Genomic DNA, 243,793 nt, shown 5'->3' with positions numbered 1-243,793 from the left:
CACACAGCCATGTTGGCTAAACAAACGGCTAACTGACTTTTCATTCACTATGAAACAATGAATCTAAGCAGCGGTCTGTGTGTGCACTGTAATTCACTATACGTGCACTAACATTCCTGCTGTCGTATCAGTGAGTTTGTGTCTACAGGGATTTGGGTTGGGGGGGGGGGGGGGGGGCTTTAAAATAGTCCTGCCATATTAACAACTGACGGAAACACTGACAGATCCTAACATTACACAAAGCTAGTGAGTGGAATATGTTACCCCAGTATACACCGACCAGGCATAACATTATGACCACTGACAGGTGAAGTGAATAACACTGATTCACAAAGTTCCCGAAGAAGTCATTCGGATTGAGTGACGAAACGCATCTCTACAACAAACTTGTGTCCAGATGAACTGATTCAACTCTGTGGATTTGTGTACCTGCATTATTGAGCATGCATCAACAGAATAACACTGATTATCTCTTCATCACGGCACCTGTTAGTGGGTGGGATATATTAGGCAGCAAGTGAACATTTTATTCTCAAAGTTGATGTTAGAAGCAGGAAAAATGCATGAGCGTGAGGATTTAAGCCAGTTTGACAAGGGCCAAATAGTGATGGCTAGACGACTGGGTCAGAGTATCTTCAAAACTGCAGCTCTTGTGGGGTGTTCCCGGTCTGCAGTGGTCAGTATCTATCAAAAGTGGTCCAAGGAAATTCCCCAGATCTCAATCCAGTCGAGCATCTGTGCTGGACAAACATCCGATCCAGAGACAGGAACACGTTCACCACCGTGTTCATATATAATCAATAACATTTAAAACGCCTGTAGGAATTGTTTGTATCAAATTCCTTTTTTTTTTAAATTCCTTTAATATTTGGGGCAGCACGGTGGCTAAGTGGGTAGCACTGTCGCCTCACAGCAAGAAGGTCCTGGGTTCGATCCCCAGGTGGGACGGTCCGGGTCCTTTCTGTGTGGAGTTTGCATGTTCTCCCCGTGTCTGTGTGGGTTTTCTCCCACAGTCCAAAGACATGCAAGTGAGGTGAATTAGAGATACAAAATTGTCCATGACTGTGTTCGATATAACCTTGTGAACTGATGAATCTTGTGTAATGAGTAACTACCGTTCCTGTCATGAATGTAACCAAAGTGTAAAACATGACGTTAAAATCCTAATAAACAAACAAACTTTAATGTTTTACCTATGCTATCCTGGTCAGAGTTGCAGTGAGTCCGGTTTCCATGGAATCACTGGGCGCTCTGCATTAACACGCCCCGGCAAGGACACCAATCCATCCCACAGTCTGTTTTCTTACTTTTACATTATTTTATTCACTGGCAATCCTACAACCTCCATGTTTGACAGTAGGTACAGAGTTGTTTGGTTTGAAGCCTCACCATTTCTTAGTCAGTAACTCAATCCTTGTTTTATCTGAGCACAAAACTCTCTTTGTGTCACTCGTGTTCTGTCAGCTTTTTAGTGGCTCCTGGATCCTGGACACCTGACCGTTTGGATGAATGATGTCTTACATGTACTTTGTATTTAAGGAATTGATCTTGGGAGCTGAAGTTGTTTAAATACAGCTGCCTGTGCCTTTGTGAAACTGTCTGGACTACTTTCTAGACTTCTGACTGTAATGCTTGTGATTCGGTCTAATGGGTGCAGTCACACTAGCCTTATTTATATGGGCATGGAGACGTTACTGGCTGTGATCAATCATACTCAGTAATAAAGAATCATAAGGAATCATGCTTCAAGGTTAAATGACATTATAAAACGTCCTACGCCAGGTATGCATCCACCATTTGGCCAAAAGTATGTGGACACCTGACCATGAGCTAAAACAAATGCTATTAAAACAAAGTGACCTCTATGTGATCTTTTCAGCTAGAACAACAACCACTCTCCTGAGAAGGTTTCTCACAAGACTTTGAAGTATGTCTGTAGGAATTTGTGCCATATCAGTTAAAAGAGCATTTTTTATGGCTGGGCACTGATGTTGGTCAAGAAAGTCTCAGTTGATGTTCCAGTTCATTCCAAAGCTGTTCAGTAGGGCTGAGGTCAGGGCTCTGCGCACTGGAGTTTCTTTAAATTGAGCTTTTCTTCATGTCTTTATAGAGCTTGTTTTGTGCACAGGGACACAGTCATTCTGGAAGAGGAAAGGGCCTTCCCTAAACTGTTGCTGCACAGTCGGAAGCACAATTTCTTTTATATATTATTTATTTATTTATATATAATTGATTTATCACACTTGTTAGAAATTATTGTGCCCCTTTTGATAAGTAAAAGGGGTGACCTAATCCTTTCTTCCATAAAGCGTATCTTTGACCCAGCGTATTCTTAGAGAACACACAGTGAGTGGATGAAAGAATTCAAATACATATTTTCACATACACTGATCAACCATAACATTAAAACCACCTCCTTGTTTCTCTGTTCATTTTATCAGCTCCACTTACCATATAGAAGCACTTTATAGTTCTACAATTACTGACTGTAGTCCATCTGTTTCTCTACATACTGTTTTAACCAGCTTTCACCCTGTTCTTCAATGGTCAGGACCCCCACAAGACCACCTATTTGGGTGGTGGATCATTCTCAGAACTGCAGTGACACTGACATGGTGGTGGTGTGTTAGTGTGTGTTGTGCTGGTATGAGTGGACCAGACACCGCAGCGCTGCTGGAGTTTTTAAATACCGTGTCCACTTACTGTCCACTCTATTAGACAATCCTACCTAGTTGGTCCACCTTGTAGATGTAAAGTCAGAGACGATCGCTCATCTATTGCTGCTGTTTGAGTTGGTCATCTTCTAGACCTTCATCGGTGGTCAGAGGACGCTGCCCACGGGGCGCTGTTGGCTGGATATTTTTGGTTGGTGGACTATTCTCAGTCCAGCAGTGATAGTGAGGTGTTTAAAAACTCCATCAGCGCTGCTGTGTCTGATCCACTCAAACCAGCACAACACACACTAACACACCACCACCATGTCAGTGTCACTGCAGTGCTGAGAATGATCCACCACCCAAATAATACCTACTCTGTAGTGGTCCTGGGAGAGTCCTGACCATTGAAGAACAGCATGAAAGGGGGCTAACAAAGCATGCAAAGAAACAGATGGACTACAGTCAGTAATTGTAGAACTACAAAGTGCTTCTATGTGGTAAGTGGAGCTGATAAAATGGACAGTGAGTGTAGAAACAATGAGGTAGAAATCAATGAAATATCAGCTGTGTGTGTTTTTGTCCAGCTGTGCAATATGACAACACATTACCAGTTTGTTTTAGCCACATCACCCACCCCATAAAACACATTTTTATTGTCTGTGATGTGCACAACGCTGTTGGAACCAAGTTGTACAAAAATAAGATGAACGAGTCACTTTGTAAGGAGGAAAAGAGAAGTCTTTATAAATTAAGTGCTGTAAAACATAAAATCAAAAACATAAATACTGTACACAGTTTTGCCACAACAGCTGTATCGAATGCTCCTGTAAATGACCTAACGGACTCCGGACTCATACGTTTCATACTCAGTTATAACAGAATAACAAGAACAATAAGGTGATCAGGTGTGATTAAGCAGACTGTGATACTGTTGTGTTAGAACACACCTACTGAGAGTCCTTTTCCACTGACAGGGTGCCAGTGCTGGTTCTGGTGCCTAATCAGGATCCACTACATGATGTTAAACCAGACTACTGATGCCAGTGCCCTGGGATTGGGGGACGAACTCAATTTTTGTTAATAACAACAATTCAACCTACTTGAGGCTGCGTTTTGCTAGTGTTCGTACAGCGTAAGAAGCATCCAGTCAGTCGAGAGTGTGCTTTATGTGTGTGGAGCGAGGCCGATTGGAAAGGTCATTTTACAAACCAGAAGTGGTTCAAATTTGACCTGCTTCAATCCTACTGCTCAGCTGACATGATAAGTGCACGAGTGTAGCATCTCAAACCACATACTATGGCACTAAACAGTAGACATAATTAGAACTAGCTAGAATTTGCATTTGCCCCTTTTTTCCCCCCATTCTAGTCATATCCAATTACCCAGTTGTATCTTCTCTACTGCTGCAGACCCCAACCCTGACTGAGCAAACCGTACCTAAGACACACCACCTGTGACACATGCGCAGTACCCAACCGCTTCTTTTCACCTGCATGATGTGGGTTCACACAGGACTCTTCATAATGCACCATCTCTGTGCAGCACCTCGACCAGCCAGCAGAGGTCACTATTGCACCTTCTCAGACACTTCCGATCATGCCTGTGTAGACACCAGGCCGTCCAATAGCAGAGCTTAGATTCATGTGAGCTAGTATAGTTACACACTATGATTCAGATGGAAAATGTGTAGCATCAGTGCTGAGATCTCAAGCTCTCAAATTTGAATCTCAGCTCTGCTATTAGCTGGCAGGGTGCCTGCACATATGCACTATTGGCTGTGTGTCTGTAGGGGGAGGGACAATGACTGCCACAGGGTTCGTTTACGTTTAACGTTTACATTTTTACGTTTACGTTTTTATGTATGCCTTGCTCAAGGGCCCAACAGTGGCAACCCAGCAGTGGTGGGGTTTGAACCAGCGACCTTCTGCTTACTAGTCCAGTACCTTAACCGTTAGGCTACTGTTCTTTGTCACTGGGTCAATGACGACCTCTGATGACTGGTCAAAGTGCCCGTGGGGGGAGGCATGCCATAGGTGCAGTCTCACAGACAGAATGGAAAGTCATGCTATGCTTTTCTATGAGGCGTTTTCTCCTGTAGGCATCTTCAACCAGCCAGCAGAGGTCGCAACTGCAGCAAGAATGAGAAACGCCTTTGACCTCCATCTCTCAGACACGGCCAACTGTGCCTGTTGAACGCTCAGTAGAACCAACAGAACCACAACTCCCGAGCTCCAGATCTCAGCAGTGATGGGCTAGTGCATCAGACCACTGTGCCACCTGAGCACCAGGTTAAATTTTTATTTTATTAAATTTTTAAGTTTTACCAATGCTGTATCCATGTCAGGGTGGCAGTGGTTCTGGCTTTTACAGAATCATCCCGAACAGGGCGCAAATCTATTTCATGGCTTTGGCCATCCCTGCTTCAGACAGAGCCAATCACGTCTGTATGTAGACGCCTACCTGGCCGATAACACTGCCGGGGATTCAAACCCTGTACCACCCGAACGCCTGCCAAGTAAGATATCATTTTGATTGTGTTATGGATTAAATGTTAGCGTTAAACAGGTGGGTTTTAGAAAGTCTGTATTTAAAGCCTATAGCATGATTCTTTCCCCGGATGTGACCTAATAAGATTCATTACATCAACTTCAATGGAATTGGTGCTTGTACTTTTTCAGATGGCAGGACATGCCGATAATAATTAACGTTTCAGCATCCAGAATTAAAGCTCCATTTCTTAGATTGAATGATTTTGCTTTTAAACTGGGAGAAATGTTGCCAGGTTCGACAAAACGGTTCCCACTGGCACTGTGTTAGTGGAAAAGGGTGCAAGATGAGGCGAGTGTGGCTTTAATTTGTGTGTGTGCGTAAATATATATTTATATAATGTAGTCTTGATAGGTACCCTAGCCTTATATTGCACATTGGTTAGGAACAGACGAACTCTCGTGACGCACGTACTTTATACAAATGCTCTTCATTCTTTACGTGATCACAGTGTGACGGAGCAGTAGTCGATCACGCCAAACGTAAACGAGTCCATCATTCATCATCATCATCCGTCCTCCTAGCAGTCCTTGCAACCCTCATTTCATATGTCCATTTTTTTAATCGGAGAATATTTACATCGTCTTTCTCTCTCTAATTCCGTTCTTTAACCAGAGTTCTTTTATCTTCACATCTTCTCCACAGTTGTTTCACGCTACAAGCACAAAAAAACACCACAAGCAGCGCGAGATTCACTTCATACACCACGGGACAGAGTACGACTTGATAACACGACGGAACGAGGAATACGTTACGGACGACCCTTCCGTTTCTCATGCACAGAGATGCAGTGTTCAGCCGCTCCGGCAGCGCGGGGGCGGAGCTTCTTTTGAGGTGAGGGCGTGGTACAGACTGAGTAGAGAAGCTCAGACGCGCCACAGGAGCAGGTGGTTGGTACTGTCATCTCGTCCCACCGTCTCACTGCTGCTGTTGAGGCGGAAGTCCTCGTAGCCGTCGCCTCCGCTGATCACCAGCACGGTGGATTTTCCAGAGAGGGGGGCGGAGGAACGCCGCTGTCGCACCCCTCCGTCAGCAGGCGGCTCTGAGAGCGAGACAAACACAGAGACCATGATTAAAGAGAGCCGGGTCATGCGCTACAAAATCAAAAAGGGACCCATAGGGACCGGATGATGTTTGAGGTGGACCAGTCTTGGCACTGCAGTGACACTAACATGATGACATGGAAATGTTTGTTGTTTTGGATGAATAGCAAGTGCAGGAGTGTTGTTGGGATTTTAAACCCCTCTGAACTCACCTGTCTCTGTCTGTGAAGGGAACTGGATGTCGAACCCCTCAGGGAGTTCGATAGACGTGAGGAATCGGACGTGGCCGGTGTGTCCGTGAGCGGAGCCGGTGGGGACGAGGGGTGTCCGCAGAGCCCCCGGGCCTATAGTGGAGGTGACGGGTGGGACTGGCAGAGTAAGAACCACTCCTGCACTCGTCCCGATCCACAACACATCCCTACAGGCCAGCAGAGCCGTGATCCGGAGACACGCTGCCTTGTGCTGACGGATGATAGCATCTGAACCTGAGGGACAGAGAAACATCATGAAGCCACAATATATGGACAAAAGTATTTGGACACCTGACCAGCGGAGATTGCTGGATGTCCTGTTTCAACAATAAATGGTATTGAAGTAGATCTTTTTAGCTTAAACAGCCACCACTTTTCTAAGAAGGCTTTTCATGACTTTTGAAGTAGGTCTGTAGGAATTTGTACCCATTTAATTCAAAAGAGCATTTGTATGGCTCTCGAATCTCAGATGTGCTATTGACCGGCTGATCTCAAGCACGGACACATGATTGGCTGTATGTCCGTACAAGGGGAGGGACAACGATCAAGCAGGGGTTCCTCATCACAAGGGTACCAATAATTTTGGAGTTGATGGTACTCAGTTGTTGGATCAATGTACAAGTTCTTCATTTTGTTTTAATTACCTGCAAGCATCTTGTGTACAGCAGGTGCTACGTCGACCTCGGCGATGCTCTCGTAGGTGGTGGAGTGGTAGAGTCGGACCTGCGCGCTGCCCTGTAGTGCCAGCCACACCCCCTGCCCATAGCTCACCATGCAGGTCACACAACGCCCGCTGTCCTGACCCACTGTAAATGAGTGCTGCAAACACACAAATCAAACACCATCACGTGAGCACACCAATGAAAACACACAGCGGAACCCAGTCGAAATCAAGCATAATATTAAATACACTATAGAAGGCCAAGAATATGTGGACATCCCTATGAACACATTTACTTTTTTGGCATTTAGCAGACGCTCTTATCCAGAGCGACTTACAGAAATGCTTCCATACAAATGAATAAATGATATGGTTCTAATTTTGTATCAACAGTTTGAGGAAGGGTGACTATGCCCTGGGGTTTGGCACGTCTGATGTGGAGGAAAATTACTGCAAGCCAGGCCTTCATCCAACATTAATGCCTCACAATAACTGAATGGGCACGAATTCCCACAGACACAATCTAAAACCTTCTAAACAATCTAAAGTCTCAAAGAAAAATTACTTACATTTGTTGCTTTTAGTAGACTTTTATCCAAAGTAACTTACAATTATGATTAAGTACAGTTTGAGCAACTGCAGGTTAACGACTTTGCTTAAGGGCCCAACAGTATCAGCTTGGTGGTGATGCGGCTTAAACCGGCATTCTTCTGATTACTAGTTCAGTACCTTAAACTGTGAGCTACATCCACCCCTATCAGAGGCTGTTACAGTTATATGAATGCTTATGGAATGTAGTGCCTAGCAAACATGGTCAGGTGTCCACATACTTTTGATTCTATATTGTAACTTTAAACAAGCATTTACAGTAGACCACAACAGATTAGTTTAGTTCTCAGCCAACTGGGGTCGCTATGATGCAGTCCCATTTCGGTTTCACTCACCTCTTGTGTTAATGTGCTGGTATTGATGATGAGAATCCGGTTCTGACAGCCGCACCATAGTTTACCAGCTACTGGAACCATCTTTGTGACGGGGCCGCTAGGAGAACCCAGACACAAAGTCTGAGAACTTTGAGGATCCCAGAAACTTCCTGAATGTGTGAGAAGAAAAATGTACATAGAGGTTACTCTATTTTAATAGCATTTGTTTTTAAAATGGGTTGTTCAACATGCTCATAATCAGGTGTCCAAATATTTTTGGATATGTAATGTATGAAGAACTCGACAGATCTGACTGGATAACAGAAAAACAATGTGATTTTTGGTGTCATCTGGTGGTGGAGGGTAGAATTGCATGTACCTGTGTTTTTTTTTTTTTTCCCAACCTTCACTGTTTGACTGCAAGTATCTTTTTTCTTTCCAATTTAGATGTTTCCAATTCCCATTTACACTTGCAACATCCACTGCATGCATGACACCTATGCAGGCAAATACATACCCCTCAAATTTATTTACCCCTTTTCTCCCAATTTAGCATAGCCAATTAGTCTTCCACTGCTGGAGACCCTGGAGTCCCCACATACCCCTTCTTCCACCGACGCGGCACGGAGCCCGTTCCGGTTCCCGAACTTGATTTTGAACCGGTTCCGCGTGTTTCCACCGGAAAAGAGGTTCCAGACAGTGAACTAGCGGGCCAATCTGGCACCACAGAATACTTGGTTTTTCAGCCCGAACCGTGACGTCCATCAGTGGGCGTGTCATGTTGTACAGCATAGCGCGTTCGACAGAACGAAACACGCTTAATGTGAAAAATAAAGCATGAAGCTTTTTCAACAATTTTGTCTGCTGCAGGAGCTGCCGATTGTGCCTGCTAGGGGGTGCCCAGCTGACCGGTAGCAGAACTGAAATTCAAACTCAGAATACCAGCACTGGTGTGCTAGTGGAGTCTCCCGCTGTGGCACCTGGGCACCACATGCCTCCTCTGACCTGTATATACCCAGTATATTCTGTATACTGCATATTATTCCCTGTAGTAGTATGAAGTATAGTATTGAAAAGCAGACCATTTTACGGGGCACACAAATGTATGAAGGTTCTGCCCGCTTTTTTATAGCATGTTAAAGCTGGCCGAGTTGCATTATAGAATGCAGTACCCCTCGAAGATAGCTCTGGTCATGTACTTGACATTTTGGCCGGGGTAGTACGTCATCCAGCTATCTTTGGTGTACTGGAAAAATCATTTTGCTTGCATACTGTGTACTGCATACTGATTTGGGGCCCCATCAGTATGCAAACAGTATGTAGTAAAGTATTTCTAACGCAGAAAAAAAAAGTAGCAGCGAGATGTTGTGAGTGTGTACCTGCTTCTCTTTGGTAAACAATCACTTCACCATTAGTGAGGGACACGAACACTTTGTTGTCGAGATACCTGAAGAAAACACATAGAGAAAAAACAACATGACGTCATGTTAAGCTGCTGAAGAACAAAAGCAACTCTCAACATGATACGAGCGCAGGATTCTTACAGGATGCACAAGATGGAGGCCGAGTGCTGCATCTTCATACTGTTCTTCCTGTTCCTGATGTTATCTGACGACTGGTAGACGTGGATACTGTAAAACACAACCAACAGTAAGCAGGAGTTTCACCACACTGTTCTATTAATTACACCATATGGATAAAAGTATTGGGACACCCTTTATAATAACTGAATTAATGTGTTTCAGCCACAACAATTGCTAACAGGTGTAATAAATTAATTATATGGACAGGATGCCAATCCATCACAGGGTCTCAGCCATCCCCCTCTTAGATATAGCCAATTATGTCTATGTGTAGACACCCAGCCTGCCGATAGCACTGCTGCACCACCCGAGCGCCCCTGCAGATATTGTCATATATTTATTTAGCAACAGGACAAAAACAACTGCTGTGATCATAAAAAAACTGGCAATCGACTACATGTGCAATCCATAAAAGCTCCCAAAACAAATGTAGTGGTCCAGCAATCAGAAAGTGGCTGGTTCAAGCCCCACCACTGCCACATTGCCAATTGTGTGCCCTTAAACAAGGACACGAAAAGCTTTGAGGGACTAAGAAATCAGTCCTTAAGCACATAATTAAAGCTCATTCCCAAGTCAGACAGAATAAAGGTGCGAGTGGGTGTGTTTGGGTGTGTGTGAGAGAAAGTGAATGGTAATTAGGGACATGTCTGTACAGGAAATAATGAGAGAGGATGAGGGGTGAAGGTGATGGGAGGGTGGAGGTGAATCAGGTCAAGGTTGTTTAAACAGGACAGTCGAGGACAGCCGCACACCAGCACCCGCCTCCTCCGACAAGCTTTCCCCACCCACACGCTGGCCAAGGACACACCCAGACAGGGTGCCAGACTGTCACATAGGAAATGCCAAAATGTTGAAGAACCCCAAACCTGGAGACAATTTAAAGCAGCCAATGCACCTTCTGTCATGTAAACAGTGGGAGAACCCAGAGGTAAGGACCAAACCTGGATCCTCAGGACAAACGCTGCTGTGGCACCCACGCTACCCTCTGAAGCAGTTACCCACCATCCATCCTCTGTGCCGAGCCACACCGAGCTCTGATGGGCCTCGGGGTCGATGCTCAGCAGGTCCTCCAGGCTGGCACGTGTGAAGGAGCCTCGGCTGGATCTACGCATGGCACGTCCATCCATTGGGCTCTCCACACTGAGCCTCTGCTGCCCAAACCCACTGGGCACAGAGAACTCCTGTTCCTCTTCTGAACTGGTGGTCTCGGTTGCCATGTCCTTACAGCCCGCTTTTTCATCGTCTGCACCGGAGCCAAAAAAAAAAAAAGAAAAGAAAACAACCGAGTTAAAGCTGTAGTAGTAGAAGATGTGGAAGAAGCAGAAGTGGTAGAAGAGTGGGACTCACTGCCGTAGCTGGATGAGATGGTGGAGTGGGACGCCTGGCTCTGCAGTGTGGAGGAAGGGCTCGGGGAGTCTTCATCGTCAGAGTCGTCGCTCTCAAAGGGACCCAGGTCGGGTGCTGAAGGTGCGGGGGGTTCGCTGAGTTCTGGAGAGGAGCGAGAGATGGAGATGTGGAGCTGGGGCTGGACAGAGGCCGCATGGGGAGATTCGGATTCAGGAGGGGCTGTGGGGGCAGAGTGTTTCGAGTCCACACGCTCTCTGAAATAAAAAAAGGCCTTGTTTACAAAACAAACTTATTCATTTCTAAGCATTTATTCAAGCAAATCAATCATGTATAAATGATAGACTGTGTCAAGAATATGTGGACACGCCTCCTTATTACTGAGTATAAAATAATTATGTGTTTTTAACTTTCAGCGTGACTGGCCACCTTAACACAAACCGAGGACGTGGTTTGTTGTGTTTGGTGTAAATGAACTTTAACATCACTAAAAACATGCATATTATGCAAATGAGCTAAAAATCTAAATGGGCGGAGCTATATGGTTCTTGAGGCTTGGACCTCGGAAGTGCAACCGTCAGGCCAAGCAGGCTGAACCTGAGCTGAGCTTGGACTCCTAAAAACTGCAGTGCATGCTGGTAGATGTATGCAGACGAACCTGTTTTTGAGTCCAGGTACGGCGGCGATGCAGATGATGCGTGCCGAGCAGACGGCGATGCAGGCCTCCACCGTGGGTTCAGCTCTGATACTCAGAACACACACCTGTCCGACATAGCCATCGCTGTTACACACCCACACCTCACACACGTTCTCCACGCTGCTGTGGCTGGGCGACGCACACGAGAACTGCATCCCACTGCGAGTCTTCATGATGGGAATCGCTTTCAGGAACTCGGGATCCCACTCGTCCTTATTCATCGCTGTAGAGAACAGAAAGAAAGATGTCAAACAACGTGGAGAAAAAGCGCTACGTATTCTGTATGACTCAGGTTCTACAGTTCTACTGTATTCATACAGTCAGATGACGACACTTCATACACACAAACAGGTGTGGCACAGCAGGGTATTCCGCTAGCACACCAGCACTGAGATACTGAACTCTACGAGTTTAAATCTCAGCTCTGCTACAAGTCACAAAATTGGTTACTGGTCTGCTGGACTAAGATGTTGGCAGGGTCTTCAACGACCCTGGTTAGTAGCTGAGGCGCCTGTACAGTAGTGGAGGGGGTTAGTGCGTGACTCTCCATGCGTGAGACTCAAATCCACCGAAGTATGGGCAAACAAGTAGTGGTCAAAGGACTGCACACTCATCGGAGGGAGTGTTTGTCAAATGAATATGCCCTTCACAGGCACAATCAGGGTCCCCAGCAGTGGAAGACTAACTGGCTTTGCTAAATTTGGAGAAAAAGGAAGAAAATGCATAAATAAAATAGGAAAATAATAATAATGAATTAATAAATAAATAAAAAAACACTGGTCCAGAAGTTTAGTCATACAAATGGAGACAAAAATGAGACCGGAGTTGTTGGTGCCAGACAGGCTGGTCTGATCATGTTAGAAATTGCTGTTCTGAGATTTTAATAAGCAATGTTCCAAAAAACATATACCAAATTGTATAAAAAACAACAAAAAAACATCCAGTGAGTGGCAGTTCTGTAAGTGAAAACACCTTGGCGAAACTGACACCCAGTTTTCTCGGTGGAACCGGACCTGTTGCAACCCTGGCCGGGATGAAGCATTGATAAAAATGAAATAAAGATGGTAGTGGTAGTGGTGTAATGTTTTCTTGGCACACATTGCACCCCTTGATACCAGTCTAGCATGGTTTGAATGCCACAGCCTATCAGAGGTTTGTTTTGACCCTGTGCATCCCTTTAAGGCCACGACTGACCACCGTATAAGAAAGATGACCTGTGTTGCAAAGCACAAGTCATCTAGTATACAGTGTACTTTACAAAGGGTAAATTAGACAGTAAAAATGAATTCATAATTTGTATCTGATGTACTGCAGTATCAACAGCAGAACCAAACGTTTCTATCATCAGCAAGACCACATCATGACGTGGTCCTGCACTAGTCATGAACTATGATGTGCACCCTGTAGATATCAGGATTAGATAAATCCAGAGTGTGTGTAATTACCCAGCTTTTTTTTAGCCTCTTCGAACGCCTGCTCGAAGTTGCTGCGAGCGTCCGGACTGCTGAACTCGAAGACGAAGGTGCTATCGGCCGACGCCGTGCTCAGCTCCAGCTTGGTGGGCAGGAAGGTCATGCTGAATGCCAGGGATTGTTTCTCTGCTAATTCTCTGTGCACCGATGCCATCAGGTCCTTAATCACGTCATCCAGACTCTGAGAAGAGGAGAAGGTCATGAGATCTACATGCTTATTAATAATTTAAGAGCCTTTCATCTTCAATCGGTACGGCACCCACATTTCTCTCACATGGCACAACCGCGAGAGCTGTGAATCTAACGTTAAAACTGAAGCTCCACCCACATTCACATTTTCTGATTTACTTGTGGATTCATCACCTAATTTCTGAGTTCAGGTGTTTTAGCCACACCCACTGCTAACAAGTACAGGCCTCCAATTCTGTGGGAATGACCCTTGTGTTACAGTGTTCAAAGCTTAGTTTGTTAAGACCTGGTGTTCAGGACCTCCAGTGCCCTGCACAGAACCCTGACTTTAACAGTATCCCAACACCTTTGGGATGAATTGGAACATCAATAGTGAATTTACAGAAAGACCGCTGTGCCCCTGTGTTCAAAGCAAGGTCCATTAAGACCCGGTCTAATGAATTTGGTGTTCAGGACCTCCAGTAGCCTGCACAGAACTCTGACTTTAACCATTTCCCAACACCTTTGGGATGAATTGGAACGCCAATGGTGAATTTACGGAAATACCCTTGTGCTTCTAAGTTCAAAGCAAGGTCCGTTAAGACCCGGTATGATGAGTCTGGTGTTCAGGATCTCCAGTGGTCTGCACAGAACTCTGACTTTAACAGTATCCCAACACTTTTAGGATAAATTGGAACGTCAGTGGTGAGTTTACGGAAAGACCCTTGTGTTCCTGTGCTCAAAGCAAGGTCCATTAAAACATGGTCTGGTTTGGTATTTGGTATTCAGGACCTGAACAGAGGTCTGCAATGAACCATGACTTTAACTGGATCCCAACACTTGTGGGATGAAATGGAACGTCAACGGTGAGCCAGGCGTTCTCCATGCATGATGGTGCCTAACCTTAAAAATTCAGATGAACACACATTCATACACACACAATATAAAATCTATGCCCCCGTGTCCTTCACTATCTCATTATATTGTGCCTGAGCGGTTAGGCTAGTGGTTAAGGTACTGGACTAGTCAGCAGAAGGTTGCTGGTTCAAGCCCCACCACTGCCCGGTTGCCTCTCAATTGCTTAGAACGCATACTGTAAGTTGCTTTGGATAAATGCGTGTGCTAAATATCGAAAATGTAAATGAGCGCCTGGCCCATGCCGGTAGCATAGCTGAGATTCAAACTTAAACTTAAGCCTAAACTTTCTGCAGTGGTGGACTAATGTCCAACCAGCCAATCAGAGACCAGGATTCTCCGTTACCTAAAGCCCATAAAAGTGGTGTGTGTGTGTGTGTGTGTGTGTGTGTGTGTGTGTGTTGACTAACCTGGTGAGGAAAGCTGAGCGTCTCGGACAGTTTGCTGATTTGGCCGAGCGTACTGAGATCCTCGTCCAGGCGGCTGATGGTTTTCTGGATCGTATCTCTGTTTGCTGCCTGATTGGAACCTGCAGAAATTTTAACAAATAATATATAAAAAAAACCTCAAACTCCCATGATTCCTCATCTCATCCAGCCAAACAAACAGAACAAATTCTTACCTTTCACGAGGTCAACATCCTCCAGCGGCAGTTTCCACAGGAATTTATATTTACTGGAGGTGTCGATCACACTAGCAGCAGTATAACTGAAAACAAATCACATCAACACAAATCACATCAGTTTTTATATATACGAATTCAGCCAAAAGTATGCGGACACCTGAACATGAGCTTGTTAGATACCCAATTCCAAAACCCTGCTTCAACACCCTTAACATTTCTGAGAAAAGTTTATATAAACAGACAAGTGTGTCTGCTGGAATTTGTGCTTATTCAGTCAAATTCAAATTTGAAAGGTCCGGCACAGATGGCGCACAATCAACATTCTAATTCATCCCAGAGGTGCTCAGTGACTTGCTCAATGCCCTGACCTCAACCCAACTGGAATTCTTCTACAGCAAACTCACCTGAATGAAAGCGGACTCCAAACTGTCACCTTATGCTGAGAGGAAATACACTATATTGCCAAAAGTATTCACTCACCCATCCAAATCATTGAATTCAGGTGTTCCAATCACTTCCGTGGCCACAGGGGTATAAAACCAAGCACCTCGGCATGCAGACTGCTTCTACAAACAGTGAATTCCAGCATAGTGCACAGAGGTCGCCAACTTTCTGCAGAGTCAATCGCTACAGACCTCCAAACTTCATGTGGCCTTCAGATTAGCTCAAGAACAGTGTGTAGAGAGCTTCATGGAATGGGTTTCCATGGCCGAGCAGCTACATCCAAGCCTTACATCACCAAGTGCAATGCAAAGCGTCGGATGCAGTGGTGTAAAGCACGCCGCCAGATGGACTCTAGAGCAGTGGAGACGTGTTCTCTGGAGTGATGAATCACGCTTCTCTGTCTGGCAATCCGATGGACGAGTCTGGGTTTGGCGGTTGCCAGGAGAACGGTACTTGTCTGACTGCATTGTGCCGAGTGTAAAGTTCGGATGGTCAGATCTAATCCAAGATCCATCAAAAAACCTAGGTCTGCCTTTAAACACAAGCTGCTGGAATACAGGAGTCACTATCCACAGTCAAGCAAGCTTTACCCTGACCTGAAATCAGCACCTTAAAGCTCGACTCACATTTGTTGTTGATCACATGGACAAAAAAGATCCCATGGCAACGTAAAGCTCACTTAACTGTTTTCCAGCAGCTTCTAATTTAAGGCAGAGCTTTAATTTGGCTCTTGGCTTACATCTGACTAACTGAATAAATTTTCTCTCAGCAAAATTTGACGTTTGGGTTTATTTTTTTCTTTTCAATCTTTGCCAGGGATCAAAATTCATATTTTTTTTAGTTGGTGCAGTCAAACTAGCCCTGTGTGTCACTATCTGCAGTCAATCAATCAGTAATGATGTATTAGAAGACCATGTTCACATAATAAAACATTTTCCACAAGCAAATGAATCATATTGTTGCTGTATGTGTATTTTTTTGCATGTTCTCCCTTTTTCTCCTGATTTTTAGCGCGTCCGATTCTTACCCAATTGCATTATGCTTCCTCTCTACTGGTGCTGACCCCCGCCCCTGATTGAGGAGAGCTAACTGACACATGTCCCCTCCGATACGTGAGCAGTAGCCGACTGCATTTTTTCACCTGAACCAGCCGAGTTCATATGCGAATCAGCCCTGTGCATGGAGAGCCACGCCCTGATCAGCATTATTTCTCAACTCTGTGCAGACACCATCAACCAGCCAGCAGAGGTCGTAATTGCATCAGTTATGAGGTCCCTCTCTGGCTACCTAACCCTACATGAACAACAGCCAAACATTGTTCATATAGCCGCCCAGCCCAGCCGGATGGCAGAGCTGAGATTTGATACGATGTATTCGAAATCCCAGCTCTGGTGTGCTAGCGTGATTTACTGCTGCGCCACCTGAGCCGCTGTATGTGTATTTTTAATGCAGCAGATTTTGTCACAAGTCAAATTTGTAAATGTTTTTGTGCTCCAAGTTGCAGAGATAATTAAAATCCCAAGATGTGACGAACATCAGATTGCTCCAGTGTAGAAAGACCTCCTTCTTCCAATGTCTCTGTCATTACGAGAGTAACTATTAGTGCTATTGGTGGATTAGAAAGAGAAGAAACTGGGTAGATCAACAAATGGGCTACAAGTTACTAAAAACATAAAAATAACCCCCAAATCCTGTCATTCTGATAATGTGTTTAAAATCTGCCACTTAAGTCACGATTCACCCAAAAACAACTGTTCAATGTTTATGCAGTGGATGTTGTTTTGCAATCTGCCCGTTAGGGTGCAGCACAAGCACGTAAATTTAGTTGACATAACAATCCAGTTCTAGTTTAGTTCTACATAACAATCCAACTTCTGCATCAGTGTCTGATTACTGCTCTCTGATCTCTTAGTCTGATCTCTTCTCACCATCCAAAACATGCAGAAGGTGAATTGGCTGCTCCAAATCAATCCTAGGTGAGAGTGAGTGAGCACATTTACATTTATGATATTTAGCAGTTGCTTTTATCTAAAGTGACACAATCCAGGCAACTGATGGTTTAGTGCCTTGCTCATGGGTCCAACAGTGGCAACCTGCCAATGATAGTCTGAACAAGCAACCTTCTGATTACTAGTCCAGTACCTTCACCACTGAGCTACTTTAGATGAGCGTGGACTGGCACCGTGTCCAGGATGTTCCTGGCTTGCACTTTCTGTTGCCGCCGTGACCCTAATTGCAGTAAATGTTCAGTTTTTTTGGTACCAGTTTGGTTTTTGGTGAAATTGTAGAAAATGAAACTTTCCTCTCAATCTGGTCGTATATAATTACTCGATCATAATTCGCCTCTACTGCTGCTGACCTTTCACTGCTGACCAAGGGGGTCGCAACTCTCACACACCCACTTCAACTTGTGTGCAGTCTGTTCACCTGCACAAGGCGTGTTCATATTGGAATCCGTTTCATGCACGCAGAGTCATGCATCAATCTCTATAATCCCCTGACTCATTGTGCAGGAACCATCAACCATACAGCAGATGTTGTGACACAGAAAAACAGCCTCTGAGTAAGCGCCCGGCCGGCTGATAGCAGAGCTGAGATTCAAACTCAAGAGCTCGCAATCTCAGCACTGGTGGGCTAGAGTCTTTTACCGATGTGCCACCTGCACGCCATGAAACACTCTATTTGTAGTAACTGCTATGACTGCTGTTTAAACTTTAGGACATCATGTTTGGTTTTGAGTCACTTACAGACTCATGGAGCTCCGACGTAAAGATCCAGATTTCCTCTTCAGCGTGGTACAGATGAGCAGATCACTGAACAGGAACAGAGAACGATCCTTCTTCCCTCCGACTGACTTCTACATTCACACACACATACATACAGATGGAGTGAGTGTTGAATCTGGGGGTCACTTATTGAACGAGTCATTTTAGTAGCTAAACAAATCGTCATGCCAACGTTTTCAAAAGAAAAATAATAATAATTAAAATAACATTTATGATGAAAAGGGCAAAAATGCTGGACTGACTGTTACTGGGTCTAGATTATGCAGAGGAACTAAACTCCCAAGAATCAAAGTGGCATCATAAACTAAGAATCATTTATCAGTAAAAATGCTGACATAAAATAGTTAAACTTTTTTAATTGTTGGATTCAACACGTGTGCAGTACCAACTGCATCTTTTCACCTGCACTAGGCGAGTTCATATGCGAATCAGCCTTGTGCATGGAGAGCCACACCCTGATCAGCATTATTCCCCAACTCTGCGCAGGTGCCATCAATCAGCCAGCAGAGGTCGTAATTGCACCAGTTATGAGGAACCCTTGTCCGGCTCATCCCACCCTGAACAAGAGCCAATCGTTGATCATGTAGCCGCCCAGCCCGGCCGGATGGCAGAGCTGAGATTCGACACGTTTTTGAAATCCCAGCTCTGGTGTGCTAGCGTATTTCACAGCTGCGCCATTTATTAATTTTTAAATCTTCTATTTATTTGTTTTTCCCCTATTTCACCCAATGAAGTCGTGTCCAATTCGAGCTTATCTCTCTCTCTCTCGCAACACTACTGCCACCAACATCTCAGATCAAGGAGGGCAGAGGTTGTCATGCAGGCAGCTGCCAATCACTCCTTTTCACCCAATAAGGGCGTGGTCTCAGCAGTCTCTGGTCTCAACCCTACCCAACCCCTTGAAGCCGCCTTGAAACGGTCAGCAGAGGTCATAATTGTTTCAGCAACTAGAATTTCTGTTCGGCCACTGTCCATCCCCCTAGAGACACACAGCCAATCATGTATCTGTGTAGGAGCCTGACCGGCAGACAGCAGAGCTCAAGATCACAGCACTGGTGGGCTAGTGTGTTTTACTGCTGTGCCACGCGAGGACTTGATATTTTTGCTATTAACATTTACATTTTTGGCATTTAGCAGACATCTTTATCCAAAGCGACTTACATTACAAATACAGTATACAGTCTGAGTAATTGTAAATTAAGGGCCTTGCTCAAGGGCCCAACAGTAGCAACCTGGCAGTGATGGGGCTTGAACCACCAACCTTCTGATTACTAGTCCAGTACCTTAACCACTGGGCTACAGCTTACCATTATTAAAAATGAAAAGCTTGTGTTTTACATAGATTTTATCCTAAACGTTTATTTTCTCATTGGTTCTTACCGCCTCCATCACCATTTCCTGTCGCAGGAACTTCCTCTGAGGGTTCAGGATCTGAAAAAAAAGAAATGACATTATGAGTACAGTTTGTGCCCTTTTCTGCCAGAACAGTATTTCTGTGAAGGCTTTAAACAAGAAGCTGCAGTGTGCCTGTGGGGATTTCTGACCATTCAGTTAAAACAACATTGTGCCCTGTTTATACAGGCAGAAATACATCACATGACTATCACTGTATATTTGAATCTCACAGAACTACTTTACACCAATGGTTAGCATCAACAATCCTGTACCTGTTTCACCTTGGTTTTCCAATCTAGTCTAGTCATATCCAATTCCCTACAATTCCTCAAGCAAACAAGCATTCAACATATGTTGTGAACTTTCTGTGGACTATGTACATTTTTACTGTAATGCAATGCGTTTAGAGTGTGGAGAGGGGGGCATGAATATAACACCAAAAGTATTTGGACACCTGACCTGCCTCATTTCAAAACCAAGTGTGACCTCTATGTGATCTTCTTAGTTCAACAACTGAGAAGGCTTCTCACAAGACTTAGACTGTGGGAATTTGTGCCCATTCAGTCAAAAGAGCACTCGTATGGCTGAGCACTGACGTTGGTCAAGAAAGTCTCAGTTGATGTTCCGGTTCATTCCTGAGCTGGTCAGGGTTAATTGGGGCTGAGGTCAGGGCTCTGTGCAGGACACTGGAGTTCCTTTAAATCAAGCTTTGGTTCATGTGTTTATAGAGCTTGATTTGTGCACAGGGGGACAGTCCTGCAACAACAGTAAAGGACCTTCTCTAAACTGTTGCTGCAAAGTAGGATGCATATCATTACTTTCATATAATTGATTTATTACACCCGTTAGTAATTATTGTGGCTGCAACACATGAACTCGGTAATTAAAAGGGGTGTCCCAATACTTTTCACTGGTCAAAAAAAAGAGCCCTGGGGTACATCCACATATCTACTAGTAAGCCACTTTAGCCACATTTTTCCTTTAATGTGTCCTTACATGTTCCACTCCCTCTATGTGAGCCTCGATCTCCTGCATGACCCTCGTCTCCCGCTCCACCTCCTCAGCGTTACGGCGTCCCTTGTTAATCCTCTCAGCCAATCGCTTTATGTTCTTCTGAGCATCCAGCAGGTACTGGTGGTCTGGGTGATCTTCTGAAGTGTGTTTCAGCAGATCCTGATGCGCACACACACACACAGTATTAGCACAATATTTTACATAGAACAGTTCTATCATAATATTTGGGCTGCAGAAACCAAGCTGGTTCATACTGACTTTGACTATGAGCTCGTAGCGAGGGATTCTCTGTACAGGTTTGATCATCAGATCTCCCAGAGCCTGTTTCTCTTTATTCTCCCTCATACTTTGCTGAAAGACAGAAAGAAATGCAAGTTTAACCATTTACATTTCATTACAGCTTGAGAAAAGCAATTTTTACTAGAGAAAATATCAACACCCTGACACTTTCTGGCAAAAAGTCATTATCTGTAATGATTAGGGCCCTAGTAAATTAACAGCAAAATGTGCTTAATTTCACAGACCTTGTTTATCAAAAGCCATCACAAGCACAAACAGACATGCTGAGCAAATACCTCCAAAAACTTCATGAAAGCAGGCTTGGCTTCCTTGGCGACCCTCACTGCGTCTTTAGCGTTCAGGAAGTTATCGATGTATGCTGAGTAAATGTTAGCCAGCACTTCCTTGGAGAACTAGGAGAACAAAAACAGTCGTGAGACACAGCTTACTGACTAAATCAGATCTAGATCTCGGCACTTAAACTTCAAATAGTGACTAAATAGCACCTAATGCTTCTTGGTACGGGCACACACACTAGTGTACGCCTGAGTCATACTCTTTTTCCTCAGCCTTTGTCCCGTTCGGTTGCGGGGTCAGCTCTCGGCGGTTCATGATCTGCATTGATTTGGCACAATTTTTACGCCGGATGCCCTTCCTGACACAACCCTCCCTATTTTATCCGAGCTTTAGACTGGCACTACAATGCACTGGTTTGTACATCTAGCATCTAGGTATCTATAGGACAATTCAGTGTTTCCAATTAGCCTGGTGGCATGTTTTTGGACTGTGGGAGGGCCCTACGCCTGAGTCATACAGAATAATTAAAAGCAGTTTTTAATGTGTGGTTTCAGTTCTTCTACAAGATTTACCTGTCCGACATTGTACAATAAGTTGTGAAAACACCGTCATGTCACTTCACATCAATAATCACAAAAACACATGTTTGCATAATGGTGGCAATGATCTGTCTAAAGACACTATATAAATGGGACATGAGCTTGTTGGACATCATATTTAAAAACCACATGCATTTATATTAAATTGCTCTCTCTTTTATTTGTTCCTTTATTATCATCCACTCTTCTGGGAACCAAGACTTTCCACAAGATTGTGTCTGTCAGAATTTGTGCCCATTAAGTCAATGAGACTGTATCGTCAGGCAGTGATGATGGAAAAGAAGTCCTAGCTCACAATCCTAATTTAATTCATCTTAAAAGCTGGTTTGAGACCAGGGCTCTGTGTCGACAGGAGCTCCTTTGCAAACAACTAGTCAGCAGTCAAGGTACTAGACTGGTAATCAGAAGGTTGCTGGTTCGAGCCATACATCTGCAAAGTTGTCATTGTTGGGCCCTTGAACAAGGCCTTAAATTGTTTAGATTGTATTCAACACAATTGTAAGTCATAGTGAATAAAAGCATCCGCTAAATACTGTGGATGTGTTTGTGTAATACAGGCAGCTTACAATGTGATCACTGATGTTTTCATACCAAAACAGGGACGAGCAGCAATTTTACCCCAAAAAATAATGATAATAACAATAATAAAACAGAAATATATAATATAAATAATAATAATAAAATATAAAATGATAATAAAAATAATAATAATAATAAAATATAAAATGATAATAAAAATTAATAATAATAAAAAAAAAAAAAAAAAAAATAATAATAATAATAATAATAAATATAAAATAATAATAATAATGAAAACAATAATAACAAAAATAATATAATAGTAGTAAATAAAAAAAAAAAAAATCAGCATTGTCAAAAAAATCAATTTGGTCTGGAATTAATTAGAGAAAATAAAGTTAATCCCTTTATCAAAATTAAAACAAAGTTGAAATCCTTGTAAAGCAGGCATGCCATTCTCACCGACTGGACGAGCAGGTCTCCGACGGTCTGGCGCTCGTGCCAGTCATTGACACAGATGATCACTTGCTCGAGGAAGAGCTCATGATGCTCCAGGATCTCTGGAATCTGGTAGAACATCTCGTCCACCAGAGACGGATCACAGAGCGGAGAGATTTCAGGCTGCTTCAGGGGCTTCATGTAGCTCTGCAAAAACAAACGTTCAACCTCAGTAACCACAGTTAGCACAAAAAACGTATTAGCGTTAATGCTGTTGCGTATGTGGAGACCAGCTAGGCTGGTCTGATTCATTTTATACTAACAATCTGTTAAATTCCAAACTCAACACAAAGTCTTGTGACCTTCACACTCTGAATGCTTTTGATTCTGCATATCTTACTGATCTTCTAAAGCAGTATAGCCCACAATACACAATTCCTTCAGGTAATGCAAAACTGCTGTTCATTACCCGGATCTCTCCCAGCTCATCCAGTGGTTTTAATTATTGGATGAAAATTCTGGAACAGGGGTACTCTCACTGCTGTAATTCATTACTGTTAATAATTCATTACAGTAAATAATTATGCCGCTCAAGTGGCGCAGCAGTAAAACATGCTGGAGTACTACCTCTGAGATCTGGGGTTCGAACCTTAGTAATGCTATCAGTTGGTTGGATGACTACACAGTACGGCAGTGGTAGCTCTGTGGTTAAGGTACTGGACTAGTAACTGGAAGGTCACTGGTTCAAGCCCCACATCTGCCAGATTGCCACTGTTGGAACCTTGAGCAAGGCTGTTAACTCTCAATTGCTTGCAATGTATACTGTCTCAATTGTAAGTCGCTTTGGATAAAAGCGTCTGCTAAATGCTAAAAATGTAAATGTACACAGACATGATTGGCTGTGTCTGAGGGGAAGTGTGGCCAAACAGCCTTGCACTTGGTGCACTTGTCAGTGCGCTCTAAGGAGGGTTGCGTTAGGAAGGGCATTCGGTGTAAGAACAGTGCCAAATCAGGTACACACTTAGGGTCAACATGGAGCTTAGCGTGTCTCTATGTATGTGATACGGCTCTGTGTGGGAACCCAACACCATCAGGTGTTACAGAGGTGATCCAAAAAGCAGTGGAGTCATAATCGGGAACTGGAAATGACTTAATAGGAAGAAAATCACATATATATGATGAGCAATCCATGATCGATTGTATGAATGACCCACATTGTCCTGTTCTTATGTTTGATGTTTTTGCCAGTAACCCCGGCTGATTCTGTTCCGGGAGTTTGCTGGTGCCACACGATCCCTGTTTAGCGTTAAATGCTGAGCGATGCTGAAGATAAACGGAGCGAGAGCAATAATGGCTGCTGCAATTGTGCACTAATGGGAACGTTTCAGTGCCACAGCATCACAGATAGAGCTGTAACCATGGAGACGTAGCACCAATACACATGGTGAACGAGGCTGTGATTCAGAAACACAAAAAAATGGACCGACTGATTTATTTATTTCACCCATGTCACCCAGGCTCTGTCGCTACATGGAGCTTAGCGATACGGTCCTGTGTGGGGACCCAACACTGTGGGGTAATTTTATTTATTTTATTAGGATTTTAACATCATGTTTTATACACTTTGGTTACATTCTTGACAAGACAGGTAGTTACTGCTTACACAAGATTCATCAGTTCAAGTTTAATGTCAAACATACTTAAGTTCAATTTAGTATCTCCAATTCACTTCACTTGCACGTCTTTGGACTGTGAGAGGAAACTGGAGCTTCCGGAGGAAAACCTCACAAACAAAAGAACATGCAAACTCCACACAGAAAGGAACAGAAAGACAACAGTGCTACCCACTGAGCCACCGTGCCACCCCTGTCGGGTAATAAAAAGCATTGGGAGATTGGACAGAAGGGTCATTATCGGGAATTGGATATGACTAAATTGAGAGATAAAGGTGGAAAAATCCAGAAAAAAAGTTGGTAAAATTTTTGTTCTGGTGATTTAGCACAGGTTTGTGTTGTACTGTATGTAGTACAATAACCCATCTTAATATGGCACCTTAAAGGTCAACTAAAGTTTGTTGTTGGTCACATGGACAAAGTAAAACCTTCTTAATAGGAGTTTTGTCATCAGACAGAACCGAAATTATGTAATTTGGCTACACAAGGAGAAGTTTGGAGGAGAAAAGGTAATGCATTTAAACCAAACAACATTATTACTGTAAAGCATGGTGGTGGTAGTATTATGCAGTTCAGATAATGGATAAACCAATAAAGAAGGAATGCACATCAAACTTGGATGTAATTAGGTGTTCTAGCCATACAATGAGCCAAAGCACTTTTGAGAACAGGTCCTGACCTATACTTTTTTTAAATTATGTGGACTGTAGCGAAGACAAATCCATGTACAAATAAGTACACATTTGGTTAAAGACAACAGACGTTTAAAGTGGCTGATGGAGGCAAAAATGAGGTCAAAAGGCACATAAAACCAAATGGTAGGTAGGCTGTAGGCATCTGAGTTCAGAGAAAAAGAACATCAGAAATCAGTAGGTTTGAAAAATAACGGGGATAAATAATGACGCACCTGTATGAGGGTCCTCAGAGAGTCCACATACGACTGTTCAGTGTCCAGCAACGTCATCATCACGTGTCTTCTCATGTCCTGTAGAAGAACGATACCATTGAGTCTTCACTTCAAATCACATTCACATACATGCACAATGGATGTTATTTCCAATACCCCCCTCCTCCCCCCTTTGGAAAAAAAATCCTAAAGAATTAGCAGTAACACCCCAACTCCCCCCCCCCCCCCCCCCCCACACACACACACACACACACAGCTCCATCCTCCCAAAGAAGGGGAAAAAACACAACCATGGTCAAGATAATAAAGCCACATATACAGTAGGATAAACATGGACATGGCAACCACTCCGAAAACAGCAAAACTAGTAGGAAGCTGATTTTCCTACTTTTAAAAAGCAAAAACAAAAATTCTGCCCAAAAACACCTCTGTCAACAGCCAAGATATTTAATGGGTTTGCAGGACCGTGACACGTCAGCTGCACCTTTGCCCCCTGCGTGCCAGCTTTACATTTTGGGACTTGCAATATCAAACACAGTTCAGTTCACCTCACTTGCACCTCTTTGGACTGTGGGAGGAAACCGGAGCTCCCAGAGGAAACCCACACAGACACGGAGAACATGCAAACTCCACACAGAAAGGACCCAGACCGCTATACCTGGGGATCAAACCCAGGACCTTTTTGCTGTGAGGCGACAGTGCTACCCACTGAGCCACCGTGCCGCCCCCAAGTCCAAAAGTATGTAGACACCACTCCTAAAACAACAATGGTCAAGATCAAATACACCGATCAGCCAAAACATTAAATCCACCTCATTGTTTCTACACTCACTTCTCCACTTACCATATTGAAGCACTTGGTAGTTCTACAATTACTGACTGCAGTCCATCTGTTTCTCTGCGTGCTTTGTTAGCCCCCTTACATGCTGTTCTTCAATGGTCAGGACCACTGTGGCAATGACATGGTGGGTGAATAAGACAGAGCAGCACTGCTGGAATTTTTAAACACCTGACTGTCACTACTGGACTGAGAATAGTCCACCAACCAAATATATCCAGCCAAAAGCGCTCCGTGGGCAGCGTCCTGTGACCACTGATTAAGGTCTAATAGATGACCAACTCAAACAGCAGCAATAGATGAGCGATCGTCTCTGACTGTACATCTACAAGGTGGACCAACTAGGTAGGAGTGTCTAATAGAGTGGACAGTGAGTGGACACGGTAATTAAAAACTCCAGCAGAGCTGCTGTGTCTGATCCACTCATACCAGCACAACACACACCAACACACCATGTCAGTGTCACTGCAGTGCTGAGAATCATCCACCACCTAAATAATACCTGCTCTGTAGTGGTCCTGTGGGGGTCCTGACCATTGAAGAACAGGGTGAAAGCAGGTTAAAAAAGTATGTAGAGAAACAGATGGACTACAGTCAGTAATTGTAGAACTACAAAGTGCTTCTATATGGTAAGTGGAGCTGATAAAATGGACAGTGAGTGTAGAAACAAGGAGGTGGATTTAATGTTATGGCTGATCAGTGTATATACAATGGGATAAACGTGGACCTGGCAACCACTCCCAACAAAGCAAATAATGTACAGCTGATTTTCCTACTTTTAAAAAGCAAAAAAAATAAAAAATTCTGCCCAAAAACACCTCTGTCAACAGCCGAAATATTTAATTGGTTTGCAGGAACGTGACACGTGAGCTGCACCTTCCCCCCTGCGTGCCAGCTTTACATTTTGGAATCAGGCCATCATTTACAAACGCACAGTCATGCAAGCTTTATCAGCATGGATCTGGAGCAGACCGCTCCAAAGTAAAAGAAAACCAGCACCAAACTTCAAGGTGCTGATTTTGAAACAGTGGCTTCATTACTGCACATCACATAAAGCTGATGTGAAATTCATGAAGCTTGTTCAATTACAGGCAGAAAAAGATCAGATGCAGAAATCATGCACACACACCAATCACGTCCCTTATTTTCGACCCGAGGACGCACACACGGAGAAGATGTGAACCAGCTCGTATCTAATCAAAATAAGAGTTTCCTGTTTATTCTGTCATATCTGCACCCAGAGCCAAAAATGTGTCTGCTCCCTAAAACGAGATGTGATCGAGCGCAGCCCAGCGCTCCCACCATCTACTCTACCTCCCAGAGAGGAGGAGGGGGCAGGGGGTTCGGCTCCCAAAAAGAAGCTGTTTAACCCAGACATGCTTTGCTGCTGTCTGATGTTCACTTCTTTAATTCAGCACTGTGCAAACTGGAAAAACACCATAAGTCCAAAAGTAATTGCACCAGTCTGACAGAGAGAGACCCATATCCGGCTTAGTCCCGCCCACCTGAACAACCGGCCAATCGTTCCGGCAAGGCAGAGCTGAGATTCGATACGATGTATTCGAGATCCCAGCCTGGTTGCAGCATGTGTTTTTACCGCTGCGCCACCTGAGAGGCCCAGCTTTATTCATTACTCTGTTTTTTCTGGTATCTTCAGGTACCTTACACCCAACAAAGTCCCGGACCAGCACCCACCTCCGCCGACACCTGGATCATCTCCCAACAACAGGTAAGCACCTATTTATTTATTTACACTAATTACATTAGATACCTAAGTCTAGTCTTGGTGATGTGTAAGGAGTACTTACATTATCACAGTTACGTTCATGACAGGATGGGTAGTTACTGCTTATACAAGATTTATCTGTCAAACACAGTTCAATTCACCTCACTTGCACGTCTTTGGACTGTCGGAGAAAATCAGAGCTCCCGGAGGAAACCCACACAGACACAGAGAGAACATGCAAACTCCACATAGAAAGGACCCGGACCGCCCCACCTAGGGATCGAACCCAGGACCTTCTTGCTGTGAGGCGACAGTGCTACCCACTGAGCCACCATGCCACCCCCAAGTCCAAAAGTATGTAGACACCCCTCGTAATGATTTGATTCCAGTGTTTCAGACACACCTACTGCTCATAGTTGAATGAAATCACTTATAAAACGGATAGTTCCGGTCCTAAAATCTGATTGGCTGAGCCGCGTTCGAAGCCGTTGTAAAATCCCCGATAAACGCACACCTATGACCACCTCACATCATTCCATATTAATACGCCACTGAATAGAAAAAATTAATGTTATTTTCGCCCTCATGTTGCCTAGCAACACTGTTAATCGAACTATTTTGCGTTGCGGAAGAATGCTTTATTGTAAGTTTATACACAATAAATACATTTATGAATTAAACATTGTTGTATTTATTATATTTTATGTTGACCGCCGTTTTATAAAAGCAATAAGCCACTCGAGACCGTGCGTTACTGTTATGATTTTAGCACGGGGAAAGAAGTTTTAAAACGTCAAAAACGTCATCCCCATGCTAAAATCACAGTAATGCACGGCCTCTCGTGGCTTATTGCTTTATTATATATTCAACACATTTGGTAGGATTTGGAATGGCGACTGTTAGCCAAACGTTCTTGTTCAACATCAGTACCTGATGAGTGTTTTTTGAGCTGGCTGGGCACAAATGACTTGTGGAAAACCCATTCCAAAAGAGTTGAGGCACTTATAGCCACAAAATGTTAATGCCTGTGGATTTAAAATCGCATGCTCAACAAGCTCATGTTCAGGTGTCCACAAACTTTTGGCAACAGTGTTGATGGTTGTTGTGGATCTTCTGCTCTGAGCCAATCTCACTGGCTAACTGGCTCACTGGCTCTGAGCCAATCTCCAATCTTACTATTAAAAGAGTTATTGGTTGTTTTAGGCTCAATCTTATTCTCATGCCCCTTAGTCTGGGCTTTTCCTGGTTGGTTTGGGACGTGGCCTCCTTTTTATCTTTACTTAAAAGGTCTTGAGAGCAACACTGGTGTCTAGCGAACAGAATTATGGGATAAAGAGATTTCTCCAAGAAAAAAACTACCAATGTTCCTTTAAATGTTTCCATGATAAGAAGGTTGATAAATGACAGCCTTTTAAAAGCGGGTTTGAATAAAAGCTTTAATCAGACCTGAAACGTTTGATGTGATCCGATTACGTCTGGAGAACATTCTGTACCACTCAGAGCACCGACTCCTAAACCCAAACACAAGTGATCAAACTCGGTCTGAACCCGAGCCCAAACGAAGCACCACAAATCACTGAAACCCCTCGTTACTGTTCAGAGTCACTGGTACTATAGTAACAACTCAAAACACCAATCAGATTATCAGTAAAGTCGCAGCACCCATGCAAACTCCTGTTCCTACACTGGGCATATAGGCAACTGAACTAGGAGCAATGAAATAAGGTTGACCAGTCAGATGAATCCTGGATGAATGATGGATTGATGAATGGATGGATGGATGGAAGGATGGAAAGATGGATGGATGGACTAATGCAGCGGTTCCCAAAGTGTGGGGGGCGCAGAAGCATGACATGGGGCATGTCTGACTGAAATTAAGCGCAGAACCAATGTTTTAATGTCGGAAATTTTTTACGGTGGTCGATAAACAAACCGTGTTTTCAGGTCTGTCAGGATTCATTCTGATAGAGAGTCTAGATCAGAGGAGCCCAATACATCGATCACACAGTACACGCTGGTAGATCGCGCCTCATTCAAACAGCTCAGCGTGACTGATATGAAATGTGGTCACTGTTTGTTTAATTTGCGGTTTGTTACCATAACTACGCATCAGCCTGCCTAAAGCAGAGCTAATCTATAAAGTTTTCTGAGGGAGAAATTTTAACCTACAATCTGACATTTATATAAAGTCGAGGGCCTCTGCGGGACAATTTGGAACTGCCTTTTCCCACATGAAAATAATGAAGTGTAAATATGGGTCCATCCTTACTGATGAACACCTGAAAAACTGCTTGAGCATCAGCAGCTCCTGTCCAGAGGATAAAAAGAAAAACAGCCACTAATACAGTGATAAGACTTGAACTCTCACAAATTGGCACAGATTGAACTTTGTTATCTTTTTTGCAAAGTGTTTGCAAATTTTATTTTATTTCTTTATTTTTGAAATAGCAGACTGGTTGAAGGAGCAGTTCAGTGATGTGTCAAAAGTGGTTTGATAAAGTCAAGTACAACAGAAATGACTGATATAAAGGTGAAAGGAACATTCATGATCTTTGAAGTTATATCAACAAAGTTAAAATTGGCCTATTTTTGTCAGCATTTTGTTGGGACGGGGGTGGAGGGGGGCATGACAGATTTTCATCTTCCAAAGGGGGGGCGTGACAGAAAAAGTTTGGGAACCACTGGACTAATGGATGGATGGATGGACATGGCACAACAATGAACTGAAGGACCAATTACAGCCTCAGAAGTTTTGATGCCACCATGACCGCCTGCACAGAGCCTTGAAATTGGAACGATAATTGCAAGTTTGGCCTTCTCGTCACAAATGTTTTGGGTAAATGGGCACAAATTCCCACAGGCCCACAAACAGACAATCTTTTCTCATGCCTGGTCAGCAGCACTGAACAAGGTGGAGGCTGGTCAGGCTGTTTTTTCCCCCAGAGTCAGAGGTTCATACTGCCACCTACTGTTCTGGATGCCTTATGAGGCTGCCAGAAGTCATGTGACCCCACTAGCTGGTAGGTGTCACAATACAGATTCAGGTACTGAAGTGTTTTTTACACTTACAGACTAAAAAGTGGGATTACAAAGTTTGCTCTACAAATCCTCAGCGTTTTGTCTTCGGCTACAGTTAGTGACGCTACTGCCTAATTGAATCACTCACGTGCTGACCTCCTGTGTGTGTTGTATAACATATGATCACATGTCGATACAAACACAATGCAGTCATTATTCCATCATTTACTGCACCTAACAAGCATGTAACATCTTCCAGCTCTTCTGGACCACCTGACCATCGGCCTAGAACTTTCAAAACCATGAAGCTTCACAACAATTACGAATCCTAATCTAATCACACTGCTTACACACACACACACTTCTCTATAAAACAGCTTCAGCACCATCAAACACATCGACGCATGATCGTCAGGCATGGAGACGAGCGGCGTGGGTTTAAAAGAAGCTTTGTGAACCGTTATTACTGATGCACATCATGCGCTCCGGCGTATGGGCTGTAATTATAAAGCAATCATATTTAACAGCGGTGGATTGCAAATGGGATTCTGGGAAACAGCAGGTCCCGTCGTGTGACCCAGCACAGCGAGAGAACAGCGAGAGAACAGTGAGAGAACAGAGAAACACGGCGTGTTTGTATTTTTCTTTATTAAGAGGAGGTTGGCTGTTCATCAGCACACAATGAGTTAATGTAAAACTGGGGGGGGGGGGGGGGGGGGGTTGAAGCTTTTCGTGGAACTAATGTAAGAACATGGAGGAGAAGGAACATGAAATAGCCAGTATTAATAGAGATGGATAGATGGTTTGACAGATGGATGATGGATGGATGATTAATGATGGATAAATGATGGATGGATGATTGGATGGATGATGGATGGATGATTGGACAGATGGATGGATGGATGATGATGGATGGATGGATGGATGATTGGATAGATGGATGGATAGGTGGATGGATGGATGATGGATGGATGGATAGGTGGATGGATAGGTGGATGGATAGGTGGATGGATAGGTGGATGGATAGATGGATGGATAGATGGATAGGTGGATGGATAGATGGATAGGTGGATGGATAGATGGATAGGTGGATGGATGATAATAGATGGATGGATTGTGTGATAGATGGATGGATGGATGATGATGGATGCGTGGATGGGTGATGATGGATGGATGGATGATGATGGATGGATAGATGATAGATGGATGGATTGTGTGATGGATGGATGGATGGATGGATGAATAGGTGGATGGATAGATGATAATAGACGGATGGATTTTGTGATGGATGAATGGATGGATGATGATGGATGGATAGATAGATGATAATAGATGGATGGATTGTGTGATGGATAGATAGGTGGATGGATTGTGTGATGGATGGATGGATGATGATGGATGGATTGTGTGATGTATGTATGGATGGATGGATAGGTGGATGGATGATGATGGATGGGTGGATGGATGGATGATGATGGATGGATAGATAATAATAGATGGATGGATTGTGTGATGGATGGATGGATGGATGGATGGATGATGGTGGATGGATTGTGTGATGTATGGATGGATGGATAGGTGGATGGATTGTGTGATGGATGGATGATGATGGATGGATGGATGGTTGGATAGGTGGATGGATGGATGATAGTAGATGGATGGATTGTGTGATGTATGGATGATGGATAGATGGATGATGGATGGTTGGATAGATGGATGATGATGGATGGGTGGATGATGATGGATGATGATGGATGGATGGATGGATGATAGTAGATGGATGGATTGTGTGATGTATGGATGATGGATAGATGGATGATGGATGGATGGATGGCTGGATAGATGGATGGATGGATAGATGGATGATGGATGGTTGGATAGATGGATGGATGGATAGATGGATGGATTGTGTGATGGATGGATAGGTGGATGGATTGTGTGATGGATGGATGGATGGATGGATGAATAGGTGGATGGATAGATGATAATAGACGGATGGATTTTGTGATGGATGAATGGATGGATGGATGATGGATGGATAGATAGATGATAATAGATGGATGGATTGTGTGATGGATGGATAGGTGGATGGATTGTGTGATGGATGGATGGATGATGATGGATGGATTGTGTGATGTATGTATGGATGGATGGATAGGTGGATGGATGATGATGGATGGGTGGATGGATGGATGATGATGGATGGATAGATAATAATAGATGGATGGATTGTGTGATGGATCGATGGATGGATGGATGGATGATGGTGGATGGATTGTGTGATGTATGGATGGATGGATAGGTGGATGGATTGTGTGATGGATGGATGATGATGGATGGATGGATGGTTGGATAGGTGGATGGATGGATGATAGTAGATGGATGGATTGTGTGATGTATGGATGATGGATAGATGGATGATGGATGGTTGGATAGATGGATGATGATGGATGGGTGGATGATGATGGATGATGATGGATGGATGGATGGATGATAGTAGATGGATGGATTGTGTGATGTATGGATGATGGATAGATGGATGATGGATGGCTGGATAGATGGATGGATGGATAGATGGATGATGGATGGTTGGATAGATGGATGGATGGATAGATGGATGGATGATGGATGGATAGATAGATGATAATAGATGGATGGATTGTGTGATGGATGGATAGGTGGATGGATTGTGTGATGGATGGATGGATGATGATGGATGGATTGTGTGATGTATGTATGGATGGATGGATAGGTGGATGGATGATGATGGATGGGTGGATGGATGGATGATGATGGATGGATAGATAATAATAGATGGATGGATTGTGTGATGGATCGATGGATGGATGGATGGATGATGGTGGATGGATTGTGTGATGTATGGATGGATGGATAGGTGGATGGATTGTGTGATGGATGGATGATGATGGATGGATGGTTGGATAGGTGGATGGATGGATGATAGTAGATGGATGGATTGTGTGATGTATGGATGATGGATAGATGGATGATGGATGGTTGGATAGATGGATGATGATGGATGGGTGGATGATGATGGATGATGATGGATGGATGGATGGATGATAGTAGATGGATGGATTGTGTGATGTATGGATGATGGATAGATGGATGATGGATGGCTGGATAGATGGATGGATGGATAGATGGATGATGGATGGTTGGATAGATGGATGGATGGATAGATGGATGGATGACGGATGGCGCCCTGGACTGTGTTGAGTACAAATTTAATTGATATGGTTTTGCATCACAGAGGATTTTCTCCCACAAATTAAACACTTATCACATCTAAAACAAATCTTCATGACCAGTAATTCATTTCCGACAGCTAACGATTGGCCTGGAAATCGAGAGCAGAGCTACGAGGATGAGATATCCCACAATAGCAACACGTAGGGAAAGCCTGTGTTGTGCTGTTTTTAAAAAAACAGGGGTCAGAACACAGGGTCAGCCATTGTACGTCGCCCCTGGAGCCACAAGGGTTAAGGCCCTTGCTCAAGGTCCCAACAGTGGCTGCATGGCAGAGACAGAATTCAAACAGACAACCTTTTGATTGATAACCCAAAGCTCTAACCACTAGGCTACCACTGTAATGCACGAGCACAAACTAAACACAACACGCTGCCCACAATAACAATAATATGCCAAATCCTGGCAATTTCACCTCATGACCAGATATGAAAATTAACTCTGATGAGGGCGCTCAGGTGGAGCAGTGTTAATGCCAACACTGAGGAGTGTTCAGACTCATGAGTTCAAACAGCAGGGTGTTCACACAAACATAACTGGCTGTGTTTGAGGGATGGAAGGTCGGATGGGGTCTCTTCCCGCTGCCACTGGGGTAAAGACGTGGAGCATAGCGTGGCTCTGTGTGGGAACCCAACACTGGCGGGTAATAAGAAGCGGTCACAGACTGGACACGTGTCGTAGGGGGCGTGTGGTGATCCGGCTCTCCTTGATCAGTTTGGGGGTTGTGCCAGCTGCAGCAGATTCACAATTGGGAAGTGAAATGACTAAAAATTTTTTATATTTTGTTTTTTATGCATTTTCTCCCTTTTTCCTCCCTTTTAGCTTGTCCAATTACCCGACTGCATCATGCTTTCTCTCCACCAATGCCAATCCCCGCTCCGATTGAGAAGAACAAAGCTAACCCACGTCCCCTCAGACCTGTGGGCAGCATGCCGTATGCATTTTTTCACCTACACTTTGACGAGTGCAGTGCAGATCAGAACTGTGTACGAAGAGACACACCCTGATCAACACACTCCTTTCCCGCAGAGGTCATAATTGCATTAGTTATGAGAGCGTCCTTATGCAGCTTTTTTTTTTTAATATCCCGCCCCTATCTGAACAACAGACCAATCGTTCATGTGGTTGCCCAGCCCAGCCAGCAGGCAGAGCTGAGATTCAATACGATGTATTAGAGATCCCAGCTCTGGTTCCAGCGTGTGTTTTTACCACTGCGCCACCTGAGCGGCTGAAATGACAGAATTAATCGGCATCTCTTATTTTGTAACAGGCTGCTAGCTTCTAATTTTACATTGTTCAAATAGCACATTTTTTGAAACTGTTCTGCTCTCATGCAAGATCAAGCTGTAATTGATATGCTAATAGGCTGCTATAAGCTTGGCAGATTATGGGTAACCCAAAGGCACCACTTCTTAATTGTATGACTTATACCATATATCTTGAGATGTAGAGGTCTAGCACATGCTTTCTCCAAGATCTCAAAACATTGTTGACATTAATGAACAATGCCGAGTTGATTCACATGGTTTGGTGTATGGAAATGACCCCATAGTGCAACTGTTCCTGTTACAGGTAAGTATTTAAGCGTACAGAATTCTGATGGGAAAATCCTTGATTTGAAGCCTCTCAATTCCAAAAAGCACCATCTGTGCCACCACTGTTCTAACAAAAAATAACTAGTTCTTAGTTAGATTTCTTTATTGGCAATATGAGTTTACAGTGCCATCTATTGGCTGCAAGTGGAATTGCATGAGAGTCTGCATTATTTTCGACCATTCATACCTTTTAACTCCTCAATGGCTAAATCTGCGGTACCCCAGTTGACAAGACGGGGCATGTTTAAGCCTGCCAACCTCTTTGTGAGTATCGTGCAAGTGGCAGAGGTTGGAAAAGTGAACCAGGAACATGAGTATATTCAAAGTGAGACAAATTCTGTTGCCTCTTTTTCCAACTAGGCTCTGTGAATGCCAGCCATTCAACTGCCCACAATGTACCTCCTTTCAAAAAGTGAATCACTTCCTACTGCCAATGAAGTGGAACTACTTGGAATCGGTTTTGTTTTGAAAACAGGAACATCATGTTTTAACCTCAAAGCTTCTAAAGTGTTTCTTGTTAAAATGCCAAAAATTAAATGAAGATTATTTTGGAACGGGTTTTGACTGCCGGCAGTGACTGGTTGACACCACTGGTCAGATCCCCTCCAGTTATTTGCAGAGTAAAATTCATCCGGATCCAGGCGTCCAGCTCAAACCCAGAAAAATAACCGAACCCGCCAACCATCAACCACCAAATCACCAGCGGGTACAGATAGATTATTTAGTCTGAAATCAGTGCAGCTAACCGGCATTAACCGAATAATAAACCCGTGTTGAGTATCCTCGTGTCCTCATGACCCCAGCAGAACACGACTCATCCGGCTCTGCTCCTCACAGCAGCCTGGATCCTGAAATCCAAAAGCTCTGCAGGACGAACGCTAAACACCCGGCACGCTGCTGGGTTTGATGGGTTTTCGTTGGCATGGTGAAGTCGGCGTCTGGTTCTTTTATGAAGGCTTGAGAGGGATCTCATTTCCTTCCAAAGTCCATCTGCTGGAGGATGCACGCTGATCAGGCGATGCTCGGTACCTCAGCCAACCTTTACAGGAGCAATAATGTTCTATCAGACACACGGAACGTTCCTCAGCGATGGCGTGAGAAGATCAGGTGGAATCTGGGTTGTAAGCTGATGCCTCCTCAGTAACAGGTGTAAATTACTTACAGTTCCATCTCGTCCGGTTGAAGACAGGACCCTGATTACACACCACTGATTAGGGATCCAAAAATGGATGAGCACTGCATCAGGAATCTGCTCTCAAAAAAACTGCACTCGGAATCGACCAGTTTATTATACGTCATATAGCCAAAAGTATGTGGACATCAGCTTGTTGGTGGACATCATCTTATTTCAAAACAATGGGAATTATTATGTATAAAGGATATATAAAAATTTGTGTTTAATCACCATATTAAGTCTGTAGGGAGTTTTACACACTATATGGCCAAAAGTATTTGGACACCTGACCAAACAAATGCTATTAAAATAGAGTGACCCCTGTGTAATCAATCTTTTAAATTTTAACAACAGCCACTCTTCTGAGAAGGCTTCTCACAACACGTTGAACGAGTATGTCTGTGGGAATTTGTGCCTATTCAAGCCATAAGATAAAAAACAAAATATGGCCAAAAGTATTTGGACACCTGCCCATAAGCTTAATGGACATCCCATTTCAAAAACAAATGGTGATCTCGATGTGATCATTTCAGCTATAACAAAAGTCAATTTTAAGACGATTTCTCACAAGACTTTGAAGAATGTCTGTGGGAATTTGTACCCATTCAGTCAAAAGAGCATTTGTGTGGCTGGGCAATGATGTTGGTCAAGAAAGCCTCAGTTGATGTTTCAGTTCATTCCAAAGCTGTTCAGTGGGGTTGAGGTCAGGACTCTGAGCAGGACACTGGAGTTTATTTAAACCGAGCTTTTCTTCTTTTCTTCATGTGCATTGTCCATTTTATCAGCTCCACTTACCATATAGAAGCACTTTGTAGTTCTACATTACTGACTGTTGTCCATCTATTTCTCTGCATGCTTCGTTAGCCCCCTTGCATGCTGTTCTTCAATAGTCAGGACCCCCCCACCACTACAGAGTAAGTATTATTTGGGTGGTGGATCATTCTCAGCACTGCAGTGACACTGACATGGTGGTGGTGTGTTAGTGTGTGTTGTGCTGGTATGAGTGGATCAGAAACAGCAGCGCTGCTGGAGTTTTTAAACACCTCACTGTAACTGCTGGATTAAAAATAGTCCACCAACCAAAATATATCCAGCCAAGGTCTAGAAGATGACCAACTCAAACAGCAGCAATAGATGAGCGATCGTCTCTGACTTTACATCTACATGGTGGACCGACTAGGTAGGAGTGTCTAATAGAGTGGACAGTGAGTGGACACGGTATTTAAAAACTCCATCAGTGCTGCTGTGTCTGATCCACTCATACCAGCACAACACACACTAACACACCACCACCATGTCAGTGTCACTGCAGTGCTGGGAATCATCCACCACCCAAATAATACCTGCTCTGTGGTGGTCCTGTGGGGGTCCTGACCATTGAAGAACAGGGTGAAAGCAGGTTAAAAAAGTGTGTAGAGAAACAGCTGGACTACAGTCAGTAATTGTAGAACTACAGAGTGCAAACAAGGAGGTGGTTTTAATGTTATGGCGGATCGGTTCATACACGTTGTCCCAATACTTTTGTCCATATAGTGTATGTTTGCTGAGAGGTTTCTCTGAGTACTCAAGTTTCCTTCTACCACCCAAAACATGCAGAGGGTGGACTGTGGTGGACTGGCTGGTTTAAACTGTTTCTCAGTGTAGATGAGAGAATGACTGAGTAAATTAGTGTGACGGATTGATTGGTGCGGGATGTACCCCTCCCTGCCTTCAACCTGATGTTTCTGGGTGGCACCGGACTCACCGCCACCCTGACCAATAAAAACGAATCATGAGTGCATTACTGACTCAGACTGAAAATTCTATATATGATCTGAAGCTGTGGACTGACGACATCCATTGTGCTAACAGACAAAACAAGAGTGATTTGGGAATGGCTCACGCTAGTTGCCTAGCATCTGGTTGAGACAGCGGCTCTCCGCCCCCGTCCTCCTCTACTCAGCACGACTGTGTCCTGCTGTCGTCACTCTGTTCGTCCGTCTGTGACAAGGAACCTCAGATACAGAACAGGAGACAAAAGCTGCTGAACAGAACAACCTTTTACCGTCTGATACCTCCACTCCACCCCTCCATCATCACCCCGCTGCTCATACGAACGTTGAGATGCACTGAACGAGCGGGGGCTGAGGTTCCTGGAACTCTCCGTCACCGTTTAGAGGTGCTTATATCATGGCCAAAAAAAAAATCTGCTTTCTGATTGGCTGGTAGGTGTGTCATCATGACAAGACAGCACATGACAAGTACACAATATGACCAAAAGTATGTGGACACATGACCATAAGCTTGTTGCGCAGAAGTATAGTGCTGACCCCCACTTTGCGAAAGCATTTTCTCCCCAGTTGTCCTCCCAATGTAGTCGTATCCAATTATTCCTCTCTACTGATGTTGACCTCCACTCTGACCGAGGAGAGCCAGGACTAACACACGCCCCCTCCGACACATGTGCAGTAGCCGACTGCATCTTTTCACCTGCACAAGGCGAGTTCATATGCTTTGTGTATGAAGAGACACACCCTGATCCTATTATCCCTCGACATCAATCAGCCAGCAGAGAGCGTAATTGCATCAGTTATGAGGTCCCAGCTCCAGCACCCTCCCTGCGAATGAGCCAATCATTGTTCATGTAGGCGATCAGCTTGCCGGTAGCAGAGCCAAGACTCGAACCGACAAGTTCAAGATGTCAGCTCTGGCGTGCTAGCGTGTTTTATCAAACCGTTTTCCACAACATTTTTAAGTGTACCTGTAGGAATTTGTGCCCATGATGTGCTATAAGAGCATCTGTCAGGTCAGACATTAATGCTGGACAAAAAGGTTCAGCCAGCAAATGATGTTCTGATTTCTTTCTAGAGCACACCTGGGTTTTGTACAGCCCCCCGTGCCACATCCGCCCTTGCGCTAATATAAATTGCTAATCCAGTTACTAAAACACCCAAACTCAATAATCAAGAGGGGTGTCCACATACTTTTGGCCATATAGTGTAGATCCATTTAACGGTTTAATCACAGTTCTAAATGAATGAATGAGGGGTGTCCACATACTTTTGGCCATATAGTGTAGATCCCTTTAACGGTTTAATCACAGTTCTAAATGAATGAATGAGGGGTGTCCACATACTTTTGGCCATATAGTGTAGATCCATTCAACGGTTTAATCACAGTTCTAAATGAATGAACGAGGGGTGTCCACATACTTTTGGCCATATAGTGTAGATCCATTTAACGGTTTAATCACAGTTCTAAATGAATAAATGAGGGGTGTCCACATACTTTTGGCCATATAGTGTAGATCCATTCAACGGTTTAGTCACAGTTCTAAATGAATGAATGAGGGGTGTCCACATACTTTTGGCCATATAGTGTAGATCCATTCAACGGTTTAGTCACAGTTCTAAATGAATAAATGAGGGGTGTCCACATACTTTTGGCCATATAGTGTAGATCCATTTAACGGTTTAATCACAGTTCTAAATAAAGTAAAGTGAACTTGAACTTAAATGAATAAATGAGGGGTGTCCACATACTTTTGGCCATATAGTGTAGATCCATTTAACGGTTTAATCACAATTCTAAATGAATGAATGAGGGGTGTCCACATACTTTTGGCCATATGGTGTAGATCCATTTAACGGTTTAATCACAGTTCTAAATGAATAAATGAGGGGTGTCCACATACTTTTGGCCATATAGTGTAGATCCATTTAACGGTTTAATCACAATTCTAAATGAATGAATGAGGGGTGTCCACATACTTTTGGCCATATGGTGTAGATCCATTTAACGGTTTAATCACAGTTCTAAATGAATAAATGAGGGGTGTCCACATACTTTTGGCCATATAGTGTAGATCCATTTAACGGTTTAATCACAGTTCTAAATGAATAAATGAGGGGTGTCCACATACTTTTGGCCATATAGTGTAGATCCATTTAACGGTTTAATCACAATTCTAAATGAATGAATGAGGGGTGTCCACATACTTTTGGCCATATGGTGTAGATCCATTTAACGGTTTAATCACAGTTCTAAATGAATAAATGAGGGGTGTCCACATACTTTTGGCCATATAGTGTAGATCCATTTAACGGTTTAATCACAATTCTAAATGAATGAATGAGGGGTGTCCACATACTTTTGGCCATATGGTGTAGATCCATTTAACGGTTTAATCACAGTTCTAAATGAATGCACCTCTTTCTATTACAAAACCTACAAAAGTTAGTTTTCCAATCAATAAGTCACAAAATAACCTAAATGATCAAAAGTATGTGGACATCTGACCATTAGTTTGTCTGAAAATCCTTTCCAAAATCATGAGTTTTCACCCAACGTTGTGACTATAATAGCCTTTACTCTTCTGAGAAGGCTTTCCCCACAATTTTGGAGTGTGTCTGTGGGGATTTGTACCATTTCCAGACATAAAAGCTTTTGTAAAACCAAGTACTGATGATGGACGGGAAGGTCTGCAGGTCTGAAGGTCTGCTCACAATTCAAAAGGTTTTAAGGTCTTTAATGTCAGTTCCTCCACATCAAACACATCAAATCATGACTTTATGAGGTCACTTTGTGCAGCGGGACACAGCCCTTTAAAACATCTAGTCTCAATCATTAGGAGGAGCGTCTGCATACTTTTGGCTGTACAGGGTGCACACGTGTTTAGCAGGTCTATCTGAATTCAGTTCAAATCTTTACATTGATTTGATTTGGTGTTCTGTCTTTTTTATTACTGGTATTTAAAGCAACCAGATGAATCAAACGGGTCTGTGTGAAGGCCAGTTTGGTTAACGATACTCAGCACTGGTCACACGTGAGCGGTCGACTGGCTATTTTTGGCTAAAGGATAGACTGAGATGCAGTGGGGAAGGAAAACACACATGGGTTTAGTCATTTCAGCCACATCCACTGCTGAACAGATATATAAAATAAATTATGTTTATTAAGATGTGGTTTGATAAGTTTGGTTTGGAGGAACTCTGGTAACCTGCACTGAAGCCCTGACCTTAACCCAACTAGACACAATTGGTATGAATTGGAATCTTGAAGTGTGTCTGTGGGAACCTGTGCCCATCCATTTAAAAAAAGCATTAGTGAGGTCAGGCACTGATATTGAACAAGAAGGTCCAATTTATCCTGAGGGTCCTCAGTGGGTTTGCAGTCAGGACTTTGCGGAGAACCGTGCCCTTACGGATGTCATACTGGTTCAAACATCAGACGGGACTCAACATCTAAACTTAACAATTAGGACTGGTGTCCACACACTTTTGACCTTTTCATTAAAAAAAAAATACAAAATGATGTGCTAAAACCTTTACTGCTTTTAAATATGATCTCCCCAGAGCTCTATATAAGCTTTTTGTAAAAATCACTTGTGACCCACAACTGCATCTGCGTGACCCCACATGAGGTCCCGACCCAAACACTGAGATCTGCTAATAGAACTGATAATGTGGGGATCAGAGACGAGTGTTGAAGTAAACACTATTTCAGTATTTACACTTGTGTGTTTTCAGTGCACAGACAGATTCAAGCTAATCTCATGATTTACCCTCGACTGGTTTAATCCTAATTCTATTAGACACAGGAGATAACTGGTCATCACACTCACACAGAGAGGAGAAAGAAAACATGATCTTCAAAATATAAGAAACAATATGAGAAAACAGTAAGAGGAGGAGGAACCGCCAGAGGAACAGTGAAAAAAACAGTGAGATGAACAGAGACATGAACAGTGAGATGAACAGCAAGAGGAACAGCTAGATAAACAGAAAGAGAAACATTGAGATCAACAGGGAAGGAAACCGTGAGATAAACAGCGAGAGAAACTGTGGGATGAACAGAAAGAGAAAAGGAGAAATACAGTGAGAGAACCAAGAGAAGGAACAGCCAGAGGAACAGAGAGGGGAAAGGAGAAATACAGGGAAATAAACAGTGCGAGAAACAGTGCAATGAATAGTGAGATAAACAATGAGAGAAACAGCCAGATTAACAGTGAAATGAACAGTAAGAGAAACAGTGAATTGAAGAGTGAGATAAACAACAAGATGAAAAGCAAGAGGAACAGTGAGATAAACAGTGAGATGAACAGTAAAAGGAATAGTGAGATGAACACTAAGAGAAACAGTCAGATAAACAGTGAGATGAACACTAAGAGAAACAGTCAGAGAAACAGTGAGATGAACACTAAGAGAAACAGTGAGATGAACAGTTAGATAAACAGTGAGATGAACAGTAAGAGGAACAGTGAGATGAAAAGTATGCCGAAAAGTAAGAGGAACAGTTAGAGAAACAGTAAGATGAACAGTGAGATGAAACAGTGAGATGAACAGTGAGATGAACAGTGAGATGAACAGTAAGATGAACAGTAAAAGGAACAGTGCGATGAAAAGTATGCCGAAAAGTAAGAGGAACAGATAGAGAAACAGTAAGATGAACAGCGAGATGAAACAGTGAGATGAAACAGTAAGAGGGACGATAGTAAGAACAGCCAAAGGAACAGTGAGAGGTAATGAGAAACACAGTGGAAAGGAACAGCAGGAGAAACAGCCAGATGAACAGTGAGAGAAACAGTGAGATGAACTGTAAGTGGAACAGCAAGAGGAACAGTGGGAGGTAATGAGAAACACAGTGGGAAGGAACAGCAGGAGAAACAGCCAGATGAACAGTGAGATGAACTGTAAGTGGAACAGCAAGAGGAACAGTGGGAGAAAAGGAGAAAAGCAGTGAGATGAACAGTAAGAGGAACAGTGAGATGAAGAGTGATATGAAAAGTAAGAGAATGAGATGAACAGGTTTAAAAATCCAGATGTGTGTAAAAAAATCTGATGTTTATATTCTGATATTGAAGCTGTATGGATCAGACGATCAGACGATTCTGATGTTGACGTGTCACTGAGCTGAAACATCACAGACGAGGTGGCCGCTGCTTTAACATGATTACTGTCCTGTGTTCAAGGTCTGTGTCATGTTAGCAAACTGAGCTTGTTACTGTGTGAACCTTCCTAATCACTGGATTCACGTGTTCATGTTCTCCTGGCAGGTTGAAAGAAGCTAACACTGCTTACAGGTGTATAAAATCATCTATCCACGCCCATCAGGTTTTGCTTGTGCACAGTGGACGGAGAAATTCAACCCCACTCAACACCTTTGGGATGAAAAAGAACGCCAACTGCGTGCCAGGCCTTTTCATCCGACAGTGCCTGACGTCACTAGAGTTCAGTCAACTGAATGGGCACCAAATCCCACAGACTCATTACATAACCTCGTGGGAAGCAACTCGGCATCAGTGCTGAAGGATATGGAATGAGATGACCAACAGGATTATGGTCAGGTGTCTCCATACTTTTAACCATATGGTGCTAGTCACACATTAAAATCATGACCAGCATGTGATTGGACAACAATGCTGGTGTCTACCAGCATGTCATTCTTGTTTAGTGGTAGAAGATGTGATGAGATGTTTCATTTTTATTTCTGATGAATCTGCAATGCTGGGAAACACGAGCGCTGAACACACAGTGATGCAGATCAACAAATCATCACACAAACTGAACGTAAGATCGCAATAAAATTGGATTTATTACACAATCCCTGGTGGGGCAGAACATGAACTGATAAGAGAGGAAATTCATCACTAGCTTGTGATCAATTTCAAGCAATAATGTAGCTGCGCTGTGCTCAAATCTGAACGTCGTCAACTACGAACGCTGCAGCCGTAATAAAAGTACGGTAGTGTTACAGAAGCCAAAAACCATGATTGTTGCCACACTAGTAGAAGAAATTAAAATCTGTTCCAGTATCAAAGCCCTGTTGTGTATGTTTATTCTTATTACCCGCCCTATTATACCTATAAGAATATATATCATTATCTCTATATCCCTATATATATATATATATATATATATATATACAGGGGTTGGACAAAATAACTGAAACACCTGGTTTTAGACCACAATAATTTATTAGTATGGTGTAGGGCCTCCTATTGCGGCCAATACAGCGTCAATTCGTCTTGGAAATGACATATACAAGTCCTGCACAGTGGTCAGAGGGATTTTAAGCGATTTTTCTTGCAGGATAGTGGCCAGGTCACTACGTGATGCTGGTGGAGGAAAACGTTTCCTGACTCGCTTTTCCAAAACACCCCAAAGTGGCTCAATAATATTTAGATCTGGTGACTGTGCAGGCCATGGGAGATGTTCAACTTCACTTTCATGTTCATCAAACCAATCTTTCACCAGTCTTGCTGTGTGTATTGGTGCATTGTCATCCTGATACACGGCACCGCCATTGGATGCACATGGTCCTCCAGAATGGTTCGGTAGTCCTTGGCAGTGACGCGCCCATCTAGCACAAGTATTGGGCCAAGGGAATGCCATGATATGGCAGCCCAAACCATCACTGATCCACCCCCATGCTTCACTCTGGGCATGCAACAGTCTGGGTGGTACGCTTCTTTGGGGCTTCTCCACACCGTAACTCTCCCGGATGTGGGGAAAACAGTAAAGGTGGACTCATCAGAGAACAATACATGTTTCACATTGTCCACAGCCCAAGATTTGCGCTCCTTGCACCATTGAAACCGACGTTTGGCATTGGCACGAGTGACCAAAGGTTTGGCTATAGCAGCCCGGCCGTGTATATTGACCCTGTGGAGCTCCCGACGGACAGTTCTGGTGGAAACAGGAGAGTTGAGGTGCGCATTTAATTCTGCCGTGATTTGGGCAGCCGTGGTTTTATGTTTTTTGGATACAATCCGGGTTAGCACCCGAACATCCCTTTCAGACAGCTTCCTCTTGCGTCCACAGTTAATCCTGTTGGATGTGGTTTGTCCTTCTTGGTGGTATGCTGACATTACCCTGGATACCGTGGCTCTTGATACATCACAAAGACTTGCTGTCTTGGTCACAGATGCGCCAGCAAGACGTGCACCAACAATTTGTCCTCTTTTGAACTCTGGTATGTCACCCATAATGTTGTGTGCATTGCAATATTTTGAGCAAAACTCTGCTCTTACCCTGCTAATTGAACCGTCACACTCTGCTCTTACTGGTGCAATGTGCAATTAATGAAGATTGGCCACCAGACTGGTCCAATTTAGCCATGAAACCTCCCACACTAAAATGACAGGTGTTTCAGTTATTTTGTCCAACCCCTGTATATATATATATATATATATATATATATATATATATATATACTGTATATATATATATATATATATATACTGTATATATATATATATATATACTGTATATACCAATCAGGCATCTCCACTTACCATATAGAAACACTTTGTAGTTCTACAATTACTGACTGTAGTCCAGCTGTTTCTCTGCATGCTTTGTTAGCCCCCTTTCATGCTGTTCTGCAATGGTCAGGACCCCCACAGGACCACCACAGAGTAGGTATTATTTAGGTGGTGGGTCATTCTCAGCACTGCAGTGACACTGACATGGTGGTGGTGTGTTAGTGTGTGTTGTGCTGGTATGAGTGAATCAGACACAGCAGCACTGATGCTGTCACTGCTGGACTGAGAAAAAGTCCACCAACCAAAAATATCCAGCCAACAGTATTACCTACTATTGAAGGCCAATAATCAAATCAATCAATCTTCAATTAATCAATTTATAAATCTATCTATCCATCCATCCATCCATCTATCCATCTTCAAACCCTCAACCATCCTTGTGCCCCCACAGACCAGCTGAATCCGGACCACAGAAAAACAACAACAGCGGATGAGCACGACCATCAACAGGTGATGAATCTAAAATCCTGCTGAACACCAGCACAGAGTAGACATGGATGAAACACAGTCGAGCCTCTCTGTACCTCTGTGTTGTTTTGGGGAGTCACTGCAACCCTGTTATTTGTGTCAGACTCTTTGCTGGTCGCTCCTACTCCTCCACCACCTCCGCTTCCTCCTCCATCATCTCCGCCGCTCTCTCCGTTCTCCTGCATCTCATCCAGAGCGATGGAGAACTGCGCCAGGGTCCGAACCATCTGCAGCATCCCAGGGAAACAATCCCGGGGTCCAGGTCTTACGTCTCGTCCCCAAAATATAATATAATCAACGAGGGTCCTTGTTTTTTTTTTGTTTTTTTTTAGATGAGATGCTAAAACAATCCAGTGATGGTAAACCTGGTTCTTCCTGCCCACTCACGTCCAGTCAGGGTCCGAAACGTGGCTATTAAATGTATTAACTGCATGCATATGTGTATGTGGGTGGGTGTTAGAGCTCTCCGAGCCTCGACTATGGTTAATCCTCAATCTGCGTATCTCACACAGGTAGAGAGAGAGAGAGAGGAAGAGAGAGAAAAAGAGAGAGAGGAAGAGAGAGAGAGGAACCTCCTCTGCTCTCCTCAGGCTTTAATGAGAGGCAGCGGATCAGCGACATCAGCTTGGAGCTCAGAGGAGCTTCCAGGCTCGACCAATCTACGCCAGAACCCAGAACTGGCACCCCCTCTGTTTCAGATGCTACGAGATGCTAATCTGCTCAGTGCAAAGGGAGGCTAATGATTCATACGCAGCTCCCACACACACTTATAAACACAGAAAAACATGCAGCACAGTGACTCAGCAGCACTATTATGATAACACACAGTGAACACTGTGGACACAAGTGCATTTGTTTTGGAACCAGGTCAGTTCGGAACCAGCTTTGGCTACATTTGGGCACAGGATTAGCTACAACCGTGCGCTGTTTACTTCTGTTGCATCCTGGCAGGAAGCAGGACACTGAAACAGGTGGATAAAAATCGAAGCATTTAATAAAATAGCGTGACTTCTGATACATATGGATCAAGAAGGGAATCAAACAACCACCAAGTAACCACGACTCATGAAAAAATTGAGTAAAAAGCTTCACCGAATGGCTGATTAGTGTCAATTAAATAAAAAAAGTAGATAAATATAAAATAAATTGATAAAATTAATATTTTTTTTTTCTTTTTGCACTTTTTCTAATGTTGCCTTTAATTAAATATACACCAATCAGCCATAACATTAAAACCACCTCCTTGTTTCTACACACATTGTCCATTTTATCAGCTCCACTTACCATATAGAAGCACTTTGTAGTTTTACAATTACTGACTGTAGTCCATCTGTTTCTCTGCATGCTTTGTTAGCCCCCTTTCATGCTGTTCTTCAATGGTCAGGACCCCCACAGAACCACTACAGATCAGGTATTATTTGGGTGGTGGATCATTCTCAGCACTACAGTGACACTGACATGGTGGTGGTGTGTTAGTGTGTGTTGTGCTGGTATGAGTGGATCAGACACAGCAGTGCTGATGGAGTTTTTAAACACCTCACTGTCACTGCTGGACTAAGAATGGTCCACCAACCAAAAATATCCAGCCAACAGCTCCCAGTGGGCAGCGTCCTGTGACCACTAATGAAGGTCTAATAGATGACCAACTTAAACAGCAACAATAGATGAGCGATCGTCTCTGACTTTACATCTACAAGGTGGACCAACTAGGTAGGAGTGTCTAATAGAGTGGACAATGAGTGGACACTGTATTAAAAAAAAAGTCCAGCAGCGCTGCTGTGTCTGATCCACTCATACCAGCACAACACACACTAACACACCACCACCATGTCATTATCACTGCAGTTCTGAAGATAATCCACCACCCAAATAATACCTACAATGTGGAGGTCCTGTGGGGGTCCTGACCATTGAAGAACAGCATGGAAGTGGGCTAACAAAGCATGTAGAGAAACAGATGGACTACAGTTAGTAATTGTAGAACTACAAAGTGCTTCTATATCGTAAGTGGAGCTAATAAAATGGACAGTGAGTGTAGAAACAAGGAGGTGGTTTTAATGTTATGGATGATCGGTGTATACCCTGTGCACTTCGCTGACCACTGCTGGCTGCATGTCACCCTCGCTGACTGGCTCCCCTTTCAGACACATTAAAGTCACTGAGCGATTCTTTACATCCGTAAGCAGTGGATTCCAACACAGAACTTTGGTAGAGGATGGAGGACTGAGGAACACACTAGTCTTTCTGTAATCATCTGCCAGCTTCTCGACCAGGAGAAGTAGGGTTTACCTCATCCAGTAATTCCTTCCCTCCCTCTGACACAGCCAGCTGTATCATTAAAGCAGTCAACCAGAGCTCGGGTCTCCACACTGGTGGAGTGTATTATACCGATGCGCCTACCAAGCATTCAGATGTTTTACCATTGGGTGTAAAACCTCAGGAGATCAGCAGGTTCTTTTATGCTTCAACCAGTTCGCCTTGTACCAGCATTCACACCACAGTCAAAGTCATGATGTCTGATGACGTTACACATTGTGCTGCTGCTACAGGCTGACTGGATCGTTGCATGAATAAGCAGGTGTACAGGTGTTCCTAATAAAGTGGCCACTGAGCGTATATGTTGAAAAGTGTTCACATTTGGTCATAAGAAGCATAGGAGCACATTAAACATGACTAACGGACATGATATGTACAACACGTACAGCGAATCACATGCATTTACACACACACACACACACACACACACACACACACACACACACACACACACACACACACACATTCACTCCATCACATTTCTCTCTCAATTACCTTAGGAGAGAATGGAGCACATTAATGCAAGAGTGCTGATACATACTGTAATTCACTACAGAAAAGAGCTGCTTTCATCTCACTCCAAAACAAGAAAGTATTGGGACACCCCGCTAAATTTTTGAATTTATGTGTTTCAGCCACTACAGTTGCTAACGTTTAGTAAAGCAATTATAAGAAAGAAAATGATACGTTTCCAACTTTGCAGCAACAGTCTAGGGAAGGCCCCTTCAGCTCTCTTCCAGCATCACTGTTCCCCTGTACACAAAGTAAGATCTATAAAGACATGAAGAAAATCTCAGTTTAAAGAAACTCCAGTATCCTGCACAGAGCCCTGACCTCAACCCCATTGAACAGCTCTGGAATGAACTGGAACATCAACTGAAAGTCATGCACATGATATTTTGACTGAGTGGCCACAAATTCCCACAGACATACTTGAAAGTCTTGTGAGAAGACTTCTCATCTCATTTTTGACACTTTATTAATAGCATTTTTTCCTGTATATTTATGCACTTTTCACCAACTCAAACTCAAAAGTGCAGAGGAAAACCGTATGAACCCTAAAAGCACCTATGGCTGTGTCCCAATCCACATTATACTATCCTAAATACATTACAAATTAGTACCCAACCATTAGTGTCATGCCTGTTTTTAATACTGTTTAGTATCAAAAAATTGAGGAAGGACCCCTAACCGGGGGACCGGCAGGCTGACGTGGCAGTCTGTACTAGATTACTAATCTAGTAAGTATTAAGGTACTAGATTAGTAATCTAAAGGTCACTGCCAGCTTGTCACTGTTGGGCCCTTGAGCAAGGCCCTTAACCCTCATTGCTTAGACAGTATACTGTCACAGTACTGTAAGTCGCTTTGGATAAAAAGGCATATGTAACGAGATGCCAGGAACGCTCATAGCTCGTATAAACACAGCCTAACAAGAAAGCAGTTATCCTGTTTCTGCATCTGTAAACAAACCTGGCGCTGCACACAGAGGGTGGGTGAGGGCGTGTTACAAATCAGCACCCCGTAGAGATCTGTAGCTTCACTCTTAATTCAAATCAAGCGTCAGCTGCCATATGAAACCTTGTATTGCCCCCTAGTGGTCGGCGTGAACACAGAGTCACCTTTATATAAACAGGCTGGTTTACTAGAACTCCAAATTGAAGATGCAGTGAACATAGCATCCACATCTGGCTTCACCACAAGAAAATAATACAACCACGAAATCGTACGGTTATCAGAATTTATAGGCAAACAGCTTAAGTTACGACAGTCAGCGTTGATATTAGTATTGATACTCTGTATCGGTTGATACTTGAGGTATTGGAAGGGAAAATAATAACAACAATAATGATAATAAACTGGTGCATCCCTACAAAATAGCATAAAATAAACCTGGCAGATAAACAGATATTCCACATGCTGTTGTCAGATCAGAAAGCCTTTTTGAAAGGTCATCATGAGTGCGAAATACACCTTTCATCTTGTTGCCATAGCTACAAGGGCTTCTGAAACGCAGTGTGGTACAAAGCATTATACCATCACTTCAAAGCTCAAGACTGTAAACGAACCTTTTAACCTTCAGCTCCCTCACAGAAAAGCCCCCTCATCCTGGGCGACGACCCGATGTTTGAGACAGCGCCACCGCAATTCTGTCTGCTTGCCTACACAAAAAGCTCCATCATACCCACGTTAAAGAGCAAGTATGTGGATGGGGTGCGAGTGTCAGGTTCAGCCACATCTTTCACTGACAGGTGTATAAAATCAGTTCTAGAAAATATTTATTTTTATTTTCGGCATTTAGCAGACACTTTTATCCAAAGTGACTTACAGTATACAGTCTAAGCAACTGAGGGTTAAGGGCCTTGCTCAAGGGCCCAATAGTGGCAACCTGGCAGTAGTGGGGTTTGAACCAGCAACCTTCTGCTTACTAGTCCAGGAGCTTAACTACTAGGCTACAACTGCCCAGAAAATAATCGATAATCTGTCATGTGTGGTAACAGTTTGGGGAAGGTTCTTTCCCGTTGCACAAACTGATGTCCTTAAAGACGTGGTTAGATAAATTTGGTGTGAGGGGAACTAAAGCTGCCTGCACAGAGTCCTGATCTCAACCCCATTAAACATCTTTGAGATGAACTGGAATGTTGACTGTGAGCCAGGCCCTCTTATCCAGCAGAAATGCCTAATAACCAATCAGGTTAAGTGATTTTGCAGCGGCAACTTTCAGGGTAAACTGCATTTAAGAGAGAATCCAAGTGAAATTCTTTCGAGGCCACTGACTTTTGAACGTGTGGTGCTCATGTCAATATACAGCTGATCCAAACTGGTGGTTGGTGGGCTAGCATGATTAAACAGAAATCACAAATCAAGTCAATTAGGAGTCACGTCCAATTAATAAACATACAAATATAACTATGCAACGTAAATATGGAGACGCTATGAGAGCTACATACAGCATAGATCATAAATGTACATACACTCGCGAGTAATGATAAAGCATACAAAGGAGGTGGATGACTTATTATGTATTAATATATTACTATGTATTAATATGCTCTATTTTTTAACTTTTTCCCACCCAATCTGTGCATACTCAATTCCCCTGGGCACTGTCGTGACCTTTGATCGCTGCATAATTATTGGGGTTTCCCGCCATTCCAAAACATTCCTGCCACCAATAACTGATGGATCCTAACATTATGCAAAGCTACTGAGTGGTATATGTCTGCTTACCATTTTTATGTCAGGGAAGGGAGGTTAACCATATCTAAATATTAAGTGGGAGGTATCTTGTGATGACGGCTTTGCTCGAGTGTCTGTAAACATTAGACCTCAGCTGTACGTGCGTTGGATCTGCCTGCACCACTAAACTGTGTAGCAAAGCCAAAACAGAGTAGGGTTCACATGATCTGGAACCATCAAACTATTCACTTTTATTATTGGAACCTTCTCACAGAGACAAAAGTCTGTAAAATAAAAGAGAGCGAAGCATCAAATCAAGAAAGGATTATTACCAAAAAGCTCTCAACATTCCTCTCGCTCCATCCGGAGTCTTCTCTCCCCTCTATAAAACCATCTCTCTATCCATCCAAGCCCTGACAAGCCCAACACTGAATCAGCCGCCGGTCAGCAGGTCACGTTGTGCTTTTCTTCATTACAGATCATTTCTCATTTAGCCATTGGGGGTGCACCAACAGTGCGCTCTCAGTGCCCATCCCGAACACAAGTGCTGATAACAAGGGTGTAAAAAACTGTGCCAAAGCAAATACCCAGGTCAGAAGTTAGACTTGAATACCAAATCAATCCAGGCTTGGGTTAACAACAAGCGCTAATAGTACTACTGACCAGCAGGATGGCGCTAGAGCCTATCCCAGCTTTTCAATGGGTGCAAGGCACACAGTAACACCCTGGTTGGGGCACCAGTCCATCACAGGGCAGACACACATACACACACACACACACACAAACAGTGTCTCCAATTAACCTGACTGCATGTTTTTGGACTGTGGGAGGAAACCGGAGCTCCCGGAGGAAACCCACACAGACACGGGGAGACCATGCAAACTCCACACAGAAAGGACCCGGACCGTTCCACCTGGGAATCGAACCCAGGACCTTCTTGCTGTGAGGCGACAGTGCTACCCACTGAGCCGCCGTGCCGCACGTCGGTTGTGGTACGGTGTTATGACGGCTTTACCCGGTGACCTAGTGAATCAAGTGAATAGAAAGGTCTTTGCGGATGGACTGTATCTGAGGTAGGAACAGGGCGTACGTTCTGGGTGAACACAGGGTGAAGCAGCTGTAGGTTCTCAGGGTCGGTTGTGTTAAACAGAGGTGGAGTGGAACAGCGCAGGAACCGAGTGATGAAGGACGAGCGCGGGAACGAGGGACGGATGACGGATCGGCGCTGGACGAGTATAAAAGAGAAAGACAGGAGTGAGAGACGAGCGCTGATAGGTGAGGGTTTGTCTTACACCGGTACCTTCTGACCTTTATAGGTGTGTGTGTGTGTGTGTGTGTGTGTGTGTGAGACTGAGTGCATGGCTGCACGTAGCTCGATTTATTATCAGGTTAGATCACATCTTGACACATGCACAGCTGCTGTTTTTAAACACACACCCACATGTAAAGGGACACACACTGAGCACTTTATTAGGAACACCTATCTGTTACATACAGCTGTTACACAGATTATTTTACAAGATACACGAACCGTACAGATGAACTCGGTGGGTATACAATTACTGTCTGTAACACACTGTACCTCATTTCTCAATCAAAAAGGAACCATATATGACCGCCCTTGACCAGCGCTGTTCAGATATCCATGCAAAAATCCTAACACTGCTGCACCTGCTACACTAACAAGTACAACAGATGGGCTTACACGCAGTACTTGTATACCCACTCAGTTAATCTATATAGCAGAGGCAGCTTAGCAAGCAATGTGTTGCACATTTAAGAAAAGTTGCTGAGCCAAAAATAAGCGGACATCAACCGTGATTCAGTTGGTAGTAGATAAAGGTCTAGAATGTCCGGGTGCTGGTTTTTCTAGCAGTGTCTTCTTTCTTGTTGGCAGCCTTCAACCTCATGGTGATATAAAGCTTGCTTGACTGTAGTCAGACCGAGCCATATTCCAGCAGGTCATGAGTTCTAAATTTGTCAATATCACCCAAAAAGGCCATTCTCTCATGTAGGTTGCTTTGGATAAAGGCGTCTACTAAATGCCGAAAATGTAAAAGTAAATGTAAAACAAGCTCAGAAATGTCAGACTAAAGTAAATATCTGAATATCTGGCAACCCATTTGTCTGACGCTCACACAGAGCAATGCCATCGTGATACTCATCAGAAAAAGAGACGCTCAAATTGCTCGCTGTGTACTTCACCCCAAACTCGACCGGAAATTCCTCCCGGCTTCATCCATCCCTCCCTCTCCGTCCCCGCTTCGCTCTTTCCGAAACTCCTTTTCCTGCTCATCGTGAGAAACTCTCCTCTATTTTTAGGTTCTGGGTGGAGAACAGGAGGAGGACAGAGGGAATGTGCTCACGTCACTTCAAACGTCTTTATCTGGTCCCGTCTCGATCCGAACACATGGGATTGTTCACGTTAAAAGCATCACACACACACACACACACACACTCTTTTCTCGAGTGCATCATGACACACCACTCCTGAATGGGCACAAATTCTCACAGACACAGGCCTTCTCAGAGTGGCTGCTGTTATAACTGGAAAGATCACATAGAGGTCATTCTGCATTCAGGCAAATGCAAGACTAATGCCTAGTTCACACTACACAATCTTTGTCCTGATTTTCGCTCGGCGACTGGTCGGCACTAGATTTGCCGGCTCAGGAGCAACTCAGCGTTCGCTCGGTGGTGGAAACTCGGCTCTCAATCGCTATGTGTGAACTACCCAACAACTCCATCCGAGTGACCAAAGAGAGATATCTAGCAGGTGAAATATCTGGATCTGAGTTGCCCGACTGGCAATGAGTGCTATGTCGAACAGCCAATGAGAACGCAAGACACGGGGTGAGGGGAAACGTGGGGTAGAAGTGTAAAAAGGTGGGACAGGGTCATAATATATTTTATATCAGAATACATCGGCACACACACAAGTTTTACAGTATTTCTGACTTTATCGTTCTCTACAAAACATACAAACGTTGCATTGCAAAAAATATTTATTAACCTCCAACTCACTATAGCATCATGACACACCACTCCTGACGGCAATACAACACAGCCATGACGAACAGGTCAAGGACCCAGCGGAGTCACAGAGGGAAGGACGTAGAAGAAAATAACAGCGTGTGGAATTCAGACAGAACGCTGGAGTTTCTCTGGCGTATTTAAGAGATTAGCGCTAGACTTTTTAGCTACGAGCTTTAGTAAAAATAATCCGACTTAAATGTTTCCATCTGTGAACGTTCGCTTTCTTCCAGCCGTCAAAAACACAGCGCTGGGCTGCTCAGGTGGCGCAGCGGTAAAAACACACGCTGGAACCAGAGCTGGGATCTCGAATACATCGTATTGAATCTCAGCTCTGCCTGCCGGCTAGGCTGAGCGGCCACATGAACAACGATTGGCCTGTTGTTCAGATATGGGTGGGCAATTGGACGCGCTAAAAGGGAAAAAACTGCATATATGTATATAAAAAAAAACACAGCGCTGTTTTCAACTCCAAACTTAATATGATCCAAAGACCTGAGGTGGCCCTGCACCAGCATTCAGCATATTGTTCATCAGTGTCCGTCAATAAATGTCGAGAAGTGCCAACGTATCCATCAGGTCCTCATCAGACAAACCTAGGGTGACCATAATTTGGTTTTCAAAAAAAGAGTACACTTGGTTGTTTTGGGGTGGGGGGTTTGTGTCACGTCACGGTGGATGGGTTGAATTGGTCTTTTTTTTTATTTTTTTTTTATTTTCTATTTTTCCCCACTTTTCCCCTTCAATTTTCCTCCCCTAATCTAGTTGTGTCCAATTACCCTGATCCTCTATACTGATTCGACCCTTCACCTCCACCTGACAAGCAGTGTATGGAGGGCCACACCCCCATCAGTATTATTCCTCAGCCCTGTGCAGGTGCCATCAGTCAGCCAGCAGAGGCCGCAGTCGCACCAGTTATGAGGACCTATGATCCGACTTTCTTACCCTCTAACCCTGAACAACAGCCAATCGTTGTTCATGCTGCCACCCAGTCGGAAAGGCAGAGCTGAGATTCGATACGATGTATTCGAAACCCCAACTCTGGTGCGCTAGCGTACTTTACCGCTGCACCATCTGAGCGACTCATTGAATTGGTAATTTTATGTAATTGGTGGCACCATGGCAATGTGTATGAAGTAGGGGTTTAAATATGCATTAATACTAGGGATGTAACGATTGGGATGTCTTCAACTTCATTAAAAAAAAAATCGGGAAAAAATCGTATTGTGAACCCAGTATCGTGAATCGTATCACATCGTGGGTAGAGTGTATCGTTACATCCCTAATCAACACCCATGCAACTATGTTACTGAACTTAAATAAATAAGACTAACTAACTAAATAACTAACACTTGCCTTTATGGTCACATGATCTTTCAATTCAGCGTTTAGCCCTAAACAATAATAATAACAAATAAAATAGTCCATCAGTAGAGCTATTTTAACAGAATGTGGCGCTTTCATGAGTTACGTGTCAGCTTGGCAGGTCATGCATTCTGCTTCCCAAGGATCCCACAAATTTTTTTCTATAATTCGTCTATTTACGCTTGGGCATTTTTAAGAGAAGTGAGAGAACGTGGGACGTAAAGAGAAAGGTAAAATCAGTGCAAAAACACACTCAGAGAATAGCGCACACAGACTACAAAAGCCGACTCTCAAACATTATTGGTGATTTAGAAATCTCAGCCGAATGTATGGTCACCCTAAACAAACCGAATCTGCATCAGCCAGGGGTGTAACAAACCAAGACCTAATCCTAGGCTAGGTTCTGAAAGCTAGACCAAAATCCAATACCTATAAAGATCCTTTCTTAGGTGAGCTGAAGTTCTGAAAGATGGACCAAGACCAAAGACGTGTTCTTAGAATTTAAAGTTCCTAAGTTTTAAAACCAGACCAAGAATTAATGCACATAAACATCCATTCTTATGCCAGCTGAAGTTCTAAAAAAAAAAAAAGATCCAACACTGTACAGATGAATGCTGTGGATATACCATTACTGACTGTAGCCCATCTGTTGCTCTGTACACTTTGTCACTCCTATGTACCTGTTATCATTCAAAAGGGACCCCCACCAATTAGAAGATGTTTGGGTGGTGGATCATTCTGAGCACTGCACTGACACTAACATGGTGATAACATGGCCGTGAGTTGTTGTGTATGAGTGTAGCAGGTGCAACAGTGTTGTTGGGATTTTTAAACCCTGTTAGCGCTGGTTGTAGTACACACATTCTGATCACAGGACGCTGCTGGCTTTATATTTTTGGCTGGAGTGTCCTTAGGTTTTTAAAAATCCCAACAACACTGCTGCACCTGCTACACTCATACAGAACAATACAACACACAATCCACAAGTCATTACAGTGCTGTGGACAGCCCACTATCCGAACATCATTGTGTTAGTTGGTACTATGGGGGTCTTTTGACAAAGTGTACAGAGCAACAGATTGGCGACAGTTAGTAATTGTATAACCCCAAACACATATACACACTACATACACAAATCTATGTGTATACCTGACCATAAACCATCATCGGACATTTGAAACTGTGTGTTAATTCAGGGTTGACCTCCCCTATTGTAGCTATAACAGCCTCTACTCCCTCCACTTCACCTTCCAGGTGATGTTGGAACCAACACCATGCTGATCAGGATGAAGTGGTGAGTACAACTGAATGATTATCAGTGGTGGTAGCAGTCATAATTACTCAGAAATGAGAATTGTAGGTGAAGTTCAAGTTGCTGTGATGCTTGTAGTGTATCGGCGGGGTTCATCAACAAGAGCTTCACTGTAACTCGGCTGCATGTTCTAGAAAGTAGCTTGAAGCTTAACGTGTGTGAGAGCCAATACACACACACACACACACACACACACACACACACACAAACACACACACACAAACACACAGAGTAAGTGAAAGTCACTGTGTGTGTGTGTGCTTATTTATGGCTTGTTAAGAGCATGCCTGCATTAGAAACATAATCCTTACAGCAAAACCACACACACACACAGATACACACACACACACACACACACAGATACACACACACACACACAGATACACAGATATACTGTATATACACACACACACACAGATACACACACACACAGATACACAGATACACAGATATATATACACACACACACACACACACCCACACACACTACATTCCATGGTCACTGGCCCCGAGCTCACTCACTGCTGTAAGGACGACAGGTTGCTATGCGACAGTGGTTGCCACGGAAACATTCCCAGTATTTATTTATTATTCATCATTAATGAGTGAAATTTATTTAAATGATCATTACATGGCAACGTAACTGTAATTGTGTGTGTGTGTGTGTGTGTGGAGATTACACACACTATACATACATCCATATAGCTAGCAGTGAAGGTCAGTAACGCGTTAGATTACTCGTTACTAAGTTACTAAGTAACGCGTTACTGACCTTCACTGCTAGCTATATGGATGTATGTATAGTGTGTGTAATCTCCACACACACACACACACACACACACAATTACAGTTTATTTCCAATCCAGTAATCAGATTAAAGTTACTTATCCAAGTTACTGTGCGTTACTATTTTTGTCATTTTCCTTAGTAAAAAGATATACAGTATATTTGCTTTCTTCTTGCGTCTCGGGGAGTGACGTCTGGCCTATGCGACAGTTAAGTCACGGGCTGCGTCCGGAATCGGTTACTTACAGAGTGTGCACTAGATTGGAGGAAGTGTGCACTACTCGGCCAACGCCGAGTGATGACGTGGGGGCGTGATGACGTAATATCACCATGGTTACAGACTCATTACAAATCCCACTCGCCAAAATGTAGGATATTTATCGTCTTTTTGTTATTTATTTGTCTTTAAAAATGTTTTATTTTATTTATCTTACTTACACTTGTGAACAGAGGACTCCGTTTTCCGAGTCTTTCTTGTTTCTTATTCCGCTTCAATCGCAGCTCCAGTTGCATTATGGGATACATTAGCGGACCGCATTATATAACTAATAAAGTAACTTGTAATCTAACTTAGTTACTTTTAAAATCAAGTAATCCATAAAGTAACTAAGTTACTTTTTAAAGGAGTAATCAGTAATCAGATTACTTTTTCAAGGTAACTATGCCATCACTGATAGCTAGCAGGCATTGGTATTGCACAGTTACAAGGTCCCAGGGCTCTGGGTTCAAATCCCAACTCTGGCTGCTAACTGTAACAAGTTTGGCATGTTCTTCCTATTTTTGTGTGAGTTATATCTAGACAACCTGTTACTTTCTTCACCACCTGAAAGCATGCAGAAGGTGAACTGGCTGATTTAAATAGCATCTACATGTGAGTGAATGAATGATTAGGTCAGTTTCAGAGCGTACTCCTAGTTCCTAGTTTCCGGATGACCCGGACCCACCGCGACCCTGATCACGTTTAAGCAAATATTAAAGATAAATGAATGGGTGAATGATATGGAATGGCTGGAACTGCAATACAAGCTGACTGTTTCTCATCTGACCCTGAAGAATCTAACAGGTCCGATCTAACAGGTGCGATCAAACTAACCCTATTTATACGGGCACAGAGAAGCCGCCAGCTGCAGCCAATTAACAAGTAATGAGGACTTAGGAGGCCACACCACAAAGCTGAACAAAATTACAGAACTTGTATGCTGTATGCATATTCCTGACCTGGAAGATTTTCACCCACGATGCACCTGTAAAAAACACCAACTGATCAAAATGTCTTGGCTGGACGAGGACGTTTGTGTTTTACAGAATTCATTACAGCTCATGTAGTGAGCTTCACCTACACCACTGTGCATGTCTCTCTGACTGTTTTTCTCTGTGTTTGTGTGTCTCTTTGTTTCTCTCCGTCAGTGTCTTTCTCTGTGTGTCTCTGTGTCCGTCTGTCTGTTTTTTTGTCTCTTTGTGTGTCTCTCTCTGTCTGTTTCTCTCTATGTTAGTGTCTGTGTGTTTCTCTCTGTGTGTGTCTCTGTGTCTCTGTTTCCGTCTGTCTGTCTTTCTCTGTGCGTATCTGTGTCTCTCTGTGTCTGTCTGTTTTTCTGTGTCCGTCTGTTTCTCTCTCCGTCAGTGTCTGTGTTTCGTTGTCTGTCTTTCTCTTTGTCTCTGTGTCTGCCTGTCTGTTTTTCTCTGTGTATGTGTGTCTATCTCCCTGTCTGTTTCTCTCTCTGTCAGTGTCTGTGTGTTTCATTGTCTGTCTTTCTCTGTGTCTATTTTTCTGTGTATGTGTCTTTACCTGTCTGTTTCTCTCTCTGTCAGTGTCTGTGTGTTTCTTAGTCTGTTCTTCCCTGTGCGTCTATGTGTCCATCTGTCTGTTTTTCTCTGTGTTTGTGTCTCTGTTTCTCTCGGTCTTGGTCTGTCTGTCTTTCTCTGTAAGTGTCTGTGTCCGTTATTCTCCGTGTATGTCTCTCTGTGTGCGTCTCTGTGTGTCTCTTTGTCCGTCTGTCTTTCTCTGTGTGTATTTGTATCTCTGTCTGTTTCTCTATCTGTCTGTCTCTGTTTGTCTCTGTCTTTCTCTGTGTGTTTTTGTGACAGTCAGTCTGCTTTTCTCTGTGTGTCTGTTCCTCTGTCAGTGTCTGTGTGTTTCAGTGTCGTCTGTCTTTCTGTGTGCATCTTTCTCTTTCTCTCTCACTTCTTTTTTGTGTTTCTCAGTTTCTCTATGTTCGTCTGTCTGCCTTTCTCGGTGTATGTGTGTCTCTTTCGCTTTGTCTCTCTGTCTGCCTGTCTCCCTCTCTCTCTCTCTCTCTCTCTCTTTCTCTCTCAGCTACTCCTCCCCATGTTCATGCAGTTCCTTGTTGTTATTTTTCCTCTCCAGTATGAGAGGGGTCGGACGAATGAGTAACTTGAGGAGAATTATTGACAGGCGTTTGGTTAAAGGAGCAGGAGGAATGGACCACACCTGAGAAGAAAGAAGAGGAAATATAAATAACACCGCTCTTCACATGGATGAGCAATGAAACGAGCCCTTAATCCTTCCTCATCATCTCTAATACCTCAAAGTCAAGTGAACAAATGGGCAGCGTTCCAAATCCTTCAACACTGGAGGCTGCAGTCCGGCATAAGCTGTAATAAAGTTAGTGAACCCGCTGGAATTCGAGAGCTGGTCAAGTTTGGTCAAGTACAGCGACACAGTCATGCTGGAACAGGAAACAGCCTTACCTAAACCACTGTTGCTGCAAATTTGGAGGCAAATCATGTCCTTTATATCATTGATTTTTACACCTGTTAGTAGAAGTGGTGTCCAAATACTTTTGTCCATGTAGTGTATTTGGGTACTTTAAAAGGTGTTTATAAATAAAATTCTATTATTATCTTTATAATTTGGACACCCCATTCAAGTGTGAAACCACCTGTTTGAGGGTTCTTCAATAGTAACAAAGCTTTAGCGTGCTCACTTTTCCTCTCTCCGGTTCTGTCTGTATTGTTCACGCTCACACTGAGCCGTTTTGTTCCCTGGGGTCCGCCGTGAATAGATCCAGAATTTACAGTCAGTAAACTGCCGCGCTGAACAACCCTGTTCATTTTTCCAAACCTGGCCCGTGTGATCTCACCCAGTTTAACACAAACTCCACGTGTGCAGGACGCAGATCAAATTCACCTGCTCTTTTCTTCCACTAATAAAAGAGGGAACAATGAAGGGAGGAACACGTGAGGCGGCCGATGTGAGATCGAGTTAGGGAAGAGGTTCTTTAGTAAGTGGTCAGATCGGTTTGTGAGGACGGGATTAACCACTAGGCTACAGCTGCCCCAGTTGTGTCCAATTGGAGCTTACCTCTCCGTCTGTTGTCGCTGCTGCCACCAACATCCTTGATTGAGAAGGTCATAAGTTGTCATGCAGGCTGCTGCCAATCGCTCTTTTTCACCCAAAAGGGGTGGGGGTCTTACCCCTATTTCCCATGCACCTTGACCACTAGGCTACAGCTGCCCTGTATAGCAGATCTGTGTCTGACCCTGAACCATGATGCTGTTTTGACCGGGATTGTGCTGCTCCCTCATGGACATCTTTTGACCGAATGAATGGGCACAAATTCTCACAGACACAGGCCTTCTCAGAGTGGCTGCTGTTATAACTGGAAAGATCACATAGAGGTCATTCTGCATTCAGGCAAATGCAAGACTAATGCCTAGTTTACACTACACAATCTTTGTCCTGATTTTCGCTCGGCGACTGGTCGGCACTAGATTTGCCGGCTCAGGAGCAACTCAGCGTTCGCTCGGTGGTGGAAACTCGGCTCTCAATCGCTATGTGTGAACTACCCAACAACTCCATCCGAGTGACCAAAGAGAGATATCTAGCAGGTGAAATATCTGGATCTGAGTTGCCCGACTGGCAATGAGTGCTATGTCGAACAGCCAATGAGAACGCAAGACACGGGGTGAGGGGAAACGTGGGGTAGAAGTGTAAAAAGGTGGGACAGGGTCATAATATATTTTATATCAGAATACATCGGCACACACACAAGTTTTACAGTATTTCTGACCTTATCGTTCTCTACAAAACATACAAACGTTGCATTGCAAAAAATATTTATTAACCTCCAACTCACTATAGAACAATCCATGACGTTCGCGTTGCCAAATCCACTCAGATTCATTTATTTTTCCTACTTGTTTTTACGCTGCACATCAGCGCACAAACTTCGATCGCTCGCTACTTGTTGACATGCATTTTTGGCGTTTGTTTTTGTGATAAAACGTAGTTTGGGAGACCATAAAAGCTCGCCTGCGATTCCAGTTGGTGATAGATGGTGTAGTGTGAAACCCCCTACCGCCGATCAGTCGTGTAGTGTGAAAGCCACACCGACTTAAAAGACTCCCAATTACAAGAGATCCAGTTGTGTAGTGTGAACTGTACAGTGACCTGACGACTTGGACAGTCGTGTAGTGTGAACTTGGCATTAGGAGGACTGAGTTCCTCCTCAGGCAGCATGCGGGTGAAACTGTAACAGGCCATTGGAAAGGACTTGATCTGAAGAAGAAAGCAATCCCAAAGATTAATGACTGCACTGTTTTGATCCAGTTACTGTAGCATTATTACCGTGTATATCATCACGTCTATTGAATCCGCAGGTGTGCTTAACCAAGCAACTAATAACAAACCGCCTCCAAAAATTCACCAACCAAAACCGAGCCATAGCTGCACGACCCCCAAAACAGCCGAATTCCTGTCCGCAAATAGCACCTGTAACAAACCGATGTTAGTTATGAGCGTGTCACATCTTCTGTAATGGGTTCAGGTTCAACAGCAACACATAATAAATGCACTACACCACACTGAGCCGCACTGAGCTCAGGCATTTCAGGTACACCCATTGCTAACGTGTATAAAAATTAATCAAATACATAAAATAAATTCCATCCTTTCAAGGATCGTTCCAGTACCAGCATGAAACCAGTGCACAGCTGGGTACAAAGCAAGGTGTGGAAACGCCGGTGTCCTGCACAGAGCCCTGACCTCAGCCCCACTGACCAGCTTTGGAATGAACTGGAACATCAACTGGGACTATCTTGACCAACATCAGTGCCCAGCCACATAAATGCTCTTTTGGCTGAGCATGTCAGTATCTTGCTCTCTCTCTCTCTCTCTCCCCTTATATGGCATTTACATTTCCACTTTTGTTTCCGGCCTTTAGCAGATGCTTTTATCCAAAGCCACTTACAGCTCTGACAGTATACAATCTAAGCAACTGAGGGTTAAGGGCCTTGCTCAAGGGCCCAACGGTGGCAACCTGGCAGTGGTGGGGCTTGTACCGGCAACGTTCTGATTACTAGTCCAATACTTTAACCACTAGGCTACAGCTGCCCCAGTTGTGTCCAGTTGGAGCTTATCTCTCCATCTGTTGTCGCTGCTGCCACCAACATCCTTGATTGAGAAGGTCAAAAGTTGTCATGCAGGCTGCTGCCAATCGCTCCTTTTCACCCAATAGAGGCGTGGTCTCACTCCCCTTTCCTATGCACCTTGACCACTAGGCTACAGCTGCCCTGTATGGCAGATCTGTGTCTGACCCTGAACCATGATGCAGTTTTGGCCGGGATTGTGCTGCTCTCTTACAGCCATCTTTTGACCAAATGGGCACAAATTCCCACAGACACTTCAAAGTCTTGTGAGATGCCTTTTTAGAGTGGCTGCTGTTATAACTGTAAGGATCACATAGAGGTCAATTTGTGTTTGAAACAGGACGTCCAACAAGCTCATGGTGAGGTGTCCAAGTACATGTGGCATTGAAAATATGCATCTGTTTCATGGATCTTGCTTTGTGTATTGAGGAAAGTCATGGTAACGACCCCCCACCAAAAAATAAATACGATCAAAAAATACCCCAAAAAACTATTTCCACTATTCCCACAAAGTCTAAACATATCATTCACATTACATAATTGATATAGTTGTGGCTGAAAGACCACAATCATTAGTACGGGTGCTCACATTACTCCATGTAAATATATACATATATATAAAACTACAACACAGTGACCAAGACAGAGTTTCTTCAGTACGCTGATTAACGAAGGTCACTTCTGTGTGCGTATGAAAACTCCTGCCCTGTAATCATTGGTGTAATTCTTCAGTATTTACTCGCCCGGGTAATGACAAGTGGGCTGAGTAAGACCAGAAGCATGTCTGGCACACCGGACCAGGGCTAAGAGGCTTGGCCTGGGTTCGACTTGGCGTAAAACCCATTCACTCATTACTACAGATCCACAGCGAGAGCAAGAGAGCAAGACAGAGAGAGAGAGGACGCTGGGTTCAGCTTTCACCAAAAGAGGAAGAGGAACACGAACCAGATTTCTGAACTTTTAATGATGGCATGGAGCTGGCATTCTGACCCTCGTCTGTTCTACAGCGTGATGAAAGTGTCTTATAAAACACCTCGAGATGACATCATCAGACAGAAAGAGCTCTCACAGATGTCAGCTTCAGGATTTGTATTAGTGTTGAGAAAGTAAAGCAGTGCACAGGCCTGAATGCAAGGTGGAAAAGATTGAAAACAGAACAACATCTACGATCGGTCTTTTAATTCCTGTGGTCTGGGACATTTATTGGATTCTGGGCTGAACTCACAATTTTGGGGCTTGTGACCATCACATGACCATCTTTGGCGTGCGTCAATTACACAACCACGGGCGCTCGGGTTACACACAGACTCTGGGATCTGGAGCTGGAGTCTCAGCTGTGCTGTCAACCTGGCCAGGTGTCTAACAGACACGATTGGCTGTGTGTGTCTGAGGGAAGGTTCCTCATTGCTGCTGTTAATGCGACCTCTGCTGGCTGGTTGAGGTCCCTGCACAAGGTATTGACGATCAGGGAAGAGCATAGCACGACTCCCTGTACGCTCTACGGCCCTCTGTGAGGCTCTAGCTCTGGCAGGTGGAAGGAAACGGGGAGTGAGGAGGGGGTGCAAGCAGCAGAGGAGTAACAATCAGGGAATTAGAAACAACTAAATTGCAAGGAAAAGAAGAAAAATGAACGTTATGTTGACTGATCAGTACCCCAATACATGACCGCGTGTTTGAAATATTGACAGGTTATTTATTTACTTATTATTTATGTATTTATTAGGATTTTACGGTGATGTTTTACACTTTGGTGTTATTCATGTCAAGACAGGTTGTTACAGGTAACCCTTGATTCATCAGTTCAAGTACAAAGTTAAACACTGTCACTGTGGGAAGAAACCGGACATCCCGGAGGAAACCCACGCAGACACAAGGAGAACATGCACCCAGGTGGTACAGTGGGATATTCCACTATCACACCAGTGTCGAGATTCTGAATTCTTGGGTTCGAAACTCAGCGTTGCCACCGGTCGGCTGGGCACCATCTAGCGGGCATAACTGGCACGGTTCTGCTAGGGCGGGATGACCGGACTACGTGGGTGGGGTCTTCAAATGCTGTGTAAGGACCCTGATTGGCAGATCAGGGTCGATTTTTTAAACAAAATTAAGTTGAAGTTTCTTTTTATTATTTCTCTTTAAAAAAAAAAAAAAAAAAAAAATACTGTATTTGATTATCTTTTATTTATCCAAATAATGAATGCCCTTTTATTTCTGAGGTAGATACAAACTATGCAAATAAATCCCACATTAAATAAATAAATGAATAATACAAATAAATAAAGTATCCTCACATAAATAAATTTGTCTGGAAAATTTCGAACCTGGCAACCCTGTAGTGATGTCAACCAGGCGAGGTGAATAGCACCAGTGCCCTCTGCTGTTTAAAGCGAATATCGATTCATTATACATGTAAACCTATTTGAATCGTTACACATGTGAATCGATTTTTAACTGTCTTGTGGTGCATCGTTACATCCATACTAAATTGGGAGAAAATGCATAAATAAACTAGAAAAAAAAGCAAGAAATCGAACCCAGGACCTCCGGCTGTGAGGTGACAGTGATGCCCACTCGAGATGCACCACAACGTAATTGTGTGTCAGCTAAGCGGAGGTGGAGACTGTTAGGCCCCTGAGCAGGACCCACGCCTAAAATGTAAATGTCTGAGACTCTGAGACTTGACGTCAGTTGTCAGTTACGAGCCGACTAAACGTGAATCTGTGTGTACACAGAGACACACACACACTGACAAGAACATGAGAGCCAAACATCACACTCTGTCTCTATGTTTGGTTTGTCCTTTCTTCCCTAAATGACCAGAAAAAGGAGGAAGATGGTTACCAGTTAGACTTGGTGCACACGGCAAACTGAAATCATCAATTTGAGCCAAACTGCACCATATGGACAAAAGTATTGGGACACATCTTCTAATTTTAGAATTCATGTGTTTCAGCCCCAACAGTTGCTAACTGATGTAATAAATCAATTACAGAAAGGAAATGGTGTGCTTCCAACTTTGCAGCAACAGTTAAGGGAAGGTCATTTTCCTGCAAAGCAAGCTTCATGAATATAGAAAGAAAAGCTCGATTAAAAGAAACTCCAGTGTCCTGCACAGAGACCTGACCTCAGCCCCACTGAACTGCTTTAGAATGAACCGGAACATCAACTGAGACATGACTAACAATTGTGCCCAGCCATATGAATGCTCTTTTAGAAACATGTTATGATGATGTGATGTTCTAAACAAATTATAAGGACATACACAGATCAGCCATAACATTAAAACCACCTCCTTGTTTCTACACTCACTGTCTATTTTACCAGCTCCACTTACCATATAGAAGCACTTTGTAGTTCTACAATTACTGACTGTAAACCATCTGTGTCTCTACATGCTTTGTTAGCCCCCTTTTATGCTGTTCTTCAATGGTCAGGACCTCCACAGAGCAGGTATTATTTAGGCGGTGGATCATTCGCAGCACTGCAGTGACACTGACATGGTGGTGGTGTGTTAGTGTGTGTTGTGCTGGTATGAGTGGATAAGACACAGCAATGCTGATGGAGTTTTTAAACACCTCACTGTTACTGCTGGACTGAGAATAGTCCACCAACCAAAAATATCTGGCCAACAGCGCCCCGTGGGCAGCGTCCTGTGACCACTGATGAAGGTCTCAAAGATGACCGACTCAAACAGCAGCAATAGATGAGCGATCGTCTCTGACTTAACATCTACGAGGTGGACCAACTAGGTAAGAGTGTCTAATAGAGTGGACGGTGAGTGGACACCACCACCATGTCAGTGTCACTGCAGTGCTGAGAATGATCCACCACCTAAATAATACCTACTCTGTGGTGGTCCTGTGGGGGTCCTGACCATTGAAGAACAGCATGAAAGTAGTCTAACAAAGCATGTAGAGACACAGATGGTTTACAGTCAGTAATTGCAGAACTACAAAGTGCTTCTATATGGTAAGTGGAGCTAATAAAATGGACAGTGAGTGTAGAAACAAGAAGGTGGTTTTAATGTTACGGCTGATCAGAGTATGATAAAAGTTTAAAAGCAACCTGGCAAAAGCAGAAAAGTCAAGAGTAAAAAATGAGAGAGAGTCAGTCTCTTGCTCTCTCTCTCTCTCTCTCTCCTAATATGGCAGATTTGTGTCGGACTCTGAACCATGATGCGGTTTTGGCCGGGATTGTGCTGCTCCCTCACAGTGATTAGATCAGACTCTCTTCCCTCATTTCCCTGTTTTCCTCGTTCCCTCATTCCCTCGCTCGTTCCCTGCCCCGTGTGCCTCTAAATAAACCCAGTCCTTCCCACCCTGCCAAATATAAGCTCAGGGCTCGGGCCTTAGAGTACAGACCGAACCTAAACATAGAGCAAACGTCTGTAATGTAAATCCAATCCTGAACCTCAAAACTAGAACATACAAGCTAAAGTCTTTAACTCATAGTCCTGTACCCCGAGATCCAAACTTAACCCAAACCTTAATCCCTATACCTGAACTCATAAGAAAGTCCAAAGTCCCAAAATCCAAAATCAAAACTAGAAATCATGAACTAAATCAAAATAAAAATCCAGAACACAAAATTCAAACCCAAGCCAAAATAAACCTATTCTCTGAAATCCAACACCAAACCGAAACAAACTTCCCGAAACCACAAACCCCAAAACCAAAACAAACCCAATCTAAGCTCAAAATCAGTTCCTAAAAGCAGATTAAGAATTAAAACCCCAAAGAACCAAAATCACTTATGTACATATAACAAAAATGAGCCAGAGACTCAGATTTCCACACAGCTGCTGTTTACAGATATCTGAGAGCTGAAGGGACGGCAATACGTCTCAAATCTCTTGTTTACAAAGGATGTTTCAGAAAAAGACTAATCTGGTCACTTCTCCTGTTGAAGCCCCCGTTTCTCACCCACAGGGGTTTGGCAAAACCCCAGAACACTGGATCAAACACAGAAATCCAGATGGTACAAAATGAATACTTGGATTGCGTGCAGTTTAATCAGACTGAAGTGTCGGGGGGAGGTGGATGTTTGGAAAGATAAAGTTTAAGGGGCGTTAGGTGTGTTATTTTCTCTTCAGAAGTCTCCAGTTTAGCCACTTTTACTTTTTTAGGAAATAGATTTGAAAAAGCAAAAAAAATGGAGAACGTGGAAGAAAAAGTCCTCAATCTGATTCTATAAACCCAGAATACACAGTCCAGAACCCATAAACAATAACCCAGGAACCAAAACCCAAAAGAACAGCTTGAAAGCTCAGTCTCAAAATTAAAATCTAAGCTTATTTCCTAGATAAAGTGCCAAACTTCAATACCAAGACCCCAGAATCCAGAACTGCAGCCAACCTGAGCCACAACCTAAATTAAAATGTAAACCCAGAGCCCTAAAATCAAGAACGCAGACATAAAAGTAAAACCCCCAAAACCCATCATTTAAAAACCAGAAATCTGAACCCATAACTCAAATACACAAAATTAAAATGGCAAAACCCCAAAAAGTCATCAAGAACTAACAAACCTAGTACTAAAACTCAAAAAGGATCTAAAACCAAAAAATCCAGACCTTAGATAATCCAGAAAGTAAAAACAAGGGCGAAAAGGCAAAAATCAGAACTGCAATTTGAAAAGCAAAAAATGGAGAATACAGACCAAAAAGTCCAAAATCTAATTCCATAAACCAATAATACACAGTCCAGAAACCAAAAAGAATCATCCAGGAACCCATAAACAAAATCCAAACTTAGTTCCCAGATAAAGTGCCAAACTGCAATACCGAGACTCCAGAATCCAGAACTGCAGCCAACCTGAGCCACAACCTAAAATAAAATGTAAACCCAGAACCCTAAAATCAAGAACAAAGACATAAAAGCTAAAACCACAAAACTCATCATTTAAAAACTAGAAATATCAACCAATAATTCAAATACACAAAACTATAAATGCAAAACCCCAAAAACAGTCATCAAGAACCCACGAACCTAGTACTAAAACCAAAAAATCCAGACTTTAAATGATTAAACTAGAGCAAAAAGCCAAAAGCAAGAACCAGAAAAGGTCTAAAACCGAGTACATTTCCACCAAAAGTCCAGAACTCAAAACTAAAGCCCAAAACTTAACCCTCATAAAGCATTCCAAAAACAAGACCTCTAGTTTAAAAGGAAAACCAGCTGCCAACGACAAAGAAGTACTACAAACAGCCCGAGCCATAATCCAGAACCCAAAATCACCAATCAGGCTCCTACAAACTTGAAGCCAGAAGCTATACAGAGGTACCTTGAAACTCAATGTCAATTGGTTTTGGGGGTGGTGTTGAGTTTAAAAGGCATTGAGTTTCAAGGTATTTTTTCCCATAAGGATGTTTGGGAAACCTGTTAATGCGTTCCATGGTCCCGTGGACTTGCATATATTTTAGGCTAATGTAAAATAATTGGGGTTGTTTTTGACACTTATACACTGACAGTAACACAAATATAATATAAAAAAACACTGAAATAAAAAGCTGATTCTTGCAATTTCTCAGAACCCTGAGCTGTAACACAAGTTTAAAAGTGAAACAGGAGGAGCCGCTCAGGTGACGCTAGCGCACCAGAGTTGGGGTTTTGAATACATTGTATCGAATCTGAGCTCTGCCTTTCCGACTGGGCTGGGCGGCAGCATGAACAACGATTGGCTGTTGTTCAGGGTTAGAGAGTAAAAAAAGTCGGATCATAGGACCTCATAACTGGAGCGACTGCGGCCCCTGCTGGCTGACTGATGGCGCCTGCACAGGGCTGAGGAATAATGCTGATGGGGGTGTGGCTCTCCATACACAGTGCTCGTCAAGTGTATGAACTCGACTCGTGAAACTGGAGGAAAATCCAGATCCCAGGAATTTGACGGTTATTCCACACAAAAGCAGATTTGTCTCATATTCGCACTTTGATGGTATTACCACACCGCTCAAGCCGAGCGCTGAACAAAGTTCATTGTTAATTAAAATTAAATAAGTAAATTGTTTTACATTTTTTTACTTGAACACTGAAGGGTACAAATTTCTCGATGAAGGGCATTACGTTTCAAAGATTTTGAGTTTACGTTGAGTTACAAGGTATCTCTGTAATCCCAAATGACACCAAACAAACACCAACCCTAAAAAGGCCAAAACTTATGATCTAGAAACCAGAACACCAAACATAAACCCCAGCACTAATGAGCACAAATCCTAGTCTACAAAACAGTGAAGTCAAAATCACTGCTGACCCAAGAACCTAAAACAACAACAAATCTGTGGTCTGTTAAATAATCATCTATTAGTTTAGTTTATTTTAGCTGCTTTTTTCTGTTCTGCAGCAGAAAATAAAAACAAAAGATAAGAGACATTTTCTACTTTTATTTATATATTTTTTTTTGATGGGGGAGGGGGGGGGTTATACTTTATTCCCATGTCCATCTTACTCAGCTTCATTTATAGAGGCTGAGCAGCTTTGCTCTCCTAAAAAAACCAGCTTTTTTTCCCACCATGACTCCAGAACACGGATAAACAGAAGAACGAAAGCACGATCCGTTAGCGACTTTAAACAATCAGAACCAATCAGCGACAGAAACCTTCAGCAGCTGCTGCAGAAAAAGACCTTGAAGCTCTGACGTCTGTCGTGGCGCAGAAACAAAGCTACAGTTAAAACTATTTCAGTTAAAACAGTTAAAACGTGCTATTTCAGGAGCAGGACAGAAAAGCCAGTGACAGAAATAGAAAAATGTAAAACGATAAGAGCAGCCTGGGGTCACGCGGGAAATGAAATCGCTACTAAATGTATGAAAGTTTCTCCTCCTCACTCACACCTCAGATATGCAACACTGGAGATACAGAAATGACGTCAGACATGTACACCTGATGATTAGCTAGCACAGAGCTAAAAAAAAAAAACACTCCTGCTTTCCAGGCACCTTTCCATACCGCTTTTTGAAACTCGGCTTAACACAAGATTTATGCAGATATCATGTGATCTTTCACATGAAGACACAAATCCCGAATGCAAAGCTCTCAAGGCCCTAACCCACAAATTCCATGCTACAATCCAAAGCCCAGAAACCTCCAAAAGTCCCATATTACAAAGCAGCACAAGGGAGCTTGGGAAATGTAGTCAGTACTGGCTCTCTGAACCATTCTCCCTTTATCTCCCCGTTTAGGCATATCCAATTCTCGATTTTAAATCCGCTTCCGCTTGCACAACCCCGACCGAATCACTGAGAGCCGGATCACCAAACGTGTCCAGTCGGAGGCCGATTTTTATCACTTGGCAGTGTTGGTATCCCACGCAGAGCTGTATCATGTATGACGAGCCACACTAAGCTCCATGTGACACTCCCTATTTGTACAGAGACCCTGTCCGAACTTTCCTCCCTCAAACATGGTCAATCGTGTTTTTGTGGACGCCCAGCTATGCCTGTCAGCTTTGTTGAGATTTGAACTAGCAAGTTCCAACACTCCACAGCAGTATGCTAGCAGGTTAGACTGCTGCACCTCCCAAGCACCCCATGTTTTATCTTGTGAGGATACACTGTATGGACAAAAGTATTGGGACACCCCTTCTAATCACTGAATTCAGGTGTTCTAGCCACAGTAATTGCTAACAGGTGTAATAAATCCATTATATAAAGAATAGTATATGCTTCCCATTTTGCAGCATCATTTTTAGGGATGGCTCTTCCCTGTTCAAGCATGACTGTGTATGTACCCCTGTGCACAAAGCAAGCTCTGTAAAGACACGAAGAAAAGCTCAGTTTTAAGAAACTCCAGTGTCCTGCACAGAGCCCTGAGCTCAGCCCCACTGAACAGCTTTGGGATGAACTGGAACGTCAACTGAGACTTTTTTGACCATGATCAGTGCCCAGCCACAAAGTAGACACAAATTCTTACAGACATACTTTAAAGTCTTATAAGAAGCTTTCTCAGAAGAGTGGCTGTTATGGCTAAAATATGACATAGATATCACATTACATTTTATTTTGAAATGAAATGCCCAACAAGCTCATGGTCAGATGTCCAAATACTTTTGGCCATATGAAATATAAGCACTGCATACTGGTACAGATGTTCTGATATCTGTAACAGTGATGAACTGTTATAAATCCTCTTTTTTGCTGTGTAGTTTGTCTAACACGGGTTTGTAGCTCTTCTGGGGTTGTTTGGGTTTTGGGTTGATCTAGCAGACTGATCTTGTGGTGTGATCGTTTCAGTTTAACCTTCAGACTGAGGTGCAGGTCTCACACTGATCCGGTTACACTTTAACATTTCTGACTTCATCCCATAATGAAGACAGCGCAGGTCGAGTCTGTTCGATCTATGAACCACAACAGAGAGTGGTGTGACATCCACCATTATTCACATCATTACTGACGTCCCAATGCACAGTAGATTTATTATAACAAAGTAAAAACAATAATATGTTCTCATGAACGTTCATGGAAAACCCACGACTCGTTTAGCTCGGCCTAACTGACCCTGCTCTCTGCTGCTGGCCATTTTTAATCATTAAGCTGGGTGGATTTACAGTACGAAGCAGCATTCACTGTAGGTCCATGCTTCCATGCATCTGTAGTGACCGACAGTAGATCCAGATCATATAATCAGATCCCCTACAGAACATACAGGTAGGGTCTGTCTGAAAACCTAGTGATCTCTCTACGTAGACACATTTTATGTCTTCCTATGTGCTCCAGAGAAGAAGGCATGTCTAAATTCTTATATACCTTAGAATTCTGCCTACTACGGTGCCTTATTTCGAAACATAAAGTGACTGAATAAAGAGGGGGCATCCGATGCTTCCTTAGCGATGAAGACAATCCCAGCATTCAGTACGGATTCACTTTTTCACCAAAAAACTACAAATATGGTGGATGAACGCAGAGCAACAAACAGTTCTTTACAAATAAATTGTCATCGATTTTTAATTTGTATAAAGGTGCACATACGTCGTTTATTTGCAAATTCAGGCTCGTCAGAGAAAGTTTAAGTGTTTTCAGTACACGGAGGGAGATGTTAGCTGGCGTGCTAGCAAGTTGTGCCACCTCAACACATTGGTTTGAATGGCCTGAGCCTAACTGTGTTAGCTTAGTAAGCAAAAACTGTGACATAATCGCCGTAATCTCTGTCTAAGTAGTGCATCTAAATAATCTGCCTTATGTGTTTGATGTCTTACTAGAATCCTCTCTACTTAGGCAGCTGTCCAGACAGGCAGTGGACAGAGGGCAGCTCACTAGGTTTACAGACAAACCTGTAATGTCAAAGGTTACATACACTTGCACAGGACTTGTACTGTAGTAGTAGTTATTTAGGTGGTGGATCATTCTCAGCACTGCAGTGACACTGACATGGTGGTGGTGTGTTAGTGTGTGTTGTGCTGGTATGTGTGGATATACCATGTCCACTCACTGTCCACTCTATAAGACACTTCTACCTAGTTGGTGCACCTTGTAGATGTAAAGTCAGAGACGATCGCTCATCTATTGCTGCTGTTTGAGTTGGTCGTCTTCTAGACCTTCATCAGTGGTCACAAAACGCTGCCCACGGGGCGCTGTTGGCTGGATATTTTTGGTTGGTGGACTATTCACAGTGAGGTGTTTAAAAACTCCAGCAGCACTGCTGTGTCTGATCCACTCATACCAGCACAACACACACTAACACACCACCACCATGTCAGTGTCACTGCAGTGCTGAGAATGATCCACCACCTAAATAATACCTGCTCTGTGGTGGTCCTGTGGGGGTCCTGAACATTGAAGAACAGCATGAAAGGGGGCTAAAAAAGCATGTAGAGAAACAGATGGACTACAGTCAGTAATTGTAGAACTACAAAGTGCTTCTATATGGTAAGTGGAGCTGATAAAATGGACAGTGAGTGTAGAAACAAGGAGGTGGTTTTAGTGTTTGGCCATCAGTGTATATAAATTAAACTTATTACCCAAGTGTCTTTGTGTTAGTGGAATTATAGGCCCGCATAGGCCTATGATTAGGCCAGCATGTTGTTGTTATTACTATTATTATTATTAGTTATTATTATTATTAGCTACTCCTCAGAAAATCTATGGAATGCTACTACATCCAACTCTCTGTACCCAAACCTAGCTGGAGCCTCTTGGTTGAAGATCTAAGATCTAGGGTTCATTCCTCCCCTGGAAACAGTGGAAATGTAAAATCCCTCTCTCTAGAACTATTTTTATCCCTCAATCCAACTTTGGCCTCCAGCTCACATCTGGTTCTCATTGTGTGGAACAGCAGCCATTCCAGAAAAGACAAAGTTGCAGTTAGCGGAGGAGAAGAACGAGCTCCAGATATAAAAAAGTAACTTTGTGTTATTGTTGATTCTCTCTTTTCCTCCTTTGTTCGGTTTCTTCCTTCCTTTTTGTACAACCGTGTGAATTTCCCGAATGTGTAGGAACCGGGGTTTGGGGGAAGGTGGACTGGAAAGCTCTTCACTCTTAAAACAGGTTTCATTACCCCCTAAATAAATAAAATAACCCCTATTAAGAATAAATACATTTGTTTGCATATAAAAAGAAAGAGAGTCAGAAGTGCACTTGGGGATGTTTACACTGATGGTGAGTATCAAGTTTCATTTCAATAACGTGAAGTTCCACATTTACAGATAAACAGATGCCACACTGGTCCTAAAATAAGCAAAAACAAAATGTTAGATAAAATGCAAGAACTCGTTATGGGTGCCAGGTCAAATCACTTATTAGGATGAACTTTGTTTGTTTATTGAGATTTTAACGTCATGTTTTACACTTTGGTTACATTCATGACAGGAACGGTAGTTACTCATTACACATGATTCATCAGTTTACAAGTTTAATGTCAAACACAGTCATGGACAATTTTATATCTCCAATTCACCTGACTGCATGTCTTTGGACTGTGGGAGGAAACCGGAGCACCCGGAGGAAACTCATGCAGACTCGGGGCGAACATGCAAACTCCACACAGAAAGGACCTGGACCGCCCAACTGGGGACTGAACCCAGGACCTTCTTGCTGTGAGGCAAGCCACCATGCCGCCCTGGGTGAACTCGCATCCTCAAGGTAAGACTGTAAAACGGGCTCTAGATGTTCACTATATGGCTCAGAATTATTTTTTTTTGTGAACAGGTTTAGAAATCATTTTGAGGAAGGTCTTTTTCCTTTCATGCTTCAGCATTAAAACATGGTCCATAAAAACATGGTTTGATGAGTTTGGAGTGAAAAACTCAAGTAGCCTGCACAGAGCACTGACCTCAGAGCCATGAGATGAATTAGAAGGTTGATTGTGGGTTTGACATCAGTGCCAGACCTCACAATTGACAGAATGGTTTTCACAAATTCCCACAGATATATTCAAAAATTTTGTGGATAGCCTTTCCAAAAGAGTACAAGCATTTTCAGATTCATGATGATAGTTTTAAAACAGGCTGTTTAACAAGCTTATGGTCAGGTGTCCAGTTACTTTTGGCTTTATAGTTGTATGCATTAGAAGTGAAAGTGAGAGTGCAGGATTTTTTTACTACATTTGGGGTACAAAGGAAACACTGTGTCATGTTTTAAGCTAGAATCTCTTTTTATAGAAAGGAAAATACAGAAATCAAACAAAATTGGGTTTAAAAAATTACAAATATTATTATTATTATTACTGTTGTTGTTATGTATTTATTTTTATTATTTTATATTATATTTTATTGTAATAATAATATTATCATTATTATTGTCAATATGTATTTATTATTAGTAGTATATTTATTATTATTATTTCATATAATATTTTATTGTAATATTTTGTATTATTATTAATATTGTTGTTATTATGTATTTATTATTAGTAGTATATTTATTTTTATTATTTTATATAATATTTTATTATATTATTATTATTATTATTATTATTGTTATTATGTATTTATTTTTTTTATTTTATATTATATTTTATTGTAATAATAATATTATTATTGTTGTTAATATGTATTTATTATTAGTAGTATATTATCATTATTTTATATTATATTTTATTGTAATATTATTATTGTTGTTATTATGTATTTTTTATTTTTATTTTATATTATATTTTATTGTAATATTAATATTATTATTGTTATTATGTATTTAATATTTTTATTTTATATTATATTTTATTGCAATATTATTATTATTATTATTCTTTTCTGTATTTATTAGTAGTAAATTTATTTCATATTTTATTATAATTAGTTTTTATTATTATATTACTTACATATACTTATTATTTATGTTTTGTAATCACTATTTTATTTCTTTTTTATTATATTTATTATTATTTTATACTATTATTGTTGCTATATTTATTATTATTATTATAATTATTGTATATTATATTATTATTGTTGCTATATTATTATTTTTTATATGTACTTATAATCATTATTATATTTATTGCTATTATTATTATTTAAATATTTCTCATGCTACAATGACCACGCTCTCCTGCACTGTTGCCAGATGGGTAATAATATTAAACAGAAATATTACAGATGGCTCTGCTGGTTACTCATTACCGTACCACTGCGGAGAAGCAGCGCTACAATTGAGCTCTAATCCATCACGGTGGCAGAAAAATGTGTGTGTTGCCACTACGGTCGTTAGAAACCGCAGGAGGCCTAAACTAGCACTCCCCCTGTAAAAAAAAGGTCCACATCACACCCATTCACTTTCAGAGGGGGAGAATAAATGAAAAACCCTGACGCTGAGAGTTTTGTTATTACAGCTGCATCCATCACTCCTGCTAGTCAGACAGAAAAGGAAAGAGGAAAAGAGAGAGGAAGAAAGAGCAAAAAATAGCAAACGATGAACAAAAACACAAGAGATGTTTGGATGAAGAAGTGCGACAAGTCAGATGCAGATGAAGCCTTAAACTCACTGAATCATTTTAGCACTTCAAAATTTAGTCAACAGGCATGACTTCACATCAGACATGAAATAGAAACAATTTTATTGGTCAGGGGTGCACATTTTGCTAATATCCTTAAACCAAACTGTTTCAATTCAACTCTGCTTTAAGCGTATTGAATGAAACAGTGTCAGTAATGTGAATCTAGTCATTCTGGGGACACATCAGTGCACCTTTAGTCCCAGTCCCAAGCCCAGACCAACAGAAGGGTTGTGAAACAAAGGGGTTTGGAAAAAATGTTCCAAACCGAATATACAGACATATGAACTAGGGCTGGGTATCGCCACTAATTTCCTGGATCGATTCGATTCCGATTCAACACATTTAGGCATATTTGAGTTACATTAACAGGTTTTGTTTAAATATGTAAAGATGTTCAGAGAACGAATGTGATAATTGTACAAAGAACACTCATTATTAAAAATATTTGTGTATTTTGTTTACATAAATAATTAATCCAAAACAGAAAACAGTAACATTCATTTTTTTATTATTATTTTATATGTCTGACACACTACAACATTGTAAATGTAATGTAAACATACACCTGGCTATTGAACAGCTTATGCCAAGTTTACACTACACGACTTTCTGATTTGCCGGGTCGCTGTACAGTTCACACTGCACGACTCACAGGTGATGGGGGGTTTTACACTGCACCATCTATCTCCAACTGGAATCACAGGCGAGCTTCTCTGGTCTCCCAAACTACGTTTTGTCACTTAAACAAACGTGAGAAGTGATGAAAGGTTTAATGATACCACGTCCAAACATGCACATCAACAAGTAGCGAGCGATCAGAGTTTGTGCGCTGATGTAGAAAAAAAGGAGAAAAATAAATGAATCTGAGTGGATTTGGCAACACGAGCAGCATGGGTCGTTCTGCAGTGAGTTGGAGGTTAATAAATATTTTGTTTTGTAAAGAACAGTCAGGTCAGAAATACTGTAAAACTCGTGTGCCGATGTATTCTGATAGAAACGATATTACGCCCCTGTACCACGAGTTTTGATCGCAGAGCGAACACCGAAGTTCCTCCCGAACCTAGCGCTGACCCGTCGCCGAGCGAAAATCAGGGCAAAAATCATGTAGTGTGAACCAGGCATAACTTGAGCTTCTGCCATGCTGAACTGATGTGTGCAGGTGGCAGTGGCTGGTCACGCGAAATTAAAGGGGGTAACAGATTTCCGTGTGCACCGTAAAAAGGGGCGTATTTAAAAGATCGATCTCGCGTTTATATGAATCGATATCGGATCGTTCAAATAAAGATCGATTCGAATCGAAAAATCGATTTTATAAACCCACCCCTAATATGAACCATTTGCAGACAAATGAACCATTGGTGACACCAATGGGAGAAACCAAAAAAATTATTAATTCATTTTAATATCCAGACCAGAACCAATTCAGCAATCAAAAAATCTTGCTTATCATCGTAAAGCTATCACAGCGCTGTTCTCCAGAGAGTGGATGCAACTGATGAGGTGATCACATTTCAGCATCACACCCATGTTAGGCAACATGTGCAGCACATGTCAATTAGGGGTGTCAAAATTTCTGCTTAGTAAAATGTATTTAGAGCACCAGATTTTTCTCTTATACCCCCTTTTCACAGACGAGGAACGCGCTCCCAAAAACTGGTGGAAATGCGAGTTGGTTCTCTTAAAAAACACCAGAGTTCGAAGAAGCCCAAACAGAACCAGTTCAAGAAGAACAAGAAGCTGTTAGTGGTGCTGAGGTGTGTAAAAGACTTCCAACCCAACTCCTAATCCAAATATCGACCAGCGACTGTGAGAAATAAATGTAATGAGCTGAAGAGAACAGCAGCATCATCATCATACACTGATCAGCCATAACATTAAAACCACCTCCTTGTTTCTAAACTCACTGTCCATTTTATCAGCTCCACTTACCATATAGAAGCACTTTGTAGTTCTACAATTACTGACTGTAGTCCATCTGTTTCTCTGCATGCTTTGTTAGCCCCCTTTCATGCTGTTCTTTAATGGTCAGGACCCCCACAGGACCACCACAGAGCAGGTATTATTTAGGTGGTGGATCATTCTCAGCACTGCAGTGACTAGGTAGTAACTAGGTAGGAGTGTCTAATAGAGTGGACAGTGAGTGGACACAGTATTTAAAAACTGCAGCAGCGCTGCTGTGTCTGATCCACTCATACCAGCACAACACACACTAACACACCACCACCATGTCAGTGTCACTGCAGTGCTGAGAATCATCCCCCACCTTAAAAATACCTGCTCTGTGGTGGTCCTGACCATTAAAGAACAGCATGAAAGGGGGCTAACAAAGCATGCAGAGAAACAGATGGACTACAGTCAGTAATTGTAGAACTACAAAGTGCTTCTATATTTCTTTCGGGTTTTCTGTTATTATTATTTTTTTATTACATATAAAGCTTGTTTGTTTACATTTGATGGTTCTATTTTAAATTAAATCTGCCTCACTACATCATCATTCCAAGATTATTTCTGTTACACACTAGTGCTTGGGTTGAATCTTTGTTCCAGCCCCTGGTGACCAGAGATGCACTGAATTAAATAATTAAAATCATCTGAGGAAACAAGATCCTCTTTATACTGCTTCCATTTTTAGAAAATCAACACAATAAGACCTTTATATCAAATAAAAACTTGAATAACTGGAATAATGTGGCATGAATCTTGAGCGGCCGAACTAAAATATGTACTCGCTGTAATCAAAAACTCAAGAGCTCCGATTACACGATCCAGCAAACACAGACTGGTTATTCATGCGGCTCGTTCACAGCATAATGGCAGAATTTACTGCCGTCCTTTACCTGCCACGTACGATTGGCATGTCTGTCCCTTTATAAGGCCTCCAGGGTCCCGTCCCACCATCACACACAGAATCAGTCATAATTACCATCACTACTACCATCATCAGGAAGAAAGGTACACATAAGAGTCCAGCCAGGCTAGAAAGATCTCCAGTCATGGATGTGACTAGGCTAACTAACCATCCTGTATTTTTCAGGACATCTGGTTTTAAGTCCTAAACTGGACCTTTCCTGTCCTGTAGAACCCAACAGCAGTATAGACATAAACAATAAGTCCTGGGTGCAATTTGTTTCAATAAGTTTGGTCCGGAAAAACTTCCATGGCCACACAAATCCTTGACGTCACTTAATCCTAAACCATAACCACTCTATTTAGGACCTAAATCCAAATTAGGGACAGTGGTAGCCTGGTGGGTGGAGGTTTACGCACCTTGTTTCTACACACATTGTCCATTTTATCAGCTCCACTTACCGTATAGAAGCACTTTGTAGTTCTACAATTACTGACTGTAGTCCATCTGTTTCTCTGAATGCTTTGTTATTCCCCTTTCATGCTGTTCTTCAATGGTCAGGACCCCCACAGGACCACCACAGAGCAGGTATTATTTGGGTGGTGGATCATTCTCAGCACTGCAGTGACACTGACATGGTGGTGGTGTGTTAGTGTGTGTTGTGCTGGTATGAATGGATCAGACACAGAAGTGCTGCTGGAGTTATTAAATACTGTGTCCACTCACTGTCCACTCTATTAGACACTCCTACCTAATTGGTCCACCTTGTAGATGTAAAGTCAGAGACGATCGCTCATCTGTTGCTGCTGTTTGAGTTGGTCATCTTCTAGACCTTCATCAGTGGTCACAGGACGCTGCTTACGGGGTGCTGTTGGCTGGATATATTTTGGTTGGTGGACTATTGTCAGTCCATCAGTGACATTGAGGTGTTTAAAAACTCCAGCAGCGCTGCTGTGTCTGATCCACTCATACCAGCACAACACACACTAACACACCACCACCATGTCAGTGTCACTGCAGTGCTGAGAATGATCCAACACCCAAATAATACCTGCTCTGTGGTGGTCCTGACCATTGATGAACAGGGTGAAAGCAGGCTAAAAAAGTATGCAGAGAAACAGATAGACTACAGTCAGTAATTGTAGAACTACAAAGTACTTCTATATGGTAAGTGGAGCTAATAAAATGGACAGTGAATGTAGAAACAAGGAGGTGATTTTAATGTTATGGCTGATTAGTGTATGCAAATTCCCACAAAAGTTGAAGGTCAAATCTGTATTAATGTCAATGCTTTTAAACATTAGAGATTTAGAAAGTCTAACACGTTTAAGATCAGGTGTCCACATACCTTTGGCACATATTGTATTTAACATCATAAAGATGACCACAATATCTGCCCCAAATCTAGACGTCTAGACATCTGTCTCAGTTAAAAAGCTCCTGATGAAGAGTCGAATTCCATCTACGAGTTCTGACAACTTCATCTGGCTCCAGTTCTCCAAACATCTGGATCTGAAGCGACATTACGGTGGAAGCTGGAGGAATTCGGTCAGCTGTCACTGATGTGCGCTGGCTTTCACGAATAGATTCTGGAAATGCTTTGGACAGGAGTTGAAGCAAATGTTTTTCTCATCTGTAAAGGAAACGTTGCTACTATTATAGTGTTGTAGTGAATCCAGGCTACTCCAGTTTCCTCCACCCACTGATGATGATGATGATTAGAAGCAGACATTTAGAAGAACTCTGTCATGTCTTACAATGGTTTAAAGATTATTAATATAGTGGCTAATGTCTGTGGTGAGGTAAAGGATATGTGGACAAAAGTATTGGGACACCACTTCTAATTACTAAATTCACGTGTTTTACTCACAACAACTGCTAACAGGTGTAATAAATCAACTATAGCAAAGGAATTTTTATGCTTCCAGCTTTGCGGCAACAGTTTAAGGAAGACCCTTTCCTGTATCAGCATTACTGTGCCCCCGTGCACAAAGCACGGTCAATAAAGACACCCCCATGGCCTGCACAGAGCCCTGACCTCAGCCCCACTGAACAGCTTTGGAATGAACCGGAACATCAGTCGAGGTTTTCTTGAGCATCAGTGCCCAGTCATACAAATACCCTGTTGTCTGAATGGGCACAAATTCCCACAGTCATACTTGATTGAAGTCTAGTGAAGACTGTTCAAGCAGCAGCAGATTCACAATCAGGAATTGGAAATGACTAAATAAAGAGATAAAGGGGTGAAAATACAGAAAAATATATTAGACGTAACACTGAGATGCCACAGACTCGGCTAACTGTACCAACTCCTCTCAGCACACACAGAGCTGGCACCGGGAAAATAACTGTCCTCAAGTGCCCCTGCAGAGGCCAAGAGACGGGGTGGGGGTTGCTGGGACAGGAGGCACAATGCCAGTCCCCCCCTCATTACAAGCCGGGCCCCTGAGCCACGATTCTGCTACCAATCATGCGCCAAGCCATCATTCCATCCTCCTGATTGTTTTCCTCTCTTATTACAAAGCATTTCTGCTCGAACCCTTTTTCTATCCGCCGGAGCCGAGCTGGAGACGCAGCGCAGCCTGAAAAAGGAAAACAAGAACGGCGACTATTTCGAGACTGTCAAACACAGCGCCAGGCGGGCATGAGAAATCCCTCCTGAGGGCCCCTAACGTAGCATGAAAGCCAAACATGGATAATCAAACAGAGCGGCGTGTTCACAGTTCCTAAAGCGTGATGTAACAATCATGTCGTTATAGATCAGACGTGTCTGACGTGGATAATTGTTTGTGTAATAAATCTCATTACACCGTGCCAATAACAAATACTGATTTTTGATATCTGATCACATAATAAATACAATATATGGCCAAAGGTATGTGGACGCCCCTTCTAGTCACTAAGTTCTGATGTTTCAGCCATACCTGCAGAAATCTGTAATATGAAATACAGTGGTACCTTGTAATTCGATGCCCCCTAAACTCGAAATCTTTGAAACTCAATGCCCCTTGTCGAGAAATTTGTAGAATACCTTGAAACTCAACACCTGTTAAACTAGACACTGTCCCAGAACCAATTAACGTAGAGTTTCAAGGTACCATTGTACACTATATGACTAAACATACCCAGGCACCTTACAATAAGCTTGCTGGACACCCCATTCCAAAACCATGGGCATTAATATGGTGAAGGGGGCCTGTGGGAACTTGTGGGACTCACTGTAGGACTCATGGCACCCATGTTAAACAAGAAGGCCTTGCTTATAGTCAAGGTTTCCAATCGCACCAGTGGTTTTCAACAGGGTTAAGGTCAGGGCTCTGTAAGGTTTCTCCAGACCAAACTGGTCAAACCAAACCATGTCTCTATTGAGCTTACTTTGCACACAAGAAGGAGGAAGGGGGGGGGCAATATTCCCAAACGGTAGCAAAGTATTTATTTTACATTGATTTTATACTTTCTATACGAATGGGTGGGCAGTGTTAGATCAGCGGTTAGGGTACTGGACATGTAATCATAAGGTGCCTGGTTCAAGCCCCACCATCACCAAATTGCCATTATTGGCACCTGAATTGCTTGTAATGTATTCAGTGTAAAATGCCTCAAATGTAAATGGGTGCATTTAAAACATCGGATCTCAATATTAGAAGAGGTGTCCAAATACTTGCCCATATAGTATAAATAAGGTCCATGAAGACCTGATTTTACATGATGGTGTGAAACAAATTCCCTTGTCTGCACAGAGCCCTGATCTCACAAACGCTCTTTGACTGAATGGGCACAAATCCATTCCAAAGCTTTTCCAGAAGAGTGCAGGCCAGCCAACTCCATATTAATGCCCACTGGTTTTGGAACGGCCAACTGAAAGGATTCCAGGAGGTGACACAACCGTCTAACGATTTAAATTAACAGTGATAAATAATACATGAAAGAATATTTGAAGTAATAAAAATGTTTGATGTGAAATTAATGTAAAAAATAAACTGGCACACGCCTGCATGAATGTGTCTGTTATGTGTGTGACTATGTAAGGTTTGATGATCAGCATTACAGCGATGCCACGTTTGCCAATTTCTAATGAACAGATTGTCATTAGTCAAGCCTTATGGCGTCGCTTCAAATCATAAAAAACGTCTTTCAGCACGTGTTCAGGCTTCATTTATTAAAGTCAGTGTAACGTAGTGAAGGTGGTGATGAAGAACAGTATGAACCAGTTGAGCATCATGAATGTCGATTTTGGAATGCTAACTGTGGTGGTCAGATGTGGGTGTTTTAATGGGTGCTTTGTGGGTGTTGGATGTGTGTTTGCTGGGAGAATGTTTTCATGGGCGTTGGGGTGGGTGTTAGACAGGCGTTTGGTGCGGTAGATGTGGGTGTTTCAATAGATGCTTTGCGGGTGTTGGATGGGTGTTTGGTGCATGAGGGTGGGTGTTTTGATGGACATGAGGGTAGGTGTTGGGTGGGTGTTTTCATGGGCATTATGGTGGGTGTTGGATGGGTGTTTTGATGGACATGAGGGTGGGTGTTGGATGGGTGTTTTGATGGACATGAGGGTGGGCGTTTGGTGGGTGTTTTGATGGACATGAGGGTGGGTGTTGGATGGGTGTTTTGATGGACACGAGGGTGGGCGTTTGGTGGGTGTTTTGATGGACATGAGGGTGGGTGCTGGATGGGTGTTGGATGAGTGTTCGGTAAGTGAATGATAGTGCTGGATGAATGTTTTCATGGGTGTAAGGGTTGGTGCTGGATGGATGTTTGGTGGGTGGATGTGGGTGTTTTTGAATTAGCGCTTTGTGGGTGTTGGATGGGTGAGGACTTTTACACCAGTCTTGTACCACTTTGTGTGTGTGTGTGTGTGTGTGTGTGTGTGTGTGTGTGTTCGCTATAGGAAATCTGACAGCATTAACAAATAAGACTTCTCTGTCGGTTCCGAGTTGTTCATTAACATCTCCGCTTACCACCCAGCACTACAGACCGCTGTCAGAACGCTACAGCACCGACGTCACCTGTAGAAAGAGAAAACGCTAACCTGCAGCACACAGATTCCTCAGGTTCACATCCATGACGAGGTATCTGACACACCATTACCCACAATAATCACCCAGCTCCACTCCCCAAACTGTTCACTGTAAAACTACACTGTTGTGTCTGAAGCCGCTCGGAGAATCAACTAAAACAACCATGACATTAAATAAACTACGTTAGAAAAGCATTAGCACTTACTGATAGAGAGCTGTTTTCCATGAGGTGTTGAAAACATTTTTTTGATATTTTGGTCCATGTTTACATGACAGTATCACATATGTAATGGATTTTACAAGCTGCAGAAACATGGGTGTTACTGTCCACAGTCAAGCAAGCTTTACATCTCCATGGTCTTAGAGGTCGTCATGCGTGTGATCAGCAACAAACTTAAATCACAACTCAAAAAGTTGATTTTTGCCGGTTTCTTCCATGCATGGCAGCCTCTACACTCACAATGCTATACAGCTTGCTTGACTGTGCACAGTGTTACCCATGTGTAAGCAGCTTTATACATGGCAGACTGGTTCTCAGTTGTTCCTGGATTACTGGATCTGACCATCCGGACAAATCTTTCAGCCTAAAGGTGACAATCTGGGTTTTCCTCCATTTACATTTTCGGCATTTAGCAGACGCCTTTATCTGAAGTGACTTACAGCATACAGTCTAAGCAACTGAGGGTTAAAGGCCTTGCTCAAGGGCCCAACAATGGCAACCTGGTAGTGGTGGGGTTTGAATCAGTGAGCTTCTACTTACTAGCCCAGCACCTTAACGACTAGGCTACAACTACCCATGTTCCAGACACTGGCGAATCTCCCAATCCCAAAAATGTAACTCCCTTTAATGCTGCAGACCCCGACCCTGAGCCAGAAGAGCCACAGACTATCACTTCTCACAGCCTCCAACGTGCACAGTCGTGACCGCTTGTTTTCACCTGCCAGAGATGCCAGAGTCACGCACCACTATCTATGAATCAAACATCTATTGGGCAGACGACTCGACCAGCCAGCAGAGGCCGCAATTGCAGCAGCAGTAAAGAACCCGATTGACCGTCCCTCCATCATACACAGCCATCATGTCTGTGTGGGTGCCTGGCTAGTAGATAGCACAGCTGAGATACTAAGATGTCAGAGATTGGTGGTTAGTGCATTAGACTGCTTGGCCTCCCAATTGCCATGTATTTGTAGATTCTAACAGGTGTAGTTGCACTCGTCCTAATTATACGGGCACAGAAATGTCATCAGGCCATGTTATGAAGTTAAATGACATTATGGAACAAGAAATCCGAGCAGCAAACTGCAGAAAAGCTGTCAAAAAGGAAGAATTGTAAATATTATTACATTTACGGCATTTAGCAGACGCTTTTATCCAAAGCGACTTATAGCACGGTATGACTTGAAAGTATACAGTCTAAGCAATTAAGGGTTAAGGGCCTTGTTCAAGGGCCCAACCGTGGCAACCTGGCAGTCGTGGGGCTTGAACCAGCAACCTTTGGATTACTAATCCAGCACCTTAACCACTAGGCCACAACTGTCCACAACTGTTAAAATCCTAAAGCTAAGCCTAAACACATGACCTTTGTAGTGGTCAATGTACTGGCATGAATATGCGAGTAGATGTGACGTGAGGTTTAGATTACGTAAACAAACCCTAGGTTAAAGTTGTTTCAGAAAACTGTACAATTCAGGAACCACTATTCTACCCAACGTACCTTTAAACACCTCTGTAACTGTGCTAGCAACATCTCACCAACACATCTCTATATCGATTTCCTCGACTGCTCCCGTTAGGGGTCGCCGGCGGATCGTGATCTGCATTACTGATTTGGTACAGTTTTTACACCGGATGCCCTTCCTGACACAACCCTCCCTATTTATCCGGGCTTGGGACCGGCACTACAATGCACTGGTTTATGCATCCTAGCGGCTAGATACCTATAGGACGATTCAGTGTCTCAAATTAACCTGGCTGCATGTTTTTAGACTGTGGGAGGAAACCCAAGCAGACATGGGGAGAACATGCAAACTCCGCACAGAAAGGACCCGGACCGCCCCACCTGAGAATCAACTAAAAACAACCATGACGTTAAATAAACTACGTTAGAACAACATTAGCACTTACTGATAGAGAGCTGTTTTCCATGAGGTGTTGAAAACATTTATTTGATATTTTGGTCCATGTTTACATGACTATCACATAAGTAATGGATTCTACAAGCTCCCACCTGGGGATCGGAAACCAAGGACCTTCTTGCTGTGAGGCGACAGTGCTACCTATCTCGCCAACACATGAACAGCAAAATAAACACCAGCTACAAAAAAACGTCCCAAAAGTCCAACACAACCCAGTTTAGTGTGTTTAATTCCACTCTAACAAAGTTAGTATACGTTCACAGTCTGATTATTTATTAGTGAGTGTTATCAGATGAGCAGGAACCAGAACCTGCCTGAGGTCCAGCTCCGTCTCTCGTCCCGCGGTTCTGGTTCCTCCCGCAGGAGGCGCTCCTCTGTAAAATAGTCTTTCTTCCACCTCTGCGCTGATGTGAGGACCATGTGAACCTCTGAGGTGATGCCATGAGCCAGGAGTTCCCAGCCGACGTCCAAAAATCAGACCCGAAACGGACCTCTCGGGAGGCCGAGTGAGGAGTGTTTTCTTCATACAGGCTGACCGATGATCTGCCGTGCCCACACACACTCTGACCCGGCTGCCCACTCGGCCAGCTATGCCCTCGGCCTTTACACAGACGACTTTGTGCAACGGGGACAGAAGGTGGGCTCTGATTTCTGAGAGGAAACAGCTGAACACTGCTTTTTGTTAAAATGCTGGACAGTCACTGGGACGAACTCATTTAAGTTAAAGCTTTAGAGTGTGGATGGGTGGAAATGAAACACAGCCTTCGTCCAGTCTTTACATCAGTTCACAGCCTAAGCACTGTAGTGTGGATATAAACTTGAATGCCAATTGTGATTCAGACCTTCAGTGTCTGACCTGAATGGGCAGAAATTCCCAAATCAATTATGTCAAAATCCTTTCCATCAGGTGATCAGGTGTTCACAAACCCCAATACCTAAATTATCTAATAACATGGACATAAAGTCTGCCGGGCTAATAAATGAGTGGAGCTGTGAAGAACAGGTCCATCGTGTCAAAATTTTGGACAAAAATGCCGTCCACTCTGGTGGAAAACAATGCTCCCAAAAGTAGGAAAAAAAACAAACTGAAGAAAGAAAAGGCAAACAGAACGGTGCCACATCTGAAGCTCCCACAATGCAGTTTGGGTGGATGAGAGGAGTGACAGAGAGTACGAGGCCACATCAGAGACCATTCACACAAATATGTGACAGCCCTCGCGTCCTAATGACTACAGATTTCTCTGTCTGTCACACACACACCCACACACACACTCTGACACAGTATACACATACTGTACATACACATAATTACACAAGTGTACACAATGCCATCACAGCTTTCATCACACACACATATACATACACACACACACACACACACACACACACACACACATATATATATATATATATATATATATATACATAAAATTATATACATTGTACACACACACACCAATAATCACATAAAATATACTGTACAATACACATAATTATGCGTTTCGTTTTCTTACAACCACAACACACATTATATATACAGTATATATATATATATATATATATATATATATACTGTATATATAGACAATGTACACACATGCACTGACATACACATACTGTATACTCCATACTCAAGTGAACACAATGCCATTGTATATACACACACACATTGTGTATATACATTATATATATATATATATATATATATATATATATATATATATATATATATATATATATATATATATATATATATATATATATATATATATATGTATATACACACACACACACATATACAGTGTATCACAAAAGTGAGTACACCCCTCACATTTCTGCAAATATTTCATTATATCTTTTCATGGGACAACACTATAGACATGAAACTTGGATATAACTTAGAGTAGTCAGTGTACAGCTTGTATAGCAGTGTAGATTTACTGTCTTCTGAAAATAACTCAACACACAGCCATTAATGTCTAAATAGCTGGCAACATAAGTGAGTACACCCCACAGTGAACATGTCCAAATTGTGCCCAAATGTGTCGTTGTACCCTCCCTGGTGTCATGTGTCAAGGTCCCAGGTGTAAATGGGGAGCAGGGCTGTTAAATTTGGTGTTTTGGGTACAATTCTCTCATACTGGCCACTGGATATTCAACGTGGCACCTCATGGCAAAGAACTCTCTGAGGATGTGAGAAATAGAATTTTTGCTCTCCACAAAGATGGCCTGGGCTATAAGAAGATTGCTAACACCCTGAAACTGAGCTACAGCATGGTGGCCAAGGTCATTCAGCGGTTTTCCAGGACAGGTTCCACTCGGAACAGGCTTCGCCAGGGTCGACCAAAGAAGTTGAGTCCACGTGTTCGGCGTCATATCCAGAGGTTGGCTTTAAAAAATAGACACATGAGTGCTGCCAGCATTGCTGCAGAGGTTGAAGACGTGGGAGGTCAGCCTGTCAGTGCTCAGACCATACGCCGCACACTGCATCAACTCGGTCTGCATGGTCGTCATCCCAGAAGGAAGCTGACGCACAAGAAAGCCAGCAAACAGTTTGCTGAAGACAAGCAGTCCAAGAACATGGATTACTGGAATGCCCTGTGGTCTGACGAGACCAAGATAAACTTGTTTGGCTCAGATGGTGTCCAGCATGTGTGGCGGCGCCCTGGTGAGAAGTACCAAGACAACTGTATCTTGCCTACAGTCAAGCATGGTGGTGGTAGCATCATGGTCTTGGGCTGCATGAGTGTTGCTGGCACTGGGGAGCTGCAGTTCATTGAGGGAAACATGAATTCCAACATGTACTGTGACATTCTGAAACAGAGCATGATCCCCTCCCTTCGAAAACTGGGCCTCATGGCAGTTTTCCAACAGGATAACGACCCCAAACACAACCTCCAAGATGACAACTGCCTTGCTGAGGAAGCTGAAGGTAAAGGTGATGGACTAAACCCAATTGAGCACCTGTGGCGCATCCTCAAGTGGAAGGTGGAGGAGTTCAAGGTGTCTAACATCCACCAGCTCCGTGATGTCATCATGGAGGAGTGGAAGAGGATTCCAGTAGCAACCTGTGCAGCTCTGGTGAATTCCATGCCCAGGAGGGTTAAGGCAGTGCTGGATAATAATGGTGGTCACACAAAATATTGACACTTTGGGCACAATTTGGACATGTTCACTGTGGGGTGTACTCACTTATGTTGCCAGCCATTTAGACATTAATGGCTGTGTGTTGAGTTATTTTCAGAAGACAGTAAATCTACACTGCTATACAAGTTGTACACTGACTACTCTAAGTTATATCCAAGTTTTATTTCTATAGTGTTGTCCCATGAAAAGATATAATAAAATATTTGCAGAAATGTGAGGGGTGTACTCACTTTTGTGATACACTGTATATATACAGTATATATATATATATATATATATATATATATATATATATATATATATATATATATATATATATATATATATATCGTGTGTATGTGTGCGTGTATGTATGTGTGTGTGTATGTGTATATATATATATATATATATATATACAGTGTATCACAAAAGTGAGTACACCCCTCACATTTCTGCAGATATTTAAGTATATCTTTTCATGGGACAACACTGACAAAATGACACTTTGACACAATGAAAAGTAGTCTGTGTGCAGCTTATATAACAGTGTAAATTTATTCTTCCCTCAAAATAACTCAATATACAGCCATTAATGTCTAAACCACCGGCAACAAAAGTGAGTACACCCCTTAGTGAAAGTTCCTGAAGTGTCAATATTTTGTGTGGCCACCATTATTTCCCAGAACTGCCTTAACTCTCCTGGGCATGGAGTTTACCAGAGCTTCACAGGTTGCCACTGGAATGCTTTTCCACTCCTCCATGACGACATCACGGAGCTGGCGGATATTCGAGACTTTGCACTCCTCCACCTTCCGCTTGAGGATGCCCCAAAGATGTTCGATTGGGTTTAGGTCTGGAGACATGCTTGGCCAGTCCATCACCTTTACCCTCAGCCTCTTCAATAAAGCAGTGGTCGTCTTAGAGGTGTGTTTGGGGTCATTATCATGCTGGAACACTGCCCTGCGACCCAGTTTCCGGAGGGAGGGGATCATGCTCTGCTCAGTATTTCACAGTACATATTGGAGTTCATGTGTCCCTCAATGAAATGTAACTCCCCAACACCTGCTGCACTCATGCAGCCCCAGACCATGGCATTCCCACCACCATGCTTGACTGTAGGCATGACACACTTATCTTTGTACTCCTCACCTGATTGCCGCCACACATGCTTGAGACCATCTGAACCAAACAAATTAATCTTGGTCTCATCAGACCATAGGACATGGTTCCAGTAATCCATGTCCTTTGTTGACATGTCTTCAGCAAACTGTTTGCGGGCTTTCTTGTGTAGAGACTTCAGAAGAGGCTTCCTTCTGGGGTGACAGCCATGCAGACCAATTTGATGTAGTGTGCGGCGTATGGTCTGAGCACTGACAGGCTGACCCCCCACCTTTTCAATCTCTGCAGCAATGCTGACAGCACTCCTGCGCCTATCTTTCAAAGACAGCAGTTGGATGTGACGCTGAGCACGTGCACTCAGCTTCTTTGGACGACCAACGCGAGGTCTGTTCTGAGTGGACCCTGCTCTTTTAAAACGCTGGATGATCTTGGCCACTGTGCTGCAGCTCAGTTTCAGGGTGTTGGCAATCTTCTTGTAGCCTTGGCCATCTTCATGTAGCGCAACAATTCGTCTTTTAAGATCCTCAGAGAGTTCTTTGCCATGAGGTGCCATGTTGGAACTTTCAGTGACCAGTATGAGAGAGTGTGAGAGCTGTACTACTAAATTGAACACACCTGCTCCCTATGCACACCTGAGACCTAGTAACACTAACAAATCACATGACATTTTGGAGGGAAAATGACAAGCAGTGCTCAATTTGGACATTTAGGGGTGTAGTCTCTTAGGGGTGTACTCACTTTTGTTGCCGGTGGTTTAGACATTAATGGCTGTATATTGAGTTATTTTGAGGGAAGAATAAATTTACATTGTTATATAAGCTGCACACAGACTACTTTTCATTGTGTCAAAGTGTCATTTTGTCAGTGTTGTCCCATGAAAAGATATACTTAAATATCTGCAGAAATGTGAGGGGTGTACTCACTTTTGTGATACACTGTATATATATATATATATATATATATATATATATATATATAGTGGGGGAGGTGATTAATAAGTGTGTGCACCTAATAAGTGTGTGCACCTAAATCACCAATGCATTTTCAGTCTCAGAAACCTCTACAAATACATATACACAAAGCTACACACATACACACTCTAATATGTAAGCGTGCTCTCGCTGTATCACCAGGGAGTCTGTGTAATCTTATAGTTAACCACAACACACACATACTGTACACACTGTATAATGACTATGAACATATACTAATACATGACATGCTCAGAAAAGAAAACACACACACGCACACACACACACACACAGAGAAATACATCAGCATCAGTAAAAGTGTTCAGCCCCTACATGCAAACCAGACTCTGTAATTATGAAGGGTGGCACCCATCTAGTGTGTGTGTGTGTGTGTGTGTGTGTCTGTGTGTGTGTGTGTGTGTGTGTGTGTAAAGGCGGATGTCTAAGAACAGACAAAGTGAAGAAAGACAAAGAACCAATATCTGTGGACTAAAATCTTTAAGCAGTTAAAGATTTGATGTGATTCATGACGCTTTAGTCCTTTAGTTAGAATAAGTTCAGTGTTTTATAGTCCGTACTTTTCTGTTGGCTGCTCCCTGGTGTTGCCACTGCGGATTGTTGTGATTTTGCACAGTTTTTAACCCTCCTTATTTTATCCGATCTTGGGACCAGCATTAAGAGCAGACTGACAAGTGCACCTCCCAATAGCTGGGCTGTTCGGCCAATCATGCCTGTGTAAAGTCATTAATAATTCAATAAAATATGAAAACATTTTGCTTCAAATAATGACACCATTTCAGCTAAATGTCATTATTTGAGAGGATCATCACTCTCTAATAAAAATCCAGGACTGATGAACAGTAGCCAAAACAACTACTGGTATGTTTTTCAAAGGGTGGAAGGAAACCCAGGCGGACATGTGATGTGTGTTACAGTTAGGACGTGATTATGACCTCAGGTTGGATAGAACAGCAGAAGACTGTGAACGCTCCAAGATCTGAGGCTACAGTGGGCACAGGTACACCATAACTAGACAAAAAAAGATTTGACAAACGTTGCCCAGGCTGATGAATCGACATGCAGATGGTAGGACCTGAATTTTGTGGAACTAACAGGTCTTGTATCAACACTTCAGGCTGCTGGTTGTAGTATCTTTAGCAACCATCCTGATCTAGTTTGTGGTGGCTCCAGCACCCTGAAAAGGTCACCAATCTGGCATGGAACACCATTCCTTTAAATTTCTTTCCTCTGTGATGCAGAGGGATTGAAGATCTCCAGTTGGTGTCCACCTGTGTTGAGATCGAATTATTGTGAAGGTGGGATGTTAAATAATTAATGATATTCGGTATGTCCAGGGAGCTCTGGTGGTGTAGTTTACTAATTTGCTACCACTTAGATCTAGGGTTAGAATTCCCAGCAGTGGGATGGATTGGTGTTCTGGATTGTGCCCAATGGTTCAGGAAAAGCTGGACCCGCTGCAACCCTGACCAGGATAACTGTTTGTTTGTTTATTAGGATTTTAGCGTCATGTTTTACACTTTGGTTACATTCATGACAGGAACGGTAGTTACTCATTACACAAGATTCATCAGTTCACAAGGTTATATATAATACACAGTCATGGACAATTTTGTGTCTCCAGTTCATCTCACCTGCACGTCTTTGGACTGTGGGAGGAAACCGGAGCACCCGGAGAAAACCCACACAGACACAGGGAGAACATGCAAACTCCACACAGAAAGGACCCGGACCGCCCCACCTGGGGATCGAACCCAGGATCTTCTTGCTGTGAGGCGACAGTGTTACCCACTTAGCCACCGTGCCGCCCCTGACCAGGATAATGCGATGGTAAAACATCTGGGGGAGGGGAGGGGTGGAGTAAAGGGGATGGACAATCTGGAGGAAATGCACTAATAATTCTGTCCAAAACACTTCCTCACTAGGGAACGCACTGTTTCCGCTTACATGCGCTTACACACACACACACACACACACACACACACACACACACACACACACACACACACACACACACACAATGTACATTTTAGGATTTTGTGGTAGGAAACATTCGAGAGAAAGAGAAAATGTTTGCTGAGATGAGAGAGAAAAAAGAGACATGAAAAGCAGCTGATGGGAGTTGAGAGGGTTTTTTTCGTCTCTCCCATCCTGCCCTTCCCTTCTGCTTTCGTTTATGTTTGCAAGTAAACAGAGGGCTGGATCTATCTGTATAAACACACACACACACACACACACACACACACACACACACACACACACACACACACACACTTCATGGCAGTCTTGGGATTTCTGCAATGTTCGTCTTTTCTTTTTACTGTGACCGACTGGAACACAAACTTCTCAAAGAAATGTATTATTAAAATCTGCTGGATCAAAAATATATGGACAGCAGCCTAAATGAGTGATTGTTATAGTGGTGCGACATCTGTGGACTTCTCTGTGTCCATATAAACAGGGCAAGTTTGACTGTACCCATTAAAAAAGGAAAATGAGACGATGTATTATCTGAATAAACACACATACATACATACACACACACACACACACACACACACACACTTCTTGCAATGTTCGTCTTTTCTTTCACTGTGACCGACTGGAACACAAACTTCTGTTCAAAGAAATGTATTTTAAAAAATCTGCTGGATCAAAAATATACGGACAGCAGCCTAAATAAGAGATTATTATGGTGGTGAGACATCTGGTGACTCCTCTGTGCCTATATAAATAGGGCTAGTTTAACTTCGCCCCTTAAAAAGAAAATGAGACGATGGTCTCTTGCTCCCGTCAGAAAGAAGAGCCGAACTCTCACCTAGAGCTGTGGGAAACATTTCTGGATGATCTGCAGTGCGGTGTGTCACTGCAGTGCGCAGTGATTCTGGGAATGCATGACCCACCGTGACCCTGACCAGGATTAAGCAGTGGTAAAACATGAAAATAAAAACTCCTTCACTCTCTCTCTCTCTCACACACACTGGATCTGTGCCAGAGGTGCCATGGGAAAGAGGGAACCCAATGGCGGCTAGATCACCCGGCGACCCCTTTCTCAGGCCTAGATCTGTCGTCCACATCTCACACACACACACACACACACACACACACACACACACACACACACACACACAGAGACAGAGACAGAGGTTCAGGCCTGTAATTAGAATCATGTCATCTTGATTATTTGTGGGGGGTTTTTAAGACAGACTGGCATCATAGGCTTGATTTGTGAGCAGTGTGGGTACTGAACAGCTCTAGGCTCCTGAGATCCTGGATTAAATAAATAAAATAAATTAATACAAAATATTAATAAAATGAGATAATAGTTGGCAGAAATTGAGTTGTCTATTAGATGTTCAACAGTTACTGGCATTATTAATAATGATCATAATAGAATTAATTCAGGGGGACTTCAGTACCACCAGTTAAAATTGGCTATTTAAAGTAAGGGGAGGGCCTCATTGGCCCTAAGATTCATAAAGAACTGGACCCAACACAACCCCGACCAGGATACAGTGGTTGATGTCCGTCTGTCCAGAATTTTCTGTCTGTCTGTTTTCTGCTACTCCTCATTCATCAATCACAATGTTTATTATTCCAATCATCCATCCATCAATCCATCCATCTAATCATCCATCAATTCATCCAACCATCCATCCACCCACCCATACAACCAATCATCCATCCATCCATCCGTCCATCCATCCATCCATACAACCAATCATCCATCCATCCATCCGTCCATCCATCCATCCATACAATTAATCATCCATCCATCCATCCGTCCGTCCGTCCAATCATCCAGTCATCAATCCATCCAATCAACCACCCATACAACCAATTATCCATCCATCCATCAATTCATCCATCCATCCATCCGTCCATCCATCCATCCAATCATCCAGTCATCAATCCATCCATACAACCAATCATCCATCCAATCATCCATCCATTTGTCCAATCATCCATCCAATCATCCATCCATCCATCCATCCAAAAAATGGCTATTTTAAAGAGGGGGAGGGAGAAAGCCCTGTTTTGGATTGGCATTAATTTCATGAGGAACTGGACCCACCACGACCCCGACCAGGATACAGTGATTGATGAAAATAAAATGAACTGCTACAAAATGTGTATTTGCTAGAACTGATGACAAATATCCATACTCCTCAAGACACCTTCACAGAATTTGCATTATTCCCCTATTTACTTTTCCTAATTTAGTCATTTCCAATTCCCTATTCCACTTTTTCTGAACTGCCATGCAGGCCGGGTTGCGGTTTAGGGAGCAATTTTTAGCGCACTGGCATGGTAAGGGTAAAGTAAGGGCATGCGCAGGACACAGTAGTGACACGGTAGTGTGTGGCACTGAAACACAAACAACTCGTCTGCATTTCAAGGTCTGGAATGAAGAGAAGATACGCCACATTACTGCTGCCTGATTAAATCAAAACACCAGAGAGACAAGAAGCCCTCTGAACCAGGGCTGTCCGCCTCGCTTCCCGGACCAAGCTCCACAGAGATGTTTTACCTCTTCCGTTAGTGAGGTCAGGTGTGTCGAATAAGCTACGAGGCTAAATCCTGCGACCTTCCAGAACCGCAAATCATCCTCTGTCGTCTCCATTTTATCTCTCCTTCATTTCTACTCGATCCCTCTCGTAGTTTCTGTTCTCTTTCCTTAAACGCCCCTGTTTTTCGGCTCCTCTCTGCGTCCCTTCTCTGTGTACCTGCTATCAGACTCAGATCTGTTTGTATGGAGGATGAAGGATGATGATCTCACGTCTCTGCTATGCTTCTCCTGTCGGCACTCACCACAAACACAACACCGTTACACAGGAACGGAACGTTAATGCTCACGAGTCGGGTATTGCTTCTGCTTTACACATTCCCTAAGATCTTTCCACCTAAGACACACTATATGGCCAAAAGTATGTGGACACCTGAATATAAGCTAGTTGGAAACCTTCTTCAAGTAGTATAGAGTTCTCCCCTAGGCTAGAAGAGTCTCTGCTCTTCTGATAAAGCTTTCCACAAGCTTTCTGAGTATGTGATGCTGGGACAACAGGCCCGGCTCACAATCACTGAATTCCTCTGATACAGGAAATGGTTTTCCCCAAATTGTTGCCACACATTTGGAAGCATATAGTTTATTTTTATAGATAATTGTATAGAAAGCCTTCCTAGAGAAATGGATAAAGTTATAGCCCCTAGGGGGAGGGGACAAACGCAAGTCAGATGACCACATACTTTTGGCCATATAGTGTATCTGGTCATCTGTCCACTCATTAATTTTTCTGTCTGTCTGTTAGTCCTTAATTATCAATCACAATGTTGTTTATTACAACCATCCATCTATGTATGCAATCAATCATCCATCCATCCAATCATCCATCCAATTAATTAATCCATCCAATTATCCATCTATCAATCCATCCAATTAATTCAATTATCCATCTATCCATCCAATCGTCTGTTCGTCCATCCATCCATCAATCCAATCATCCAACCTTTTATCCATCCATCCAACCGTCCGATAATCCATCCATTCATCCAACCATCCATCCAATAATCCATCCATACAACAATCCATCCAACCATCCATCCATTTATCCATCCATCTATTCAATCATCCATTCTATCATCCATCCATCCATCTACCCAATCATCCATCCATCCATCCATCCATCTATCTATCCATCCATCCATCCAATCATCCATCCATCCATCTATCCAATCATCCATCCATCCATCTACCCAATCATCCATCCAATCATCCGATCATCCATCCATCCAATCATCCATCCATCCATCCATCTACCCAATCATCCATCCAATCATTCATCCATCCGTCTGTTTGTCTATGCATCCAATCATCCACCCCAATATTTTGCCCAAACACCTGATGACCAGATGTTTGAGTGTATGAAAAAAATAAAAACCCCTCCGTGTTTCTTCTCTCCAACCTTCAGTCTTTCTCCTGCTGCACATTTCTCCATCTTCTCCTCATTAACCCCCTGCAAAAGACGTGGGGGCTGCACAGTCATTCATATAAACCTCAATCTTCCCTCCAGCTGCTCACAACACAATGCCTGCTTTCACTCCAGGACGAACCCACAAACCTGAATCCCTCACAACTGAAAATCATTCACACCAGGACATCATGATCAGCTGTGTGGGATTTACAAACGTCATTCCATGCAACGAATGCAGGAAACAAAAAGCAGCACGTCCATTACCGACGGAGAGAGCTTGTTTAAACAAAGACCTACTTTGAATTGTTTTAACATTATTTGACATAACCGTCATCGCAACATGAACATTTACATTCATATTTTTTGTTACGGTATAGAACTTAATTCTGGATTACAGGCAGAACTAATCGTACACGTTCATACACTTTTAAGAAATTGCTGTAACTATAAACTAAGCAGTTAACATTTGAAATATATTGAAGTGTGTAGCTGCTATTATTCTGTTTTGTGTGGGCAGAGAGAGATTACAATGCCAAAATGTTATGTGTTAATGTTTGTGTTAAAGTGTAATTGATACACATGCATTTATACTTATGCGTATTTATTATAGATCAGATAAGATAAGCAATGTTTGACGTTCAGATTGTTAAATCTTTTTATAATAAAACATTGAAATATTGTAATTACACTCAAGTGTGTACACTGTAAAGTTTGTCCGCAATTTATTCTAGCTTTCCTGTGGTGCAAACCCTCTTTCCTGATGACCTTTACATATTCCAGGGTGAGGCTGCCGCCATACATGATGCCAAAACCAAGCAGATCTAAATTTTTGTCCTGAAGAAGCTCCAACATCCCACCTCAACCCAACCAGGACAAGAACAAACTGCAGCACTGCAGGAAAAATCGAAGTGTTTCCGATATTCTGTCCAGCCCCACACTTTACATAATGGACTAGACTTTAAATAGGCCGGACAGCATTTCCGAACGACGTCTCTGAGCCATCGACAAGCGTCCTCCCCTGCAACTACTCAAGCCCATCAGTTACCACAACAACTTCCTGTTTCTGTTCCCCAGCTTCCTGCCTGCACTGGATCACTCCACACCAGCGCTGTCAAAGGAGCGCGGCTAGTCAAGACTCCAGCAACACACACACACACAGAGAGGAAATGTGTTTCTTGGCCCCTAATGCCGACTTAATGACCATTCTTTTTATGTGCATTGCTTTCTACAAAACAAGAACCTGTTCGACAGCACTTAGTGCTGCTACTAGCTTAAATAAACAATTAATCCCAAATTAAGTTGACCTCCACTGCATTTTCTCCCCTTTTTCTCCCTTTTTAGTGCATCCAATTGCCCGATTGCATCATGTTTCCTCTCCACCAATGCTGATCCCTGCTCTGATTGAGGAGAACAAAGCTAACCCACGGCCCCTCCGACACGTGGGCAGCAGCCGTATGCATCTCATCACCTACACTTTGACGAGTGCAGTGCAGCTCAGCACTGTGTACAGAGAGACACACCCTGAGAGCACTCTTTTCTCATCTCTGTGCAGGCACCATCAATCAGCCAGCAGATTGCATTAGTTATGAGAGAGAGAGACCCCATCCGGCTTAATCCCGCCCATATCTGAACAACAGGCCAATCGTTGTTCATGTGGCCGCTCAGCCTAGCCGGCAGGCAGAGATGAGATTCGATACGATGTATTCCGAGATCCCAGCTCTGGTTCCAGTGTGGGATTAGACCTTATTTACATATCATCTGGCACAGGGGTCTATCGTGCTAGCCCTCCACGGCTGAGATCCAGGTGCTATCAGACAACCTGGTGTCTACACAGGCATAATGAGCTATGTTTAAGAAGAACTGGGGGGTCAACAAAGGTCTGCGATGGATAGCTGCCTTGTCCAGAATGTTCCTGCCTTGGACCCAGTGTTTCTGGGTGGAACCAGACCTGTTGTGACCCTGACCATGAAATGAAAATAAAATATCATCTACTTAAAAAACGGCGCTCTAAACATTTGAACATATAACCAACAGTGAGGAACGTTTTACACATGAGCACCAATGACTTAAATAGGATCCAGGAGAACTGCAGTCCATACACAGCACACACAAACCAATTAGAAGGAGTGTCCCAATACTTTTGTCCCTATAGTGTATGATGTTGTGTGCACCAGGTTCACCCACCCAAGAACCTGTGTTCTCAGGTTGCAGGTCCCCCGTCTGCTCAGCTACATGTTTTCAGTGGGGTTTGGGTGTGCTCACACCCATTTGCGTCACACACTTGCTTGAGAAACGCTTAGCTAGCAGATTAAGGCCCCTTTTTACACTCACACTCACACACACACACACACACACGCTGCAGCGTGCAGTAATGATAAAACACAGTGTCCTGGTTTTACACACCCAGTCTGAGGTCTGAGCAACTGACATTACACATGAACACACAACACACATTAAAGTAAATGATGCGTCTCCACTCTCACCTCATCTAATGATAATATTCACACCATGAACCTTACACACCATTCATTACATCACTGTGAGATCATCTTCTTCTACAGGTCAAAAAAATGTAAAACGCCGCTCAGGTGGCGCAGAGGTAAAAAGACACGCTGCAACCAGAGCTGGACTCCGAGTACCTGGTATCGAATCCAGCTCTGCTTCACCGGTTCAAAGCCGAGTGGCTGTATGAGCAACGATTGGCCGGTTGCTCAGTTGGGGGGTGGGACAAAGAACCGGATGTGGGTCTCTCTCTGTCAGAATGCGATTACGACCTCTGCCGGCTGATTATAGGCGCCTGCACAAGAGATGAGGAAGAGTGCCCTTAGGGTGTGTCTCTCCGCATGCAACGCTAGGTGGCGCCACACTCATAACTGTGTGAGTGGCAAAAATGCATCTGCTCATGTTTCGGAGGGGATAGGGGTTAGCTTCGATCTCCTCGGTCAGGGCAGGGTTCGGCATAGACAGAGAGGAAGCACGATGCAAATTGAACAATTGGATGCGCTAAAGGGGGAGAAAAAGGGAAGAAATATTAAAAAATAAATAAAAAAAATCTAAAACAAGATGCCAGCGTGTCAGCACAGGTACAAGAACCTGAATATAATTCGAAAAGGTGCAAAAAACAAAAGGATTTTACAAAGTGCTCAGTAACGTCAGAGATCAAAAAGCAGAACATCTATCAGATGTTGGACTGATGGTTGTTCATTTGTTGAATGCAGCAGATCTGATCAGCATGAAGACCCGAGTGACTTTCATAAGGACCAAATCGTTCTGGCCAGACGACTGGGTTGATGTATCTCCAAAAAAAGACTCATTGATGCCAGAGGGCATGAAGGCTGTGGAGTCTGGTACAGACCAACAGATCTACTGTGGATCAAACTGATGATGATTTAAAGCTTGGTGATGAGGTGAATGTGTCACAACACACACAGTGCATCCATGGGGCTGCAGAGTTGCAGGCCAATCAAAAGCTCCCATGGTAACTCCTGTCCACCATCAAATACATCTACACTGGAAACACCTTCATCAGAACTGGACATTCGTCCGATAAATCTCGTTTACTACTGGATCGTGTGTTTATTTAAGAAACACATGGCACCAGGGTGCACTGTAGGATGATCCACCTTACAGTGTAGAGGGCTTTATAGAGGCTAATAATGTCCTGTTACCAAATACCATTGAGGTCAAGGGGTCAGAAGCTCTGCATAATAAGATGATAATAAAATGATGGAACATCAACTTTACTACTAAAGGAATATACATGTATATATACCTTTAGTATATACCTTTATATATAGGTTATGCGTTTTCTCCCTTTTCTCCCGACTTTAACGCGCCCAATTGCCAGATTGCGTCATGGTTCCTCTCCACTAATGCTGACCCCGGCTCTAATTGAGGAGAACAAAGCTAACCCACGCCCCCTCCGACACATGCATCTTGTCAGCTACACTTGACTAGTGCATATGCGGATCAGCACTATGTACGGACAGACACACCCTGATCAGCGCACTCTTTCCTCGTCTCTGTGCAGGCGCCATCAATCAGCCAGCAGAAATCGTAGTTGCATCAGTTATTAGAGAGTCCGTATCCAGATTAATATCCCACCCCTATTTGAACAACAGGCCAATGGCTCGATATGATGTATTCGAGATCCCAGCTCTGATGTTCTAGCGTGTGTTTTACCGCTGCGCCACCTGAGTGGCCCTGGAAACATTTTTTCAATAGCTTTAGAGCTTTTCTTCAGAAATTTGGCACGGGCACACGCGTAGCACAGCGCTCTAAAGTGGGAGTGGGAGTCTGAATCTCGGCAGAGCCACCGACTTGGCCCAACGTCCACACAAACACAATTGGCCGTGTTTCAGAGAGGGAGGGTCAGACTGGGTCTCTTCCCGCTCCTGCTGTGATGTGTGATTTCCAGGACTGGTCTGGGTGAGCAAGTTTGATTATGGGGAAGGATGGAGGGGGGGTTTACAAGGAGCTTAGCGTGGCTCTCCGTACATTAGATGGTTCTGTGTGCGAACCCAAAACTGACCACTGGCCACTGATTGGACACGTGTCTAAGGGGGAGTTTGGTGATCTGCCTCTCCATGATCAGATTACAAGTTTTGCAAGCAGCAGTGGATTCTCAACCTCTGGATTTAAAAACAGCTAGATTAGGAGATAAAAGAGTGGAAAGAAATTAGCACAGACTTGTTGAAATACTTTCGTTTTCCAATCGTGTGCTGTTGTGTCTATAATCCAGAATGACTTACTGTCCTGAAAAACAGAATAGGGCCAAAACTCTCAGTGTAAAACCGTATAAAGAGAAACGCTATGAGCTCATCTGTAATATGATCTATAATTTAAACACTGAGCAGAACTGTTAACGTCATTCAGCAGGAATCCACAGCCAGGTTAGCATCGACAGAGACGCTGGGTTTATTTTCATTCACATTTCTTTACTGGGCAGGTACTTCATCCATACGAACCCACAGATGGTGTTCATTTCCTGTCTAATGTAACGGTGCATCAGTCAGAAGTGGATGGATTTTAAAACCCAAAGTCCATTCTATAAGTGAAACTTGACCTTAAATTTACATGTACCGTATTTTCCGCACCATAAGGCGCACCTAAGAGCCTTACATTTTCTCAAAAATCTGCCGTGCGCCTGATAATCCGGTGCGCCTTATGTGTGCACTGAGTTCCAAAATCTGTAAAAATGTTGTGAGACTTTGGTAAGCGCTCCGCTTGATTGACTATTGGACCATTTCCCGCTGACACAGGGACGTAATACGTACACTACGTACGCTGGCAGCGATAAACCAATCAGAGAACATTACGTAATACGTACAGTACGTACGCTTACCTCCGCCACGCCTCCGGTACTATACTACCGGTATGCTGCAAAACAACATTTGTTTGTCTAAGGACCCCCGAAAATGGAAAGCTGGCCCAGCTGTTCAATTCAGACACAGAAGATGAGGACTTTGATGGATTTGTGGGAGAAGATTGATTAAAAAATTATGTGAGTGCATTGTTAAATAGTAGAATAAAGTTAAACTAAACTCACTGTTTTGCTTCCATTACCTTTTTTTTGTAGACCGTATGTTTTAGCATGCGCCTTATAATACGGTGCGCCTTATGTATGGGTTAAGTACAGAAATAGACCCCGTAATTGAGACTGCGCCTTATAATCCGGTGCGCCTTATGGTGCGGAAAATACGGTATGTAATGTAGTATTTACATTACAAACACAAATTTAAAACAAAAAAGAGATGCTTAATAATCTTAAATCAGTCCAAATAAACAATTAAAGGCAACTACAGAAGATCAGGGAAGTGGCAGGGTGTTGAACTATATCAGTCTTAAATTTTCCAAGCAATTACTAGGGCTCCACCGAACAACAGTCAGAGCCATTATCATTTTGATGAATAACCCCGGAACAGTAGTGAATGATCCAAAAGTGGCCGAAATTCAGCAAGTCTCAAACCACCAAAGAAAAACTTCAGTGCAGATGTTTCTGGCCCTAGCTAGGGTCAGTGTTTATGACACAACATAAAAGAGAATGCACAGAACACAAAACATGGGAGGAGAGCAACGAGGAAACTACTGAACCCACTGAACATCAGTGCTCATAGACGCATCTACCAAAATCTGAACTTTTCTTAGGGGCTCAGGTGAGTGGGTCAGTAATGGGTCAGTGTAATGGCCTGGAATGTACTACGGTGCAGTCCAGGACGTTTCCCTCCTAGCACCCAAAGCGATTCTGATCAGGATGAATCCGATCCGATGAATCTCGTGTTCTACTAGATCGTGTGTTTATTTCGAAATTTGGTCGCCGTACATTTCTTACTGATAAGAACCAGCAAATGGCAGTTGTAGCCTAGTGGTAAGGGTACAGGACCTAATAATCAGAAGGTCACTGATTCAAGCTCCACCGCTGCCAGGTTGCTGCTGGCAGAGGCCCTTAACCCTCAATTGCTCAAGACTGTATACTGTTCCAGTACTGTAAGTCGCTTTGGATAAAGGCGTCTGCTAAATGCAAATATGAGAAGGGTGCATGAAATATTTTAGAACACGCACTGTAGCATCTACTAAGTATGTGCTTGACAACTTTGCTAATGATTAGGTTACTATTTTAAGATTCTGTATAGTAAATAGTATGTGGTTTGAGATACAGCCCTTCAGCTCACTGTCTGAAACAGCGTCTCTTCTCTGCTCAGTTTGCAGCCTGATACAATGAGTTTTAGATATTATATCCAGACACTGCATGCCAAATTATTACCATATGAGTCTTAATACTGTAAGTTCTTGGTTTCATTTTGATTGATCACTTGTGCAGTTGCAGTTCAGTTTATCATGATTGTTTCTGTATCTTCCAACTCCACAGCTCAGCTCTTGTTTTGTCATTTTTGCATTTCAGTAGTTCTGTATATAATTTTCATACTTATTTCCTTAAGGAACAACCTGGATTTCTAAGCAGACATTCTTATTTGCTGGCTGATAGATCATGTACAGTTCACTAGGCTTATAACTCACAAGCTTTTGTTTTATTATTACTTTTTGTAAGCTGGATTGTATGTTTGGCCTGGTTTGTGCTCAAGATAAAGCCTGTCTGTATGTGTGGGTGAGAAAGATACCGCTGTGAACGACTCAAATTGGACCAAATTATCTGAGCTGGAAGTCAAGGCCGGGAAGGTATTTTAACTGCGGTCATAATGACCCTTCATTAAACAAAAAAAAGCAGAATTAAAAATTAAAGGCGAAGGAATGTTGGCAAACCAACCCAGTGTCCATCAAGTAAATGTATTGGCACCCATCACATAATCAACCAGGCTGAATCTCTACAGTACAGTATTCAGTGACAGAATCCTGGAAAGGACAAAAACTCAAGCAAGTACAACCATAAAAGGCATTAAAAGAGAAAAAAAATGACTTGATTCACGTTAAACTGACAGTTTGTGAAACGTTCTAATCAATCAGACTGAAGCGAACACACACCGAGCACCGAAATCGCCAGTCTGAAACATACGCAGTGCATTTTTCAGTAAGCTCCACTAGGCAACGAGCTTTTAGCAACGTTAAAACAAACCGTTCGTAGCTAAATGATGATCTGAAGGAGGTAAAATGATCTCCCCCAAACATGCCAGGAAAGAATGAACACGACTTTTCAAACACATGAAGAATAAATATGCACATACACTCAACACCTCGGCCTGGAGAGAGTTAGGCAGGCGAATGTGGCAGAGCAGAAACACAACACAGATCGTAAGTGGGTACAGATGGAAAATAACGTGTGGGATGAATCTTTACTGGGGAACATGGGTAAATCTGATCTCTCAGTTACAGTACAGACAAAAACACAGTTTGGGCTGCTTTATCCATTATCCTGTTTGTATTTGGTCAAAATGTCCACAGCAATTATGACCAGATGGATTTACACAATACAACTCTAACATTCAAGCAAAATTTTAACTGTATCGGTTCACAATGTACCAATATGACACTTTTCATCTTGTTGAGGTGAACAGCTATTTAAACATTTTTACTCAAACAATTTCACACATCAGCGATACATCTTCAAAATACTTTCACATGTATTATTCTATAAAATAAGAACCCAAACAACCAAGCTAAGTCATGTATATGCACTCGTAAGGCTTAATAAACTCAGCTTCCTTCATTCTATCAAGAAACGAAGCTTTAAATTAGGCGACGTGGCTTCATATATGTGTGCTTTGTTAGGAAAATCAATCCTTTTTCTTACCTTGCAATCAACAACAGAAAAAGCTCAGATCTTTCTGATGAAATTTCACTGTGCCATACAACTACAATAGGGATGCACCAATCAATACTAATTATTGGCATTGTGGCCTGAAAATCCAGGTCAGATCACAATACAGTTAGCTTCTGCATGTTATACACTATATGGACAAGCGTATGTGCACACCTGACCATGAGCTCACTGAACATGCCATCCTAAAACCATGGGTACTGTTATGAACTTGGCCTTCCACTCCTGTGTGAAAGCTTTCCACACATTTCTGCAAGTGTGTGGATGTGAGAATGTGTGCCCATTCAATCAAAGAGCATTTGAGAGATGATGTTGGAACTGATGTTGGATGATAAGTCTTACTGAGCTCATCAAACCATGTCTTTATGGGCCTTGCTTTGTGCAAGAGGCACAGTCATGTTGGAACTTATTAGGAGATTTTTAGGAAGGGTGTCCACATACTTCTGGACATATAGTGTATTCTAAGGTAGAGCTGCACATGATTTAAATGCAATTTGACTCCCATTACTCTCCCAGGACCACAGAGCAGGTATTATTTAGGTGGTGGATCATTCTCAGCACTGCAATGACACTGACGTGGTGGTGGTGTGTTAGTGTGTCGTGCTGGTATGAGTGGATCAGACACAGCGGCGCTGCTGGAGTTTTTAAACAGCAGGGACAGTGAGGTGTTTAAAAACTCCAGCAGCGCTGCTGTGTCTGATCCACTCATACCAGCACAACACACACTAACACACCACCACCATGTCAGTGTCACTGCAGTGCTGAGAATCATCCACCACCCAAATAATACCTGCTCTGTGGTCCTGGGAGAGTCCTGACCATCAAAGAACAGCATGAAAGGGGGCTAACAAAGCATGCAGAGAAACAGATGGACTACAGTCAGTAATTGTAGAACTACAAAGTGCTCCTATATGGTAAGTGAAGCCGATAAAATGGACAATGCGTGTAGAAACAAGGAGGTGGTTCTAATGTTATGGCTGATCGGTGTATATAAACAAAATGTTTTGGAACCTCAGACGGGTCAGAACGCTCACAGACAAAAATAGATTCTGGTTTGTTCAAGGGCTTATTTGCACATTTGAGAATTCATTTGGTTTTTTTTAGTCAGGGTGGCAGTTTGGACTGAAACCCAGCCTGTACACAAAAGACACAAGATGTGACCCCACCCAGTATGAGTATTTTCGAACCTTATACTGAGATCATGAATAACTAACAATGTATTATTAATTCAGTTCCACAACAAACATGAGGTTTTGATCCCATAGGCATGGTCCACTTTCCAGAACTGATTACAATGGTTTTGATTTTTAATCTGATCGGTGCATCCCAAACACGCATCTCAGTTAATCCACTTTTCTCACACACAAAGCCGAGAATAAGAAAAACCATGTTACTCACCACACGTGGTTTGGTTCTGAGTGGCACCTGGGTCAGCTCATCACTAGACTTCCTTTGTAGCTTGGGCTCGCTGGTTGTAGGAGTACAACTAGCACCCTCGGCGCCTTCATCACCAGCCTCTGTCGAACCCTCGGGTGGATTCAAAGCCAGGATGTACTGTTCGGTGACGTCCTCCAGGGATGGAGTTCCGTCTGCTGGTCTGGTTTTGGATGGTCGTACGAGTTCTGGGATCTTAAACCCGACACCTTGCTGGTTGGAGGGTACAATGGGGACAAAAGTAGCAGGTTCACTGACATGCCGCATATGTTTGGGCCTGATTTCAGACTCAGGCATGATGGACTTGGGGTCGTCAACAGTAGCCTGATCCTGCTGCTTGTCAGGAAACTGGTCCTCCTCCTCACAAGACTGCTGATGTGTGACTCGAGGTGTACGCTTCTTGTAACTGCGACGGCCTATGTACGAAGACAATACCTGTGCCAGCTTTGGGTCAAAGGGGAACTTCGCCTCTCCGTCCACTTTAGTATCTCCATTGCGGTCAGACTGGGAAGGCAATAAGCGCTCGGACTGGGATCGAGGTCTGTTGGAATAGGGCTGGCGCTGTTTACTGTTCAGCTCCCACAACTCATCTCGATGCTCTGATAAGGTTGGTTCACTGCTGGAAGGAGGTATGGGCTGCTCGAGCTCGTTAATTGGTTCGTTTTGGACCTCAAGAACTGGATGTATCAGTTCTCCTCGTCTGCTCGGGTCACTGAAGCTCTTTTTCTTCACTGCTTTTCCGTTTGCCTTTTCATCGATGAGTTTGTCCATGGCACCAGGTTCATGCACGATGCTCTGAATCTCTGTGTTGTAGTCCCTTAAAGTGTCACTGTAGACGGAAAGGTCGCTAGCTGCGCTGCCGGTGCATTCAGACAGATCTGCTGCAGAAGAATCCGTACTTACGACCACTTTGGAGTTTAAAGAGAGCGAACCGAGCAGGTTACTGTCCAAGGAGAAGCTGTTAGTGCCATCCTCTGTGACCTGACGGCATCTATGCGGCATCGGATCGCTGAGGGAACGATAAGCTGACTCGCCGGTGGACTCACCGTTACTCCCGTTGCCGTTGGAGTCTGAACAGTTGTTGCCGGTTGAGAATTTCCTGCGTCTACGAAGGGCGCTCGGGGTGGCTGGGGCCTCCATAGAAGCCTGGTTTACATTTTTATTAAGTTCTACATCTCCCACAGCTACTGCTTCGTATTCTGTCTTGACAGACACGACTGGAGAGGCGAAATACTTCTCTGGCGTCACGTTAGGCAACTGTTGATCATACAGCCCAGACTGAGTCCAAACAGTGAGCGCCTGCCCCAGGAGGTCCGTTCCAGAGGACAGTCTTGTGCATGAGCCAGCCTCTGGCTCCGTGACGATTCCCTCATCTGTCAGACTGGACTCGTGTCCAGAAAGTTCGTCCAGTGACTTATCACCAAACATGTTTTCTTCTGAATTTCCATTCTGTTCTTTGTTTTCAGTGTCCATCATCTGTCCAACGTTCCTTTCCTGTTCCTTCAGTTTATTTACGTCATCTTCCTCAGTGCAAACGTTTTCTTTTGTTTTAAAGCCTTCATTAACATCATCAACATCATCATCATCATCGTCATCATCTTTGTTAGCACCCATCTGACAAATATCTCTTATTACCTGCCTAGCTTCTTGAATGTACCTGTCTTGTAGAGGTGTTGGCATCTGCTCCTCATAGCCATAGCACACTCTGCAATCGTCACTTTCCACCTCTCTATCGGACACCACTACTCGATCTCCGTCACTTTCAAAGTCCAGTTTCTGCTCAGAGGAACTTCTCATAGCTGACCCGATCTCGGAATAGCGTCTACCCAACGGCTTGTCCGTGTACGTTAAAGATTGGGTCCTTCTTAACGTAGCAGTGAGGTCTTTTAGCGAAGGTCGTCTTGAGTTCAACCCTGAGCTTCTTGAGCCCATTCTGTACATGGCTGACGGGCTTGAACCGCCATGAACGCTGGGGTTCAGATTCTCCTCGCCGTCTTGTTCCCGCCGTTTCATTCTCAGCTGTGATAAATCAGTTTTTAAATAGCTCAAGAGTGATAGCGTTTCGGATGCAATATCAGGATTCGACATTGATATCCTGTCTTTTTCCTTTTCTGTAATTCCAGAGTGTCGAGTTTGCCTCTTTTCTGAACTCGTTAAGTATTCTTCTGAATTTAAATGAGGCCGAACACGAACTGGTGCTCGAGAAAAGCCGTCCCCGTGTCCAAGACTAGGTGAGCGGTACATAGTGGCATTGCCATGATACGTTTTGCTGTGGACAGAAGATGACAGTCCTGACTCCTCTGCCTTTAAAGTCTCGGTGCTGGAATATCTGCTGTTACTCCGTGACCCCAGCGGTGTGGAGACAAACGGAGGAATGGTAACCTTTGACACTCGTGATACAAACGGAACAGGACCCGAGCCAATCTGTCCATCTGAGGATTTATATAACCGCCTGTATGTCTCCTGGATGATGGACGAGCCTTGAGAGGTACGCCCACCGAAGTAGGTCTTGGACCGCAAGTTTTCAAATCGACGGTTGTCCATTTGGGATTCAGAGGTTTGCTCTATCATCAGACGCTGGTCATCACTGTCATCAGACTCTGCATTGTCTCTACTGCAGTTGCTTTTCTTCTTTTTCCTCAAAGAGCGGCGTCGAACATGGTGAGCTAATCCTACCAGGCTGTCCTCCTCACTTCCGGAAGATTGCTGTGCCACTTTGGTCCAGACGCCATGCTTGTTTTTTGAGAAATGTGCACTAATTCCACTACTGCCACGCAGTGTGTTTGTCGGTCCTTCGGACTCGACCTGCTCCTCTCCCGAGCTGAGCTGAGCCGTGAACGGTTCCACGGAAGAGCCCGTCTGTGGTTTTGAGGAACTATGCGAGGAATGCAAACTATCTGATGGCTGCGGCTGCTCTGCCCTCTCATGCAGCTGCTTACGGTAAACGCAGGAATTGGACCGGAGAGGCAGAGCGATAGAGCTGGTGCGAGGTGGAGGGGTTGGCGGAGAGGGCCGGGGGTCACTTTCGGTCCGTGTTTCGGTACCTGGTGGTTGTTTTTCTTTTACAGAACTATGAGCATCAGTACTGAAAGCCAAGTCCCTACCTGCGCATCTAGTGTCATCAGAGCTTAGAAAGTCAGCAGACAGTCTGTTAGCATCATAATCCGAGTTGTTTGTGTCCTGCCAGGCTCTTGGCGGTAGTGGCGACTGTCTGTCTAAAGAAACGTTTGCCTCTTTTGAACTGAAAGAATAAACGTTATATCCAGCAGATTTCAAATCCTCGACATCTGACGCTGATATGCGGTGCTTCCTCTGACCATCATCAAACAGCTCTCGGATTTTCGTAACACTCGGCCAGGTCGAATCGACATGAATCGTTTCAACACGGCTGCGGTGACTCTCGCGTGGTGACCGCCCTATGACAAAAACATCATCTTCTGAATTAAAAGTGGCACCACTAACACCATCAGATCCATCAGAGAAACCTCTCTTACCTGGAGTTGTGCCAACTCTCTTCCGAACACTGTACCTCTGACCGAAATCGGAGTCCGAGCCGGATACAGACTCCTGACCGGAATGCCCAGAGTGATACCTTTGATCCGAAGGTCTCTCAGGAGGGCTGTTTAAAAGCTCTTTGCTGTCATCCTGCGATTGCGTCCCATCTGAAGCTCCAATACTTGGGGAAGAAGCAGTGGTGAGGACTCCAGTGCTATCAGAAGTCGTGTTCGCTCCAAATTTTTCGGACAGCTGGCGAACAGAGGGTGAAATGCCATGCCTTTTCTTGAGATCTGCTCTTGTGAGGGTGGCTGCTGAGATTTTGGAAACTTTTCTAGCCGCAGCTGTACTGCGCATATCCACAGGCTGGGCAGCTGGAGGGGGAAGGGCTGGACTTTCCAAATCCTCTGGTCTGCACCTCTGTTCTTCAGCTCTCTTGTTGCTTTTCCAACTTTGCAACCTCTTGAAAGAGACACTCCGGTAAACTGCACCTCGCTTTTGCGTCTCTTTCTCTGCCATCGCGTCCCTCCTCCTAATTTTAGGGAGTGTATGCCCTCCTTTTTTAGCGCATGGGTTATCAAAACCGTCCGTGGTTTGTTCGCAACCTGAAAACTAGCGCCGTGTTTCCATCCAACCGGCTTCTCTAACTCGCTCTCCAAACTGTATCAGAACCAGATGCGCAACTTTAGGAGAACTTTACCTGAACTGTGCAAAACTTTCCCGCATCGCACCGCATTTCTTCTCCTTAATTTCCATCCATGAGAAAGCAAAGCGGCTCAAACACCGAGCAACTTTCCACCAGGTCCGACTGCACAAGTTTCTCCAAACCGAATCCCATTTCCGAAAGCGAGCGTGTGCGTCCACATGCGTGCTGGGCTTTAATCCCGGTGCAGTCGGGCTCATCCGGACATCATTAAGCTTGACTTATGAGCTGTGTGTGTGTGTGTGTGTGGACTAGTGTTTTTTTGTGTTTTGCATGCCTAAATGGCTGGTGGGAGTGAGTGAGGGCGGGACTGAGTGTGGGGTAGGGGGAGCACCAGCCCCTGGAGTAATAAGGGGAAAAGAAGGGGGGAGGGGGGGGGGGGGGGGGGGGGTTACAAAGTTTGTTTCCTGCCAAAATGTTGATGGGAGAACGAACATGAACACACACAGTACTCAGGACTAAACCACAATCACTGTAAAACACAAAGTCCTTGACTTGAAATCAAAGAACATTCTTCTTTAAACCCTCCCCCCCCCCCCCCCCCCCATGTATGTTTAATGTTTAATATATGCACCACCCCCAACTTTAATTTAATATATCTGCCAACTGGTTTCTCACCTTATGTATTTATTTATTAGGATTTTAACGTCATGCTTTACACACTCATGTTACATTCATGACAGGACAAGTAGTAACTGGTTACACAAATAAGTTCAAGTTTATTGTTAAACACAGTCATGGACTATTTTGTATCTCCGATTAACCTGACTGAATGTCTTTGTACTTTGTTCGGAACACCCGAAGGAAATCCACGCAGAGAACATGAAAACTCCACACAGAAAGGACTCAAACCAGCCCACCTGGGAATCGAACCCAGGACCTTCTTGGGCTGAGGTGACAGTGCTACCCACTAAGCCACTGTGCCACCCTAGTTACTAGTTACACAAGATTCATCAGTTCACAAGTTTAATGTTAAACACAGTCACAGACAACTAACCTGACTGCATGTCTTTGTGCTGTGGGAGAACATGCAAAGGACGAAGGGTCGCTAGTTCAAGCCCCACCACTGCCAGGTTGCCACTGTTGGGCCCTAGACTCTCAATTGCTCAATTGGCAATATACTGTCACAGTAAGTCACTTTTGTTAAAAGCGTCTGCTAAATGCCGAAAATGTAAATGTATTTTTACTTACCACTCTCCCCTGGTCAAGGTTGCAGTGGGTCTACAACCATTAAAAATAATACTCACAAGGCAGCATCACAGCACATCACACTCATGCAATTTGCTCACACTGGGAAGGAAATAGGTGGTATTTTGATATCTTGGTTTGATCAGGAGTGGCACTTTGGCCCTAAAAGTATAAGAACCCCCATTTCATAGGGTTCTTAAAATACTAAACACCGCTAACCAACCATAAAAAACTTGCTTCACAGTGCATAGAGTGCATAACAGTAGCTAAAATGATCAGTGATTATTTTCAGTTCATCCTGGGCAGGATCATGGTGGATCTTGGGCCACGTGGATACACTGCATGACAGGAATACACCCTGGTGCCAGTCCATCACAAGGCTCCAATTACTCACAGCAAGGAGATATTTACAGCAGCCAATCAGCATACTGCATGCTTTTGGTAGATGGAATGAAACATAAGTACCAGAAAACACAGTAACTAAGAGACAGAAGATCAAATACTGATCCCAGGACCCACGTTGTTATTCAGCATCACTCAACAGGTCGTGGTGGGTCCAGTTTCTTCCGAATCATCATTTGTGGGGCCTCAGCCATCTCAGCTCAGACAGGGCCAATCATGTCTGTATGCCGTTTGCAGCGCTGTGGATTCCAACCCTGGATCACAGTGGTAATGGGCTAGTGTAATTTACTGCTGCACCACCCGAAGCAACATTTGAATGATAATAATATTTTTATTTAATTTCCTAGGATTTTTACGTCATGTTTTACACTTTGGTTACACAGTCATGGACAATTTAGCATCTCCAATTCAACTCACTTGCACGTCTTTGGACTGTGGGAGGAAACCAGAGCACCCGAAGAAAACCCACACGGACACCAGAAGAACATGCATACTCCACACAGAAAGGACCCGGACCGCCCCACCTGGGGATTGAACCCAGGACCTTCTTGCTGTGAGGCGACAGTGCTACCCACTTAGTCACCGTAGCACCCAATTTCTTTGCATTAAAACATTATTTGACGAAACACCATAAATAAACACACACACACACACACACACACACACACACACACACACACACACAAATTGTCCTTGTCATATTGATTTTAATACTTAATACATAAGTACAGTAAACAAAACAAGCAACCGTGAACCTTCAGTTGTGACGATGTCCAAAATACACTCTGAACAAAAGTATGTGGACACCACACCAAATAATAGTTACATGTTTGCAGATGTGTTAGCCACATGCATTGCTAGCAGATGTATACAATCAATTATATTAAATAAACTGTACAATTGCTTATTTGTCAGCAGTACATCATGAATGTGCCCCTGTGGTTAGTCTATGAAAACATGGTTAGTTAAAAAAAACTGAAGTGAAGGTGTGAAGTGGCCTGCACAAAGCCATGACATCAGTTAAACACCTACAGACTAAACTGGAGTGGCAATTGTGAGCCATGCCTTCTCAGTTAACATCAGTCCATAAATTAAGCACAAAATCCCACAGCCACACTCCAGGATCTTGGTGAAAGCCTTTCATGGAGAGCGGAGGCTGTTATTGCTGCAAACATTTCACATACTTCTGGCCATATAGTGTACAAACCGGTGAGTCGGATCATTTCGATCAGCCCATTTCAGTCAGATAATAAATTAATCAGGTCTTGTTAATGGGTTTCATTAAGAATTCACATTTATATACACAGTGTAATTAATATTAATATCAATCAATCATAGATCGATATCAGTCACATTTTTAAAGTCTGAGAAAGAAAATCTAAAAATGTTCAAGTGGCACAGTATAAACACTGCAAATGTCTTTACATCAGTTCATTCTTATTAACAGTTTTATCCTGGTTTGGGCGAGGACAGGAAAACCCAGAACTGGGCACCAATTCATCACAGGGCTTCTGCCACCCTCCAGACATAGCCAATAATGTCGGTGTGGACACCAAGCCTGCAGATTCAAACATGGATCTCAGAGGTAGTGAGCTAGCATAATAGACCACTACACCACCCAAGCACCCAAAATCAGGCACAAATTCCGACAGACACACTTCACAATCTCATGCCTTTTCAGTAGAGTAAATGCTGATTTAGGTGCTAGGAAGGTGGGGACATACTGATACATCATGTTAATGGTTTCATAACAAGGCGGTGTTTTCTCAGTGGTGTGCCATTAATCGGGAGTTTGAAGGTTTGGATTCTTCCCTTCTGGGCCCTCGATAATAATTTAATGCATAATTTTGGCCTGGGGGGTGGGGGTTGCTGGAGCCTATCCTAGCTTTTCATTGGGCAAGAGGCACACAGTAACTCCCTGGACGGGGTGCCAGTCCATCACAGGGCAGACACACATACACACACCCATTCACCTACAGGGCAATTCAGGGTCTCCAATTAACCTGACTGCATGTTTTTGGACTGTGGGAGGAAACCTGAGCTCCTGGAGGACACTCACGCAAACATGGGGAGAACATGCAAACTCTGCACAGAAAGGACCCGGACTGCCCCCGCCTGGGGATCGAACCCAGGACCTTCATACAAATACAAGAAAAACGTTTTGTCTTCATTTCACATTCAGGGTTTGTTTTTCCACCCGTTTGTTCACTTGAAATTGATCACGATGTAATAAGTTTTGTGAGAAAACATTGATATGATGAGTGAATCAAAGTAAAATACTTTTAGAGAAATACCAGTTGCACTGTACAATGCTTTAGTTGGTAAAAGGCGCCACCTAGTGGCTCAAAGCCCTAAATGTTCTAGAGCATCATTCACATGTCGAAGATATACATTTTATATTGTAGACAGGACAAAATGGACAGTTGATATTTTGTCAGTTTATAAATACGATAAAATGTGAGTGGTAAAAAGCCTCTCAGACACAGTAAAGGTTGTTTGATTAGTTGTTGCAACAGTTAGCAAGAAGATTAGGCATGCACGGCCAACAAGATATATACAACCGATCTCGGTCCTTTTTTACTGTACTGGGTGATGAAGAACTGGCAAAATTGGCTCTCAGCATCACTGACTCAACTCTTTCATTCAGAGCACACTTAAACAATTTGATTAAAACCTATTTTTCCACCTCTTTAACTTTGCAAAAATTCGACCATTTCTCTCTAAGTTTATTTCTAGCCCCAGGACTATCACTGTAGAAATGGCCAGCGACAAACAAAAGTTATTATGTAGTAGTAGTACGCATTCCTTATTTATGACTGTAGACCATAAAATTGCATGCAGATTTTAATTGCTTGAGTGCAAATTAAAAAACCCAAGATTACTTGGCAAAATCCCCCAAATCCCAAGATCTTGGGAAAAATGCCAAGGAGTGACAACACTGATTGAAACTCCTCTCATTTACATAAACTCCAGAACCCTGCTGCAACCTCCACACTTGCACCCTCTCACATCACCACTTTACACCCATCCTACAACTGGCTTTTTGTAACATATTGCGTACAATTCAAAATTCTTCCCCTTACTCACTAGGCTTTTCATAACCTTCCTCCTACTTGCAGCTTTGATTTACTTCTTTTCAAACCAACCCGCACCTTTAGGTCTTCTTTTGCTGGATTACTCACTATCCCACCATCAAAAATACATGGGATAGCAATCATGCTTTTTCTAGGCTCTTCCCCCACAAGTCCAACAGACCAACTTTTTCTCCACATTTAAGTCTGAACTTAAAACTTAATAATTGTCCTCAATCCCATTAAGTTTCTCCATGTGAAGCTATGTCTGTATTTTCATCATCTGCATGTCTGTCTTTATTGTTCAGGGTTCTGAAATAAGCCTGTAAGCCTGTCCGAGTTATTAAAAAGCACTATGTGAGTATAATGTATAATAATAATTACTATTATTATTTATTACTGATGAGAGAAGAACACTGTTCTGATTAACCACATTTACAAAAAAATATACTGGTTCCAAATTTCAGCGTCACTCTGGGGTTACTGTTCAGTCCCACTGAGAGTTTCTGCTAGAAAGTTCTTTATATTCATTCATTCATTGTCTGTTTTACCACTGCTTTATCCTGGTCAGGATCATAGTGGGTCTAATTTATTGGGTGAAGGGCACGAAACACCCCAGACAGGGCACACACACACTCCCACTCAAATAGTCTCATACTCAGGACAATTTTCAGTAGCTCCAATAAACCGTACTGCATGTCTTTTTACAATGAGAACATGCAAACTCCACACAGCATAACACTGGCTGTCAGGCTGGGGAATAAAACCCAGGCCCTTCTTTGCTTCTTATTGCACCACTGTGCTGCCCCCTGGTGAACACGAGAAGACTTATTTATCTGTTTATTAATAAAGCCTCCACCCAGGACTAAAGGAAGATGAGCATCAAGGCTCTTCTCTGTTCTGGCACCCAAGTGGTGGAATGAACTTCCTCTGTCTGTCCGAACATCTGAGTCTCTTGCTGTCTTTAAAAAACAATTAAAAACCCACCTTTTTACTAAACACTTAAGATGACTTGTACTTATTTACTAACATTTTTCTTCCATTTAAAAAACCCCCCAAAAAAACACACAAAAAAACACACTTTGTTGTGTTCTTCGAATGTTGTTTACTAAAACTTGAGAAATGAAATGTTTACTATGGAAGCACTTCTGTAAGTCGCTCTGGATAAAATGTAAATGTAAATGTAAAGTGATCTCAGTTGCACTTTAGCTTGCAGGCTACTTGTTTATTTGCATGTACAATTTTGATCTCTAGACCTAGGCCTCTAAGGCTCATTTTGAAAGCGAGCACTTTTATGGGCTGAAAATGCAAATCCATGCAAACCCCTTACGCCATGTTTTTTTTCTCATGTCAGTATGAACAGTCCATACTATACAGAGTATGTCAGATATTCAAATAAAAAGGGATGAAACTTTATGTGCCCAATATAGTTGGCACATACACTCACCAAGCACTTGGGAACACCTGGTACATGCATTGATTATTTTATTATGAGCTACAGCTGCCATACAGATAGACTTTGTGAGTATGCAGTTACTCACTGCAGTCCATCTGTTGCTCTGTGCACTTTGTCTACCCCATTAATGCAAAAGGATAGGGCCACCCCATAGGACTTTGTCTACCCCATAGGACCACTACTGACCACATACTATTTTTCGGTGGACCATTCTCAGCACTGACCTGACACTAACATAGTACTGACATGGTAGCGTATGTTATTCAAGTATGAGTGTAGGATGTGCAGCGTCTTGTTTGCATGAGATACACATCTCTTACAAATGTATCTAAACCTTTGACCCTGCGCTAACTTTTTATGACAGACGAAGCTTCTCTTATTTGTTTTACATGTGTGGTAAGAGGAGCAGGTCCGGGTTGCATACACTTGTCTGAAAATCTTCCAGGAACTGAGTAGTTCTCTCTCAGAAGATTAAAAGTACTTCTTTGTTCCTTACAGGGTTCCAAAACCTTCATGGAACACATTTTTATGGTGCCTATCATTCATGTTTTTTTGATTAGGGTATTTTCTGGAGTCACTTTCTCTGGTTTGCTGCTGAGTGTTATTCTGAGGAGGAGGGTACGTGTTCCTCGTCTGAATTTGGGTTGCGTAAAGTAAAACAAGATGGGATCCAGCACACTGTTCATGCTGGCGAAAGGCCTGGTGCTTTTATAGACCACAGACAATAGGTTCCTGAGCTGGCATGGTGCCTGGGGCATCGTCCTGATCAGTAAGTACATGGTTTTGGTGATGTGGAAGGGCAGAAAACTGACGGCGAACACAAGCACCACGATAGCAATCATCCTGACTGCTTTGTACTTCTTGTCCTCGGATGTATCACCCTGGGCGTCGCCCGGCTGACACAAAACCAGTGCCATCCTGCAGTACAGTACTACAATGACCGTAAATGGGAGGAGGAAGCCGATACATGTGAGGGCCATGCCGTATGGAAAATACTGCTGTGAACGTTCAGGAACGCTCAGCTCGTAACACACGGTTCGATTCCTTTGAATCCCAGTTGCAGCAAACTCGAACGTGGGTGCACACAAAACAACAACAATGATCCAAACACTGGCACAGACGACCCAGGCCAGCTTCCGTCCTGCCCTTCTGGGCCACGGGGCCAGTGGGTGGCAGATACCCAGGTAGCGCTGGATGCTAATGCAGGTCAGGAAGAATATGCTCCCATGCAGGTTGCTGTAAAACTGGAAACGAACCCACCGGCACGCCAGCTCTCCGAAAGGCCAGTAGTCCCGACTGGCATAGTTATAAATGAGAAGAGGAAGGGAACAGACGTACAGGAAGTCAGCCACTGCCAGGTTCAGGGTGTAGATGTTGGAACGCGTCAGGGCTCGACGCTTGGCCCAAAGCCGCAGGATGACGGCGATGTTTAACGGCAGGCCGAGGATGAAGACAATGCTGTAGACCACAGGCAGAAGGATTCGCTTAAAATCCTCACTGTAGGTGCAGGACGGGAGAAGAGATGAGGAGGATGAAGAAACGTTCTCCATCTGGATGCTGAATAGTTCACATTCTGAAACAGAGTGAAGAAAGAAACCAATTAGAAGAGAAAATCTAATAGAAAAATGTTCCAGACACATAAAATCAATTACAATATACACCAACCAGCCATAACCTCCTTGTTTCTACACTCACTGTCCATTTTATCAGCTCCACTTACCATATAGAAGCACTTTGTAGTTCTACAATTACTGACTGTAGTCCATCTGTTTCTCGGCATGCTTTGTTAGCCCCCTTTCATGCTGTTTTTCAATGGTCAGGACCCCCACAGGACCACCACAAAGCAGGTATTATTTGGGTGGTGGATGATTATCAGCACTGCAGTGACACTGACATGGTGGTGGTGTGTTAGTGTGTGTTGTGCTGGTATGAGTGGATCAGACACAGCAGCACTGCTGGAGTGTTTAAATATCATGTCCACTCACTGTCCACTCTATTAGACACTCCTACCTAGTTGGTCCACCTTGTAGATGTAAAGTCAGAGACGATCGCTCATCTATTGCTGCTGTTTGAGTTGGTCATCTTCTAGACCTTCATCAGTGGTCACAGGATGCTGCCCATGGGGCGCTTTTGGCTGGATATATTTTTAGTTGGTGGACTATCCTCAGTCCAGCAGTGACAGTGAGGTGTTTTTAAAAACTCCAGCAGCGCTACTGTGTCTGATCCACTCATACCAGCACAACACACACTAACACACCACCATGTCAGTGTCACTGCAGTGCTGAGAATGATCCACCACCCAAATAATACCACTCTATAGTGGTCCTGGGAGAGTCCTGACCATTGAAGAACAGCATGAAAGGGGGCTAAAAAAGTATGTAAAGAAACAGGACTACAGTCAGTAATTGTAGAACTACAAAGTGCTCCTACATGGTAAGTGAAGCTGATAAAATGGACAATGAATGTAGAAACAAAAAGGTGGTTTTAATGTTATGGCTGATCAGTGTATACACACTATATGGACAAATTATTGGGACATCTCTTATAATTATTACATTTGTGTGTTTCAGCCACAACAACTGTGTACAGGTGAATAAATCAACTGAATAAAGGAAATGATATGCTTCTTTACAGTAAAAGTTTAGGGAAGGCCCTTTCCATTCCAGCAAGCTCTTTGAAGACATAAACAAAAGCTTGGTTTAAAGAATTTCCATGAACCAGAACATTAAATGAAATGTTTTGACCATTAGTGCCCAGCAATGCAAATGATCTTTTAACTGAATGGGCACAAATTCCCACAGACATACTTGTAGCTGTTCTTGATCTTCCACCCGCTAACTGCTGGATTTCATTTGTACAGTAAACAGTGGAATCAAAGCTACATGTACAAAGTAGATGTAGTAAAAAAAACACTATAATTTAGTTTAGTTCTACTCCAGGTAAGGAGTGTCTTTTATATTTTGGAGTATCTATTCCAGTAATATGAAGCAATAATTAGACCACAGAAGATCTGATCTGAACTGTTCTGAGGAACATCTAACACACCGCCCTCTAGAAGTTAATGGTGGATACTGCAGACGAAAAAGACTCGCCTGTGTGCTAGACTAAAACAACATCCATAATTGAAGAAACTCTCGGCTTCTCACCAACACCAACGCGAGCCAAGAATCAAACCCTGGGATCCACTGCTGCTTTTATTCTCCTTCCTGTCTGGAATGCAGTCAGTCTCCACAGGAAGCAATAAACCGTGCAGCCCTTCCTGATACACTGCAGTATAAATGCTTGAACACACTCATCACACTGATCACGCATCATTCAGTCCTGCTGCTACCACGCTCGGGCGGCACAGCGGTGAGTTACGCTAGCCAACTACTGCCGAGATCCGGGGTTCGACTCTCGGCAGTGCTATCGGCTTGTCTGGAGACCACACAGAAATTATCAGATACATCTGTGTGGCTCAACAGCCTAACCGCTCGGTGGCTGAACAGCCTAACCACAGGGAGGTGCGCCTGTCAGTGCGCTCTCAATCCCCTCTCAGTCCCAATCCAAATCAGATATGCAAACCAGAATAACCCCCTGTGGTGAAGCCTAAATACGAGAGCAACCAAAAAAAATATGTGCATTATGTGCAAGTATCTGGCCATTCCTCAACTGTATTATTTCTCTATATTCTTCCACACCTATTTCATTCCTAAGACTTTTGTCCATAGCTTTACAATATATGGACACAAATATTGGGACACCCCTTCTAATTATAGAAATCATGTGTTTCAGCCACACCAATTGCTAACAGGTGTAATAAATCAATTATATAAATGGAATTATATGTCCTGACTTGGCAACAGCAGTTTAAGGAAGGTCCTTTCCTGTTCCAGCATGACTGTACCCCTGTGGACAAAGTAAGCTCTATATAGACATCAAGAAAAACTATAAAGACATAAGACATAAAGAAACTCCAGTGACCTGCAAAGAGCCCTGACCTCAGCCCCACTGAACAGCTCTGGAATGAACTGGAATATAGACTGAGGCTTTTACTTGACCAACATCAGTGCCCAGTCATACAAATGCTCTTTTGACTGAATGGACACAAGTTCCCACAGTCATTCTTCAAAGTCTTGTGAGAAGCCTTCTCAGAAGAGTGGTTGTTGTTCTAGCTAAACAGGTCACATAGAGATCACTCTGTTTTCATACCATTTGTTTTTGAAATAGGATACCCAACAAGCTCATGGTCAGGTGTCCAAATACTTTTGGTCATTTAGTGTACTTTAGACCAGCTGTTGTATATTTATACACAGTAAAGGTTTGATGTTTACTCTGTAGTTCTTACTCTTGTGATTTCTGTACTAATGGGACGCTGCCTGTCTGATCTGTGTGAGCAAGTGAAGACTTAAACTCCTGATTCACTGATCCAGAGATCCAACACCAAACAATCTGACGTCAACTCACACACACACACACACACACACACACACACACACACACACACACACACACACACACACACACTGTTACACATCAGGGAGTGACTACACATTTCATCATCACTCTAAAAGACTTCATTAGCTACTGCACACACACACACACACACACACCTCAATTTCACAACTACTACTCACTGTCTCAGCATGTGTGTTCGCCCACCTGAGGCTGATGCCTGATGCCAAACTTGTGAGTGTTGGCCAGTAGTGTGCCTACATATAAAAGTTCAAAATCAGTAATGAGACTAGAGTGTCGTTACTTTTTAAATCAAGTACACAATATGGCCAAAAGTATTTGGACACCTGACCCTAAGCTTGTTTGACATCCCATTTCAAAGACAAATGCTATTAAAACAGAGTGACCTCTATGTGACCTTTTCAGCTAGAACAACACCCGCTTTTCTAAAGTCTTCTTACAAGACTTTGAAGCATGTCTGGGGGAATCTGTGCCCAACAAGTAAGAAGAGAATTTGTAAGGCTGGGTACTGATGCTGATCAAGAAAGCCTCAGTTGATGTTCCGGTTCATTCCAAAGCTGGTCAGTAGGGCTGAGGTCAGGGCTCTGTGTGGGTCACTGGAATTTCTTTAAATTGAGCTTAGCACACCAGATCTGGGCTTTCGAATACATCGTATCGAATCTCAGCTCTGCCATCCAGCTGGGCTGGGCAGCTACATGAACAAAGATTGGCTGTTGTTCATAGGGTGGGACAAGCCGGACCAGGGTTCCTTATAACTGGTGCAATTGCGACCTCTGCTGGCTGATTGATGGCGCCTGTGCAGAGTTGAGGAATAATGCTGATCAGGGTGTGGCTCTCCATGCACAAGGTGAAAAGAGGCAGTCGGTACTGCACACGTGTCTGATGGGGCACAGTCATGGTGGGGGAGGAAAGAGGAATTTTTTTATTGATTTATTACACCTGTTAGTGATTGCTGTGGCTGAAACCTGAATTTTGTAATTAAAATGGGTGTCCCAATACTTTCGTCCATGTAGAAGTATGCCTTTTGTCATATATACATATACAGGTGTACAGCACAATAGAATTCTTTTTCTGCGTGTCCCAGCTTGTTTGGAATGCTGTGGTCAGAGCGCAGGGTCAGGCATTTATGGCGCCCTTGGAGCAGACAGGGTTAAAGGCCTTGCTCAAGGGCCCCACAGTGGCTGCATAGCAGAGCCTGGATTTAAAACAACAATCTTCTGACAGACAGCCCAAATCCTGAAATCCTGAAATGTAAACCCGGCGGATAAGGGGGAGGGACTATTGTACTTAATTTCCTTGTGTCCTCTGGTGACCTTTGACGGTCGCACCGCACCCTTTCTGAGCCACAAACTATAATACGGCTCAAGCCACTGGCTGCATCTTTACAGACACCATGGTGGAGGAACACACTACTCTTGTAATCTTCAACCGCCCTTGTCAGCACTGTAACCAGACAGCATTTACATTTACATTTTCAGCATTTAGCAGACGCTTTTATCCAAAGCGACTTACACAATGAGCAATTGAGGGTTAAGGGCCTTGCTCAGGGACCCAACAGTGGCAACTTGGTGGTGGTGGGGCTTGAACCGGCAACCACTGGCCCTATGTCGCAGATGTCGCAGCAGATGTCGCTTATGCCAAGTTCACACTACACGACTTTCAGAGCTGACGCGTCTCTGTAAAGTTCACACTACACAACTGGATCTCTTGCACTCGGGAGTCTTTTAAGTCGTTGTGGTTTTCACACTACACGACTGATCGGTGAAAGGGGGTTTCACACTACACCGCCTACCACCAGGATGAGTCGGTCTGGTCTCCCAAACTACGTTTTGTCACGAAAACAGTGACGAGGGGTTTAATGATACCACGTCCAAAAATGCACGTCAACAATAATCAAGTGATCAAAGTTGTTTGTGTGCTGATGTGCAACGTAAAAGAAAAGAGGAAAAATAAATGAATCTGAGTGGATTTGGCAACACGACAAAGAGGGATCGTCTGTTCTGTAGTGAGTTGGAGATTAATAAATATTTTTTTGCAATGCAGCGTGGGTATTATGGTTTGGCGTGGATGATAAGGTTACAAATACTGTAAAGCTTGTGCGTGTGTGTGCTGATGTATTCTGATAGAAACTATATTATGCCCCTGTCTTGCGTTTTTACACTCCTCCCCTGGGTTTCCAAACCCCGTATCTTGCGTCATCATTGGCTGTAGTTCGACACCGCACTCATTGCCAGTCGGCCGACTGATCCAGATATTTAGCATGCTAGATATTTTTCTTCAGTCGCCGAGCTGCTCGGATCGAGTTGTTGAATAGCTCACACATAGCGATCGAGAGCCGAGTTTAGATCCCAGAGCGAACGCCGAGGTGCTCCCAAGTTGCCACATCTAGCGGTGACCAGTCAGTGAGCGAAAATCTGGGCAAAAATTGTGTAGTGTGAACTAGGCATTATAGGTTCTACTCCATTCAGCCTCCTTTTTCTCAGAGACCTAAACCAGAGACCGGTGGTGGGCTAGTGTATTCAATTACGATATCGTGTGTACTGAAACAAATAATTAGAGGACAGTTTGAAGTCAAAGCACTAGGAACCAGGAGCAGATTTGAGTCCACACACACACACACACACACACACACACACACACATACACACATTCTTTTGCTTCTGTAGTAGAGAGAAAGTGTTCGATCACATTAATAATTTAAAATGAGAAGGTCAGGGTTTGTCTGTATAGGTTTCCAGACAGGATGAGAGATAATTCCAGGAAGCTGGTTAGAAATACTGCCAGAAAAAAATAATCACATCAAGCAGCGTCTGCAGGAACAGCCTTTCAACACACAGACTATGGGAATGTGTGTGTGTGTGTGTTTTTTTAAAGGAGTAATTAGTATTTACTGGTCTACAACGGAACATACAATTGTTAAAATTGATTTCTTTTATTTTCAGCTAAGCTCTTTATGGTAATCGGAAACACTCATCGAGAGCAGCAGTTCCCAGAACTCTTTTCAAAAATAGATTGTCTGCCGTGGTTATTGGTAACACCGTCATTTATTGAGTTTGGAGGACATTAGAAGGCAACATTAAATACCATGGGATCATTTAACCACTGCTGAAATGACAAACTCATATCGACTTGAAAACGATCTCACTGCCTTGAGGAACACAGCATCAGTGAGACATTATTTATATGGTTTTAATATCACAATATATCTTCATTATACAATTTTGCTGGTTTCCCCCTGATAATAAACAAGGCAGAACAATACTGTGGCTGAATGCTGTGAACAAAAAGGTACAGGCAAAATAAAAGCAGTAGCCATATAGGAGCACGTTGTAGTTCTACAATTACTGACTGTAGTCCATCTGTTTCTCTACATACTTTGTTAGCCCCCTTTCATGCTGTTCTTTAATGGTCAGGACCCCCACAGAGCAGGTATTATTTGGGTGGTTTATCATTCTCAGCACTGCACTGACACTGACATGGTGGTGGTGTGTTAGTGTGTGTTGTGCTGGTATGAGTGGATCAGACACAGCAGCGCTGCTGGAGTTTTTAAACACCTCACTGTCACTGCTGGACTGAGAATAGTCCACCAACCAAAAATATCCAGCTAACAGCACCCCATGGGCAGCATCCTGTGACCACTGATGAAGGTCTAGAAGATGACCGACTCAAACAGCAGCAATAGATGAGCGATCGTCTCTGACTTTACATCTACAAGGTGGACCAACTAGGTATGAGTGTCTAATAAAGCGGACAGTGAAAAGTCCAGCAGCGCTGCTGTGTCTGATCCAGCACAACACACACTAACACACCACCACCATGTCAGTGTCACTGCAGTGCTGAGAATGATCCGCCACCTAAATAATACCTGCTCTGTGGTGGTCCTGTGGGGGTCCTGACCATTGAAGAACAGGGTGAAAGGGGGCTAACAAAGCATGCAGAGAAACAGATGGACAACAGTCAGTAATTGTAGAACTACAAAGTGCTTCTATATGGAAGGGGAGCTGATAAAATGGACAGTGAGTGTAGAAACAAGGGGTGGTTTTTATGTTATTGCTGATCAGTATTTACATACAGTATATGTCACAATATGACAGGCTGCTCAGAGCACTTTCTGTGGTGTAGTGTCTAACCACAAGTTGTTAAAACAAAGTCTAATTTTTGAAACCATCTGGTTGGCATTTACTTCGAAATCAGTTTGAAGCGGTTGTGACTTTTGGTTAGTACCAGCATATTGATAGTAGCTATACAGCCTTTAAAAGAAAATTGAAACAGGAACCATATTCTTGGGTTAAACGGTCTTCTGTTGTCTCAAGTTCTCTTACAGTCTGGAAAACCAGGTGCATACAGTAAGATACAGTATAAAAAAATATATTCTGTGATGCGTCTTCCAAGTATCCGGGTCTGCTGGTAGCACAGTCGACAGTCGCTCAAGTTTACAGAGATTTTTTTGTTTGTTTGTTCTATTTTTTATATATGTATATATTTTATATATTACGCTTCCTCTCCACTGATGCCGATCCCCGCCCTGATCGAGGAGAGCGAGACTGAGACTGTTCATATGCGGATCAGCTTTGTGTACGGAGAGCCACACCCTGATCAACACATTATTCCTCGACTCCATTAATCAGCCAGCAGAGGTCGTTATTGCATCAGTTATGAAAGAGTCCCTATCCGGCTCCCATCCTGTATGAACAACAGCCAATCATTGTTCATGTAGGCGCCCAGCCGGATGGCAGAGCTAAGTTTTGAACCGATAAATCCGAAGTGTCAGCTCTGGTTTGCTAGCGTGTTCTACCACTGCACCACCGGAGCGCCGGTTTGTTTGTTTAACGCCGTATTCACTGCACAAGCAGTGTTTTATATTTTACTAGGGTCTGTCTCATTTGTGGGAAATTTGAGAACTGTTTCATCCTGGTTGAGGGTCTCTTTCTCTGTTATATGTTGGAAACTCAGGATATGCTTTGTGGTAATAGTATCTGGCAGGCTTAGTTTACAGAGTAATTACATATTCTTAAGAATGAGCAGATGAACATGTTCACCTCATAAGATGATTTAACTGGATTTTGTAGAAACAGAATCATGCCATCCACATACATACAGAGTTGTGAACGTTTGTGAAGAAGCAACAAAGCTAAGAAGCTTTTAATTATTATTTTAAAGAGAGAAATAAAGATGCATTCAGGCTTGAGAACAGGTGCATCACATGACATGACATGACGTGTGAGTCTTAAAACCACTGGGTATTACTTCTATCACAATGGCAGGAAAAGCATCAGAACACCATAGCAGGTTAGCCGGTCCACTGTGGGTCTGCTCATAGATCAACAGCGATAATCTGGCCTTCACAGCTGCCACAATAAGAGGAAAAGAGTTTCTGTATTTATTAGCTGTTTTAAAAGAAAAATCTGCTTGAGAAAATAGGAACACAATATATGTTCAATGTTCGCATCACAAAGACCGGAAAGAGTAAAGACGTCTGCGTTTACTTTACTGCTCCCATCTGAAAGATCAGAAAGAGACAAGGATTGTTTTATGTTTTTTCGTTGAATACAACTGAAGACAAAAGGTTAAGTAGACATGTAAAGCATGTTGGGATTTCAACGATTTTCATAACTAGTGTCCTTCATCATAAGTATCGGGCACTTGGGTGCATCTATATACAGACCTGATTGGCTATGTCTGGAATGGGGTGTGGTTGGGATGGCCGAGACCCTGGGATGGATTGGTGCCCTGTCCGGGATGTGTAACTGCATTGCGCCAGTGATTCTTGATAAACCTGACCCACCATGACCCTGACCAGAATAAAGCATAGTAATAAAAAACATGAAATGAATGAAATGCAGTCTAGTTTAACCCCAGATTAAACCTGAGGTCGAACCAAAGGCAACATATGAATCTAGGTCCTCATCCTCCCATCTTCTGGGAAGGCTTTCCACAAGATTTGAGTGTGTCTGTTGGGATTTGTGCCCATTCAACTAAAAAAAATACATTTGTAAGGTGTGGCACAAATGACATCTGACAAGAAGACTTGACCTGTAATCAAGAGTCCAGTTAATTCCAGGGCTCTGTACAGGCCACTGGAGTCCCTTCACATTAGACTTGTCAAACCATGTCATAATCGACCTCACTTCTTTTTTCCAGAGTGTAGAAAAATACACAGTATTATGGACGGTTGTCAACATAATTATGGCCATATAGTGTAGGATGCTTCAGAAGACAGTTCAGCTGTTCTCGTTTTCCACTCAACTGTCTGTTTTTCACACCGCATGTCTTTATGTAGCCTTGTGTACAGTGGCCTCGATGAAGAGCCAAAATTTCTGCTGACTGTCTGAATATTTTAGGCTTTCTAACTGTCGCCATGACTTTGGTTGCTACAGTTTTATAAAGAGAAAAAGAAAATGTCAATAAGAACTATATGGGAACTCACAGGTTCTCTTGTACATTTATATTTTCTGCATTTAGCGGACGCTTTTATCCAAAGCACCTTACAGTACTTTGAAACTGTCTAAGCAACTGGGGGTTAAGGGTCTTGCTCAAGGGCCCAACAGTGACAAACTGGCAGTGTTGGGGTCTGAACCAGCAACTTTTTGATTACTAGTCCAGTATACCTTAACTACTAGGCTATACCTGCCCTACAAATATGAATGTACTAAAGTAGTAACTGTACTAATATACACCGATCAGGCATAACATTATGGCCACCTCCTTGTTTCTACACTCACTGTCCATTTTATCAGCTCCACTTACCATATAGAAGCACTTCTACAATTGTAGTTCTACAATTACTGACTGTAGTCCATCTGTTTCTCTACATGCATTGTTAGCTCCCTTTCATGCTGTTCTTCAATGGTCAGGACCCCCACAGGACCACTACAGAGCAGGTATTATTTGCATGTTGCACAGACAGACTCTTCCAACCCTGCGGTAAAATACCAGAAAAAGACCATAAAAAAGGTTCAACGTTTTTGGAGCTCTGGTTCCACAGTGATATACTGCACTATCACACCATAAAGCAGAGCTGACGTTTTCAAGTTCCTGTCTCAGCTGTGTTACCAGCCTAACTGGGTTCTTAACTATTGCTGCTGTTTGAGTGGGTCATCTTCTAGACCTTCATCAGTGGTTACAGGACGCTGCCCACAGAACGCTGTTGGCTGGATATTTTTGGTTGGTGGACTATTCTCAGTCCAGCAGTGACAGTGAGGTGTTTAAAAACTCCAGCAGCGCTGCTGTGTCTGATCCACTCATACCAGCACAACACACACTGCAGTGCTGAGAATGATCCCCCACCTAAAAAATACCTGCACTGTAGTGGTCCAGGGAGAGTCCTGACCATTGAAGAACAGCATGAAAGGGGGATAACAAAGCATGTACAGAAACAGATGGACTACGGTCAGTAATTGTAGAACTACAAAGTGCTTCTATATGGTAAGTGGAGCTGATGAAATGGACAGTGAGTGTAGAAACAAGGAGGTGGTTTTAATGTTATGGCTGATCGTTCTATACAGACACTCACTGTGTTACCAGCCTGACTGGGTTCTTAACAGACACAGTTAATCGTGTCCATAAAGTACATGGAACAGTGTCTAAAGAACATAGTTTATTTTTATTGTATTAGGATTTTAACATCATGTTTTACACACTTTGGTTACATTCATGACAGGACAGGTAGTTACTGGTTACACAAGATTCATTCGTTTAAGTTTAATGTCAAACACAGTCATGGACAATTTTGTATCTCCAATTCACCTCACTTGCACCTCTTTGGGCTGTGGGAGGAAACTGGAGCTCCCAGAGGAAACCCATGCAGACACGGTGAGAACATGCAAACTCTACACAGTAAAGACCTGGAACGCTCCACCTGGGAATCAAACACATGACCTTCTTGCTGTGAAGTGACAGTGCTACCCACTTAGTAACCATGCCACCCTGCCAGGTTCGGGAAAAACATTTAAACTGTTACATTTTGACATGAAGGATTTATTTATTCAAATGGCCAGAAGCTGCTGGAACACAAACAACACTGTCCACAGTCAAGCTTTACATTGGTTGACCACATGGGTAATGAAAGAAGCCTTCTGGAGGAGAGGTTTGTGGTGAGATGAAACAATGCTTGAGTTTCACATGGTCCTCTTGTTCTCCCTGTCCCCGTCTGGGTCCCCGTCCACCTCCCATAAACATGCTGAAGGTGAACTGACTGTTTTAAATTGCTTAAAGTTAATCAACTGAAAGAATTTTTAGGACTTTAATACATGTTTATAATATTACTTTGAAGTTTTAATTCCAGTAAGTGCTACAAATAAAACAGAACATTCCTTCTGTTCATAATTAATCCAGAGCGAATCATGCAGCTACGTTTATACACGGCGGCTTTGCTAATCCTATCGTCTCCGTAACGCAAACACAGCTCCATCACAGATTTTTATCACAAAGGCTTGGAAGAAAACAGCTGGTCTGGAATTCGGTTCATGTTCTGCATTCAACAAACACTCAGTGTGCAGCTGTAGTGGGATCATTTCCAACATCTGCACAATTCATCATCGCTGATCTGTTGGACCAAGGGACTGAAATGTGGAAACACACCACAGTCAGGACGCCAATCCATCGCGGGCCTTAAACACACTCTTCCTCAGACATAGCCAATCATGTCTGCATGATGTAGACACCTGACCACCCGAGCCCCTAGACTCAATAATTTGGGGTTCAGAGAGAACATGCACATTGCTAAATGGCAGACTCATGGTCACAGTGAGTGTGGTGCCACCCAGAATCAATAAGCACTAGAAGACTAAACGCTAATAAAGCACATGTAGGGCCACACTGATGGCAGTGGTAGCTTAGAGCCTAAGATGCTGGACTAGTAATCAGAAGGTAGTTGGTTCAAGACCCTCCATCGCCAAGATACCACCACCAACTCGAATTGTAGTCATAATAGGAATTACCACAAATGCTAAATGCCACAAACTTAAATGTAAGCTTTGTATTCCTTCACCACTCATGCAGGCACCTCAGGCAAACAGTGGAAGTCGCTGTTGTGGTTGAAAGGAGGTGGTTTCAGCACGACTGTTCCCCTGTACACAATGTACACAACACTTGGTTAGACATCCTTCATATTTGGTTCATTTTCAGCTTCACCTGATGCTTTTCTAAAGGGGCGAGAGCTGCCCCGTTACACTCATGTTCAGGTGTCTACATTAGGGTTTTTAAAAACTTTTATTCTAAGCAACACACATTTGGTCCATGATTTTAAAAGCAACCCAGGCAACACAAACAATGCATCTTTCTCTCTCTGTACATTCTGGTCCCACTGTGATTTACAAGATGTAAGTTCCTTAAGGGGGCGTTCACGTTCAGGTTTTTTTTTTTAATGCATTTTCTCCCTATTTTCCTCGAGATTTAGCACACTTAATTTTGTCTTCCACTGCTGAGAGAGGCCAGATTGCATCCGAGGAAAGCACGTCGCTGTACATGCCATTCTCGACACGTGCACAGCCCTCCTCTTCTCGCCCATGCTTTTTGCACAGGCGTCTCTTCCGCCAATCAGGGTCTCTACACAGCGTATGAAGATCCACCCACCCACACATAGTCCGGCCCACACCCCGCAGATACGGTGGCCAATTAGTATCTGCTGCAGGCACTGCCAATTATGCCCGCTAGATGGCGCCGAGCCGACTAGTGGCAACACCAAGTTTCGAACTGGGGAGTTCAGAAACTCGGTGCTGGTGTGCAAGCGGAATATCCCGCTGCGCCACCTGGGCGCCTCCCGTACAGGTTTATTTAATTATTATTATTTTTCTCTGTGACCCATTTTTTTCTGGCTTGCGACCAAAACCCTAGTCTACATACTTTTGACCATATCATGTTAGCAGTAGTGGGGCTGTGCAAACTGCATATTAAGAAAGTTAGAGTTGGTTGTGATCATGAACCCAGTGTTGTGGAAAGTAGGAATTCATTCTGCGCGTCTCAAGTATTTATGATCAGCTCAAATAAGTGTGATCAGGTGATTCTATAATCATTGTGACAGGTCTACCTCGTTATTACCATGATTAAATTAAATGATAATTGTAGTAATGAAACCCAAACATTCGCCTCATTACTTATCACTGGATTAAGAGGCTCTACAGAAGCAGAGGGTGTAAGGTCAGCGCGACAGCTTGTAAAAATAGACGGGACATTTTAAGAACTCTAACAACATCACAGGACTGAACACATGGTGCACTTACACAAACTGTGTTTACTCCACTACAGTACATGGATCGACCAACAACCTCCGCATCGAGCTGAATGTTAAATCGTTTATCACCGTTACTGCAGCGTGAGCTTGGTGTTATTACTTTTGGTCGAATTAATTCACCTTTCAAAATATCTGTACGGTACACCCCAAACACTACCTCCAATCAATGTCTCACAGTTTTACATGTTCTCCCGGTCTCAGCTTCCTTCTACACCCCATAAACAAATAGAAAAGGTGGAGAAAAGATGGATAAGCTTCTCTATCGCCCCTTTTAGTGTGGTACCTTTTAAAATCAGCCATTCAATGTTTATTGGTTGATTTCATTGCCAAGTGACCTGTACTGATCCTGAGTACCCGTGCTAAATTTGGTTCCCCTTCTGAAACAGGGACCAAATGTATCAAAGTGGGGCGTTATGAGGAACAGTGGAGTGAGGAACAGTGCAGGTGATTAATTGGTCTTGACAGAATCGCTACTAGAGTGAGACAATACAGGCAGCATATTTTAGATTTGATTTAGTCGACAGGTGCGGCAGTGCTTTTTTTGAAGTTTAATGCCAGAAAAATGGAAGATGTGGAGAACTGCTTTTGCTCAGCGTTTGATCAGTAAAGGAAGTGCAACATGAACTTTTCAAAACTGCTTCACAAAAACGCAAAACACAGGCTGTCAAAGGTCAGCCAAGCTTTAACCAGGGCTACAGAAAAATGTAAGATGACAACTGCCACCACACAAGCCGCTACTAGGGTCATTCCTGGGATTTGGACCTTAAAACTTTTTGAAAATGAAACTGTTTTAATTTGTTTTTCATGTTTTATTATAAAAAGGACGTGTTATACTTACCTAATATCGGTCAAGCTAAATTACACATGCACCTCATATACACTGTGATGTCCACCCTGTTACGTATTAGGTTGTAACAAGGTGGACTATAACAGGGTGGACATTCTGACATAAAATTAGCTATTAGCAAAACCATGCTAGCATAAAAGTTAATTCAGACAAAGAATTCTCTGCATTTTAGTATGATTATTTTTAAAATGATCAAATTGTATTGCTTTTCTCATATATCCCATAACAGGGTGGACATGTTATGGTTGACCATATAAGACTTTTAGGATAAAATGTGGAAAAAATAACATTAAAATGAGGAGTTAGCCACTCATCTTCCACAGTTGTTTTCCCTCCAAAAAAATCATGTGAGCTCCAGGAAATGATGTCGGTATGCAAAACAAGCTCTTCATTTTAAGAGACAGTAGTAAGAAATAACAGGGTGGACAGCAACTTGGGGGACGTGTAAAAAACCCTTATAATCAGCAATAAAATGAAACTCATTAAGAAAAAAAAATCCATGGTTTAGAGGGACTTAAGCAAAACCTTTTAAACAGTATTGAAAGACTGAGATATTTTCATGATTAAACATCATATATCCATCACTAAATCAGAAAGTACAACACTGGGGACTTGGGAAAACCTCTGGTAAGAAATAATATACGTACAGTAATTTTATTTTTGGGGGCGGGGGGTAGAAAACATTGTGTTTAGAATTTGAAAGTGTTAATTATTTCAGTAAGATGTTTAGAAATTGTATTGTTTAAAATTTACTTAATATATTCAATGATCAGTACTGGGGACACAAAAGGCACCGAATTGTAGGAATGACCCACTAACGTTCACAGATACGGTTGTCTCTTTGCTCTCGGCGTCTGGTGGAGGAAGTAGTCACAGTATCACTTTTAGTGTATTCATCCTACAATAGCACATCAGGTACAGCACAGATAGTTCTCAGTTGTGATACCTGTAGCACACTGTGCAATGAAGTCGAGCCTAGTTATTAGTAGGTGTATGTGTGATGCTCTGTGATGGACTGGCACCTTGTTTGGGATGTATTTCTGCCCTGCACCTCACTTACTTTCATCATTTTATATTTAGTTATTTTTCTGCAGGTTCTCTATTCCATACCTAAATTCTAAACATGTTTCTACTTTATCTGTCTGATTAAAAAGCATAAAGATTTAATGTTTATGCATGTTTTATTTATTTGAGTTGTTCTTTATTCTCCATCAGGATGCAGTAATACATCAGTGCAGCCATTAGGTACAAGAACAAAGTGCTTTATTTATCATACAGAACAATAATAAGTTTAAGGACTACAGAACTAGCATGTACAGTGTATCACAAAAGTGAGTACACCCCTCACATTTCTGCAAATATTTCATTATATCTTTTCATGGGACAACACTATAGACATGAAACTTGGATATAATTTAGAGTAGTCAGTGTACAGCTTGTATAGCAGTGTAGATTTACTGTCTTCTGAAAATAACTCAACACACAGCCATTAATGTCTAAATAGCTGGCAACATAAGTGAGTACACCCCACAGTGAACATGTCCAAATTGTGCCCAAATGTGTCGTTGTCCCTCCCTGGTGTCATGTGTCAAGGTCCCAGGTGTAAATGGGGAGCAGGGCTGTTAAATTTGGTGTTTTGGGTACAATTCTCTCATACTGGCCACTGGATATTCAACATGGCACCTCATGGCAAAGAACTCTCTGAGGATGTGAGAAATATAATTGTTGCACTCCACAAAGATGGCCTGGGCTATAGGAAGATTGCTAACACCCTGAAACTGAGCTACAGCATGGTGGCCAAGGTCATACAGCGGTTTTCCAGGACAGGTTCCACTCGGAACAGGCTTCGCCAGGGTCGACCAAAGAAGTTGAGTCCACGTGTTCGGCGTCATATCCAGAGGTTGGCTTTAAAAAATAGACACATGAGTGCTGCCAGCATTGCTGCAGAGGTTGAAGACGTGGGAGGTCAGCCTGTCAGTGCTCAGACCATACGCCGCACACTGCATCAACTCGGTCTGCATGGTCGTCATCCCAGAAGGAAGCTGACGCACAAGAAAGCCCGCAAACAGTTTGCTGAAGACAAGCAGTCCAAGAACATGGATTACTGGAATGCCCTGTGGTCTGACGAGACCAAGATAAACTTGTTTGGCTCAGATGGTGTCCAGCATGTGTGGCGGCACCCTGGTGAGAAGTACCAAGACAACTGTATCTTGCCTACAGTCAAGCATGGTGGTGGTAGCATCATGGTCTTGGGCTGCATGAGTGTTGCTGGCACTGGGGAGCTGCAGTTCATTGAGGGAAACATGAATTCCAACATGTACTGTGACATTCTGAAACAGAGCATGATCCCCTCCCTTCGAAAACTGGGCCTCATGGCAGTTTTCCAACAGGATAACGACCGCAAACACAACCTCCAAGATGACAACTGCCTTGCTGAGGAAGCTGAAGGTAAAGGTGATGGACTAAACCCAATTGAGCACCTGTGGCGCATCCTCAAGTGGAAGGTGGAGGAGTTCAAGGTGACTAACATCCACCAGCTCCGTGATGTCATCATGGAGGAGTGGAAGAGGATTCCAGTAGCAACCTGTGCAGCTCTGGTGAATTCCATGCCCAGGAGGGTTAAGGCAGTGCTGGATAATAATGGTGGTCACACAAAATATTGACACTTTGGGCACAATTTGGACATGTTCACTGTGGGGTGTACTCACTTATGTTGCCAGCCATTTAGACATTAATGGCTGTGTGTTGAGTTATTTTCAGAAGACAGTAAATCTACACTGCTATACAAGTTGTACACTGACTACTCTAAGTTATATCCAAGTTTCATGTCTATAGTGTTGTCCCATGAAAAGATATAATGAAATATTTGCAGAAATGTGAGGGGTGTACTCACTTTTGTGATACACTGTATGTATCTGGTTTGGGACACAGCCTAAGTTGCCTTAGTTGTTCTGCAAAAGGCTGCAATGGTGTCTCATAAAACGCTTGTATGCTTGTTGTGATGTACTGATGAAAATCTCATGGAGGAAGATGACGACCACTGAGCAAGCATACAAGACGGCCAGAACGGAAAAAGAGATCCTGTTCAACATTAAGTACTGCAAGTTACGTGACTTTGGGCTTGTGAGACACCCACATGACAACACTGAAGGTGGTGTTATGAGACGACTTGTGGAAGGACTCAAAAGATGATAAGTTGAATTGAAAATCATGACGTGGATTGCTACATGTGACAGAAGACAGACAGCGTTCAAGTGACACAACAGCTTCACTTTTAGTGCACCCATCCTACAATAGCACATCAGGTATGGCACAGATAGTTCTCAGTTGTGATACCTGTAACACACTGTGCAATGAATTTCGTGTCTAGTTATTGGTAGGTGTATGTGTGATGCCCTGTGATGGACTAGCACCTTGTTTGGGATGTATTTCTGCCCTACACCCCATTTACTTTCATCATTTTATATTTAGGTATTTTTCTGGAGGTTACCTATTCCATGCCACTCTAAACATGCTTCTGTCTGATTAGAATTATGATTAGATTTATGCATGTTTTATTTATTTGAGTTGTTCTTTATTCCCCATCAGGATGCAGTAATACATCAGTGCAGCCATTAGGTACAAGAACAAAGTACATGAACCTGTACAATTATTATGTCTTTAAGTGGTTTGGGAAACAGCCTAAGTTCCCTAAGCCTAAATAATGTATTATTTAGCTGTGCTGCAACGGTAGGCAATAGCCAGTCTCATAAAACGCTTGCACGCATTGACGTATGGGAAGTATAGATCATAAACGAAAACGTGCTGGCCACATCACCATGTGTCACAGCCACAAAAGGCCCACAGGTTGGTTATTTATTTATTTATTTATTTATTTATTTATTAGGGTTTTAACGACATGTTTTACACACTTTGGTTACATTTATGACAGAACAGGTAGTTACTGGTTACACAAGATTCATCAGTTCAAGCTCAAAGACTCAAAGCTTTTTGTATCTCCAATTCACCTCACTTGCACGTCTCTGGACTGTCGGAGGAAACCGAAGCTCCCGGAGGACACCCATGCAGACACTGGGAGAACATGCAATTGGGAATTGAACCCAGGACCCAGCCACCATGCATGGAAAACTGCCAATGTACAGTGTATCACAAAAGTGAGTACACCCCTCACATTTCTGCAAATATTTCATTATATCTTTTCATGGGACAACACTATAGACATGAAACTTGGATATAACTTAGAGTAGTCAGTGTACAGCTTGTATAGCAGTGTAGATTTACTGTCTTCTGAAAATAACTCAACACACAGCCATTAATGTCTAAATAGCTGGCAACATAAGTGAGTACACCCCACAGTGAACATGTCCAAATTGTGCCCAAATGTGTCGTTGTCCCTCCCTGGTGTCATGTGTCAAGGTCCCAGGTGTAAATGGGGAGCAGGGCTGTTAAATTAGGTGTTTTGGGTACAATTCTCTCATACTGGCCACTGGATATTCAACATGGCACCTCATGGCAAAGAACTCTCTGAGGATGTGAGAAATAGAATTGTTGCTCTCCACAAAGATGGCCTGGGCTATAAGAAGATTGCTAACACCCTGAAACTGAGCTACAGCATGGTGGCCAAGGTCATACAGCGGTTTTCCAGGACAGGTTCCACTCGGAACAGGCTTCGCCAGGGTCGACCAAAGAAGTTGAGTCCACGTGTTCGGCGTCATATCCAGAGGTTGGCTTTAAAAAATAGACACATGAGTGCTGCCAGCATTGCTGCAGAGGTTGAAGACGTGGGAGGTCAGCCTGTCAGTGCTCAGACCATACGCCGCACACTGCATCAACTCGGTCTGCATGGTCGTCATCCCAGAAGGAAGCTGTAGAAAGCCCGCAAACAGTTTGCTGAAGACAAGCAGTCCAAGAACATGGATTACTGGAATGCCCTGTGGTCTGACGAGACCAAGATAAACTTGTTTGGCTAAGATGGTGTCCAGCATGTGTGGCGGCGCCCTGGTGAGAAGTACCAAGACAACTGTATCTTACCTACAGTCAAGCATGGTGGTGGTAGCATCATGGTCTTGGGCTGCATGAGTGTTGCTGGCACTGGGGAGCTGCAGTTCATTGAGGGAAACATGAATTCCAACATGTACTGTGACATTCTGAAACAGAGCATGATCCCCTCCCTTCGAAAACTTCCAGAAGTTTCCTTTTCCAAAAGGATAACGACCCCAAACACAACCTCCAAGATGACAACTGCCTTGCTGAGGAAGCTGAAGGTAAAGGTGATGGACTAAACCCAATTGAGCACCTGTGGCGCATCCTCAAGTGGAAGGTGGAGGAGTTCAAGGTGTCTAACATCCACCAGCTCCGTGATGTCATCATGGAGGAGTGGAAGAGGATTCCAGTAGCAACCTGTGCAGCTCTGGTGAATTCCATGCCCAGGAGGGTTAAGGCAGTGCTGGATAATAATGGTGGTCACACAAAATATTGACACTTTGGGCACAATTTGGACATGTTCACTGTGGGGTGTACTCACTTATGTTGCCAGCTATTTAGACATCAATGGCTGTGTGTTGAGTTATTTTCAGAAGACAGTAAATCTACACTGCTATACAAGTTGTACACTGACTACTCTAAGTTATATCCAAGTTTTATTTCTATAGTGTTGTCCCATGAAAAGATATAATAAAATATTTGCAGAAATGTGAGGGGTGTACTCACTTTTGTGATACACTGTACTTAGGTGTATAGAAGCAGTAGTAGAAGTGTTAGCCAGAAGTACAGATTACAGATGTAGGTCTGTTTTTAGAGCAGTAATATTCAGTTACCTACAGCGGTCCTACAGACATCTGAAGACCTGAGCATTCCACACCAGTATGAGAATTTGTGCACATTCAGTCAAAAGAGCATTTGTACGGCTGGGCAGTGATGTTGGTCAAGAAAGCCTTCATTTATGTTCCAGTTCATTCCAGAGCTGCTCAGTGGGTCTGGGGTCAGGGCTCTGTGTAGGACACTGGAGTTTCTTTAAACTGAGCTTTTTTCATGTCTTTATAGAGCTTGCTTTGTGCACAGGGGTACAGTCATGCTGGAACAGGGAAGAACCTTCACTAAACTGTTAGAAGCATGTAATGTCCTTTACATAATTGATTTATTACACCTGTTAGAAACTGTTTTGGCTAAAGCACACAAATGTAATAATCAGAAAGGGTGTTACAACACTTTGTCCATATGGTGCATTATCCATAGCAATACTGCCTGATATAACACATCTAGTTCATAAAGGCACACTGATTCTTGAGACCTGAGTTCTTCTCCTGTAAGATACAGACACAGTGCCATCAGTGATCCTGTTTTCCTTATCTTTTCACTTATGATTGGTTTAAAGGAAAAATACTGCATGTGCTAATTTATGCAATCTGCACCCTTTCAACATGCATTTAAAAAAAGCAAAAACATGACTGATCCATTTCCCATGTGCACTGTCTATGGACAGTAAAGCAGCAGGGGAAGAAGATTAAAGGTGCCCTGCTTAATACTTTATGGCCAAGCAGCAAGCGCTTCTAATTCCTGAAAACAAGGGTCTGAAAAACACATGTCCAAGCTGGACTTTTGCATTTCTCAATCGCAAACATGGCAGACTCCTGTACTAAACATCACAGGAGTAACGTTGCCCAGAATTAAAGAGCATTCTTTTGGTGCTGCTACTTCACTCTGATTACATCCTTCACCTTGACAAGTAATTCAACAGTTCAAATGCATGGAATTATCATGACCTTAAAGGTGTGAAGGGGTTTAATCTTGGCTCCAGTCAGTGTTTACTACAGTGTGTATCTAAGCTGCTAGGCATTTAATAAAGCAGTCTGCCATGTGTCCATTTGTTAGCAGTAAAGACTGCTGTGATGGCATGTCTAAAAAAGTCACTTTATATTACTTCTGACCAGAGTGTTGGTCATTGGTTGGTGGGGGGGCAAATTGGTCTTTTTTGTCCTGTATTTTTTTCCTACTAGTGGCAAAAAGCTGCACTTGTGCTTGTGTTTATATCATTTCACACCAAAACATTCAGTACCTCAAGTGTTCTTCAGTTATAAAGTATATTCATTATAAAAATAAATCAATTTAAACACAGTAGGTGTGATTTAAATCAGAAATTGAACCCCTGATCCCTTATGCCCCTGCTAGTTCTATTTGGGTTTAATCACAATTCTCGTGTTTTGAGGCGGTTTGGAACACAGCCCCAGAGGCTCGTACACCGTTCTCGTGTTATTGGTTTCTGTAATAATTTAATAATAATTTATTGATGTAATAAAATCAGAGATGTAATGCAATCTTACCTTGTTATGAATGAAAAGTCCTGACTTCTAAACATTGCGAAACACATCTGCTCATGCCAACTTTGTGCCAGCGCGGCTTGCCTGTTCCTTCAGTGTTTAATAACAGAAAAGGTGAATAAAAGCAGGAAAGCCTGTTAAGGAGAATGAATCCAGTGAACCCAGACAGACTTCAGACCTGTCTGCTTCCTTCTTGCTCCATAATCCTGAACCGGAGTGGTGCGTCCTTCCCTCGGTTCACTTACACACTGGTGCGAACCTGAAGCGCGGACCCGCTTTCATCTGCAGCGTGAACGCGCACGGGGGCGTGTACGTGCGAGCGAGTGAGTGAGTAAGTGAGAGTGAGTGAGTGAGTAAGTGAGAGTGAGTGAGTGAGTGTGAGAGGATATACAGAGTGAAAGACACTTGTATACGACCAAAAGTATGTGGACACCTGTCTATGATCTAGTTAGAAATCCCATTTCAAAATAATAAGCCTTTCCAAAAGATTTTGGAACACGCATGTGGGAATTTGTGCCCAATTTAGTCGAAAGACCATTTGCTCAAGGTCAGGCACTGATGTTAGACGAGAAGGGCTGGCTGGTAATCAACGTTTCATTCCGTTACGTTCCATTTTCATCAACCGCGTGCTTTATCCTGGTCAGGGTCGCAGCCACTAGGTAACACAGGGCATAAGGCAGGAATATCTCAGGACTTCGGCCACCCACGACACAACCAATCACGCCTGTGTAGATACCCGGCCGGCAGATAGCACTGCTAAGATTCTAACCTGAACTGATGCACCATCTGAGCTCCATCAACATTCCAGTTCATCATAAGGTAAATAGGGTGAACTTTTTCCAAACTAAACTCATCTGTCTTGATGAACAGGGAGGGTCCAAAAACATTTTCAACACAAATTGTGCTGTTTACTGAATAGGCACAAATTTCCACAGATGCTTTCCAGAAAAGTGGAGGCTGTTATAGGAGGGTGACGACGACTTGAATGCTTGACATTTACAGTGAGGGGTGTGGTGGATCTGCACTGAGTAGCATTTTGTTGGCATGGTTTGTGCCAACTTTTCTTTTTTTAAAGGGAAAATGTAACTACAAATCAACACAAAATAAAAAAAAAAAACTATATATGTATATTTTTTGTAAATGATAGATACAGCAGGTGTTATAATAGACGGATCAGCATTATCAGACTTAAAACCTAGTCAGTAGATAAACGTGTGCATTAAACTGATCCCCCTGGTGGCTTGTGACTATGTAAAGGAATCGTTGGGATTTCTGACCTGCATCAGCCTGCATATTAATGACCACCGGGTTTGCTTCTGGCTTCAGAGAAGGAAATCAATATGGAGCTGTGCCAGAAGCTTAAGTCTTTTCATTTCACCTCCAAAAGCAGTTTTACCCTGAGCAAAAAATGCTGAAAAGCATGTATGAACACATCCTGGGAAACCAGGAGTCTTTATAACGTTGTTTTCACAAAAACAATAGTGTTGACATACACAGTGCTATGAAAAAGTATTTGAACCTTTCAGTTTTTTCTCTATTTTCGAATATTTGAAATAGTTTCAGATCTTACAAAGAGTATTATATTTATATTTTATGCATATATGCGTATTTATATATTATGCATATATTTTAGGCATATGTAAAATAATGGGGTTGTTTTTGACACTTATACACTAAAAATAACACAAATATAATATAATTTCTCAGAACCTCGAGCTGTAACACAAGTTTAAAAGTGAAACAGTGAGGAAAATCCAGATAAACACAGACACATGTGGAGCTTTCAGAGTGAATCTGACGGTTATTCCACACAAATGCAGATTCGACTCATATTCTCACTTTGATGACGTTTTACCGCACCGCTCAAGCTGAACAAAGCGGCTGTTCATTGTTAATTTGAAATTAAGTAAATACATTTTAAAAAAACAAGCTGAACACAATGAGTTTAATGGTACAAATTTCTCGACGAAGAGCGTTGAGTTTCAAAGATTTTGAGTTTAGGGGACGATGAGTTACAAGGTACCACTGTATAGATTTTCAGTAATCATTTCATAGTTTTTTTTTTTTTAATGGCTGCTCCCATATTCATTCTGATATTAAAGCCAGACTTTTTTACACCTGACTGGCAGGTAGCACCACTGAGATTTGAACCCCGGATCTCAGCAGTAGTGGGCTGGCGAGATTTACCCCTGTATTAGTCAAGTGCTTTTAATGATCTTTTCATTATTTAACACCAATTCAATTTGTGGGAAAAAGTATTGCCTTTATCACTCTATTAACCAAAAACTATGAATTACATTCATTCTACTCTTCAAAACGTCACCTTCAGTATTTCAGCTATTCAAAGCACTATTTCAGGAATGCAAAGCAGCTCAGTGAAATTCTGAAAAAGACAAGACAAACAAGCTTTAACAACAAATCAGTCGTAAAGGTTTACAAAGCATTTTCTCAAGAACTGAAACAAACCACATATACACAAACAGCCACTATTTCTCTATATTAGGGGAAAATTGTCGGGGGAATGACTGCAGATGATACATGATAAACAGTTTGTGCAGTGTCACTCTTTACTCACTCACTTTCTCAACTGCTTATCTTAAACGGTGCCAAGGGGGAGAGGTGGGGTGGGGTGCTGGAGCCTATCCCAGCTCTCAATGGGCGCAAGGCACACAGAAACACCCTGGACAAGGTGCCAGCCCATCGCAGGGCAGAGTCACTCCTGCCTTTATCTATCATTGAACTGTACACAGTCAGTACTGGTTCACAAGCTAATGCTGGAAAACACTGAACACATTCACGTCCACATAATAAAGGTCTGTTCACTCAGAAGCTACGTTTAAAACACCTCAAAGGTATTTTCAGCTGTACAGGACCAGGCTCCTGGGTTTAAATAGAGACATCTTTCTTAGCTAAACTGTAAACTTACATAAACTTGAATAACATCATAATTTTTTATTTTTATTTTTTAGCTTGTTTTAACTATGGCGCGTGTGCAAGGTTACAGTTTTTCAGGCTATGGAACACAAAAACAGATCAAATCTCACATTTGCTCTCTATATCAGGGTTTTTTTATTTGTAGGGTTCAAGACCATGGGTTATAAACTACAGAATTCATATTTAATGAAATAAAATACTAAGAGCAGTGAAATACCACAAGCTCTTTTTCTAATACTATTCCTAGGATCTAATATTTTTTTCTTTTCTTTTGGTTGCTTCTGTATTCAAGGGTTGTCACAGCAGATCATTCTGGTTGGCATACTAGCCTTGGCACAGTTTTAACGTACGATGCTCTTCCTGAAGAATTCTCACCTTATTTGATCCGGAATTGGGACCTGCACTGAGTGCAACTCACAATAGCTAGGCTGATTCAGACACTCCCCCCCCATCCCCACTGGACATTATATATTTCTGTATATAAGAAGCACAGATGAGCGTCCAGGTGATGCAGCGGGATATTCCGCAAGCACACCAGCGCCAAGATTCTGAACTTCTCGGGCGCCATCTAGTGGGCATATTTGGCAGTGTCTGCAGCAGACCCAGTTCTGCTAGGGCGGGATGACCGGACTATGTGGGTGGGGTGACCGGACTATGTGGGTGGGGTCTTCAAATGCTGTGTAAGGACCGTGATTAGCAGATAGAGAGGCACCTGTGCAGAGTGCATAGGTGAAAAAGGGTTCCGCTAAGGGCTGCACACGGGTTGAAGGAGGCGTGAGCAGCAATATACCCACCTCGACTGCAATCAGGAATCACCCAGCAGTGGAAGACAAATTGACTACACTAAATTGGGAGAAAATGCATAAATAAAATAGAAAAACAATAAATAAATGAAAAACTACAGAACATATAATTAGTTAAGAGAAATACTTCTACAAGCTTTTTCTAAAACTATTCTTAGAATCCAATATTTTTTGGGGCTGCTCCCATATTTAAGGGTCACCACAGCAGATCATTCTGGTCTGAATACCAGCTTTGGCACAGTTTTTCTCCTGACAAAACAACTTATTTTTTATGAACATGGGACCTGCACTGAGTGCACCTCCCAATAGCTAGACTGTTTCAGACATCTCCTCCTCCCACCCCCACTGGACATTAAATATTTCTGTAGCAAAGAAGCGCAGATGTTCATGACGAGCTGCGTCTCTTACTGAATCATGAATTTATATGTCTCATAAACAGTGTGTTTCTTATATGTGTTTTGGGAATGTCATAAAAAAAAATGAGTAACATGCATAACAGTGTTTATTTTGGGGGGTTTCGTCTTACCTGTTGTGTGTGATTCTGGCATATGGCATAGGGCAGTTGTAGACTAGTGGTGAAGGTACTGGACTAGTAATCGAAAGGTCACTGGTTCAAACCCCACTACTGCCAGGTTCTCACTGTTGGGCCCTTGAGCAAGACCCTTAACCCTTAATTGCTTAGACAGAATACTGTCTCAGTACTGTAAGTCGCTTTGGATAAAAGCATCCGCTAAATGCTGAAAATGTAAATATGGACCAACCAAGGCTGTTAAACAAGGAACGAAGGGGGTGGGAAAGTAAGAATGGGCTGAGGGGTTGGTGTCTGTGCATCAGACCAATAGCTACAGTACAAATATACAGAAGCAAACTGAGCATATCAACCGTGACCTGTCTGACTGACTTGTTGTTGTAAGGAAAAACTCTGTGTACATTTCGCTCTTCATTGCAAATATGCAGCGTTCCAAACACAAAAGTCATAGCAGAACTGGAAACAAGTGTAGAAGTAATCATACAAATATCTTTTCCAGTCCTGTGTCTTTACTATAATGCTGATTTTATTATCACAAATGATTTAATACCAGGTATTCAGCACGGATGTGAACTTATTGTAGAGTATAAAATTTCTCACAGGGGTTTATCCACACCTTCATTCCTGTAGTTGTGTAGCTCTCTCTCTCTCTCTCTCTCTCTCTCTCTCTCTCTCTCTCTCTCTCTCTCTCTCTCTCTCTCTCTCTCTCTCTCTCTCTCTCTCTCTCTCTCTCTCTCTCTCTCTCTCTCTCTCTCTCTCACACACACACACACACACACACACACACACACACACACACACACACACACACACACACACACACACACACACACACACACACACACACACACACACACACACACACACACACACACACACACACACACACACACACACACACACACACACACACACACACACACACACACAGATATTCAAATCATCCAGACTTGTTTGGTATTGGATTCATTTTTCTATGTGTGTGTTTGTTTAGAAAAGACAGGAATGCAACATCATTTCTGAGAGACTTCTAGCAATTCAAATAATGTAAAACATGAAACAGCATTATAGTAAAGACACAGAACTGGAAGAGACATTTGTATGTTTGCTCCACATGACTTCAGAAGACCCAGATCTCAGAGCTGCATAACATACAATTCAAGAACCTTGGTGTCAGATTCTAATGATCTAAATTTAGGGTTTGGGTAAAATTACTTTGCATTACACATTGCAGATAAAGCATTTGAGACAGAATGAGACCCAGCAGGGTTTTAGACGTCCTACGATAAAACTTAAAACATCACTACTGGCATGACAATAACATTCTTCTTTTGGGTGTATGTTATATTTTTAGCAGAAGTGTAATCTGCAGTTTGGCGTGTGTTCATGTTACGTTTATGATGATTAATTAGTTTCATTATGACATTTCATGTCAGCAGTTTGATTTTTAACCTTTGAAGGGCTAGAGAACAGTTACAGAGAGCAAACGCAAAAACAACAAGCATTTTCTGCTGGTGCAAATCATTCATTTCTGATTAAAGATTGAAATATGATTAACATTAAAGCATAAACTCGGCAGTAGACTCATAATTAGGGAAGCAGGAACAGAAACTAGAATTTAAGCATTGTTCACTTTCACAAATATTCACTTTCCATTTACTTGTATCATGTGAGTATTTATAAAAATGAACCAAAATGTCTATGTTATAACTCAGGAGTGTCCAAACTTTTCTTGTTGGGGGCCAGATGGAGTAAAAAATATGCAAACACAGGCCACAGACTTTTTGGTAATAAAAGAAATAAAAATATATTAGACCTACCAGATTACTAACAATTACACTTGTTGTGTAAACTTACACTGATCAGCCGTAACATTAAAACCACCTCCTTGTTTCTACACACACTGTTTGTTCTATCAGCTCCACTTACCATATAGAAGCACTTTGTAGTTCTACAATCACTGACTATAGGCCATTCTCTACATACTTTTAACCGCCTTTTACCCTGTTCTTTAATGGTCAGGACCCCCATGCGATAACGACACCTAAAGTTCAAACAATTCAAGCAGTTTATTTTAAAACCTGCCTAATAGCAGGTCAACTTTAATTTTATTTTTACCCCGTAAGCCATTTCAAAAATGATAACGGGCGGCAAAAAATGTACAAATGTACAAATGTACAACTTGCGGCTGCCACAGCAGATCATTTGTGTCTATTTTGCATCATCCTGAACATCCTCCTCTGTCACATCAAGCACTTGCATGTCCACCTTCACCTCATCCATAAGCCTCCTGCCTGGCAACTCCATTCTCAGCTTCCTTCTCCCCACAGACCTCTCATCCCTCCTCTGCACATGTTCCAACCCAAACCATCTCATCTTGGTCTCCAGAACATTCTACCTGTGCTGAACCTCTCATAAACTCTTTCCTAATCCTGTCCATCCTCGTCACTCCCATATTTATTACTTTCTTGTTCCAGCATAATTGGACACAAAGCAAAGTCTATAAAGAAATGGTTTGATGTGTTGGGTGTGGTGGAACTTCAGCTCCAGTGAAGGAGCTCTAACTTCAACCCCACTGATCACATCTGGGAGAAATTGGAATGTTAATTGTAAGCCAGATGGTCTTCAAATCTCAGTGCCTGACCTCACAAATGTTCTTATAACAGAATAGACACAAATTACCACAGACACACTTAAAATATTGTGGAAGGCACTTCCCATAAAAGTGGAGGTAACATCATATGAATGTCTATGGTTTAGAATGTCCAGGTCCTGGTCAGGTGTCCACATACTTGTTTCTGCTCAGAAATCCACACATTTTTGTTCATATTTAGAATTGCCAAGTTAACAGACTTGTTTCTACAGTGTGTGTCCGGTGGTTAATGGTATATTTCTTCATCCAGGAAGCTGAAGGACATGAAAGAGAAGTGAAACAAGGTCCACAGCAGTGCAGACACACTTTTTAAAGACAAACTGTACGATTGCAAGTGCACAATTGCAACAGAAAATTGCTCAATGTGTAACGTCTTTAATACAGAGCAGGAATTCATTCTCATTCATTCATCTATATGTCTCAGATACTGTTTGAGAAATTCATGGACTCATTTACATTTTAACGATGGCTGACAATTTCTGCTACGTTTGCAGTTTCAGTGCCAACAAAATGCCATAAACTGCCACCTTAATTCACTACCACAACTTTAACTCAAAAGTTTTCACTCTTAAAGCTGAATTTATGACTTGAAACACTTTGGTTTTCATTCACCTTCCAAAAAACATTCAGGAGGTGAATTGGAGGCACAAAACTGTCCCCTATGCAGCCACGAGTAGATAGATGGGTGATGAGTACGGTACTATACGATTGAGAAGAAGGTTGCTGGTCCAAGCCCTATCAATGCCAAGTTGCCACTGTTGGGTAAGGATCAGTAGATAGAAAGGCGCCTGTGCAGAGTGCGTAGGTGAAAAAGGGTTCCGCTAAGGGCAGCGCTGGTCGGAGGAGGCGTGAGGTGTGCTTTTGGAATGAAATGTTCAACAGGCAGGTGGTGAGGTGTCCACATACTTCAGTGTTTCTTCACTGCTGTACGAGTGCTGATTTATTTTAGGATTTGGTATTGATCAGCAGAATTGTTTCAATTCTTCACATAACTAAAGGTCATTTTGAATGACACAGCAGGATGTATTTGGCCTGCAAGCTTCAAAGGAATGCTGTGAAGGACCAGGGACGCACTGCATTCCTGATCAGGAGGCCTTGAATGTGCATTCATGCTGTGTTGAGATCATGCTGAATGTGCAAAGTAGCAAGGTCTGATATGGGGCAGAGGGGCAAGGAAGGTGCTGGGGGGGGGGGGGTCACCTAAAAATAATTATTCACACATTCTTATTTAACATTCTTTTTCACATAAACACATCCTCACAGAATGAAGGTGAGAATTGAACCCAGGACCTCGCTTGACCGTATGGTTCCCGCTCTACCAGCTGTGCCACCGTGTCACCTTGTGTACTGCTCACCAGTCATCTGTGGATTAATTAATTCCAAAGAATTTACCCACAATTTTACCCAATGTTACCCAATGTTAAATGTGATTACATTCGATTTCTTCATTCAGGAAGTCATGGGACGTGGTAAAGAAGTGAAACCTAGTCATGAATCAAAATTTCCGAATCGTTCTTCCTGACAGGGCAGACAAATTGCAGGCAGCTGTCAATACTAAAGTGATCATCACCACACACTGACCCCTCTGAACTGCAAACCCTCTGTAATAAGGACTTGGACCCTTTGTTAACAGGTGTATAAAGCTATAAGATGTATAAGATGTGTATTTTAACCCCAATTCTGTACAAGTTGGGACAGTGGATTTATATATGTATTAGGATTGTAATGTCATGTTTTACACACTTTAATTAGATTAATGGCAGGACAGGTAATTACTGGTTACACAAGATTCATCAGTTCACAAATTCAATATAAAACACAGTCATGGACAATTCTGTATCTCTAATTTACCTCACTTGTACGTCTATGGGAGGAAACCGGAGCTCCCAGAGGAAACCTGCACAGACACGAGAGGAACATGCAAACTCCACACAGAAAGGACCCGGACCTCTTCACCTGGGAATCGAACCCAGGACCTTCTTGCTGTGTGGAGACAGTGCTACCCACCCATGATTTGAGGTCTGTATTTTAAAGGCATTTATTTAAAAACATTCTGCATTTTCTCTTTCTTTCTCCCAGTCTAGTCATTATTAATTCCACCTGATACCTTTGGTTCTGGCACCTCAACCAGCCAGCAGAAATCACATTTGCGGCACCAAAGAGGAACCCAGTTGACAACCCTCCCTCAGACATAGCTAAACCTGCCGTTTGGCCAGGACAGTAGCACAGCTAAGATTTAAACAGGCTCTGAGCCACCGTAGTGCCCTCATTATTAAATATTCTTACTTAACCCATGTCCCTGCCCACTGTCTGTAATAAGTTTGGGTTCATCAACTCACCTGCTGTGGGTTTAACAACCTCTTTATTCCGGTCAGTGTCGTGACAGGTCCGATTCCACCCGGGGCACAAGACAGGAACATCCCGGACAGGGTGCCAATCCATCACAAGACACAGCCAATCACGTCTATGCAAACACCCAACCGGGTGATAACACTGCTGAGATTCGAACCTGGATAGTGTAATAGATTGCTGCACCTCTTAAGCACCTCAGTGAATTGTTTATTTATAAAATGTATTTATATGTAGTGTAATTTTACAGCAATAAAGAGAAGACCACTTTTATTGTGAACCCAATTCCAAAAAGTTGGGACAGTAAGAAAAAATTATACCATGGTTGTATTTTGGCAAGCCGTAGCCTAGTAATCAAAAGGTTGCTGGTTGAAGCCTCACCACTACCAGGTTGCTGCTGTTGGGCCCTTGAGCAAGGCCTTAACCTTCAATTGCTCAGATTGTATACTGTAACTCTACTGTAAGTCGCTTTGGATAAAGACGTCTGCTAATTGCTGAAAATGTAAATGTAAACGGCTTTGCCCTTCTGCACAAAGATTTGACTAGATCTAAACTAGAGAATCTTTTCATAATGTTGTGGACTGTAGATAACGAAATGCTTAATTCCTTGCAGTGGTGTGTTAAGAAATGTTTCTCAAACTATTGGACTGTTCACTTACAGCTTTTTGCAAAGCGATGAACCTCTAACCGTCTCTGCTAATAAACCACTGAGCCTTTTGTTACCTGTTATCTGTGAGTGGTTCTAAAACAACAATCAGTGTTGCTGATCGTGTCACAAACTTACAGTCTTAATACCTTAAAAGACAAAAATTCTGTAGCTGTAGTCAAACATGACTTGGATGAAGTAAAACTGGGTACATTTCCTTTTTTGGTTTATCCAAAGCTTTAACCAAAAGTTTTTATAACTTTTTAAAGTTTATGTTGCAATCTGAGCTGCTTCAGACGGCAGTGTTTCATTTTCTAGCCTGTAAAAGTCTTATAAATCTGTCTGTGTCGTTAAAGTGCCTACTGCAATGAAACATCTAATTTATGTTCGCAGTGGGCACACTGGTTCATTAATCAGAGACAGTCTGGACAAAGACGGCTGTGATCAAAAGTTTACACACGCTTGTACAGGACCTAGGACAATATTCAACTCTTCAATGATTTCTGCAAGTAAATGTTTTCCAGCTGGCTTAAGAAAATCCGATATACACCAATCAGCCATAACATTAAAACCACCTCCTTGTTTCTACACTCACTGTCCATTTTATCAGCTCCACTTACCATGTAGAAGCACTTCTACAATTACTGACTGTAGTCCATCTGTTTCTCTACATACTTCTTTTTTAACCTGCTTTCACCCTGTTCTTCAATGGCCAGGACTCTCCCAGGACCACCACAGAGCAGGTGTTATTTAGGTGGTGGATCATTTTCAGCACTGCAGTGACACTGACATGGTGGTGGTGTGTTAGTGTGTGTTGTGCCGGTATGAGTGGATCAGACACAGCAGCGCTGCTGGAGTTTTTAAATACCATGTCGACTCACTGTACACTCTATTAGACACTCCTACCTAGTTGGCCCACCTTGTAGAGTCAGAGACGATCGCTCTTCTATTGCTGCTGTTTGATTAGGTCATCTTCTAGACCTTCATCAGTGGTCACAGTACGCTGCCCACGGGGCGCTGTTGGCTGGACAATTTTGGTTGGTGGAGTATTCTCGGTCCAGCAGTGCCAGTGTAGTGTTTAAAAACTCCATCAGTGCTGCTGTGTCTTATCCACTCATACCAGCACAACACACACTGACACACCACCACCATGTCAGTGTCACTGCAGTGCTGAGAATGATCCACCACCTAAATAACACCTGCTCTGTAGTGGTCCTGGGAGAGTTCTGACCATTAAAGAACAGCATGAAAGGAGGCTAACAAAGCATGCAGAGAAACAGATGGACTACAGTCAGTAATTGTAGAACTACAAAGTGCTTCTATATGGTAAGTGGAGCTGATAAAATGAACAGTGAGTGTAGAAACGAGGTGGTTTTAATGTTATGGCTGATCAGTGTACATCAAATGATAAACAAATCAATAATTAGATGATCAATTTGCTGGTGCAAAAAGTTCTCTAACGTCACTTTACAAGTAGCCTTAGAGTTCCTAATTTGTAACTAACTACAGCTGGTGACTTCTCTGTGCCCATATGAACAGGACTAGTTTGACTTCACCCATTAATAAAAGCACATGGAACAATAGTCTCTTTTTAGATCAGGAAGAAAAGCCAACCTGTTACCTTATGCTGAGAGTAATTTTGTCTGGATGGGCAAATATAATCAGAGAACCACTAAAAAACACGTCTGTTATAAATGAAAAGCTGTCACTGATTAGTCAGGCACACTTTGGACTATAGGATTAGAGTCATAGGATAAGAGGCTTATCTAAAGTTTGTTGCTGATCACATAATCAATAAAAACCCTGGAAAAAATGGGCCTTTCCTTAAAGCTAATACTCATGTAACATTCCTTGACTGTATTTTCTAAAATCTGTAGAGCTTCATGGACATGCCTATTTTTATGGGCACAGAAAAGTCACCAGCTGTAGTCAGTCATCAATCAGAAACATGGAAAAAGAGAGGCCATGCTAGAAAGGTAAATATCGTTATAGAATTTCTACACCACCCTGGTTGTTACAGCGATTTCTGTATGAGGGCGTATCAGCTTCTGACTTCACCTGTACACACAGAGCAAAAGTAAACAGCACAGAGAGAACATTTGTGTTTTTTTGGCAAACTTTTTAATAGTTAATTGAACGTTCTACATCTTACAGTAAATATTGTACAATTACAAACTTGGCTTAATTCTGTCACTGAGATCACTAACTGATCTCCAAAAAAAACCATTAAAATAATAAAACCAGATTCACATTTCAGATCACGAGTCTGGCGTTGGTCTTCTCATCCTCATCTTCACTGCACAAACGGAACGTGTGAGAATTTAATAGCTGCTTCAAACGGATTTGAATATAATGGACTCGATTGTCAATGAAACACCTTCTAAAGAAAATCACAGGGTGTGTTTGGAAGACAAAGGCGACTTTTCCCTTTAGAGTTCAATTATTCATAGATTTTATAACAGGACAGTGTGCACATGCCAAAAAAATAATAAAAGAAATATTATGTGGCCAAATATATGTAGACACCTGACCATGAGATAACAGGACATCAGATTCTGAAACCATGGGCATTAATATAGAGTTTTCCCCTGGAGACCATGTTTTCAGCAAGATTTTAGGCCTGGCCTGTATTGTTCTACAGTATTTCATCCCTGTGGAGTTTAAGGTTATTTTCACACAGTGAGAGCTCAGTGGTTAAGTTTCTGGACTAGTAATCATAAGATTGCTGGTTCAAGCATCATCACCACCACCACTGTTGGGCCCTTGAGCAAGGTCCTTAACCCTCAATTGCTCAAACGGTATTCATTCATAAACGTCGCTTTGGATAAATTGTTTGTTTGTTTTATTGGGATTTTAACGTCATGTTTTACACTTTTGGTTACATCCATGACAGGAACGGTAGTTACTCATTACACAAGGTTCATCAGTTCACAAGGTTATATAGAACGCAGTCATGGACAATTTAGTGTCTCCAATTCACCTCACTTGCACATCCTTGGACTGTGGGAGGAAACCGGAGCTCCCAGAGAAAACCCACACGGACACGGGGAGAACATGCAAACTCCACACAGAAAGGACCCAGACCGCGCCACCTGGGGATCGAACCCAGGACCTTCTTGCTGTGAGGCGACAGTGCTACCCACTTAGCCACCGTGCCGCCCGCTTTGGATAAAAGCATCTGCTAAATGCTGAAAACGTAAATGTTATTGAGGTCAGGTCACTAAGTTCCTCCATACTAAACCCATTAACCCATGATTTAATGGACCTGTATGTCTTTTGTATGTTTTAATACTAAATTAAACTTTATTCAAATGTAAGAAAAAGAGTTCAAATGAACAGACTGAGTTAAACTAGATGAAGAGACGTTGTCCAGACTCGTGGTTTGAAATGTCCCCCACCACACACGGTTATGCACCACACTCCTGATCATCTACCAATTAAGAATAATAAAGAAACATCAATCATTAATAAAACCTTAAATAACACTTATGGTAAAAAGCACTGTCTGTAATTACAGGCAGAGTAAAACATTTCCATCAAATCCATCCACTTTTTTTATCCTTCCCGTTAAATATCAACGTAAGTGTTTCTAATCGCTCCTCTGTTCCACCTGATCATACAGCCTCCTCCACCTTCGAACTGATTCCAGACCCAACATTGCATTGATTGCATTAAATCCTGCATTACAGATTCATTGCAAGCACATAAATATAGAATATATTTCACTGCCTGCAATAATACTGTTCTTAAGACCAAGACCAGAGAGGAATGAAATATCAGAAGGAGAAAGTGATAGAAGGATAACAAGAGATGAAAATCTGGTGTTTTAACTTCTTACAGTTTAAATCAAAAGTTTAAATACACTTGCATGGGATGTGTATTTTAATGGGAGTACTGAAAAAAAGGATTGTCCATATAATTTTTACAAATACATTTAAGCTTTTTTATATGTTTAATGTAAATTTGAAAATCTTCAATCTTTCTTCCCTGCAAATTTGAAGCACAGTTAATAATAATTATTATTATTTTATATTTTGTTTATGCATTTTCTCCCCTTTTTCTCCCGACTTTCAACGCGCCCAATTGCACCATTCTTCCTCTCCACTAATGCCGGCCCCGGCTCTGATTGAGGAGAACGAAGCTAACCCACGCCCCCTCCGACACGTGGGCAGCAGCCGTATGCATTTTATCACCCACACCAGTCGAGATCAGCTGCGGACCAGCTCTGTGTACAGAGAGACACACCCTGATCCGCACTCTTTCCCCGTCTCTGTGCAGGCGCCATCAATCAGCCAGCAGAGGTCGTAGTGCATCCGTTATGAGAGAGTCCCTATCCGGCTTAACCCACCCCTGTATGAACAACAGGCCAATCATTGTTCATGTGGCTGCTCAGCCTTAGCCGCCAAGATCCCAGCTTTGGTGTGCTAGTGTGTGTTTTTACCGCTGCGCCACCTGAGTGGCGAAGCACAGTTAATGTTCCAACAACTTCTGTTTGCTTTGGACAAACATTTATACATTTTTATTTCTTTATTTAAATAATCAGTCAGTCACAAAGAAGAAATTATATATTCCCCAAGAACTGCAATAAAGTACCCGTCCCTTACATGAGTATGTACATTTTGACTTTAACTGTAGGTCTTTGCATCATTTTTAATACATTTGGCTCAGGTTGTGTCATGGAATTTGTGTCTAAATTATAATCCTGATTAGATTTTAATCATGTATAATCCTGAATGTGTCTTCGCTTTGCAAAGCTGGAATGATTTCTGTACAGCATGAGTGTAATACACAACGTTTTGGGAAATACTGTGGGGTTAAATTTAGCTCCGAATTTGCTAATAAGCGTAATCCAATTCATCCAAGATCTCCTAAACAGATTAAAATACTGGTTTCCAATATTTTGTACACCTAAAAAGCCAAAATTACCAAGTACAAGTTGTCATGTGACCAATCCAACATGAGTGCAGCCACTGTTTGTTTCATTTAACCTGAAAGTAGCATGGTCTCACAGCGCAGTATTGCGTAGGGACAGTCACGCACTGCTCCCCACATGTAGGCGCAGAGGCCGCACTTGGCACCAGCAATGAGGATCCCTGTTTCAGCCACTATCCCTCCCCCTATAGACACACAGCCAATCGAGAGCTCGAGATCTCAGCACTGGTAGGCTAGCGTGTTTTACCGCTGCCCCACCGGGGTCCCCGTTTGAACAGTATTTGGTGCAGGAATTTTACTGAGCTGTGATGTTATAATATGTATTTATTTATTTTTATTTTCTCTCTGCCGTTCTTCCATCTTTCACTTTCTCCGTACAGACAAAGGAATGTTGTCTTAAACAATCTGATTCCTCAGAAAGTTCTAATCAGACTGCATTATCGTCTTTATATAATCTCTGTGATTCTTACTCAGATTAACATATTCCACTAGTGGTTAATTAGCCTAAACCATAAATGTGATAATTGTGATATCTGGCAATAACATAAATGTGCTGATAATGGCTAATGTAACGTACTCTGCTATATAACGTACTACATTAGGATTGTGGACAATGTCTATTCAATACCGTCTACTCATGCCCCGATTCCACCGGGTAAGCGAGTTTTGAACTTTAAATTGTTAAGCCAATCACAAATCTGATCATGTGACATCACCACTAGTATTTCTTTTCGCTTCTTTAGCTCAGCAAAGAATGCACATGGGTTAGTTTAGAAATTATAGCTAAGCAGGCCAGTTAGCTAGCACACCACAACACAACACTTGACTACACAACACCTAGCTAATTTGTTACTTTAGCCAATGTTATATTACGCTACATTACTGTAGAAAAGCTACAGTGATGAGTTAAGTCATTTTACAGGATGACTGTGTTATAGGTGTTCGATATTAAAGTTTATTAATGAAAATAAGTGCTACACTCGTACCTAAATTTTATTTGTGTAACTTGATCTAAAGTCGTTTAATGTGACGTTGTTCGGTGTGACGGATCTGCCATTCTATCGGCAATAAAAGGGAGCAAATACTTTTTCACAGCACACTGTATCTGACTTAAACCAAGCCAAATTACCTCACAAGCTAGCAAACAAAGCTAACAAGTTTTTTAGGTGAATCATTCATTAATTCATTCATTTAAAAAATGGTTTACCCTGATCAGGGTTGCAATGGGTCCAGCATCACCAAACACAGAGCATGGCAGGGCAGAGCGCTATTCCATTACACCTAGAGGCAATTTAAATCAACCAGTCCACCTTTTGCATGGTTTTAGGAGGCAAAAGAAAATTGGAGATGAGGAGAACATACTAAGGTCCTCACAGATATTGACTGTGGTGATTTTAGAACCCAGGTCACCTAAACTTATGCATAGCTTCTTATCAATCTAGCCAGATTAAGTTAGATTACACTGTTACACTGTGTGTTTATTAATCACTTATAAGCTAAATGGTCATTTAAGTAAGTTAAACAATTATAAGATCATGCATAAAACATGCAGCTAGGTTTGCTAACAAGCTAGCTAGCATTAGTTAAACTATTATATTAAATCAGCTAGCAGCTTAAAGTGCATTGTTAATGTTAACAAATAATCAGCTAACTGGTTTGCTCCTCTGCTTTCTCTACCCATCAGGCAGGACCTCACACTATGTACTACCTCACTAGAATGCTAGGTCATGTTAGCAAAACTACACTGTTTTGAACTGAAACAAGTAGCCAAATTTGCTAGCTAGTTGTCAAGTTACATTAATTACTCTATCATGTGACTAAAACAGTAGGCTACTTTGCTTGCGGGTAATTTTACACTAGGCTAACTTTTACATTTACTATCATGTATAAGGTGAACTATGTAAGCTAGTCAGATTAACCAATTACTATTAGCTATTAACTTTAGCTACCTATTTAACAGTAGTTATATGAGGTTGTGTAATAAAGTTCTGGTCAAGACCATTAGCAAAATCTAATACTGTGTAATTACAGCAGAGGGTTTATTTATCATTGAGTTAGCTAAACATTAAGTTGGCAAATGTTTAATAAAAACATTAGATAAATACACATGCTAGCTAACTATTTTTCTAAATTATAAAGCTCAATGGCCAAGTTTGTTAGCAAGCTAGCTAAAGTTAGTATGTTTTGCAGAATTACATTTAAAAGGTTTACTAGCAATGTAGCTAACATAGCTGAAATTGTTTCAGATTAATTAATTTATTTATTTGCTTGCAACAGGCTAACTGTGGGCAGTACGTGCTTGGGAATTTTTATACATACACTGAACCCACAAAAACATTACGGCCCGCTGAGCGCTAACCATCTAGCACTGAACAGATTCTAACTGGCCTCTCTAGTGAAATGTGTTTGCTGGCGTGTGAAAAGAGTTAGCCATGTTTGTTAGCCACACACTCTTATAGTTCAATGTTAGCAGGCTTGCAAACAAAACAACAAGTATTATGGTTATACTGTGCAATTACAGAGCGCTAGCAAACATCTGTGGTGATTTTATGATCAGGTTTGTGATTGGTTAATCAAATTAAACCTTATTGACTCAGAGATGTCAAAATGTTGGCCAAGAAAATTATAAACAGTAATATTAAAAAAAAACATAAGAATTGGCAGTTCTACAAAGTTGTGTAATAAAATGAAACATCAGCACATTACTAATCAAGCTTAACATGTAGCCTAGTAAATACTTCACTTCCTTTATGAATGAGTGCACCGTATATGCGGCTGTTACGTTATATTTATCTGTCCATACGCTGACATTTAATAAAATAGTTGATATGTAAGGTAGTGCATTTATAGATCACAAGGGACTAAAACTCACATTTTTTTTTCTTCTAAATGCTAACATTACAAACACGGCCCATTAATCACGCCAATGTTTATTATTGCATTTCACAAAAGCTTCTCAAATCTGTGCTAGACCTGCTAATTTTCACCCTGTGTTCACACTAGCTATCGACAAATCAAATCGTTTACAGCAGCAGTGCAAAACTTTGTAGTTCATTAATCGGATTGTTACATTTAATTTTTTTTTTTTAAAGCTAACTAGTTAGCTTGGAAAAGAACGCCCGACAGGACTTCTGAGTGGATTTTAGGAGGTTTTTAGTTAGCTAGCTAGCTAACATGGAATAACCTGACAGGATATTTTTGGAGACATCACTGTTAATGCTAGCTAGCTGACCTCATCTGACAGTATTTTTGACATTATGTGTTTGCACTAGCCAACTAGCTAGATCAGTGGTCCCCAAACTTTTTTGCACCACGGACCGGTTTTATATAAGATATAATTTCACAGACCAGCGGGAGTGGGAGGATTTAAAATAGAATAACTATAGAATGGAAAATCAGTGTGAATCCTGAGCTTTTTTCGCTGCAACAAGACACTGCTCCCACCTAGTGGTGATTGGAGACAATAAATTAAATTTATCTTGTAGCGTCTCTAATTATTTATTATTTCTGTGCGGCCCGGTAATAATTGACCCATGGTGGTACCGGTCCGCGGCCCAGTGGTTGGGGACCACTGAGCTAGATGACAAACTAACTTGGCAGGATTCTGAAGAGAAACTTGAATGACAAATTTATAAATGTTCATGCTGTTGATACTCGCTAGCTGACTACCTAAGGAACGCTATAGGGTTTCAGACAAATGTTTTATGTTTATAAATTTTCATTACATTGACTGCTAATGTTAGCTAGTTGATTATTACTTTTAATATTGACACACAAATCATGTTTATATATTTTCATAATCCTCACGGATAATACTATTTAACTAGCTGATGTAGACAAGATCTTTGATCAGAATTGTCAGTCATATTTATATTCAGTTCTAGCCTGTCTAAACTGACAGGATTTCAGCAGGTAATTTTAAAAATCATCAATTCTTCACAGGTATTGCTAGCCTACTAGCATTTATAAGCTAAATTAAATGATTTTGAAAGAATTCAGTGTTGTTAAAATATTATAATTTTAAAAATAAGAAAATCGCTAATCCTAATTTTCGCTCCATTGTCTACCTCCATGGATGTTAAATTTTCTTGAACATTTCTGCTGTCATTAGTCAGTGTTTATACAAGTTATTCATAAAATAATTCATTTATTTCTTTAGCAACAAAGACATGGTATAAAAAACTGCCCTATTTGTATAGTGTTATAAATTTAGTCATGTCCAATTCCCTCCACTGCATTATCGATCTCTGCCTCACACACAACATGCATGCAGGCCAAGAAGGAGCGCAGACTAGCAACCGCCCTCTCTGACACATGAAGCAACTGGGCTCTTTTTTTTTTTACCAGTCAGCAGCTGATATCCACAGAGATGGACCAAGCATGGAAGAACACACTAGACTGTAGTGTTCTTCCACCTCTTCAGTGGGCACCTTGACTGGACAGCAGGAGGTGCTGCAATACCTTTTTTTACGGAAACTGCTTACCCACACAAGAGGAAAACTGGACTATCATTGGTGATTGGCCTCCCGCTAATGTAAACACAGGGTTTTTCTTGCAACTGCTACCAATATTTTATCCAAAATGCATAAACTAATCCCTTTAAATCCATCCAGAGATCCTGAAGCCGTGACGATTCCAACCTTCTTTTAAGTTGGCACATATTTCGTAATATCATGACCCGGATTCTCCAGCTAAGTGCCATTTTTAATTTCACACACCTTAATTGAAAGTGTGCTGGCATGATTTTCAGTGTCCTGGTGCAATTGCATGTCTTTGCAAGAGCACATCTATTCCCACGCGTCTATATAAATATAATATTCACGTCATAACAGACCTATCCTGATAAATGAACGAATGAATAAAATAACCAGCGTCCTGTACTACGAATAACTGATATTAGCGTGAGCACTCGACATTCCTAATGAAGTTTAAACCACGTGGCGCTGCCCTAAAGGCTATACTTAATACATATAAACGTACCTAATAAACTGCTACGAGCTGGAAGACACCCTCGTTATCGATGTGAAAACATGATGAGAATATTTTTCCAGTAATGTGAAATCAATTTGAAAAGCAGATATTGTCTCAGTTCCTCTTAAAAGAGAATCTGAAATTGCAAACATACTCACATTTAAAGAAAAAAAACCCTGTACTACGAGCTGAATGTGGTTATTTGGCATGATGGATGTGAAGCACGGTGTAACGTACATTCTAATCACCAGCGTTAATATGGGGAAAAAAAAAAGCAGTTTCAAATTCGTACTCGGTCAAAATCATTCTGGAGTTTCTGCAGAAGTTGATGGTTAATAGTATGGAATAAAAAAAAAAAAACAATGCAACAACATAGGTCCAAAATAATGAGGCAAAACTATTAAATAAAAAAAAATTAAATATCAAAATTAAAAGCAGCTTTAAAATAAGACGTAAGAATGCATAAAGTGACCCTTTTTTCTTCCGTTCTGGCAGACAGACGCAGTGCTGTTGATCACAGAGCGCCCGTCTAAGACTTGTGAGGATTTTGCATACGATGTTTAACTCCAGATCTGCAAAAAACAAAACAAAAAAAATAACTAAAAAAAAGACAAAAATTTAGTATCTGTGTGTTTCTACCTATACTGATACACTATTTGGCCAAAAGTATGCGGACACAAGACTTTAAGATTGTTGGACGCATCATTCTAAAACCATGAGCATCAGTGAGGTTTCCACTATTTCACTTTATGGTTATGACAATCCTCCATTTTTTTTAGATGGCTTTCTAAAGTTTTGCAGTATGTCTGTGGGAATCTGTGCCTGTGTATTTTTGGAAGCCAGTACAAATTCCCCTTACTTCCACCATAATGTTGCTTTACTTCCAGATGTATGTGGAACTGGAACCAGACAAATGTCTAGACATCTAGAGTAAGAGTTAGAGTAAGCGACAGATATTGTGGACGCCTTAATTATGTTAAATACGAGGGATCTTCAAAAAGTTTCAGCATTTTTATACTTTGGTTGGAAACAGTGAGGGTGGGAGGAGCAGTAATTGGTCGTGTCTAAGAGACAGAGAGCTTATAGCTTATATACTCAAAGAAGCTTTAAGGGGAAGAAGATTTTCATATGATGATGATTTGAAAGCAGCGGTGCATCAGCGGCTACACGCTCAACCAAAAACCTTTTCGGAGGGTGACGATGTAGAAAAGTGATGTCATTTGTTTTAGAAATTCTTAATAAATGGAGTTTTTAAAAGTGCAGAAACTTTTTGAAGAACCCTCATATAATACAAACCAAAAACTGACGTACACTATATGGCCAGAAGTATGTGGACACCTGCTTGTTGAAGATCCAATTCCAAAACCATCTAGTGTGTCTGTTGGAATTTGTGCCCATTCAGTCAAACAAAAGAATTTGTATGGTTAGGCACTGCAAAAAACTGGCTTGCACTAAACACTCCAATTCATCTCATAGATGTTTTATAGGGTTAAAGGTCAGGGCTCTGAAGTTTCTACACACAAAACTTTTAAATCATGTTGTTATGGACCTCACTTTGTGCACAGGGACACATTCTGAAACAGGAGAGGGCATTCTCTATGCTGTTGCATATTTTTATTGCATACAATTCATTTTATACACCTATTAGCATTGAGTGTGTCTGAGAGATTCAGCTGAATTCAATCATTATTAGACATGTTCACACACTTTTGACCATACAGTATTTCTATTTTTAGGGTGCAACACATCTAATGCACACAATGCAAATATGTGCAATATCAGATGCATTAATGCAATTGCACTGTGTGTAAATCAGTGAGAGCTAAAAATATGCTCTCACTGATTTACACTTGTAAATCAGTGGCTGTATATCACTTGTGATGTTCATACTGTGAAGTCTGATGATGTAAACACAAATGGCTGTGTCCCAAATAGCACCCTATACACTTCAAGTATGAACCTATATTGTCAAAGAGTGGGCGCTCAGGTGGTGCAATGGGTTATTGCACTAGCCCACTACTGGGGAGATCTGAGTTAAAAACTCAGTGGTGCTATCGCCTGGGCGGGTGTCTACACAGGCGTAATTGGCTAGTCTGAAGGCTAGGGTCCAGGGTATTCCTGTCATGCCAGACACATCTTTTTACCTGCCAGTGGCAGAGTCTCAAAGTGTACAGAGAGACGCGCTATGAACTCCAGATACCCCAGCACTAGTGCAAGCGCCTTGACCAGACAGCAGTGGTTGCAACCGTACATCAGCAATGAAGCCCAGTTAACCCTCCTCCCTCAGATACAGCCACTCTGTGCCTGTTCGGATCTCCAACTGAAGAGCTCGAGATCTCAGTGGTAATGGGTTAGTACTAATCATATGAGTCTTGTACTGACAGACTTTGTATTATGTTTGTATGTGGTTTGGGAAGCCAAACAAGTGATTAAACTGTCACTTAACAAAAGCTTGTGTTTTAGAAAGTGCGCTGATATTAGCTGGATTGGATTTTATTTATCGGTGTGAGGAAACTTAAACACAAAGTATTTTGTCCTGTTTTAGCTTGCAAGCTACCACTAGCTGGTTAGCTAAAATTGTGGCATGGAGCAGTGAGCTTACATGATTGACAGGTGGGCTCTACCAGTGAGGTGGCACATAGCTGTAACCAGGTGTTCCTTGCGGACGATACGTTGGCACAGAAACAGGATGTGGACCGATGGCAGTGTGCTGGGGCGTGGTCAACAGCGTCCCTGTTCAAAGGATCACAAGACAATGTTAATCGATTCATTTATTAATACAGTAACTGTGTATAAAAATGTGTGTGAGAATATTACCTGCAGACATGGCCATGGTGGTTCCTGCGACCATGCCCATGGTGAGTGCGTTGGGCCGAGGGGACACTTGGGGCACCGGGGCGGGGTACAGGGCAGAAGGGATGCTGTTTGGCTGTACCACTGTGGTGTGATGTATGACGTGGGGCTGAGCAGCATACACAGGCTGGGTGTAGTAGGCTCCCTACAGATGACAAAATAAAAGAAAGTATGTCATGTCAAGTGGACTTTTGAAGACTTGGGATTTGGAGACCTCTCTGGTGTAAAGATGGTACTGCAAGTATCTCTGTTAAACACTTCGTAATGGTAAACATGCCAAGCATTCCCACCACTGTGTTAATTATTCGTTTATTATATCTTGAGGAAGGGGGAAGGGTGCTGGAGCAATGGACACAAGGCACACAGTAACACCCTGGACAGGCCGCCAGTCCATCGCAGGGCAGACACACATACATACACACATACACACACACCCATCCACATATAAGGCAATTTAGTGTCTCTAATTTACCTGACTGCATGTTTTTGGACTGTGGGAGAAAACCAGAGCTCCCGGAGAAAACTCACGCAGACACGGGGAGAACATGCAAACTCCGCACAGAAAGGACCCGGGCCGCCCCACCTGGGGATCGAACCCATTACCTTTCTGCTGTGAGGGGACAGTGCTACCCACCGAGCCACCGTGCAGTTGAAATGGATTAATCAAGTTAAAACTGAGCTTTGTGATCTATTAAATAGATGGAATTTGTGGGTATACAATTACTGACTGTAGCCATATGTTGCTTGTACACTGTCACCCCGTGTAGCTATTTATCAATGTAAAAGGACCTCCTATGATGGTTTATTTAAGCCTAATCCTCTTGAAATACATTTGTGAATGAATCGTACTATACAAATAATCTCTCTAATAAAGGGACACGTCCTGACTAGACCGCAGAAGAACCTTCCATTCACTCAGTCATCAGAGAGTGAGAACAATAATCAAACGCTAATCCCAGCACACTCAGAAACATGTCACTCATAACAGACCACCACGCCCTTACACGCCCTCATTTCTATCCTGCATGTCAGCTTGATGTTTCTCTTCTACGGTCTTCTTAATACTTTTAATAATCATTTTCATTATTTAAAACCAGTACAGCATGACGGGTTGATTCAGGGGTTTTTAATGTTGGGAAACGAGCTGGTTTTGGCTAGTATTTATTAATTTATAAGGATTTTAACGTCATATTTACACACTTTGCTGACATTCATGACAGGACAGGTAGTTACTGGTTACACAAGATTCATCAGTTCAAGTTTTTAATGTCTCCAATTCACCTCACTTGCACGTTGTTGGACTGTGGGAGGAAACCAGAGCTCCCGGAGGAAACCCACACTGAAACGGGGAGAACATGCAAACTCCACACAGAAAGGACCCAGACCGCCCCACCTGGGGATCGAATCCAGGACCTTTTTCCTGTGAGGCGACAGTGCTACCCACCGAGCCACAGTGCTGCCCTGTTTTGGCTAGTAAGGCGGATCAAGGTGGATTCAACTGGACAGACAACCAGTTCAACCAGACCTGGAACCACAATCATCTGAAAGTTGGTCAGTGGTGCTGGGGTCAGGGCTCTGTGCAAGACACTGGAGTTTCTTTAAATTGAGCTTTTCTTCATGTCTTTACAGAGCTTACTTTGTGCGCAGGGGCTCAGTCAAGCTGAAACAGGAAAGAACCTTCCCTAAATTATTGCTGCAACTTTGGAAGCATGTAATTTCCTTTATACAAGTGGTTTATTATACCTGTCAACAAGTGCTGTGGCTGAAACACATACATTAAAACATTAGGGGTGTCTAAATACTTTTTGCCCTATAGTTGTTTTAACTTGTTCTCTTACCTGAGTGTAAAGGTTCTGCTGGGGGTAGGCACTGCGGATGGGGTACATGGCAGACTGGTACGGGTTTGGCGAGGGCGAGTACGGAGGCGGAGCACCGTTGGACTGAGACGGAGGGACTTTATACGCAGTCCCTGCAGTGTATCCTGAGGAAACAGAGAGAAGTGTGTGAGGAAAAAAATGTGTATCAGCTCCTCACAGTTCTGATCCAAATAAACTACAGACAGACTTCTGATGTGAAATTAACGAGAACTGAAGTTTCACTCATTCATTTATTAAAATTTATTCAATCACACATTTATTCAAACGTTCACATATTCAATTACTTACACATCCACACACGCATTTATTCATACAACAGAAAAAAAAACATTTGTGAAGTCAGGTGGTGATGTTGGATGTAGGAACATGCCTGGTTGGCTTGCAACAATGTTCCCAAATGTACTGTACATTCATCCCAAATGTGTTCAGTGGTGTTGATTCAGGGCTCTGTGCAGGCCTCTAGTGTTCATTTACAAAAATACATGAAACCATGTATTTCTAAACTTTCATTTCTACACAGGAAACATGCTTGGAAGCATCATTTATTTGATAAAATTGATTTTATTCACCTGGTAGCAATGGGTGTATCAAAAACACCTGAACTCAATAATTAGGAGGAGTGCTTATATATAAACATGGACAGATTTTCCTCTGTAGATATACAAGTTACTATCAGGGCTGTTCTGTTTACCGAGCGATACCCAATGAATCTCCACCCCTCCATGGGACAAACAAAGACATGTGCAGGGTGAACAATGCAGTGGCTTTTGGCATGAGCAGCAGCTTCCTCTCACCCAGCCGTGTTTAAGCATGAATGTGTGGGAGGTGTTGGCATGACCGAACACTGCACATTTCTGAAGACTCAACAAACTTTAGGAATCTAAACATACCACTAGTGGGCACTGGGTAAAAGATCATTGTGTGACTCCTAACTATGAAGAAAAATAAATATGTTCAATTAATAAGATACAATATTTATTTATTAGGATTTTAATATCATGTTTTTAATGTTTAAATCATGTTTTTGTGCTTCATTTTCATGTAATGTGTTACAATTTTGTTCAATTCATGACAGGACAGGTAATTACAGGTTACCCATGATTCATCAGTTCAAGTTTAATGTCAAACACAGTTACGGGAAATTTTGTATCTCCAATTTACGTCACTTACAGGTCCTTGGATTGTGGGAAGAAATCCATGCAGACACGAGGAGAACATGCAAACTCACTCACCGGTCCACCTGGAAATCTCAGGACCTTCTCACTGTGAGGAGACAGTGCTACCCACTGTGCCACCCTTATTAGATACATCATCAAGTCAAATGTGATTTTAACTCTTGAAAAGCTTTAACTCTAAACCCCTCTAAATGCTCCCATTCAAGTCCTAACTGGTTTGTGATGGGAAGCTGGAGGATCGTTCCAGTTCTTGGAGAGATAAATGAGGTGGAGATCTACTTAGGAGGCTGTCCTCCAGAACTTTCCAAAATCCTGAAGAATAATTAAATCTGGGAAGAACGAGATTGGAGCCTGACTTTATCCTGGTGTTTATACACAGCTCTTGAATAATTTAATTAATTTATTTATTCATAGGGCGGCACAGTGGATAGTCCTGTCATCTCACAGCAAGAAGGTCCTGGGTTTGATTCCCAGGTGGAGCGGTCTGGGTCTGTTCTGTGTGGAGTCTGCATGTTCTCCTCGTGTCCGTGTGGGTTTCTTACGGGAGCTCCGGTTTCCTCCCACAGTCCAAAAACATGCAGCCATGCTAATTGGAGCTACTAAAATAAATATGAGTGAGTTGTGTGTGTGTGTGTGTTTGCCTGGTAATGGACGGGCGACCTGTCCGAGGTGTTTCCTACCTTTCACCCAGTAAATTGGATCCACTGCGACCATGAATAGGATAAAGCAGTGGTAAAACAGACAATGAATAAATGATTTATTCATTTTCACATGGCTCAGGGGTCCAGGTTTTGTGCTCCTTACATCAAGTTTTGCTGTTTGAATCAATAGCCCTAATTTGAGGCTTTGTGAAGCTCTGGAGATTGAAGTATTGATTGAGAAAGGAGGTTGAGACGCTTATTCAATTCTGTATTTGTGTGGCTGTGGTACACTATATGTCCAAAAGTATGTGGACACCAGACCATGTTCCTGTTGGACATCCCTTTCCAAAACCATTAGCACTGATATGGAGTTTGCCCCCCTTGCAACTATATTATCCTTTAGTGTTTTGGAAAGGCCTTCCACCAGATTTTGGAGTGTTTCCATTCAGTCCCAAAGGTGTCCAATTGAGTTTGGTTTCTCAAACCAAGCATACCTTAAGGGAACAAGAAAGAACATTTGCCAATTGAGGTCTGAAGTATATTATTTATGTTATACAATTAATTCTATACACTTGATTCTATACACCTGTTAGCATTGGTTTTGGCTAAAATAAACAAACGTAGTCATTAGAAGGGGTGTCCACATAGGGCATTTAGTAATGACCCTGTAATGCGGTAAACATCCCTGATAATGATCGAGGGATGAACATGGCACAGTACAGTGCCAGTTTGACTCTCCACAGGCGAAAATGTGCACACAGCAGCAGCTCACAGGCTGCCCAGACAGGGCATGATGCCCTGAACGCTACCTCCACCTGCTCACACACGCCTATTTAAACAGACAGGACCTCTGTGTATTGGAGTATGTCTGTATAAGGGCGGTGGAAGCTCAGTGGTTAAGGTACTGCACTATTAATAAGAAGGTTGGTTTAAGCCCTACCACTGGCAAGTTGCCACTGTTGGGCCCTATTGCTGCTGTCCAGTATAGGTGGTAGGTTTTTTGGATACGTTCTTGAGCATTTCCCCCCTGGATTTTTTTACCCAATCCAGTCAAAGCCAATTGGAGCTTATCTCTCTCTCTTGTCGTTGCCTCCACCCCCACCCTTGATTGAGGAGAGCCTATGCAGTCACATGACTCAGACAAGCCTGCAGCCACCAATCACTTCTGTTCACCTGCTGGGGTGGGGTCCGACAGACCCAGGTATCATGCTAAAAGAGGCGCCTCGATTGGTCAACACACAGCCAATCATGTACAGTGGGGCCAAAACGTATTTAGTCAGCCACTGATTGTGCAGGTTCTCCTACTTAGAAAGATGAGAGAGGTCTGTACTACATAGTCTCAACTATGAGAGACAAAATGAGAAAAAAAAAAATCCAGGAAATCACATTGTAGGATTTTTAAAGAATTTATTTGTAAATTATGGTGGAAAATAAGTATTTGGTCACCCACAAACAAGCAAGATTTCTGGCTCTCACAGACCTGTAACTTCTTCTTTAAGAAGCTCTTCTGTCCTCCACTCGTTACCTGTATTAATGGCACCTGTTTGACATCGTTATCTGTATAAAAGACACCTGTCCACAGCCTCAAACAGTCAGACTCCAAACTCAACCATGGCCAAGACCAAAGAGCTGTCGAAGGACACCAGGAAGAAAATTGTAGACCTGCACCAGGCTGGGAAGAGTGAATCTACAATAGGCAAGCAGGTTGGTGTGAATAAATCAACTGTGGGAGCAATTGTAAGAAAATGGAAGACATACAAGACCATTGATAATCTCCCTCGATCTGGGGCCCCATGCAAGATCTCATCCCATGGGGTCAAAATGATCATGAGAACGGTGAGCAAAAATCCCAGAACTACACGGAGGGACCTGATGAATGACCTGCAGAGAGCTGGGACCAAAGTAACAAAGGGACCATCAGTAACACCCTACGCCGAGAGGGACTCAAATCCTGCAGTGCCAGGCGTGTCCCCCTGCTTAAGCCAGTACATGTCCAGGCCCGTCTGATGTTTGCCAGAGAGCATATGGATGATCCAGAAGAGGATTGGGAGAATATCATGTGGTCAGATGAAACAAAATGGAACTTTTTGGTAAAAACTCAACTCGTCGTGTTTGGAGGAAGAAGAATGCTGAGTTGCATCCCAAGAACACCATACCTACTGTAAAGCATGGGGGTGGAAACATCATGCTTTGGGGCTGTTTTTCTGCAAAGGGGACAGGACGACTGATCCGTGTTAAGGGAAGAATGAACGGGGCCATGTATCGTGAGATTTTAAGCCAAAACCTCCTTCCATCAGTGAGAGCATTGAAGATGGAACGTGGCTGGGTCTTCCAGCATGACAATGATCCCAAACACACCGCTCGGGCAACGAAGGAGTGGCTCCGTAAAAAGCATTTGAAGGTCCTGGAGTGGCCTAGCCAGTCTCCAGACCTCAACCCCATAGAAAATTTGTGGAGGGAGTTGAAAGTCTGTGTTGCCCAGCGACAGCCCCAAAACATCACTGCTCTAGAGGAGATCTGCATGGAGGAATGGGCCAAAATACCAGCTACAGTGTGTGCAAACCTGGTGAAGACTTACAGGAAACGTTTGACCTCTGTCATTGCCAACAAAGGTTATGTTACAAAGTATTGAGTTGAACTTTTGTTATTGACCAAATACTTATTTTCCACCATAATTTACAAATAAATTCTTTAAAAATCCTACAATGTGATTTCTTGGATTTTTTTTTCTCATTTTGTCTCTCATAGTTGAAGTGTAGCTATGATGAAAATTACAGACCTCTCTCATCTTTCTAAGTAGGAGAACTTGCACAATCAGTGGCTGACTAAATACTTTGTGGCCCCACTGTATTTGTGTAGATGCCTGGCGTGTTGATAGCAAAGCTGAGATTTAACCTCGTGAGCTAGAGAGCCTAGCACTGGTGGGTTAGGAATAAATCCTCATGTCATGTTATTAATCACCTCTTTCCAGACAATTTATTCATTCTAGCTGTCTGTTTATCAGTGCCGTCCATCCATCTGTCCACCAGTCTATCTGTCTGTCCATTCGTCTGTTCATCTACTTGTCTAACTCTCCACTCATGTATCTCTCTACCGAGCTGTCTGTTCTGTTCCGTTTGCCTAAAAGTCTATCTGTCCATCCATCCATCTACTTGTCTCTTCATGTACCGCCAGTCTAATCATCAGTCTGAATATCCATCTGCCGTCTACACACACTGTACTACACACTCACCCCTTACCACTTTGTGTCATACTATGTGTGTGTGTGTGTGTGTGTACCCTCACCTGGTGGGTACCCCGGACTGCCAGTCTGATAAAGGCTCGGAGTATAGGCAGGAGCTGCAGTAGGATATCCAGCTGTTGGATAACCTATCAAACACACACAGAGAGAAAGAGGATACCCTTAAACCCAAAACAATATATGACCAAAAGTGTTTGGACACACTATTTTGAGTTCAGGTTTGTCAGTCACACTTATTCAACTTTGTAGCTACTGTTTGGGTTGGACCTTATTGGTCCAGAACTTATGTGCTCCTGGGCACAAAGCAAGAGTTTGGGATCATTTGGAATGCCGTTTCCATCCAGGTCACAGTCTGATGAGCCCAAGTAACCACAGACATTCCAAAATCTTGTGGAAAGCCTTTCCAACAGGGATCCAACTCCATGATAACGGTCATGGTTTAGAATTTGGACAACAGACAGCAATAATTTAGGTTTTATAATCAGACGATGGACTTGATGTTGGTTTGATTTATCTAATGTAAATCACCCACAGCAACCCACTGACGTAGAGATACAGAGACAGATGATGAGAGGTAGGTGATGGAACAGGATGGAACACAGATGGTGTTCATTACCACACGTCTGTCCTCATAAGACACAGTCGGGTGACTGTGGGACTAAACCCACAGCACTTCTGCCAACAGCATTATTAGATTATACACAGTATTCTCACTGTGGAGCATGTTGTGTTCGCCCTCAAGGGCTGGTCCACCATGACACCTTCCACAAGCTAAAATCCCAGCTCAATAATTAGAACACATACTTTTTGTTGACCTTAAACATTCACAAATTCAATTTCTTGAAGAAGCTTCATGTTTTTTTCTGATAATACTCTGGGTCAAAATATATACACAGCAACTTGGATGATTTAAACAATGTTTAAAAAGTCCTACAATGCTGTTTATGCTGCTCCTAATTCCTTGGTATGGCTTGTTTAGCCGAATCCAACCCACCCGATGCTGGGATTCGAACTCGGAAATTTGCCTGGATGGTCAGATGAAATCCAAGAACCACCAAAAAATGTGGGAATTAGAAGCTGCTGGAACACGGGTTCACCATAATGACCCCTGTTTCAGAGATACTTCAACCCAGTCATCTGGCCAGAGCAATTTGGACCTAATCAAAGTTACTCAGGTCTTTATGATGATCAGATCTGCTGCATTCAACACATGAACTATGAGGAACCACCATCAGTCCAACATTTAATAGATCCCTCACACTTACATGAATAGTTGGTATAAAATGTCCATGCACATCTTTAGGGGGTGATCCTAATATTTTGGCTCATCAGTGAAATAGGATCTAGGGGTGTAAACGTTGACCTCTAATCACCAAATTTCTCTCATCACCTCATCATACTGTCACCCATAAAAAAAAAAACTGTCGCATTACGGCAGCGTAATTGCACCACAGATCTTCATCTCTCTGTTCAATTAAAACCAACGTGAGATGTTCCTCAGGTTCTCATCTAGTGAAAGTAATGAAACATTGCGTCACTGCGCTGACACAAACACACACTTCTTGACTTCTGAAATCCATGATAGCAGTGGCGGTAACTCGGGCAGAACGAGACGTGTTTTGTCTCTCTCACCTTCACTGCAGCGGTCAAGTGTTTATTTACACAGACTCTCATTCCGGTACATGGCCGCAGTGTTGCCATGGAGACAGACAAACACTTGCGCTTATACGCACACACCGATACAGGATCAGATATTAAGATGCACACAGTATACTAACACATAAGTGTACATCTCTCTTTCTCACACACACACACACACACACACACACACACACACACACACACACACACACACACACACACACAGACAGAAACACACACACACAGGTGAGGACTGTGGGCATTGAGTGTGTTTCTGAATGGACAGTCATCCTCACTAGAGAGTATACATGGGAGCACATGGATAGTGAGTATAATGAGGAATTGTGAGCACTTGGGTGCTGAGTATATTGATAAATTGTGAATTATGAAGCATTGATGGTAGGTATATGAATGGATGGTGAGTGGAATTACAGATATAGAACTGATGTACAGTAAATTTATGAATTCAATGTGAGTAAATGGATGGAGGGCAGGCCAATAGATTGAGTTTCTGGACAGTTAATGTTTATATATGAATAGTAAGCATATGAAATGGCGGTGAGTATGGTATGGATAGACAGTAAATATACTGATAAAGTATAGTGATATATGACTGTATACTTATCATGGCAGAGATGGGTGCAGGCTACGGCATTAAATCATGCACAGTTTAATATGCCAAAAATACCTCTGTATCATCATGAAAAACCATTTCAAAAGCTATAAAACAAGTCTGTGGAAGTCACAACAGGTGACTCTAGAGGAGGTAAGTATAGGTTGTGAGTAGAGATTACTAGTATGAATGGCAAGAATGGGCGAATAGTACTGTAGGTATCTCTCACCTGTGTAGGCCATGGTTTTGGGGTTCCCATACGGAGTCCCAGGCTGCACAGGACTGTACACAGGGTTCATACCTGCCACTCTGCTCTTGCTGAAAGAGAAAAACACAAAGGAAGAAACAATAAGCAAAAAGCCCTCTTAATAATTTATAACTCCCTATAACCGTACCCTATTTATCATTTACTGTATATAACTCAGCCGTGTTTTTAATACATTAATTTTTTTAATACATTTTTACTTTTGCAAAACATGTTCACTTGATCGGATCACATTTTTGTGATGACAGCACAGCAGCAAGCCCTGCAAACAAGTGCATCTACTGCATTTATTCAGAAATGGTCTAAGTTGAAACAAACCACCGGGGAAAAAAATAATGTCAGACATAATGCTAAACATGTCGTCTTACTGCAGGCAGTACAAATTCAATCATACACCTAACTGGTGCTATACTAAGGATGCAGAAGCAGTTGTGTTGTATGCAAAGGAGTGAGGCACCAAGGAAGGAAAACTATTGATAAGTATTGATTAAATGTTATTGAAATGTCTGTTTGGTTTCTAGTTTTCAGGTAAATTGTCTTTCCCTGTTTAAAAAGAAAAAAGCTAATCTTTCATTGCTGGTAAATACTGTTCATGTTACCTATGGTGTTAAAAATGACCAGTCTCACAGTTCCTAATATCCTAAGTACGACCTCTAGGAGTCACCAGAGAGAGCTTGGGTAGTGAACATTTATCTACAGTATTTATTTATCAGATACAATAATGACTTTATCCTCTGGCTTGTGGTGGGAACAGGCCAATACAGTTCAATTAATCACAAGCCAATGTGTTAACTATTCCCCAACATTTGTGCATGTGAGTGTGAGGGAACTAGTAGATGTCGGGCTGATGGTGGTTCCTCAGAGTTCGCGTTTTGAATGCCACAGATCTGATCAGCATGAAAACCTGAGTGACTTCGATAAAGACTAAATCGTTCTTGCCAGATGACTGGGTTGAAGTTTTGTTTGTTTGTTCGATTCCTAACGCCATGTCAGCTACTATGGCTATTATCATGGTTTCATCTTTAAAAAGTGAAAGTGAGGATCGATATGTTTCTTAATAAGAATTAATTTCATATCTTATATGGAGTTTTTAAGTCCTATTGTTTCTAAGAATTTTAGCAGGTTTTTTTTGGAGAGGGGGTGCTGAGGTGAAGATTTATTTGTAGTTGTTTGTACTGTAAAATTTAGTTCTGGTGTTATTCATTGTTTGGTGTTTGGCAAGCATAGTGAATGTGTTTAACAGAGGTTCTTGCTCCACAGAGGGGGCAAGTGGGGGCCTGGTCTCCTTTTAACAGGTAGTTGAAGTATTTTTTAAACAGTAAGGGGTGTCAGAGGGGCGGTGGCAAGTATCAGAAGCAAATGTGACCAGTATCAGAAGCAAATGTGACCAGTACCAGAGCTGTGCATTGTTTACTCGTAGGATGACCCACCGCGCAAAGTACAGAAGTTGAGGGAACTGTTGGTAATGTTCTGTTACCTGATACCATAATAATTTTAAGATGTTTGTATAGTCCATGTCTCAGAGGGTCAGAGCTGTTTTGACAGCATGACAGTTAGGTGGTCCTAATGTTTTGGCTCATCAGTGTGTGACTCAGTGAGGTGTGACATTCAAAACACAGTCAATACACACAAGGTTTTTCTTGTACAACACTATCAAAACCACACACACACACACACACACACACACACACACACATATATGCAGTCTCTACACTGACCTCTTCAGGCTGCTGTCTGTTGGGTAGAGAAAACTGTATTTGTCAGAGGGGGGTCCGCCTGCCATTCTCACTGAAGCAAAGGCAAATGAAGGAGGGATGGATATGCAAATCTGAAACATCAAGCAAAAAAAAGAAAAGAAAAAAAAGGAGAGCAAGGTCATGGTTAGGAAAAGCACCATCAAGCACAGCAATGCAACATAAAACAAGCAAAGCAGCACCACGATGCAGCCAGGTTACAGCCAGATAAGATAGATCCATAAACATAAAGAGATAAACTATATGGCTAAAAGTATGTGGACATCCCTCTTAGTGAATCATTTCAGGCTTTTTAGACATCTGGTACTTACATTGTTCAGCTTGACTGTTCCTCTGTGCACAAGACCCATAAAGACAGTTTGAGTTCGTCATAGAGGATATTTACCGGCCTCCACAGAACCTCGACTGTAACCCTGCTGATTCTTTTGGGATGAACTGAATCACTGATCGTAGGCCTGGTCTTCTCATCCAACATCAGTGCTTAATCCTACAACTGCTCTTTTAACCAAAATATTGTGGAAAGCTTTCCCAGAGGAGCTGGTAGGCTCACGGTCAGGCGTCCACATACCGCTGGCCATATAGTGTGGATGGAGATATATAGGTAGAGTGATACAGTAGCATTAAATAGTATAATGTGTGATGGTATGAGATGTTCAGATTGTGAGAAAAACCATGTTAATCATGTACCTATATTCAGTACCGGTCCCTGGCAAAGGCTGTAAAAGCTGTTTAACAGGATGGCATGAGTTACTGGCTGACCAGTATGGGCATTTTAAGAGCTGGAGCTGATACTAATATCTAAGGCAGAGAAATAAAAGTGAAATGGCATGGCAGTGAGTTTGGGTCTTTTTGGGTAAGAGTCTATTAACATCTTGACTTGACAATCTTTGCCCACTGTTCCTTCTCTTGTGCACAGCTCTTCTCAGGTCACCCCACAGATTTTTACTTGAATTCAGGTCTGGGCTTTGAATGATCCATACCAAAACACTGATTTTCTGCAGGAGCCATTCTTTTGTTGATTTGGAAGTATGCTTTGGGTCATTGTTGTGATAAAAGGTAAAATTCCTCCTTAAATATCAGAGGCCTAAAGGTTATGTGCCACAATGTACTGACATTTGAAACTGTTCATCATTCTTTTCATTTTCACTAAAGCCCCAGTTTCAGCTGAAGAAAAACAGAACCAAAGCATAAAGCTGCCACCACCATGCTTCACTGTGGATAAAGTGTTCTTCTGGTGAAGCGCAGTGTTGTTTTCACACCAAACAAACTTTATTTTCATCAGATCAAACACATTTTTCTACACCCTTTTGGCAGACTTGATTTGCTTTTTGTAAAATGTAGCTGTGCTTGGATGTTTTTTTTACCCCACAGAGCAGACATATGAAGAATACAGGAGACTCATGTAGTACACAATCAGTACTTTTTTAATTTGGCTGTCGACCTCTTGGCAGCTTCCCGGACCAGTTTTCATAAATTTTGAAGAAACGCCAAGTACTTGATAATGTCACTCTTGACCGTCAACCCACTGTGTTCCCTGGTATATGTAATGTTTTGGAAATTTGTTGTACCCTGCTCCTGACTGATACCTTTCAACAATGAGATTCATTTGATGCTTTGTAAGCTCTATATGGACGGGGATTTTGCTTCAAGATGGAACCAAGTAAATATCAGGAAAATCCTACTAGAAGAGCCAAACTTTATATGGAGTTAATCAAAGTTATTTTAATTCATGACAGGTACTGACTATTATTAAACATGAGCTCGGATGTGATTGGTTCATTCTGAACATAGACACCCCTAATTATAAGAAAGTGTGCACACTTATGCAATCACATTATTTTTGTTTTTTAATTAAATTGTACTGATTACAGGTCACATGAAAGGTGTAAATAATGTGTCTATTTTTCTTACACAAGTGTAGACCTTTTATATCCACTGTATGTCATTTTATATCCATAATAATAATTTCATAATTATATAAAACAAATTGCTGTATTTTATTTTAAATAAATGCTTAATCTTGCCCAACAGCCCCAGGAAACACTGGAAAGAAAGTGGAAAGAAACTAAAGATAAGTTGACAATTTTTTTTGCAACTACTGTCACTGCTTCCACACATTTTATATTCAGATCCTCTTCCTTTCCTCTCACAGCGTCCATGAATAACTCATCATCCTCCATTCCACCACTCCCTTTCCCCATCTTTCTTTCTCCATCTCACAATCCTTCTGTCCAGATCTCTCTCAATATTTCTCTCTCCATGTTTCTCTATCTAGTTTTCTCTCACCACCTTTCTCTTTCTCCATCTCTCTCCCAAATCTCTCACCCTCTTTGTTGTTCTATCTCCGTCTTTCTCCATCTCTCAATCTCTCTCCATCTTAATACAATCCCAGAGTTTCTTACACTGACTCTGACTTTTATTTGATTGCAGACAGGATGAACCTGAGATATTTCATGTTTTATCTGCTCAACTTCATTTCATTTATTAATAAACATCCATTCCTGCATTTCAGGCCTGCAACACATTCCAAAAAAAGTTGGGACAGTAAAGCATTTACCACTTTGCAATGTTGCCATTCCTTTTTACCACACTTAAAAGACGTTTTGGCACCGAGGAGACCAAGTGATTTAGTGTTTCAGCTTTTATTTTGTCCCATTCTTCCTGCAAACACGTCTTAAGACCCGTACCATCTTCTTTCTCAGCCATGCCTTTGTAATGTGTGCAGCATGTGGTTTTGCATTGTCTTGTTGAAAAACGCATGAACGTCTTGGAAAAGATGACATCTTGAAGGCAGCACATGTTGCTCTAAGATCTCAATGTACTTTTCTGCATTAATGCTGCCATCACAGAAGTGTAAATGACCTTTGCCAAGGGCACTGACACAGCCACATATCATGACAGACCCTGGCTTTTGGATTTGTTGCTGATAACAGTCTGGATTCTTTTTCTTATTCTCTATATCTGTCTCAAGGTTCTCTCCACCTTTCTTCTGCTCCATCACTCACCCTGTCAATCTGTCCCTCTATCTATGAGTCTCTCAATCTAACTCACTTTATATGCTTTCTTTCACCATCTTCCTCTCCATTGTTCTCTTCGTCTTTCCTAACCTCTGTCAATTTCTTATATCTCTCTATCATCCTTTCTCTATCTTTCTCTTTCTCTCTCTCTGCGTCTTAATCTCTCTCCATCACTTTCTCGGTTTTACTGAGGTGAATGTTACCGCAGTGCCCTTGAGCATCCATCTTTCTTTCCTGTTCTCTTACTGTACTTATGTAATGTGATTCTTTATATAACACGCTGCTGCTCATTATTTCTGCTTTAAATAAGGAAATGAGAACACGGGTGAGAAACAGGCTGTAGCAGAGATAAAAGCGACTGCACTGACACTTCAGGTGCTGTTCTTCAAAACCACCAGAGCAACCGCCAGTAGCTGACACACTATAAAGTCACTGTAAAGATTTAATCATTGATTTTATGTGTTTTAGTCACGCCAGCGGCTAACAGGTGTATAAGAGGGCTTTTCCTGTCCCAGCATGACTGTGCGAGAGAGGTCCGTCCATAAAGACGTGGTCTGGCGAGTGTAGTATGATGGAACTCTGGTTCCAGGCACAGAACCCTGACCTTAACCCCACTGGAGACCTTTTAAATGAATTTTTTAAAGAGATGTTGATTGCGAGGCTGGCCTTCTTGTCTAACATCAGTGCCTCACAAATGCTTTTCACCTGAAAGGGTACAAATTCCCACTGACCCACAGTAAAATGTCCAGTTCTGATGCCAGCATGACCACCGTAAGTGCTTCCGATAATGGACAGAAGCTAGCATGGGCACTCTGACTGGTCTGTGACTATGCAGCCTCGTACAAAGGAGGGTTTGATGGATGGAGTCTTGTGACATTCACCTCATCACCAGGTTTAAAATGATCTGCAGTTTGATCTGCAGTAGACCTTCTGTTAGTCTGTACTATGTGCTATAGCCTTGATGTTCTCTGGCATTAGTGAGTCTCGGTTGCCCAACTACCTGTCAGTGTCAGGTTCATGTCTCATCCCTGGTCAGACTACTGTCGGTGGGTACTCACCATGACTGCCTGTGACACCCATTGATGTTTGGGAGATACTTTAACCCAGTCATCTGGCCAGAAAAACTAGGTCTTATTCAAAGTCACTCAGGTCTTTGAGCTGATCAGATCTGCTGCATTAAACATGTAACTCTGAGGAACCACCATCCGCCTGACATTGATTCTATCACTTGTTATGAAACAGGGATTTTCATAATTTGGGTTGTGGGGCCAGCTGAGGGGTCACAATGTTTTGGTTCCTCAGTGTATATTTATTTACATGTTTTGGTTGGTAAATAACATTGTAAATAACACCGTTCCTCTATGTTGGTGATGCCACTTGTAGTTTCCTTATACTGTAAATAGTGAGGTACGTACTTCCTGCTCTGACAGAGATGTGTTGTTGCCTGCAGTGTCACTCTGATCTGTGATTCAACACACACACACACACACAAACAACACAGGGAGGGGTGCAGAGTGCACGCTGAATTATTTATAATGACGAGACGAGTTTAAAGAGACGCTTTGTGTAAGATGCTGAGCACGACAGAGCTAACACTGGCACCCTGTGTGTGTGTGTGTGTGTGTGTTGTGAGGTCCAGCTGGGAGAACAACACTCACAGTGAGTAAACCTGCATCACTGCAGAGAAAACACAAGGTGGAATAAATGGAACAGAAATGATGAACAGTGCTGAAACGTAGTCACTGCTGGTTGTTACTGGTAAATGGTTCAGATTAAAGGGGAACAGTCATGTTTGGCTCATGCCAGTATAAACCGGACCAGTGATGTGTCGTGTCTGTGTGAAGCAGATTAAGAAGTACGTTTCTAAGACGGCAGACGATGGACCACAGAAAGATTTAGGGGTTAGAAAGTCATTGGTCTAGTCGTCTCAGACTTTTGTCCATAGATGCTTTATGGCTTTTTCTCTTTAATGACTCTGCTGAGCTAATTCATGACCTTAACCAACCAAAACCAAAATCATTTTAGTGAACAAGCCATATTGAAATGTGTTGTTATTAGTAACAAACCATAGAATTGTTTGGAGTCTGGGGTCAGAGTGCAGGGTCAGCCATTGTACAGCACCTCTGGAGCCGAAAGGGTTAAAGGCCTTGCTCAAGGGTCCAACAGTTGCAGAATGACAATGCTGGGACTCAAACTCTAAACCTTTCGACTGATAACCCAAAGCTCTAATCACTAGGCTACCACTGTCCCTTAAACTTAAAGCAGGGCCAGCAATATAAAATGTGCTTCTATATAAAATTTGGGTTCTTTTTATGGTTGGGTATCGTTTGTATGTTAGCGATCTTTCCGATTCTTCTCAATTCCCTATTTCAATTCCATGCCCACTGTATGTGCTTTCGATGGTGGACAGGAGTTAGCATTGGCACTCTGACTGGCACAGAAGGGTTTGATGCAGATTGTCTTGTGACATTTACCTTGATGTTCTTTGGCATCAATGAGTCTTGGCTGCCCAACAACCTGTCAGTATCAGGTTCCTGTCTCAGGTTGTGGCCTGGACTAGTAATCCAAAGGTGGCTGGTTCAAGCCCCACTACTGCCAGGTTGCCACTGTTAAGCCCTTTAGCAAGGCCCTTAACCCTCAATTGCTTAGACAATATACGGTCACAGTACTGTAAGTCGCTTTGAATAAAAGCATCTGCTAAATGCCAAAAATGTAAATGTCATCCCTCCTCGGATTGCTGTCGGAGGGTAATCACAACGACTGCCTGTGACACCCCTTGCTCTCTGGGAGATATTTGAACCCAGTATTCTGGTCAGAACCACTGGGTCTTATTCAAAGTCAAGTTCAAATTTTGATTTCTTTTACATGGGTTCTTTTTAGGGTTGTGTATCGTTTGTATTTTAGCGATCTTTCTGATTCTTACCAATTCCACATTTTAGTTCCAAACTGATAAAAAAAGGTGATGTGTTTAATTACCAAAAAATATCTTTATTCATTTAGATGTTAACTAAACATTTACAAAGTAAACAGACTAAAATAAGCTTTTTATTACACTTTGAGTACTATGATAAATATTACATTGTGATATACATGATCTCTGAGCAAACTAAATGTCATAAATGAAACTAAATAAACAATAACAAGAACAACTTTATTTGGACAAGAACGTGTTTCAACCATTCAGTCACAGAAAAGAAGACCTACAGGAATCCGACACTGCCATGATAAAGCTGTCCTGTCCACATGTATCTGAACTTTTGAGCTCAACTAACACCTCAGCAATTACAATCACACAAGAGAAGAGAAAAGAACGTCTGTATTGTTTCACATGGCTGGTAAAAGGGCTTTATTTGGTTGGTTTCCAAAAACTCATTGTAGTTGACAATGACAAGCATACAGCATCCCATCAAAATACACTACTTGTTGTCATAGCTGAAAGATCACATATTGGTCACTCTATTGTAATATCATTTGTTTTTGAAATAGGATACCCAACAAGCTCATGGTCATGTGTCCAAATACTTACATGGGATGTTCATCTAGTTCACAGTGAGGTGTCGAAATACTTTTGGCCATGTTGTGTAAAAAACAAAGACAGTGTCGTTATTATCACACCATCATTTCACCTTTTAATTTAAACCATTAAAAATATGACTTCATTAAATTAGCATATTTATCACTACAGCCCAACTCTATCACTGTTACTATATCATGTACAGTCAGTACATCATCAGTGTGATTATACTGCATCATCACTAACAACTCATCATCACTAACACCTCATCATCACTATGGTTACACTGCATCATCAATAACATTTTATCATCACTATGGTTACACTGCATCATTACTAACGACAGCACTAACACCTTATCATCACTAACACTTCATTATCACTATGGTTACACTGCATCATCAATAACATTTTATCATCACTATGGTTACACTGCATCATTACTAACGACAGCACTAACACCTTATCATCACTATGGTTACACTGCATCATCACTAACACCAGCACTAACACTTTATTATCACTATGGTTAGACTGCATCATCACTAACATTTTATCATCACTATGGTTACACTGCATCATCACTAACACCATCACTAACCCTTTATTATCACTATGGTTACACTGCATCATCACTAACACCAGCACTAACACTTTATCATCACTATGGTTACACTGCATCATCTCTAACACCAGCACTAACACTTTATTGTCACTATGGTTACACTGCATCATCACTAACATTTTAACATCACTATGGTTACACTGCATCATCACTAACACCAGCACTAACACTATCATCACTATGGTTACACTGCATCATCACTAACACCATCACTAACACTTTATTATCACTATGGTTACACTGCATCATTACTAACACCAGAACTAACGCTTTATCATCACTATGGTTACACTGCATCATCACTAACACTTTATCATCACTACGGTTACACTGCATCATCACTATGGTTACACTGCATCATCACTAACACCAGCACTAACACTTTATCATCACTATGGTTACACTGCATCATCACTAAGACTTTATTATCACTATGGTTACACTGCATCATCACTAACACTTTATCATCACTATGGTTACACTGCATCATCACTAACACTTTATCATCACTACGGTTACACTGCATCATCACTAACACTTTATTATCACTATGGTTACACTGCATCATCACTTACACCAGCACTAACACTTTATCATCACTATGGTTACACTGCATCATCACTAACACTTTATTATCACTATGGTTACACTGCATCATTACTAACACCAGCACTAACACTTTATTATCACTATGGCTACACTGCATCATCACTAACATTTTATCATCACTATGGTTACACTGCATCATCACTAACACCATCACTAACACTTTATCATCACTATGGTTACACTGCATCATTACTAACGCCAGCACTAACGCTTTATCATCACTATGGTTACACTGCATCATCACTAACACCAGCACTAACACTTTATTATCACTATGGTTAGACTGCATCATCACTAACATTTTATCATCACTATGGTTACACTGCATCATCACTAACACCATCACTAACACTTTATTATCACTATGGTTACACTGCATCATCAACAACACCAGCACTAACACTTTATGATCACTATGGTTACACTGCATCATCTCTAACACCAGCACTAACACTTTATTATCACTATGGTTACACTGCATCATCACTAACATTTTATCATCACTATGGTTACACTGCATCATCACTAACACCAGCACTAACACTATCATCACTATGGTTACACTGCATCATCACTAACACCATCACTAACACTTTATTATCACTATGGTTACACTGCATCATTACTAACACCAGAACTAACGCTTTATCATCACTATGGTTACACTGCATCATCACTAACACTATCATCACTACGGTTACACTGCATCATCACTATGGTTACACTGCATCATCACTAACACTTTATCATCACTACGGTTACACTGCATCATCACTAACATTTTATCATCACTATGGTTACACTGCATCATCACTAACACCAGCACTAACACTATCATCACTATGGTTACACTGCATCATCACTAACACTTTATTATCACTATGGTTACACTGCATCATTACTAACACCAGAACTAACGCTTTATCATCACTATGGTTACACTGCATCATCACTAACACTATCATCACTACGGTTACACTGCATCATCACTATGGTTACACTGCATCATCACTAACACCAGCACTAACACTTTATCATCACTATGGTTACACTGCATCATCACTAAGACTTTATTATCACTATGGTTACACTGCATCATCACTAACACTTTATCATCACTTCGGTTACACTGCATCATCACTAACACCAGCACTAACACTTTATCATCACTATGGTTACACTGCATCATCACTAACACTTTATCATCACTACGGTTACACTGCATCATCACTAACACTTTATTATCACTATGGTTACACTGCATCATCACTAACACTTTATTATCACTATGGTTACACTGCATCATTACTAACGCCAGCACTAACGCTTTATCATCACTAACACTATCATCACTATGGCTACACTGCATCATCACTAACACCAGCACTAACACCTCATCATCACTGTGGTTATACTGCAGGTCTGTTTGAAAACCTAGTGAGCTGCCTTGCTGTCTTACTGCCTACATAGGTAGCTGCCTAAGTAAAACGGATTCTAATAAGTCAATTATTTAAACGCACTACTTAGACAGCAATCCCATCAGTTTTCGCTTACTAAGCTAACACAGTTAGCCTCATGTCAGTTAAACCAATGGGATGAGGTGGCACAACACACTAGCATGTCAGCTAACCCTCACTGTGTACAGAAAACGGTTAAATTCACTGAAAAGCCCAATTACCCAATTACAAAATACCCTTCAAATTTAAGGTGCCTTACTAGGCAGCATTTTAAGGCATCTAAGAATTCAAACAGCCTTCTTCTCGGGAACACGCTTAGGATGTCATAAAATGCGTCTATATAGAGAGCTCACTAGGTTTTCTACCCTACACAATCCCTTACATAATCACTAACACTACATCATCACTAACACCATCACTAACACCTCATTATCACTAACAAATCATCATCACTAACACCTCATTATCACTAACACCTCATCATCACTGTGGTTATACTGCATTACTACTAACACCTCATCATCACTGTGGTTATACTGCATTACTACTAACACCTCATCATCACTGTGGTTATACTGCATTACTACTAACACCTCATCATCACTAACACTCCACCATCACTACCATCATTAACACCCAAAGATCCTTAACATCCCATTTCCACCATAATCACAGTGCTCATCAATACCCCATTTTAATTAATTCCACCACTGAAATTAAATTTAACACTGACCGCAAATCAACCTGTCTCATCCATTATCATTGTCTAGCTTCACAAAGGACTAAATAAGTAAAGATTCCCACAGGTACACTCCAAAACCTTGTGGCAAGAGTAAAGACTGTTATAGCCTTATATGAAGTGTATTGATGCTTTGAAATAAGATTTGACAAGCTCATGGTCAAATGTCCATGCATTCTTGTCCATAAAGTCTATGTAACATAAAGACACCACACATCGACACACACGATCATGCAGCTGAAGAACATGCTAATTCTGCATCATAATAAACCTGACTAGCAGCAGGAGCTTGACTATGAATGTGTTTAAGGTTGTGTGCTGACTGTTTTGTGTATTGTGCGTGTAGCCTCAGGGTGTTGCGTTGAAATCACTCCTTATTCCTAAGAGTAAACACACAATAGATACTCCCCTCCCCCTACAGATACTCCCCCAGAGGCCCCTCCAACACCTCCACTGAACATAGACCTACTGGCAAGCATTCATCAATGTTGCACATGTTCAATTCGAATAGTAAACTCGACACACAAATTTGAACATTCGCTTTGTTAATAATGAATTAAATTTTTAGGTCTGGTCGGGTCTCGATCAAAACTCGGAGTAGATCAGGATGAAGCAGTTACAGAAGATGAAGGAATGAATGATATTGTGTAAATACTGTGATGCTTGTACTGAACTGTAAGAGGAACATGAATTTGGAGACCAGGAACCAGGTGGTCAGTGGGTCTGAGGTAAGGGCTCTATACGGACCACTGGAGTTCATCAGACAATGTCTTTATAGACCTCGCTTTGTGCACAAAGACAAAATAATGCTGAAAAAGAAAGGACCTTCCTCAAACAGCTGGGATCTAATTATAAACATATAATTATATTATATATTTATATTATAGAATTTACTTTATACAACGGTTAACAATGACTGTGGCTGAAACACATATACTCAATCCTTACAAAGGATGTCCACATACTTTTGGCCATATTGTGTATCAGTACTGCTGAGGTAAAGAGCGTGGTAAGTGAAATTATACTCGAGCATCATGGAGGGAAATTTTATTTTTCAGCATCTTTTGGAGAACATCAGCCTCAAAACAGCTAGCTCTTCGCTATAGCATGATTCCTGTGTTCATGCTAATGCTACTTAGCTCCAGTTGCTTCATCTGAAGTGAGGTCACTACACACTAGGGTTGGGCGGTATGACGATATTACCGTATACAGCGGTATTCAAAAATGGTGACGTATTCAAAAATGGTGACGGTATTTTTTAAATGTGAAGCGCCAAATTTCTGCTTCAGGTTTACCTTGAAAACTGAGACTTTAGGACATGCGCGCATCCACAGTGAGGGAGCGGTGGGAGGGGTAGGCGGTTGGAGCTCGCTGATTGGCTGTGGGGTGTGTAAGGTGATAACACAGAGAGACGAGTGAAGAGCCACACTGGCTAGCGTTAGCTGTGAGCTAACAAGCAGAAACTGAAAAACGGCTCGTCTTTTAATTTTTCAAAATCAAAATTTTTTATCAGTTCAACCGGAAATGAACACAAGCACGCATGCGCGGACATGTACTTATTTACTTATTTACTAAATATATCTTCAGTGTAAATCGAGCACAAGTGTTGAGAAAAAGGAGCAAACAGTAATAATAACGTTACGCCCAATCCGCTGTTCTGACTCTTGTCTGCCATAGATTTTCCTGCCTATGTAAGAACTATTTTTTCCTAAATAAAAGCGCTATATTAAGAAAAAAGAACGTCTCACCTGTCGTGTAATGTAATTATAAAATATATTGTCTGGCCCTTTAAGAAAGTGAAGCGCACTATAGGGCGTAGGGAGCGAGTGTGTAGGGAAGAGATCGGATTTGTACCGTTTCCGCTCTCGTGTTTTGCACTGAGCTTGTGTGACATGTAAAGTAGCGTTCTCGTTAACCACTCAAATGTTTGGACTTTGAATTGTTTTAACATTACTTTACATCACCGTCATCGCAACATGAACATTTACATTCATATTTTTTGTTACGGTATAGAACTTAATTCTGGATTACAGGCAGAACTAATCGTACACGTTCATACACTTTTAAGAAATTGCTGTAACTATAAACTAAGCAGTTAACATTTGAAATATATTGAAGTGTGTAGCTGCTATTATTCTGTTTTGTGTGGGCAGAGAGAGATTACAATGCCAAAATGTTATGTGTTAATGTTTGTGTTAAAGTGTAATTGATACACGTGCATTTATACTTATGCGTATTTATTATAGATCAGATAAGATAAGCAATGTTTGACGTTCAGATTGTTAAATCTTTTTATAATAAAACATTGAAATATAGTAATTACACTCAAGTGTGTACAACCCCCCCCCGGTAATACCGTATACCGCGGTATTTCCTGAAGACGGTATGACGGTATGAAAATCGGCAATATCGCCAAACCCTACTACTACACACACACACACACACACACACACACACACACACACACACTGGAAAAAAAAGAAAAAAACAAACCTTTCGTTCTGAGTGTCTGCCCACACACAAGCCAAAAATACCATCAGCTGTGGACTGGCACAGTCTCTGCCCTGCTGGAACCATGTTTAGCAGAGCGACAATAGCCACAATCATTCCTCACGTCAGGAGGTAGAGAGAGAGAGAGAATGTGAGAGTGCTACTGTACATATGAGAGGAATAGCTAAATAGTTAAGCACACCACCATCACCAGCTTCAAGGATGATGGTGCAAACGCCACCGTATCGCTGACACTTAGCAATCCAGCGCAACATCTACACACTGTCCAAAGTAATCACCATGCTAATGCTAAAATATGAGTCATAATCTATAAACAGACATAGTATTGGAACCCCCCCCCTAATTTTTTAATTTAAGTGTTACAGTCACAACATTTGCTAACAGGTGTAATAAATCAATTATACAAAGAAATGATATGCTTCTGACTTTGCAGCAACAGTTTAGGGATGGCCCTCTTCTGTTCGAGCATGATTGTGCCCCTATAAAGACACGAAAAGCTTGATTTAAAGAAACTCCAGTGTCCTGCACAAATCCCTGACCCACTGAACAGCTTTGGAATGAACTGGAACATCAATTAGAGCGTTTTTAAGAAACATCAGTGCCCAGCCATACAAATGCTCTTTTGACTAAATGGGTACAAATTCCCAGAATTGTGGCTTTTGTTTACTTTTGTCTATTTTAATAGCATTTGTTTTTTAAATGGGATGTCCAAGAAGCTCACAGTCAGGTGTCCAAATACTTTTGGCCATATTTTGTATTCAATCTTACCACATAAAACTATGTGGGTTTGGTTAATGTAGACACATGCCCATGAGCTTGCTGGACATATTACTTAATAGCAGTGTGCATTCATTTTAAGTCTTCACATCCATGAAGAAGAGAACTTATTGGTTTCTGGGCTTTCTGCAAATCAGCTGGATTGAATATATAGTTACAACTGTCTAAATGATTTATTTGCTAAAGTTCCATTGTTTAACTTCATTACATTTTACTACAACTGATGACTTCACTTTGTCAAGAATGTCACTTGGAGCAATTCTAGGCACCTATACATCCCAATGTCATCTGTACAATTTAAGTATAAAGTACATGGAAGAGTGGTCTCCTTGTCAAGGTCAGACAAAACAAAACTGTCTCCTAATGTGGAGAGGAAATGTGTCTGGATGTCTGCTTTTAAGAACCACCAGTAAAGATGTCTGCCATTAATTAGGTAAAAGAAGCTCCTGCTCTATAACGAGCTAAATTTGCCCATGATCACATGCACAAATTAAAAAGTGCACAAATGAAACAAAGAATGAGGCAGTGATCCACAATGATCAGAAGTATTTTTGGATGGAAAGGATGAGACATTCAAACCCAACAACACTAAACCTCCTGCCAGGCAAAGTAGTATTGCAAAAGTGGATCAAATATTAATAGTAATAACCTTAAACCTAATGAATTGTGATGTAATTCAGTGAAGCAGTTAGTCAGTTAGTTGGATCGTCAACATCAGGCTAAAATTAAGCGTTTGGATTGGCTTTCCAAAATCCATGTAAACATTTGACGTCAATGTGGAGTGAAAAACACTGAAAGTAACGAACGGATTAGGCAGTTTAGAATTTACCTCAAATCTCAAATTTACAAATAATATTTTGGAGAGTGAAGTCTTTATACATTATTCCATCACAATGTAATGTTACCTAGCGTTCAATATTCATTTATTGTAACACAGGTTTTAAATCAATAATGCTAAAAATACTGTTGTCTATATTTATCCAGTCCAAATGTACAAGTTTATTTAACATTGAGGATTTTGGTGTGAACAAAAGATGCTCCACATTCATCAGTGTTGTAGAACCTCAACACCATGTGAGTAGCTTAAGCCATCAACAATACACTGAATTCCAAAAAATAGGAGAAAAAAAAAGGGGGGGGCATAACAAAACACAGAATAAAATTCCCAGCACCATTTTGAATCCCTTTCCTTCCCTTCCTTTCTCTCCCTGTCTATCTTTCTTTTTTTATTGTGTAGAACTGCATGCATGACAGACTGATGGAGGAGACAAGTGGCCATGCTCTTTCTCTGCCTGTCTTCCTGGCTCCTTCCTTTCTTAAAGCATCCATGATCCATGATTCATGCATCCTGCCCTATCCATCTGAAAGCTCATGAATACACAACATACAGTCAAGAAATGTGGCATCAAACGGGCATCAAAAGGCCCAAACATGAATTCTTTGTACATTCAGATATCCTGAGTGGTTGCATTTCACTAGAACACAACAGAACAGAACAGCAGAGATCCAGGCCAGTGGAAACTAGTACAGCTGAGATTGAAGAAAAGAAAGCTAAAATTAGGAACATGTACAGGTTTACGTACCGGACTGAGATTTCTGGGCGCGGATTTCCGAGCGTAAATCCGAGTATTAACGATCTAAAGCACCGGTCTGAGCCGCTCTCGCTCCTTCTGTGATTTGGGGGCTTTTTTTGCAGGCGGTATGGAAACGCACAGGCATTCACTCTCTCACATTCACTCACTCACACACACTCATGCATACACACTCTCATACACAGAGATGGAGAGAGTGGGGGATGGGGGGATGCCGAAAGAGAAAGAACCGAACGGAGGGGGGCACACGGGGGCACCAGCGATGCAAACGCAATGCGCATATCACCCAAATCCAATATAGACCCTGTTTCGAAACCTAGTGCACTACACTGAGTGCGCTACAAAGCCTGTACAAGCGTTCACTGCACGATCGAAGTAGTGCTCCCCTACAGGGAACAAGCAGGAATTTAGGAAGCCAGCTTTTGTCCTGCACGCTGCACGTAAACGCCCGCAACTTGAACTGGACTACAAATCCCATCAGGCTTTACGCGCAACAGCGTGTATGAATGATGACGTTTTGTAGTCCGCTGGGACTCCAGTATTGAATCATCAACACGCGCCTGCATTCCTGTAGCTTGAGCAGTTGATTGTGCGGGTTTTTGTTCATTTTTGGACGCTGAAGTAAGAGTGTATTGTGTCTCGACCACACACACACACACACACACACACACACACCTTTAAAAAAAAAAAAAAGATGTATGTGTATTTTTTTTATTGTTTGTTGATGCATGCTCAATAATTCCTCAGACTTCCGAAGAAGTCATTCGGATTGAGTGATGAAACGTATCTCTACAACAAACTGGTGTCCAGATGAACTGATTCAACTTTGTGGATTTTTTTTATTGTTATTATTTTGCACTGTTTTTATTCATATTTTATTCTATTTTATATTTTTTGCACATGTAACTGTTTTGTATATATTTGTTCTTTCTTATTGTTATTTTCATTATTCCTCTCTAACTTGCTTTGGCAATACGAATGTCCTATTTTGTCATGCCAATAAAGCTTCTTTTGAGGTTGAGTTGAGTATTTTAAATTGCATTTGGGGTTACATTTACAGATTAGTACCTTATACTATTTTAATGATTTATTTGCTATTTATTGTTTATTTTTTAAATTGTGTTACTTGTTTATATGCAGTTTTATGTACCTAAATTTGTACCCCAACTTTCAGAAATGATAAATACAGAATGTACTTGTTGTTTTGTTGTTGTTGTTGTGGGGTGGTTTCTTCAGGGGTACAGACCACTATTTCACATTAAACTTATTAAAGCTTTATAGTACACTTTGTACCTAATATAACATTTGTTGCACTTTGCCATGTAAAAATATTAAATACATTTAAAGAACAGAATTTAAATTTACAGTTTGTTACATTTGGAATACATGTTGTTGAAAAGTCATGGCACATTTACTATTGTATGTTTTACTGTATAAAGTGTCTAAAATTTTTACTAAATGTTTACTAAACACTTAGGCTGACTTGTACTTATTTACTAACATTTTGTTCCATTCTTTTCCATTTCCAAAGGGCACTTTGGTTCTAACAGGTTTTAGCAGATTTGTGTTCTTCGACTGTTGTTTACCTAAACTTGAGAAATGAAATGTTCACTATAGAAGCACTTCTGTAAGTCGCTCTGGATAAGAGCGTCTGCTAAATGCTGAAAATGTAAATGTAAAATAAAATTGCATATTTTATTTCTTAAACACATTTGTAAGGTTCTTTTGAATTACTGTAATTGAATGATTTAAAAATATATTTTATTATGTATTTTATTTACATTCTTCCTAATTGTTTTGCACAGCAGATAAATAAATATAAGTAAATAAATGAATAAATAAATACATTGTAAAAGCTCCTGTCTCTGTCAAAGAAAAATCACTCTGTCATTACTTTAATTCTACATAATTAATCTACAAAATAGATTATTATTACATAAATATTATGTAAAATATGTTAATCTACATATAATTTATTTTAATTAATTAAATTCTTTTACGGCAGCACAGTGGCTTGGTGGGTAGCACTGTCGTCTTACAACAAGAAGATCCTGGGTTCGTTCCCCAGGTGGGGCGGTCCGGGTCCTTTCTGTGCAGAGTTTGCATGTTCTCCCCGTGTCTGTGTGGGTTTTCTCCTGGAGCTCCGGTTTCCTCCCACAGTCCAACAACATGCAGTCAGGTTAATTGGAGACACTGATTTGCCTTATAGATGAAGGTGTGTGTGTGTATGAGTGTGTGTATGAATGTGTGTGTGTGTGTGTACGTGTGTCTGCCCTGCGATGGACTGGGGCCCCATCCAGGGTGTTACTATGTGCCTTGTGTCCATTAAAAAGCTGGGATAGGCTCCAGCACCCCCCCACGACTCTAATTGGATAAGTGGTTAAGAAAGTGAGTGAGTGAGTAAATTCTTTTACTAGTTTTGTGTATATACAAAATATCAGTTTGACATCAGCATTGGATTATTTATCAGGTTTTGTTTTGACCAATAGGATTCTCATAATAAGTTCTTCACATTTTATATGTATGTGCATTCTTAAAAGGAAAGGTGCAATAACACTTTTTTTTGTATATTTAATAAATAAATAATTATTTCTGTATTTATTTAAATTGTTTTTTGTAAATCTTTTGTAAATTTAAACTACAGTGTATTTTCTGTAACACTGTGATTTCCAGCAGTTTTTTTGTCTACAAAATTTTGGAATCTGTGCATTTAGTTACAAATCTTTAGTTTATGGACAGATTTAAACAGCTGCTCTTCCATCACATCAGTTTGGGTTTCTGAAAATGTTAAAATTATTGTTTGTTGTTATCACATTATTGAATACATTTACATTTTCGTCATTTAGCAGACACCTTTATCCAAAGTGACTTACAGTAGTGTGACAGTATACAGTCTGAGCAGATGAGGGTTAAGGGCCTTGCTCAAGAGCCCAACAGCATCAACCTGGCAGTGGTGGGGCTTGAACCAGTGACCTTGTGATTACTAGTCCAGTACCTTAACCGCTAGGCTACAACCGCCCTGTATAATGTACATTTACATAGTGTACATTTACATTTAGCAGATGCTTTCATCCAAATCTACATACAATCTAAGAAATTAGATTTAAGGGTCTTGCTCAAGGTGGTAACCTGGTGGTGGTGGGGCTTGAACCGGCAACCTGCTGATTACTAGTCCAGTACCTTATCCACTAAGCTACAACTGCCCTACAGATGAATAGAGATGAATAGGGATAATTCTGTAGAAAGAAAACTTCCTGAAGGAATCTCAGTGAGGAGCGGAATAATATCAAGTGGACAAAGGTGTGGTGGCGCCACCTGGTGTTACACCATGTTTACTGTCCGGTCTGTTCACACAGCAGCTTGTTTTTATCAGTAAGGTGAAAAATGGTCATTGTGAAAGGACAGGAAATAACAAAACAAACATTTAAACAAAACATACAAACAACAAAACATAAACGTACAAACATACAAACAAAAACAAGCAAACACACAAGAAAACATGCTGGTATAAACTGCTTTCTACTGGCACTGTTTTTGTAGGGTAGTTACGGTCCGAAACACACACACACACACACACACACACACACACACACACACACACACACACACACACACACACACACACACACACACACAGATTAGATAGCGACAAGTAGAGAAGAATGTGTAGTGGCTCCAACTTGTGTAAACAGTCTGCACTGACCACACAACAGCTTCCTCCTTGGACGAACCACAGTGGGTGCTACATCAAGAGTTTCGGAGCGGCTGACCCCCCCACATCCCTGATCAGGATGAATCGTGCACTGTATAAAAGGAATGCAGAAATGAGTGGTCAGTTTAATAGATAAATTAATAATTAAGCATTAAATGCTTCCAGGAAATAACCAAAAAATCCTTGTCATACCTGTGAAGCTCCACTAGAGAGAAACAAAACTCCACTGCTGCAGAAAAAGTCCTGGTCCAAACTCAAATCACACTGAATCCCATGATATTGTTTCACGTATGGATTTAGAATGCACTACTATTACAGTGGGGCCAAAACGTATTTAGTCAGCCACTGATTGTGCAAGTTCTCCTACTTTGAAAGATGAGAGAGGTCTGTAATTTTCATCATAGGTACACTTCAACTATGAGAGACGAAATGAGGAATCCAGGAAATCACATTGTAGGATTTTTAAAGAATTTATTTGTAAATTATGGTGGAAAATAAGTATTTGGTCAATAACAAACAAGCAAGATTTCTGGCTCTCACAGACCTGTAACTTCTTCATTAAGAAGCTCTTCTGTCCTCCACTCGTTACCTGTATTAATGGCACCTGTTTGATATCGTTATCTGTATAAAAGACACCTGTCCACAGCCTCAAACAGTCAGACTCCAAACTCAACCATGGCCAAGACCAAAGAGCTGTCGAAGGACACCAGGAAGAAAACTGTAGACCTGCACCAGGCTGGGAAGAGTGAATCTACAATAGGCAAGCAGGTTGGTGTGAATAAATCAACTGTGGGAGCAATTGTAAGAAAATGGAAGACATATAAGACCATTGATAATCTCCCTCGATCCCGTGGGGTCAAAATGATCATGAGAACGGTGAGCAAAAATCCCAGAACTACACGGAGGGACCTGATAAATGACCTGCAGAGAGCTGGGACCAAAGTAACAAAGGGACCATCAGTAACACACTACACCGAGAGGGACTCAAATCCTGCAGTGCCAGGCGTGTCCCCCTGCTTAAGCCAGTACATGTCCAGGACCGTCTGAAGTTTGCCAGAGAGCATATAGATGATCCAGAAGAGGATTGGGAGAATATCATGTGGTCAGATGAAACCAAATTGGAACTTTTTGGTAAAAACTCAACTCATCGTGTTTGGAGGAAGAAGAATGCTGAGTAAACACCATACCTACTGTGAAGCATGGGGGTGGAAACATCATGCTTTGGGGCTGTTTTTCTGCAAAGGGGACAGGACGACTGATCCGTGTTAAGGGAAGAATGAACGGGGCCATGTATCGTGAGATTTTAAGCCAAAACCTCCTTCCATCAGTGAGAGCATTGAAGATGGAACGTGGCTGGGTCTTCCAGCATGACAATGATCCCAAACACACCGCTCGGGCAACGAAGGAGTGGCTCCGTAAAAAGCATTTGAAGGTCCTGGAGTGGCCTAGCCAGTCTCCAGACCTCAACCCCATAGAAAATTTGTGGAGTCTGTGTTTCCCAGCGACAGCCCCAAAACATCACTGCTTTAGAGGAGATCTGCATGGAGGAATGGGCCAAAATACCAGCTACAGTGTGTGCAAACCTGGTGAAGACTTACAGGAAACGTTTGACCTCTGTCATTGCCAACAAAGGTTATGTTACAAAGTATTGAGTTGAACTTTTGTTATTGACCAAATACTTATTTTCCACCATAATTTACAAATAAATTCTTTAAAAATCCTACAATGTGATTTCCTGGATTTTTTTTTCTCATTTTGTCTCTCATAGTTGAAGTGTAACTATGATGAAAATTACAGACCTCTCTCATCTTTCTAAGTAGGAGAACCTGCACAATCAGTGGCTGACTAAATACTTTTTGGCCCCACTGTATACTACCCTGTTTCCTCGAAAATAAGACAGTGTCTTATATTAATTTTTGCTCCCAAAGATGCGCTAGGTCTTATTTTCAGGGGATGTCTTATTTTTCCATGAAGAAGAATTCACATTTATTGTTGAACAAAAAAAATTAACATTTATTATATACTGTATATACAGTATATATACTGAGCCACTTGTACAGCAGGTACGGTATTGCAGCTTCCGGCCACCAGGGGGAGCTCACCACAGCACACTCGTACAGCACAGCAGGGACAGCGTACGGTCCAAACAAAAACTTTGCTAGGTCTTACTTTCGGGGGAGGCCTTATATTTAGCAATTCAGCAAAACCTCTACTAGGTCTTATTTTCAGAGGATGTCTTATTTTCGGGGAAACACGGTAGGTGTTGTGTATGAGCTTCTCACGGTTGGACTACTGCAACTCTCTCCTGGCAGGTGCTCCAATGTCCACTATTAAACCCCTGCAGCTCATTCAAAATGCAGCTGCTCGCCTGGTTTTTAACCAACCTAAACGCTGCCACATCAGCCCACTGCTGCGTTCTCTTCACTGGCTTCCTGTAGCTGCACGCATCCAGTTTAAAACTCTGATGCTTGCCTACAAAGCCAAAAATGGACCTGCCCGAAGTAACCATCGTGGTCTAATCAAACCCCGCTCTGTACCACGCAACTTCCACCCAGGACTAGAGGAAGACGAGCATCAAGGCTCTTCTCTGTACTGGCACCCAAATGGTGGAATGAACTTCCTCTGTCTGTCCGAACATCTTCTTGCTGTCTTTAAAAAAGATTAAAAACCTTCATCACCTTTTTACTAAGCACTTAAGCTGACTTGTACTGACTTACTAACACACTTTTCCATTTCTTAAAAAAAACAAACACACAAAAAAAACCACTTTGGTTCTAACAGGTTTTAGCAGATTTGTGTTCTTGGACTGTTGTTTACTTAAACTAGAGTAATAAAATGTTTACTATGGAAGCACTTCTGTAAGTCGCTCTGGACAAGAGCGTCTGCCAAATGCTGAAAATGTAGATGTAATGTAAATGTATTACTGTATATAGCAAACACAAAGAACAAACACAATTCCAGAAAAGTTGGGACAGCCGGTGATGTGTGGCTTAATGGATAAATCTGTGTACTTAAAGGGCAACATGCTTCTGCAGTGAACATAATTGCATGGTATTTCCAGAGAAAAAAAACAAATCGTGTGCATAAAATTTCTTTGTTTGTATCTAAAAATGCAAGTTAAGCCTTGACTATGCAAATCAGAATCAACAACATTCAGTAGGGCCACAGACGTCCAACCAAGAACAAAAATCTACAGCAATTCTTTCTTCAGTTTCCGTAGCATCTAAGGACATTGTGATGGAACAGTAATACACATGCCCAAGCTTAACTTTTTTGAAACCTGTAAACCCGAGGTCTTACAGTATTTATTGATTTCTTAGGGAATAATAAGCTTTATACAGTCAAACCTCGGTTTTCGTATGCCCCTATTTTCGTATGATTCGGTTTTCGCCGACTTTCGCCAGGTTTTTTCTACCTTGAGTTTCGAACACTGACTCGGTTTTCGCTGAACTGTACCGATCGCGTTCGGCCATTTCCCACGTGACTCGGTACGGGCCAACGTGAACAAAAACTCGCACGGCCATATCGGGGTTTCTCTCTGCCTTTCTCGCCGCCTTCAATACGCCAACAGGACTCCTCAATAAAGGTAAATGTGATGTTAAATGTTTATTTATTCATTTCATTACTTATTTATAATCATTTCTCATTGTTTTCTGTATTGAAAACTACATTTATTCTCTATAAAATGTATTTTTTGTTAATATTTTTGCCTTTCAGGAACGCATTAATTGTATTTCATTTATATATTATGGGAATTATTGTTTCGGTTTTCGTATGTTTCGACTTTCGAACGGCCTTCTCGAACGGATTATCGACGAAAACCGAGGTACCACTGTACTATAATATCAACTGACTATCTTTTGGACATTTACTCACTGGCCACTTTAATAGGGACACTACAAAGCCACAAACAACATAAAATTGGTGGCCAGAATAACAAACAGAGTAACAAATAAAAGACACAAAAACATCTGCAGTGCAACTGATAAAGTGGATTAATAAGGTAAAAAGGAAGAACTGAAAAGCGATCGGCACAACGTGACAGGCTGCACAGAGCGCCTACAACAACTAAGAAAAACAGAAAAGTAAACTCAATAAAATGCATGAGTGTCACCCCAACAACTGCCACAGCCAGCACCAATGTGGGTCTAAACGTGGGGCTTGCTTCTAAAAGCTTCGTCATGTCACCTCTGGGGCAGCTCCCTCATCCAGGGTGTTACCCTTATGACGTCCTAAAGTGTCACTTTTATGGGCGAGCTCCCAGAAACAGATAAAGCATGCTGGCATCATGCACCAGCAGTAATCAAATCAGTTCAAGTCACAGTATCAAGAAAAGGGCAAAAAAAGCTGGCAAATCTGTGAGGAAGAAGCCGTGATGAATAGAAATATTTCCATCTGGAGTCAATCAACTCTGACTGTCAGTTAAGAGGAACAGAACCCCCCCAGAGAAGAAAAACATACAAACTTTGGACATGTTGTACCTTCTCGTTTTCTCCAGCATCTCCACTTCTTATCCTAACAGGTCCAGCACTGAAGAATAAAGAGAACCCGGAACAGCAGCTCACGCTTCATCTCACCTTCATTAACCAAACGTTTGTAAACGTTTCCGCCCGGTCTGAAGTGCGCACTGGCAGCTACAGTGTGTATTAAACTCCGAAGAAATCGGACTTGACAAGGTGCCAGAACGTACAAGGTCTGATGTAAATAACAAGCAGAGATGCTCGCTTTCAGACGGGAGGGAACCTGCCGAACAGAGCGGGAAACAGACGGGGACGATCCCGTCTCATTTCAGGGAGCACGGCAGAATGTTCATGTCAGCATCGTTGTTTCATGCATGAAATGAATGAAAACATCATCACGTTTATTCATTAGCAACTGTTCTGGCCAAAAGTATGTGGACACCACTATTAATTATTAAGTTCAGGCATTTCAGCAACACCCACTGCTACCAAATGTATAAAATTGATGATATAAAACAATAAATTAAATGCATTTAACTTTGTAGCAACAGTTTGGGGAAGGCTCTTTCATTCAAGCCTGGCCATGTAAACTAACTGGCTTACGATTTTATCAATGAATGATTCATGCATTCATTATCTGTTTTATTACCACTTTATCCTGGACAGGTTGTGGTGGGTCTGATTTATTGAGTGGAGGGCAGGAAACACCCTGGATAGGTCGTCAGTCTATCACAGGGCAAACACACACACAGAAACAGACACACACACACACACACACACACACACACACACACTTAGGACAATTTTAGTAGCTCCAATTAACCAGACTGCATGTCTTTGGACCCGACAGAAACCCACATGGACACAGGGAGAACATGCAAAATCCACACAGAAAGGACCCTTGTTGACTGGCTGGGAAATTAAACCCAGGCCTTTTTTGCTGTGAAGTGACAGTGCTTTCCAGTGCACCACAGTGCCACCCCAGCTTTCCTATTTAAATTAGGTATACTGGCTGAATGAGTAACCAATGGGTCATTTTTTTTTGCTAGGCTTATAGGAATGTGGAACTTTGTGTAACATCATGATTTGTTTAATGATCCACATTATTTAGTGTGATAAATGTGCAATAGCAGAGGGAATCTGAGGGAATCTCGCCTCACAGCAAGAAGGTCCTGGGTTCGATTCCCAGATGGGGAGGTCCGGGTCCTTTCTGTGTGGAGTTTGCATGTTCTCCCCGTGTCCGTGTGGGTTTCCTCCGGGAGCTTCGGTTTCCTCCCACAGTCCAAGGACATGCAAGTGAGGTGAATTGGAGACACTAAATTGTCCAAGTCTGTGTTCGATATAACCTTGTGAACTGATGAATCTTGTGTAATGAGTAACTACCGTTCCTGTCATGAATGTAACCAAAAAGTGTAAAACATGACATTAAAATCCTAATAAACAAATAAACAAAAATCAGGATTAAATAGCATGTGTCCTTGTGATCCTGTGGGTTTCCTTTGGTTACTGGTTTTCTACACCATGCAAAACACATAAAATACATGCCAGTAGGGGAATTGGCTACTCTAACTGTCCCTAGGTCTGTGTGAGTGGTTACTTTGCGCCCTGTGTTAGGGGTGGGCTCTTACTGGCAATAGCCCTGAATAGATTATTAATTCCAGAGTTTCCCAGCCACAACTATTGCATACAGGTATATTGAAATAATTATATAAATCTAATAATTATATGCTTGCAACATTGTGGCAACCATTTGGAAAAGGCCATTTGATGTGACAGCATGTCTGTCAACCCTGTGCACAAAGCAAGGACCATGAAAACCTTCACAAAACCCTGATCTCAACCCAGCTGAACAGCTAAACAGCTTTGGGATGAACTGGAGCCATGATTGTGAGGCAGGCCTTTTCATCCAACATCATAACCTGACACTGAGAATGCTTTTTTGTCTGAAATGACCACAGACACCCTCCAGAATCTTGAGTAAAGGCTGTTATAGTTGGAGAGAGTTAAGGGAGTGGGGGAAATTCCATATTAATGCCTATCATTTTTATATTTACATTTTCAAAACGACTTACAGTTGTGACAATATACAATCTAAGCAATTGAAGGTTAAGGGCCTTGCTCAAGGGCCCAACAGTGGCAACCTGACACTGGTGAGGCTTGAACCGGCAACCTTCTGATTACTGGACCAGTACTTTAACCACTAGGCTGGGTGGCATGGTGGCTCAGTGGGTAGCACTGTTGCCTCACAGCAAGAAGGTCCTGGGTTCGATTCCCAGGTGGGGCGATCTGGGTCCTGCCTGCGTGGGTTTCCTCCGGGAGAGAGGAGATACTAAATTGTCCACGACTGTTTTTTTTTTAATGCATTTTCTCCCCCTCTAGCGCGTCCAATTGCCCAATTTGCATCACGCCTCCTCTCTGCCTCTGCTGATCCCTGCCCTGACCGAGGAGATCGAAGCTAACCCACATCCCCTCCGACACGTGAGCAGCAAGCCGTATGCATCTTGCCACCCACACATTGACGAGTGTTGCACCACCTAGCGTTGCGTGCGGAGAGACACACCCACGCACTCCTTCCTCATCTCCGTGTAGGCGCCTCTAATCAGCCAGCAGAGGTCGTAACTGCACCATTCTGACAGAGAGAGACCCACTTCCGACCTTAGTCCCGCCCATCTGAACAACAGGCCAATCGTTGTTCATATAGCTGCTCAGCCTCGGCCGGTAAGGCAGAGCTGGATTCGATACGACGTACTCGAGATCCAGCTCCGGTCGCAGCGTGTGTTCCATGACTGTGTTTGACATTAAACTTGTGTAATGAGTAACTACCGTTTCTGTCATGAATATAACCAGAGTGTAAAACATGACGGTAAAATCCTAATAAACAAACATAACCACTAGGCTACAGCTGCCATTTTCCAGCTATTTTTATTAAAACGTCTAACAAGCTCATGGTCAGGTGTCTACATACTTATGGTTATATAGCGCATGTGAAGTACAGCCCCTTTCTGATGTGTATAATTTGTGTCATCCGTCAGCTCATCAGTCCTTCTCCACACGTCCATCTGGTCCCTGGCGTTTGACAATCCAACCGCTTTGATCAGGTTTTTGTTTGTTCTTCTACATAAAGAGACAAAGAGAGAAAAGAAACACACGAGTCAACTTTGTCTCTCTGTTTTCTTCCCACCCCCTGTTGCCACAGGTCCTCTGGAGTGTTTGGTGGGACTTTGAGGCAGAATCTGTGGAGTTCTTGATGTGTCAGGCCTTAGGAGCTAATCATCTCATGCTGACTTTTAAAAGTCCTACAAGAAGTGCAAACATGACAAACTGAAACCCCGTCGAGCTCAAACAGCAGCCAGAGAAAACGACGGATTACCAAACGATTTCGTCACTGATGATACACGACAGCCATCGAGGATGTGAAAACGTCAGACGGTGTCGCTTCAGAAGAAGGTTGTGTGTTTTTACCAGAGTCGAGTTCATCCTTACATCAGGAGCGTCGGTTTATTTTTGCTCTTCTTTTACGTTCTTCTACAACTTTCAACCAGTTTTGAGACCTGATTTTACATCCCACACTTACATAAACTTCACTTGATCTGAGAAACGGAGGGAACGACTCTTACAACCTGGAAGATTAGGAATGGAAACCAGTGGTGGTAAAAATCAATATGGAAGTGTTAAAAATACCCTCTTTTTACCAACATGCTGCCAGAGCTTCTTCAGAAAACCAGCAAACCATATTGGGAAGCGGCCCACGATACACCAGATTGGAACGTTGTATAACCAGACACATAACACATGCCTGGAGAACCCTGATGCTGACACTGTGACGTGCCCACCCGCCTTACCCATGCTGGCTGGCAGGAGGTGGAGGAGCATAGGCTGGGCGGTTGTAGCCTAGCGGTTAAGGTACTAGACTAGCAATCAAAAGGTTGCTGGTTCAAGCCCCACCACTGCCAGGTTGTCACTGTTGGACCCTTGAGCAAGGCTGTTAACCCTCAATACCAATACCACAACCCTCAATACCAAAATCCAATGCTGTGCTCATTAAACTGCACTTCAAAGCATTGTCTGTATGTTATCAAATAATACTTACTTTACCTGGGGGGGGCACTTTAAAAAGCGTACCTGCGACTCTGACTATCTAACTACCTGGCTCCCTGACTGTCTGTTTCCACTGGCTCACATTTTCGACTCTGGTTTTTGAGAACTCAGTCGGTGGGTAATGACAGCTTTCTGGCTTTGTATTGGTCACAAGCTCTCTTCTGTTTTAAGTTTTCATGTGGCATGGCTTTGCAGTATTGGGAATTTTTAGAATTTTTTTTATTTTCTGCTGATGGTTTTCTGAATTCCCCTCTTATTTCTCTGATGAACATCTGGGTTGTGGCTCACTGGGGGATTGAGTAGCTACCAGAGTTTCACCAAGCACTCTTGAAGAGTGTTTGTTTCCTCTTGAGCAGTGTTTCTGCTCCCATTATATGATCGCCTGTCTTTTCTATTATTGAGTCCTATTTTGGGCTGCGGCTTATTTTCCTGCCTTACTTTTCATGTGTTTGAAAAAAAACTCCAAAATTTGGGTTCATTTACATTAGGGCTGGCACCAGTCGGTCTGGTATTGGCCCAAATCACTGAATCGGATATCGGAAGGAAAAAAACGTGTAATCCGATCCGATACTGTTGCTTAATGTAAATCACACTTAATGTAAATAAGTCCACTGTTTGTGTGTAAAGCAAATAACACACAAAGATTCGTTCCAACAAAGTGCCGTTTATTGCCAGCTCACTCAGCAACTGCCGTAACAAGGTGCATCTTGATGAGATCATTAACATGTACCACTAATCTACAACTCATCAGCAACAGCCATTCAGAAATTAAAACACACTGATCTACTTAAACTTTTAGCATTTAAAAAAATCATCTACTACTGCCACATCTAAACACACTGTTTAAACACAATAAAAATCATCTACTACTGCCACATCTAAACACACTGTTTAAACACAATAAAAAGCATCTACTACTGCCACATCTAAACACACTGTTTAAACACAATAAAAAGCATCTACTACTGCCACATCTATACACACTGTTTAAACACAATAAAAATCATCTACTACTGCCACATCTAAACACACTGTTTAAACACAATAAAAAGCATCTACTACTGCCACATCTAAACACACTGTTTAAACACAATAAAAAGCATCTACTACTGCCACATCTAAACACACTGTTTAAACACAATAAAAATCATCTACTACTGCCACATCTAAACACACTGTTTAAACACAATAAAAAGCATCTACTACTGCCACATCTAAACACACTGTTTAAACACAATAAAAATAATCTACTACTGCCACATCTAAACACTGTTTAAACACAATAAAAATCATCTACTACTGCCACATCTAAACACTGTTTAAACACAATAAAAATCATCTACTACTGCCACATCTAAACACTGTTTAAACACAATAAAAATCATCTACTACTGCCACATCTAAAACACTGTTTAAACACAATAAAAATTATCTACTACTGCTACATCTAAAACACTGTTTAAACACAATAAAAATTATCTACTACTACTACATCTAAAACACTGTTTAAACACAATACAAATCACTGTATAAATGATAAATCGCTCATCTGAGATAAAGAAAACCTATCTTGTCCTGGCTTATTCCTTTAGAATATTTGTTTCACAGTCTGAGCATTGTTATTTAGATAGCTAGTTTAACCATGGTGCATTGAGACATGTATTATTACTGCTTAGTTGATTGAGAGGAGAAATGATGGTATCAGATTGGTATCGGTCATAAATAAGTGGGATCGAGCCAGCCCTAATTTACATGTATAGCATTAAGCAGATGCTTTATCAAAGCAACTTACAACTGGGACCAAATACAATGCAAACAATTGAGGGTTAAGGGCTTCTGGGCAGTGCTGGGGCTTGAACCAGCAACCTTGTGATCACCACCACTTCTGATGCACGGTTACTATGTGCTCACCATGACATAACAGATAACAGTAGAAAAAGCAGACCTCCTCAGAGACAGAGACAGGAAAAAACGAACCCAGGTCTCTGGCTCCTCTGCTGCTGTGCATCTACTCTACCAGTTGCAGTTGGAACACTTGTTCCTCCAGGCTTGACTCTTCAGCCGCTCTAGTGTTTATGACTCCTAATTGCCGAGCCTTTCTGATCAAGCGTCCGTGGTGACCCCCGAAGACCCGCCGCAGCAGATGAAATGGATGGAGTGAGTGGCGTCTCACTTCATCAGAGTGAAAGTGGAGAAAGTAAACACGCTCACGCTGAGCCGGCCTCTGATTGGTGTCCGTGGGCGCTGTGTGAAATGTTCTCTGATTGGAACTGGTGAAGATGTAGCGTCTGACCATTAGTCCCATTAAGCAACCGGTACTGAGTAATAATAGCCATGCACTGTATTTCTCTGTCTGTCACTGTTGCATGCTGGGAGTTTCATTTGTGGAAAAAAACAGAGGTGAAGCAGCGTTGCTAGTTATCCATGCTATATGGCCAAACGTATATGGACATGTCTTTAGATTATCAGTCAGCTTTTTCAGCAACAATAATGCTAACAGGTGTATAAATACATTCTATGCTTCCAGCTTTGTGGCAGACAAACAGTTTGGGGAATTACCTTTCATTTTCCAGCACAACTATCCCACTGTGCACAAGAACGAGGTACATAAATAACCTACAGTGTCTACTCATGAGGTGCTCCTGTGGTGCAATGGGTCCAGGGTTCGAATCTCTGGTGGTGCTATTGATTAGTCGTTTGTCTACTTACAGACATGATTGGCTGTTTCTAGGAGGGAGGCGGGTTGCTGATGCCCTGCAATGGATTGCCATAGTTTCTGCAGTGTGTTACTGCATTATCCATGGATACGGATTTACTGTGACCCTGACCAGGATAAAGTGGTGCTAAACCATGGAAATGAAGTAAGTGTTGCCACCTGGGATGTACAGTGAGGGCACCAGAGTGGTACTGACATTGACTTGTGACTTGTGGGAAATACTCACTCATCCACTCACTCACTTTCTTGACCGCTTATCCAATCAGGGTCGTGGGTGGTGCTGGAACCTATCCCAGCTTTTCAATGGGCGCAAGGCACACGGTAACACTCTGGATGGGGCGCCAGTCCAGCGCAGGGCAGACACACACACACACACACACACACACAATTATCTATAGGGCAATTCAGTGTCTCCAATTAATCTGACTGCATGTTTTTGGACTGTGGGAGGAAACCGGAGCACCAGGAGGAAACCCACGCAGACATGGGGAGAACATGCAAACTCCACACAGAAAGGACCCTCAAATGCAGGACCTTCTTGCTGTGAGGCGACAGTACTACCCACCGAGCCACCGCGCCACCCTTGTGGGAAATACTGTATATACTGTATAATATACTACACATTATATTTTATGCACTCTTATGACCTCTGCTGGTTGTGTGTTGCTATTGCAGGTCTTATTTTTCTTTTACACTGCAAGTGATGGATTCCTACAGAGATACAGGTATGTGCCCTCTGTGTTTCTCCAACGCTTATGCCAGCACCTCACCCAGACAGTAGGAGTTACTGTTGCAACTGTGAGAATTCGTGCCAGAAGCTGGTGGCACTGCAGGGACTTTTTGCAGAGCACCAACCGATCACCCTGCTAAGGTTTTGTTTATGACCTTTTGACCTTCTTGCTGCACCAAGCCACCTTTGTGGGAAATACTGTATATATTATATACTACACATTATATATTATGTTCTCTCATGACATTTGCTGGTTGTGTGGCGCTATTGCAGGTCTTTATTTTCTTGTACACTGCCAGTGACGAATTCCAGAGATATGTGCTCTCTGTGTTTCTTCAAAGCTTATTCCAGCACCTCACCCAGACAGTAGGAGTTACTGTTGTAACTGTGAGAATTTGTGCCAGAAGCTGGTGGACTTAAGTTTGGGTCCGCAGAGCACCAACCGATCACCCTGCTAAGGTTTTGTTTATGACCTTTTGACCTTCTTGCTGTGAGGCAACAGTGCTACCCACCGAGCCACCAAGCCATGCTTGTGGGAAATACTGTATACTGTATATACTACACATTATACATTTTGCACTCTCATGACCTCTGCTGGTTGTGTGGCGCTATTGCAGGTCTTAATTTTCTTTTACACCGCAAGTAATGGATTCCTACAGAGAGCACCAACCGATCACCCTGCTAAGGTTTTGTTTACGAAGGTCTGTAGTGCAGACTGTGAGGTAGATCTCCATCCCTTCTCATTCAGGATGTGTATGAGAGCAATCAGAGAGCGATTACAGCTGTTCTGAAGGCCAGTGGTGTTCTGTATTGTTAATCCTGCTTATTATATTAACAACAACATGGGTTCAAATATTTTCTCACCCTGATTCACTTCATCCAGCATCTCGGTGCTCTCTGTTCTACGATACTGTGTTAACCTTACAAGGAACAAGGGTAACATGCTCCGAAAAATGAATGTGTATATTGATCTTACAACACAATATCCTTTTCATTAGTACTTTTACCACACACACACACACACACACACACACACACACACACACACACACACACACACACCTCGATTGAGACTGTTTGAGCTCAGATTCGGTCTGATTTTGAATCAGGCTTGGTGCAGATCGGACTCTCTCGAGCTTTCTCACTTATTTCATTTGTATTCACAGCGGTTGTTCTGCAACGGGCATGGCAGTGCACCACACACACACGCACGCACGCACGCACGCACGCACGCATGCACACACACACACACACACACACACACACACACACACACACACACACACACACACCTTCATGCACTTCATTTACAGCCAGTCTTTCTCACTCTCTTCAACTCTGTATTTGTTTCTTCAGTACCAGGATTTAGATCTAATCTTCACTTTCTTTAGTTCTCGGTTATATCATCACAGTATTTCTGTCCTCTCTCACATTTCAGTCTATTTCTGTCTTTAAACGTCCTGTCAAAAGTATACGGACACTCGAACATCACATCACTACTACATTTATATTTACATTTTTGGCATTTAGCAGACACCTTAATCCAAATCGACTTACATTACAGTTACAGTATACAGTCTAAGCAATTGAGGGTTAAGGGCCTTGCTCAAGGGCCCAACAGCAGCAACCTGGCAGTGGTGGGGCTTGAACCAGTGACCTTCTGATTACTAGTCTAGTACCTAAACCACTAGGCTATTGCTTCTAAACAATACTAAACGTGTTTATATTACCATAAATATGAGTTCAATGCTCATTTCCATGTACTGTCTGTATGGAGCTGTGTGGAGACGCATGATATCACCATGTTTTGTAGGCTTCTTCCAGGCACACTGCTACCCCCTCCCTCCCCCAAAGCATGCAGAAGGTGGATTGGCTGCTTTATATTGCTCATAGGCATAATTAAGTCAATAAATGTGTTGCCCTGTGATAGATTGGCGCTTTGTCTAAGTAGGGCAGCAGGGGTAGCTCGAAGGCTAAGGTACAGGACTAGTAAGTGGAAGGTTGCTGGTTCAAGCCCCACATCTGCCAGCTTACCACCATTGGGCCCTTGAGCAAGGCCCTTAACCCTCAATTGCTTTCATTGCACACAGTCTCAATTGTAAGTTGCATTGGATAAAGGTGTCTGCCGAAAATGTAAATGTCTAAGTGTACTTGTCTTGTGCCCAGTGATTTCAGGTGCCATTGGACCCTCTGCGACCCAGACCAGGATGAAATAATATGCAGTGACTTTTCTTTGCTGCTATTAAAGATCCAATTTTTGGATGGCTTTCCACTGGGTTTTGGAACATGTTTACTGGGATTCAGTGGCAATAGAAGCATTATTAAGTGCACTGTCAGACCATTTGTGTTATTCCACATTATTTATTCATTCATGTATTTTTGGGGTGGGTCCGGAGACACCCCAAAACACTGAGCATAAGGCACAAATACACATTGGATAAAGTGCAAATTCATGGCAGTCTTTAAGAAGCATAACACACTCATTTATTCACTACCACCTACATTCCAATTCATCCCAAAGGTGTTCAGTGGGGGAGATGTCAGGACTCGGAAGGCCCCTAAAGTTTTTCACTCCACATATATATTTTATATATATATGGACATATATTTATGGACAATTTAGTGTAGTCAATTTGTCTTCCGCTGCTGGGGGATCCCTGATTGCAGTCGAGGTGGGTATATTGCTGCTCACGCCTCCTTCACAGCCCTTAGTTGAACCCTTTTTCACCCATGCATTCTGTACAGGCACCTCTCTATCTGCTAATCAGGGTCCTTACACAGCGTTCGAAGACACCACCCACATAGTCCGGTCATCCCGCCCTAGCAGAGACGTGTCTGCTGCAGGCACTTCCAATTATGGCCGCTAGATGGCACCCAGCCGACCGGTGGCAACGCTGAGTTTCAAACCGAGGAGTTCAGAAACTCGGTGCTGGTGTGCTAGTGGAATATCCCGCTGTGCCACCTGGGTGCCGGAAATCATTTATTTGACATAATTAATTTCATGGGCGGCACAGTGGCTAAGTAGGTAGCACTGTCGCCTCACAGCAAGAAGGTCCTGGGTTCGATCCCCAGGCGGGGCGGTCCGGGTCCTTTCTGTGCACAGTTTGCATGTTCTCCCCATGTCTGCGTGGGTTTCCTCCGGGAGCTCCGGTTTCCTCCCACAGTCCAAAAACATGCAGTCAGGTTAATTGGAGACACTGAATTGCCCAATAAGTGAATGTGTGTGTGTGAGTGTGTCTGCCCTGCGATGGACTGGCGTCCCGTCCAGGGTGTTACTGTGTGCCTTGCACCCATTATAAAGTTGGGATAGGCTCCAGTACCCCCCCCCCCCCCCCCCCCAGCGACCCTAATTGGATAAGTGGAAAAGAAAATAAATGAATAAATTAATTAATTTAATACGCCGGTTAGTAGTGGATACAGCTTAAACAATTTAACTTACTCATTAGGAGGGATGTTCAGTTACTTTTAGACATTCAAATAAGTGCCAACCCGTTTCTCTAATTATATTTTGCTCGTATGAACTCAATAAACTAAATAAAATTCTACCCTGCAGTCCCGCTTTTCTTTCCACATACTACCACCAGCCGAACAGCGATTCTTCCTTTTAACCTCGATTTCTTCGCAAAATTGGCTCCAATTTGTATAGGGGTGAGCTCCGGACATGGCACGTTCTCTAGTTCGAGGAGGAAATAACTGCATTTCAGATGGTTAACCAGTACAACAGGTGTGAAATCTAATTAGAGGGACTCAGAAGAGACTCGTTTATTGTCCAAGTTGGAGAATTTTCTTCGGCTTCTGAGAAGCATTAGATTGAATCACAGGATTCTCAGAAATAAATCAAGATAAATCACCCTGAACTGGAACCACACTCCATCATGAACAGATTGTATGTTTATAGATTCCAATTCCATTAGAAGTTGAATATTAAAGGCTTTTGCATCCAACCCTGGAGGAATAAAATGTCTCGGGCACCAAGCTGGTTTTAAATGGTAACCAGGCTCTAGTTTTGGATGATTGTTGATTGTTGCTGGGCAGACTGAAAGACTATTTGGACAAGTTGAACCAAGTCCATTTCAGCTTTTAAAGCTAAAACATCAGTCAGATAACTAGCTAGACCAGCACAAATGATTTAAGACCAGACAATATGATTTAAATAAAATAAAGTACATTATTCGAATAGCATTGGTCTGGTTCAGTCAAACGCTTTTGGCATGTGATGCTGTGTGGTTTTATTTACATTTACATTTTCAGTTTTAACAGACTCTTTTATCCAAAGCGACTTACAGTACTGTGGCAGTATATTGTTTAAGCAATTGAGGATTAAAGGCCTTGCTCGGGGGCCCAACAGTTGCAACCTGGCAGTGGTGGGGCTTGAACCAGCAACCATTACATTACTAGTCCAGTAGCTTAACCGCTAAAGCTGGTGTCAGAGTGCAGGGTCAGACATTGTATGGCACCCCTGGAGCAGAGAGGGTTAAGGGCCTTGCTCAGAGGCCCAACAGTTGCAACCTGGCAGTGGTGGGGCTTGAACCAGCAACCTTTCTATTACTAGTCCAGTACCTTAACCGCCCCTACAGCTGGGGTGGGCACATTTTCCGGCTCAAGGGTCATACTGGGTTTTAAAAATTGACAGACAGCCCGGGTGGGTTATGGGGGTGGGGGTTTGGAACTAATTTATTTTTGTGTATAGAATAAATTTTTAAATATAAATAAAACACCAGACTCATCCTATTATGTGCACGTTTATGTGCATGAATGTGAATTTTTAATGTTTTTGTTATTATTTTTATCTTTGTTTTTACTTGGTGACGTTTTAAACCAGCCAAGTGGTTAGATCAGTCTGGCTTGATAGGCGACTCCAGAGGGGTAGTAGGGCTCAGTGCGATGGCAAATGTGACGAATGAATATCTGTGTGTAGACCAGATAGACTCTGCTTTAGCAAAGGTCGGTAGTGTTTGGCGAGCGCCATCTAGTAGAATCATTTGAAACGCAGGGTATTGCAGGAAAAAGGTGAAATTAATGCGGTTTTGTAAATACTCGGTTTGCCCACCACTGCCCTAGAGACAAGAGCAACAGTGGCTGCATGGCAGAGCTGGGATTCAAAGTCTTAACCTTTCAATAGATAGCCCAAAGCTCTACCCACTAGGCTACCACTGTCTCTAGTTTCAAGACCCTACTTTGCAATACGTGCAGTCGGTGAATTAGCTTATTTAAATTGACATTTGGTGTGACTGGTATCCTGTCCAGGGTTTATTTTTTTCTTTGCCCAAGTTTGCTGGTCTGTCAGTGTAAAATAAATGGAACAACAGAATACTCAAACTGTCACCTCAATCTAAGAGAAAATGTGTCCTTGTGGACAGACATGATCTAAAAACTGTAAAAAACACTCCAAAACAGAAGTGCACCTGGAACACAAGCATCACTGTCTACAGTCAAACAAGCTTTATATTACCAACAGCTTATGGGCTGCCAATTGACTAAAGATTGTTGCTGATCACATAAATCAAGTAAAAGCCTTTTGAAGAGGAGTTCTGTCATCAGATTTAACTGAGTTAATTGGCTAAGAAGAAGTAAAGTTAAGGAATTTAAACCCAACAACACTGCACCTACTTTATTTATTTATTGGATTTTAACGTCATGTTTTACACACTTTGGTTACATTAATGACAGGACAGGTAGTTACTGGTTACACAAGATTCATCAGTTCAAGTTTAATATCAAACACAGTCATGGACAAAATCATTCAGTCATGGAAGGAACAGCTGCAGAATTCTAATCTTCTTCACAACTGTGTATAAATGTTTGATTGTGAATTATAGTAAAGTTAAAGTATAGTGAGGTTTCTTCTTGAGCAGTGGTCTGGTTAGTAAGTAGGGATCAAACACCCATCGTACGTTTGAAAGGTTTCATGTCCGCCCCCCTCCCCATTGCTCTGCCTCACAAAAATATATTTTACACTTGCTGAAGATGCATACGACCCCCCGGAGAGCTTCACAAATAAAAGGCTTTTCTTTTGCTCTCTGTGATGCGAGGCTCTGCAGGATGGTTTCAACACCCGCTTCTCTCTCAACAGTCCATATCTCCAAGCAGTGGGGCTCAAAACCTAGCGCTGAACTTTATTTCCAGATTAGTGTGTGTCCCACGACCAGCTGATGTTCCCGTGATGAGATAAAAGAGAAAATTCACTCCACGGGGAATAAATTTGCCACCGATTTTTGGTGCAAATGGGTTTATGGAACGGCACTGAGCAGCAGCGGAAAGCACTGAATTGTGGGACATCGTCTGAGAGGCTTTCAGGACGATGCTTATTTAAAAGTGGAAAGAGTGAACAGGCAGAACTTTTTTTTTCTGCATAAGGTTCATTTGGGTGGCTCGGTGAGTAGCACTGTCGCCTCACAACAAAAGGGTCCTGGGTTCAATTCTCTTTTCTGTCTTTTCTGTGTGGAGTTTGCATGTTCTCCCTGTGTCTGTGTGCAGGTTTTCAAGCCCCACCACTGCCAGGTTGCCGCTGTTGGACCCTCGAGCAAGGTGCTGAATCCTCAGTTGCTTAGACAATATACTGCCACAGTACTGTGAGTCGCTTTAGATAAAAACATTTGCTAATTGCCAAAAACGTAATCGTAAACATAATCAATGGAAAAGTGTGCTTCTCTACACACACACGATCATCTCTCCTTAGTCTGTGCCTTAAAAAAACAAGCCAGTAGAGTATTAAGCTCCCCATAGTTCAGAGGTCCCCGACCACCGGTCGTGGTGTGTGGGTCATTTATTACCGAGCCGCACAGAAAAAGTAAATAATTAGAAATTGCTATAAAAGAGACTTTAAATTTCCAATACTCTTAGGGTGTTAGTGTCTTTAATCACCACTAGGTGAGAGCAGCATCTCGTTGCAGTGTCTGTGTGCTGGTTTCCTCTGGAGTTTCCTCCCACAGTCCAAAGACATGCAGTCAAATTCATTGGCAACCTGTCCAGAATGTTTCCTAACCTTTGCCTAGGGAATTTGACCCACCCAGACTCTAAATAGAATAAAGCTGTGGTAAAACAGACAATGAATGAATAAATGAATGCAATCATGATAGCAATTATATTGCATCATATTTACATTAATATAAGGGACTTTTCTGTGCTGTAGTGTGCTGACACTGTTTTACGTATTGTCCCTTTGGGGATTCCATAGTTGGAGTTGTAACCTAGTGGTTAAGATATTGGACTAGTAATCTAAAGGTCGCTGGTTCAAGCCCCACCACTGCCAGGTTGCCACTGTTGGATATACTGCCACAGTACTGTAAGTTACTTTGGATAAAAAGCGTTTGCTAAATGCTGAAAACGTGATCATAATCAATGGAAAACTGTGCTTCTCTACACACATGATCATCTCTCTGTAGTACAGTGTATCACAAAAGTGAGTACACCCCTCACATTTCTGCAGATATTTAAGTATATCTTTTCATGGGACAACACTGACAAAATGACACTTTGACACAATGAAAAGTAGTCTGTGTGCAGCTTATATAACAGTGTAAATTTATTCTTCCCTTAAAATAACTCAATATACAGCCATTAATGTCTAAACCACCGGCAACAAAAGTGAGTACACCCCTTAGTGAAAGTTCCTGAAGTGTCAATATTTTGTGTGGCCACCATTATTTCCCAGAACTGCCTTAACTCTCCTGGGCATGGAGTTTACCAGAGCTTCACAGGTTGCCACTGGAATGCTTTTCCACTCCTCCATGACGACATCACGGAGCTGGCGGATATTCGAGACTTTGCGCTCCTCCACCTTCCGCTTGAGGATGCCCCAAAGATGTTCTATTGGGTTTAGGTCTGGAGACATGCTTGGCCAGTCCATCACCTTTACCCTCAGCCTCTTCAATAAAGCAGTGGTCGTCTTAGAGGTGTGTTTGGGGTCATTATCATGCTGGAACACTGCCCTGCGACCCAGTTTCCGGAGGGAGGGGATCATGCTCTGCTTCAGTATTTCACAGTACATATTGGAGTTCATGTGTCCCCCAATGAAATGTAACTCCCCAACACCTGCTGCACTCATGCAGCTCCAGACCATGGCATTCCCACCACCATGCTTGACTGTAGGCATGACACACTTATCTTTGTACTCCTCACCTGATTGCCGCCACACATGCTTGAGACCATCTGAACCAAACAAATTAATATTGGTCTCATCAGACCATAGGACATGGTTCCAGTAATCCATGTCCTTTGTTGACAGGTCTTCAGCAAACTGTTTGCGGGCTTTCTTGTGTAGCGACTTCAGAAGAGGCTTCCTTCTGGGGTGACAGCCATGCAGACCAATTTGATGTAGTGTGCGGCGTATGGTCTGAGCACTGACAGGCTGACCCCCCACCTTTTCAATCTCTGCAGCAATGCTGACAGCACTCCTGCGCCTATCTTTCAAAGACAGCAGTTGGATGTGACGCTGAGCACGTGCACTCAGCTTCTTTGGACGACCAACGCGAGGTCTGTTCTGAGTGGACCCTGCTCTTTTAAAACGCTGGATGATCTTGGCCACTGTGCTGCAGCTCAGTTTCAGGGTGTTGGCAATCTTCTTGTAGCCTTGGCCATCTTCATGTAGCGCAACAATTCGTCTTTTAAGATCCTCAGAGAGTTCTTTGCCATGAGGTGCCATGTTGGAACTTTCAGTGACCAGTATGAGAGAGTGTGAGAGCTGTACTACTAAATTGAACACACCTGCTCCCTATGCACACCTGAGACCTAGTAACACTAACAAATCACATGACATTTTGGAGGGAAAATGACAAGCAGTGCTCAATTTGGACATTTAGGGGTGTAGTCTCTTAGGGGTGTACTCACTTTTGTTGCCGGTGGTTTAGACATTAATGGCTGTATATTGAGTTATTTTTAGGGAAGAATAAATTTACACTGTTATATAAGCTGCACACAGACTACTTTTCATTGTGTCAAAGTGTCATTTTGTCAGTGTTGTCCCATGAAAAGATATACTTAAATATCTGCAGAAATGTGAGGGGTGTACTCACTTTTGTGATACACTGTATGTCCTGCACCTTAAAAGAACAAGCCAGTAAAGTTTTATGCTCCTGATAGTTCGTCCATGTACAGTTTCTTTCTTTCTTTATGAACTCAGTAAACTCTAAAGACGCTCGGTTACACTAGTAATCGGGTCTAAAGCAGCTAAAAAAACCAAGGAACTTTAATTTATGTGAGTGTTCTTTAATGACTGCCATTAAATGTAGTACTTTTCTGTAAAAATCAAGAGCAAGGACTGACCAACAGGAGCAAGGACTGACCAACAGGAGCAAGGACTGACCGACAGAAGCAAGGCTGAAACCACGCCGGAGCATCGGACGGGTTAGCCTCAGTGCTAACCGATGTTTTAGCAGGCCTGTTTGGAGACCTCCCAGAATAGTTAACAGGCTGCCCAAGGCGGTGGTGTTGAAATCAGATGGGGCGTTAACTTGACGCCCTGCGTTAGCACCGGACGCTAACGATTGTTCTAACGTAGGTTGCGTACATGCGGTATTAGGTGTAGCCTTCTGTAAACATCTTTCTCTCAGCCGTCGCAACATTTGTCCGTATTTTGTTAGAAAAAACGTTAACTGGGGGATTCTTAATAGAAATAAACTGAATGGTGGCTAATTTGAACACTTTTTAGTGTGTAGTCGCAGTAGCGGTCCTAACAAGCGTCTAAATGTGACACATTACAAACTGGAAGTCGTGAGTTTGTTCTTGTGTGTAATAAATGAAGATAAATATTTTTATACAGCACTCTGGTAATAATGAAGAATATTTGTGTTTAGGCATTTTAAACTCGCAATCATTTCACACAAGACGTTTCCGTGTTAACGAAAGCAGCTTTGATGCGGAATTCCAGCGTTGATGCTTTAATTAAACAGCTGAAAGCTTGGAGATTAAGCCGGAGCAAGAAACGAAGACGATGCTTCAGTCTTTAATTCTCTAAATGAATTCTATTTATTCTCAGCGGTGTTTGTTCTTTATGTAAAGACGTCATGGCAGATTAGAGCATTTGCATGCATTTTCTAAACATGAGTTTTCACTCAATGTCTCTGTAAGCAGGAATTTCTGCCTGTCTTACATAAAATATGATTCTGACTTTGTAGGGGAGTAAATACACGACATGGCCAAAAGTATTTGGACGCCTGACCATGAACTTGCTGGAAAACCCATTTAAAAAAACCCCAAATGGTATAATGTTTGTTTGTTTATTAGGATTTTAGCATCATGTTTTACACTTTGGTTACATTCATGACGGGCGGCACGGTGGCTAAGTGGGTAGCACTGTCGCCTCACAGCAAGAAGGTCCTGGGTCCGAGTCCTTTCTGTGTGGAGTTTGCATGTTCTCCCCGTGTCTGCGTGGGTTTCCTCCGGGTGCTATGGTTTCCTCCCACAGTCCAAAGACGTACAAGTGAGGTAAATTGGAGACACTAAATTGTCCATGGCTGTGTTCTGTATAACCTTGTGAACTGATGAATCTTGTGTAATGAGTAACTACCGTTCCTGTCATGAATGTAACCAAAGTGTAAAACATGACGTTAAAATCCTAATAAACAAACAAACATTCATGACAGGAACAGTAGCCACTCATTACACAAGGTTCATCAGTTGACAAGGTTATATTGAACACAGCCATGGACAATTTAGCATCTCCAATTCACCTCACATGCACGTCTTTAGACTGTTGGATGTAACCGGAGCGGACACGGGGAGAACATGCAAACTCCACACCTGCCTGGGGATAGAACCCGGGACCTTCTTGCTGTGAGGCGACAGTGCTACCCACTGAGCTACCGTGCCACCCCAAATGGTATAAAACCCACATGAGGTCTGTTAGGTTTTTAACATATCATTATTAAACATAAATTACATCCAGACCACATGGTCTATTGTTCAAAATGGCGGCTGCCATAATCTCTTGGCAGAGGGCGGAGCCTGGGCCTCTTTAGCACATTTCATTGGCTCCACCAGCAGTAAAGGAGGAGGAGCCTAGCTGAGTTTAAAAACTGGCGCAGAGAAAGATTCGGCCTCTTTCTTACGTGGTGTGTCTAGACTGCAGGAGAAAAGGAGCGCCGGCCGGCTTAGCTCTGATATATATTCACAGATTATTTTTACACTTAATAAAGTGTTTTAAAGAGTACTTTCTGGACTTCCTTCGACTGCTTTCTTCAGGACCTTTTGAACAAAAGATTTATCCTAACAAATGGTAGCCGAGGATGGTTCAAGAGGTCTGAGGATTGCATCAGAATTAATTCAGCTGACTGAGGTAAGACCAGGAATTCTGAAAATATCTTTTGTACTCAGTACAGGCGCGCGCCTGCTTAAAGTAAACAGACGTTCTCTGTATATATATTAGATGCATTTATTATTTAGTGTACTGAGTGTGAAAGTGAATCACAGATTCCGTAAGTGTCTGATTAAATTACTAAAGTATCATTAGATAGTTTAAAACTGTGAATATATGTTGGAGCTAAAAAATGTGTGTTTCCTGATATCTGAATTTGAACCAAACCGGTTAAAATAAATGTTAAGGGCGCCATTGTGTATGGAACACTATTGGAGGGAAAGGGGAGTCTGTCGGCTATGGGAGCGAGACTCGTCTAATTCGAATTGTTCTACATTTTAATTAGCCTGACTGTTATGGGAGCGGGGTTTAATTAATTTGATAGTTCTAAATTATAACGAATTTGTCGGTTATGGGAGCGGAATTCGTAAATTCGTGTGGGAAATCTTGAAAGAATCTGCCGGTGCTGGAAACGGGATTCGATCTATAAGATTGTCCTATATACGGGCTTGTCTGTTACGGTAACGGAGCGCCGTTTAATCTTGAAAGAATCTTTTGGTGCTGGAAACTAGATTTGATCATTAAGATTATTCTAAATTCGGACTTGACTGTTTCGGGAACGGAGTTCGGTTAATTAGACTACTTTAAATTCTAAATCAGGTTCGAAAAACAGTACATCAGGAGTTTTGTTCGTCAGTAAGTCTCTGTGTATGTTTGTCTGTGAAACCGTGTGCTGGATGTGCAACGTGGTTTCTTTTGTTGTCGGCGCCATTTTGTCTTGGGAATGCAACGTGGTCTCCCGTCTGTCCGCCATTTTGTTTCTTGAGAACGCAGCGTGGCTTTCTGTCTATCCGCCATTTTGTTTCTTGAAGAACGCAGCGTGGTTTTCTGTCTGTCCACCATTTTGGCTCTGGGAGAGCTGAGCGTGGTTTTCTGTCTGTCCACCATTTTGGCTCTGGGAGAGCTGAGCGTGGTTTTCTGTGTATCCGCCATTTTTGGCTCTATGTGAGCAGCTTGCCGTATCTTTGTCCATCGGCTATCTTTGTACGCCTGGATTGGGTAAGTACTGCAGTTAATTTTATAATCAACTTTATTTTTATAATCTTAAGATAACTGAGTTAAGATGAAGTATGTATGGTACCTTATTAAGTGTGTTTTAAGGTAGATAGCGCTCTTGAACTTTAAGGTTCTTAAACCAGGAAAGAGTGGAATTCATCCATGTGTGACATAGGACATTTTCGCACAAATAGTTAAGGAAAATCTCCTTAATCAGAGTTGTTATAGTGAATAAGATTAAAAAAAAATTTTTTGACTAACCCAACGCTTGTTAATCGTGTTAGGAGCTTTGCATGTATTGTTGAGAGATTGTTATATTGTTTTTTGTTTTAATGTGTGGGGTAATGCTGGGCAATAATTCGACATCAATATGTCGCAAGTGGGGAATGTTTCAATAGCGGGGATATGATTTTAAACAAATTCGATCAATACACATACATACACGAATCCAGTGCTTTAGTGTTACCGCTCTGATCGCACTGGTTACTGTAACACAGTAGTTTTTAAAGCACATTTCACAGACTGTAATTTTGCTTTTGCTTAAGTATGTTTTGTATTAGTAATTGTTACATTTTGAATAGCATCTGTTACCGAGCAAAATAAAAATAAAAACCGCTAAAGAAATCGCGAATTCAGTGAGTTGCGACAGGGAGTCGAGTCTTTTGTCTCGGTTCCTTTTGAAGAGCCGCGTGTTTACATGGCGACTGCCGGAAGAGTCGGTTCCTTTGTTTCGGTTAGAAGAGCCGATTCATGGATTCGAATCATTTTACGACACATCGCTAGTGGGTGTCCTTGAAAAAGTTTTATGTCATTTGAAATGACACATTACATATCCCTAACTGTTTTAAGTGTTGCATCAACATGTTTCTTTTATTGCTTTTGAGTTAAGGACAACGTTTCTTCTATTACATTTGAATTAAAAACTACTGTTGAGGTTTGTATCCACTCCCGTTTACATTACACAGAGGAGACCCCCTGCTGTTTACTCGGTGAGTACATTTTAAATGAGTTACTTTCTACTTTTTGCTTGAGTGGATTTTCAAAGTAGTAACTTTGCTCGTAATTGAGTAAAGATTCATTAAGGTAATAGTACTTTTACTTGAATACAGTTTTTTTTTTGGTACTCTTTCCACCTCTGATTAAGACATGTGTTGATATATTAGATTATATATTGTCAAAGCTTATGTTTATTTGAGTGAGGTCGTGTTTTTCACTGTGTACAAATGCTGAATACAAGTAAAAGGTAAAAGCTAACATGTTACTGTTTCTAAAATATTGTGTAGTTGTAAAGAGTGAGATTTCATAGCCCTATAAATCTTATGAGGTGTGATCATTTGTTTGCCTCTGGAATTAAATTGGAAATAATGCCTGAAGGTACCACTATTTCTGTACAAGACAGGGACTCTGATCCCTTCTGGATTTGTGCAGAATTTTCTTTGTCTTTGTCTGCTACAGAAATATCCGTAGTTATACTAAGTGATCTTGAGGGTTATACTTATCTAACTCGGTTAGTGCCAAATTATGTTCTATAACTGAAAGGAAAACATCTCACGTATCAAGTTAATGATTGTATAAATACTACAGTGTACTTCTAAAATTGAACATTATTATCAAATGCTGTAATGTACTTAATCCTACCACTTTTTACAATGCCAGAGGTGACACTGCCGACAAAGCTGTTGCACACCTTCCACTGCTCAATAACGACATTATTTGTTTTACAGGTCCAGCTAACACCAGACTTTGATTGAACTAACTTTAAAATTCTGTGCTTTCCAACAGGATAAACACATTTAGAAGGTTTATTTAATATTTTATTTTCAAGATTTGATTGTAAAATTTGAAAAAGGGGGGAGTATTATGGCAGGAATAAGAATTTATGTTTAATACATTGTGCTGGGGCAGCTGGACTGGCAGACCTACGGATATGCATGCAGATTCAGGTATGTATATGCATGCAGATTCAGAGACGCCTGGTGAAGGTAATCTTTTGCGACCCTGCGGTCACATATGAGGACATTACATTTTGGTTTTGTTATGCCTTATTCCTTGACCTGCTAAACTTCGATCGATTGTCCCCATTAGTGGACACTTTTGTCTGCCAGCTAGTGGTAGCAAAAGTACTAGAACACTAATAAAGTTTGTTTGCTTCTTTATTAAGATTTTGACGTTATGTTTTGCACTTTGGTTACATTTATGACAGGAGCGGTGGTTGCTCATTGCACGGGATTCAGGTTGTATCGGGCACAGACATGGACGGTTCAGTGTCTCTGGTTCGCCTCGCTGGCATGTCTTTGGACTGTGGGAGGAAACCGGAGCACCCGGGGAAAACCAACATGCGGGCTCCGCGGGGGGGGGGGACCTTCTTGCTGTGACAGTGTGCGACGGTACTACCCACTGAGCCACCGTGTCGCCCAACTAAGGTTAAAAACATAAGGAATAGGAAAAATGCATTGAAAAAATCAAAGCTCGGGTCTCAGGAGATTAAATATAATTGCTTACACGGACTCCGGTAAGATTCAATTTAATTGGTAATATTTTTTGGAAATTGGTAATTGGTAATTGGTAATATTTGATGCTTGTGTTGTATCCGATGAAACTTTTCTAGCTAATTGATCAGGTCAACTCACTCATTTTATACTATATAGTTTATTGAAGAAGTTAGATTGGTTCAATGTGGTGCAGTAAACCTTGTGGCAATACTATGCATGATCATAGATGAGTGCAATTTAAAGATTGAGGGAATAGTGAGAAGAAAATAACTTGTTAGGAGAGAAGTACATGAAGGGGGGTGACTGGAGACCCAGGTCATAGGTTTCACAGACACACAGCAACCCAGCGGGGGGTTGAGGCCATAAACTGCAGGCCCTGCATGAGTAAAGAGAAGTCTGATATTTAATCTACTGTGTACTGGCTGAGGATGGTGGACACTTATGCAGTACCAAAGATGATGTAAAAATTATGAATACCAGATCTTGCAGATGTGTGTCATGGCTGTTGTTGCATTCTGATGTTTGAGTAAAGCAGTGTTCAAGAGGCATATGGGGTGCTGAGGTACAGAATGCCAAAGTAATGACATCAGACAAGAGGAAGGGAAAGCTGATGTGAGACTGGATGGAGACGTTATGCAGTGAAATCTCAAGACCGTGTGGGACAGTAGTGTGTTTTAATAGACATCCACCTGAAGATCTGGGTTCCATAATAAAAAGTGAGGGGTTCGGTAACATCTTATAGAGGTTTTGGATGTATTTTACAGTAAGGTATTAGAATAACAATAATTCGTGTAGAAAAAGTTTTGGTTACAAGAGTAAATTAGAAAGAGCTACAAGTGCTTGTGTTTTAGTGAGAGTAGGGATGCAGGTACCATAGTGATGTGGGGTTAATGACATTTGTAGGGAGATGTAACAATAATACAATAGAGATAGTATAGGTTGGTAGTACTTTGCAGTGAGTTAACTAAATGGAACTGTTTAAGTAGAGTTTAATGTGATTCAAGAAAGCCAAAGTGGATCAAAGCGCTGGTGATGATGAGCATGAGGGATTGGCTGACTAGGAGCAGGAGATGGTCATGTGAGAGTCTGTTGGATTGTGGGAAATGGAGTCTGTATTGTTAGAAGCAGGAGGTGTGTTAGTACCAGTGACCAAAAGTTGGGGTAAAAATCTGAATGAATAAATAATATAAGTCAGGGGTTTGTAGGACTGATGGAAGTTGATATAGCAGAGCTGTTGTTATTTTAAGTATGGCAGAGTAAATAATAAATAGTGGATTGGTGATTTTGTATTGGAAAAAATGTGATTTAGAAAATTTGAAGGCTCTCTAGCATGCGACGATGATGAAGTAGAATAAGTGTAGAAAATGTTAGATGTAATGTGTATGCACCTTCTGCTCTGATCAGTTTGAATTGTTTGAAGTGGAATTTTATATAGCAGGAAGGGTTAATGCAGTATGAGAGACAAATTGTAAAGTATATGTTTGTTTCCAGGGGATCACTGTCGATTGCCCTGAAGTATATGTTTGTTTCCATAGGGCCATTGTCGGTCGCGGTGAAGTGATTGTTTGTTTCCATAGGGCCATTGTCGGTCGCGGTGAAGTGATTGTTTGTTTCCAGGGGATCACTGTCGATTGCCCTGAAGTATATGTTTGTTTCCATAGGGCCATTGTCGGTCGCGGTGAAGTAATTGTTTGTTTCCAGTAGACACTGTTGTTGTACTGAGGTTTACGTTCTTTTGTCTGAGTTGTGTTTGGACAACCGAGTGAGTTGTGCCAGTGAATGTTAAAAGAATACTCGTATTCTTCGACTAGGCATGAATCTTCTGTTCTAGGGTGTGTCTCGTTTAAACCAGTTTATCTTTGTCTTAATACGTGTTGCAGATTTTGCTCGAAAGGTTGTTTAAAGCGGTCTAAAATGTCTAATTTAACACATAGAGAATTTATCCATGTCTCACCCACTAACTCAGGAACCAACTCCAACCAACATCAAAGCTTATAAAGACAATTACACCTGTTTCAGGAGCAACAAACCAGAACCGATAAACAGGGGACATTTTTCAGAAGGGATGTGTGTATGAATGGGTGTCTGTCGCTAAAACACTGAATGAACTGCCAAAGGCAGCTCACTTGCGGCCCTGACGCTAACCTTCCTTACTCGCCGGCGCCACATTGGTGTCAGAAGTGGGATCGTGGTGTTTGGGTGGCTCTGATGGTTTGGTGAGCCAATATGCCCGGTCTGTCGGAGTGCGCTAGCCCAGGTGGCTGTAGGGGCAGGGTGCCCGGTCCAGCAGTGGGTGGAAGAGCGACTCGGCAGTGTAATGGGGTGCGGTCCAGACATGGAGCCACCCAGTGGACGCTGGTGAGTGGGTCACCGGGACGGTTGACCATTAGGGAGGGGACAGTGTAGCGTCGCCACTGGGTCTGGCACGGGCTTTACCCAGAAAGCCTTGCGGCAGTGGTGTCTAAGCTCACCGTGGCCGTGTATCCCGTTGTTGGGAGTGGGGTGGCTGCGGTGAGGGCTGGGTAAGTAGCTTATATGTTTGTCTGTTGTATGATTGTATGTGTGTATGAATGGGTTAAGTGGCTAGAAGGGATGTTTGGGCCATGGAAGGAAGTTATTACGGGTTTAGTGATGTCAGTATGAGAGTGTGGGATTGGCAATTTTAGTGGTATGTTGAGAATTCTCTTGTAGATAATTAGAAATAATTACTGATAAATGTTAAGGTGTGGTTCCTCTTTCACTGACAAAGGTATGGTGGGCATGCCTTGACTCCTGGTGAGTCCAAAGGATCCGGTGTGGTTAGAGTCCATGCCAGTTTGGTTAGAGTCCAAACTCAAAGCCTGGTACCAGGTCAGTTGGTCCGAGTCCAACTGTAAAAGCCTGAACGGGTTCAGGTCGGTTGGTTAAAGTCCAACCGTTTGTGTGGTAAGTTATTTTCTGGTCCATGTCGAGCAGTCGGCCCTGAAAACCAATATAGCAATTGCTTTGTGGAATAATCAGTGGAATTGATTAAGTTTCCTATTGCATGGTTAGCAATTGGTTAGTAAAGTCAGTGAGGCTAGAACTGGTCAGGGAAACTACTTACTTGGTGAGGTCAGTATGTGTAGGATTGGTAATTTTAGTGATATGTTGTTGTTGTGGTATCCCGTGCATCAGGGTAGTAATAGAAAAATTTGTGATAGAAGTAGTGTGTAGAGGAAGCAAAGGGGGGCAGGATCCACCAGTAATCCAGATGGTGTTGGCTGATTTGTCGAGATATCATGTAGATGATGATGAGGAGGATACCCTTGAAGGTGGGCCGGAAGACCCACTTCGAGCGGCATAAGTGCTACTAACTCTGCTTAATTAAAGGTAAAACCGACCAGACAAGATGAGGAGAGAGGACCAGCACTACTGATCACACACCGTGATGAAGGAAGGAGACTTGGAAGGACTGGCAGAGGCAGACACTGAGGGGACTGGAAGACCCACTCCAAGGGACAGAAGTGGCACTAACTGGACCTGCCTACAGGGAACAACCCACAGCAGAAAAGCCCGACAAAACCGACTATGTGGAAGAAGAGTCCAGCGGAATCAACGGAGCGGAACAAGACGAGGGGGGAGAATTTAGTTAGACTAGGAGAAAAAAAAAAAAAAAACATAAACATATAGTTCGCAGACACATAGACCATCTTTGAAAACACTAGTTAAGTGCAACACACATAGTTTAGCTACAAAACGCAAGGGGTTAGTTCAGGATTGTTTACAATGTATATATGTTTGGTACTCTGCTATTTTTAGGAAATGTTTGTGCTGCTGTGGAAACAGGTAAGGCCGACAGGGGAGAATCCATAAGACATTAGGAGTCATGCAGAGACACCGGAGCTATGGGCCCCTTCTGAATATCTGCAGCTCCGTCTGGTGGAGGACAACCTGAACGGACTTCCTGTGGAAGCTACGCACCCATTGTGTTTATTTTATTTTTCTTCTCTTTTTGATTTCCTATTTTTTAAATTACTTTATTTTTGATTTCCTATTTTTATTATTTTTTGTTTGTTTGTTTCAGGGTTAGGAGCTGTTGCGATAGGTACGGTTCCTTTAGTTTAATTGGTAGCCTTTTTATTTTTAGAAACGTTTTATTGTATAAAATTCAGCCCAGTGGCCATGTAGTCAGAAGGGGTTAAATTGGGGGGTTGCTGACAGCTATCCTTGTCTCCTGGGATCTAGAAACACCTAACCTATAGTTAAAAGTTATTGTGAAAGCATTAAGATGCTTCCAAGGGGGGATTGTTAGGTTTTTAACATATCATTATTAAACATAAATTACATCCAGACCACATGGTCTATTGTTCAAAATGGCGGCTGCCATAATCTCTTGGCAGAGGGCGGAGCCTGGGCCTCTTTAGCACATTTCATTGGCTCCACCAGCAGTAAAGGAGGAGGAGCCTAGCTGAGTTTAAAAACTGGCGCAGAGAAAGATTCGGCCTCTTTCTTACGTGGTGTGTCTAGACTGCAGGAGAAAAGGAGCGCCGGCCGGCTTAGCTCTGATATATATTCACAGATTATTTTTACACTTAATAAAGTGTTTTAAAGAGTACTTTCTGGACTTCCTTCGACTGCTTTCTTCAGGACCTTTTGAACAAAAGATTTATCCTAACAGGTCTCTATGTGTGTTTTCAGCTAGAACAACAACCACTCTTTTGATAGAGCTTCTCACAAAACTTTAATTTATGTCTATGGGAATTTGTGCCCTTACAGTCAAAAGAGTATTTGTATTGCTGGGTACTGTAATGGTCAGGAAAGTCTCAGTTGATGTTCCGGTTCATTCCAAAGCTGTTCTGTGGGGCTGAGGTCAGGACACAAGTTTGTCGCCACTCATCCATGTGACTTCTTCAGTATGAGCTGGTGGTGAATAACCCCAACCTTATATGCAGACGATTTGCATAACGACCGATCACTGCCCATTGCATAACAATGGAACCGGTGATCAGGTCCATTTGCAAATCACAAAGATCATTTATTACAATGGCCATGTTTGCCTTTCACACATGATTGGGGTATAGCTCCTATTACGGTGTTGTAAGATGGTGAGAGATGTACTCTCAGGCCCCCTCCCCGGTTCATAGATGGCCTCTTTGACTCCCCGTTCAAACCAGCGTCTTGTCTTGTTGCTCCCGGTCGTTATGCAAATCGGCTGCATATAAGGTTGGGGTTATTCACCACCAGCTCAGACTGAAGAAGTCACTTGGATGAGTGATGAAACGTATCGCTACAACAAACTTGTGTCCAGATGAACTGATTCAACTTTGTGGATTTGTGTACCTGGATTATTGAGCATGCATCAAGAGACTTTTCTTCTTGTCTTTATAGAGCTTGCTTGTGCACAGGAAAGGAAAGGGCCTTCCCTAAAATGTTGCTGAAAAGTTGCAAGCATATCATTTCCTTTATATAACTGATTTATCATACAAGTTATCAACTGTTGTGGCTGAAACACATTTTGGTGTCCCAGAAGGGCTGTCCCAATACTTTTGTCCATACAGTGTATCAAGCCGTTGAAATGGCCAAAAATAAAAAGTGAGTCTTTAAACGTTTGTACCAAAAGTTTTAAACCAGCTTTGAACTTCCAGTTCTATTAAAATCTGCAAAGCTCCTCATTTACAGTTCTACCAAAAAATCTGCACCTTCTGACAACAGGTTTGAGGTGTCAGAGCTCGGAGTTAATAATCAGATTCCAGACGTGTTGGTGCTTGAATAAAATCGGAATAACGAGTGAGTATTTTGGGCAAAAGTTGAGTTCCTAAAGAAATATCAAAGCTTCCTGTGTTTCTGCTTTCATGCGTAGTTCTCAGCTCTTGCTCTTCAGTGTGGAGAGCGATAAAAGTTCAGGATGTGAACCTTCATCTTCAGCCAGGTTCATCTGCAGGTTTCTGAACTGACTTTTCTTCCTGTGTCTACAAGTACAGGAACCCCGAGGACATTCACAAAGTGTTGGAGAACACAGGAAACACGGAGCTGCTGCACATTTCCATTTATTTGAGTGGCAATGAAATGTGAGAAGTGAAATATGAATAGATTTTTTCTCACTAAAGAACAGATGCTCAGAACAGCAGGAGTCGGATTTTACCTCAAAACGTATTCCAAACACACCATAAAATCCTACAGTAATGATCTGGGTCTTCATTTATATTCACTAACTGTTGCATCCTGATCAGGGTCACAGTGTGTCCAATGCAATCGTGTAACTGCAGGTGCTAAGCAATACATCTCTGAAAACAGTGCTAAACAATTATAGAGCAACACACACCTACTGTCACGAATCAAGCCTCTCGGCTCCTGGAGAGTGCCTAGGTACCACGCCCCACTGTCCGGGAGCACTCACAGCGTAGAGACAACGCCCCTTCATCAGGGATACAAGGAGGCAACTAGGGAGGACTCATTGGAGACTATTTTGCTTCTGAACTCTGTTTGTATTTTGATCTGGTTTGTCCCTGCTTTTGCCTTACTTTTGCCTAGCCTTTGTATCTGCTTTTGCCTAGCCTTTGTATCTGCTTTTGCCTAGCCTTTGTATCTGCTTTTGCCTAGCCTTTGTATCTGCTTTTGCCTTTGTATCTGCTTTTGTATCTGCTTTTGCCTTTGTATCTGCTTTTGCCTAGCCTTTGTATCTGCTTTTGCCTTTGTATCTGCTTTTGCCTTTGTATCTGCTTTTGCCTAGCCTTTGTATTTGCTTTTGCCGTTGTATCTGCTTTTGCCTTTGTATCTGCTTTTGCCTAGCCTTTGTATCTGCTTTTGCCGTTGTATCTGCTTTTGCCTTTGTATCTGCTTTTGCCTAGCCTTTGTATTTGCTTTTGCCTTTGTATCTGCTTTTGCCTTTGTATCTGCTTTTGCCTAGCCTTTGTATCTGCTTTTGCCGTTGTATCTGCTTTTGCCTTTGTATCTGCTTTTGCCTAGCCTTTGTATTTGCTTTTGCCGTTGTATCTGCTTTTGCCTTTGTATCTGCTTTTGCCTAGCCTTTGTATCTGCTTTTGCCGTTGTATCTGCTTTTGCCTTTGTATCTGCTTTTTCCTAGCCTTTGTATCTGCTTTAGCCTTTGTATCTGCTTTTGCCTAGCCTTTGTATCTGCTTTTGCCTTTGTATCTGCTTTTGCCTAGCCTTTGTATCTGCTTTTGCCTTTGTATCTGCTTTTGCCTAGCCTTTGTATCTGCTTTTGCCTAGCCTTTGTATCTGCTTTTGCCTAGCCTTTGTATCTGCCTTTGTTTGTTTGCTTTTTGAGGGTTTGTTTGTATAGTTTAGCCCTGTTTAGTCCGGTTTAGCTTTGTTTAGCCTGTTTGTTCCTGTTAGCCCCTGGTACCTCATGTTTTGTTTGTCTTAGTCTGGTGATTGTTTAGTTTAGGAGTCATGTTTAGCAAACTAGCATTAGCATAGCTTAGCATTGTTTGTGTGTTTAGATTAGAGTAGCATTTAGCATTAGTAGTTAGCTTAGCATAGGTCACATGTGTTTGTATCTGTGTCTTGTTTTTTGTTATTATTAAATACACTTTGACATCTCTGCGTGTGTGGCCGCCCCTTTTGTCTTGTCATAGCCCATAAGTGTTACACCTACATCTGCATATGCTCACCATCATAAATGTACTGCTTTACCACTGCTTTGTTTGGGTCAGGGTCACAATTGGTCCGGTTATCTTTAAATCACTGGGCACAATGCAGTAACACACCCATGGACAGGATGCCAATCCATCGTAAGGCCTCAGCCTGGCTAAAATAAAGAGGGTTGTCAGGACATGTGGCATAAACACTGACCAATTGTGGTATGCAGACCAGATTTGCATTGGTGACTGAAAAATAGGAGCAGCTGAAAGAATTTAAAAAAAATCTGCAGAAAACTGATAAAAAATGTAATTAAATTCATGAAAAGTGTTTTGGACAAAATAATGTCTTCCAATTATTTAGTTACAGAAAAGAATGACTGCAAAAATCACCAAAATCTCAAGACTATCTGATATACTGTTTTGCAAATGTTTATCCTCACCTAGCAGATGCTACAAGCCTAATGTAATGTTGCTATAATAGCTCCACACCAGTTCTGTGCAAGATAATTCCGAAAGAATCATTAAGAGAAACAGACTCTCGATTCACTCTGGTTTCTTAATGCTTAAAAGTAGAGAATTGACTCCTTACTGGATCGATTCCCGTCCAAACGATTTAGTACTCGGAGGCAGTTGTAGCTTAGTGGTTAAGATATTGGACTAGTAATCTGAAGGTTGCTGGTTCTAATCCCACCACTGCCAGGTTGCCACTGTTGGGCCCTTGAGCAAGGCCCTTAACCCTCAATTGCTTAGACTGTATACTGTCATAACTGTAAGTCGCTTTGGATAAAAGCGTATGCTGAAAATGTAAATGTACTCTTTTAAATCAGACCCGTTGTTGGAGACTTGAATATAAATGATATAACATGATGTAGCATTTAATGCCATTTTGATTTTGGATGTATCTCATTTTCCTGTCCGCTCTGGTGACCCCTGCTGCTTGTACGACTCCCTCCCTGGTCCGAGAAGGAAGATGGTCTAGCACCTGCCTCCTCTAAACCACGTTCATCTATAAATCGGACCAGTGGTAGATTCTTACAGGAGATTTACAGTGTATGAAGGACCACGCTACTCTCTCTGTATTCTTTCACCATTCATATCGGCTCCTCAACCAGCCAGCAGGAGTCGCTGTTGCAGTGAAAGCAGGGGACTTCACATCCAGACCTCCGTTAAACGTAGGCAATTTTGTCAGCTGCGCTCCTCAAACACGGGTCTCCACATTGGAGATACCTGCGCCATCCAGACATCCAAATAATGACGCATTTATAAAGCTTACCCGACATTCGGACTGGCAGAGAAGCTCCGCGACAAGGCGACTGGCAATTTCCAGCAACAGGAGGCAGTGCGAATGTTGCCGACAAGAAGGGGGTGGAGTTAGCGACATGAAAAAGTTGAGCAAAGTTGAACTTTATGCAAATTTCTAATGAATTAGTCATTGGAATTGAATTAGGGAGCTGTGCTCTTATCCATGGTAAAGATTCATTCGTTTTGCATAAACAACTCAGAATCAGTTCATTTGTTAAAGGCATTCAGATGTACAAACCAGATGTACTTGTGATCAAATAGTTTTTTTTTTCTATACATTCTGTAGATACTATCCAGTAAAGTAAAAACTCCACAACCTCATTACTGAGAAATACTGTATAATTAAACGCTAACTTTGTTTGCTCAGGTGTCCACGCCTCACGCAGTGCAGCAGACATTAAGCTATTTTCATACAGCAGCATTTAATCCAGTGGCGCATCTGAGCGCATTTAATCAAGCCAAACAGATAAAACAACCTAACAAATGAAAGCTGCACACAGATTTTGGTGAGCTGTAGGCGTTATGTAGGAGGAGGTCATGATTCTAAATTTATTTATATATATTTATACCTCCTCCCGTGCCCTCTTTTTGTCTGTTCCTGTGCCTCTACCGCCAACGCTTAACAATAAAACTTTTCTTAACCTAACTTTGGACAACAGTGATTCTAACTTCAACTTCCCACAAAACACAAAGTTTTTTTTCACTTCTTTTTTCGCACCTTTAGGCAGCAACTTGTGCCCTTTGAATCCTGAGCCAACAGGTCACAAACAACACTGAATACTACAGCGCTGATATAAAGTTATTAAATAAACTTCTGCTTATATTCTGCATGCAATATACACTGATCAGCCATAACATTAAAACCACCTCCTTGTTTCTACACTCACTGTCCATTTTATCAGCTCCACTTATCACATAGAAGCACTTTGTAGTTCTACAATTACTGACTGTAGTCCATCTGTTTCTCTGTATGCTTTTTAGCCTGCTTTCACCCTGTTCTTCAATTGTCAGGACCCCCACAGGACCACCACAGAGCAGGTATTATTTGGGTGGTGGATCATTCTCAGCACTGCAGTGACACTGACATGGTGGTGGTGTGTTAGTGTGTGTTGTGCTGGTATGAGTGGATCAGACACAGCAGCGCTGCTGGAGTGTTTAAATATCATGTCCACTCACTGTCCACTCTATTAGACACTCCTACCTTGTTGGTCCACCTTGTAGATGTAAAGTCAGAGACGATCGCTCATCTATTGCTGCTGTTACTTACTTACTCTCTCTTTCACTCACTCACTCACTCACTCACTCACTCTCTCTTTCCCTTACTCACACACTCTCTCTTTCACTCACTTACTCTTTCACTCACACATTCACTCACTCACACTCACTCACACATCCAATCCTTCACTCTCTCACTCATGCACTCACTCACTCATCCACTCACTCACTCACACACTCACACATCCACTCCTTCACTCTTTCACTCACTCACTCACTCTTTCACTCACTCACTCACTCACTCTTTCACTCACTCACTCTTTCACTCACTCACTCACTCACTCTTTCAGTCACTCACTCACTCTTTCACTCACTCACTCTTTCACTCACTCACTCACTCACTCACTCACTCACTCACTCACTCACTCTTTCACTCACTCACTCACTCACTCACTCACTCTTTCACTCACTCACTCTTTCTCTCACTCACTCACTCACTCACTCACTCACTCTTTCAGTCACTCACTCACTCTTTCACTCACTCACTCTTTCACTCACTCACTCACTCACTCACTCACTCACTCACTCACTCACTCACTCACTCACTCACTCACTCACTCTTTCACTCACTCACTCACTCACTCACTCACTCACTCACTCACTTTTTACCTCACCCACCTACTCCCCCACTTACTCTTTTACTCACACATCCACTCACTCACTCACACACACATCCACTCCTTCACTCTCTCACTCACACACTCATCCACTCACTCACTCTTTCACTCACTCACTCTTTCACTCACTCACTCACTCTTTCACTCACTCACTCACTTTTTACCTCACCCACCTACTCCCCCACTTACTCTTTCACTCACACATCCACTCACTCACTCACACACACATCCACTCCTTCTCTCTCTCACTCACGCACTCACTCACACATCCACTCACTCACTCACTCACACATCCACTCACTCACTCACTCACTCACTCATCTACTCACTCTTTCCCTCACTCACTCACTCACGCACTCACTCACTCACTCACTCACTCATCTACTCACTCTTTCCCTCACTCACTCACTCACTCACTCACACATCCACTCGTTCACTCACTCATGCACTCACTCACTCATCCACTCACTCACTCACACATCCACTCTTTCACTCACTCACTCACTCACTCACACATCCACTTTTTCACTCACTCACTCACTCACACATTCACTTTTTCACTCACTCACTCACTCACTCACTCACTCACTCACTCACACATCCACTCTTTCACTCACTCACTCACTCACTCACAAATCCACTCTTTCACTCACTCACTCACTCACTCACGCACTCACTCACTCACTCATCCACTCACTCACTCACACATCCACTCTTTCACTCACTCACTCACTCACTCACTCACACATCCACTCTTTCACTCACTCACTCACGCACTCACTCACTCACTCATCCACTCACTCACTCACTCACTCACTCACAAATCCACTCTTTCACTCACTCACTCACTCACGCACTCACTCACTCACTCATCCACTCACTCACTCACACATCCACTCTTTCACTCACTCACGCACTCACTCACTCACTCATCCACTCACTCACTCACTCACACATCCACTCTTTCACTCACTCACTCACTCACGCACTCACTCACTCACTCATCCACTCACTCATTCACTCACACATCCACTCTTTCACTCACTCACTCTCACTCACTCACACATCCACTCTTTCACTCACTCACTCACTCACTCACTCACTCACACATCCACTTTTTCACTCACTCACTCACTCACACATTCACTTTTTCACTCACTCACTCACTCACACATTCACTCTTTCACTCACTCACTCACTCACTCACTCCCTCACTCACTCTCACTCACTCACACATCCACTCTTTCACTCACTCACTCACTCACTCACTCACTCACACATCCACTCTTTCACTCACTCACTCACTCACGCACTCACTCACTCACTCATCCACTCACTCACTCACTCACTCACTCACACATCCACTCTTTCATTCACTCACTCACTCACTCACACATCCACTCTTTCACTCACTCACTCACGCACTCACTCACTCATCCACTCACTCACTCACTCACTCACAAATCCACTCTTTCACTCACTCACTCACTCACTCACACATCCACTCTTTCACTCACTCACTCACTCACGCACTCACTCACTCACTCATCCACTCACTCACTCACTCACTCACTCACACATCCACTCTTTCATTCACTCACTCACTCACTCACACATCCACTCTTTCACTCACTCACTCACGCACTCACTCACTCATCCACTCACTCACTCACTCACTCACAAATCCACTCTTTCACTCACTCACTCACTCACTCACACATCCACTCTTTCACTCACTCACTCACTCACTCACTCACTCACACATCCACTCTTTCACTCACTCACTCACTCACACATCCACTCTTTCACTCACTCACTCACGCACTCACTCACTCACTCATCCACTCACTCACTCACTCACTCACACATCCACTCTTTCACTCACTCACTCACTCACGCACTCACTCACTCACTCACTCACTCATCCACTCTTTCACTCACTCACTCTCACTCACTCACACATCCACTCTTTCACTCACTCACTCACTCACTCACACATCCACTCTTTCACTCACTCACTCACTCACACACTCACTTACTCACTCATCCACTCACTCACTCACTCACACATCCACTCTTTCACTCACTCACTCACGCACTCACTCACTCACTCATCCACTCACTCACTCACTCACTCACTCACTCACACATCCACTCTTTCACTCACTCACTCACTCACACATCCACTCTTTCACTCACTCACTCACTCACACATCCACTCTTTCACTCACTCACTCACTCACACATCCACTCTTTCACTCACTCACTCACTCACTCACGCACTCACTCACTCACTCATCCACTCACTCACTCACTCACTCACTCACACATCCACTCTTTCACTCACTCACTCACTCACTCACACATCCACTCTTTCACTCACTCATCCACTCACTCACTCACTCACTCACAAATCCACTCTTTCACTCACTCACTCACGCACTCACTCACTCATCCACTCACTCACTCACTCACTCACAAATCCACTCTTTCACTCACTCACTCACTCACTCACTCACTCACACATCCACTCTTTCACTCACTCACGCACTCACTCACTCATCCACTCACTCACTCTTTCACTCACTCACTGGCTTACTAACTCACTCACTCACTCACTCACACATCCACTCATTCACTCTCTCACTCACACACTCACTCATCCACTCACTCACACATCCACTCACTCACACATCCACTCACTCACTCACTCACTCACTTACTCACTCAGGTTTTTAAGGATGGGTGTCCACCTACTTACTGACACATTCATAGTAGAATTTAAGGCCAAATTTGTGCTTCAGCCACACTCATTGCTACCTGGTGTCTACAATTAATGATATTAAATAAACAATATTCATCCAGCATTATGGCAGTTGAAAAACTGTTGTGTCTGCAAAGAGCAGCAAACACAAAACAAGCTTATGGTCAGGTGTCCAGATACTTTTGATCTGTTATGTAATATAATATGAACGGATGAATGAATGAATGAATGAGTGAATTTTGGGTTAAGGGTGGTTTAAGAGCAACATGGGTCCTAAGGACCTAGATGAATTCACATCCCTGATCATGGTCTGTGAGAAATTCATTGAAAATTGTATGTTCTCCCATTGTTCTCAAGGGTTTCCTCCAGGTATTCCAGTGTTTAGCCACCTAATAACAACATGAAGAAGGTAGAAGGTTGGCTAGTCTATACTGTGATGTGAGTAAACGTGATTGAGTCAGTGTGAGTGAGAGTGATGCTCTGTCAGGATGTATTACTGTTTCCACTCATAACCAGGATGACCAAATGAATTAATTAATATTTATGAATCAGGTCACATGATATCATCAGCACCCACTGTGACCTTAACCATGAGAGACCAGGTGGTCAGTGAAAAATAAATGAATTGATAATAAAAAGAGAAAAGGTTTTAAGATGTGATGACCAGCCGAGCCGAACGTTCAACACGCTGCCCTGAATGTGGTGCCACAGAGCAGAGGGAGGCAGCAGAGCCACTTCTGACTCGGAGAGGGGCGGGGGGCATGACGGGTATCACATGTCATGGCAGACAGGGATGTGGTGATGGGTCCAAAGCTAGCGCGGGTGACATTAACTAATGCATTGATGAGGGGCTGATGCAACAGTCCAAAATAGCAAGCAATCTCACGGTCTCATACGCTTTTTTTTTTTTTGCTTACTGAAGCGTGTGTTCGATGTGTGTGTGTGTGTGTGTGTGTGTGTGGACAGCAGGACAGTGTGGAGTGTCCTGCTGTGTCAAAGTGTCACTGAACACAATATTTTCCACGACAAAGATGAAAGTATAAAGACAAACCATCGTATGTGTAAAGGTTTTACACTATTTTGTGTCATATCTCAAGAACAGTTTCACTACTGATATGAAATTCATCAGGGCTTGAAATGAAATGCATCTACTGAGTCTACTGACATGCATTCCTGTCCAAGTGTTGTCAAAAGTATTAGGACACACTTCGAAATAATCCGTTATACATAGGGCCCTGTTTTTATTCACTTAGCATTCAAGTGTCTCACGTTTACTGGTTAATTTGCACTATGAGATGGTCCTAGCAATACTACAGCAATTCAGTTAGCAATCGGTTAGTCAAAATGCCCAAGGATGAGTATTTTTGTATTTATGACCGTGCACCGTCGCTGGATGTTTCAGGTTTACATTCAACTATTAAGGTAGCTGTGCTGTGTATTGTATTGTGAGGTAGTAGCTGTGCATATTGTAGCTTTCATTGATTCTATCATTCAAATTATGAGGGTTTGTTTGTTTGTTCATTAGGATTTTAGCATCGTGTTTTTACACTTTGGTTACATTCATGACAGAAAACGGTAGCCACTCATTACACAAGGTTCATCAGTTCACAAGGTTATATCGAACACAGTCATGGACAATTTAGTGTTTCCAATTCACCTCACTTGCATGTTTTTAGACTGTGGGAGGAAACCCAAGCAGACATGGGGAGAACATGCAAACTCCACACAGAAAGGCCCGGACCGCCTGGGGGATCTGAGGATCAAACCCAGGACCTTCTTGCTGTGAGGCCACAGTGCTACCCACAGTCAAAATGTCCCAGAGGTCAAAGTCTAAAGCAGCCAAAACATGACTCAGGTAACTGAGTTCAGAAAACCCCCAACCACTTCTGTGGACACAGAGGAGGGGGTGTCAAAACTGTGCTGTGCTGTGTATTGTAGCTTCCATTTATTCTATCATTCAATTCATGAGTGTAATTGAATGACTGCAGTGAAACGTGGTACTTTGCCGTAAAAATCTGTGAAATTAATTTAGTAGTGCAATGCTATTTCCATACAGTAATGCCGATAGTATGAGACAGTACTGAAAAGCTTAATGATTTTTGATCTGGTTCTGCCATAAGATGCCACTCTGTGTGGTTGAGATGCAGCTCAGCCTGAGAACTGTTTGTTCATCAGAAGCTTTATGGAATGAGGTTCCTTTGCTAAGCAGCTGCACACAAGCCTAAGATCAACATGCTCAATGCCAAATGTTTGTTGTAGTGGGGTAAAGCATACCAACAATACTTTGTGCTTGTAGTGTATATGGTGGGTCAAACACTGTAAAAATAGGTGATGAAAAAGACACCCATCACTTTAGATGTAACCATTAGTAAATTTTGAGTCAGATTTTTTAAACCACTTGATGTACAGCCTTCATCTTGCTAATTGTCTAACAATTTATTAAGTTATTGTCTGTTTTACCACCACTTAATCCTGGTCAGGGTCACAGTGTGTGTAACTCACTGGGCAAAAGATAGGAAACACCCTGGACAGGTCGCCAGTCTATCACAGGGCAAACACACACACACACACACACACAATTAAGGCAGTTTTGTATCTCCACTTACCTTGACTGCATGTCTTTGGACTGTGGGAGGAAACCGGAGCACCTACAGAAAACCCACATGGACATGGGGAGAACATGCAAATTCAACACAGAAAAGACCCAAATCGCTCCACCTAGGAATCAAACCCAGAACCTTCTTGCTGTGAGGTGACAGTGCTACCCACCAAACCACCGTGCGCCCCTCTTTACAAACCATCCAGGGCTTAAAATAAATAAGTAACGGTTTGTTTGTTTACTGTGTCGAGTTGATGTCGAACCTCTTAAAAAAGTTTGTTCTGGTTCTGGGAACTGGGCATGATGGTGCCACTTTACCTGCACCTTCACTGAATTTCATTGTAAGTAATTAAAGCCAGGTCTGGTAAAGCTGTAAAGAAAAAGGTTTATTTTTGGACCAGCTACAGTAAATGTGATTTTTATTTATGTTATTTTAAGAACATCAGGTTTTTATTAATTTTTTAATTTATTGATTAATTTAGTTTAATAAAAAAACAAACAAAAAAGACTGGACAAAGAAAACATTTGGTTGTGATATTTCTATCTGAAGATTGTTTCTCAGAGGGAAGCGTCGGATCGATGAGGATTATCGACTCTTCCTCATGAAATGCTGAGAGAACGATAAAACAAAAAAAATTCGAGACAGAAAGAGAGTGGGTGGACAGGAGGAACAATAAAGATCCAGAACATCCCAAACAAACATAGAAAAGCAACACAATTCATTTTAATTCATCGCTACAATGTTTTTACATTTTCCTATAGAAATTCTCAAGTGGAATTAAAATGTAAATATAATCGTAATGCGTACAGAAAGAATCTGAAGCAAATCGATGCTTAATGAGGCGCAGAGACTGCCGATTAAAGGAACCTGCAATGTCAATCATCTTCATGCCCCCTGCTGGCCTAGAATGGCACAGCAGTCTGGCATGATACTGTTATCCTTGTCCTCTGCTAGTCTATACAGCAGTATATTTGTAAGGCAAAACATTATGACCACCTTCCTAATATTATGTTGGTCCCCCTTTTGCTGCCAAATCAGCCCTGACCCGTCGAGGCATGGACTCCACTAGACCCCTGATGGTGTGCTGTGGTATCTGGCACCAAGATGTTAGCAGCAGATCCTTTAACTCCTCTAAGTTGTGATGTGGGGCCTCCATGGATCGGACTTGTTTGTCCAGCACATACCACAGACGCTTGATTGGATTGAGATCTGGGGAATTTGGAGGCCAAGTCAACACCTCAAACTGGTTGTTGTGCTCCTCAAACCATTCCTGAAGCATTTTTGCTTTGTGGCAGGGTGCATCATCCTGCTGAAAGAGGCCACAGCCGTCAGGGAATACCGTTTCCATGAAAGGGTGGACATGGTCTACAACAATGCTTAGGTAGGTGGTACGTGTCAAAGTAACATCCACATGGATGGCAGGACCCAAGGTTTCCCAGCAGAACATCGCCCAAAGCATCACACCGCCTCCACCGGCTTGCCTTCTTCCCATAGTGCATCCTGGTGCCATGTGTTTCCCAGGTAAGCGACGCACACGCACCCGGCCATCCAAGTGATAGGAAAGAAAACTGGAATCATCAGACCAGGCCACCTTCTTCCATTGTTCCATGGTCCAGTTCCGATGCTCATGTGCCCATTGTTGGTGCTTTTGGTGGTGGACAGGGGTCAGCATGAGCACCCTGACTGGTCTGCGGCTATGTAGCCCCATACGAAACAAACTGTGATGCAATGTGTATTCTGACACCTTTCTATCAGAACCAGCATTAACTTCTTCAGCAGTTTGAGCTACAGTAGCTCGTCTGTTGGATCGGACCACACGGGCCAGCCTTCGCTCCCCATGTGCATCAATGAGCCTTGGCCGCCCATGCCCCTGTCGCCGGTTTACCACTGTTCCTTTGTTGGACCACTTTTGATAGATACTGACCACTGCAGACCGGGAACACCCCACAAGAGCTGCAGTTTTGGAGATGCTCTGACCCAGTCGTCTAGCCATCATAATTTGGCCCTTGTCAAACTCGCTCAAATCCTCACGCTTGCCTTTATTCACTTTACCTGTCAATGGTCATAATGTTATGCCTTGTCGGTGTCTATATGACTGGTCATGTTCCAAATACAATAATTCAGGTCTAATTATTTGTGGGTACATTTTTAAAAATTGGCGCAAGTTTTAATAACACGTCCAGTTTCAGTGAACGTCATTCATTCAATAATGAATAAATTACTTAACCACATCATTCTAATCAGGATTGTGTTTGGTCAGATGCCACACACACACACACACACACACCCAATATATTTATTTATTTTTACTAGCGGCTTTATCCTAATCAGGGTTGCAGTGGGTCTGGCAAAAGCTGAAAAGGCACCAGGCAGATACACACGTGGACACATGTGCCACTCCATCTGGATGAAGTGCCAGTTTATCTCAGGGTACCAAACACAAACCCACTGGCTCGCTTATTCGCACCGAGGGGCAAATTAAAATAGCCAGTCCAGGCTAACCAAAATATTTATTCATTTATTCATTTTTCACAAGCCGCTTCCAGATCTGGGCTGTGGTGGGTCTAGTGCCACCTGGATGCACCTGGCACAAGAAAATACAACCTGGACACATGTGCCAGTCCATCTGGATAAGGTGCCAGTTCATGAAAACACACCAAACATGACTCATTTACACCTATGGGTGAATAAAAAAAAGTATACATCGAAATATTTCTTCATACTTCAGCCTGATCATGGTTGCAGTGGGTCTGGTGTCTCATGTCTACAAACCATATAAAGCCATCAGTTCACGTTATGCATGTTTAGAGGTTCAAGAAAACCAGACTACTTGGAGAAAATCCATACAGACAAGGATCCAACCCAAGTCTCTAGGTCCAGTGTTGCTGTGCAGCACCCACACTACAAGCTGTGCCACTAACATTAGTTTATAATGGCCCTATACTTGGCCCTAAACAAAGCAAAGAGAGTAAGATTAGGGTCCACCTTAAATTTCACATTATATCAGCATCAAGTGAATCCGGAGGATGCAAAAATAAAACCTTCTGTCCTTCAAATGCATGGAGAAGAATTGATCTGGTGCTTTTCATGTCCAAACATGTTTACGATCCCACAGAGATCTGTCTCAACCCTCAGATCAATATTCACTCTCACTCTGGGATGGTCACCAGTCACGAAGACACATCTGTAGCTCCTGATGTAGCCACGTCATCATACATCAGCAATGACTGCTGATTCTTCATCCAGATCTTGATAGGGCTAAAGAATCAGCAATTTATCAGCAATCCATAGCCTAGTGGTAAAGGTATTGGACTAGTAATCAGAAGGTCGCTGGTTCCAACCCACCACAGCCAGGTTGCTGGTGTTGCTTAGCCCTCAATTGCTCAGACTGTATACTGTAACTATAATGTAAGTTGCTTTGGATAAAGGTGTCTGCTAAATGTTGAAGATGTAAATATGAATGCAACCCCCCCACCCCCCAAAAAAAGAATGCAAAAATGTGCAAGGCAGTAATGACCATGGACAAGGTGTAGACACACACCTCCACTCACTCACCTACATGGAGGACTAATTTTGATCAGCCAATCAACATTCGGCATGTTTTTGGAGGTTTTTCACAACACACACTCACCTCTTCCACACGATCACATTCTTATTAAATTAAAAATAGCCAGTCCGGCGCCCAGGTGGCGCAGCAGGATATTCGGCTAGCACACCAGCACCAAATTTCTGAACTCCTCGGTTCGAAACTCGGTGTTGCCACCGGTCGGCTGGGCACCATCTGGCTGGCATAATTGGCAGTGCCTGCAGTAGACACTAGTAGGCCACCGTATCTGCAGGGTGGGGGCCGAACTATGTGTAGGTGGGTGGGTCTTCGTGCTCTGTGTAGGGACCCTGATTGGCGGAAGAGACACCTGTGCAAAAGGCTGGGGCGAGAAGAAGGCTGCTGCTCTGTGTTGGAGCCCAACACTGGCAGGTGATAAGAAGTGGCCTCAGATTGGACACTTGGACAGATTTGGCTGTTCTTGATCTGATCAAGTGTTGTACATGAGGCAGCAGATTAACAATCGGGAATTGGATATGACTTGATTGGAAGATAAAGGGGGGGAAATCCAGAAAAACATAGCCAGTCCATCTTTTGCATTGTTTTGGTAAGTGTATTGACAGTACAATACTCTCAATGACCAGAGAGTGTCTAGAGACAAGGTTTATGCTTAGGTCTCTGGAGCTGTACGGCACCCACACTACCTGCTGTGCCACCCTCCTGTACATCAAGGACAACACATTGGCACAGCTGGAGGAGTGGGTCCTGGACTTGGCTGATTCCCCCCTAGTTACTCTTGGTGAGGAGTTTGCATGTTCTCTCTTGATGCATGCTCAATAATCCAGGTACACAAATCCACAAAGTTGAATCAGTTCATCTGGACACAAGTTTGTTGTAGAGATACGTTTCGCCACTCATCCAAGTGACTTCTTCAGTCTGAGCTGGTGGTGAATAACCCCAACCTTATATGCAGTCGATTTGCATAATGACTGATCACTGCCCATTGCATAACAGTGACACCGGTGATCAGGTCCATATGCAAATCACAATGATCATTTATTACAATGGCCATGTTTGCCTTTCACACATGATTGGGGTATAGCTCCTATTACGGCGTTGTAAGATGGTGAGAGATGTACTCTCAGGCTCCCTCCCCGGTTCAGGGATGGTCGATCCCTCTTTACATAGATGAGCTCTTTGACTCCCCGTTCAAACCAGCGTTCCTCCTTGCCAAGGATATGCACATCTGCACATCTCCTTGTCTCTGTTTGAATTTCTTAGCTTGTGTCCATCCTCCAAGGTGTCGTCCGAGCTGCAGGGGTACCAGAGTGCACAAAAACCAACTCACACCTTTTGTCTGTAATGATTGCTGACGGTTCCACAGACCATACTGCCTTCTGAGACATTAAAGGTGCTTTAAAGAAGAATTGTGGGGATGCTGAATGCTGATGTGGCATGAATGTTTGATAACAAGTCAGCCAAAATTTCTGCCTCTGTGTGGATGTCGGTCTTCAGCACAGAGAGAAAGAGAGATATCTCCTCAAATGATCCGGCTGAAATATTTATGCTCGGCTCCTGGAGAGCATCCACGCTTCAGGGAGCCGAGGAGGAAAACTCAAGTTTTCTATAAGTTTTCAATCCCTGTCGCATTTGCTATTATTTATCACTTGATGTCATTGCTTGGGCAACTTTGTTTTATTATAAAGACACAGTGAGGACATGCAAACTCCTCACAAAGAGTAACAGGGAGGGGGGGTCAAGTCAGGTCCAGGACCCATGTTGATTTATGGCACCCACTTCTCCAGCTCCAGGTAGTGTGGGTGCCGGACAGCTCCACAGACCTAGGTATACACTGATCAGCCATAACATTAAAACATCCTCCTTGTTTCTACACACATTGTCCATTTTATCAGCTCCACTTGCCATATAGAAACACTTTGTAGTTCTACAATTACTGAATGTAGTCCATATATTTCACTGCATGCTTTGTTAGCCCCCCTTCATGCTGTTCTTCAATGGTCAGGACTCTCCCAGAAACACCACAGAGCAGGTATTGTTTAGGTGGTGGATCATTCTCAGCACTGTAGTGACAATGACATGGTGGTGGTGTGTTAGTGTGTGTTGTGCTGGTATGAGTGGATCAGACACAGCAGCCCTGCCGTGTCCACTCACTGTCCACTCTATTAGACACTCCTACCTAGTTGGTCCACCTTGTAGGTGTAAAGTCAGAGACGATCGCTCATCTATTGCTGCTGTTTGAGTTGGTCAGCTTCTAGACCTTCATCAGTGGTCACAGGACGCTGCCCACACAGCGCTGTTGGCTGGATGTTTTTGGTTGGTGGACTATTCTCAGTCCAGCAGTGACAGTAAGGTGTTTAAAAACTCCATCAGCGCTGCTGTGTCTTATCCACTCATACCAGCACAACACACACTAACACATGTCAGTGTCACTGCAGTGCTGAGAATGATCCACCACCCAAATAATACCTACTCTGTGGTGGTCCTGTGGGGGTCCTGACCATTGAAGAACAGCATGAAAGGGGGCTAACAAAGCATGCAGAGACATACGTAGATGGTCAGTAATTGTAGAACTACAAAGTGCTTCTATATGGTAAGTGGAGATGATAAATTGGACAGTGAGTGTAGAAACAGGGAGGTGGTTTTAATGTTATGGCTGATCAGTGTATATATCGTCTTCTTTCATAGAAGAATAAAAATGAAGTGTGTCAAATTACTTGTAACTGAGCTAGAACTAAAGCTTAAACCTGTCAGAAATATACTTAAAAATTCAGCTCTCAAATTACTGGCGGCCTTGGTAAAGCTGGATAAAAAGGCTAACCATGAGAAA

At 42.3% G+C, this 243,793-nt stretch overlaps 3 protein-coding genes across 4 annotated transcripts; all 3 read right to left on the bottom strand.

Annotated features, from left to right (window-relative positions):
* Positions 1 to 3,373: 3,373 nt before the first annotated feature.
* Positions 3,374 to 113,268, bottom strand: LOC134323557 (rho guanine nucleotide exchange factor 17-like). Its single transcript, XM_063005098.1, has 20 exons — positions 108,804 to 113,268; positions 25,238 to 25,315; positions 22,682 to 22,864; positions 21,101 to 21,217; positions 20,784 to 20,876; positions 20,508 to 20,684; positions 19,497 to 19,547; positions 18,078 to 18,187; positions 14,884 to 14,969; positions 14,672 to 14,790; positions 13,152 to 13,359; positions 11,668 to 11,929; positions 11,013 to 11,266; positions 10,668 to 10,908; positions 9,627 to 9,713; positions 9,462 to 9,529; positions 8,104 to 8,252; positions 7,143 to 7,317; positions 6,460 to 6,732; positions 3,374 to 6,246 (listed from the first exon to the last, which is right to left on the bottom strand). The coding sequence occupies exons 1-20, from the start codon at positions 112,851 to 112,853 to the stop codon at positions 6,071 to 6,073; spliced, it is 6,957 nt and encodes a 2,318-aa protein (XP_062861168.1). The 5' UTR covers positions 112,854 to 113,268; the 3' UTR covers positions 3,374 to 6,070.
* A 5,525-nt stretch (positions 113,269 to 118,793) lies between these two features.
* LOC134323067 (P2Y purinoceptor 3) lies at positions 118,794 to 120,711 on the bottom strand. Its single transcript, XM_063004485.1, has one exon. It carries the CDS (start codon positions 120,702 to 120,704, stop codon positions 119,697 to 119,699), a length of 1,008 nt encoding a protein of 335 aa, XP_062860555.1. The 5' UTR covers positions 120,705 to 120,711; the 3' UTR covers positions 118,794 to 119,696.
* A 40,090-nt stretch (positions 120,712 to 160,801) lies between these two features.
* On the bottom strand, positions 160,802 to 190,901 carry fam168a (family with sequence similarity 168 member A). 2 transcript variants are annotated; one of them, XM_063004401.1, is made up of 8 exons: positions 190,713 to 190,901; positions 175,845 to 175,954; positions 174,091 to 174,179; positions 171,652 to 171,735; positions 166,512 to 166,654; positions 164,638 to 164,818; positions 164,423 to 164,553; positions 160,802 to 162,392 (listed from the first exon to the last, which is right to left on the bottom strand). In XM_063004401.1, the coding sequence occupies exons 2-7, from the start codon at positions 175,907 to 175,909 to the stop codon at positions 164,441 to 164,443; spliced, it is 675 nt and encodes a 224-aa protein (XP_062860471.1). In that variant the 5' UTR covers positions 175,910 to 175,954; positions 190,713 to 190,901; the 3' UTR covers positions 160,802 to 162,392; positions 164,423 to 164,440. The 2 variants fall into 2 exon arrangements, with proteins under 2 accessions (XP_062860471.1, XP_062860472.1); XM_063004402.1 differs by lacking the exon at positions 175,845 to 175,954.
* Positions 190,902 to 243,793: the final 52,892 nt, after the last annotated feature.

The sequence above is a fragment of the Trichomycterus rosablanca genome, chromosome 11 (genome assembly GCF_030014385.1).
Source record: "Trichomycterus rosablanca isolate fTriRos1 chromosome 11, fTriRos1.hap1, whole genome shotgun sequence".
NCBI classification, from domain to species: Eukaryota; Metazoa; Chordata; class Actinopteri; order Siluriformes; family Trichomycteridae; genus Trichomycterus; species Trichomycterus rosablanca.
The sequence above is the reverse complement of the archived record's forward strand: the minus strand, read 5'-3'. Positions and strand labels throughout refer to the sequence as shown.

Excerpts from the sequence above, each read along its gene's own strand:
- LOC134323557 (XM_063005098.1), bottom strand. The coding sequence starts at position 112,853 with ATGGCAGAGAAAGAGACGCAAAAGCGAGGTGCAGTTTACCGGAGTGTC. Across the intron at positions 22,865-25,237 it reads CTCTGAGGACCCTCATACAG|AGCTACATGAAGCCCCTGAA; the intron begins GTGCGTCATTAT and ends TTGTTTTTGCAG. Across the intron at positions 20,877-21,100 it reads CTTTCATGAAGTTTTTGGAG|CAAAGTATGAGGGAGAATAA; the intron begins GTATTTGCTCAG and ends TCTGTCTTTCAG.
- fam168a (XM_063004401.1), bottom strand. The coding sequence starts at position 175,909 with ATGGCAGGCGGACCCCCCTCTGACAAATACAGTTTTCTCTACCCAACA. Across the intron at positions 171,736-174,090 it reads CAAAACCATGGCCTACACAG|GTTATCCAACAGCTGGATAT; the intron begins GTGAGAGATACC and ends TGTGTTTGATAG. Across the intron at positions 164,819-166,511 it reads AGCAGAACCTTTACACTCAG|GGAGCCTACTACACCCAGCC; the intron begins GTAAGAGAACAA and ends TGTCATCTGTAG.
- LOC134323067 (XM_063004485.1), bottom strand. The coding sequence starts at position 120,704 with ATGGAGAACGTTTCTTCATCCTCCTCATCTCTTCTCCCGTCCTGCACC.